This window comes from Artemia franciscana, chromosome 4 (genome assembly GCF_032884065.1).
Source record: "Artemia franciscana chromosome 4, ASM3288406v1, whole genome shotgun sequence".
In the NCBI taxonomy this organism is placed as follows: Eukaryota; Metazoa; Arthropoda; class Branchiopoda; order Anostraca; family Artemiidae; genus Artemia; species Artemia franciscana.
Genome location: NC_088866.1, coordinates 27,092,348 through 27,380,705, shown reverse-complemented (window position 1 = coordinate 27,380,705; position 288,358 = coordinate 27,092,348). Strand labels below are relative to the sequence as shown.

General features: G+C 35.4%; 7 protein-coding genes, 1 long non-coding RNA gene and 1 other non-coding gene across 14 annotated transcripts; 4 read left to right on the top strand and 5 right to left on the bottom strand.

Annotated features, from left to right (window-relative positions):
• Window positions 1–39,553: 39,553 nt before the first annotated feature.
• On the top strand, window positions 39,554–39,946 carry LOC136025737 (zinc finger CCHC domain-containing protein 10-like). Its single transcript, XM_065701724.1, has one exon. The coding sequence runs from the start codon at window positions 39,554–39,556 to the stop codon at window positions 39,944–39,946; it is 393 nt and encodes a 130-aa protein (XP_065557796.1).
• An 11,967-nt stretch (window positions 39,947–51,913) lies between these two features.
• On the bottom strand, window positions 51,914–102,412 carry LOC136026234 (retinol dehydrogenase 13-like). Of its 4 annotated transcripts, none has more exons than XM_065702582.1 (8): window positions 102,322–102,412; window positions 97,074–97,309; window positions 87,227–87,319; window positions 73,852–74,094; window positions 66,445–66,636; window positions 61,489–61,598; window positions 58,204–58,293; window positions 51,914–52,146 (listed from the first exon to the last, which is right to left on the bottom strand). In XM_065702582.1, exons 2-8 carry the CDS (start codon window positions 97,162–97,164, stop codon window positions 52,039–52,041), a joined length of 927 nt encoding a protein of 308 aa, XP_065558654.1. In that variant the 5' UTR covers window positions 97,165–97,309; window positions 102,322–102,412; the 3' UTR covers window positions 51,914–52,038. The 4 variants fall into 4 exon arrangements, with proteins under 4 accessions (XP_065558654.1, XP_065558652.1, XP_065558653.1 ...); XM_065702580.1 differs by lacking the exon at window positions 102,322–102,412 and adding an exon at window positions 101,547–101,660; XM_065702581.1 differs by lacking the exon at window positions 102,322–102,412 and adding an exon at window positions 99,083–99,286.
• Window positions 102,413–114,219: 11,807 nt separating this feature from the next.
• LOC136025736 (uncharacterized) lies at window positions 114,220–115,230 on the bottom strand. The gene has a single exon (XM_065701723.1). The coding sequence runs from the start codon at window positions 115,228–115,230 to the stop codon at window positions 114,220–114,222; it is 1,011 nt and encodes a 336-aa protein (XP_065557795.1).
• A 20,400-nt stretch (window positions 115,231–135,630) lies between these two features.
• Window positions 135,631–136,050, bottom strand: LOC136025735 (uncharacterized). The gene has a single exon (XM_065701722.1). The coding sequence runs from the start codon at window positions 136,048–136,050 to the stop codon at window positions 135,631–135,633; it is 420 nt and encodes a 139-aa protein (XP_065557794.1).
• A 5,581-nt stretch (window positions 136,051–141,631) lies between these two features.
• Window positions 141,632–146,612, top strand: LOC136025734 (uncharacterized). The gene is made up of 2 exons (XM_065701721.1): window positions 141,632–141,752; window positions 146,395–146,612. The coding sequence occupies exons 1-2, from the start codon at window positions 141,632–141,634 to the stop codon at window positions 146,610–146,612; spliced, it is 339 nt and encodes a 112-aa protein (XP_065557793.1).
• Window positions 146,613–148,767: 2,155 nt separating this feature from the next.
• On the bottom strand, window positions 148,768–284,827 carry LOC136026233 (transmembrane protein 245-like). 3 transcript variants are annotated; one of them, XM_065702576.1, is made up of 16 exons: window positions 284,722–284,827; window positions 270,665–271,194; window positions 266,479–266,712; window positions 263,820–263,965; window positions 252,510–252,706; window positions 225,627–225,748; window positions 211,584–211,712; window positions 206,395–206,562; window positions 189,780–189,975; window positions 185,740–185,805; window positions 179,946–180,130; window positions 173,267–173,367; window positions 168,411–168,541; window positions 164,632–164,806; window positions 150,820–151,002; window positions 148,768–148,963 (listed from the first exon to the last, which is right to left on the bottom strand). In XM_065702576.1, exons 2-16 carry the CDS (start codon window positions 271,184–271,186, stop codon window positions 148,945–148,947), a joined length of 2,574 nt encoding a protein of 857 aa, XP_065558648.1. In that variant the 5' UTR covers window positions 271,187–271,194; window positions 284,722–284,827; the 3' UTR covers window positions 148,768–148,944. The 3 variants fall into 3 exon arrangements, with proteins under 3 accessions (XP_065558648.1, XP_065558650.1, XP_065558651.1); XM_065702578.1 differs by lacking the exon at window positions 284,722–284,827 and adding an exon at window positions 284,640–284,721; XM_065702579.1 differs by lacking the exon at window positions 185,740–185,805.
• On the bottom strand, window positions 191,812–198,192 carry LOC136026232 (chromodomain-helicase-DNA-binding protein 3-like). Its single transcript, XM_065702575.1, has one exon. The coding sequence runs from the start codon at window positions 198,092–198,094 to the stop codon at window positions 193,544–193,546; it is 4,551 nt and encodes a 1,516-aa protein (XP_065558647.1). The 5' UTR covers window positions 198,095–198,192; the 3' UTR covers window positions 191,812–193,543.
• On the top strand, window positions 229,515–246,445 carry LOC136026235 (uncharacterized). Its single transcript, XR_010617249.1, has 3 exons — window positions 229,515–229,669; window positions 232,972–233,133; window positions 246,268–246,445. It is a non-coding gene; the product is annotated as an uncharacterized LOC136026235 (long non-coding RNA).
• Trnae-cuc (transfer RNA glutamic acid (anticodon CUC)) lies at window positions 261,234–261,305 on the top strand. The gene has a single exon. It is a non-coding gene; the product is annotated as a tRNA-Glu (tRNA).
• Window positions 284,828–288,358: the final 3,531 nt, after the last annotated feature.

The following is a 288,358-nucleotide window of genomic DNA, read 5'->3' as shown; positions in this document are numbered from 1 at the left end:
TTGAACTTCATTCTAGAAAAGTATGATACTCATCAATAGCAGAAGCTTTGAGTTTGCAAACCATGGCAAGAAAAGATTGACAGTGAAAATAGTTGGGTGGTATTAAATGGTAACTTCTCAGCTAAAGGTGTGCTCGCGGAACATAAATGGCAGTTTAATTGCAAAAACCACCCTTGGTTGAAAGTTCACAATACTTTAGTGATGTGCTATGTTTATAGGAGCATATCCTGACAGCTTCCTTTGTCGCTCTACTGAAATTAACTTATCTTTAACGATTTGCCATGCCTGCTATCTCTTTGGGAAGAGAGAGACCGTCCCTTTTCGGGTTTGCCATTCTTGTCAACTCTTGCCTTTCTACCCAGCTGGTTGGTGAAGACGAACATTAAATAGCTGTGAAAATTGGGGATACTTATTTGTTCTCCGTGCATCTTCCAACCGACTACCGTAATCTTGCCTCAGAAGAGCTATTTACTGGTGCATGAGCCCAACTAGTGCACTCTGTCTAGGAGTGTTTAGATAAGCATGGTCAGGTGATTATTGTTGGAGACTTGAATTGTGATCTGATTGATAATGCTAATGCAATGATCTAAATCCTTTTACTCGCTTTTGCTGCTCTGCAACCTGTCTTGAGCGATTGCTCCTTCACCTATGTCCATAATTCAGGCTCTATGAGCTCTTTGGATTTCTTTCTCTGTTTTAAAAATATCAAAGCTCTTGATGATTGTCACGTTGACACTGGCGTACCAGTTTCTGATCATTTTCCCATTACCTGCCCATTCGAAGTCACTCATGTTGAGAATAGATCCCCAAGTAAAAGAAAGTGGGATTCTAAGTCAAAATGGAACAAATTTGACTAAACTTCGTACTTAAGTGTTCTTGACAATATTTTGACAAAAATTAAACTACCATTCCAGCTCCTTCCGAAAAACACAACTATAATAGCTAGCAAAAAACATTTGACATTTGAAACGATTAAACGATTTTACGATTAACGATTTAACGATTTTATACATTTGAAACGATTAAGACTTTTCACTGTGTGTTTTATGTCACAGTAATTATTCAAATAATTACTGATTTTCAAATATGTTTCTTTGAAAATCTATATAGTAAAAATTAAGTTATGAAAGTAATATATTTGTAATCAAATAAAATAAGGATTTAAGGATAAGTGAAAAATTTTAATGCTGAAAGAATATATGCCAAGAAATTCGACATTAAGGTCTTTCAAATTATTGTTCTTGGAAGTCAGTTAACAAAGAATTATGTTTTCATTAACTTTAATACAACCATATTAATGCATAGCTTATATTTTGTTCCTTTTATTTTGACACAGTGATTTTATAAGCCCCACATTGATGCTCTTCGATCCTTTTCAGAATTTAATAAACTAACCAAAGTTTTATTGCCTCTTAAAGCTACCTTTAAACCATTATTTTGTAAAGTTCTTTTAATTTTTTCACTCAGTCCTGGAAAATATGGTAAAGAACAAAAAATATCTTTCTTTTCTGTAGTTTCCAGAACAACGTAAGAAAATTCTATAAAATTTTTCCTTCTTTTCAAAAAAAGTCTGGTCAATTAACCAACCTGAGTAATGGTTACTTATTGTAAGACTTTATGTTTTAGTTTACAAGGGTTGATGCGTTTCATATACGACTCTTACGTTTATCTCTATCCATTTTGAAACGGTTTTCTTTATACTTGAACGTTATTTGTCATAGCGTAAATTGAACTTCATTCTAGAAAAGTGTGATACTCATCAATAGCAGAAGCTTTGAGTTTGCAAACCATGGCAAGAAAAGATTGACAGTGAAGATAGTTGGGTGGACGCTGGTGAAGCTACCCTTGAGAAGTCTAATCAGCAAGGAAGACACATTGTGCATAGATTTTTCACAAGCGAATTTTTTTCTATTTGCAAGTCAATTTATTTTTGGTTTTAACTTTTTTTTTATTTTTTTCCTTGAACACAGGGTCGTTTCTGTAAATCAAGTACTTTCTAGTTTCTACAAGTTCAACTTTTTTGGGGACGATCCAGTTTTGCCTTGTAATCGTTACAAATATGTTTAACTTCTTCCGTCAAGAGTTTAGCGTATTCTTCCGTCTTACAGTTGTGTTAATGTAAAATAGATATCTGATCCGTTTTGTAAAGTTTCTTTATACCCCCTCCCCACACCAAAAAAATGCACCGCTTCTTCCGAACAAAATCCTGGATATGACGGCGACTAACAGGCTACTTTTCTTTGATTTTCAGATTCCCTGTAATAATTGTTTAAAGAAAGAATATCATTTTAGCGTAAATAAATTATCTGGTGAAGGCAAAGTTTGAAACATGTATCTCTGTTGTTAAAAATATGTGCTGTATTATCAACTCCCTCAAGATTGGGGTCCTTAAATTATAGTTTTACTTGATAATTGACTATTACGACCGTGTCAACCATCATGATTGAAATAGTTGGGGTATTTCTTTTCTACTCCAAATGCCACTTTCAATAATCAGCCATTTAATTAGAATAAATAGCTCTTTTGAAAGTATTAAAAAAACTTGAGATTGTAGAATTTGAAGAAATTGAGGATTTGCTTCAAATCATATAATCTCAAGTTTCGACATAGTATCAATGTATACGAGTATTAATGTAAAAGCCCCAGAAAGAAAAATGTTAAGACATTTATACTTAGCCAGGGGTGAAACAGTTTTGGAAGTCACTGTAATTAAGAATTTATTTAGGTTGTGCAATACGTTCTTTTATAATTTTTTTTTCAATTCAAAGGTCTTTTTTGAACAATTAAATGATTTACTCTTGGGGGCCCCTTTAAGGCCATTATTAGCTAATTGTTTTGTAGAAATTCTTGAAACAATAGCGTTATATTCATATTTTTTTAACACAAATTTTAGTGGAGATATATGGATGAAATAATTTCAATATGGAATTATGGCGAGGAGAAATAAAAAGGTTTTTTAGCACATCTTAATTTTTGGGGACGTGATTTAAAGTTTACCATAGAATTAGATAAGGATAAGAAACTTCCATTTCTGGATGTTCTTCTTTTAAAAATGAAACAGTTTGGATTTTAAGACTTACTGAAAACATACAAACAATAATAAATTTATGTGGTTTTTTCTGGTCATGCTTGCCAAGTAAAAATTGGTTAAATCATATCTTTAACTGACTATATTTTTAAAATTTGTTCTCCAAAATTAATTGAAGAAGAATTATTGAGATTAAAAGAAATTTTAATAAGTAACCATTATCCAGGTTGGTTAATTGACCAGACTTTTTTTTAAAAGAAGGAAAAAATTGATAGAATTTTCTTACGTTGTTCTGGAAACAAGATATTTTTTGTTCTTTACCATATTTTCCAGGACTGAGTGAAAAAATTAAAAGAACTTTACAAAATAATGGTTTAAAGGTAGCTTTAAGAGGTAGTAAAACTTTGGTTAGTCTATTAAATTCTGGAAAGGATCGAAGAGCATCAATGTGGGGCTTATAAAATCACTCTGTCAAAATAAAAGGTACAAAATATAAGCTATGCATTAATATGGTTGTATTAAAGTTAATGAAAACATAATTCTTTGTTAACTGACTTCCAAGAACAATAATTTGAAAGACCTTAATGTCGAATTTCTTGGCATATATTCTTTCAGCATTTAAATTTTTCACTTATCCTTAAATCCTTATTTTATTTGATTACAAATATATTACTTTCATAACTTAATTTTTACTATATAGATTTTCAAAGAAACATATTTGAAAATTCCAGCTTTGACGCATGAATAGACATAAAGTGAGAAAAGAGTATATCGATTAGCCCAAGGACAACAAGGAAAAGTAATATACATAAGAAATCATCTGTTTTTGTTTTTCAGGGAGATTCCAGAGGTCCTCTCACCACCTTTCTACAGGGAAAAGTATATCTTGTGGGGATGGTATACTGGAGTGTTGGGAGGTTTTGTGGAAAGCCTTTTCTATCTGGCGGGTATGAAAACGTAGAAAAACACCTTGAATAAATTTTTTAATGAAAATACCTCCTTTCTTTGAGCCAAGACTATACATTTTTGGTTAACAAGTGCACATTTGAATATATTTTCTTCATATTTTGTGAAATCTCTTTGGAGGTAAATTTAAGCCACATTAAGAGATATTTTTTAAAGAAATACTTTTTTTTAAATGAAATATTAAGAGAGCTTTTAATGAAAATACCCTGTTTCTTTGACTGGGTGTTAAATATTTGTCCCTCTTTGCCAAAAAAGAAAAACCTTAAGCTATAGAACGTCTTAGTCCACGGCAATTTACACCACTGTAGGAAACTATCGACGGCACACCGCACCCCCTGACCCTCTCATCATTCCAAAGACATTTTTCTGATATTTTCATAATAAAAACACTCTTTAAATCCATTGATTTGTATTTTAGCAGGGCAACCCCAACGTGATGCCCCTCATTGCAATTCAGGCCACCTGGACAAACTGTGGATGGCACACGACACCCTCTATTAAACTTTATCACTCCTAAGACATTAATTGATTGGATCATGTTTTTGCAAGCCACCCTCAATATGACATACCAAAACCGTTCACACCACCGTACCACACTTTGACTGCCGCTTTGGCTGCACTCATTATTCCTATGGTATTTTCATATTTTTCTTGTTGAAAATCATACTTTAAATTTGTTGATTTGTGTTTTCACAAGCCATCCTAAATGTGATACATCATGTGCATTCACGCCCTACTATGTATCATACTGTGACTGTCACTCTGGCAGCCTATGGCACCCTTCACGAATCCTGAGAAATTTTCCAGATATCATTTTGCTCAAAATCGTGCTTTAAACCCATTAGTTCATGTTTTGCAAGTCAACCCTTTGTGATATACCATGTCAATTCAAACCACCGTTCCACTTTCACTGCTCTTTTATCACCCCTAATCATTCCTAAGACATTTTCTAATTATTTTCTTGTTAAAAATCATGAATTAAGTCCATTTTTTTGTATTATTTCTAAGCCACCCTCAACTTGGTACACTATGTCAATTTACGCCACTGTGCCAAACTATGACTGGCCCTCTGGCAAACTATGGCACCCCAAATTATTGTTGAGAAATTTTTTGATATTTTTTAATAAAGTGATATTCAATTCTGATTCCACCGCTTCTCTCCCCGCTAACAGCAATCCCTGTTCAAATCTGCGACCTCCGGCCCCGGTTCCAGTCCCAGCCTGGTTCCTTCAGTTCCAGTTCTGCCACTTCTGTCCTTAATTCCACGGTTCCGATTCTGCCAGTCTCGCTCCAATCTGGGGGTATTACTTATATCTTGAAAGCTATTACCCAAATCTAGAATGATTCAAGCAAAGTTGTGTCTGTTACTATCAAATTATTATCAGGGATTACAAAATCTTGTGTAATATTATCTAAATCATGTTGATATTATGAACTATCTTGTGCTTCGTTATCAAAACTTCGCCTGATATAACGAAAATCATCAATTGCATTATTAAAACCAAAATTGGTATTATCAAAATCGTGTAAGATATTAACTAATTCATGCAAGGTATTATCAAAATCTTGCTTTCCATTAACAAAACGTTTTCTGGTGCTATCAAAACTTGTGACATTGCCAAAATCTAAAATGATGTCATCAAAATCATCCCTGCTATTACCAAAATTTAAAATATTAATATAAAATCCTGTCTCCTATAATCAAGATTATCAAAATATTGCCAAATATTACCGAATTTGTGTATAATTTCATTAAAATCTTGTTCGATAAATGACACATCTTTTACTATATTATCAAAATTTTGACTGACATAATGAGAATCCGCTATGGCAATATCAAAGCCACACACGAGACTATCAGTTATTCAATCCATTTTGCAAAATCTTAGTTGACATTATCAAAATTCAAACGTGACTGGTATAACCAAATCTAAAATGATACTATCAGAATAATGTTACTTATTAACGAAACTTGAAATAGTGCTATCAAAATCGTCTATGCTATTATTATGATTATCAACATCTTGTTAAATATTATCAAAACCCTACATGATATTATCAAAGTCTTGCATGAGATTACCAAATCTTGTTAAATATTACAAAATATTTTCTTGTCTTATCAAATTCTTGTGAGATATTATGAGAATATTTTTGGGCATTAACTAAATATTGAAAGTTATTATCAAAATCTAGAATGATACTAGCAATATCTTGTTTGATATTATCAAAATCATGCCTGAAATTATCAAATATCTTGTATTATATTATCAAAGTTCCGCTTGGTATATTGAGAATCCTCTATGATATTATCAAAACTTTACATAGTATTAACAAAATCCCGCAAGTTATTAAAACAAAACATGCAAGGTATTATGAAAACGGTACCTAATATTAACAAAAATATTTTTCTGGTATTGCTAAAGCATGTCGATATCATCAAATCTGACATCATGTTACCTAAATTGTATCTGCTGTTACCAAATTTAACGCAGTGTAATCTAATCGTGTCTGTCATTATTAAGATTATCAAAATCTTGCCAAAGTGTTGCATGATGCATGATACTGTCAAGATAATCTAAATCTCGTCAACTATTATCAAACCTTACATGAAATTATAAAAGTCTTGAATGATATAACCAAATCATGTTTTAATATTACAAAATCATGTCTTGCTCTTTCAAAGTGCCGTGAGAAATTATGACACCCCTTTCCGGTATTACCTAAATCTCGTAAGTCATAATCAAAATCTAGACTGATGCCAGTAAAATCATGTCTGGTGCTATCAAAATATTATCAAGCAATACCAAAATCCTGTGTGATATTATCAGAATTATGCCTAAAATTATGAAATATCTTCCATTACATTCTCAAAATCCCACATGGTATAATGAGAATCTTCTATGATATTATCAAAACTTTACATAGTATTATCAAAATCTTGCAAGTTCTTAACAATATGACGTATGGTATTATGAAAGTTTTACCTAATATTAGCAAACATTTTTTTCTGGTAATATCAAAACATGTCTGATATTGTCAAATCTGACACGATATTATCTAAATCGTGTCTGCTATTGTCAAACTTAACATAGTACAATCAAATCGTGTCTTTCATTATCAAGATTGTCAAAATCTTGCCAAGTCTTGCCAAACTCCTGAATGATACCATCAAAATTTCGCCTGATATTATGAAATGTCTCGCAGACATTATCAAAATCTTGACTGGATTATCAAAATTCAAAAAGAATCCTTTATGACAGAATCAAAACCATACATCGTATTATTAAAATTAGGCAAGTTATTAAGAAAATCTTACAAGGTATTATCATTTAATCTCGCAAGTTATCAACAAAACATTTTCAGCTATAATCAAGACGTGTCTGCTTTCACCAAAATCTAATATGGTGCTTTCAAAATCGTATTACCTATTAAAACTTAACCTGGTGTAGTCAAAATCATGTCTGCTACTATCAAAATTATCAGAATCTTGCCAAATATTATCAAGACCTTACATGATAATATCAAAATCTAGCACAATATAACCAAGTTATGTGAGATATTATGATAATTCGTTCTAGCATTATCTAAATCTTGCAGGTTATTATCAACAATTAGAATGATTTAAGCAAATTGTTTCTGGTACTATCAAAATTTTATCAACTACGACAAAATCTTAATGATATTATCTAAAGCATGTCTGATGTTGTCAAACATCTTGCACTACATTATTAAAATCTAGTCTGATATAATGAAAATTCTCTATTTTATTATAAAAACCTTACGTGAAATTATCAAAATTATACAATCTATTATCAAAATCTTGTAAAAATTTTAAGTCCCAAAAATTCTGATGTTATAGATGGGACTACAATTGATTTTTTACTTAGGTTACATTTTGTTAATTGAATTTGAGTTAGGTTCGCTTAGGGCTAGTAAGCTTGCGTGTGCACGTCTACATTTTACAGGATTTTTTTTTTAAATCCTTACAAAAATTTTTATAAGAATTTACAAGAATATTTTACAAAAATTTTCAATTTTACAAGCAAATTTTACGGATTCCGTAAGACCTCTTAGAAATATCTCTTAATAGGGCTTATATCAACCTTTAATAGTAACCCTCCCCCAGGAATTGGTTGTAAGGGTTCCTTCCTTTCTTTAATTCATGCATTTTCTTTGCTTATATTTCATCCTTTATAAGATTTTTCACATTTTTGTTTTTCGTTTTATGAGTTTTCATTGCTTTTCCCCTTGATTTCGGGATTTGTAGTTTTTTTTTTTACTTGTACGTACAATTAAATTTTGTCCGTGCCTTTTAGATTTCTTGTTCCACGATAAAACTTCAACATACCTCACTAATGCAATTTAAACGTCTTTTAGCCTGCGTACGCTTGGGTACGCTGCGTACGCTGTAGGAACGCTTGTTCAATATTGCCTCTAATATGTGTAGTGATGAGAAAAACTTAGACTATTGAGCGTATAAAAAGGTTTACCATTTTCTGGCAATAATAATATTCTTGGTTTTACTTCACCTCTTATAGTCCATTAAAGTTTCTATTGAGTAAAGGACTATATTCCTAAGAAATATGCTAAAAATAATCCTTAATATTTTCTGATAATACACTTTGAAGCATTACCTAACAAGTAGAAGCATATCAAATGTAAGCAACTTCCAGTAATAGATTTTCTCTCTCACATGTCAATTATTGCAGACATTGGGAACATGTAATCCATAGATTTTTTGAAATGTTTCCATTAGAATCTATTTCCCAAATCTAAATATTGTGATGCTTTCTTAGTCCAGCTGTCTAGCACTGCATTTCGTTGAGGGGAAATTTCTTTTGATTCCTAAAAGGGACAACAATCTTTAGATTGCAATAGTTTCTCAAAAAACCAAGAAAAATGCATTAAAAGATAATGAAATCTAAAAAAACGCCTTAAAAGGATAACACCCACATGTTTGTCTCCTCAGTTGCAAGTGGGGATTTCCTTAACACTAGTAAACATTGCCCATTACGTAAAAACTAAAGAAATCATGAATCAAAACGTCTTGAAGAAAATTGTCTTAAAAAATATCTTTAAATGCCTTGAAAAACGTCATAAAGAAAAATGTTTCAAAAACGTCTTGATATATCATGAGGCATTTTGTAAAACGTCTTGAAGAATTTCTTTAAGAAGACACTCTCTATAATGTAACGCTTACGAATGCATATTGACTAGCGGCGGGCTATGATAAATTTGAATAATGGCCTTTACTTGGTAGGGGGCCCCTGAATGTTTTTCCCTTGTCCTTGTAGGCCTTTTAAACATAAAGACGATAGAAAATATGATTTGAAGGGGCTCCAAGGGCTTTTTCCTGACCCTGTCGGGTTTCTTGAGTAATTATAGGAACAACTCCTTACATCTCTTAGAAAATACCCCCTATTACATAACAGACACCCTTGCATCTCTTAGAAAAGATTTATTATTACGTAACAGGCCCCTGCACCTTGAAGAAAAATAATAACACCTGGGTCATAAGGGAATCGTGGCTAAACTTCTTCGTCATTTTATAAAATTAAAGGAAGAAAGGAGCAGTGGCTATGAGTATGCTTGAATCCAAAGGGCAGTCCCTACTGTGAATAATATTGATTGCTATAAATGAGATAAGCTGCTGGTTTCGAGTTAAATCACGAGTTAAGCAGGATTTCATCCTATCTCAAAGTTTAAGGATCTGTTCAAGGATTTTGTTCTTTGAAGCACAACAACTGCAATGAGAGAACATGGATTCCCTAGCGGAAGTCTCTTTTGTAGTTGTCCAATGCTGATAATTTAAGCATCGCAGGTGAGAGTATATTTAAAATGAATGATTGTTAGAGGTTTTGCGAGTTCATGGTACTATAGTAGGTTGTAAATTAAGGTTAAAAAAACTAAGTTGACACTACTAAGAATAGATGAAGGCGATTAGATGAAGTTGATTTACGAGAAAATTGATCAATTGGACAGCTTCACTTTCCTTGGTAGTATTAGTAGTAAAGACGGTGGATGCAGGGAATATGTCAAAAGTAGAATAGCCAAGGGTCAGGGTGTTTTTACATAGTTGAAAGAAAGTTGGGAAGAATAGGGAGATGCGTTTGCGGACCAACGAAAAAAGGAAGAGGATTTGGTTGAAGTTTTCCAGAGAAATTGCGTAGGGATTCTCTTGGGTACCCGACTGACTAGCCGTATCTCACCCGTAAGCTCTTCGAAATATGTGGGTCAATTTTGCTTTCTTAAGCTACACTGAAAGAAAGTTTGAGATGGCTAGAACTCGTTCTGTGGATGAAGTATGACAGATTGCCCAAGACCATTCTTTTCATGCAACCGTCTAGGGTAGGGTCATTCAATTTCTTATTATAGTAAGCCACAGGACCTATTAAATTTCAATAAAAATTGGAGTGAAAATGGCTAGTGGGTCACAAGAAAATCTCAAATGAGTAACAGTCTTGTCTGCTGGCCGTAGGTTAAAATTTCCCTGCTAGGACCAAGCAAAAAGTAGGTTGCCCCCAAGTGGGATAGGAGGATGTCGTGAGGAAAGATTCAAAGGAAACAGAAACTTTTTGAGAGGTTGTAAAGAGGAAGGTTTTGAATAGATTAGAATGAAAGAGGAGCATGCGTAATTGTGTTGCTCTTAGGTGCCTTGATGCTGCAGTGAGTTGTTTTTTAGTAGCAGCAGTAATATTATGATTTACAATATTATTATGTTTTTACACAATATTATTATTTAGTGCGTTATCATAAACTATAAGTAGTAATGATAACTTTCTTGATATTAGTTAAATATTATGTGTATTGTGTTCTTAATATACTACTACTCCCTAATAGTTCTTCTCAATAACTCAGGTATGTAAGTAATTTTTTCAAAATACTATAGTACTATGCACGAGCGTAGGATTTTTTTTCCGGCGGGGGAGGGAATAAAATTTTTATTCATGCTCTGACACTGAAAGAGAAGGGCTTAGAAACGAAAAGAAATTTAGGGTTCTCGAGAGGTCAGGCCTTGAGCCCCCCCACCACCCTGCTTATGCACAGGCTTAGTGCATACTATTTTTTTTCTTTTTCTTGCAGTTGTGGACGTTTTTCAGCCTCACCTAGTATCTGAAATGCAGATGTCACCTGAGAATTAGATATTTGTGTCATTATTATATAGTAGTATCATTATATTTAATGTGAGTCAGATATTAATTAGCTGCTACAGCAACTGGTCAATTAGGATTTTCCATGAATCGCTGCGCAAAACTGTCAACTATGTGACAAAGAAATGGTTCTATCACATTGAAAAGTTTGGTCCGTAAATTTAAGCAATTTCCTTTATGCGACAATTTTGATATAATAAAGGTTTTTGGTACCGGTGAGGCACTAAATTGAATTAAAATAGGCCTAAGAGAATGAAACAAAACTAACGAAGAAAAAACTGAGGATAATCCAAACCAGGGAAAAAAGAAGAATAGTATGCAAATATTTCGATTGATAGCTTTGCTTAAGAATCTTCTGTGGAAAAAGTGAATAATGAGAAAAAATACAGATAAAGTCCCCATGACAAAATAAAAGCAATACAAACCTTAAAAAAAGTACCAATATAAAAGAAATCCTCTGCAAGCAACGGCGAAAAGACAACTGCACAAAAACATCATGCTAGTGAATCTAGCGCTGGATTTTCCAGCACTATTTAAAAAAAACAATGAAAAATTAAATATAAAAAACAAGTTTTTTCAACTGAAAGTAGGTAGCAGCATTATCAGACTATCAGATTATCAGCTTTATCAGATATATTAGTCAGAGGCGCCATTTGGGCCAAATCATGGGGTGGTCATGGGGCATTTGACAGAACTTGAGACTTTTATTATGAATATAACCTACTTTCAAAGTTTACAATGATTAATAGCAAATAGCTTAATTACCCCAAGGGTCGTCAGGTAATTACGCTCTTTGGCTAATAGGCTTGCAGTTGTTCAAATCATTTGAACAGAATGGATTATGTTGGACATAATGGATAATTATGGCCGGAAAAGGGCCCTTTGTGGTGGAAGCTTGGGCCCCCTGGAAAATATGGGGTGGGCATTTGCCCACCCCTGACCCCCCCAAATGGCGCCTCTGATATTAGTAATAAACAGATATATCAGTAGATTATCAGCATTATCAGATATAGGCTTTGAAAAAAAAGTATTATATAAAGTAGCAGAATTAATTTGTTCATTATAAATGGGTCTTGGATAAGTTTCCCCGATACCTCTATTAAAGAGCAACTTTTTCTGCATGCTACTTAATAGTAGCATAATTTTTTTTTTCAGCAATGCAAAACATCTTTGATTACTCCACTGCCAAATGAAATCGAAGAACTTCATTTGAAGCTAAAAGAAATCCTTTCCGCTATTGTCACCAAGTCCTGCTGCATCTTAGAAATTAAATGGAGTTTTCAATCTGATATTCCACTTACAAGACCGTATTAGAAGATTTTTATGTATTTCTTAGAAGATAGGGAAAAAATTATTCAGGGATACTCTGTTTTTTGTGTCTGTCTTTCTTCGAGAATTACTATATATGGAAATATACGAGATAGAATACCCGAATCCCGCTACTTCCCCCCCCCTCTGCGTATGTGTCTACCTAAGACTAAACATAGAACATTTTAGCTTAAACTTGAAGTTTCTTATCATTTCTGCTATAGAGTCAAAATTTGAACTTCATAATCCCCAATTTTTTAGTGTTTTCCCTCTTCTCCCTGTACAAATGAGTAAGTGTAATTTTACAGTGAGTAAAAAAAGCAAGGTACCTACATTTTTAATGATCCTTCTGCTCGACAGATTCGCAGGTTACAATTCCAAGGATAATCTGTTTCTGAGTTTACTGGATGACTTAATTTAATACTTAAGAAAATTGTTCCTGTTACTGTTACCAAACGTGTTTTTACTAAAAATCTGCAAGAACCTGTTGCTTTGGGTGTCTTAGAAAATAGTATTGTATTTCCTATGAGACAGAAAGATAACGATCCGGGGTTTTTATTTCCTTCTTTTAATAAACTTGGCTTCTAGGTATCATAAGAAACATATTTTATCTTATTTAATATATCCATCAGGTCAAGTATCTTTTTAGCCCGGTAATAATTCACTTTAGGACTTTAAATATTTAAATATATCTATTTGCAAGGTCTTACCAAAACTTGAAGGCTCTAGCATTTAAAAAAATTCGGGGGATTATTTATATTCCATAGCAGAGACTGAATACAAAAATGGGACATTTCACATAATACAAAATTGAACTTTCAAAATAAATTCTGAAAGAAACTTCTTCAGACTTTGCTATTGGTGAAAATATTGTGAGGAGCTTACTTAGTTTTGGAAGGGCACATTTGGAAAAAGTGCTTTAAGTCTTAGAAGATCGGAAAATAAATAATTCAAGAGGAATCTTCTTAAGTGTCTATTTTAGAAAGCTTGCAATTAATAAATAAAATAAAACATTCCATACATGGATGTTTTGTTTAAATCCTTAATCGAAACTTTTCTTGCAGCCGAATTGTAATACCTATTGTAACCTATATTTGCTCTTCTGTAAAATTCTGGAAAATAAGGTACGCCAGATTCCCTTTTTAAGATTCAAAAGAGATCGAAAGGCAGGTACCACCCCCCCCCCTCTACGCCCTGTTTTCCTCAAATGCATCTGGTAAAAATTTGTAGATTATAATTTTGTTTAAAACTGCCCAAAAGTCATGTAATAATACCTCCAGGGGTATAAGAACCTTGTGTGTCCTGAACATAACTTACAAACCTTTCTCACGGGTTCTGGGGGTCGTTTCAACTCTGAAGGCATTGTCTTATGATCTTTAGACTATATATATATATATATATATATATATATATATATATATATATATATATATATATATATATATATATATATATATATATATATATATATATATATATATAATTTTTACTGGATCCATCTGGGGAATAGAGGGCGTGGGGGGCTAGTTGCTCTTCGTTACTTTAGACTCTTAAAAAGGAACTAAAAATTTCAATATCCAGTCAAATGCCTCGTGCAAAGTTTATAAGGCCCTTAAACAATCTTCTCTCTCCCAAAGAAATGTTGTCCCCCTTAGCTCTTGCCAGTGGTGGCTTGAGGCATTGGCTTCGGGGGGGGGGGGGCAGACCCCCCCCCCTGGGAGATATATTATTGTATGATCTTTAACTTATTTTTACTAAAATTGCTAGAACAGAATTTTGCTCAGATGTATGTGGGGAAAAGAGGGTGTGGGAGGTGTCTAGTTGCACTCCGGTCATTTTTTTTCTTTAAAAGGGAACTAGAGCTTAAATTTCCAATCAAATGAGTTTCCTCCAAAGTTTATATAACAATATCTTTCATAAAACTTTATATACCCTTGGGGCATAACTTACAGCCCTTACATCCCGGCTCTGGGGGGTTGTGTCAACCCCGGAGGCATTATTATTCGGTATTTGGACTATTTATAGCAAAATCATAAAATTGATTGGATGCATTTGGGGTAAAGAGGGTGTGGAGGGCAAGTTTGAGCCCACTCCAAAGCTTATTTGACCACCCTTTCCATATGAAGTGCCTATAGGAATATAATAAAACATTAAATATTGCAGTCTTATAGCCTTTATTATAGGCAGCGCTATAGCGTTGCCTCTAATTTGTCATTAAAAATAGCCCCTTCACAGCCAAAATTAAAATGGCCATTGGAAGAAGGGCTTGCCAGACAATTTGCTGAAAATTTCCTCTGGCCAATTCGACCGCAACGTTCTCTACGTAAAATTGTGCATCCAAAGAGGAATTAAAACATTTTCTTTTCATATTTACGTACTTATTGGATTATTGACCTTGTCACGATTTTTGGACTTTGATTGCTGGACTTCGATTTGAATGTTGGCTTGATTTTGATTTATTTTAGAAATTTTTAATGCAACAAAATACAAATGTTAGCCTTGGAACGATTTTTCGAAAGTTAGTAAATGTAAGAGTCGTTGTTTTCTTTGTCAAGATTATTTTATCCCTCGGACTTCTATTAAGAGTACATTGTATAATAAAAATTTTGCATGCAAGTTACGTGGTCACAATTTTAGAAAATTTAGAGTTAGAAAATTTAAGTAAAGAAGAGAAGAATAATAGACTACGCAAACAGGAGGATTTCTGGATCCATACTCTTGGTAGAGCTGATCCTTTTGGGCTAAATGATTGTGTAGCAAAATATGGAGACATGTCTCATGTTGTTGTTAAACGTATGGATGGTTTTATGGACCATCCTTCTTTTACTTGTCCTACTAAAGGTAGAAAATGATCGAGAGAACATAGGAAAAATGATAGAAAAAATGAATTAGATTTACATATGTTTTCTGCGGATCTATGCAAACTACTTTAATCTAAGGGTTTGACTTCTGTAATAAAGTGTCTAAATAAATTATCCAAGAGTAATTTAATCAAACTTTTCTGGATTGTTAAGAATAATACAGCTCTTGAATATAATTTTAAAGTAATATACGATACAATTTGCATTCTAACTAAAACGAAACTTATCAAACAGTTCGTGGTAACGAACTGTAGTAAGGAGCGACCCGGCTCAATAGAAACCAAAACTCTAAAAAATGGAATTTTGATAACAATAGCTACATCAAAAGAATCGGATTTTAATGCTGATTTTAAATATATAAATTTCATCAAGTTTAGTCTTACGCATCAAAAGTTACGAGAAAAGTACCTGAGAAAATTTGCGCTATTTTAGAAAATAGGGGAAAACACCCTCTAAAAGCTATAGAATCTTAACGAAAATTACACCATCAGATTCAGCGTATCAGAGAACCCTACTGTAGAAGTTTCAAGCTCCTATCTAAAAAAATGTAGAATTTTGTATTTTTTGCGAGAAGGCAGATCACGGATGCGTGTTTATTTGTTTGTTTGTTTTTTTTTCTTTTCCCCAGGGGTGATCGTATCGACCCAGTGACCAAAAAAATTGGAGGGCACCTAGGCCCCCTCCCACGCTAATTATTTTCCCAAAGTCAACGGATCAAAATTCTGAGATAGCCATTTTATTCAGCGTAGTCGGAAAACCTTATAACTGTGTCTTTGGAGACGACTTACTCCTCCCCAGTTCCCGTGGGAGGGGCTACAAGTTACAAACTTTGACCAGTGCTTACATATAGTAATGGTTATTGGGAAGTGTACAGGCGTTTTCGGGAGGATTTTTTGGTTGGGGGGAGGGGTTGAGAAGAGGGGGATATACTGGGGGAACTTTACATCGAGGAATTTGTCATGGGGGAAGAAAATTTCCATGAAGGGAGCGCAGGATTTACTAGCATTATTTAAAAAAAAAACAATGCAAAAATAAACATGAAAAAGTTTTTTCAGCTGGAAGTAAGGAGCAGCACTAAAACTTAAAACGAACAGAAATTATTACCCATATGAGGGGCTCACTTCCTCCTAATACCTCGCTCTTTACGCTAAAGTATTTTTAGTAATGTCAACTATTTATTCTACGGCTATTGTGATTCAGGGGTCATTCTTAATGAATTGGTACAAAATTTATGATTTGGTGTAAAGAGAGAGGTACTGACGAGGGGGTGAACCCTCTCATATGTGTAATAAAAACATGAGAATAAAAAATTCTTTACGTAAGCTAATTTATAAATTACGTATATCTTTTACTAATAAAAAGATTCGTAAAAAATTAAAAGTTCTAGTTGCCTTTTTAATGAACCAAAAAATTGGAGGGCAACTAGGCTTCCTCCCCGCTCTTTTTTTCTCAAAATCATTCAGAAATAAAATGAAAAAGTTCAAAAATTTTTTTGAACTCAAAAATTTTTTTTACTGTTTTAAAAAGAAGAGTTCAGAGAAAGAGTCAAACTTTAGCGTAAAGAGCGGGGCGTTGATGAGGAAGCAGCCCCTTTCGTATACAAAGTAATTTCTGTTCGTTTTAAGTTTTAATGTCGCTCCTTACTTTCAGTTGAAAAAACTTGTGTTTTTTATTTAATTTCAAGAAAGAATAAGTCTTATTAATTTTCGCCTTTCTCATCATTTGAAGCCATCGAGCATTCTTCAGAGCTTGGAAAAAGATTTTGATTTATTTATTGATAAGTGGTGTAAGAATGAGAATAAAAATAAAGAGAGTTTTCAAAGTTGGAAGAATTTAAACTATTAATAGAATACGAAATAAAATATATGCTCATTTAAAAAATATTCAAACTAAATAATTATTTTATAATGCTATGATCAAACAGGCAATTGCTAATCTACAGAATGAATTTGTAATTGTGCCGGTGGATAAAGCTAATAATAATTTTGCCATAATTTGTCAGAAGCTGTATTATGATGTCTTAACAAGGGAGTTATGCACGACTAATGTTTACGAAAGGGTGAATTTAGAGGATAAAACTTTAATTGAAAAATCTGAAAAAAAACTTAAAAAAAAATAATATTAGAATTAATGACAATGATAAAAAGTTCCTTTTCCTATATTGGACTGTAAAATTTCATAAGAATTCCCCTAAACCAAGGTTTATTGCTGGAGCAGCTAGATGTCCAACCCACATTACTGCTACCGCCCTCTCTTTGATCTTAAAGGAAATTATAAATAAACTTAAAACCTATTGTTCTGGTATTAAAAAACTTTCGAATTTTAATCCATACTGGAGTGCTAATAATTCACTGCAGGTGATAGACTCTTTAGCAATGGTTTCAGGTAAAAGAATTGAGTCTTTTTTATTTTGCGACAATGTTTACTAATTTACCCCTTAAGGCTGGACGGACTCGCAAAGAATCTTCCTATACCTCCCATGTTAAACATTTGGAGTTTGCCTGACGTTCCTGAATTAGTGATTTTGGCGGTTTTTATGTCAATAGAAGTAAAAAAATCTGGTGAATATTTTGGCATAATCAAATCTTAAAGCAGACAATTATTTTTTTTATAATTCCAAAATAATTATAAAACCTGTTTCGGGTTTGCATTCTAGATTGCTATGCTTGACATTGTTGGTGTGGGGTATCAAAAAATAGAGCAACAAATTTTCTATTCATCAATAAGAAGCTTTTTTCTATAGTATATACCTCCTGGCTGCAGTCCCTTCAAATACTTTACATATTTGTGTTCCGAAATCAAAATTTCCCCTCAAAAGGTTAGATTGAGCTGTAATCGGAGCATCTAAGAATGCAAAAATTACACCAAGGGGCTAACCACTCGGATTGTTCAGGAGCGATTCAGTCAAGCATTATTTAGTTCTAACCTGTTTAAACAGAGTCTAGAGAAGAAGTAAGGCGCAGACACCAAACTGCCGGTTAATGAATATATAAGAAAATTGTATTGTATAAATAATTAAGGATAAGCTGCGTCTAATCCTAGAGATAAATTGAACACAGCACAAGGGCCGAATAAGAAGCAATGGTTTTATTTTAAAAAGATTGATCTATCGTTTTGGTTTAATTAAAATAAATTCAGGACAAATTTATGTATTGTAGTATAAGTACAATTTTGCATAATCTTCGTACTGAAATAAGAATTAAAAATATATAAAACAAGCTAATTAATAACTAATGAATGAAACAAAATAACTAATGAAAGAAACAAAATGTCCCCAGAATATTTAAATTTGTTATAGCAAAACCCGAGTCTTGCTGTAGAACTACCAAAGCAAACTACAAAAGCAGTCAATGACCAGTCTCAAGTCCAAGACCTTTCCAAGAAACAATCCCACCCCTTGGTAAATAAACCCCAATAAAAATTACCCATACTAAAGCAGTCAAATGACCAGTCTCAAGTCCAAGGCCTTTCCAAGAAACAATTCAACCCTTTAGTAAGTGAACCCCGATAAAAATGGTCAAAACCCTAATAAAGTTCTTATATAGTTCTTGTTATTGACCACAGTAACATGGGAAGAAAAAGAAATATACGAGGGCTCCATCTGCCAAATGTGCAGGCCCATCGTGAAAAGTTGAAATTAAATTATCGGGCTAGAGGCAGACCGCGTTTACCAAAATATATGTTAGAAGACTTAACGGATGCTTCGGTTCACGATGAATCAAGTTCCGAAGGAATTGGAACAAATTCCCCTTTTGTGTTGAAAGTTATCACTTCTGGAAGAAATTTAGGGTCAGACCTTCTAAAAAGCTCACGCTGGATTGTGGATCTGCCTTACCTTTTTGAGAATTATGAAAAGCTCGTGATTCGCCACATGTAAGTTTTTTCTTTGTCTTTCATTTTACGTCATTGATTTACTGCTATCAAAATTATTAGGATGGGGAATTATTCTGGGTTGCAATTAATACAACTTGTACCTTATTAATTTTTGATAATTGTCTTTTCTGCTATAGAGAAAGAATGTTCGATAACTTTTAAAGATATTTTCATCCCAAAACAGAAAGTTAAGAAAGTAACACCATCAGATTCAGCGTATCACAGAACCTTATTGTACAAGTTTCAAGCTCCTATCTACAAGAATGTAGAATTTTGTATATTTTGCCAAAACACAAATCCCAGATGCGTGTTTATTTATTTAATTCTTTTTTCCAAGGGTGATTGTACCGACCTAGTGGTCTTAAAATTTTGCGAGAGGGCTCATTCAAATGGAAATGAAAAGTTCTAGCGCCATCAAAATCCTGATATAGCCATTTTATTCAGCATAGTTGAAAAACCTTATAACTATGTCTTTCAGGACGACTTACTCCCCCAAAGTCCCCATGGGAGAAGCTGCAAGTTAAAAACTTTGACCAGTGTTTGCACATAGTAATGATTATTGGGAAGTGTACAGACGTTTTCAGTGGGATTTTTTGGTTGGAAGGAGGGGTTGAGAAGAGGAGGTTATGTTGGGGAAACTTTCCATGGAGGAATTTGTCATGGGGAGGAAAATTTTCCATGAATGGGAAGGGGCAGGATTTTCTAGCATGATTTAAAAAACAATGAAAAAATAAATATGAAAAAGTGTTTTCAACTGAAAGTAAGGACCAGCGGTAAAACTTAAAAAGAACAAAAAATATTACACATATAAGGGGTTCATTTCCTCCTAATCTCTCACCCTTTACGCTAAAGTATTTTTTAGTAATTTCAATTATTTATTCTACGGCCTTTGTGATTCAGGGGTCATTCTTAAGGATTTAGGACAAAATTTAAGCTTTAGTGTAATGAGCGAGGTATTGACAAGTGGGCGAGCCCCCCTTATATACGTAATAGATTCCTGCGAATATAGAAGTTCGTTAGGTAAGCTAATTCGTAAGTTACGTATATTTTTACTAATGAAAACAATCGTAAAAAACTAAAAGCTCTAGTTGCCTTTTTAAGTAGCAAAAAATTGGAGAGCAGCTGGGCCTCCTTCCCCGCTCATTTTTCTCAAAATCGTTCGATCAAAATTATGAGAAAACCGTTTAGCCAAAAAAATAAAAATTCAAATTTCGTTTTAATTATTCATCTGCGCAGAGCCGAAATCAAAACATGGATTAACTAAAAAAACATTCAGAAATTAAATAAAAAACGATTTTTTTTAAATGAAAGGAAGGAGTAACATTAAAACTTAAAACGAACAGAAATTACCCAGTATATGAAAGGGGCTGTTCCCTCCTCAACGCCCCGCTCTTTACGCTAAAGTTTTTACAGTATTAAACAGTAGATCTTTTAAATTATATTTTTGGTAAAAAATAAGGAGAGGGGCACATTTGAAGGAAGGCCTAAAAATTCAGAAAAGAACTTAAAACAACCATAAGTAGCTACTTATACTATTCCTAAGAGCGAATGCTCCGCTATACCCCACCCCTCGCCCCTCTTTAAGCGACAGTTTATAGCCCATTATATATTTCCCCATTACATTTTGAAATAGCCCCACTTTTTACTTCTGTATTAATTTATGACGAAAGCTAATCAATCGGCGGAAAAAATGAGTCGCGCTATTCTGAAATAAATAAAAAAAAACAAGTTTTTTTTAACTGAAAGTAAGGAGCAACATTAAAACTTAAAACGAACAGAAATTACTCCGTATATGATAGGAGCTGTTCCCTTCTCAACGCCTTGCTTTCTACGCTAAAGTTTGACTCTGTCTCACAACTCTCCATTTAAAAAAAAAAAAAACTTGCCAATTTGAAAAATAAAAAAATATACTATGACGTTTAGGGGTGTTTCCCCTTATTTTCCAAACTCGTAACTCAAAGAAGAGGGGGATATGTTGGGGGAACTTTCCTTGGAGGAATTTGTCATGGGTGAAGAAAATTTTCATGAAGGGAGCCCAGGATTTTCTAGTATTATTTAAAAAAAAATAATGAAAAAATAAATATGAAAAAGCTTTTTTCAACTGAAAGTAAGGAGAAGCATTAAAACTTAAAACGAACAGAAATTATTAAGCATACGATAGGCTCACCTCCTCCTAATACCTCGCTCTTTACGCTAAAGTATTTTTAGTAATTTCAACTATTTATTCTACGGCTTTTGTGATTCAGGGGACATTCTTAAGTAATTGGGACAAAATTTAAGCTTTAATGTAAAGAGCGAGGTACTAACGAGGGGGTGAGCCCCTTCGTATACGTAATAAAAACATGAGAATACAGAAGTTAGTTACGTAAGCTAATTTTTAAGTTACGTATATCTTTTACTAATAAAAAGATTCGTAAAAAATTAAAATTTTTAGTTGCCTTTTTAAGTAACCAAAAAATCGGACGGCAACTAGGTATCCTCCCCCGCTCCATTTTTTCTCAAAATAATTGGATCAAAACTATGAGAAAGCACTTTAGACAAAAAAATAAATATTAAAATTTCGGTTTAATTATTCATCTGCGGAGAGCCAAAATCAAAACATGCATTGATTCAAAAACGTTCAGAAATTAAATAAAAAAAAAAAACAGTTTTTTTAACAGAAGTAAGGAGCGACATTAAAACTTAAAACGAACAGAAATTACTTCGTATATGAAAGGGCCTGCTTCCTCATCAACGCTCCGCTCTTTACGCTAATTTTTTTTACTGTTTTAAAAAGTAGAGTTAAGAGAAAGAGTCAAACTTTAGCGTAAAGAGTGGGGCGTTGAGGAGGAAACAGCCTCTTTCATATACGGGATAATTTCTGTTCGTTCTAAGTTTTAATGTTGCTCCTTACCTTCATTTAAAATGCTTGTTTTTTTATCTAATCATTAAAAAGTACGGATAAAGGTTCTGAAAGAATGTCTGCAAAGGCTTTAAAGGATTTGAGAAATAAACTAGCTAATTTGATCCTCCTAAGTCATAAAAGCATATTGGTATTTTTAATCGTACTAATAAGAACTTTGTGAGTTACTCGAATAAAAATTTAAATGATAGTTGAGATGCAACTGAATTTGGGGCACGGATTTTTACTTTGAATTTGATTTTAGGGAGTCAAGTGAGACTTAATTTTTCTTGGAATTTGGTTAGTAATTTCCGTTGGAATTTGGTAAATCGATACGGGTCTGTTTAGAGGGCATTTCCTGTCATGCCCCAAAGGATTTTGTAAAGCTTTGAAATACTTGGCTTTCCTGATTGGTAGTTCCAGGACAGTTTTTGGCTTGGTTACATACATAAATAAAATTGGGTGGTTTAATCTGACAATGAAATACAACAAACTTTCGGTTAGATCGTATAATTTCCACTTCTCGCCCATTTCTAGCTATATTTTATATTTTATTTCATATTTTAATTACCCTACATCGCTCACTACTCTACATACTACCTATCCTTTTTGAAGCTATAGCACTTTCCTTTCTACCAAAACAATAAAATCGTTACTTTACTATTTTACTTCCTCACAATCAATTAGCATTTTATTTACAGGTGCCAAGACATCAATTTGGTTTCAAATATGATGTTTTCTAAAGAACATAGAGCTGGATTGCGCTCAAGACTCATCTTCAAATGCGAATCATGTCATGAGGAAGCCACAATTCACACAGAAAAACCCCTTGCTCCTAGAAGGCTTAAAAAAAAAGACTCAACGAAAACCGTAGTCAAAAAACGGAAAAGGACTGATTTTGATAGTGTGAATACTATCAGAAAGAAACACAAAACAGAAACAGGAACAGTAAGTGTCAACAAAGAGGTAGTGGTTGGTGCAATAAATGGTGGAATGACTCACGCCCAGGTTCAAGAACTTTTCTCTACCATTGGAATAAATACCCCGTCTCAAAAAGTCTTTACGAAATTTGAGAAAGAAATTTGCGTAGAATTGGAAAAAGTTCTCTATGACTATCTTATCGAAAATGGGAAAACCGAGCGAAGGATGGCACTGGAAGCAGGTGAGAAAATTCACCCAAATGGAGCTGTAGAGACATGTGTTATAGTTGATGGAAGCTGGTGTACACGAAGTTATGGGAATAGATATCGTGCACTCTCAGGCTGTGGAGTGGTGATAGGTTTCTATTCGAAGAAACTCTTAAATCTAGAAATTAGAAACAAATATTGCTGTACTTGCGAGAAATACAGGCATCAAGCAAATAGATCTGTTCCTGAACATACATGTTTTATGAACTGGCAGGGGCCCAGTACAGGTATGGAGTCAGATATATTAGTTGACGCATTCCGAATAGCAACATCCATGCACAATCTAAGATATACTCGATTTGTTGCCGACGGCGATTCAAGTACCCATTCTGAAATTATAGCAAGGGTACCATCTGGCAGAAATGTAGAAAAAATTGAGTGTGCTAATCATGCGTGCAAATGCTTGAAAAACAGACTATATAAGAAGCAGCATGAAAATGCCGAATGCAGAAGATTTCTTAGTGCCGCAATAATAAAGAAAATGTGTGATTTTGCCAGAAATGCAATTGTATGTGCCACCACAGAGAAGAAAAGCGTGAAGGATCTCATCAGTGCGCTGAAGGCAATTCCACTACCTTTTTTCCGTGGCGACCATAGATTTTGTCCTACACGCTGCTCGTTCTCCGGGAAAGTTCTACAGGTCAATCCTGAAGACACCCCTAGCAACATCTTTCTCAGCCATGTGTATTCAGCCTTTGATACGCTGACCAGAAGGGCTCGTCTACTGATAGGAAACCACACGAGCAACCTGGCAGAATATTTTATGAGCATAGTTGCAAGGCTTATAGATGGCAAAAACATCATGGTTAGCCAAAGTGCGCGATATACCACCCGTGTTAAAGCAGCAGGAATCCGATTTACGAAAGGTCACTCAGCTCGCCTTGAAACATTTCGAAGAACTGTAGGATCTACACCAAGTAGGCAGTTGAAAAAACTTGCACAACAGCGGGCCATGACTACTGCTCGACGTAAAATACTGTCTGCTAAAAAGCGCCTTTTCACTAATGCTTCCACGAAACTCCCTTCAAAAGAAATCAGGGAGCCAACCGGAGCAGACAAAAACTACGGCTCGAACGCAACTGCTCTGGATCTTGATTGCAGTGCGCTCGAAATTGCAAAAACAGATTTTTTGACTCGTCTCCAATGTACTGCAACAGATATCCTCAGTATCGAAAAAGCCACTAGGCTTCAGAGAAATTCTATCGATAATAGCTGGATAGAATACAGAAAAAACAGAATTACAGCTTCCGTAGCTGGTGCTGTTTGTAAAAGGCGGTTGAAGACTGTGGGCTCATTAGTTCGGCAGCTGCTGTATCCCAGAAACCGCCAAACAAAGGCAATGGAGCATGGTCAGATGTATGAGCCTGTAGCTATTGCAGCTTTTGCAAAGAAAATGGGTTGCATTGTGAACTCTGCTGGGCTTTTCATTCACGAGGAATATGGGTTTCTAGGGGCCAGTCCGGACGGGATAGCAATTTTTCCTTCGGGTGAGAAGGCTCTTTTGGAGGTGAAGTGCCCTTTGACAGCAAAAGGGCTTACATTGGAAGAGTGGATAGCGCTTAAAAAAAATACATGTCTAGAAAAGAAAGTTAATAGTGAAATAAAGCTGAAAAGAACACATGACTGCTATTACCAAGTTCAAATGCAATTGGAATGTTGTGACATTGATTTTGTATACTTTGTAATATTTTTAGGGGAAGAGGAATTATATTATGAAAAGATTGGTCGTGAACGTGAATTCTGGTCTAACAAAATGCTGCCAAATCTACAAAAATTTTATTTTGAGGCACTGTTACCAGAAATTGTCGACGGAAGGTTGCCAAGAAGTATGGAGATATGAGAACCGTTTATATAAATCCAACTGTGCTAGGTATGGGTAGTTATCATGTGTCATTACAGTCTTATCCGAATACAAATTCAGATATACAAATACTCAAGCAACAATCGAACTTTAGAATATTTTTTAATGAACCCGTATGGATAAGCTAAATAAAAAAAACAAGTTTTTTTTTAACTGAAAGTAAGGAGCGACATTAAAACTTAAACGATCAGAAATCACTTCGTATATGAAAGAGGCTGCTCCCTCCTCAACGCCCCGCTTTTTACGCTAAAGTTTTTTACTGTTTCAAAAAGTAGAATTGAGAGAAAGAGTAAAACTTTAGCGTAAAGAGCGGGGCGTTGAGGAGGGAGCAGCCCCCTTCACATACGAATTAATTTATATTCGTTTTAAGTTTTAATGTTGCTCCTTGCTTTCAGTTAAAAACATGTCTTTTTTTTATTTAATATCTTAACGTTTTTGAACTAATGCATGTTTTGATTTTGGCTCTCCACAGATGAATAATTAAAACGAAATTTCATATTTATATGGCTTTCTCATAATTTTGATAGAATCACTTTGAGAAAAAAAGGAGCAGGGGAGGAGGCTTAGTTGCCCTCCAATGTTTTGGTTACTTAAAAAGGCAACTAGAACTAGAACTTTTAATATTTTACGAACGTTTTTGCTAGTAAAAGATCTACGTAACTTACGAGTTAGCTTACGTAACGAACTTCTGTATTCTGTTAGTGTTAAATTTTAATGCTGCTCCTTACTTTCAGTTGAAAAAACTGTTTCATATTTATTTTTGTATTGTTCTATTTTGAAATAAGGCTAGAAAATCCTGCGCTCCCTTCATGGAAATTTTCTTCCCCATGACAAATTCCTCCATGGAAAGTTCCCCCAACATAACCCCCTGTTCTCAACCCCCCCCCCCAACCAAAAATCCTCCTGAAAACGTCTTTACATTTCCCAATAACCATTACTATACAAACACTGATCAAAGTTTGTAACTTGTAGCCCCTTCCACGGGGATTCTGGTGGAATAAGTCGTCCCCAAAGACACAGTTATAAGGTTTTTCGACTATGCTGAATAAAATGGCTATCTCACAATTTTAATCGGGTTACTGTGGGAAAATAATTAGCGTGGGAGGAGGCCTAGGTGCCCTCCAATTTTTTGGAGGGTCGCTCCTTAGTACAGTTCGTTACCACGAACTTTTTGATAAAATGAAATAAATTTGTCACTTCGCTGCGAGCAATTATTTAAATTATATTTTTCTAAATAGGTCTGCATGAAGTAAAAACCCGAAAATATGTACTTTTTATTTGTAATTTCCATAATTTTATACCGCGTCTCCTGGCAAATAATGATGACCAGACCACAGGCACACACGCAGGCGAGGGATTCACCCACCTTAAATTTGTATAATGCTTAATTTGTCAGCGAAATGTTTAATTTTCCTGTGTTTTCCTGGTATTTCTTTCGTAAGAGCTGAACCCCCCTCCTCCAAAAAAAATCTCGAATAATAATTTCTCTAATTTTCTCCTCGAATAATAGTTCTTTTCCAAATAAATATTCCTATTTACTTGTCGAATTACGAAGAATGAATATACATTAGTCGTAATTTTCAGTGAGAAACCCCTTGAGTTTAATGACGGCAGTGAAATCTGATAACCTTGAGTATTTGTGTGATATGCCGCGATTGAAAAAGAACTAACAGGCAGTATAATTTTTGGAGGAGCGTCCGGCCGTAGTGGTAGAAAATTTAAAAACGATTATCAAGAATTCTTTCCTCTTATCAAGTAAGAGGTTTTTAAAAGTAGTCACTTATAATAAAAAAGCTATATGGACAAACTGCTTTAAGACTACAGTTAGCTCGAGATGTTACAGCTTAGATATGATTTTTCATTTATTAGAATTCATTTTGTATAATACTTATATAAGATTTAATGGTAATTTGTACAAGCAAATCGTGGGAATTCCCATGGGGGGGGGAAATGCCAGCCAATTTATAGCTGACTTGTTTTTAAGTCAACTCGATTATAAATATATGATGGATAAGAAAAATACAAATAATTTAAAACATGTTTTGTCAAATAATAAAAGATATTCGGATGTTATTTTGGTTTTAAATTGCAAGAAATTTATTGATATTTCTAAAAATATATATCCATCAGAGCTTACTCTTGGGTCTATCATCAAACAAAGTAAAGCATAACTTTGTTTCAATAGCCTATTCCCATTTATGCACCGAATGTGGCAGAGAAAACTTTCATTATATACAATTGCTTTAGTTTTATTCTAAAGTTATTACCGTCAGTGAAGGAGTTTTGTTTTATAATATTCCCGTTTACACACCGAATGTGACAGAGGAAAGTTTCATTATAAACAATTGCTTTAGTTTTATTCTAAAGTTATTACCGCCAGTGCAGTAGTTTTGTTTTATATTATTCCCATTATTATTTGACCCCCCCCCCCCAAGAGAATGGTTATATCATTTTGAGTTTTATAAGTGATTAAATTTAAGTAATCCTGTTGTTTAACTGTAACAGATACAAATGTTCAGTAGCTCTATCTTACTCTAAAGTTTCTTTTGCTAGTGGACTTACTTACCTAGTATGCCTATCAAAACAAACCTGAAAGAATCTGTAGACCTAAAACTGTAACAGTAAGCTTGTAATATCTGGACTGTGAATGCACGTCTTCCTTCAATCATTTCCTACCTGAGTGAAGCACACCAATCTCATTATATAATAGACTAACAGTTCCTCACCTACATGCTTTGATCCCGTCTGTTTTTATGTTTTTTTTTTTAAGTGGTAGGAGGAATGAAGTTCACCAACTTTAATTTAAATTTGCAAAGAATTTGATGAAACAGCCAACACAAACAAGTAACTCTTTTCTATAGAGAGGAAATTGAGTGGTAAACCCAGCTGGGGTTGTTGGGATGTGTATTAATGAATTTTCTACTGCATACCAGAAGCATTCCTATCCCTGATCATTTCTGTTTATTCTGTGTTCATAGCTGTCAAAGTGTTGTTTTTCTTTCTGTCATTTCTTTTTGTTTTCTTGCTTTTACTCCTCCTTTTCTGGGCATGTCCAGCTTTTTTGTGATGGTTTATAAATTAAATGAGGATGATATGTTGTTTCTGAACTCTACTATAGTAAACAATCACCTTCTGGGAAACCTTTCTTTGACATTTCAAAAAATTAGTTGAGCACAGTGAGTTTAACTTTCAGTAACTACCTCAAATATTAAATCCTAAAAAATATATGTGCCCTCCCTCTTAGATTTTAAACTTCTTTCTCTTAGGTATTTATAGTAAAAAACGTCATTATTAGGTATTTCCATTGAACAAATTGAAAAAGAGTAACAAAATTAGCTCTCCTTAGATTAAAAAAATACATCCCCTAATTTTCATGAACTGAAGCAACTGTACCTCAAAATTTATGACTGTTTTGTGGAACAAGAAATACCTAAAGACTGCCATTGTAAATCATAATAAAAAACACAATCAACTACTGAGCATGGACTTTCAGGACATGTTTTGACACATGCAAGCTAACCATGCAATGCAATAAAAAGTCCTGTGGTGGCGCAGTGGATGTGACCTTAGCTTGGTAATACGGGACCCAGAGATCGAATCACGCAGCAGGAATGCACTGCAGGGCCGACTCAGGGACCTTAGTAGTCAAGAAGCGTCGTTAATTCTTCTTAAATAAATAAAAACATGTGTAATCAGTGTACTAGCAACAAGCAATAACCCTTGAACTTGCTTGTACAAATTTTCTAACTCCTCAACTTGGGACTGGACCTCTTTACATCCATATTTGCAGGTTTAGATGGCCACCAGCTCTCCAGAAGGAGATATACTAAAGGAAAAACAAGGCCTTTTAGATTGCAAATTTTATGCTTTTTATTTGTTAAATTTATGTCTGTGGCAATCCATCCACACCCTTTCCCTGATTGTCCATATATATCTTTAGGACATATAGGCTATCAAACTAAAAGAAACACTAAAACAATGAGATCTTACTATAGAAAATGCAGCATACTTATATTAAACATATAATTGTGTTTCCTTCTATTATTAGATTGACTTCTATTATTACCCACTCTGGCTTATCACCACAAGCAAAGTCATATCCAGAGGGGTAGGGGGTTTGAGCCCCCCCCCCAAAAAAAAAATTTCCAACTTGTAAAAACATTAAAAAATAATACAAACTAATTTTTGTATGATTTTTTGTACTATCTGCTAGTAATGAGTCATTTGAATTATCATTTGACAAGAAGTAGTGCAACAAGCCATGGTAAACATTTGATACTCACTTGACCAGTCAGCACACTATTTTCACTGATATGCAACTTGGCTATAGGATCATCATATCACCAATGGCGGATCCAAGAGGGGACTGGGGGGGAGATCTTAATGTAGTGGTGGATTTCGGGTTGGGACTGCTTGCTCAGCTTTGGACAATGTAACACTTTTAATATTTTTTTTTAAATATGAAAATATAACAGTTCAAAATAGGGATAAAACTTTTTAATTGACAGTAAAAAAAATATAAAATTTTAACTGGATATTTTGGACACACATACAGTTTCCATCATCAACAGTAAAACTAAAAGACACTAAATATTAACAAACAAAATTTATACCCAATAAACAAATTACATATAGTTTATTCTTGGTTACTTAAAAAGGCAACTATATTTTTTTTTTGTACCAACGGTTTATGTAAGTGCCACAAATAATATGGATAGAAGATAAGCAACAGCGTGAATTTCAAGCAACAGGATAATCAAAATGTGTTAAAAATTAAAGCAAAGAAGAAATGATTGTCTAGTTAGCAGGCATGCAAGAGTGAGTATCAGAACATATAAAAAATGAATGTGAGGAGCAAAGATTTCCTTTAGTGGACAAGTGAAAGCACGAGTTAAAAATGGACGTTAGTAAGTATGAAACCACAGGCCCCTTATGGGCCAAACCGGTAGGGCTAATCTCCTTATCGTGCTCCTTCAGTCAGGACGTGCAAGGGCGGGTGGAGGAAAACCATTCTGCGCTTTTGCACATCATTCCTACTTAGTTTCTCGACATTTTTCAGGTACCCATTTAGAGCAGGGTTGATTGCGGATTAGCTTACAGAGTCAAGTGACTACCTCCCGTCCCGAACCAAATATATATATAGCCTACTCTAAATCTGATTCACTCATTTTTTAAAGCCTGTCCCAGGAAGATATTTGTCAAGATTTTTGATTCAAAAGGGAATTAAATTTAAAAAAAAACTGAAAGTAAGGAGTAATATTAAAACTTAAACGAACAGAAATTATTACTAATGTAGGGGGGGGGGTTGTCCTCTCCTCAATTCCTCGCTCTTTACGCTACTATATGACTTTTATCCCAATTGCTTAAGAATGACCCCTGAAATACACGGTCCGTTTGATAAGAATAATAAGCTTTTTTGAATGTTCTGAAAATAAACTTTGGCATAATGACCTTGTTTGTGTTTTTCTCTGTATGTCTCTCTCTCTCCCTCTCCCTCTCTCTGTCTCTCTCTCTCTCTCTCTCTCTCTATATATATATATATATATATATATATATATATATATATATATATATATATATATATATATATATATATATATATATATATATATATATATCTTCTATATATATAAAAATAAGTTGTCTGTGGATCTGTGGATCTGTGGATCAGGTGACGATCCACAAAAAAGGTAAAAAACTAAAAACTAAAAAAAAAAAACTGAAAAAACTAAAAAAAGGCAAAAACTACAAAAAAACTAAAAACTAATAAAAAAAAATAAAAAAGCTAAAAAACTAAAAAAACTAAAAAAACTAAAAAACTAAAAAAACTAAAAACTAAAAAAAAAACTTAAAAAAGGAAAAAACTGAAAAATAGAAGAGAAAAAGAAAACTAATAAAAGTAAGAATAAATAAAAAAAAATAAAAAAGATAAAAACTAAAAAAAAAGTAAAAAGAAAAAACTAAAAAAGGTAAAAACCAATAAAAAACTAAAAAGAAAAAAAGGAAAAAAAAACTAAAAAAACTAAAAACTAAAAAAAAAACTTAAAATGGATCTGTGGATCTGTGGATCAGGTGACGATCCACAAAAAAGGTAAAAAACTAAAAACTAAAAAAAAAACTGAAAAAACTAAAAAAAAGGCAAAAACTACAAAAAAACTAAAAGCTAATAAAAAAAATAAAAAAGCTAAAAAACTAAAAAAACTAAAAAAACTAAAAAACTAAAAAAACTAAAAACTAAAAAAAAACTTAAAAAAAGGAAAAAACTGAAAAATAGAAGAGAAAAAGAAAACTAATAAAATTAAGAATAAAATAAAAAAAATAAAAAAGATAAAAACTAAAAAAAAAAGTAAAAAGAAAAAACGAAAAAAACTAAAAAAGCTAAAAAAAAGGTAAAAACCAATAAAAAACTAAAAAGAAAAAAAGGAAAAAAAAACTAAAAAACTAAAAACTAAAATAAAAACTTAAAAAAAGGAAAAAACTGAAAAATAGAAGAGAAAAAGAAAACTAATAAAATTAAGAATAAAAGTAAAAAAAATAAAAAAGATAAAATCTAAAAAAAAAGTAAAAAGAAAAAACGAAAAAAACTAAAAAAGCTAAAAAAAAGGTAAAAACCAATAAAAAACTAAAAAGAAAAAAAGGAAAAAAACTAAAAAAAATTTTCATCTAAAAAAACTAAAAAAAAACTAAAAAAGGTAAAAACTAAAAGAACTAAAAAAGAAAAAAAACTAAAAAAAGGAAAAAAACTGAAAATAAAGGAGAAAAAGAAAACTAAAAAAATATAAATAAAAATAAAAAAACTAAAAAGATAAAAACTTCAAAAAAACTAAAAAGAAAAAAGAAATTAACTAACAAACCTAAAAAAAGGTCAAAACCAATAAAAAAAAACTAAAAGGGGAACACTGGGACACAAATGACGACCGGAATACTGGGAATATAAATGACGACCGGGACACAGGGAATGTTCAATTAGCAATCACCATCAATAAATCTCAAGGGCAATCATTAGAATCATGAGGTATAGATCTGAATATGGATTGTTTTTCCCATGGACAATTATATGTTGCATGTTCAAGAGTCGGTAAACCTGGCAATCTAAATAAATGACGACACTCAAAGAGAAAGCGACCGGGACAAAAGGAATGTTCGATTAGCAATCAACAAAGCACCGGGACACAGGGAGTATAAATGACGACGACCGGGACACAGGGACATAACTACAAAGGGGATGCCGGGGTGCACAGGGGGATATATAAATGACGATGGCGACTCAGGGAATGGTCGATTAGCAATCACCATCAACAAAGCTCAAGGGCAATCATTAGAATCATGATGTATAGATCTGAATACGGATTGTTTTCCCATGGACCATTATATGTTGTATGTTCAAGAGTCGGTAAACCTGACAATCTATTTATATGCACAGACAATGGGACAGCAAAGAATGTTGTATATATATATATATATATATATATATATATATATATATATATATATATATATATATATATATATATATATATATATATATATATATATATATATATATATATATCTATATTCACAGGTGGGACATAGGGACACAACTACAATGGCGCGTAACTAATATGGCGCGTAACGACTTAGGCGCGCGGGGGGGCTTGGGGGGGCGCGAAGCGCCCCCACCAACTAGGTGTTGGGGTGGCGCGAAGCGCCACCCCAACAGCTAGTATATATATATATATATATATATATATATATATATATATATATATATATATATATATATATATATATATATATATATATATATATATATATATATATCTATATATATAAAAATAAGTTGTCTGTCTGTGTGTCTGTCTGTCAGGTTACGTCATGTTTCTGTGTCGACTGACGTCATGAAGTTAGTTGTCGTCATTTTTGCTATGACGGTGACGTCATTAAAGATATTTAAGACATATATGTTCACGTAGAAATCTATTAATGTTTAAGTTTAAAATGACTGATGAACTTACAATGGCAAAAGCCGATGTTACCTATAATACCTAGATCAACTCCTGCAGACGAAATGAATGCTTGCCTGAAAAATTCTAATTTATGGGCACACGTAAAAATATTAAAATTAACTACAAATATGCGTGTCCGATTGCAAAACGATGACTCTGGTCAAACATTTTCAGATCAATTGGTGGCAATTGGAAACGGAAAACTCCCAGTAGACTCAATTTCAGGACGTATACAACTACCTGCTGATTTCTGTAATTTAGTGACGTCCAAAAATGAATTGATTGAAAAAGTATTTCCGAATATTCTAAATAATTATAAAAATAATAAATGGCTAAGTGAAAGAGCGATTCTCGCACCCAAAAATATAGACGTCCACGAAATCAACAATATTGTTTTGACCAAGATTCGAGACCAGGCAGTCCTTTACAAGTCAGTCGACACAGTTTTGGAACCAAATGAAGCGGTTAATTATCCATCTGAAATTTTAAATTCCATAGATCTTTCAGGGTTTCCAACACACGTGCTACAACTAAAAATAGGCGTACCAATAATACTTTGAAGAAATATCAACCCACCAAAGCTTTGCAATGGCACGCGACTTGCCGTAAAAAAAACAATGGAAAACCTAATAGAGGCCAAAATCTTGACAAGGCCTTTTGAGGGTGAGGCTGTTCTTATTCCTCGCATTCCCATGATTCCAACGGATCTGCCTTTTCAATTTAAAAGATTGCAATTCCCAATTCGATTAGCATTTGCAATCACCATTAACAAAGCTCAAGGTCAATCATTAGAAAAATGTGGTATAGATCTTAATACTGATTGTTTTTCCCATGGACAATTGTACGTTGCATGTTCGAGGGTCGGTAAACCTGACAATCTATTTATATGCAGAGACAATTGGACAGCGAAGAATGTTGTATATTCGCAAGTTTTACGCAGTTAATTTGTATTGTATCTATCTATCTATCTATCTATATAAAAACGAGTTGTGTGTATGCATGTTTGTTTGTTTGTAAAAAGAGCGTTTGCATATGACGTCATTATTAGTACATACGGCTTTGTATATGCACAGACAATGGGAAAGCCAAAAATGTTGTATATTCGCAATTTTTACGTAGTTTAACTCCTGCAGACGAAATAAATGCTTGCCTGAAAAATTCTAATTTATGGGCACACGTAAAAATATTAAAATTAACTTCAAATATGCGTGTCCGATTGCAAAACGATGACTCTGGTCAAACATTTTCAGATCAATTGCTAGCAATTGGAAACGGAAAGCTCCCAGTAGACTCAATTTCAGGACGTATACAACTACCTGCTGATTTCTGTAATTTAGTGACGTCCAAAAATGAATTGATTGAAAAAGTATTTCCGAATATTCTAAAAAATTATAAAAATAATAAATGGCTAAGTGAAAGAGCGATTCTCGCACCCAAAAATATGGACGTCCACGAAATCAACAATATTGTTTGACCAAGATTCGAGACCAGGCAGTCCTTTACAAGTCAGTCGACACAGTTTTGGAACCAAATTAAGCGGTTAATTATCCATCTGAATTTTTAAATTCCATAGATCCTTCAGGGTTTCCACCACACGTGCTACAACTAAAAATAGGCGTGCCAATAATACTTTTAAGAAATATCAACCCACCAAAGCTTTGCAATGGCACGCGACTTGCCGTAAAAAAAAACAATGGAAAACCTAATAGAGGCCACAATCTTGACAGGGCCTTTTGAGGGTGAGGCTGTTCTTATTCCTCGCATTCCCATGATTCCAACGGATCTGCCTTTTCAATTTAAAAGATTGCAATTCCCAATTCGATTAGCATTTGCAATCACCATTAACAAAGCTCAAGGTCAATCATTAGAAAAATTTGGTATAGATCTTAATACTGATTGTTTTTCCCATGGACAATTGTACGTTGCATGTTCGATGGTCGGTAAACCTGACAATCTATTTATATGCAGCGACAATTGGACAGCGAAGAATGTTGTATATTCGCAAGTTTTACGCAGTTAATTTGTTTTGTATCTATATATCTATCTATCTATATAAAAACGAGTTGTGTGTATGCATGTTTGTTTGTTTGTAAAAAGAGCGTTTGCATATGACGTCATTATTAGTACATGAGGCTTTGTATATGCTCAGACAATGGAAAAGCCAAGAATGTTGTATATTCGCAATTTTTACGTAGTTTGAAACACATATATAAATCTATCTATATTCACAGGTGGGACACAGGGATACAACTACAATGGTGCGTAACTAATATGGCGCGTAACGACTTACGCGCGCGGGGGGCTTGGGGGGCGTTAAGCGCCCCACCAACTAGGTGTTGGGGTGGCGCAAAGCGCCACCCCATCAGCTAGTATATATATATATAATATATATATATATATATATATATATATATATATATATATATATATATATATATATATATATATATATATATATATATATATATATATATATAATGAAAAAAGCAATCACCAATACAACAGAACATACATAAAAAAAAGAAAAAAAAAGAAAAAGTAAGACTGTTTTTCTACATTAGTAATTAATATAGATCAGTACTTTAATGAGGCCTTAACCCCACTCATCCATACAATCACATAGGTCAAACAGCATAGCCATACACAATTAACTGAAAAAAATAATCCATGGACAGGCAGTCCTGTCGTAAGTAAGTATAAGTCGTCAATTACCAAATATGAAAAACAAAAAAATAGTAAAAAACAAATAAATCAGAGGCAACAACCCAACAAAAGGGCTCATCAGGAGAATACACACTTGTCTATAGGGTTTCGGCAGTATAAATTCCCTACCCAGGCAAGTGGCGTGCCTACCAGAAAATCACTATGGTATCCCCGTGCTAGGTATCACCCCAAAAATATATGCATATGAAAATTACAAATGTAAAACAACCAATTAACACCAAAAAGAAACTTATCATACCTTGGTTCTTGCCTACGTGTATATAAAATACGAATTCACAATCTAGATTAATACTAAACAATTATTAAAATTTTTTTCACTATATCAAAATTTCTCTATTGATGAAAATGTGACCTAGATAAAAATCAAGGAAATGAATACAAAATAAGATCATTTGCAAATTTCATAAATGCAAAAACCTCCGAAAACCCACTGTCAAATATTAAGGACATGCCAAACTCAGTAACAAAGAAAATCAAAATCAACCAAAGATTTCGCTAAGTATTTCAAGATAATTCTTTTGGTATTTATTTAAAAGTTCGTTATAATGAAAACTAAATTCTTTAAATTGCCAAGTTAATTTATTTGCAGAAAAACCTCTTGAAATCAATTTTTGGCTTAAAACTACATCTATTTTTAAAATCAATATAATTACTACAAATCCTTGCATATCTAAGAAACTGTGAGTAAAATGCTGATTATGTGATATTTTAGTATATAGTACTTTCAGGGAACGGGGAATTAATCACTTCAAAATCGAACTCATCCGTTTTATTATAAATTTTAAAACCTAATTTATTATTATCAGAAATATTAATAATTTCTTAGACCACACTGTTTTTCCATTTATGAAAAATTGATTGAAAAAAAAGGATTTAATTTCTATAAAGCAGTGAAAAAAAAAAATTTATGAGCTACACTTTAACTAAAAAAGTAAAAATAATCTGAATATTTCGGCCCCAGATCGGGGAGCCTTTCTCAGCAGAAAAAAAGAAGAAAATTACAAACCGACAATTTAAGACTTTTTTTAAGACATCATAAATAAAATGCCACGACAAATAGAACACCACAAAAAATATAAACAATAAAATAAAAAAGAAACAAACTTACATTATAAAACAAAAACTTTAGAATAAAACTAAAGCAATTGTATATAATAAAACTTTCCTCTGCCACATTCGGTGCATAAATGGGAATATTATAAAACAAAACTCCTGCACTAACGGTAATAACTTTAGAATAAAACTAAAGCAATTGTATATAATGAAACTTTCCTCTGCCACATTTGGTGGATAAATGGGAATAGGTTATTGAAACAAAAGTTATGATTTACTTTGTTTGATGATAACTTTGTTTCATTAACCTATTCCTATTTATACGCCGAATGCGGCCGAGGAAAGTTTAATTATATACAATTGCTTTAGTTTTATTCTAAAGTTATTACCGTCAGTGCATGAGTTTTTTTTATAACGTGAGTTTCTTTCTTATTTATTTCATTGTTTATATTTTTTTGTGGTGTTTTATTTTTCATGGCATTTTATTTATGATGTCTTAAAAAAATCTTAAATTGTCGGTTTGTAACTTTCTTCTTTTTTCCGGTGAGAAAGGCTCCTGGACGTGGGGCCAAAATATTTGGAGTATTTTTATTTTTTTTTTAGTTAAAGTGTAGCTTATATATTTTATTTTTGGTCACTGCTTTATAGAAATTAAACCCGTATTTTCTTTAATCAATTTTTCCTAGAAATATTAATATTCAAATCTAAGTAATGATCTTCTAGACCAGTGCCGTGACTAGACCCAAGAGTAAGCTCTGACGGATATATATTTTTAGAAATATCAATGAATTCCTTACAATTTAAAACCAAAATAACATCCAAATATCTTTTATTTCTTGACAAAACATGTTTTAACTTACTTGGATTATTCTTATCCATCATATATTAATAATTGAGTTGACTTAAAAACAATTCAGCTATAAATGGGCTGGCATTCCCCCCCCCCCCGTGGGAATTCCTACGATTTGCTTGTACAAATTACCATTAAATCTTATAAGAGTATTATACAAAACCGATTCTAATAGATCAAAAATCATATCTAAGTTGTAACATCTCGAGCTAACTGTAGTCTTAAAGAAGTTTGTCCATATAGCTTTTTTATTATAAGTGTCTATTTCTTAGAACCTCTTACTAGATAAGAGGAAAGATTTCTTGATAACTGTTTTTAAATTTTCTACCACTACAATAAGTGATGAATTAGTATACATTGTCACAAAATCGAAAGACTCAATTCTTTTAGCTGAAACCCTTGCTAAAGAGTCACAGCTTGAATAATTGTCAATTATACATCATCTAGATGAGTTTTGACATTATTTAGTGGTAAGAAAATTTAAACAACGTTCCAACCATAAAGGCCTACAATATTTAAAGACTTCCAAAAAGCCAACAAGAATCCTCGTGAGATGAATACTAAAAATCCAAGATATAGACTATGAATTTGAATGCCTTAAGGGAAAACAAATGCCCCATGTAATTATCTAAGTAGATTTCCAGATAATACTCTCGTAGAAAATGAAAACGAAGAAGTTAACACAATAAATGCAAAATATGCTCCAAAAAACAAAAATTTTAAATAAAAACCCATAATCCGGTTAAGGAAGAACACAAAGACAGCCCTTTGTCATTAAATGACATAAAACTATGTCAACAGAAAGACAATATCTGCGCTGCTCTAATAGATTATTTCTTGTATGATAAAGAACTACCTCATACTGTGAAACCTTTCAAAAAAGAAATTGATAATTTCTACTATGATTTAGATGAAAAAATATTATGTAGAATAATGACTGATGACAATAATAGAAATCAAACTTCTATAATACCAGTTTTACCCCAAATTTTAGAAAAACCCACTTTTGAATTTTTTCATTCCGAAATAGGTGTCATTTTTTCATTCCGAAATCCGACACTTGGGTGATATACAATACCTTCTATTGACTAAAACAATACTTTTTCGTTACTTCAGCCTTAACAAAGTTGAAGAATTATGTTAATAATTGTGAAACATGTAATTTAAGAAAAATTCCTCAAATCCACCCTAATCCAACAATAGGAAGAACGCCTACAGATAAGTTTCCATTCGATATAGTTTTTTTCGATCTATATGGTACAAGTGGTCGATTACCCACATCCAACAAATCTAGATTGAGTGAAGCCTTTCAATTTTAAACAAGGGTATTTTGAAAATAGTAGCGACAAGGAAAAGTTTCACAAATATATAACGATGACCAATATAGTTAATCCCAAAGATAGAATACCCAACACACGAAAACACAAAGAAAGCGATTCATCCTCAACCGAAGATTCGGAAGAATTGGACTAAACAATTTCCCCCAAAACTCAGTTTTTCCAAGATAGGATTTCAACTCCTTGCCCCCCCCCTGCCAAAACGATACCCTGACGATGCACTACCTCCTATCACACCCATAGACAGCTCCTTAACATTATACGATGAATTAAATATGGCCATATATATACCCTGTGACAAAAGGCCGGAACAGGTCAACCAGCCACAAATACAGACATTACGAGAAGTCATGAATCTTATTAATAATCCGATTAAGGCCAGACGAGGTACATTTGATAATAGCCCGGTCACTAATGAACACCAGAATCATGATATAACCGTTTCAAAAGCAAAACCAAAGGACTGGCTATCTTGAAAGGAAACCATGACGCAATCAATTTCTCATCCTCCTGAGGACAAGGCTTTTAAACAATGTAGACATCCTAAGAAAATGTTTGATTTCTCACTTAGCTCCCAAGAATCTTTCAGCTCTCCAGAGCAAAAAAATCAGCAAGAAGAACCAAGTAGTAAACTCTCCACATCACGAGAAGAAATTTTTGAAGGTAAAGCAGGGTCAACACCAAAATCTCAAATATCTTCCAAAGAAATAAGTACTAAATCTACGAGTACGAGTTCCTCAGAAACAGAAAGTAAATCAGACACGGACAAACTCAAGGGCTCAAAAAGAGCAAGTCCAAATAGTACTACTGCTCAAGCCAAAAAGGGACAGCTGAAAGGTCAAAAGTTCCCAAGGAAACAATATAAAAATTCGATTTAATGTCGCTAACAAAACCAAAAAAAAGGATACTCAACCTAAAGAGGAAAAGGTAACAACCAAGTCCGGCCGAGTAATCAAAAAGCCAGATAAATTAGAACATTAATGAGAAATTTTTCAGCCAGGGGTAAAATGAATAAATCATTTACCGATAAAATAAAGAAATGACTCATAAATTTTTTTTCTCGCCAAGGAACAATTCCGTGATAAGAAATCCCTAAATAAAGTACTTTTCAGGAGTTTTGCTAAAGCTCTGATTGAGAGAATTGGCCAACCTTGTTAACTAATGTGCTCAATATTTTAAGTAAGCTCCAGGTCATATCTTTCTAACAAGAATATAATCATAAAAAAGCAACTGTTTCTACTAACATATTCCACCGCAAAAACAATTCCTTAACGTTAAAGCTTGTTAATACCTCTATAACTAACACTGGTACAACAAGAATTTCAATCGAAATCTTATAAATTTACAGAACAAAAAGGCCTATCGAAAGCACTGTCTAACAAATACTTATTTAAAGTTCATTATTATCCGTAAAAGATTCAAAAAGTCAGGCGACGACAAGCTCCCTCCCGAGCCGTTGTCAAGGAACCAGACGTGTTCCAGTTTCATCCAATAATTTCTTAATTGTCATTTTCTTATTGCAAACTAATTAGGTAATATATCCCTATCATAAGAAATCCCTCCAAGGCACAGGATCTTACTCCGTTTGCGGCTCGGGTTTGGGATTGTGTCCCCAACGAATCTATTCGTTAGATGTGTTGGGGAGACTGTCCCAAATTCTTGACTTCTATTTTCTTCAATAAATAGAATGAATCTCTCCCTTCACTAGCATATCTTGCCAAAAGAATAATTTAACATTAACAAAACTTTAATTATAAAGCTTATTAATATCGCTACTGCGCATACCAAACAGGAAATTTCAGAATCAGCATTTAAACCTACAGTCGAGGTTAGGGACTGTCATCGTTTATGGGGCAATTTTGCTGGACCCATTAGTGGTGATAGTTCAGATCCTTGAAGGTTACTTCTTCGTTGTTACAACAAGTGATAAAGTGAACAAGTGAAATTAAATTATAAGTGCCAAAAAGAAAAACTAAAAAACTTAAGAAAAAGATTAAACCTTCCCCCTCCCACCAAAAAAAAACAATTTGACAAAACCTAAATCCTTGGATGTCCACGGCCGGGAATTGTGGAGGATATCGCTTATGAGTTTACATCTATTCATACGCAGTATCTGTACTATTTCCCTTGTTTCAACTGAACTTCATTGCTTCAACTGATGTTATCCCATCTGAATATTCCCATTGTATAAAATACTGTTAGGATTTTGAACGAAATTAAATTCAAATTCTTGTGTGTTGTATTTTTCTCATTTTCCTTCCACATTTCCAATTTCTAATTTACAAAAAAAAAATATTATTCTTTTTATCATTTCAGATTTCCCTTAGTTGCTAAATCCTTCTCAGTTTAATTTGTAACCCAATTTACTACCAAAACATGTCCAAAGTAATTATAGACACGGAATTTATTTCAAAAATTCATGCTAAGGAAAATGTTATTTATTCAGCGGCAATTTTGATTCAATATGAAAATAATAAGGAAGTGTATGCTAAAACATGGTACCTTAATTATGATCTAACAAAATTTGAACCTCATACATATAGATTTGGCCTAAAATTAGCAAATACCCCAAAATATCGACCAGCTAGAGGGGAAGTAAAAATCAAGTGCTCAAACAAAAACAAAAAAGGAAAAAATTATAATTTTTAATTGACGAGTGTAAAACCCCGAAAGTATGCCACAAAATGGAAGAAAATGAGAATTTTACCAAATATGAAGGAGTGCACCGCCCCTTAGATGAAATCCGACATTATATCCAATTCTTGTATGATCAAACATTTCAAGAATATGCCTTAAGGGGAAATAAAATTTTCTTAAGGAGTAAAAAGTCAAAGGAAGCAAAAAAAGACGCGCATAAAATAAATTAAATTTGAAAATATTCAAATCCTAACAAAACATATCATTTCAAGACGAGTCCCCAGAAGAACTCCAAGCTGACAAGGTAATTACCCATTAGCTAATTAACCTGCTTATAAGAGTAACCAGTACTAACCAGGAAAAATGCAGCGAAAAAGAACTTCAAGTGATACTGTCATTTTAAGACCTGACCAAAACTAAAAGCCCACGGAACGAGACTTTTGGATTCCAAGTAAAACCAAAAGCTTGCCAAATTTATCAGAAATAGATCATGAACTAAACGAAATAATTCTGGAATCTGCAGTGACAAATCCATTAAGGAACTTAGAGTATAGTACCTTAAGATCTTTACTACGAGTTCCCATCATCCTTAGCTATGGTTTTATTATACAAAGAATGATCATTTTATTATCCTTTTCACAAGAAGCAATGAGAAAAGACTACAAATGTAAGCATAAATATACTTTTTACACCTTTGTAGCGCTACTTCTTGCAACACCCACCAAGAAATACCCCTTAATAGCATCCCTAATTCGCGAAAACTTTTGGTACATACGAGAAGAAAAAAGTTTCAAATTTATTTGGCCTTTAAAGTTACTAGGATTACTGATGGACTTAGCTTACAGAATAGTTGAAAATAAAAACATACTGCTTGGGATCTATGAAAATTTTTTGTATTACAGTGCAAAATTACAACCCAATGATGATCAAAATTCAGTCCATTTCTTTTATGAAGAGTAATATGAACAATTAAAAAATGCAACAATTAAATTCTACATAAATGATGAGAATTTTGGATCAAAAATTTTACAAAGAAAGGACATTTTTGTATATGAAAAACTAATGGACTGCGCCATCCCGTTATATTTTCGTAAACAATTGACTTAAAAAATAATTCATAGAGTCCCAAATAAACCAAGTCTAAAAGATCAATCTAGGAAACAAATACGCCAGATTATGAGAAAAATGGACAGCTCCAGCTCCCCACAAGTCTGAAGAAATATTTAATGTACATCGAAGATGTTCTCAAAAAAGGCAATCAAGAATTCCAATTAACATTTACAACCCCATACCTATTAAGATCAGAAAATGACCTATCGACCAATAATGGACCAACCTTAACAATTACAGAAAATTATGGGGTTCACGTACCAGAAATATATTAATAAAATTGACTTCTGCTCAGTACACCCATATTTTTTTCTCACCCCTATGATGATTAAAAGATTGTTCCAGAGAATTAAAATGTTCTTTAGTTGTTCCCCCAAGAGGAAGTACGACTAAAACTGCAATAATGAATCCCACCAACGAACACAAAAAAAAAGTTCTGTAAATTTAAAATCCTAGTCAAATTTTCTTTCAAGTAAACTCTTCGCTGTACAATGATACATGTTTTTTCCTTTTCTCAGCACGAGCAAAATACTTATTCGAAAAAAAGTTAAACATTAATTTCTCAATTACTGAAGAAAAAATTATGTCAGGTTAATTAGATCGAATCTTGCTATTAAATACAACAAAAAGTTAAGTTTTTATATATAAAAAATAACTAATATAGATGTACAAATTCAAAAATAGACATATTCTCCCGTAATTATAATTTCTTCTGAGCAAAAACTCAAATTTAAAAAAATTGGCCAACTATTTCCACCCCTTTTATGTAATTTCTCTAATTCATAGATAAAGAAGAACGGACTAAATATTAAGATTAAATATTAAATTTTAAATATAAATATATATATATATATATATATATATATATATATATATATATATATATATATATATATATATATATATATATATATATATATATATATATATATAAATATAAATTTGGCTGGCCGTGAGACAAGAAAGTCAATATCCTAAAAAGACAACATCATACACCATCCCCAGAAGAATCCCATGTCAACCAGGTAAACACTCATTAACTAGTTAACCTGCTTTTATAAATAACAGATACTAACAAGAAGAATGCCATTAAAATGAGCCCTAAGGAATCTAAACCTTACCGCTTTCAGCAGTTTTAGCAGTTTTGATGTAACATACAGGTCTAAAACACCCCCAATAGAGCTCAAAACGAAATTCCTTGGGTCCCAGATATAACCCTAAGTTTGCCAAACATCAGAAATTGACCACAATTTAAATGAAAAAGTTCTGGAAACGGCTCGGAAGGACGCAACAAGGAATCTACGTTATAGAAACCCTGTCCTTCCTACTACAAATTCCCATTGTCCTTAGCAATAACTTAAGAACCAGAATATTATTCATTTTGTTATACTGTTCCTTTTTAACTAAAATAATGAGGGGAGACTTTCAATATAAACAACGATTTGTGTCTTTGATTTTTGCCATTCTACTCAAACATACCCCCCCCCCCAAATAAAAAAATATCCTCTAACAGCAACCCTAATTCGCGAGAACTTCCGGAGAATATTTAACGACGGAGGCTTCACAATCATTTCGCCTTTAAGATTTTTATCAATACTCACAGAAAAAAATATAATAAACTAGAAAAACCAAACATACTTCTTAGCATTTATGACGACTATAAAAATTATCATTTAGAAAATAATCGAGCAACAAAAGGATATTATTAATGTTCAGTACTTCTTGGTATAGTTATATTGTCCCTTGTAACCATATATTTTGTTAGATAATATTTTTCTTTATTCTTTTTTAATATCTGGTCATTTTTTGATAAATTGAGTGTGATTTTCTTCAATATTTCATAATCCTTCTCATATAGAATATGATATCCTTCTAATATGTCATGTAGGCTACCAAAGTTAATTTAACTTGTATTATGTCAAAATTAACTTATCTATAAAGAAAAACAAAGGACTAATTCTAAACCAAATTGTTAAGTTTTAGCAGTGTTAGTTCAAAAACAAAATTCGAAAAGAAAACAATCTCGTAACAAAAAATTGCCAAAACATGCATGTTTCATGTTCAAGCCAAAAAGTCGATTCAAGTTCACGGAGCTAACCAGCATTTTGAATAAATTTCATTAATAATTAATACCAGATTGAAAGTAAATTTTGATACCATAGGATTAACCAGAAAATCAAAAAAATTTTAAGTTAATCTTTCCTGGCAAGCTAACACACTCCTTGAAAAGAAAAAAAGGAGCTTGTTAAACCTACTTTCAATTTAAAATAAATTGGCATTATTTAATAAAGAAAATTAAAGTTAATCAAAAGAACATTAAATTACATTAATCAAAATAATATAGAATTCAAATTTGGATTCAAAGTTGCGCAAGCAAGGACGAAATAAAAATAAGGGAAATTCGGGAACGTCAGACAAGGTAGACCAAAATACAAAAACAAATATCCCAATTAATGCCTCCACTTGTGCAAATGCATTGATAAAAATGATTAAGAAGACAATTATTTAGTAATAGCGAAGTTCCTTCTAATTTGAAGGGCACAAACTGCAAAATTGATTAAATATAAATCAAATTGCTGAACGCAAGTACATGTGCTGACAAATACTATCTGAACTGTAGAAGTTGTACAACCCATATTATGGTCAACAGGAAAAATGAGCCCTTGTACTAGGTCTGCCCTTGATAATGTAATTTAAACACTAATAACTAATAAGATAAAATAATAAGACTATACTTGCGGTCAATCAGAAATTGACCACAATTTAAACGACAAAGTTCTGGAAACGGCTCTGAAGGATGCAACAAGGAATCTACGTTATAAAAACCCTGTCCTTCCTACTACAAATTCCCATTGTCCTTAGCAATAACTTAAGAACCAGAATATTATTCATTTTGTTATACTGCTCCTTTTACCTAAAATAATGGGGGGAGACTTTCAATATAAACAACGATTTGTGTCTTTGATTTTTACCATTCTACTCAACAATACTCCCCCCCCCAAAAAAAAAATCCTCTAACAGCAACCCTAATTCGCGAGAACCTCCGGAGAATATTTAACGACGGAGGCTTCACAATCATTTCGCCTTTAAGATTTTTATCAATACTCATAGAAAAATATATAAAATACTAGAAAAACCAAACATACTTTTTAGCATTTATGACGACTATAAAAATTATCATTTAGCAAATAATCGAGCAACAAAAGGATAGTATTAATGTTCAGTACTGCTTGGTATAGTTATATTGTCCCTTGCAACCATATATTTTGTTAGATAATATTTTTTCTTTATTCTTTTATAATATCTGGTCATTTTTGGATAAATTGAGTGTGATTTTCTTCAATATTTTCTGATGTTGAATGACTCATCAAGTCTTAAAAAATGTGGCAAATACAAATACTATGAATCGTCACTTATGCTTTTAGAAGAAAAAATTTGTGAACCTTTCATTGAAATTTTACTGTTCGAGCAGCACGCAAATGGATGTGTTATTTTGTTCCTTTTCAATCATAGGTCAATTTGTCGTACGAGAGAAGCTTATAACTTGGTACATTCAGATACTTTGTGCTGGTACACTTTATATTTATTTTCACATTTACTCCCGTCTTTTCTTAGTCTATTTTCTTTTTTTTAGAGTTTGTTAAGACAACATTCTATTCTCAGGACTCTTCCCCCTAGCAAATAATGTTGAATCTGCATTCATCATCGAAATGGGAGTTCATAGGGACTAAAAACTTGAAATTGAGTTAGAATATAGAAAAAAATGAAATAAAAGACATCTTACGTCTGTTGGTTTTGAAAGAAATTGAAACGACGATGAGTACTTTTTGGGTTTCTTTCTTAGAAAGAAACCCAAAAACTTTTTCCCGGGTTGTCTTTTTTTTGAGGGTGTGGGAGCAGCAAATGTGGAGGAGGGGGAGGGGGGTACAGAAAATAAATAGTAGGTCACAGCACTAATTAAAGCTTTCAGTCAAAGCTGAGGAAAGGAAACTCATGTCTATCACTTAAAGTGATTGATTTTATCTTCTTTAAAAGATAAGGGTCAAATGCTCAAAAATAAATGTTTTCTCCTTGAATAGAGCAGCATCCGTTGCAAGATAAAGACTAAGTAATATTCGATTTTGACAATGTTGTGATAAACACAGAAATAATTGAAACTTGTGATAACATTCCGTCTTTACCTCTTTTACATCACATTAACTCACAAGCATATGGACCCTAAAATTTTTTGCTATAGGGTTCTCTAATACGCTGAATTCGATGGTGTGATTAGATGTTAAGTTCCTATGACTTTTAGGGGGTGTTTCCCCCTATTTTCTAAAATAAGGCAAATTTTCTCAGGTTCGTCACTTTTGATGACAAAGATTAAATTTGATGAAACTTATATATTTAAAATCAGCATGAAAATCCGATTCTCGTGATGTATCTTTTAGCATCAAAATTTCGTTTTTAGAGTTTCGTTTACTATTGAGCCGGGTAGCTCCTTACTACAGTTTGTTATTACGAACTGTTTGACAGGACAGACAACTTTGTCCATCAGGCAAACATACTGATTTACGCATTTCTGTTTAGAAATATTAGAAGCACTAAGTCATTACAATAGAAAGAAGTGAAATGAAAACGTACACTGAATGAACGTAAAAGTAGTTGCAATATTTGGCAAAAAATCCAATTTAAGTGCTGTGAGGCAGTGCTGTCACTTACTTGAAGTACTTTTACTTGAAGTACTACTTAAGTAATATTTGCCATTACTTGTACTTGTACTTAAGTAAAAACTCTAGGGTGTACTTATTAGTTGATACTTAAGTAAGATTACTAAATACTTATTACTTAAGATACTTTTAATGTACTTGTTTTTCAAATACTTTACCTTTGACACGAAAATTTTGTGTCTGTGTGCTTTGGCAATGTATAAGAAAACGTCACCTTTAGATTTAGAGCAAACTCAGATATAGCTTTTGTGTGTCTGTGCTTTGGTAATGTACAAGAAAACATCACCCTTTAGATTTTAGAGTAAACTCAGATATAGCTCCATGCCCTATTTTTGGATATGGAATAAGATATTTGTTTTTGACGAAAACAAAATTATAGTATGATTAACACTTTTTTTTGTTTAATTTTGTTTGAAAGTTATATAACAAAGAAAATTGAAATTATTTCACAGTTCACTGGTCGACAGTGAGCTAAGATCCCTTGTTTTGTGCTAAATGTTCCATACTGTAGTCAATTTGGGCTTATATTTCTGACATTAATGTTTAAGTTTTGTCATCTCGTCAACTGAACCAGGTTTCAACCATTTCATCATCTTCAGGACCATATTATTGGTAAAACTACTGAAGCTATGAATCTTTGCCCATCTAAATGTTGTTTGCAATAAACAAGTCTAGGGAATTATAGCTGGATCCAATGCCATGGTATTTTGTCAAATTCGTTCTAGCAAATTCAGGTATTCAGACGAATCCGACTTCGGATTTGTCACTCCATTCATAAGTTATAGGCCCTACTAAATTAAAGGAAAACTCAACTTTCTTAAGACTTGAAACCCTCCCCCCTTGCCCTATTTGAGATAGGGTTTGTGATGATCTATCTCAAAACTTGATATGTGTTATGGTTTTATGCCTCTTTGGTTTAATTTTCATTCAGATCCATCACTCCAGTCGCAAGTTACTCTGATTTAAACGAAAAACTGTTTTAGCAGGTAAAGCCCTCTCCCCCTTGTTTTATATGAGCTAGGGTCTTCATCTTTCAACTTGATGTGTCTCATGATCCTTGGCATCAAATCTGGCGATCAAAATTTTCATCCAAATCCAACCAGCGTTTTTCCCCCTATACGTGATTACACAGACGGACGGACAGATAGACAGACGGACGGACGGATTTTGCAACGTTTTAGGTGGCAATGTTGGCAAATTGGATCCAAAAAGGGGAAAAAATGGCATATCATCATCCAGGTATCATCCACCTATTTGGATAGTGGAAAATATCTATCAAGATAGGTTTTTTAGATCTGTGCAATCGAGTATAGCGGGAAAACCGCCAGTCAGACTTGCATCGAAATTGAACTATTTGGATTAAAATTGAGCTCAGTTAGGGCGATGGGGCTTTAAGTGTAAAAAAATTCGACTTTTTCATTTAATTCACTGTAACTTGCATATGGAGATGAATTTCTATGAAAATTGAATAAAGATGCCTAAGAGTATGGTATTCATTGAGTTCTGGGATGGAGACCCAAGCTTAATTAAAAGTTGAGTTTTTCATTTAATTCAGTGTAGGTTGCGAGAGATTGATGGATCTCAGTGAAGCTTTTCGTTTAAATTAGTATAACTTGCGAATAGAGTAACGAATCCGGATGAAAGCTAGACCAAAGATGTCTAGGATCAGGGCTCATATCCTAGGATATGAAGGGGGGCTGAGGGAGAGGAACAATTATAAAAATGAGGCATTAATCTGATATCACAAGCCCTATCTAAAATAGGGCGAGGGGGAGGGGTTTTCAAGTTTTAAGAGAGTCGACTTTTCTTTCAGTTTAGTAGGGCCTATAACTACTACCACCCATGGCTTGCCCAAAGTCTGGAAATTACCCTTTTCCAAAATGTCCTACTGAAGCCAACCTTCAACCAAATATTCCATTCCTAGGGAAAAATTACTTTGTATGGCACTTGGTATTTACCAAGTGACATACAGTGATCGCAAATTCTGTAGGTCTGTCGGTCTGTCAGTCCCGGTCTTGCTAGTTTAGGCACTTACAGATAATCTAGGATGATGAAATTTGGCAGGAGTATCAGGGACCAGATCAGATTAAATTTGAAATAGTTGTTTCCCCAATTCGACCATTTTAGGGGGGGGGGGAGTGGGAGGACGGTTAATTTGGAAAAATTAGATTGAATCTTAATTAAATTTGGAATTTAGAAGGATATCATGTCTCAGAGCTCTTACTTTAAACTCCGACCGGATTAGGTGACATTGGAGGGGGAAACCTAAAATCTTCAAAAAGGCTTAGAGTGGAGGGATCAGGATGAAACATAGTGGAAAAAATAAGCAAAAGTCCTAGATACTTGATTGACATAAACAGAACAAATTCACTCTCTTTTGGGGAGTTGGGGGGAGGGTTAATTCTGAAAAATTAGAAAAAATGAGGTATTTTTAACTTACAAAGGAGTGATCGGATCTCGAATTTCATCGAATGAAAATTCATATTAGAAGGACCTCGTAACTCAGATCTCATGTTTTAAATCCTGACCGAATCCAGTGTCAATGGGGGGGGGGAATTGGGGGTGGTAAATCTTGGAAAACGCTTAGAGTGGAGTGACCAGGAAGAAACTTGGTGGGAAGAATGAGTACAAGTCCTAGATGCTTGATCGACATAACCGAAATGGATTTGCTCTCTTTGGGGGAGTTGGAGGATGTGTTAATTCGAAAAAATTAAAAAAATGAGGTATTTTTAACTTAAGAGCGGATGACCGTTCGTGAGGTGGATTGGTGGTGAAAATTGGTAGGCGTGTCAGGGACCTGCAAAAGTTGACTTGATAAAGTTGATTTCCCCGATTCAACCATCTGGGGGGGGGGCTGAGGGAGAGGAACAATTATAAAAATGAGGCATTTTTAACTTGTGAGTGGGTGATCGGATCTTAATGAATTTGATATTTAAAAGGACCTTGAGTCTCAGAGATCTTATTTTAAATGCCGACCAGCATTAAGCCTCTGATTTTTCTTTTAAATTAATCTATTGATTCTTATAATTTTGCTAGAGCTCATGCCATATGAGCTCTTGGCTCTTCCAGCCTCGTCAGAAGTGCCATATGAGCTCCTAGCTCTTGCTTTATTCCTTTTTTCTCAGAAGATTTTCGACTTAGTCTCAAGGTTTTTACCACTTCATGGTGTGAAAACTGCTGCTAGAAATAGATAGATTGCAACTTCTGCCGTATTGTCTTCTAGTATATTTAAATGTGTGCTTGCATCGTGCGTGCGTCCCCTCAAAAGTTCTGTTTCATATGGTAATGTTGGTTTGTCATCTGTTGCATATGTAGACGACGTTCTTCTTGTTGCCTGGATTCGCCGTGGATTGCTTTCCAATTTTACTATATTAACCAATGAACTATCTAAGATTGGACTGTCAGTTAATGCGTCTGAATGCGAGTTTATTTGTTTTAATAACCCTTATGTGGTCGCTCCATTCGTTGCTGGGGCTGCAATTCTGCCATGTTCTTCTTTAGTTAGTTGGCTTGGTCTGTGTTTCGGTCCAACACTTTCCACTACCTTTTCATCCCTAGTGAATCAAGCCGTGAAAAACCTACGCGTCGCTTACGGAAAAATATCCCACAACAAAATCTGTTACAACCGCAGCGGTTGTGCATGATTTATAACGCTTATTGCGCCCCTGTGTTTTTTTTTTACCGGGCATGGCTCATCTGTTTCGTAAGAAAAATCCCCATACTCTACGTGCGGCTTATTTCAGATATTGAAAATTCCTCCTCCGGCTTCCTAGATGGCACCAAAACAGAAAAATAATTGCTCGATTTGGTTTAATAGATATGCCTTCTTGGATTCGGTCTTCCAGTGATGATTTATGTAAAAAGACTATCTACTTTATTCAAGTTTACGACCCTCTGCTTCTTTTTTTCCATATTGATACTGGTTAATTAGTCCATGTTGTCTTTTTTTTCTTGCTGTATATCGTTGTTGTTTTTGTTTATTTAAAATACTCGGTACTTTGCGTTTTTTTATACTTTTACGGATAATAAAGTTCATTCATTGATTCATTCATTCATTCTGCAGTTTGACCAGCCGTATGGAATACGTCTGAATCAGCGGGCTTGCTGCAGAACCGTGATTTTATACTATATGTTTGTGGGGAATTTTACTGACCATCTGAATTGATTACACAGCATGCGGCTTGCTTGAGTGAAAACCAGCCAAAGTATTTAGATCAAACAATGAGTACTTGATACTTGATACTTAAGTAAGAATTTGGAGTACTTGTTGCAGCACTGGTGTGAGGACACTGATTGATGAAGATCTTCTTCATCAATCTTCATCAGAAGACCTTCGAATAGCAATTCGAAGAAATGAAAAAAAATATTATACAAGAATTGTCTGCCTGTATTTTGATTCTGTAATTGAAAAATATTGCCCTGCTCTATATTACTGCCAAAATTTCCCAATATAAACCGATTCTTTTTTGTAGATGTAAATGAAATATACTGCATTTTGGCAGTTGTAGGCACTAAATCCGCAAATCTTTTTCTTGAAGTTGTACAAGTTCGCAAGACTTCTTCCATAGTCTCTTTGCCATTCCAGTGTCTTCAACGACACAAGAATACCATGAACTTTCCTGAAAATTAAAATAAGCATATATATTAAGAAGTGGAATTGAAAAATATGTGTAAAAAGAATCCTTTTAGAAAAGTAATACTGCGTTAAAAAGCAAAATACGTGTTTATTCTAAGAAACTATGACAAATAAAACAAGATCAAAGTTACATATCATTTTCAATAAATACAAAATTTAATGCTGGGTGTCTGGGAGGAACAAAAACCTTCTCCTTACCTCCAATTTTACTGAAATGGCTGAACATGCCACCCTTGCTGCATAGACAGTTAATTTGCAGCAGTAGCAAGTGCTCTACCACTGAACCATCGGTGCTATATCGGTGCTGAACCATCGAAGGAGTGAACACTTTTTTAAACCTGTTGGACTAACTTTAGGCATTGGGCCATGCTGACTGAGAATCCTTATATGATTTAGGTGTAAACAATATGCATTATGCCTACCTTTCTGCTATAAGGTTGATGGTAGATTGTTGGGGGGCTATTACTCCATACTAGTTATTTAGTCTTGTTTAGAGAATATTAAAAGGAATGGTTGACATAGACGTAAGAATAACCGATGAAAAGTTATTAAGTAATAGACAGGGGCGGCCAACCCACGGCCCGTGGGCCGCTTGCGGCCTGCAGCAAAGACTTTGAGGCCTGCAACATTCATCACACTCTTATATTCTGCGCCCTCATGATGCTCACACATCTTGGAACATGACAGATTCAATTTTTTCACTCTTAACAATGTTGTTTTTCATAGTACTATATTAGTGCAATTGTAACTAGGTAGTTATAAATGGAGTTTAAATGGATTGCAAATATACACTCCATAGTTACGATATACGTAGACGAAATATGTAAAAAAATGTAAAATTTTCAATTAATAATAATTCATTATTTTTCAGTTCATCACTCCAAAAAATATCTATTATAGGTCTAAATCCAATATGGGTATATATAATTTTATATGCAGCCCTTGGAGTTATGGTATATTTCCCAGGCGGCCCATAAGATCATTTGGGTTGGACACCTCTGTAATAGACTAATACAATGAAATCTCTTATTAAAAATACGCTGGAAAATACGCTCCTCCAATTTTGGAAGAATTGTTTAGTATTATAACGAATTCTAGAAATCTATATATATAAAAATAAGTTGTTTGTTTGTGCGTCTGTCTGTCGACTGACGTCGTGTTTGTCCGCATATGACGTCTGAATTATTTCATCATATACCAATTCAAAAACGAACGTATTCAAGCCAAAGTAGCTGAGTTGGTAAAGCGTTATGTTCCAGGTTCTAGGTCCGAGAGGTTCCAGGTTCGAACCTTGGCTTTAGCATTAATACAAAAGAAGAAAAAAAAACTAAATAAGGTAAAAACTACAAAAAAAAACTAAAAAGAAAATACTAAAAAAACACTAAAAACTAATAAAAAAACTAAAAAAAAAAACTAAAAACTGAAAAAGAAAAAAAACAAAAAAAGGAAGAAAAATAAAGGATAAAAAGAAAACTAAAAAAAATAAAAATAAAAAAACTAAAAAAGGTAATAACTAAAAAAAAAACTAAAAAGAAAAACGAAAAAAAAATTAAAAAAGCTAAAAAAGGTAAAAACCAAAAAAAAAAAATAAAAAGAAAAAAAGGAAAAAAACAAAAATTTATTTCATCATATACCAATTCAAAAACGAATGTATATACAGAATTGGTATATGATGAAATAAATTTTTTGTTCCCGGGACACCGGGATACAAATGACGACTGGGACACAGGGAATATAATTTTTATGGGGGAGCATAGGTGGGACACAGGGACACAACTACAATGGCGCGTAATGACTTACGCACGCGGGGGGCTTGGGGGGCGCGAAGCGCCCCCACCAACTAGGTGTTGGGGTGGCGCGAAACGCCACCCCAACTGCTAGTTAGACATAAATTTGTATTTTCAGTAAAGAACAAACGACACTGTAACCTTTTCGTGAGTCTGAGGGGAGGAGATATTTTCCATCTCTTGTGGTGATTTCTGTTCATCTTAAGTTTGGCTTCATGGATCAATGTAACTTCTATCGTCATACTGCCTAGGTAAATTGAAGCTATGCACTTGGTTGATCTTGTTATCCAACATCTATTCTTCACTTTCAGTTACTCCTAGTCTAAGCGACGTATTCTTCTTAAAATTATTTTTCACGCCTATTCTTGTGCCCGTACCTCTCAAACATTCAGAAATCATTTATTTTACTATCGTTTTCACCTAGGAAGTTTAGATCATCAGCATAATCCAAGTGTTAAAATTTCACTTTCCTATTTTTTTCCTTGCACTACCATAGACTGTCGTATCCCTCAGGACAAAGTCCATCACAATGACCCATACAAACTGGCATAGAAAGCACCCCCAAATAGCTCCTGATTCAATATAAAACCGGCAGTAACCTCATTTCTAACTTTAACCGCAGCAATGTCTCGTACATAGAACTGATTACTTTAATGTATCTATCTGGTATACCATGCAAAGGAAGGAACTTCCCTAAAACTCTTCTATCAGCTGAATCAAACGTTTGTTCATAATCTATAAAGCAGAGGACCAAATGGATATGTTGATCAGGCCCTTTTCAATTAATTTATGGGTGAAAATTTTTGTCAGTGACTACTCTCCTAATCGTAATACCACACTCTTATTCTCTTAAAACTTGATCTACAGCATCTCTAAGTCTAAGAAATATCATACTAGGTACTTTGCTTCCTAGATACACCAAGCTAATGCCTCTACAATTACCACATTCACTCTTATCACCTTTCTTATGGAGGGATTAAAACTTATTTACTACACTATTAGCACCTGCAGTCTTACTATTTTTCAACACTTTTATAGCTGTTTCTAGTTCTTCCCCAAAAAATAAATTTTTCTTCACTTCATAAGTCTTTAAAAGTATTTCATTCTTTTCTTATCTCATTTTTTGTTACTTTATCATGGTTTAGCACATTCTCAAAATGTTTTATCGATCTTTCTTTAATTCTTTCCTTATCATTAATTATGGCCCTTTTCCAGCCTTTAAATGAGACAAGTACAGACTGATTGTTAGGCCTACTTTTCAGTTTTTTAACATGCCAAAACAAGGTTTTACTATTATGCCATCTGACTGCATCTTCCAGATCTTCAGCACTATTAATAATGGCACTTCGCTCTTCCTTAATTCATATTTTAATGTTTTCTCTACTTTCCTTACAATCCTCTTCTCAAAGTATTGTCATAAATATTCCTGGATGTATTTTTAGCTTTCCTCCCTATGACACAATTTGCTTGAATTATAGACTCTCTAGTTTAATATTAACTGGTTCTGGAAACTTTTGTCTCAAATTCTCATCCTGGAGATCATCAAAGCTATAATTTCCCGGAGGGGACGTTGAAACCCAGAAGGAAATTTGTACTTGTGAGCGAGGAAGTTCAATCTTGGCAGATTAAAAATTTTCGTTTGTCTTGCAACAGTGAGCTACATATTTACCATTTAGATATGATGGCTGTACATTCTGATATATGTGAATTTAGGAATAATGGAAGTTGAGGGCTCATAGGCCAAACTGTTTCGCCTTAAATTCTTTAAGACCACAGGTTGGAAATCAACACAAACCTATTATTTCAAAAATATACATTTTGTTTAAAAGTAAATATCAATTTATCTTAATGGACATCTGATCACTATCAGGCAACTAAGAGGGCACCAAAATTTCTAGTTTAGCCTCGAAAGACCATAACGGAAATAATCTTTTGCATGCAAGCAAATGAGGTCTTTGTGTTACAACCGCAGATGTCATGATGGTCTGTCCACAGAAAAGAGTGATATGAGTGGTTTGGGGCAAAGTAATCATCACGCCCATTGTTTTCCTCTAGGTATCCATTTCAAGCTGGGTGGACTTCTGTTTTTTTTTTGCAGGCAAACCTCATTGATCTTCATACCAAACAGAACAACAACCACTACCAAGACTCAAACCAGCAGCCCTGCACTGGAGAATTTGTCGCGTTCACTATTCAGTAGGAACAGACACGATCGGATGACCCGTATCCTAATTTTATGACCATATGCTGTGTAAACAAGAAAAAACGCTCTCTCTTTGGAATACTGGCAGACGAGCCTCAAAGAATCAGGCACCTAACTAAGTCCAATGTTTGTACTTCTAATGATCGTCTCTTAATGTAGCTGTTCTTTGATATCGGCCCATTGATCCAGGAGTATGATTCCTTCTTCGGGCGTGGGAGTTCCCGGGTTCAAATCCTGGATAGGCCCAACTTTTATGATTACCATCACCATGGATGATTTCTAATTAATATCTCGGTGGAGCCTTTTTATAACGTTCAGCTTACTTATGCGACCATATAGTTTCTACCGTAGTTCCATCTTTTCAAAATAAAATAAATTACTATGGGCTATTTTTTGTTCTGTACCATAGACTAGCTACCGCTGCAACAGATCTCTACTTGTATAATTCTTTATTGTAACTTCTTTTGTTGCTACCTACCGCTGCAACCCGGACTAGAAAAGTTTATTGATGATAATACCGCCACTAAAGCTAAGGCTACTACTATTAATTAATACTTCAGCCACTATTAGCTAGCGTTTGTTCTGTCTGATAAAATCTTAAAGAAGATATTTAGATTCCTTGACTTTGATACTTTTTTCTGCCATACTTTCTTTTCTTTCATTCACTTCTTATCATCTTATCAATGTTTAAAACCATTCCCATAAATCAGATGTCGAGTAGTTAGAACATAGCAAAAACAAAACTCATTTTAAATTTGACAGGTATTTTTCTAGTTTTAATTGAAAAATGGAAATTATTGCTCAGACACCATACATATTGTTTGCAGTTTACATAATAAGCTTACCGATCCTGAACTGAAAACTAAAATAAAAAAATGTTTTTTCCATGGAAATATACATTAAATCACCCGTCGGGTAGTTAAAACCTAACAAAAATAAAACTAATTTTAAAATTTTTAGGTATTTTTCCCATTTGAATGAAAAATTAAAGTTATTGCTCAGACACCAAAAATATTTTACAGTTTACATAATAACCTTAGCGATCCTGAACTGAGAACTAAAATAAAATAAAATTATTTTGTTGAAAAACGTGTTTAAATATTTCATTCTCATATTACGTCATATATGGTCACCCCCTGTATAAAAATGCATAAATGCATAAAAATGACTTTTTTGTAAAAAGTGAATCTATTTGAAAGACTTTTTGTCTTTTAATTACAAAAGGCACTAGATGTAGTGATTTCCTTTAAGGTGAGCCATTAAACAGCTCTGTATGATTTTCCAGCACCCAGCTATTGGAGTTGAAAGATGACGGAAAATAAGATGCCCTCGATGCAGAATATCGTGGTTGCAGCCAATTTTCTTCATTTTCAAACCAATATATTTTCCTTGCTATTCAAGCCAAGGGACGGTTAGTTTCCTATATAGGGGTATTGGACAGGAGGGTTCTTACAGTATACTCTTTCGTATGATATGACTCTAGTTTTAGGAGTTATGAGCTATATTGTTTTTTAATATGGGACGTGATCATCTCTTGCTAGGTTATTTGCTACTGCTGTATCCCAGGTGGCTAACCAAATTTTTACCGATGCCAAGTAGGGTTTTGGAGGTATCTATGTGCATATTGGGAGTTGAGAAAGGGTAGGTATGCCCTGCAATTTACATAAGCTCTTTAAAAAATACTTCAATGTGTGAATGAAACATCTATTCCCTAGCTTACTATGGCCACTGTTAGTAGATCAGCCGCTAGGGAAAAATAAATAACAGAGGGAGCATCGTTCTTTCTTTATCACAAAATTTTCTTAACTACAACTTGGATTTGATGCTCTAATTTAAATTAGGAGCTGCATTTACAAGTTAAGTTAGGAACTTTAGGAAAGTCAGGAGCTCGAATCGAAAAAATTTGTAAGCTTGAGTAATGACAAGATAGATGGAGACAAAAGAAACAAAAGGCAAAAAGTAAAAATGTAAATGGAGAACTAATATGAAATAGTATGATAAAACCATCCAATAAGCAAGAGACAATAAACTAATTGCAAAAATTTCATACTTTACAGTCTACAAAATATTTGCCAGATATATTTTGTACTTCCGGTGCAACTGCTAAATGAATAAGAGTTTGAGCCCCTTCTTTTGGTGACTGTAAAAAAAATTTATCTCCGTTAAAAAGTTAGAAGACTAAAACTAAAAGACGAAACGAAGCAAAAGTACTTTTACATAACTCAGTTTTCATTTTTGTTCCTTCCCATTTTCAATTTTGTTACCTTGTTGCTAAATAAAAAGAAGCAGCTTTAAATAAAACGTGAAAATGATAATTACGATTAATATCTCCGTAACACACTGTGCCAATTTGACACGACAACGAAAAAGAATAACTCTTATAAAACCTCAGAAGGACAGGAGTTACATGAAAATACAGCAACAAAAAATAGGGAAAAAGGTGAACAGCTTAATATATCCTGAGGGGTGGCAAACAGTTATATCTGGCATATAATTCCATTTCTTAATTGTAACCTTTACAGCTTTGAACAGGAAAAATTCAGGTTTAAGACATACCATATCGATAGTACTACAGGTGGCAGAGCAATAGGTATTCTCTCTAAAATCTTAGGCTGTCAGACTCATCAGGTATAGTTGTAAATATTTACCACTAACAATTGAAGTTTTTTGAAAGCCTGACAGCAGAGGGATTTCAAAACTCAAAAGTAGTAGGATTTCAGGATTTGGCAAAAAATTGTTTGAATTTATTTTTTTAAAGAAAAATGTTTCTTTGGTAGCATTTACCCGACAATCAAAAGCCTTCAGAAAAAAAGACTGCTCCATTGATTAGAGCACTAGTAGATGGTGTTGAGCGGCAAAGACTACGTCCTTGCAACATGCAGTACGCCCATGTTCAAGAACAAAATATTCCCCGACAGCTGGAAAGAAGCAGCTGCAAAAATATTAGTTGAGGAGGCAAAAAGGATGAGAATAAGTGATTCTGATGACGACAAGTCCAGCCGCTTGCCAGGTGATGGTTTCTACGAATTCTCAGAAAATGAGAGAGATTCATCATAATTTGATTCTGCAGTTAACAAAGTAAAGATAGAGGTTTTGCAATTTCTAGGAGGCAAACGGAGGAACTTTTGCGTCGTTAAGGATTACCCTCATGTGTGATAAGTTTTTCAAAAGTACAACTGTGTATTTTCATCTTCAGCTCCGGTTGAAAGACTTTTTTCAACTTCAGGATCCATTTTGTCTCTACAAAGGAATTGGCTAGGAGACCTCAGGCTTGAGTGCTTAGCAGTGTTAAAAGCATATTCCCAGTAACAGCATCTCCACCAGAAGACAAATCATTAACCTTGAACAAGAAAGGCTATACTTTTTCATTGTTTCTTGACTTAGAACAGTGCAGTTCGGACTAAATGGGAAGAGAAGAAAACACCCATTGAAGAATTCCTAGAGTTACCTATAATCCTGGAATTAGTTACTTTGGTAGACTGTTGGATGACTTTCGTTAAGTGAATGCACGTGGCACTGTTACTGTTTAAAACTAACTAGCGTTCAAAGAAGGAGACCACTACTGTCTTTCGTAGTGTTTAATTATTTGATAAACCGGCACAATGCCTTTATTATATGACTTTATTTGATTTCCATTATACGACTAGATATGACTGAGCTAGAAATGGAGCTAGCAGAGTTGTACTTAAGTAGTACTTGAAGTACTACTTAAGAACAAGTCCTGTGCTTAAAACTCAAGCACTACTTAGGCACAATTGTGGTCTGGTACGTAATACTTGATACTTAAGTACAAAAATTGGAAGTACTTAATACCTGCTACTTCAGTACAAATTTGAAGTGCTTGTCACGACACTGGTTGAAAGTTTATTTTGTCCTACGAAAGCGATTTTGTAGGTTTACTTCATTAATTTTGGTGCCAGTTTGGTACAAAATCTTGTAACACTTGCTTAACACTGACTGTGGCCCCTTATGCATCTTCAACTGAGACAAAATCGGACTGACTACTTTCATTCACCTTTTGAACATGCCAAAACAATGTCCTACTATTATGCAGTCTTACTGCATTTTCCAGATCCTCAGCAAATTTGAATATAATCTCCATTTACCATCTCCTCCTTAATTTTTAATCTCATACCTTCTCTTCTTTCCTTACTTTCCTCTTATTCTAGCATAATCTATTACCCCGAGTCTTCTTGAGCCAACCCCTTTTCTCTTTATAGATGCTTCAAGTTTTTTGCCACTATTTCTATCTGCTTTTCTGTCTATCCTCCCTAAGATGTTTTCTGGTAAGAAAATCTCTCCCTGAGGTGCTTCAAATTTGTCCAAAACTTTTCCATCCATGTTTTATATTATCAAACTATAAACTTTCTAGTTTTATATCCAACTGCTCTAGGAAAGTTCCTTTCAGGTTCTCATCTCGGAGTTTATCAACGACATAACTACCTACTGACCCGGAGGTAGTTACTCTTCCTAAATTTGAGCTTTAAATTAACCCTAGACACTACCTCTCTTCCTAATACTTAATATCAGCAATCCTATCCACTCTAGTGTCTTGTGTCAATCCTACTGGTCTTTAATTTACAGTACAATATTCTATTGGTCAGCCGTCATACCATCATACGAGTACTATGATAAGCTATGGACCATCTTAGAGTCATGAAAATGAAGATCAGATATATAAGGAATGCATTCAGTAATTTCTGTTGTAGTAGCAATGAAAGTTTATTTATAGTAGAAATGTTCAGAAAAATTGCTATAATACGTTGTATTCCCATCTCCAACTGAGATTCGTATTTAAGGCGTATTATGGCGTGAAATGAGACAAATTTGATGACGTAAATTAAGGGGTGGTACTGGAATTAGTTTCATAGAGATAGATTATATTTAACTTTTTTGCCACCAATATCAGCCAGCTTCTAGCTTCTTAAGAGTTAATCTAAGATCTCGATGGAAATGTTTTTGGGATATCTAGGGAGGTGGCCAAGTCACAAGCTTAGAAGGGTCGAATAGAGACGAAGCACCTGCCAATGGATCAGTTTTAATCATCATTGTAACGAGTTTGTTGCAATAGTAGAGTTATGTCTTTTTCTATCAAAAACGTAAGCAGTTCATATATAAATTGGTTAAGCCCCCTTCACGTGTAAAACTAGCTAGATATCGGTTTTTAGCCGACATCAATATTGAAGGTTCAATATCCACATCAGGGTTGCATATAAAACCGGAAGAGTATTATGACTGGTAGTTTCTGATTATGCTTCGACACTTATGTTTAGTTAAGCTGGCATGTGAATTGGACTTTACAATCTACAGTGTTATTTGAAGTAATTTGGCATACCCGAAATAAGATCTTCCTTGGTATCCAAAGTAGTAGTCGGATATAAGTGGGCTGGCGATCATATATCGGTGTATCTACGACTCCTGGATGCATTGTATTGACGACTACACCTGAAAAACTCATGAATTAATCTGGCATAAGTTAAAGGAAATCCGACAATCATAACAGAGAGAAGGTAAAAGTTAATTGATTATCCTATTCTAACATAAATCTTAATTTTTTTTCCAAAATTAAAATTTTTCAAGTTAAATTAAGAGCTATACTGAATTCAACTGCATAATATTCCAAATATAATATGAACGAAAACTAGAATGAATGAATGGATGAAGTCCTAAAACAAATAGGGATTAGAAGGAATAATCCCAGAAGATATTAGATATAATGCTACGGATAGGTACAATAAGACAATGTTTTAAACCACATTGGCTTACCATAATATATAACGAATAAATCAAAACTGAGCTATGAATACTAAAATCGAATAAAATTAAAAATGAATAATCAAGTCAAACTTTGCCACAAATAAGAATATGGATTCCATCCCCCTAAGGCCTTAAACAGCCAGAGCGTGAATTGTGCTTAATTTCCTCTGCTTAAGGGCTAATCTTTGGTAATTTAATTAGTGCAATTAAAACTTTAGTAATTAGTTAGCTTTTGTAACTGATTATAATTTAAATTTCAGATTATCTTCAAATACTAGGTCAAATACTTCAATCAAGTGCAGATTTATAAAGGAATTCATCAATACTATTTTACAATAGAACTTGGGGTGGATGGAGTGGGGGATTCTTGTCCATATCTATTTAAAATCTGTCTAATTTTTTGTCAGGAATTGTTAGAACTGAAGCCATACTATAGACACATAGCTACTATTAGTACTACTGGTATAGACACATAACCATGCTATAGCTGCCTAGGTAAAGAGTAATTTGGATCAAATATGCTCTTATTTTTTTCCTTTTTCCCAGGCCGCTTCTTATGGAAGGAGTCACTGTAGATAATTCAGAAAAGGGGTCTAATTTGAAGGGAAATGTAAAGTTCTAATGCTCTTTATAAGAGTCAAATTGATTAAAGGGATAGGACGGTAAATTATGCAAGAAGTCCATTGTTTACATATAGGTTTATTATCGAGAAGGAGAGTATGGTTGACTCTGGGTATTCCAGAGGGTCAAGGGTATTAAGGTTAAACTCTTAGGGGATGCTAAACTCAATCAAAAGACACTGTATGTATCCAATTTGTCGAAAGGGCGTATTTGCAAAATCTCAAGAACGGATATGAGCATTAGCTTGAAATTTTCAGGAAATTTTAAAGGGGATGCAGAATTAGGTCGAACGACACTATGTGTTCTACTTTGTCAAAAAGGTGTAGATGTAATATATCAAAAATGGCTATTGTAAATCACTTAAAACTATCGGGCATGTCAAACTAAATGAAAAGACACTGTTTGAATCCGCACCGTCAAATAGATGTACCAGAAATATCTCAGGAACGGTTAAGACTTCAAAGTCAAAACTTCGAAGAAATGTTCAGGGGATATAGAATAAAATCAAAAGACACCATTTACCTCCAGGCATCTCAGAAATAGATAAGGTTATTAAGGTGAAACCTACAGGGCCTGTTGAGTAGGGTAATAAAAAAGTGTGTGCATCCATGTTGTCAGACGAGCGTATCTCCAATGTCTCAGGAACAGCAACGGATATTAAATTGAAACTTTCTAAGAAAGTGAGGGTGGATTTTGAACTAAACTGAAAGGCACTATGTGTATCCAAATTGTCAAAGAGGAATATCTGCAGTATGTGGACACATCTTTTATAAGGAGTCATCTACAATTAATTAAATCTTTCTATTCAATGTCACGGGGCTACTCGGGGCTGAGTAACAAAACAGGGTAGAGAAGAGGTCGGGCTGCCACCAGTCACTTTCAACGCTTATAAAGGACACTACATTTTTCTATTTCCACCCGAATGACCCTGTTCCAAGCTTCTACGACTAAGTTTCTTCTATTAGAAGTAGCCAAGAGGAAGGGAACAAAAGAATTACGTAATCTATGGGAGGCACATAGTTCTGTACTAGGTAAAACTTAACCTGTATGGTAAGTAGCTGTTACTATACATATTATAGGTAAAGTTATTTGCTACAAGTAAGAGTTCTTTACTGCAAGAGGAATTGTAAAGCGTTCTTCTTACAAAAAATTATGTACATTAAAAAATTTGAATACCATGATAATAAGCAAATATCACTATCTTTTATTTGCTGAAATTTGGTTAAAGTTTAACATTTTTACCCAGTCCAGGAATATCTTCAAGTTTGATCAAAACGGTTTTGTGCTTAAATTTGTGTTTGTATTCGTCGTTTGTATGTGTATTAAAGACGATGATCGTTTTCACGATAGAACAATTATACCTGCTGAATCATATTATTTATCAACTAAATAAAAGTACTAATTCAAAGAACTAAAAAAAAGATTATTCGATATACTAAGATAAAGAAGTAACTTTTTATTCCAGTGCTAACACATAATCCTCAAACTTTTCTCTATCAAACTTTCTGTCAACAGAAGCAGAGACGTTGTATCATTTTTATTTCGGTGGAAGGTAAAGGGGGGGGGGTATAAAAGCAATAATTTGTTTTGAAAAAGGGGAGAGGGAGGGGTACAATAGGAAGAACTATTTGAAATTTCGTTCTGGCACTCTATAACAGGAACATTTCTCTTTTAAAATAAGTACGCTGGTTTCTGTAACTTTTAACCCTACTCATTTTGATATTTTTTATTTATGTCTTAGTTCCTTTTGTAATACTCTTCCCTTGTATTTGTAACTGACATTTAATTTTTCATACCATTATTGAATGTAATTTCGATATTCTTTTGTTGTCTTTTCGTTTGTTCTTCCTTTTTGTCTTGGCAAACTTGTTATCATTTTTGTCTATAGACAACTACAGAGACTATACTGACTGTTTAAATTTCAAGCAAGGCAATGAAAATAAAGAAAGGAATGTTACTAATTTTAGTTAAGACGTTGGAACATGTTTTTTATGTAAATAGGCCCATTTTTATCATTGTTTGTATTTCATCATTTGCCAACTTTTACTCTTGGTGCAAAACACACTTCGACAATTATGTAGCTGTAATATATGTAGCTTTAATAGTAATGTTTACTATGTTCATTGAATTTTAATTCCATGAAACGACAATAGAAAACAACCACAATAGAAAATTGCTTGCATTAGTGCAATTTCTTAAAGGCTTTCCAAAGAGGTATATATGGGCAGCAAGAACTCGTATTTTTCAGATTTCCACATCCCTAATCTATCTAAAAAGCGCAAAAGACCTTTAATTCGAATTTATACCGTATAGCTGACCTTCAAAGTAATGATTTGTATACGTGTCATCAAATGAGTACTAGTCAAAACACCACAGATTATTTAAGTCGCCCTAGCTCAGAGTTAATTGAGAAAAATCGATAATTTAATCTAGAAGAAATGCAGGCCTATACGACACTTCAAGAGGGCGATAGTTCAATTGGTTATTTTGGAATTAGTAGAGAAAAAATGGTAAAGTTTCAAAGAAATGACCCTGAAATTGTAATGAGTATACAGGAATTAGATAAAAAGGGTAACCTGAGTTAAGGAGGACTGAGGCTCCCAGGATCCAAAGCTCAGGGGAAATTGTGTCAGAGCCCTACCATGACTGACTTGTATTAAAAAGGTATCGCCAAACAAAAATGGTAAGTCAAATTTGACTAGCCCACGTATGCCCGAGACTATCAATCAAGGGGAGGTGTACACCCAAACTCCAAAACCCCAAGGAAGTTTGGATGAGACCTTTCCAATATATGTAAGTGGGCAAATCTACGAGTATTAAAGGTAAGTTTGTCCTGTTGTGTTTAGGGTCCATATGCTTGTGAGCTAATGTGATGTAAAGGAGGTAAAGACGGAATGTTATCACAAGTTTCAATAATTTCTGTGTTTATCACAACATTGTCAAAATCGTATATTACTTAGTCTCTATCTTGCAACGGATGCTGCTCTATTCAAGGAGAAAACATTTATTTTTGTGCATTTGACCCTTATTTTTAAAGAAGATAAAATCAATCACTTTAAGTGATAGACATGAGTTTCCTTTCATCAGCATTGACTGAAAGCTTTAATTAATGCTGTGACCTACTATTTATTTTCTGTACCCCCCTCCCCCTCCTCCACATTTTCTGCTCCCACACCCTCACAAAACAGGCAACCCGGGAAAAAGTCGTTTTCTAAGAGAGAAACCCAAAAGTACTCATTGTCGTTTCAATTTCTTTCAAAACCAACAGACGTAAGATGTCTTTTATTTCATTTTTTTCTATATTCTAACTCAATTTCAATTTTTTAGTCCCTATGAACTCCCATTTTGATGATGAATGCAGATTCAACAATATTTGCTAGGGGGAAGAGTCCTGAGAATAGAATGTTGTCTTAACAAACTCTAAAAAAAGAAAATAGACTAAGAAAACACGGAGTAAATGTGAAAATAAATATAAAGTGTACCAGCTAAAAGTATCTGAATGTACCAAGTTATAAGCTTCCCTCGTACGACAAATTGACCTATGATTGAAAAGGAACAAAATAACACATCCATTTGCGTGCTGCTCGAACAGTAAAATTTCAATGAAAGGTTCACAAATTGTTTCTTCTAAAAGCATAAGTGACGATTCATAGTATTTGTATTTGCCACATTTTTTAAGACTTGATGAGTCATTCAACATCAGAAAGGTTTACTTTGTCACTAACCTTATGATTATAGGTACTAAATATTTCATGAGCATATTCAATCAATTTTTTTCATTTTATATTTTTTATTAAAAGTCTTATTGACCACAAATATCTTAAAATAAACGTAAAATATTGCAGAATCTGGGATTATTACAACTTATAATAAAACATTTTATGTTGCCATTATTTTATATGGGAAATTTTACCATCATCCTCAAGTTTCCTTGATAGTTCTTTTGTAAATAGCATCATACAAAGCTTTGAAGCACCATAAATTTTCCAATAGCCAGCGTCACCTCTTTGAAAATTCAAATTATCCATATCTAAGTCTGTACTCCTCCAATGAACTTTGCTTCCCATATTGATTATACGACTTGGAGCAGCGTTTTTCATAAGATCTGAAAAAAAATATTTTAAGATTATACATTCGAAAGCATGTATTAGTGATTTTGCGTGTAGATATTAGCTGTTTAGACTTACGATATCAACAATTTTTAACTAACATTATGTTTAACTTTTGGATAGTCGTCTGACTGACCATATTGCAGAGTCAGCTGTACAAAAAATGTGGCTCTACACTGCTTTCTAGGGCTATAATAAGAGATATATTGAGTTGCATAGGTAACATTCTGTAGGTGAAGGATGACAGATTGCCGAAGATCACCCTTTGTAACCATTCATCTAGAGCCAAAACAAAAAACCAGTCATCCCCAAATAGGGTGGGAGGTCGTAAGGAAGGACTTATGGCACACTGAAAGTTCTTTGGAGGGAATAAAGAGGTTTTTTGAATAGATGGATTTGTAAAAGAAGCTAGTAGAGCTGTGTTTACCTCAGACAGCTTGGTGCTGCAGTGAGTTGTTAGCAGTGTTAATAGCAGTAACATCATAAGACAAACAATTTGATCAGTTTTATTTTTTTCTAAAAAAAGTAAAAAGGAAAATTTCTACCAGTGGAGAAGACTTGGAGTTCTATAATCTAATCAATAAGAAAGGATTAATCAAAAATATTAGAAAAAACGGCAGAAAACTCTTACAAAGGAACAATTTAGCTGAGAAACATTTTTATCTGGAAATGCTAAATTACTTTGTTTGAAATCAAGTAGTTGTGGTCATCAGGCCATGGCTAATGGTAGAAAAAGGCAAGACAGACAGTCCGATTGAGTGAGAGGCAAATCCGGCATCAACCCCCTTATTAGGATTATACAAAATTAATGTTAGCTTATTTGTTAATAAAAGCAATCAATATAACACATGAAAAAAAGACAAAACACTTGAAAAAATATACTAGAATTAAGAAATGTATGGTCCAACTCAATACTATTCACCAAAATATTAAAAAATGCTACTATTTCCACACTGTTCTTCACAGCAAAGGACTAGGATATTCCAGGATTCATTCCAGCGGAATGAGTGTAGCGTATTATTTTGCTGTCGTTCTTTCGTTTTTTGTTTTTATATTTTGTTTTTCTCCTCTTTCATTCACCTTAGATTTTTTTTCCTACAAATTCTTCTATTGAGTTGATTTATTTGTTTTTCTTCTTATTTTTGTCTTATAAGTAATCCAGACATGATTTTTTTTTCCTCTGTTTTCGTTAAGTTTTATTCTTCTTTTGTGTGGATGTTAGTTAATTAATTTTTGTTCGGTTGCTGTTGCTCTTACTTTATTGTTTATTGGTGAACTTATGCGTTGATATTTCCGTCTTGAAGAAATTTTGTCAAATATAGCAAGTAATAGAGATTCTGATTTGTCTCAAATAAGCCTTTGCAAACTTGGTAGTAGTACATATGCTCAAGCTTCTGACTAAAACCATAGGAAAGTTTAGAATCACAAGGAATCACTGTTGTGTTGCACGTACACCGCCTGACAAGTGGATATGAGGATGTGCTGCAATCTCTTGATGCAATCTCTCACCAAAAATAGATTTTGAAAGTATACATGAATGTTTCATTGGTCACAAAAGCTCTCTCTCTCTCTTTGTATGTATGCTTTTCCGGATTAGAATTGAAAAATAAAGAACCGTTAGTCTCTTCAGAATCCCATGTTTAATAAAGAAGTCTCTGAATAATCCAAACAGTTCGTGGTAACGAACTGTAAGTATGAAAAGACTCGGTCCAATAGTGACGGAAGCTAAAAAATGGAGTTTTGATAACAATTGATACATGAAATGAACAGATACATTTATTCTTCTTCTGTCTTTTTTCAAATGCTGTCATTTTTCAGTAATTTTTTTAATGCTGATTCTAAATATACAAAATTCCATTAAGTTTGATCTTACCAATCAAAAGCTACGAGCCTGAGAAAATTGGCCTGATTTTCAAAAAACGGGAAACATTCGCAAAAAATCACGCAAACTTAATGAAAATCACGCCACCACATTCAGTATATCTGAAAACCCTGGTTCACAGGTTTTAAGCTCCTATCATCAAAAATGAGGATCTGTCTCCCAGAAGAAAGATCAAAGATGTGCCTTTATTTGCTTTGTTTGTTTTTTCCAGGAATGATCGTATCAAATCAATGGTCCTAGTAGACAGAGAGGAGACTCATACAAACAGAAATCAAAAGCTCTAATCCCCTATTTGAGGGAACAAAACGATTAGAGGGAAACTGATCCCCTTCAATGTCTCATTCACTCCAAAGACATCAGATCAAAATTTTAAGATAGCCTACTAATTCATCATAATTTTTTGCAGGAGTATATTTTCCCTGAGACAAAAATTTTCGAGGAAAATTTTCCAGGAGAAATTTCATACTTAAGGGGATTTCGAAGCCTAATTTTAAAACATTTGGAACTTAAATTAAAAAAAAGTTTTCTACTGAAAGTACCGATCAATTTTAAAACTTAAAACAAACAAAAACTATTCCGTATGTGAGGGGGACTACCCCTTTCTCAATCCTTGTTCTTTATACTAATTTGTTTACTTTTTGTAACAATACTTTAAGGAAGACTGTTCAAACACAAGAGCCATTGTATTTGACTAAGAATTGTTTTTAAAGAGCATTAAGAATCTAGCGTAAAGAAAGAAGTTCGAGGAGGGGATAGTCCTTCTCATATATGAAAAGATTTTTGTTTGTTTTAAGCTTTAATGTTGCTCCTTACTTTCAATAAAAACAATTTGTATTTTTTTATTTAATTAAAAAGGGAATGATATTCAAGTAAGTATGATAATCAAGTAAGTATGGATTGAGGGTAAATATGGAAGTTCGACCAGAGAAATTCTGTTTGGGGGCGAAAAGGTCATTGCTTGTGTTGCATATAAGCCTCCCAGGATTATTTTGCGCGGCTTTAAGGCTTTTTAGTCTACTCAGACCATTTTACAGTTATAGATGCCGTTAAGTTTGGATGAAGTAAACTGAGCATGGCAAAAAACGCAAAGATCATTGAGCTAAAATTGTAAGTCAAAGAAACTTTAGGGAGGGTTTAAGTCGTGTTAGCTTCAAAACCTTTGTTATATAACTTGAGGTATCCAGTGCATTTAATCATATATTGGAAATCATGGATCCAGTTTACGATAAAATTTATCCCATCAAACTTGTAAAATGGAACAAGTAGGAGCCCAAGAAGTTTTGGATCACCTATACAGTAATGAAAGCGTCTTTTATAAGGAAAGAGGCTCCATGGGGACTATGTAAATACCGAAAGTAAACCTAAACTTGACGAATTCAGTAGCTCAGAATCATGTCAACACAAGGAGAAGAAATGCGAAACGAGAGAATATTTCGTCAATTGACGGAGCCTGTGCTTAATTGAGCTTGGCTACGTGATGTCTAATGAAAGCTCTATAAATGAAGAAGTATTCAGCCAAATATCAAAAGCCTCATCTTTCGTCAGAAGGCTCAATATTTTTGGGAGAATGCGTTACATTTCCAGGCGCATGCAGATGCAAATCTGTAACATATTCAAAGTGCTCACCTACCAAGTGCTATTCAACATCCAAATAGTGGAGCATAATACCAATTAGTTCGGATACCTCCTACCTAGGCAGACGACAATCCAAGCTCAAACAGTCTACGATTACAACCCAAAGACTCATGACTGGTCCCTCCCGGGGAGCTGACACTGGACATGGCTGAAGGATATCCTCAAATAGTCTCAGACATTGCTAGAATTGTCGTCGAAGAGGCCCCAATCATGAGGGCCAAAGGCCCAAGCTGCGGACGATTTTGCCTGAGCAAATACGAGATCAATCGAAAAGCCCGTGAAACGATCTTTTTGCTGGATAAAGAGATCCCAAGGTGGTGTCTTTCGTCTAACCAGGCACTCCAGGGCCCTTTTACCCCCTAAAAGATCTACTGTTTTGTTGCATTCTGCAAAAAAAAATGTTTATATAATAGAAGAATAATAAAAAATGTTTATAAAGCAGTAAATCACCAGGCTACCACCAATGAAAGAGCCTGAGCAGGATGGAGGCTAAAGGGAAGTATAAAGTACAATCTACTCGCCAAATTCAGTAAGTTTTATTTAAAAAACATGCTCTTCGCCCAATTCAGTAATCAAACCGTTTGTGGTAACGAACTGTAAGCAAGGACCGACATGGCTCGATATTAGACAACGCTCTAAAAAGCAAACTTTTGATATCAGTATAAATACATCAAAAAAATTGGCTTATTATGCGGAATCCAAATTCATTAAATTTAATGTTACCCACCAAAAGTTATGAGCCTGAAAAAATTTAACCAGTTCTTGAAAGGGGGGGGGGGAAGACCTCCAAAATGTCAAAAAATCTATCGAATCAAACCAATCGTCCTAGAGCATCGGTAGATCGGCAAAGGTTCTAATGCCGTTTTTTCTAGCTCTAGTCCCAATAAAAAAAGATTGGAGGGCAATTCACCCCGCACCCAAACCTATTTTTAGTTACGAACAGTTTCTGTTATCAGGAAGTATACAGACATTTTCCAGGAAAAGGAGGGGATGGATTTTGTGCTTGGGGTCGGTTTCCATGGGGATTATTTTATGTGTGGAGGAAAACTTCCGGGGGTGAAATTTCCAGGGGTAACTTTAAACTGGGGAGATTTAACAGAATTCCTATACCAAATGCTTCGTATTTGTCTTACAGTATTTTTGCCTAATTTGTATCTATTTTGAATGTGGAGATGTTCCGGGAGAACTGTCCGAGTGAGATTTCAGTAAATTGGGATTTTCAAGAAATAATTTCAAAAAAAGGAGGATTTCTAGATTAATCGGAAAAACGATTAGAACTTAAAAGTATTTTTCAAATGACAGTATGCTAAGGAGAATTTTTCAGGCTAAATTTTCTGCAAGAAATTTTGCAGAGAGTGGCGGGAATTTTCGGCAAGGAGGAAATTGTCAAATAGAAATTTTACAATTTCCCAAGGGGGAGTATCCTTTTAGGGGATGGAATTTTTCATTGAGTATGAGCCAGGTTTACTGGGATTATTTGAAAAAAGAAAAAATTAAATAAAAAACAACTCTTTCAACTGAAAGTAAGGAGCAACATTAAAACTCAAAATGGACAAATATTCTGTATATGAAAGAGTTCCCTTTTCTCTCAATACATCGGTCTTTACACTAAAATTTGACTGTTAGTCCCAATTTCTTAAGAATAAACTCCTAAGACCCAAGGGTCGTTTCAATAGAATAAGATGCTTTTCTTAAATGCTAAGAGCTTTAGCATGAAGAGCCAGTTATTTAGGAGGGGACAATCTCTTCATATACAGAATAATTTTTGTTCGTTTTGAGCTTAAACGTTGTCCCTAACTTTCAGTTGAAAAATACTTTTTTTTATTTAATTACATATAAAAACGCACTATATTTTGCAAGCATTGAATGGACATTTCGAAACAATTTTTTACACTCAGTCCCTCCACCCTCTCTCACGTAGTTGAATATATCATGAAATATAGAATTCTCAAAAACTGGTACTTAGATGAAATAATGATCCATAGGTCAAATAATTAAACACAAAGACTATTTAAATTCTTTTTCAGCAGAGGCGCCATTTGGGAGGGGGGGCAGGGGTGGACAAGTGCCATCCCCCAGATTTTTCAGGGGCCCAAGCTTCCACCTAAAAGGGTCCTTTGCCGGCCATAATAATAACACTATTTGCCATCAACCATTGTAAACTTTGAAAGCAGGTTAGGCACATAATCTAACTCTCAAGTTCTGTCAAATGCCTGTTTCCTAGAGAATTATATTAATATTATAAATTCTAAATATTTGCATTAATTTCTCTAAGCTGTTAGACTAAAACAGGTCAATTCCTGGCCTATCATTTCTTGATGAAATCGTTCGTGTTTTCTTCCAATTGCACTACATAGAAGCAATTACGCGAGCTACGAAATAGCTGTCTCAGCAACTCCATACCGTCGCCGTCGACTTGGTTATTTCTCGATCGCGCACCCTGATTCAGGCAATCGCTTTTCAAGACGGCTAAAGAGTTTGCAACAAAACTCAAAACTGAAGTACCTGCTGTGAATGGACCCGCGAATAGACCCTCCTCTGTTGGTCAGAAAGGACGACCTTGAAAAATTCAAAAGATCACCAAGCATCGGATACAATTTCTGACAACTTTGACGCTAGGAAAGAATTTCATCGAATCTGGAAATTGGACTACTACTTTGGCGGATGAAATGAAGCAAGAATACTTCAAAACTTTTGACCGTCTACTAGCCGAATTTGACAGAAGGTTCACAGATAACTTGCCAGTGCTGAGTACGCTCGAAGCCTTGGATCCAAGCTCAACCAAGTTTATGGACACAGAGCTGCTCAAGCTTTTCTCTTCTCTTTACGACGAGCTGAATATCGACAGCATTCTTCTCGAATCTTAAGCTGGTATTTCCAAGCGTTTCTTGCTCAATGAGGAGAAAAAGCCGGAAAACTTCCTAGACATTGTTGACCATCTTCAGGCATTACCAGTGGCTTACTCAAAAGTAATTAAAGTACTTCGTATTGCTGCCACACTTCCTGAGACAACAGCGAGCAATGAGCGTTTGTTTTCTAGCCTAGAAATAGTGAAAAACTACCTGCGGTCTTCAACAAGAGATGATCGTCTCAATCACCTCCTTTTGATATTTGCAGAGAAGGATTTAGTAAAAAATTTGGACTACAACCAGCTTGTTGACGATTTTGCAAAGATGAAAGCTCGGCGGTTCCCCTTGTTACCTTGAATGTTGTTATATTTTTTTTTTGTTATGTTTTTCCTTTTTGTAAATATATTTGATCTGGAAGATTTCTGCTGAAGGGACACTGATATTTTAGGTACAACCCTCAGCATAACAATGAAGGTTACTTTCACCGACGCATTGTTTACTTAAATAAGAAAGTTTCTCGCTGAGGAATGCCAGCCTGTAATCTGGTTGAATTTTCCACTTTCAGTTTAATCACTTAACCTCGTTGATTGTATTCTTCGTTGTTATAATTAATCTTAGAGGTCAGTGTGGCTGAGTTCCACATTTGGTTACAGTACATTTCCAAGCAACACACAGGTGCAGAAAATGCATTTTTACTTAGAATATTCGATCAATGTGCTGCCAAAACCCAAATTTGTCTTACGCGACACAAAGTGAATCGGGGGGGGGGGGGGCCAGATGGAGTTCATGCCCACCCCAAGATTTGGCCCAAATGATGCCTTTATTTTTCAGAGGTAAAAATAAACCTATTATCAAGTTGGTCATCAAAAAATGTCCAAAATAATTGGAAGCCATTTGGTATTCTAGTCCATCATCTGTGATATCAATAACCTTCTCCCATGGTGCATTGCCAGCATTGTTGATAAGGACGTCAATTCTTGCTTCTTCAGCAACAAGAGACTGACAAAATTCTCTAACTGAATCTAAATTGGCTAGGTCCATGAACTTCAAATTAATGTTCTTATTTCCAGTAAGACGGCTTATTGTACCTTAAAAAAAAGTCAAATTCATTTTCATAGAAGGCTAAAATATTTTTGTTGAATTTTGTCTTTCTTTCCAACCATAGTTAAAGCAATAGCTGAAACTTAGTAAAAAGGGGACTACTGCAAATAGTAACCGAAATTTCAAAAATAATTTGAAAAGATCTAAACGATCAAACTAACACACATTAGTTCTTAGGATTTCGTTTGTTGTTCTCTTTTTTTTACTTTGTTTCTCTTCTTAATGTATGGAGCGACTTTGGGTCTACTAGAACTTACGATAGACTTTAAGCAACGAACACTATCTCTATACCTTGTATACTAGTTGTTAAGTTATGCTTAAATCTTATGCTATAAATTTACGTATTGTAACTTATTAGGTCACAAACGACTAATTTGGCAATTCTACGAGAATCCTTACGGGTCAAAAATTTTTTGGCTATGGAACGGCGATGAGAGTAACGCCAAAAAGGAAGAGAAAAGTGTGAAGAAAATTAATACTGTTTATTCTAGTATGACTATGTACATTCTATTATGTTCTATTATTCTATTATTTATTATTATTATTATTCTATTATGACATTATTCTATTATGTCAAGCCTTGGTTATTAGGTGCCGAATACGAGACTTCAAAACTAGAATGACTTGATCCTAGTTATCTTTCTCTGTTCAAGGAATTAAATGCAGCCATTATACCTTGACGCTAGGCGCAAACATAAGGTTAAATGTAAAAAGGCCAAATAATATGTTTAACCGAAAATTTTTCATAAGAATCATCTCTTAAGGCTATTGTAAAAATATGGGGGGAATGAAAACTTTTTTAAGAAACGTTTTTGGGTTTGGATTGAGCTAATTCCTAAAACTTGGATCTAAAATTTGTTGAGAGAAAAAAGAAGACAAATCGATTAAAAATCTCATTATTGCTCCTTGGAATTTTAATTAAAACTAGGTAGAATAAGCATAGGACTTACTTAAGGCTAATGGTCTTAATTTGTGTCCAATGCTGTTTTTCCTATAATAGAAAATCTTGAATAACTTCTGCGATTTTTAGCTGATTTTTTTTTTCTTTTGATGAATCTCGAGTTAAAAAGGAAAAAATTGTTGGTTGTACTTTTTCTGTATATGCTTTACCTATTGTGCAAAAAAAGAAATCAAGTTATTTTAGTTTGGTGAATAAAAATTTAGTGGATGGAAATGATAGTAGATTTTTTTTTTAGTTCATTCTGCCAGGATTAAAAAAAAAATGTTCGTTGCAGAATTGTTATATTTTTATTTTTAACGGTGCAAACATTATTTTAATTTTCAACATTTTTCTTGCTAGAAGGTATGAAATTGGCTCCAGAGGGTAGAATTTTAGATTATATGTAGATTTTATAATCTACAACCATTACAGGAAATTTCTTATATCTATCACAAATAGTTTGAGAGCAAAATCAGAAAAATATAATTTCAAAATGTGCTTACTTTTTACTTATTTTACCCCTTTTCTGGCTTAATAGCGTTGTTCATCAGCCAATAGAAAAAAAGGTTGGATTCTTATGCAATTTTAGGCATTATGCCTAAAAGGCATTGTGTCTCTGATTAAAACTGATGACTTGTCAACTGAAGTCAATAAGACATTTGAGCTATGAGGAAGAAAATTATCAACAAAAGGTGGCTGAATTTAAAATACCGGTAAGTAAAAATTACATATACAAGTTTCATTCCCTCTTGTCCATTAAATAAAAAAACAAGTTTTTTTTTAACTGCATGTAAGGAGCGACATTAAAACGAACAAAAATTATTCCGTTTATGAAAGGGGTAGTCCACTCCTCAACGTCCCGCTCTCAACGTACGCTAAAGTTTGACTCTTTCTCACAACTATACTTTTTAAAACAATAAGAAACTTTAGCGTAAAGAGCGAGGCGTTGAGGAGGGGACTACCCCTTTCATATACGGAATAATTTCTGCTCGTTTTAAATTTTAATGTCGCTCCTTACTTGAAGTTAAAAAAACTTGTTTTTTTATGTAGTTTCTGAACGTTTTTAAATTAATGCATGTTTTGATTTTGGCTCGCCGCACAACGAAATTTGCATGTTTTTTTTGTCTAAATGGCTTTCTCATATTTTTGTTCTGACGATTTTGATAGAAAATGGGGCGGGGGAGGAGGTCTAGTTGCCCTCCAATTTTTGGTAACTTATAAAAGCACCTAGAATTTTGTATATTTGTATTACATATATGAGGGGGTTTGCCCCCTCGTCAATACCTCGCTCTTTACACTAAAGCTTAAATTTTGTCCCGGTTCTTTAAGAATGACCCTAGAATCACCAAGTCCGTAGAATATATAGTTGAAATTACTTTAGCGGAAAGAGCGAGGTATTTAGGAGGAGATGAACCCCTCATATGCGTAATAATTTCTGTTCGTTTTAAGTTTTAGTGCTGCTCCTTACTTTCAGTTGAACAACTTCTTCATTATTATTTTTTCAGTGTTTTTTTTTTTTTTTTTAATAATGCTAGAAAATCCTATGCCCCTTCATTGAATTTCTTTTCCCCGTGACAAATTCCTCTAAGTAAAGATCCTTCAACGTAGCTCCCTCCCGTCAACCCCCCCCCTCAACCAAAACCCCTCAACCATTGACTTTTAATTAAAAAAGGGAATAGTTGTGGGAAAAGTCAAGTCATGGCCAATTGTAGAAAAAGCCAAGACAGATGGTCCAATTAAGTGGGCATCAGGTCAAGGTAAACACTGGTCAAAGTTTATAACTTGTAGCTCCTCCCCCGGGAACTATGGGGGAGTAAGTCGTCTCCAAAGACATCTTGTTATGTTTTTCGACTATGCTTAAGAAAATGGTTATCTCAAAATTTTGATCTGTTGACTTTGAGAAAAAAATGAAAGTGGGAGGGGGCCTAGGTGCCCTCCAATTTTTTGGTCACTTAAAAAGGGCGCTGGAACTTTTCATTTTCATTAAAATTAGCCCTCTTGCGCCACCCTAGGACCAATGGGTCGATACGATCACCCCTGGGAAAAAGAAAACAAAAAACAAACACGCACCCTTGATCAGTCTTCTGGCAAAAAATTATATGACTTTTAGGGCGTGTTTCCCCCTTTTTTCCAAAATAAGACAAATTTTCCCAGGCTCGTATCTTTTGATGGGTAGGACTAAATTTAATTAAAATCCGATTCTTTTGACGTATTTATTAGTATCAAAATTCCGTTTTTTAGACTTTCGTTTACTATTGAGCCGGGTCGCTGTTTTTTTTCTATGGTTCTTTTCATTTTTTTTAGAAAGGTGCTGCTTGGAGAACAAGATAAAGATAATTTGTCAAATGGATCAAAAATTTCAGAAGAATTTTCAGCGAATCCTCTCATAGACGATTCAAATAAATTGGGAAAGGGTGGTGGTTCTTGCGGTGTTGATTGCCCCGATACGAATACTGACATAGACTTATCTGGAATTCCAGATGGAAACTGCATTGTGAATCTAAGGTATTTCCTTGCTGAAGTAATTTCATTATTCAGACACAAAATCAGTTGCGATCACGGAAAATTGATTATAAAGCAATTAGAAAAGAAAGGCCTGAAAACTGAACTGAAAGTTAAGTGTAATAAGTGTAACTGGGAAAAGAGGATTAAAGGTGAACCAGAATGTCCAGCAACAAGCGTAAAAGAATATCTTTCAAATTTTACGGACCAGACACAGGTTGCTTTTTCCGAAAAAAAAATCAAGTCTTAAAGGCTGCTTGAATTCGAAGGCTGTTTGGGGAGCCAAGGGTAGTGGAGGAGGGTATTCTACACTGTGTGAATTCTTCGGGGTGCTTGGAGTGAAACCAATATCACGAATAGTTTATTCCCGTATTGAAAAGCAGCTTGGTAATGCTTGGATGAATTTTTTATCAGAAATTTTGCTAGAAAATGGACGAGAGGCCTTAAAATCAGCCATTCATGATGATAGGTATAAGGAGGACTCATACTGGACAAAAGAGATATGTGATGGAGGCTGGAATAAGCGTAGCAAATGACACGATTATTCGGCCAAAGGATGTGTTGCAGTTATCATAGATGCATTTATGAAAAAACTGTTATATGTTGGCATAAAAAATAAATACTGTTATATATGTTTTTCTTCTGCAAACGCCAAAGTAATTCCCAAAGATCATTTCTGTTTTCTGAATTATAACGGAAATCCAAGGAGCATGGAAACAGATATTCTAGTTGAAGGCTTTCGTTCCAGTGAGGAGATGCACGGAGCACAGTTTTTAGAGTATATCGGGGACGGGACGGTGATTCTAGTGTTTTTTATAAGCTAAAACAAAGTGTTTCCTACGGTTCCAACATACGGAAACATGAATGTGCAAATCACGTCACAAAAACTATACAGCCCATCTATATAATTTGTGCAAAAATAAAAAAGGTTTGTACACAAAATGTCTTCCCCGAGGAAATATCCAGCAACTGACAAAAAATTTAAGGGGTGCGATAAAAATAAATTCTGAAAATAGTGGAACAGCAGAAGAATTGAAAATCTTGTTAAAAAGAGGTCCGTACCATGTTTTCGGAAACCACACAAAATGTGATTCTGGTTGTCCTAAGATTGCTGAATTGACCGTGAGTAGTAAAATAGAAGATCGGTGGAATAATTTTCCCCTGCACGTGTTTGAAGATGTTATGACAGAGGTCGATATTGTGTGTCGAAAAGCAGAGCAGCTTGGAAATGACGCAACTACAAACTTAGCTGAAAGCTACATGTCAGTTGTTGCTAAATTCACCGGAGGAAAGCAAATAAGCCGGTCTAAACGAGGTTCATATCATGCAAGAGTTCATGGAGCAAGTCTTGCTTATAATTCAGGTCCAAAATGGCATCAATTAGCTTGGAAAAATATTTTTGGGTTTAGTCCTTCTAGCGTAACAAAAAAAATATTGTAATAAAACGGCTAAACTCCGTGTAATATCTAAACGTAATTTGACCAGTTATTATAGTGCTCTTGGAGGAAAACACGCTGCTAAGTTAAAAAATAGAAACTATAACTTTGGTAATCGCGACTATGGACCAAATTGCAATAAGCCAGACATGACTTCTGATGAAATGAATTTGGCCATACAAAAATATACTGACGAGTATTCAAAATTGGATTTTGCCAGTATAAGCTGTTTGTTCAACAGTACCAAGGGCCAATCCAAAAATGACACTTGGGTTGAAGAAAGATCTAAGAGAATAACTAGTAGTTACTTCCACAGAATTGCAACCAGAAAAAACAGCACCAGAGTTGCCCCAATTGTTAAGCAAATTCGAAACTTGGGACCTAGATTCTGCTCTGCCCTAATGAAAAAGGGCTTAGATTTAGAAGTAGTGGCACTAGAAGCATATGAAAACAAATTCAACTTAAAAGTCGTAAAGGGAGATCAAATAGGACTCAGTGTGCATCCACAGTATCAGTATCTTGCTGCATCTGTAGATGGACTGCTCCCTAATGGCACACCTATAGAGATAAAACTGTGCATAATATACCAGAGTTCAAAACCATTTATGATGTGGCCCAGTCAAAAAATTTAGTTAAAGCATTTTTTCTTGAATTATCCAGTGAAGGTCTTCAGCTAAAAAAAAAATCACAGGTATTTCGCCCAGATACAAGGCCAACTCGAGATACTGGATAAAATGGTATGCCACTTAATAGTTTATAACTCTATTGAGGATTGGGAAATAATTACAGTTCACCGATCGAAAGAATACTGGGAAAAAATATTTCCGAAGCTTGAAGCCTTCTGGAATGAATCCTTACTTCCTGAAATTTTAGACTCAAGGGTTGCAAGGAATATGGAAATCAGAGAACCTGTGTCTGTAAAATGTACAACAGCCCACCAACCGAAGGACTCAAGCTTGTCTCAAGAAATAAAAAGAGGAAAAAAAGAAGGTTGAGTCGAGTTGAAGTGAACAGCAAGAAAAAAAACGCACAGAAGGGATCGGGGGAGAACAGTGAATTTACCAGGAACTCTATGCATGAAAACAGTGATTTTGAATAAATAATTTGGTCTGATTTGGAATAGATAAATCTTCGTGTTTGATAAAAAAAATGTGTTAAAAAATGTTGGCAAGGAAAATTCTTTTTTCCTCCATAAATTTCTGTCTCATTCTTCGTCAATGTCCAAAAATAATGAAGTTTCTTATCTGGTCTGAAGTATATTAAATACATTTAATACAAACAATTTTAGTTTTTTATAAATTTCTTGTATGTTACTTGGGCTTAATATTTGTGATTTTTATAATTTTTCCTACAATTATTACGTTTTCTGTACAATTCGTTATTTTTGGTATTTAATTAAAGCGTCATTACGTTTCTTTCCGAAATCTTGTGCATCTCGCCCTAACACAAAATAACGTTAATGCCCTAATCTTATTACAAGGAAAATAGCTTTCATCTTATTAATTCCAAAATACTGACAAAAAAAAAATCCCTATAAAAATCAAGGTGACTGGAAAGATATTGAAAATGAACTGAATGTGTAATGTATAATTATTTAGTGTTTAATATACTAATTACAGGAAGCATCAACAATTAAGGTTTACAGATTCTATTTAGCGACAATTTTTTATTTTGGTTTACGGTTAGAAGGGAAACTCTAGCCCAACTCCTATGGGCAGTAATTTGTGTCCTTTTTGGTGTTATGTTTGGTATAATTATTTATTTTTATTTCTGTTCATTTTCAGTCAATTATGCATAGACAGTAATGTTTGACCGTTTCACATTTAGATCATTGAAGGATTTTATTTTCTGTCCGTCTGTTTCAAATGGCTCTTTAATTTTCGATTACTTAACTCACTAGCCTAATTGTATAATGTACATTCCCAGATTGCTATGAAATCACGATCTTGTACCAGACTTAGCACACATCTGCCATGCTTGGGATACTTATGTCATGCTTGGCACAGATCATTCACTCTTAGTACTGTTCTCACAGTTCCGCTATGCTTGACACACTTCTGCCATGCTTGGTACTAGCCACCTGAGGTATATGATTTCTGAGAGTGAAAAACCTCTCAAACATTCATCCTTTTTCTTTGAGTAGTTTACTTTTGCATGTGCGGACTATTTGTTTTCGTTGTTGTATTTTAATGGGGGCAGATACGATGGACGAGGGTTTTTAAATTCCTTTTGGGAAATCCCAAACTTTTTACTGTTATCGCTTTTCTTCTATTTCAATAAAAATTCTTTTTTATGTGCTTTAACCCGTATGCGCCTGAGAGGCTATATTTCTTCCAAAATAAGTTCATTAGTACGGGTATGCATTGAGTTTTTCGTTTTACACAAACTTTTGTTTGTGTAAAAAGTAAATAGTTTTATTAATAAATTAGTTTTATTTCCATTAATTCTGTTTATATGCTACTTTTTCATAGTAAATTTATGATGGAATGGCGGATTAGTCTTCTTAGTTATTTAGCAGGATGAGATTGAGGAGCACAAAAACACACAAACGTACGCAAACACAGGAACAAGTCTACACACACACATCAAATTACCAATTACGCCCTTATTGTTTGATGCAAGCTGTGCTAGAGTTTTGTTCGCAGGAATTCTTCAATTCAATTCAATCATATATATTTAAATAAAAACACATAATTCCATGTACATAATCGGCCAGGAAAGCACAAAAGTGCTTGACTAGGGCAGAAACTTAACTAAAGAATAATTAAACAATCAACTAACAGAAACAACGAATCAACTGGATTTATCAAAAAAGAAAAAAAGAGAAAAAAAGGGGGTGACGAAGAGAAAGAAAAGAAAAAAAAGAAAAGAAAAGACCGAAAAGAGGAGGACCGCATGATATTCAAATCTAAACAGTATTTCTGTAACGACCCTTCACTGCTCGCTTGAAGGTAGTAAGGTTATTTGAGTTCCGGATTTCCAAGGGGATTGAATTCCAGATAGCTGGTGCATATCCGTAGAAAGTCCTTTGCGAAAGCCAAGCTGGGTATCGCACAGAAGATTCTGCTCCTGGAGGTAATCATACATTCTTTCATGGACTACTTTCTCATAAATCTTCGAAAAAAAAGGTAAAATAGAAATGGGTCGGTAATTACTCGGTTCATTTTTGACTTCCCTTTGTGAAGGGGTAGCACTCGGGCTAATTTAAGTCTTTCTGGAAAAGTTCCCTCTTCAAGTGATAAATTAATCAGATGATTCAAAATAGAAATAACAATTGTTTTTGTTGCTTTAACAACTTTTAACGATACTTCATCTACTCCACAGGATTGTGATTTAATACTCATAATTATTTCATTTATTTCATTTTCATCACAATTTGTAAAAAGGAATTCAGAAGTAACGTGACGAGGTTTAAGTTTGGGGACTGGTGGACTTCGAGAACTGAAGATTAAAAGAAAATAGCCAGGTGGGTGTTTCACCCACCTGGCTAACTGCTTGCAATTCCCAATACCCAAGGGTTCTCCCAATAGCCAAACAATTTTCATTTCCAAACGGACTCGGTCTCGGTTGAGGTTTGGGAGGGTTTACGCTTTACATTTCAAAGCAGACACCCATCTCGAAAATAAAAGATTATTCTATTTTTCGTACAAGTTCTACCATTTGCATTCAATGCACATCGAATCAAAATCTCTGAGCGAAAAAATATAGGATTACCCTTTAAATTGATGTGCAAAAGAAAACACTATTTTTAGCTCAGCAGTGGGTATATTTTCTTTTACATAACCTGTTCATCTAAATTAATCTTCGTAGAATCTAACGTGCTTTTACTAAATAAACATCTTTTGTTTTTTTTTCTCCCACTGGATTAACATTATGTAAAAACATACAGACTAATTATGTTTTTGTCAAGTCTCATAAACGGGTTTGCTATCGAATAGACACTAGCAGTGGCGTTATTAAGATTCTTAGAATCTGTTTCAGAAATTGGGCGGGAACAAAAAAGACCATTAGCCTTAAGAAGCCCATCAGATGGGAAGGGAGATAGAATGGAAGGCCAATAAAATAATTCAAGATCATAAAAAAGTAGCCAAGGACTTGTGTAGATTAGTGTATATTGTGAACTTAATTTAAAGCTTGGTATTTTGAGGTTAAATACATTGAACTAATGTTAGAACCGAAGTAATTTGTATTAAACTGAAATAATGTCTACCACATGCAAGATGTATCTGCGAAATGGATAGATCGGTTAAAACATGTATGATAAAAACAGATAGGGATTGTGAGGATCATAAGATGTACTTACTTACTTGTATTTGTTGCACGTTCAAGTCGCATCCAGGCTCAATGTAGCGCCCAGCTGACGACCATATGTTTCTTTCCAGAGATTTTACTCGAGGGGGCAGGCACCATAATTTCAAGCCAGTAAAGATCCCAGCGTCACCCAAATTTTCGGAAACCCCAATATGATCTAAATCAGCCTTGACTTTTGCAAACCATATTTTCGTCTGTCCTATGCTTTCTTCTTCCATGCTGGTAGTGGAAGGCATTCGAGGCATTTTTGAGTAATATGTTCTTCTGATCTCCGTAAGGTGTTGCCAAACCACCTCAGACGCCTCTTTTGACAACATCAGAGATAAGTGGGTGATCCCGACCTCTTCTCCTGACCTCTACGTTCAAGACTCTGTCTGACAGGTGAATGCCTAGTATATTACTCAGTAATTTAGATGAACAGGTTATGTATTCAGGTCAAATACCTGAATATTCAGGTATTTTAGAGGGAATAGGTCGTAAACTCGGAGCTTTAAGCGTGGAGGGATTTCTCTACCCTTCCAAAGCGAGTTTTTAGCTGCAGAAAGACATTCCATGCTGAGGATATGCGATTCCAGATCTCCTTTGATGATTCCTCAATTGTATTTATGATTGAGCCACGGTATTTGACCGACTGAACGTCCTCGATTTGACTACCACTTTGGGTCACAAGGGTGTCATCCATCCCACCTGTCTGCATCGTTTTCGTCTTCGGTAGACTTATTTGCGGGTCAGTCAAAAGTGCTCCGCTTGCTACTTCATTAATCGTGCCTGGGCATCTGTAACAGACTCAGTAAGTATGTCCACATCATAGGTGTATTCAAGATCTGTGACAGGGAAGGACAGGCTCACTTCCACACTTCTATATTTGTCGAGGGCCGCGATAAACCAATTAATGACAAAGTTGAATAAGATTTGGTGACAGACCGCATCTTTGACATACAACCTCCTCGACCACGACCAGATCCGAAAGCTCACTAAAAAATCTAACTAAGGCCAGGCTTCCATCGTAGTACGCCTTCAACAGTCTGTTGATCTTGTCAGGGACTCTTTCCTCTCTTATTGCGGCCCATATGACGTCCCAATAGACCAAGTCAAAGACTGTGATGAAATCAATGAAGATTTGGATTCTCCTGCTAGTGTTTGAAGCAATGTTCTAGGACTCGCCACAAACTATCTAATCACAGCAGTCCAAATCCGGTCTAAATCCTGCTTGGTTGGGTTGCGTTCGGGAATTTCTAGTGTCTCGGACCCTATTTAGAAGCATAATTGCGAACATTTTTGCAGCAATCGGGATGAGGGATATGACTCGGTAGCTTTTGAATTTCTTTCGGTCTAGCTTTTATGGCACTTGGTATTTACCAAGTGACATATAGCATCGCCAATTCTGTCGGTCTGTCTGTCTATCTGTCCGTCTGTCGGTCCAGGTTTTGCTAGTTTAGGCACTTCCAAATAAACTAGGACGATGAAATTTGGTAGGCGTATCAGGGACCAGATCACATTGGAAACAGTCACTTCCCTGATTCGTCCATCTGGGGGAGGGGGGGTGGGGGGACGATTAATTCGGAAAAATTGGAAAATCAGGTATTTTTAACTTAAGAATGGGCGATCGGATCTTAATGAAATTTGATCTTTAGAACGATAATGTGTCACAGAACTCTCGTTTTAAATTCTGATCAAATCTGGTGACATTGAGAGGAGTTGGAGGGGGAAACATAAAATCTGGGAAAACGCTTAGAGTGGAGGGATCGGGATGAAACTTAATGGGAAAACAAGAAAAAGTCCTAGATACGAGATTTACATAACCGGAATGGATTCGCTCTCTTTGGGGGAATTGGGGGGAAGGCTAATTCTGAAAAATTTGAAAAATGAGGTATTTTTAGCTTACGAAAGAGCGATCGGATGCTAATGAAATTTCATATTTAGAAGGACCTCGTACCTCAGATCTCTTATTTTAAATCCCGACCAGATTTGGTGACATTGGGGGAGTTGGGGGGGAGACCTAAAATCTTGGAAAACGCTTAGAGTGGAGGGATCGGGATGAAACTTGGAGGAAAGAATAAGCACAAGTACTAGATACGTGATTGACACAAACAGACTGAACCCGCCCCCTTTGAAGGAGTTGGAGGGGATGTTAATTCGGAAGAAATAGAAAAATTGAGGTATTTTTAACTTAAGAACAGGTGATCGGATCTTAATGAAAATTGATATTTAGAAGAAACTCATGTCTCAGAGATCTTATTTTAAATCCCGGCCTGATCTGGTGACATTGGTGGGAGTTGGACGAGAAAACCAGAAATCTTGGATAACGCTTAGAGTGGAGAGATCGGAATGAAACATAGTGGATAGAGTTAGAAAATGTTGTAGATACATGATTGATGTGATAGGACTGTATCTGCTCTCTTTGGGGGAGTTATGGGTGGGCCCAGTGCTTTGGCGAGTTCGGTACTTCTGGACGTGCTACTTACTTTTCTTGTACTTGCGGCGGGAGTCAGGTGTTTCTGCTTCACCCGGCATCCAGGATCCTTGTGACCTCTTTGGACCAGGTTTCGCGATCTGCTGCCAACTGCTCTGCGAACGGGGGCCACTGGGCCGACCATCTATATCCAAATTTCTTAAGGCCCCCAATGGGATCCAGGTCAGACTTGATTAGGGTCCACCAGTTCTTTTTTTTTACCCTCCTTGATGCCTCTTCCGAGAGTTTTATGGCTCAACTAGAAGGAATTTACAGGGCAGGTATTCTGGTGGTCTTCGCAGGACGTGACCCAGCCATTCTAAGCGGCGCTTTCTAACGGTGGTAGCGACATCTCTTCTAATCTTGCAGAGTTGGCGAATATCGGAGTTTGATATACGATCTTGCCGGTAAATTCTAAGTATTTGGCGTAAGCAACCATGTTCGAAAGCAGATAGTGCTCTCTCGTGTTGAAGTTTCAAGGACCAAGTTTCACATCCATAGAGTAGGATGGTTTGAACCACGGCCGTATAGATTCGACTTTTTGTCAGAATTGATATTTCTCGGCGGTTCTAAAGGGGTTTTCGAAGAGATGCGAAAACAAACACCGCCTTATGTATTCTTTGCTGGATGTGTAAGTCTGAAGAACCATCAGTGGCAAGTATAGAGCCTAGGTAGGTAAAGCACTCAACCCTTTCTAACTGATTTAAGTTCACGCTCAAAGATATTTGGGTTGGATGGTTCATAACCATGAATTTAGTTTTCTCTACGCTTACTCAAAGTCCAATCAGATTTGACCATTCGATAATATCATATAGCAGCTAAAGAGGAGTCCGACATCATCAGCATAATCCAAGTCGGTCAAGGACAGATTTTTTCCCAATTTGGGCACCATTGTGTTGCATTAGGGCATTTTCTAGCACCCAGTCTATACAGTAATTAAACCGGATTGGAGAGAGAACACAGCCTTGCTTTACTCTACTTTCGACTAGGAATTCTTCAGTTTCTTCGCCATAAATTATTATCCGACTTGTTGACTCTGAGTAATATGCCTGAATTAGTTCAATAAACTTTACAGGCATGCCATCGTCGAGGACGTGCTAGGACGATGAACATTCGTATAGAATATTATAAGCATTGAAAAACTAAAAAAGGAAAATTATCTTCTTGGAATATGCTGTTTTCATTTTAATCTAATATGGTTTATTCAAAAATGAGGAATGCAGGAATAAGGAAATTCAAAATAAGTGAAAATCAAAGTAATCTTATATTTTTTTTTACTGTTTGCTATTAGGAGATACAAGATTTTGTTTACTTTCGGAAAACATCTTCTAAGCGGATTTTTATAAAGAAAGGTTATTTTTGTTATCTTTATATTTCCTTTAAAACAACGAAATATAAACTGAAAATCAACTGATTTTTATAATTAGAAACCTCGAAGATAAAACCTTGTTTTATTAAGCAGCAGTTAACTTCCTTACTTGAAACTGTTTTCCCTTTTTCCATGTTTCTCACGGGAAGAATCAATCGAGCCCCTCGCCTGGCAAGATCCAAAGCAGCTTCGTACCCAATTCCTGGAAAATGAACACTTAATAAGACTTACTTTTACTGCAAAGACAATCAAATGGAATATCTTTCTTACGTCTGAAACATTATGTTTTACAGTAGTATCATAGGAAATGTATATCTCTTGTCATCTATGACATAGACCATTCTCATGTTACGACTTGAAAGATGGTTTATGAATAGGAGTCTTGCTATGATTGAGCTACGGCTCATTGGGCCTTCGTTTGTGTAGCCCCATTATGCTAGCGTTGCACCCACTTCTTTTTGCTCTAGTCAACATTTACTCACCTAGAGCTCTTTTCACTCTAGTCACAGTTCAGGTGGTCCGTTGCTACTTCCGAGTAAACACTCAGTTAAACCACACAAATCAAACAGTTCGTGGTAACGAATTGTAAGTAAGGAGCGACCTGACTCAATAGTAACCGAAATACTAAAATTTGCCTTATTTTCGAAAAAAGAAAAAACACCCTCTTAAAAGTAATATAATTTTAATAAAAATCACACCATCAGATTCAGCATATTAGAGAACCCTACTGTAGAGGTTCCAAGCTCCTATCTGCAAAAATAAGGAATTTCGTATTTTTTGCAACATGTCGAAGCATGTTGAAAAACACCTTGAAGAAAAATGTCCTAAAAACGTTTTGGAATGTCTTGAAACGTACAGAAAACATTCTTAAAAACGTCTTATAAATGTCTTGAATCGTCTTGAAGAACTTCTTGAAGAAAAACATTTTAAAAACCGTCTTCAGACGTCTTGAAAAAACATCTTGAAGAAAATTCTCTTCAGAAACGTTTCGAAACGTCTTGAAAGTCTTGAAAACCGTATGAAGGAAAACGTTTTAAAACACGTCTTGAAATTTCCTGAAACGTCTTGAAAAAAATATTTCAAAAATGTCTTGAAACGTTTTGAAATGACTAGAAACGTCTTAAAAAAATGTCTATAAAAATAATATTGAAACATCTTGAAAAAAAACATTCTCTGTTACATAACAACCAAAGAAACCACGAAGAAAACAAACTCTATTACGTAAAAAGCAAAAGCAAACAAGCCCTATGATGTAAAATACACACGGGTCTTGAAAAAAATTACTAAGAGCTGTGTTTTCAGGGAATCGCCGTTAAGCTTTTTCGTCATCTGGAACCCCCTAACTACTATTCTTATCGAACTGTTGGTAACAAATACTACCAGGACCTTTGTTGTCACCGTTTTTAACAATTTTCCTCTTTTCCTGTGCAAAATGTTTAAATGTATTTTAAAAAACGTATACAGTGTATTTAAACATCAGAGAACACAATCTTGGAGGCCGTGATGGCTTCCACCAAGTTGAAGACCAAGTCATCCGGAACTTCCGTCTACATGAGCAATAATACCCGTCTATTTCCACCAAATTAATTTTATTAAAATTATTATTAAGTAATTGTTCAACAAACTACTGTTCTTCAAAATTTTACTTATAATCTAATGTTTGAATTCTGAAGGAGAAAACTGAAAATGTCGAAAGCTACAAATCATTTTAGAAGAGTTCGTACATGTACTTTAATAGCAATAAATAACTTGAAATTCCCCTTAAAATGAACATCTAGAATTATCCGGGCGGAGTATGACTAGAAATTATCCGAAGACGAATTTTCCCGCGGGAAGAACTTTCTGGGAGGAATACAATGGGAAAAATACGCTGACTCCCTGACTCATATATTTTTTTTCTACAGGTAAACGTTCACCTGGTTTCCACATAAAAATCTTTAAACGAGAAAAAAACTTGAGCAGCAAAGTGATGAAATTTTGTTTTTCTTCTGCGCCTAATGAATTTATAACATAAGAGTTTAAGTAATACATTCTCTGAATCTGCCATCCTCTGAATAAGTTCTGTGAATAAGCCAAAAGGAGCAACATTAAAACTTAAAACGAACAGATTTTATGAAGTATAAGAGAGTGTTTGCCCCCTAGTCATTACCTTGCTCTTTACGCTAAAGCTCGAACTTTGTTCCAATTCCTTAAGTATGACCCCTGAATCACAAAGGTCTTTTAATTAAAATAAGTTTATTTATAAGTTTTAATGTTACTTCTAACTTTCAGTTGAAAAACTTGTTGTTTTTTTAAATTTAATTTCTGATCCTTTTTAATTATGCTGGGAAATATTCAGTATTCTAATTTCCCCCCACAACAGAAAAAATTCCCCCAGAAAACGTCTACATACTTCCCAATAATCAATAGTATATGCAAATAATGGGCCAAATTAATAACTGGTAGCCTATCCCCTGGGGACTGTGGGGGATTAAGTCATCCTCAACAACGCAGCTATTAGATTTTTCAAAAATGCTGAACAAAATGGATATCTAGGGTGACTTTCAAAAAAAATGAGCGTTGGAGGGGTCCTAGTTGCCCTTAAATTTTTTGGTCACTTAAAAAGCAGTTTTAATTTTTGTTCGAATGGACCCTCTCACGATATTCTAACACCACTGGGTCGATACGATCCTATCTGGGGGAAAAAATACAAAACAATAAAAACAATATAAATAATCACTTACCCGTGATCCTCCTTCTGGTGACTTTTCTTATTCATAATCTTATTCGTGATCTTTCTTTTGTAATCTTTTCAAAATATGATATTTTTTTTATATTCCCAAGGAATTTAATGCCTCACTGTCATGAAAACGCTAGCCTGCATTTCTAATAATATTCCCATTAATTCTTATTTCATAGTTCAGATTTTTTCGCAAGCATTCAATAACATGATAACTTTATCATGAACGCGTTTCTTGAAATACTTTTTCTTCACCTTTTCCATGATCCTTCTAGTAACGTTTATTGCTGCTTTGTTTTTCATCATTTCATCTTTATATTACTTGATGATATTGTCTGTCAATGCCCTTTCTATTTTACAAGCTTTGTAATGTCTATTGCGACATTACTTTAACATAAGTTGCAGTTTTGTCACCTGGATAAGATATGCATTATAATGTTGGTGCTGCAGTAGGCTTGTCTTCTTTTAAATGCTAATGCCAGATAGTATCTATTAACAGGTAATGTGCTACCAGCAACCGTAACAAAAAGTTGACCTCCGTCACAAACTAAACGTTTAAGACTTCCATACTCTCGCAAATCCACCATCACAGGTGATAATTTTTTGTATTCCAAAGGAATTTAACGTTTCACATTCATGACAACGCGCACATATATTTCCTATAGGATCCCAATTCATGCTTGTTTTATAGTTCAAATACTACTCATTGTCAGCAATCAACTCAACGATAACTTAAACATGAGCACAAACTTTCCGGGAAAATTCCATCCTCACTTTTTATAATGAGATGTGAGTGTTTATCCTACCAATATAAAAATTATAAGGAAACGTATAATAGACTAGCTATTCTTGATGAATAGCCATAGATTACCACGGGGACAGCCGCATAAAAAATCCTGGAATTGGCGGAACTCGGAGTAGAAGTGGTGAAACTGGGACTGTGGAATCGGTAACAGAAGTGAGTGAATCAGAACTGACGAAACCAGAATCGGCGGAGCTGGGGACTGGGACTGGAACTGATGAATACTGGAGCGGAATTGGTGAAATCAGGACTTTGGAACTGGTGGAATCAGGGACAGAAGTGGTTGGAAGCAGAATCGGATATCACTTTGTTAAAGAAAAAAATATCTGAAAAATGTCTTTGGAATGATGAGGAGAACCAGAGGTTCAGTCATAGTGTGGCAAGGTAGTGTGAAATCGCATGGTTTGTCAAGGAGGGTGGCATGCAAAAATACAAACCAATGGATTTAAAGCATGATTTTCAATAAGAAAATATATGAAAAATGTCTTAGAAATAATGCCTGGTGCCAAACGGCCATTAATAGTGTGGAACGGTGGCGCGAACTGACATGGTGTATCACGGAGGGTTGGCCTGCAAAAGCACTACCCAATGAATTTCAAGAACCATTTTTAACAAGAAAATACAGGAAAAATGTCTTGGGAATGATCAGGGGTGCCAAAGGCTAGTCATAGTGTGGCACAATGGGATGAATTGCCATGGTGTATCACGTTTAGGATGGATTACAAAACATGAACCAATGAATTTAAAGCATATTTTTAATAGTAAATTATCTGTAAGATGTCATAGGAATGATAAGGGGTGCCAGATATTGTCCACCAAGTTTCATCCCCATGTCTCGACTCTAAGAGTTTTCCAAGATTTTTCGGTTTCCCCTTCCAACTCCTTCCAATGTCATTAGATCCCGTAGGGATTTTAAATGAGAGCTCTGAGAGACTAGATCCATTTAAATGTCATATTTCATTAAGATCCAATCATCAGTTCGTAAGTTAAAAATACCCCATTTTTCCTATTTTTCTGAATTAACCGTCCTTCCACACTCCTCCAGGTGGTCGAATTAGGAAAATGACTATTTTGAATTTAATCTGGTCTAGTTCCTGATACACCTGCCAACTTTCATCGTTCTAGCTTATCTGGAAGTGCCCAAACTAGCAAACCGGGACTGACCGACAGACAGACAGACCGAAAGAAATTGCGATCACTCAAACCATAAAAAGTAAAGCTAATGGCCCCTATGTATTAAAATTAAGCTAAAAGTAATATTATCTCCAGAACCAAGTATAAACTTGTCACGGGAATAAATACAGTGACGTCAGAGGTTCTATTTGAATAACTGAGAATTGTCTCGTAGCTTTTGATGGGTTTAGTTAAACTTAATAAATTATACATATTCAGAATCCATATTAAAAGAAAATTCCATTGATACGTACATTGGAAAAAATTAAATCTTCCCGACCGAACAAAAAAACATGATCGGAAAATAAATAAAGGCTAGTTTCTCTTTCCACAGTTTGAACAAAGATGGCGTATGTAGCATGCTTCTCTACAAAAAATTGCCAAATCCTCCCCCAGGCTTTTCTCCATTTTTTCAGTAAATTCCTTATGTTTTTTCAATAAATAAATTGATAGAATAAACACAAACTAAAAATCAAACTTTAAAAATTTTTGCATAGCCACTCCCCAGGCTGTTATTCATTTTCTTGTTTTGGCGATATTATCATCATCCTGAGTTCTGAGGCTAACTCGCAGGGTTTTTGTTTGGACGGAAACTGGCTGCTACTTACTCCTTGATCTGGGTCCCCTAGTCCAACCGTTTCGACATCGTCATCCGCTACACAAGGTACCAGTGGGAGTCGAATTGTTGGATTACAACCGATAACCAGTCGTGTTTCTTTTGAACACTTTTTTGTGTTTCATTTGACTGGCTTCTGGTGACGTTTCAGGTGACGCGTGTCCGGATTCCTCCCCAGAACTCCGAATAACAGAACTTCTTGGGAACAAAGCCAGAGTTAATTCAAAGAAAGATTAATTTCGATTTGAAATTCTATTGAATAAAACTAGCAATTAATAAATGGAGAACATTTTAAGAGAAATGAAAATGGAAAATAAACATGATCGAACTATTAGGACAGAAGATTTAGACATTGGAATGGAATACACGATTATAGGAATGAATAATGTTACAAATATATATGAATATAAACTCGTTACTACTGTTGATTTTAAAGGTGAAATTGTTGATCTATTTGCTCATAAGTGTTTTGATTCTAAAGCAGCTGATCTTGAAAAGGAATTTCAAAAATAGAAGAAGGTATGACTTTAACGGTTATTGAGAGATAAAATAAATAATTTAGATCTTGATATTGAAATATCCAATAAATATTAAATTATTACATTTTACTGGTAGCATAGGAAAAATAGAATATAATTAATACCTTATTTCACAAATTAATTGAATTCTTATTTCACAAGACCTGTTTTGATCTTAAAGTTCAGGATAAGAAATTATAAAAATGTCGGAAATCTTCATTTAAAATGACATGAATTCAATAAAGGTGGTATATCGATGGGGTAATCTAGGTGGGGTCTAGAACCCGTGTTCATGTTGTGAAAGGTATAAAAATGAGACAAAATTTGATTTCCGAGGACCTGTTTTCACGTTGAATGAAGGGATGGAAAATGTTCATATATGCAATAATTGTTTTTAAAATGATGTAAAATGGACTGAAAATGATGTGAATTGAGTGGATGAGTTTGGTGGTCCAAAAACTATACTACTCCTTTCAAATGTGCACGTTTTGTGCAAACAATTTCATTAGCTGGTAATTTTGTAAGACATTCCTGAGGAACAATGTACTCTTAAAATGCTTGATAAAATTTTGATAATATCAGACACGATTTTACTATCATTACATTAATATTTAGTTTTGACCTTATGTAGCATCTTCGGAGTCAACTAAATTCTGCATACTAGATTGTATCCCCTGATGTAAAGCACCAAATTGATTTTCTTCCCAACACAGCAATTAAATATGCCTTACAAAAATGGTATTGGAAGCAATATACTGATCTAAAGCACCACATTGCTTTTCTTTCGAACTTGGCGTTTTTTAAATTTTCCATTATTTTGATTTATTTTTTTATATTTCCATTACATTTTCATTTTCTGTCATCAAAATTTCCTATGTTGATACAATTAGTCATGCCATGGATACATTGATACAAGTGGTCATTTCCATGATTATGTTGATACAAGTGGTCAAACCTTGCCTGTGATGATACAAGCGGTCAAGTTAAGTTTAATATTATATGATAAATTCTACTAGCCCATTTGAATTTAAATAAATCGTTTCCTAAACATGAGGCATTTATAAATTTTTAATTGATCTTACAAAATACATTTTGAGTAAACTAGATTCTGCCAACCAGCATCAAGCCCTTATCTAGAGCATCGTATTTCTTCCCTTTCAAAAATGTCAATTACTAGTGCCTACCCGAAATTCAGGAAAAAGTAAATTGCTTTCAATTTGCTACAGTTTCACTTTTCCACTTAGAAGGTGACAAAAACTGATCTTCAACAGAAGGTTCTCAATAACTTTTATTTTTTATCTTAATTAATATCTTTTGAGTCAACTAAATTCTGCATACCAACTTCAAACCCCTGAACTAAAGCACCAAATTCCTTTCCTTTCAAGTATATCAATTACATGTGTCTACCCGAAATTGTATGGGAAACAATAAAGCAATCTCAAGCACCCAATAACTTTTCATTCGAACATGACTTTCAATTTTCTTTTTTTTGTTTTGTTAATTCTCATTAATTATATTTTTTACTTTAATTTCTTATATTTTCTCTTTTTTAATTTTTTTTAATGTTAATTTTTATTTTTTGTCATCAATATGCCTATGTTGATACAATGGGGTCATGCCCTGGCTATGTTTATACAAGCGGTCATTCCCATAATTATATTCATTCAACTGGTCGCACCATTTCTGTGATGGTATAAGCGGTGAAGTAAAGTTCAATACTATATTATAAATTTTACTCGCCCATTTGAATTTAAAAAAAGGTTCAACAAACATATTGTTATGAGAAATTTTTAATTTGATCTTACTTAATATCTTTTGAGTTAACTATACTCTGCATACCAGATTCAAGCCATGATCTAAAGCATCAAGTAGCTTTTCTTTCAAACGTGCCAACTCTGTATGCCTACCCGAAATTGTACTGGAAGCAATAAATTGCTATCATATGCTGCAATTTCAGATTCATACGTAGAAGGTCACAAAAAGAACTTATTCACAACAAGAAATTCCTAGCAATGTTTAAGTTTGATCTTACGTCATATTTTTTTGAGCCGACTAAAATCTGAACATCAGGTTCCAGCTGTAATATAAAGCACCGAATTGCTTTTCTTTCAAACATAGCAATTACGTGAGTCTAGTCAAAATTGTACTGCAAACAATATTCATCTAAAGCACTAAATTGCTTTTCTTTCGAATATTTTTTATTTTTATTATTGTTAGTTTGTTTTGTGCTTTATTTTCATTTTTTAATAGTTTTATTTCTTTTTTTCTTTTTTTTTCTGTCATCACCATGCCTACTTTGATACAATCGAACACGTTATGGTTACATTTATACACGCGGTCATTCCCATTAAATTTTTAAATTCAGCCCCTTTCATAGAGAAATAATTAGCGGTCACACTATGTTTATGTTGATATTAGCGGTCAAATAAAGTTTAATAATATATCATAAATTCTTCTAGTACATTTAAATTCAAATAAACCGGTTTACCCAATATGAGGTCGTTCTCAATATTGAATTTCATCTTACGTAATATTTTTTTAGTCAACTAGATTCAGTCTACCAGCTTCAAGCCTTGATCTGAAACATCAAATTGCTTGTCTTTCAAACATACCAATTACGTGTGCCTACCCAAAATAGTAGTTGAAACAATAAACTGATACCATTAGACAGTTTCACCTTTTTCCATTGACGATGACAAAAAACTGATCTTCAACAGGAGGCTCCTAGCAATGTTTGATTTGGATCTTACGTAATATCTTTTTGGTCAACTAAATTCTGCATACCAGCTTCGAGGTCTGATCTAAAGCACCAAGTTGTTTTTCTTTCAAACATATCAATTAGGTGAGTCTACTCAAAATTGTACTGAAAACAATTTTGATATAAAGCGCTAATTTGTTTTTCTTTCAAACAAAATATTTCTTTATTTTTCATTGTTGTTTAGTTTGTTTAATTTTTTTCCATTTTTTAATTTTGTTTTTCTGTCATCACCATCCCCACTTTGATACAAGCGGTCACGCCACGGTTATATTGATACACACGGTCATTCCCATTAAGTTTCTATTCTCAGCGCCTTTTTTACAAAGAATAGCAGTCATGCCATGCTTATGTTGATATAAGTGGTAAATTAAAGTTTAATACAATATCATAAATTCTACTAGCACATTTAAATTCAAATAAACCTGTTTACCAAACATGAGGTTCTTCGAAATATTTAATTTGATCTTGCGTAATATCTTTTGACTCAACTGGATTCTGCACACCAGCTTCAAACCCTGATCTAAAACATCAAATTGATTTTTTTTTTTCAAATATGTCAATTACGTGTGCCTACCCAAAATTTTACTCGAAACAATAAACAGCTATCATTAGACCCAGATCAATTTTTATCAATGGACGATCACAAAGAACTTCTTTTAGTGCATACCAGGATAGGGAGTACTGACCTCTTGTTCTCCACAATAGCATAGGGAGTACTGGCCTCTTTTAGTACCTATCCCCATAGTAAAAACCTGTGTTTTATGGCAACATACATGACAATTAGGGAGGGGGGTATATTTATGAGGAGAATTATATATTTAATTTGGATTGAGCACACAAAAGGCGTCAACTGGTGTGTTCACTTTGTTCCTTTGCCAGTAATGGAATCAAGTAAAATATTTACTGGCGAAATGTTTCCAAGTTAAGAAAATTTCATGTTGAAGTTCTCTGTTTACTGTTCAATTTTTTTTTCAGACACTTTTGGGTCTTTTAAGCCTCTAAACCTTGTGCTAATAATGAACTAGTCTCCTATTATGTTTTCCTGCCAGTTGCTCATCTTTGCTTTTAATCTATTTCTTTATATGCTGCTGAGGATGGACAATAAAGCTCTTTATTCGACTTGACCATATTAAATTTAAAATGAATCGAACTTCATTTGCTAAGTCAAGTCTATCAAAGTCATTTTGAGTAAGAAGTACCAACAGAATGATAAACGAGTAACTCAAAAATGGCCACCTAGTAAGAGTTAATTTGATGCATAAATAATTATTTAAGAAAATTAAAAAATTTTACATATCACATTTAAAGAATATTTGGCTGCTATGAAAAATATAGTGAATATAAAAAGAAAAGGTAGGAAGAAAGCTTACCAGATGTGGCACCAGTCAAGAGAACTGTCTTTCCATCCATTCGGTTTTTACAGGTGCACCATTTCGTTGTGAATTTGCTAATGATTCGCATTGGGACTAAAATGCAAACACTGATCGAAACTACCGATACTAACAAAGGTAAGCATGTGAATGCGAGGAAACCGCAGGTAAGCTGACCAATAAGGGGTAAATGGCGAATGTTGTTGTGCCAAACCTCTTGGAAGAATTCGAAAAGTCTAAAATGATTAACATTGCACATTTTTGTAATAAAGGTGGATCATTGGATAGTTTCGTCATTGTAGATGGAATGATTTTTTTTTACTTGAAAACCACTGTCTAGAAGATTCAGCTTAAAAAAAAACACAAAAAGTGAAAGTTTGACGGAACTGCTTTCAGCTCATTTATTATAATATAATACTGCACTTGAATAATTTGGCATCTAAATTGATTTTGCTTTGGCTTTGAAGTCAACCTTGCACTACTGTACTGCAGTGCTTAATATAAAAGGCGTACGCATTACCAATTAATTTTGGTAAAGTTTTTTTTTATATATATTTTGTGTTGCTAGTTCGAGCATCTTTTGGCTATAAAATTTATATTACAGAATTTTTATATTAAATGAACGAATAAATGAATAAACAAGATAAAATTCATCTAATAGGGATACTTTAAACAGCCATTAGTAAAGTACTTCATTCTCCAGGACATTCTATTTTTGGAATAATTAACTGATGCAGAAGAAGGATTCCCATTGTGACAGTTGTATTATCATAACAAATTAAAAAAAAAAATCTAAAATTAACTTTGTTTCAACAGTTGGTTAAAGTTTTTTTTTCGACTTATCTCTGAAAAAAGGCACTTTGACCCTTTTAAGAGTACGCTAAGCATCGTAAAAAGGAGGGCATATTTTTCTTTACAAAAAGGAGTCATGAACATAAAATCTTGTACATATTTGTTTTAATAAACCAAATAAACTAGATCCGGATTAAACCTGCTTCTCTACCTTTATCGCCATAGTACACAGGTGCTGACCTAGAAAAAATCTTGGGGGGGGGCACTAGACCATGGGTGCCAATGGGATTTCAGGTTGGCACCAAACTGAAAAAAGAACGAAATAAGGGTGCTAGAAGTGTCTTGGAGGAGGGTTGTCCCCTCCGAACCCATAGATCTGTTTCTGGCCTAAATTGCTTTTAACTCTTTCATTTATCCGATTTCAACCAAATTAGCTATACGGTTAAAATAAATTGACAGACAGAATTATCACACGAAAGCCTTATTGCGTTTCGCTATTTAATTAGTCACAAAACTGAAATTAAGGATTTTCTGAATAGGGAGTGGGTAGGAGCAGTTCAAAAAAAAATATTCCTTAACATAAATTAATGTTGTAAGTTGCCTTATCATATCCCCATCATTGACGCCCAGAAACCGTACCCTAAATTTACGGGCCCTTAAGAAAGAAAATAGAAATAACTTTGCCCAAAAAAGAAAAAAGAAAACATAATCTGAGGATAAAGATCTAACAAGCAAGTTTAATTATATGATTAATTTTTCCTAAAAGCGAAGTTTATCTTATAATTTTATGACGAAATGATTCGTAAGCTGATTGTGCGAGCAGTTTCATGTCTGAATCTCTAACAAATCAAGAGCAAAATCTTGGGCGCGGGGGCCACTAGACGAAGGGTGCCAATGTAACTCAAGATAGGCACCAAATTGACAAGTTTATTTTAAAAAAGATTTCAAAAAAGAAAAAAGAACGGAATAAGTGACCCAGAAGTGTCTTGGGGTGAGGGTGGCCCCCTCCTACCACATGGATCTGTCCCTGGCCTAAATTTTTTGAACGCTTTCATTCATCTAATTCCAACCAAACTAGCTTTATAGTTAGAACAAATAGACCGATTAATTTATTCATACGAAAGCCCTATTGGCCCATTCGCTATTTACTTAGCCGCAAAAACTAAAATTAAGGATTTTTTGAGGGTGGAGGGGATTTATTATTAGTCAAAGCTTACCTTTCGATTTCCGGGTATTTTAAGATATTTTACTAAAACATAAGAAAACATTCTTCTATCTCCTTTCATATTCAGCCATCAGTCTTCGTCTCATATCCATTCCATGTTTGTATCCAAATTTTTACTTTTCTCTATTTTGAACTTTCAGCAACAAGGCTACTTTTCAATATGTCATCGTGAATAGACAAATGATTGCGTTACCGATTTATGCTATAACTGTGTTACCACCTTTATGAAACGTGTTGAAGACTACTTTTATCTTCAACAGGTGTTTCCATTTTCGTGAAATAGGGGAAAGTTCCATGTTCGTAGAAAAATCTTTGCAGCATTCAAAGATTTTCATGCCAATTTTGCAGATACATACTGAACCGGCTGAAGATAAATAATTTCTTTTCACTTTAAGTTTCAACTTTGCTCTTTACGTTAAAAGGAAAACTTTACTTTCCGTTGTTAATTGGATAAATTACCTACGAATAATTGATAAAATTGACAAGTTTACTTAATGAAAAGAGCGAAAAAAGGAAAAAGTAGGGAATGCGAATGAGAGCACCAAAAAAATCTTGGGGGCCTAAGACTCCTTCCGCCCCTCCCCCCCATCTGGATCTGCTTCTGGTAATACAGGTAATATTCTGGTTCCAAACACCCTCTCCAAGAGCCAAAAACTATCGGAAGGTAGAGAGGGCCCTTCCCATCCCGTTTTCAGCCACGATCCCATCGTGACCGAAGATGACGTCGAGTAAAAAATTTGCAATACCTAAGAAAAAGAAAATAAAATGTAGGTCTGTAAAATTTGCATGACCCCTGTAAGGGCAAGAGTCTAAGTTGTGAAGAATTGCTAATTTTGTCAAAATTTTAGACAAGCAACTTCTCGCTTTCTCGGAGAGGGGCTGGATTGGGAAAATGAAACTCTCAGGGACTGATCTACAGCCTAAAGTATATCCAGGGAAGGTATTTTGAAGTACCCACTTTCACTACTTCTCCTTCTAGAGGGCACTGACCTTTCATGGCTTTTAAAATCTTTGTTATAATGTCCTAAATTTAGAAAAAAATCATTTATACGACTTAAAATTCTACTCGAATAACAGGAATATTATTTTCAAAACTAAAACTAGAGAAAAAGAAACTGAAAACTGAAAATTAAGGTATAGTGTTGTTTTTCCAAGATTGAACCTGTCAAGTAGGCAAATTTTTAAAACTTAAAAATCAGAAGAGGGTTAATATATTAGCTTGGCAATGCTATCTTGGAGTATATTTTTGGCAGTGGATTCACTATTGAAAATTTCATTTTCCTAATCAACCCCTTTCCAAGACAGCAAAAAAAACCTATTGCATTATAAATTTTCATGTAGGATCTTCGAATAAATCTTCTAAGACAATATGCTTGTTCTGATTTTGAGTTGTAGGTTAACATCTTCGTTAATATTTATTTTTGTTCCAAGTGCTCTAAAGTGCATATTACAGGATATAACAAGATTCTGATGATCGCATAGTGTTTCTTTGTCATTATTGGAGAAGCGTATCCATTTTTCGTTGACCCTCCCCCTCCATGGGAAATAATCCATGGGAAATATGTGTAAAGCGGGCTTGCTTACAGGTAAAATTACCTATATAGCAAAGTGTATTAGTCCTTGAGCCCTCCGAGCAACGGGACGAGGTCTGTATTCTATATTTATTTAATAAAGCTCGGTTTTTTTATTTAGTTTTATGACTTTGTTGAATAAATATAGAATACAGACCTCCCCTGCTGCCCGCGAGGCTCATGGACTAATAAGCCTCGCTCTATAGGTAATGTTATCTGTAAGCAAGCTCACTTTTCACATTTTTACTCTTGTTGGAGGGGATCTTAGAAACCTAAAAAATGGATGGCTTCTCTAATAATAACAAAGAAACAATATGCGATCATCAGAATCTTGCTACATGCAGTAATACGCATTTTAGAATACTTGGGACGAAAGTAAACATTTATAGCGAATGCTCAAACACAATAGCGGCGTAACACTACACAGCGACTTGAAACTGAAATTACTTTTTTAATTAGATCTCTGTTAAACAAAAAACTTTCAACTGCAATTGGGCTCTACAATTCTTTCAATTAAACCACTTACCGAACTTAAATTTAAAAGTGAGAAGATGGAAACACGTAATGATTTCTGTTCATTTTTAGTTTTAATACCAACCTTAATTTCATTGGATAAACTTTCGCTTCTAATTTAATCCTGAGGAGGGCAATATTTAACATCAATCTGAGAGTTAATTATGGGTTTATTGTATATTTTTAGTAGAGAACAGCATTTGTATTTTAATCTATTCCATGGCAACACCTAATGGTACATTCGTATCACTGTTCCATAACATAAGTTGCGTTTAACTGAAGTATGTCAACGATTTATGATTGGTTATCTAAAAATAATTCACTAATCAGAAATAATTCGATATTCTTAAGAGTAAATTCTTTTGTACTTACATCATTTTAAAGAGCAAAAATAAAACTAAGTACGAATGCAATTCTCATCCTAGCTTCTTGGTGTTCGGTATGATGTTGCCTTAAACGTATTGTAGACGTTCATTCACAACTTATTGCTGGGGTCTATCCAAGGTTGTCACACTCACAAGCCTAGTAGAACTTTTTAAAGTGAAAAACAGCCAAACTCATTCATTAGCGTTACTTTCTTACAAGCTTCTCGACCACCTTATGATATAAGAATTTGCTAGACTAACATCCATTTTGAGCATATTCAACTAAGACTTATTTATGTTTTGAGAGTGTCACTAGCTAAGCTAAATATTTTCATAGTGGATTTGTAAAAATAATTGCAATAGAGAAGTACGAACGCAGGAATTTTTCAGGAGGAAAGGGAACAGGAAATAATAAAAATTCAAGAGGATGGGCAGCAATAAAATATATAATTATTTGATAATTTGAATAAGAAAGACAACAAAAATTAAGAAAATACATAATAGGGGGAGGGGGAGATCTTATCTTTCTAGAAGCGAGTTGGACGAATTGAAAGATAAAAGTCTTTTAAAAGCCAAGTCTTTTAGCTCCATAAAATGTACTTGAGAACATGATACACGCCAGGTATATAACCCCATATTAACTCAATCTACATAGCATCTGAATGGCCAATTTTAAGAAAGCCATGTGAGTGAAATGGCTGTATCATGGATCCTCACACGTGTAATTTTTTTTAAGGAGGTTAGCAGTCGTCATGCAGGTATTAAGTTAAATATATATTTACCAAAAGCTTATGACAAGGAGGCTATGGGCGCCTGGGCTTATTTTGCGCCTGGTTTCAGCTGTGAACACGTTGGGGTTTAGTATCTGGTTTACTGAAAAAACAAAATATTTGTGTTAGCTATGTTTTTACACCTCACACCGTCATACTTAAAATAGGAACAACGGAATAGAAGTTAAGGAGTCTAGAATATCACAAAATAAAACAAAAACAATGGTTTGGGGAACGAACAACTTCATCCCTGGGCCCCAAATACATCTTTGGTGATTTTGATTGCACATTCATATAACTATTAAGATGTGAACGTTTGAATTATGGTCTAAGTGTGTGCTATCAGTATCATTGCCACCTCTCTTGTAATGAATTAAAAAAACAAGTTTGAAATTTTCCGTATATGAGGGGGTTTCCCTTTCTCAATACCTCGCTCTTCACGCTAAGGTATTTTATAACTTTTAAATAATTTCCTATTCTAATTAAATGGCCTTTGTGTTTCAGGATTTGTTTTCAAATTAACTGGTACAAAAAGTCAAACTTTAGCATAAGGAGCGAGGTATTGAGGAAAAGCAACCCTTCTCATATACAGACTATTTTTGGCTCGTTTTAAGTTTTAATGTTGCTCCTTACTTCTAGTCAAAAACCTGTTTTTTTTATTTAATTCTTCATAGTTTTTCATATGATGCCGAGAAATCCAGCTTCCCTATGTGAAAAGTTTTGTCCCCCACAGAAAATTCCTCTAAGTAAGTTCATTGTACAAACCCCCCCACCGGAAAATTCCCCTGGGCAATTTTATCCTTGCTAAAATTCCCCCAAGAAAATTTCTTACGGACCCATTAACAAATACAATGCATAAACAATGGTAAGTTTCGTAGCTTTCAGCCCTTTCACCTGTAAAATTCTCCTTAGCATACTTTCATTTACAAAAATTTTAATTTCTTATCGTTTTTCAAATCATATTAGATATCCTCCCCCACAGAAGATTTTGCCCGGAAATCCCCCCTTCCCAGTGGAAAGTATCTCCTGTTGAAAAAACCCCATGGAGAATATTTCATGTGGAAAGTCCCCCTTCAGACAACTGCTCCAGGCAATCCCAACAGCCTTGAAAATTTCCCGAAGAACATCTCTCCAGGTTAAATTTACTCCTTGAAAAGCCAAAGAAAGACCAATAAAGAGAATTTCGTGAAGGAATCCTTGCAAATACCCACAGTTTAAATTTTCTCTGGAAAGATTAACCCCAGAAAATTCCCCACCCATGAATACTTTTCACCGTATTAAATCTCCCCAATCAGAAATCCCCCCCCCCCAATGTCCGTACACTACCAAGTAACAAATGCTGTTAGTAAACAATGTATATATTTCGTAACTTACAGTCGTCTCCCGAGGGGTTGGGGGGGGGTCATGGTGTAGGCAAAGGCATTGTTTTTGGACGTTTCAAATATGCTGAACAAGATAGATATCTGAAAATTCTGATTTGACAACATTAGGGAGAAAGACGTATGAGAGGGGGCTAGATGGTCTCTAGTCTTTTGCGTTTTTTAAAAACGGCACTAGAAATTTTGATTTCCAATCAAATGAGCCGTATCTTGAACTTTTATGATCCTTTTTCGATAAGATAACCTTTGGGAAAACCAACAAATAAAGAGATGAACACGTATAAGTAATCTTTCTTTTGGTAATACATGCAAAATTACACAATTTGTATATACGAGCTTGTAACCTCTACATTGGGGTTCTCTGGTATGCTAAATATAATGGTTGATTTTTATTAAAACTATTTGACATTTCAGGGGTAATTTCCCCTTTTCAAAAGTTAGTCCAAAATTAATCAGGCTTTTGACTTTTGATGGGTAACAAAGTTAATAAGCTTTATATTCTTTGAATTAGAATAAATTCAATTCTTTATTCTTATCAATGATCTGTTTCTGAAAGAGTTTGTTAGTGTTCATTTGCATCGCTCCTTAATTACAGCTCGTTGCTATGAAACATTTGAAATCTTCCAGATATTACTGCCTTTACAAGGCGTTCAATTTGTAATAACGAAACACCCATAATTTTGGTTATTCTTCAAAAAGGAAAAAGGATACATGAAAAAAAATCTTTAATATCCAATGTATCACTATTTGGGATGTATGGAACACAATCCAACATATATCACCATACGATGTTGTTAGGGCCCAATTGAAGAAAAAAAGTATGGGGTCTATCTGTGCTTCCAGAGCCCTACCCATTCGAATCTCGGTGCCGGCATTTTTTTTAAGACAACACAGAAAGGGAAAATCCCCAGTGCTACCAGTGACATAACTAATGGCAACTTGCTTTCTTTTCAAACGACTCTTTTTTTGCTTCTAAGCAGTTTTTAGAATGAATTCATGAAATTTTTATCTGGTGCAGGAACCGAATATGAGACCCGATATTTTTCATGGTAAAAGAACGATGTGCGACTCAACCTAGCCAACCATTCATTGATGATATTATGTTTTAATACATTCTAGACAATCAATGAATTGTTTCCAAATGCTAGCTAACTTGTATTAGGCGCCACAATATCAAAACAAGTTATTTGCGTAGCCGATTTCTCAATTGAGGTTAGATATTGAGATGCTTGCTAGAAAGGCAATTTCTTTTGTTGGTCAATGACGCTTATTTTGGTCACAATAATTGTAATAACTACAGTCGGCCAGGTGTCCTTTTCTGCAATGTAATGATCCCAACCACACTCGTTTACCATTACCAGGCTTGCGCATGAGTTTATTTTGCCATGTACCCCTCTATAGTCCCTCTTCCCCTCCCAATTCCCAGTAATCCCTCCCCAGAAATTTACATTCTCTCAGTTCCCTCCCTCCGGCCTCTAAGTTTTTTTGAATTTAAAATTTTGATTAACTTAGAATTTTTTTTATTAAAAAAAATTTCAACTTTTTGTTTACCAAATCAAAATAGAAAGTGATCTTTGGTGAAAAAGGTTCTTAAAATTTTTTATGGGGCTATTCTCGTGGTGCTCTATGCCTGGTCATCGACAGCGGTTAGATTATTGCACGATTTCGACTAATTTTCACTGTGCAATGGAAGGGTAAACACATACATCTTATTTTAAAAAGTAAAAATGAAATATTTCAAAAAAGTGTGTCTCAATAATAGTCGTCGTAATATTGAATGCTGACAAGGGCAAATAATTGAACTGCGAAGCATACGCTAATAGTGACATCATTGAAAATATATGAGAGCGTGGCCATGGCAGTGAGAGATTAGCTTTCTTTTGAGTACCAAAAAAATTTAAAATATCGTAATGGTGGCTATACCAGTGTAAAAACGCCAGATAAGATTGTGTCTAAGGATAATGCAAACTTACAACTAATATTTGATGATGAGGGTGAAGTTCTTGCTAGTGCTACTGGTAACAAGTTACCTTTTGATAAATCATGTTATTATCTTTCTGGTGTAACCATTCAACGGAACGTAAAAAAAGAAAAAAATCGTATTCTTCTACCAATGTCATGAATCATATCTTGTCTAGGTGTTAAAACTGTTATCTATGTAAAAATAATCTGGCAATAGACAGTGAATACTAGAGCAAAAAGAAAAGAACATTAGCAAATAAAATCGCCTAGAGAATTAAAAAGTATTCAATGAAAACCAAAGCATTGCTGAACGTTCATAGTATCATTGGTAGTTTACCAACAGATACTTTCATTGAACAGAATAACAGCAGAATTGAAAAACTGAAGAAGAAATACTTCAAGAAAGTACGTGCACATGATAGAGTTATTTTAGCATTGAATGCTGAAAAAGACAATTATTTGAACTATGTGAGAGATTAAACTTCTTTGGACTATAGAAAAATTTCACACTGCTGACAATTGATAAACAAGAGTAAAATGTTTGGAGATGATACTGCTTAAAAAAAAATTGCATTTATGAAATTTACAGTGGACAACGAGGGTTAACTTCTTGCTCACATTGGGGGTGACACATAACTTATTGATTAATCCTATCACTATCCTTTGGGTATTAGCATTCAAAAGAAAGTAAAAGGAAGACATGCGTACTGCTGCACCAATGTCATAAATCATATCTTGTCTGAATGTCGGAACTGTTACATGTGTGCTAAAATAACCTGGTAATAGACAGTGAAATCTCTAGCAAAATAAAGGGCACCGGTAGGTAATATTACTAAGGAAATTAAAAACAAATCAGTGACAAGCAAGTGTCATTGGTAGTTTACCATCAGTTACCATCATTGAACAGAATAATAGCAATGATGAAATGTGTGAATAGCTTGTATTTGAAACGATGCTTTAGTCGTATATGACCCACAATTGAAATAAGAGCCATGTCAAGACAAAGTATGATGACCTATTTTTTGGAAGGAACTTGAAACATTAACATTTTCATAGCATGAAGCATTTTCTGAGCATGAAGATAGTTTTCAAAAATAATTATTGAATGCAGGTGGTGTTTCAGCATATTTGAAGCCAATTAATGCTTATGAGCTTTCTGAAACATTGAATAATATGAAAATTGGAGCTTTTGGTTCTAATTTGGTAGCAGTTAAAACTTTAAAGTGTATTTACCCTGTTATTTTATGTTATTTACTGTACTTATCTAATGAACGTTTTTGGACTGGAGTGTTTCCAAGTTGTTTTAAAATTGCAAAAGTTATTCCTGTTTATAAGGATAGGGATAAAAATGTACTAGGAAATTGTAGGCCCATTTCTTTATTAATGGTAGTATCAAGATTGTTTGAAAAATTAATAGTTAAAAAAACGGTTGAATTTTCGAGAGTAAGTCATTTTTTAATCCAAATCAGTTTGATTTTTGAAGGGCTTTATCTACTGAGCATGTTGTTTTATTTTTGACAAGTTTTGCTAGTGATGTGTTGGATAAAGGTATGAAAGTCGCTTCTGTTTATTATTTTTTATATTGTAAAAGCTTTTGACTGCGTTTATCATTTTATACTAAATGTCAAATTAAAAAAATTGTGGTTTTAGAGGATCATTTCTTGAATTACTTTCCTTGTTTTCAAACGAAAGATATCAATATACAAAACTAGAAAATAATATTTCTTTAGTCAGTTATTTTAAATTTGCAGTATCTCAAGGATCTGTTCTTGGCCCCCTATTATTTCCAGTTTTCATAAAAGATTTATGCAGAGCTTTTAATATGATTTCGTATGATCTTGATTTTGGATGCGAAGGGGAAAAAGTAATTGTCCCCAGCTTTGCAGATGACACTTATTTAACCGTGGCTGCACAAACATGAATTCAGCTGTTGAGTCGCAGTAGTTCTTGTCTGGAGTTTGTACAAGAGTGGATGAAGCTTAATAAGTTAAATTTGAATTATAGTAAATCTTGCTTTTTATTGTATGGTAGGAGGTCAAATTATTACCCTTGGATAGATAGACTTAATTTTGCTGATATGATTATTTGAAGAATAAACTGTACAAATTATCTAGGAGTTTTAACTGATGAATGGGTTAGTTTTTGAAAACATATAGATTATATTAGTCTTGAACTCGCTAGGAATGTTGGCATTTTAAGAAAGTTGAAGTACATTTTCCTAAGAGATATCTTAAGATATTTCAAGCTCATATCTACAAAAATGTAGAATTTCGTATTTTTTGCCAGAAGACAGATCACGGGTGTGTGTTTTTTTTCTCTTTTTTTTCTTTTCCCCAGGGGTCATCGTACCGACCAAATGGTTCTAGAATGTCACAAGAGGGCTGATTCTAACGGAAATGAAAATTTCAAGTGCCCTTTTAAAGTGACCAAAATATTGGAGGGCACCTAGGCCCCCTCCTACACTTATTTTTTTCCAAAGTCAACGGATCAAAATTTTAAGATAGCCATTTTGTTTCGCATAGTCTAAAACCATAATAACTATGTCTTTGGGCATGACTTACTCCCCCACAGTCCCTGGGAGAGGGGCTGCAAGTTACAAACTTTGACCAGTGTTTACATACAGTAACGGTTATTGGGAAGTGTACAGACGTTTTCAGGTGGATTTTTTGGTTTTGGGGATGGGCTTGAGGGGAGGGGACTATTTGGGAGGATCTTCCCTCGGAGGAATGTGTCATGGGGGAAGAGAAATACAATTAAAAGGGCGTAGGATTTTCTAGCATTACTACAAAAAAACAATGAAAAAATGAACATGAAAAGTTTTTCAATTTAAAGAAAGCAGTAGCATTAAAACCTAAAATGAACAGAGATTATTACGCATATCAGAGGTTCTAAAAATACTTTAGCATAAAGAGCGAAGTATTTAGGAAGAGATAAATACCTCGCTCTTTATGCTAAAGCATTTTTAGTAATTTCAACTATTTATTCTACGGCCTTTCTGATTCAGGGCTCATTCTTACAGAATTGGGACAAAACTTAAGATTTAGTGTAAAGAGCGAGGTATTGACGAGGGGACAAACCCACTCATATACATAATAAAAATATAAGAATATAAAAGATTGTTACGTAAGTTAATTCTTAAGTTACGCGTATTTTCTACTAATAAAAAATTCGTTAAAAATTAAAAGTTCTAGTTGCCTTTTTATGTAACCGAAAAATTGGAGGGCAACTAGGCCTCCTTCCTCACCCCTTATTTCTCAAAATCGTCTGATCAAAACTAAGAGAAAGCCATTTAGCCAAAAAAGAATTAATGTGCAAATTTCATTTTAATAATTTTTGTGCGGAGACCCAAAATCAAACATGCATTAATTCAAAAAAGTTCAGAAATTAAATAAAAAACACTAGTTTTTTTCAACTAAAAGTAAGGAGCGACACTAAAACTTAAAATGAACAGAAATTACTCCGTATATGAAATGGGTTGTCTCCTCCGCAATCCTTCGCTCTTTACGCTAAAGTTTGACTCTTTGCCACAATTCTACTTTCTAAAACAATTAAAAACTTTAGCGTAAAGAGCAAGGCCTTGAGGAGGGACGACCCATTTCATATACGGAGTAATTTCTGTTCATTTTAGGTTTTAATGTCGCTCCTCACTTTCAGTTAAAAAAACTTGTTTTTTCATTTAATATCAACAGAATCAGATTTTAGATTCTAACACCACTACATACAGCAGAACATGTAATGGGAACCATGTCGCTGTGAAATACGGATAGAAAAAAAAGTTGCAAGTAGACGAGAATACACGGCATGTATGGAATAGTTAGAAACAGAAGAAATTGAAGAATAATGCTTCTGCCGGATAGATAGTGGTATAGCATCACTTTAGGAATAATCCTTTTCAAGCTTTTCAGAATTAATCACTTTATGCCATTCACGTTTACTTACAAGGAAATCCATGCCACAATATCTTACTGACCTAAGATACTTCTTGAAATCTGCAATATTTTTTTATTTTAAATCCACAACACACCTTGACCATGGGTGGCCACAATTGTTCTAAACTCGAAGCCAGAATTTAGCTTTTTTTTCACAGTCTTTAAATAGGGATCTGTTGACCAGAATCATTTATGAGCACCAATACAGATACATTCTACCGGAACAGCTCTGCATTCAGCCTCTCTTAAACAAGATGCTACTTCTTTATAATAATAATTGAACTCAGAAACTGTAACATATTTAAGGTGTAATAAATGATAAGGCACACACGTAAGAGATAGAAGGGATGTAAGCATTAATATGTACAACTCCTTTATTTCAAACTATACTTCGAAAACAATTTTATTTCTTTTTCAATTTCAAATCTGTTAGAACATTGGAAAAAAAAAAAATCAAAGATAACGGTAAATTGTCAATTTCATGGTCATGATCGTCGACAGTTACAATCGAAGAACAAGTTGATGAAGAGCACACAACGTGGTCAAAAGTGATGGATATAGGTAAAGCCTAGAGATTTAAGAATGATGCGGTAGGCCTATAGCGGGACAAAATCAAGAAAATAATCCTTTCTAACATAGTCAGTATTGATATTTGTGTTAAGGTCACCGATCACAATGTAATTTAGAGATTGAGTCACTAAATGCTTTATTAATTTTCTCAGTGAAGCATGATTCCTCGCAAAAATTGTAATTGAGTGATCTATTATCATGCGAAAAATATGAATTGGTTAGGATATTTGATCTAATACGAAGTGGTAAGAAGAATTCATCATGATAATAAAGAATATGGGTGGGGAAATATGATTACGCTTAAATATACATGCCAGACCTCTTGATGACAGGCCACCAGTTATCCTGGCTAAGGTCGAAAATACTATGTGATTTGGACTTCAACACAGAAAACTAAGGCAATCTGGAGTTACTAAACGCTCCTGCAAACAAATTAGATCGTACTGGCTGTATAGCTCACCAATGAAAAAGTGTTTGGTCTTAGTTCCATTAACATTTTAGGATATCGCAGAAAACTTAAAAGTCGTTGATGTGGATGGTGTCCTTCTTTAGTCTCTCTTGCAAAACAGGACAAACTAAGTTGTAAGATGACTGAATTTTATCCCAGTTGCCACATATTGGGGGGAAATGAATGGTTTATCTTTCTTAGAAATGTGTACTCCAGAACAACAGGCATATTAGGGAGAATCAATCGGAGAGGTGTGTTGAAAGTGGCTGGGGGAGCAACAGTTAAAACAAAATTTTGGCAGTTCTTTGTTTTGGTAGACCCGAAAGAATTTGCAGCCAAGCTGCAATCCTTTCTTTTAAAAAATTGAGTGATAATGAGAGCATTTGACCTCGAATTTTATGGACTATAAAAACATCTTTTCCCAATTACGAAACTCTGCCACCTTAGGGAATGTTAGTTGACGAAACAATATTCAATCTTTCCATATATAATGAACACACAAATATACAAACAGAAAAAAAAATACAAAATAAACTTTTCATAAGCAATGTCAGCCAACGAAGTAATGAATTACCAACTAGCATAATTCTCAATACTTATTTACTGCATAACCACACAATACACACACACACAAACACACCACGGTAAAAAACGAGAAATTATGTACTTTCATATACAAACATGCACTTAAAATAAAAAATATAAGCATAGGGAGAAAAAACAAAAACATTTGCATGTACATACTACATAATTATAATTTCATTGTAGAACACCGCCTAAATACATTGGTTGGCTTATTTTGGGAATTAATTGAGTATATTGATGAACAGATTTCACTTCATTTGCTCTTTCGATACTAATAAACGGCAGAAAGGATCTTTCATTGCAAATAACCTTTTTCGACTAACACGAACAGAAATTGCATCATCAATGAACAGGTGCATCATCAATTACATGAATATTAATGTGACCAGCTACTGACTTGCCTTTCAGCCATTTACCTCTTTTAATATATCCACTTTTGTATCAGATGACCGAACTTTAGCCTCACAGAATTTTTTCTCCTTCTTTACCATCACAATATAAAAATCCGTCATTTCAGACAATTACAGACCGCCCTTGCAATTTTTTCCAAAATGACTTTAGCTTCATTTTTGCTTTCACATGGAACATTCCACACGATTAGGTTGCTGTTATTAGATCTATATTCAAGGGATATTAGGCGGTTTGATAAATTAGAGGTAGAATCACTGAAGAAACGAACCTCTTCCGGGACAACACAAAGATTTTTCTTTAGCTCATCATCTTCACTTTTATCACCAGTAACTTCAGCACCAATGCGATTAACTTTGGTGTTTAAATTTGTATTTCCAGATTCCACTGTTGAAATACGGCATTCCAAAGTTTTTATTCTACCATCAATTGACTCCAAAACCTTCTTATTATCCTCTACAATTTCTAAAATCTGGGTGAAACTATCAGCCAAAGGCTTTAAAGATAACATTATTAGCTTTCAAAAACACTGAATTTAAACCACTTGATGCATCCAAAATATCAAACATGGAGCGGTTTGATGGGTCATCATCACTTGATGCATATTTGTTGCTTTTCTGCTTTTTTTTTTCCTCATATTTATATAAAAATATACTAAACCACCTTACCAGAAAAAGAGTATCAGATTATTATCCAGGCCAGTGCCTACGTTCAACACATTAGTCCCTAATCAAGGGCACGGCTAACACTGCTATTTAGCACAAAGCTAAATCCAAGAACTCAGAAACTATAGGCTAAGAAAACCAAGTATAATCGCATCAGAAGCTATAGGCCATAACAACCAGGTTTGATCACATTAAAAATACGTCCATAATCATAACTCTTAATTCAGGGAAATAATCAGTCTGTTTATCTTTTTCTATTTTCCTTTCTTTATTCAGTTATTTTTCCCCACTTCAACTTTCCATGCAAATCATGAAACATAGGGAAGTTACTTATGAAGTGAAGTGAATCGCCGAAAGACCCCCTCTGTGTTTTAGCACCTTAGGGTCCATGCACTTCCACAATTGAATTTTTACAATTCGCTGCGAAAAGTTTACAACGTCCTTTTTCTATCAATCAATCTCAAAAATTCACAAACTAAATTTATAATTTCAACTGATTGTTCATCAGTTAATGCTCCACCGAGTAATTCTTCACATAGTTTTATTCGATGTTCTCTCATAAACCTTCTAATGTCTGTTCTGTAACATTCTGTGCGGACGCAATTTTTCCTTCTTCTCTTGATAAACTTTCATATAACTTATTTTCGAATTTCCTTCTGTTCTTCTTTGTAATCAAAAGATTTCCAGAGAGATTTCTATTTTCTTCAAAGCTAAACTGTTTTATCTGCTGTATTATGTCTTCTATTTGGAATACTATTGTTGGTGTCGTTGTTTGTATTATTTGTATGTCTGCACTGGCGGCCATTTTTGCTGCTAAATCAGCTTGTTCATTACCCTGGATTTTCTTGTGACCAGGTATCCAATGAAGCGAAAGCTTTATTCCTTTAGAAAGCAGTTCTTGCATGGCTACAAAGCATGAAATCACTTCTCTTGATTGATTCGCTCCATCACTGAATTCATTTAAACAGGAAACAGCACTTTTAGAGTCTGTACATATTCTAACTTGATCCCCGCGTTGTAATTTTTTATATAGATACGATACTGCTTGTCGTATAGCAAACACTTCAGCGTCGAAAATGGAGACGGTAAAGTTCTTTCACATTCCACATTGGTATCCAAAACGCAGCTCCGACCTTGTCACTTTTAGAAGCATCAGTAAAGCCGTCCATGGCTTCTGGATAGGTCATTCTTTTCTCCATTGTGAATGATTGATTATAGTCCAATCCATCCCATTTTTCAAAATCACAAAAGCATGGAACTTTTTGAATGGCCCATATTGGCGTGATATTTAGATTGGGTACTTCCAGTGCTAGGTTTAAATTTACCTGTAATCCTAAATTTTCTGCCAAATGCAAAGCTTTAATAATTCCATGCTGTTTCTTTGAAGAAATCCACAGTCTTTTTCTTTTAAGTATCGTAGATTTAAATGGGTGGTTGTGATCTGATGTCCAAAGCTTTTTCAAGTATTTCAATGAACGCACATTTCTTCTCACTTACAAACTTTCCAATCCACTTTCTGATTCTAAGAATAGCTTAGGTGTTGTTTTACGTGCTGCAAATGAAACTCTTATGGCACTATATTGTACTGTGTCCAATAGCCTCAATGCAGACGGGCTGGCAGCCTCATACACCAATGAAGCATACTCTAGTTTTGATCTTATGTATTTCATATAAAATTCCAAAAGAGATCCTCTGTATTTCTATTACGTCTAAATCCACACTGTATATTCTTGAGTCCTCTATACAGCTGCTTCAGCTATTACTTGATCGGTAACTTGGGTGGAATTCTTGTATGTTATTGGAGGATTTCTTTGATCTTCACGACTTCCAATAATCAGACTCTTAACTGTTGAGTAGACTCTTGATGCAGGGACTCTAAAATCTAACTTATTGAGGAAATTAATCCAGCTTTCTCGTTTAGCAGCAATTACTATTTTCTTAAATTCAGCAGCCTTTCGTTGGTACTATACATATCCATGAAAGGTAGGAAAGCGTTCATAATTGGACTTCGCATCTTTAAGGTCATGTTTCGCTTTGGTGCATGTTTCATTCCACCACTTAGTGAATTTGTGATTCAATTTGTGTGTACTAATTTTGGGAACAACTTTATCCACAACATCCATTAACGCCGTTTGAAATATCTTAATCTTTTTTTCTGATGAAGACACGTCCTTTAACTGCTCCTCAATATGGACATTTTCTAATGCAGTTAAGAAAGTTTTCCAATCAGTCTTCTTCAATTTGAACTTATGTGCTATGTTATTGGCTTGTATATTATTACAGCCATTTAACTCATTCATCACTGGAAGATGGTCACTATATAGTATTGTATTCCTTAAAGATGTCACCTTTGTGGTAGGAGCAATATGTGGGGAAGAGAACACTAGGTCTATGGTGCTGTATTGTCCAGTATTATGGTTAAGGTGGGTAGGTAAATCTTTTGGGGTTAAAAGGCATAGGTCATTATTATTCATAAGAAAATCTTCAATATCTCTTCCAGCATTGTTGGATCGGCCACATGTGCACCAACTCTCACTGTGGGCATTAAAGTCTCCTACAGCTATTATTAATTCTCGACTAGGTACACTATGCATCATTTGTTCAAATGTTTCTCTTAAATTGTTTTCACTTCCATCAGGGTTGTAAATATTGAAAATATTTATTTTCTTCTGGCGATCTATAAACATTATGCATCCTATTATCTTGGCTCTTCCTTGACTTAAATTAACCCATTGTTGATTAAACCGAATGTGATTTCTCACTCCAATAATGATTCCCCCTTTGTCACGATCTGTTCTGTCTTGTCGTATGACCCTATAACCATGAAACTGTGTCTTTATAAAAGGTTTAAGGAATGTCTCTTGGATACAAAAGATATCTATTTGATTTTCCAAACAAAACTGCACAAGAAGGTCCTTATTAACTTTCACAAGTGATCTGGCATTCCATGATAGTATTTTTAGATTTAAAGTCATTTGTTAGCACACTGATCTCTTATGAAACTGGTGTCAACTGTTGTCAAATTGAGTTTATCCATAAATTCACATATCTTCTCCACTCTTTCTGCAATTGGAGCTGAGCCTATTGAAAGCACTTCAGGGGATAGAGCCAATGCAATCAAGATTTTATTCACTGTGTCTGTTATAGTTTGACGTTTCACCGAGTCTATGGTGTCTGTCCATATTCTATTTACATTGGTTCTTTCAGGTTTTAATGCACTACTATGAACTGCTTGGGCATAACTTCTGTACATAACTTGAGCTCTTTTAAAGCTAACTTGATATTTTTGAGCCACATTCAGAATCTCTTTATTTTTCACTCTAATTTGACAGGCTGGTGAAGTTGAAGAATGATTTCCAAGACAATTGGCACATTTATGCATGTCTTTGTTGGTAGTGACTTGGTTATTCTTAAGATGACATTCTGCTGATGAATGCTTCCCTGCACATTGCAAGCAGATTGGTTGGTTGGCATGGCAGTCCTTTTGGATATGACCATATTTTTTTGGCACTTAAAACATTGGATCACTCTTCTGTTATAGGTATGAAATTCCCTATTTCTTCCACAGAACCATATGCTAGAGGGAAGACGCCGGGGGCACAGGGGGATATATAAATGACGACGGCGACACAGGAAATGGTCGATTAGCAATCACCATAGCATATATTATATATGTAAACTAACCATTGCTGTTTTTTTTAATGTGTTTATGCACATCTAATTTTAAAGTTCAATCGGGTTTATTAAAAAAAAAATATATAACAGTCATGACATACATAATCTCTAATCTCTATGCAAAAAATGCATGCTGAGTCCCTTATCACCTCAAAAATAAATACACATTATGGCTCCCCCTCCACTCCTTGATACAGCCATGGCCCTTACCAACAAAACCATACTTACAAGTCCCAGCCTCTTAATACAGGAGAAAACCACTCCAATCCCCACACAAAAAACCTGAATAAAGGTTAAAACCACTTTTCTATTTAGAATTTTTATTTAAATTAAACTAGTTCAAAACAAGATAATCTTTTATTCTCTTTTTGAAAGAACCAAGGGAGCTCCTACCTCTCAGTTCAAGTGGTAGGGTATTGTAAGCTTTAGCACAGACGATATCAGGCGAAAAATCTGACCTCACTCTTGGCGTATGTTGAATATAGATCTGTGCAGATAGCAGATAGTCTTGTAATTGGAAGACACTGTTCAGATAACAAACGGAATAGATTCCTAAAAGGCGGTGGAAGAAAGCCAGAGAGGAATCTGAAAGCAAAAACCAAGCAGGAAGGCTTAAACAGCGATTTCAGCGAGAGATAATATTCTCTGTGTTTAATGATCTTCAAGGCATTCTCGTGGATGGAATCCAGTTTTTTCAGATGGGATTTGAACGTTGACTGCCTTACCATTGCGCAATAATGTAAGTGGGGTTTCATGAGTGCATTGTAGAGAAGAGGGTTTTACGTGGGAATGTGTGCTTCAGTTTCTTCATGATAACCAGATTCCTTAAAAACTTTAATTCTACAGCATGGATGTGAGGAAGGAAAGAAAGATTTTCATCTACTATTATTCCTAAATATTTTGCACATCCATTTTTTGCCCTTTTGGAACTGAAACGTCTTAGGCCTATGTGAATCAAATTGTAGGATATTACCCAACATTTATCCAGATAGGCCTAAAATGAAAAAAATAAATCAAAACTTGCTTTTACATGCCTCAAATTCTAATTGTTAGTTATAACTCTTATTTATAGCCTACAAATTCTTATTTTTGAAATTTACGTCTAAAAAGTCCAGGCAATGATTATAAACGGTGGAACTTTTATGGTCAGTTGATTTTGAATTAAAATCATGTAGTTGTGGGCATCAAGCCTTGACAAATTGTAGAATAAGCCAAGAAAGATCGTCTGATTGAGTGAGAGGTAAATAAGCATAAGTCCTTATGAGGATTGTATAAAAATAATGTCAGTTTATTTGTTACTATTGTTTTGACAGTTTTGTTAAATTATTTGATAATGACAGTTTTGGTTAAACCAAAGTCTCAACCAGTCAGTTGTTTCATACGAAACACTTTCATTATAACTTGGTTTGTCATTGTTTCACGCGAAAACAGTGGTTCAGCTAAACCACACCCAGTGGTTGAACTCGAACGGTCTCATTGTCAAAAATTTCGTGGTAACGAACTGTAGTAAGGAGCGATCCGGCTCAATTGTAACCAAAACTCTAAAAAATTGAATTTTGATATTAATAGCTATATCAAAAGAATCGCATTTTAATGCTGATTATAAATATATAAGTTTCATCAAGTTTAGTCTTACCCATCAAAAGTTACGAGCCTGAGAAAATTTGCCTTATCTAATTTTGCCTAAATTTTGCCTTATTTGCCTAATTTCGTATTTTTTGCTAGAAGACAAATCACGGGTGCGTGTTTATTTGTTTGTTTGTTTTTTTTTCATTTCCCCAGGGGTCATCGTGTCGACCAAGTGGTACTAGAATGTCGCAAGAGGGCTCATTCTAACGGAAATGAAAATTTCTAGTGCCCTTTTTAAGTAACCAAAAAATTTGGAGGGCATCTAGGCCCCCTCCCACGCTCATTTTTTTCCCAAAGTCAACGGATCAAAATTTTGAGATATCCATTTTGTTCAGCATAGTCGACAACCATGATAACTATGTCTTTGGGGATGACTTACTCCCCCACAGTCCCTGGGGGAGGGGCTGCAAGTTACAAAATTCGACCAGTGTTTACATATAATAATGGTTATTGGGAAGTGTACAGACGTTTTCAGGGGGATTTTTTTGGTTTTGGGGGTAGGGTTGAGGGGAGGGGGCTATGTGGGAGGATCTTTCCTTGGAGAGATATGTCATGGGGGAAGAAAAATTCAATGAAAAGGGCGCAGGGCGCAGGACGAATCGGGTCAGGTTAGAAAAAAACGTCAAATTCAGAGCTTAATATACAATCCTGGGTGTTCGGAGCCTCTCTATTATGGAGTATAATTTGAAAATAACACAACTATACGAGCGATTAAACATATATACCACGACCATAACTCAACTAACGAAAGAACTGCTAAGAGATAACACAACTATAAAGCGAAAACAGGTGAAAACTAACGGGAAAATAAACGAACTAAGAGGTGGAAGGGGCCCAGAGAAAAAATATAATCGTTTTCCAATTTTGAGCCTAACTTCCGCAAAGGAGTAATAACGTCAGAAGCCCCGAAATACCGAATTATTTTCTTTCAAACAGTTCGTGGTAACAAACTGTAGTAAGGAGCGACCCGGCTCAATAGTAAACGAAACTCTAAATAATAGAATTTTGATGCTAAAATATACATCAAAAGAATTGGATTTTTATGCTGATTTTAAACATATAAGTTTCATCAAATTTGGTCTTTGGCATCAAAAGTTACGAGCCTGAGAAAATTTGTCTTCTTTTAGAAAATAGGGGAAAACACCCTCTAAAAGTCACACAATCTTAACAAAAATCACACCATCGCATTCAGCTTATCAGAGAACCCTATAGCGAAATTTTCAAGCTCCTTTCTACAAAAATGTGGAATTTCGTATTTTTTTGCCAGAAGACAAATCACGGGTGCGTGTTTATTTGTTTGTTTTTTTTTGTTTTTTTTTCCCAGGGGTCATCGTATCGACCAAGTGGTCCTAGAATGTTGCAAAAGGGCTCATTCTAACGGAAATGAAAAGTTCTAGTGCCCTTTTTAAGTGACCGAAAAAATTGGAGGGCACCTAGGCCCCCTCCCACGCTCATTTTTCTCCAAAGTCAACAGATCAAAATTTTGAGACAGCCATTTTGTTCCGCATAGTCAAAAACCATAATAACTATGTCTTTGGGAATGACTTACTCCCCCACAGTCCCTGGGGGAGGGGCTGCAAGTTACAAACTTCGACCAGTGTTTACATATAATAATGGTTATTGGGAAGTGTACAGACGTTTTCAGGGGGATTTTTTTGGTTTTGGGGGTAGGGTTGAGGGGAGGGGGCTATGTGGGAGGATCTTTCCTTGGAGAGATATGTCATAGGGGAAGAAAAATTCAATGAAAAGGGCGCAGGGCGCAGGACGAATCGGGTCAGGTTAGAAAAAAACGTCAAATTCAGAGCTTAATATACAATCCTGGGTGTTCGGAGCCTCTCTATTATGGAGTATAATTTGAAAATAACACAACTATACGAGCGATTAAACATATATACCACGACCATAACTCAACTAACGAAAGAACTGCTAAGAGATAACACAACTATAAAGCGAAAACAGGTGAAAACTAACGGGAAAATAAATGAACTAAGAGGTGGAAGGGGCCCAGAGAAAAAATATAATCGTTTTCCAATTTTGAGCCTAACTTCCGCAAAGGAGTAATAATGTCAGAAGCCCCGAAATACCGAATTATTTTCTTTCAAACAGTTCGTGGTAACAAACTGTAGTAAGGAGCGACCCGGCTCAATAGTAAACGAAACTCTAAATAATAGAATTTTGATGCTAAAATATACATCAAAAGAATTGGATTTTTATGCTGATTTTAAACATATAAGTTTCATCAAATTTGGTCTTTGGCATCAAAAGTTACGAGCCTGAGAAAATTTGTCTTCTTTTAGAAAATAGGCGAAAACACCCTCTAAAAGTCACACAATCTTAACAAAAATCACACCATCGCATTCAGCTTATCAGAGAACCCTATAGCGAAATTTTCAAGCTCCTTTCTACAAAAATGTGGAATTTCGTATTTTTTTGCCAGAAGACAAATCACGGGTGCGTGTTTATTTGTTTGTTTTTTTTTGTTTTTTTTTCCCAGGGGTCATCGTATCGACCAAGTGGTCCTAGAATGTTGCAAAAGGGCTCATTCTAACGGAAATGAAAAGTTCTAGTGCCCTTTTTAAGTGACCGAAAAAATTGGAGGGCACCTAGGCCCCCTCCCACGCTCATTTTTCTCCAAAGTCAACAGATCAAAATTTTGAGACAGCCATTTTGTTCCGCATAGTCAAAAACCATAATAACTATGTCTTTGGGAATGACTTACTCCCCCACAGTCCCTGGGGGAGGGGCTGCAAGTTACAAACTTCGACCAGTGTTTACATATAATAATGGTTATTGGGAAGTGTACAGTCCTTTTCAGGGGATTTTTTTGGTTTTGGGGGTGGGGTTGAAAAGAGGGGGCTATGTGGGAGGATCTTTCACTGGAGAAATATGTCATGGGAGAACAGAAATTCAATGAAAAGGGCGCCGGATTTTCTAAAATTACTATAAAAAAAACAATGAAAAATTAAACATGGAAAAGCTTTTTCAATTGAAAGCAAGGAGTAGTATTGAAACTTAAAACGAACAGAGATTATTACGCATATGAGGGGTTCTAAAAATACTTTAGCATAAAGAGCGAGGTATTTAGGAGGAGATAAATACCTCGCTCTTTATGCTATAGTATTTTTAGTAATTTCAACTATTTATTCTACGGCCTTTGTGATTCAGGGGTCATTCTTAAAGAATCGGCACAAAACTTACGATTTAGTGTAAAGAGCGAGGTGTTACCGAGGGTACAAACCCCCTCATATACAGAATAAAAATTTAAGAATATAAAAGTTTGTTACGTAAATTAATTCTTAAGTTACATATATTTTTTACTAATAAAAAAATTCGTTAAAAATTAAAATTTATAGTTGCCTTTTTGTGTAACCGAAAAATTGCATGGCAACTAGGCCTCCTTCTCCATTCCTTATTTCTCAAAATCGTCTGATCAGAACTAAGAGAAAGCCATTTAGCCAAATAAGGAATTAAAATGTAAATTTCGTTTTAATAATTTATGTGTGGAGAGCCAAAATCAAACATGCATTAATTCAAAAACTTTCAGAAATTACATAAAAAAACTAGTTTTTCTAACTGAAAGTAAGGAGCGTCATTAAAACTTAAAACGAACAGAAACTACTCCGTATATGAAATGGGTTGTCCCCTCCGCAATCCCTCGCTCTTTACGCTAAAGCTTTTAATTGTTTTAAAAAGTAGAATTGTGGCAGAGTCAAACTTTAGCGTAAAGAGCGAGGGATTGCGGAGGGGACAACCCATTTCATATACGGAGTAGTTTCTGTTCGTTTTAAGTTTTAATGTCGCTCCTTATTTCAGTTAGAAAAACTAGTTTTTTTTATGTAATTTGAAGCAAAAAAGCCACGTTGAACCCGGATAAAATTTCTGACAGAAATAGTAACTAGGCATTTCGCAATATGATTTGAATCTTGAAAACGTTAGAATCTTTTCAAAACTACAACAAAATCGTATTTTGTCCTTTAAGCTGAAGTTACATAATAGGTACATTTTATGCTTCTGTATGAATGAATTCATACGCTAGAAATTACTAGATAGGTGAAAGGAGACTTTTTTAAGTAATGAGTGTCAGCTAATTCTCTAATAAAAATATTTAGCCTAAGCTGGTTCAAAGTAAGTTTCTGGCCAATTGATATAAATAATAAATCAATAAGCACAAAAAAAGAGATTTTGCTTATGGTACAAGTTTTATAAAGGTGATCTTTGAATGTGTTTAAAAGATTTAAAAAGGTGACTTAAAAATGTTTTGACTCAAAGTTGAAATTTGAAATTTTGAGATAGCCTAGGATAAATTGGTCTGCAAGTTGTACTTAAGTTGGTAAAATTCTAGTTAATTGACTTCTTGCTGTCTCAGAAAGGGTTTAGTTTAGGAAAATGAAACTTTCAGGGATGAATCTACAGACTAAAGAGGTAAAATTCTAGTCCATTGACTTCTTGCTATCTTGGAAAATTGTTGGGCTAGAGAATTGAAACTTTCAGGGATGTTTCTACAGGCTAAAGTATATCATGGGAAGTTATTTTGAGATCCCTAACTATACCCCTTCCCCCTCCTCTATATAATGCAGTTTTTTGTGCATTACATCTTATATTTTGGTCAAATTTGATCCTATATTACTATTAAAAGTGTAAATCCTTACTTACTTTTGAAAAATTCAACTTTTCACTGTTTTTTGAGCTACTAGCCTATATTCCATAATTAGTTCACCAGCATTGAAAAACAATTATTGCCTTTTATGGTATAGTTCAAAATGGAATGCAGGCATTTAAATGCATCCCCTGTTTGAAAGTCTTATCTTTAAAGGGCTTTTGACGGGTAATACAGATAAGACTTAAAACTTTTAAGGGGCTTCTCACTCAAAATTATGATCTGTTGCTACAATTGGGTAAGGTTTATGTTATATGTGTGTCAATAGCATTTATTTTGTAAATCATAACAGCATAGAGAAAGTCAATTTCTTCAAGAAGGCCCAATAATGATTCTTAGAAACCTGAAGAGAGGCAAAACAGAAATTTAGTGGGAAAAATAAGCACAAGTCCTAAATACATGATTGACATAACTGTAACAGATATGCTCTCTTTGGGTGAGTTTTTTTTTTTTTGGGGGGGGGGTTAATTTGAAAAAAAATTAGAAAGATGTATTTGTAACTTACAAATGGGTGATCAGATCTTAATGAAGTTTAATATTTAGAAGGATCTTGTGCTTCAGAGCTCTTATTTTAAATCCCAACCAGATCCAGTGACATTGAGGGGAGTTGGATGGGGAAACCAGAAATCTTGGAAGACGTGAAAATTGAGGTATCTTTATCTTTGAAATGGGTGGTCAGATCTTAATGAAACTTGATATATAGAAAGATCATATGTCTGAGATGCTTAATATAGATGCTTATACAGAAATTACTCTGTATATGAAAGGGGTTTTTCCTCCTCAATGCCCCGCTTTTTACCCTAAAGTTTGACACTTTCTGTTAACTTTACTTTTTAAAACAATAAAAAACTTTAGCATAAAGAGCAGGGTGTTGAGGAGGAAAAGGCCCTTTCATATACAGAGTAATTTCTGTTCATTTTAAGTTTTAATGTTTCTCCTTACTCTCAGTTAAAAAGACTTGTTTTTTTTATTTAATTTATACCATAGTTTCATAAATATATATTTAAAATTATCAAAATAAACCAAAAATAAGCCCTTAATAAACATTAATTTCAACACAACTATCCAGACAAGAAGTTTTACAAAGGAAAGTAAAAGACCATATAAACTTAAGACAAGCTTCAACACATTCCTATAATATTTAAAGCTCAATGTTTTGTGAGAAACCAGGAAAGGAAAATATATAATTAATGAAAAAAATCAAATAGTTGAGAAAATGAGAATTTTGTCAGCCAGTAGCATAATATGAAGATGAAAATCAAGCAAATATTTTGACAAGGACCTCTGAATAATGGAAGTGTTTTCAAACAAAATGAAGTGGTGAAGGTTATTGTGCATGTGTTGGGCCAAGGCAGAATCAAAATTCTTGGGCCTTTGGTGCAAACTATGACTTCATTGATTGAATATTTGTGTTTCAACAACCCCTTCTCCCAATTGTTGGTGTTTTACCAATATAGAAAATTTAGAAATGTTATATACCCCTTAAAATTCGAAAACTGGTATTTTTCACATTTCTAAATCTCTTTCATAGGGTGGTATCCAGGAAATTTCCAAGGGGGGAGGGGTATTAATGATTTTGTTGAGGAATCTTTATAAAACAAAAACTAGGAAATAAATGAAAGACTTGTTTATATTCGTTTTGTTACGTTTTTATGAGTTGGAGAAAGGTTGGAGAAAGAAAACACAAATAAAGGCATTTTCAATGAAAATATAAAAAGAATCTAGAGGGGGATTATGGGGCGGTTCCCTTGTCCCTCCTGCAATTGACATCACTGGTCTCAGATTTCTGTTTTGCCTCTCTTCAGGTTTTTAAGAAGCGTTATTGAGCATGATCGACAGAACAACAGAATTTGCAATCGCTATATGTCACTTGGTTAATATCAAGTGTCATAAAAACAGATTATTCAAGTGAAAACAAAGAAGTAACATTAAATTTTTCAAAAATATCGGATTTACATATTGGAGCTTTATAACCCTTCATCAGGCTAAAATATAATTGGAGTCCTGACATTGAAATATAGCATAATCTTATAAATACTAGAGAGAAAATGGGTATGATTTCAACAAAAAGTGGAAACAACACTTTTGTTTTGAATAAATGAAACTTTGAATAATGATTTATTCTTCCCAGCAGTTTAAACTTGCCCCGCATATTCTTGGAACCGCCCCATACTCCCCCTCTAGATTTTTGAAGAATTTCTAGATTTTAGAAAATGAGACAAAATTCTCATTTTCTCAACTATTTGATTTTTTTCATTAATTATATATTTTCAGCATCAAATTCCAGCATTTTAGCATCAAAATTCCGTTTTTTATGGTTTCATTTACTAATGAGCCGGGTATCTCCTTACTACAGTTTGCTACCACAAACTGTTTGATATGGTCCTTTACTTTCCTTTGTAAAACTTCTTTTCTGGATAGTTGTGTTGTAATTAATGTCTATTAAGGGCTTATTTTTGGTTTATTTTGATAATTTTAAATATATATTTATAAAACTATGGCATAAATTAAATAAAAAAAACAAGTGTTTTTAACTGAAAGTAAGGAGCAACATTAAAACTTAAAATGAACAAAAATTACTCCTTATATGAAAGGGCCTTTTCCTCCTCACCACCCCGCTCTTTATGCTAAATTTTTTTTCTGTTTTAAAAAGTAAAGTTAACAGAAAGTGTCAAACTTTAGCGTAAAAAGCGGGGCGTTGAGGAGGAAAAACCCCTTTCATATACAGAGTAATTTCTGTATAAGCATCTATATTAAGCATCTCAGACATATGATCTTTCTATATATCAAGTTTCATTAAGATCTGACCACCCATTTCGAAGATGAAGATACCTTTATTTTCACGTCTTCCAAGATTTCTGTTTTCCTCATCCAACTCCCCTCAATGTTACTGGATCTGGTTGGGATTTAAAATAAGAGCTCTGAAGCACTAGATCCTTCTAAATATCAAACTTCATTAAGATCTGATCACCCATTCGTAAGTTACAAATATATCTTTCTAATTTTTTTCAAATTAACCCCCCCCCCTAAAAAAAAACTCACCCAAAGAGAGTGTATCTGTTACGGTTATGTCAATCACGCATTTAGGACTTGTGCTTATTTTTCCCACTAAATTTCTGTTTCGCCTCTCTTCAGGTTTCTAAGAATCATTATTGGGCCTTCTTGAAGAAATTGACTTTCTCTATGCTGTTATGATTAACAAAATAAATGCTATTGACATACATATAACATAAACCTTACCCAATTGCAGCAACGAATCATAATTTTGAGTGAGAAGCCCCTTAAAAGTTCAAAGTCTTATCTGTATTGCCCCTGTCAAATGCCCTTTAAAGATAAGAGTTCAAACAGGAGATGCGTTTAAATGCCTGCATTCCATTTTGAACTATACCATAAAAGGTAATAATTGTTTTTCAATGCTGGTAAACTAATTATGGAATATAGTAGCTTAAAAAACAGTGAAAAGTTGAATTTTTTTAAGGTAAGCAAGGATTTACATTTTTAATAGTAATATAGGATCAAATTTGACCAAAATATAAGCTGTAATGCACAAAAAACTGCGTTATACAGAGGAGGGGGAAGAGGTATAGTTAGGGATCTCAAAATAACTTCCCGGGATATACTTTAGCCTGTAGACACATCCCTGAAAGTTTCAATTCTCTAGCCCAACAACTTTCCAAGATAGTAAGAAGTCAATGGACTAGAATTTTACCAACTAATGAATGTCCCGGGAAGGTATTTTGAAACAACTACCTCCACTCCTTCTCCCTCTTGAGCGCCCTGACCTTTGATGACCTTTACAAATATGCGTGTTATAAAAGTGAAACCTCGCAAAATAGATCTTCTGCTTAATTGAAGTACAACAAAATTGTTTTCAGCTTCATAACTTTGTTCAATTCCATTTCATAAGCTTTTAAAGATATGCAAATACATTTCCTAAATTTTGAAAAAAAACATTGATATGGCTCAAAATTCTACTCAAACAACAGGAATTGCATTTTTAGAACTAAAGGCAGAGAAAAAGCAACTAGTAACTGAAAATTAAGGTAAAATGTTGTTCTGTCAAAATTTCAATAGGTATAGACTTGTCATGTAGGCAAATTTCAGGGCCCTCTAGAGGGAGAAGGAGTGAAGGTGGGTACTTTAAAATACCTTCCCGGGACATACTTTAGCCTCTAGACCCATCCCTGAAAGTTTCAATTCACTAGCCCAACAACTTTCCAAGATAGCAAGAAGTCAATGGACTAGAATTTTACCCTTAAGTTAGCTTACTTAGGACTACACCAAAGAACAACATGCAGGCCTATCTATGGGTTTTAGTGTTCAGTCAAGATGAACAACATAGAAAGCAGCAAAGAAAAACTAATTACCTTAAATCACTGCTTGGAGCAATATAAGGATTATCCATCCTTGTGATGGTCCATAAGAAAAAATAATTTGTTTGGCGTAGATTGTGGCTGTTAAATTAGACTCTTGTGGAGGACTCTGCACCTTCCCAATTGTAAAGGAACTCCTGGCAGAGCCATTCCCTATCAAGGTGGGACTTGAACATGTCCCATTGAAGTAGCAGAAACTGTTTCTTCAGAGAGCAGAAGAGTCTACTCGTGGAACACTACATGGAGAGCTTCAAAGAATGTCCTCTAGTACCAGAATGCAAGGGCTGTGCAAAGAGACCAGGAAGGGTATTTTTAGAGAGGACTTTTTTGGTTAAAATAATGTCACCCCTTTTCTGTTGATATGTCAGCATTGGCAGCTTCAAACAATATAGTCTTTCTTTGTATGGAAATTTATTCATGTTGATAACCATCTTAGTGGCACAACGCTGGACATCCTCAAGCAACTTCTTATATTTTTTAAAGGAAGGGGCTGCCAATGACATTCCAACCTCCAGGCATGGATGTACAAGCACCTTATATAACTTCATAAGAACTCTAGGTTGTCAGCTGGAGATGCTTCCTTTTATGATACCAAGGGTTTTATTTGCAGAAGATGAAACAGACTTAGCATGGCTGCTAAACTTTAATTGGCGATCTACAATAACCCCAAGATCTCTTTAATTGGAAACAGCAGAAAGGAAGTTGTCTTGAAGGAAATACTTATGATGCTTGTTATGTTTGCCAAAATGGATTACATGGCATTTGTCAGCATTGAAAGTCAGAAGCCACATGCTAGCCCATCTTCCTAGACTATCAAGATCTGTTTGAATTTATTGCTGGTCAGAGGGAGTAGCCGCTTTTCCAACTAGTTTTGAGTCATCAGTATAAAGGGTAATAAGATTTGAAAGAAGGGTGGGTAGTTCGTTAACATAGAAGTTCAAAAGTGTTGGTCCAAGAATAGTGCCCTGGGGCACGCCACTTAATACAGTTGTAGGAGAAGAGAATTGAGGAGTTCCTTGCAAATCAAAAACTCTGACACTCTGTGATCTTTCAGAAAGGAAGCCCATAATCCACTGTACAATACCTTTGTTGACACCTGCGGCCCTCAATTTGATTATGAGGAATTCATGACAAACTTTGTCGAATGCTTTGGACAGATCAAAAAGAATCATGTCGACAGGAAAACCCTTATCAAGCAGTGTAGTCACTAATTCATATGTTTGGATAAGGTTAGTGTCCACAGATCTACCAGATCTGAATCCATGTTGTGATGTGGAAAGGATATTATTGACCTCAAGATGTTCAATTAGAGCTTTATTAAGAAATCTCTCAAGCACCTTAACAACTGCAGAGGTGATGCTTATAGGATGGTAATTTTTCGGCTGAGTCTCTTTTTCCCTTTTTTATGGTTTGGGGTTATATAAGATGTTTTCCAATCATGCGGTAGTTTCCCATTTTGAAGAGATAAGCGGAACAGGATGCACAGGGGGTAGCTGAGAGCTTTTTGACACTCCTTAAGAAGACGTGGATGAACACTGTCTGGTCCCTTTGACTTATTTACATCAAGCTTCTCAAGGCTATTGAAAATCATTACTTCATTTACTGACAGATCAGGCATAGGGAAAAGCACTTCATACGATGGAGGATCTGGTGAGGAGGTACCTGAATTTTGGGTAAAGGCAAAAGCAAATTGTGCATTTTGAATGTCAGCCTTATCTATTGGAGATGAGTGTAGTACACTGTGGTCAACAAGGTCAGGAATAGTATGATGATTTGGGTTTTTAGAAGAGAGATGTCTCCAAAAAGATTTTGGGTTTAACTTGATCTCAGAAGCTAATATTTCCTCGTAGGTAGATTTCAGTTTTTTTTACAGAATCTGTTACACGATTCCGTACTGCCTTATAAAATGACAGGTCTCCTAGTTCCTCTTCTTCATATACTGTTTCCAAGCTCTAGATTTCTGGTTAATCAGCCTCTTAACTTCCTTAGAGAGGAAGGGAAGTGTTTTGGGCTGTTTTCTAAAAATAACCCTGGAATGTTTCTTTTCAAGAGCAAGAAGAGTTTTTTTTTTTAATTTAACCACAACTCATTGATGTCACTGGTTATAAGCATTGACCAGTTTGCAGATGAAAGTTCCTGCTGTATTGCCTCATAGTCGGTGAAAGTCTGAGGACGAAATTTAGGTTGAGGACAGCTATTTAGGGACAGCACAGACATAATAACTAGGTGGTCACTACTAGCAATTGGGGGTAAATAATCATTACAAATGAGGGAATCAGTATCATGCAAAATGACGAGGTCTAACAGTGAGGGATTCTGATCAGCTCTATAGCGTGTAGGCTTATCAATAGTCTGACGAAGAAAATTATTTGATAAGCAAGATGAAAAAGGTGAGTCTCTACTATTAGATGAAAAATGTCCAGTTTCTTCGACCCACTCAGTTGCAGGAAAATTAAAATCTCCAGTGATTATTAACTCAAATGAGCTAGGAAGGGATATTGAAGATGTCATTTCATCAATGATAGTTTTGAGGGCCAATTCACTATCTTCAAGGGAAGGAGCACTTGGACTTAAATAAACGCACCCAAGATGCAAATTTTTATTAGCAATGGAGATATCAAGCCATACACTTTCTATCAAAGATATATCAAGCATAGTAGGATTTACAACACTTACCTGGATACTATCTCTTACATAAACACCAACTCCTCTTTGACAATTTGGGTGCTCCAAGTTGCTAAATAGTTGATATCCCGAGATATGTAGGGACGTTTCAGTAACCACCAAAAAACTATGTTTTGGTAACAATTCAACAAAACTTGCAACATCTGCTGCTTCTTCCCTAAGAAGCACTCCGGATTCTAGAAGCTTATTTGTCAGACAGTCAACCTTGCTTGAAAGAACACAGAAAGTATTTCCAGAAAGGGGCTTCTGACTTAGGAAATTTGGCTGTTGAGACTCAGAGGTAACATCAGATATAGTACTCAAAAAACTTGAATCTGCTGAATTCTGACATGACACGAGCAAGTTAATAGATATAACATTTGAATTAACATTAGCAGAAATAACACTTAAATCGACATGGGAAACGTTTGGAGAAGGATTGGATGAAGCTTCACAAGAAATATCAACTGACGATTTATCAAAACAAAGCATTGGGGAAACAAAACTATTTACATGAAGATGCAATGATATAACTAGGTTTCCATCGCGGATTGGTTTGGAGGGGGCTGGGGTGGCGCTTCCCAACTGCGATGAGCAGCTTCGTTTTTTGGAACGATTTGGCCCTTGAAGATCATGAGGTTGGGCTCACCTGAGCTTAATCTTCTATTCAACTCATCAACTAAGGCCTTTCTCCTGTTTCTCTCTGTCTTGGATGCGTCACCACGAAATTGTATATCCTCGCGGAGCTTGCAGGAGTGTTTGATGATTGACCTTTTGATGTCCAGGCTTGGGACAGTAAAAAGGACAAGAGGAGGGCGTGAAGATGGCAGAGAGTTAGTAGGGATTGGAAGTCTTCTCACATTATTGATGTGAACGTCTCTGAGCTTATATGGCCTAGATAGCCTAACTAAAAACTTAAATATATGATTTTCAACTAAAGATACAGAGAAAATGATCAGGTATGAATTTACATTTGAAGCTCTTGAGAAGAAAACATGTTTGGGAAACAATTCTAACTTTATAATATACAGAGAAATTAAGGTTAATAGATTTATAATTTGCTTCTGTTATAGTTTACCCTGCCCCCTAATGTGTAAAAATATAGCCCAAATTATACTTTTTTCATGCATTGTGTCACATGTCACTCTTGTTTCAACTTAATACCTGTAAATTAGGACAATACCTGTAAATGTGGCCTTAAGAGCCACGTTGAACACGGATAAAATTCCTGACAGAAATAGTACTTGGGCATTTTGCAGTATTATTTGAATTTTGAAAACATTAAAAGCTCTTCAAAACAACAACAAAATCATATTTAATCCTTTTAGCTGCAGTTATATAATAGGTATATTGTATTTAAGTTAGCTTACTTAGGACTACATTAAAGAACAACATGCAGGCCTTTCTATGGGTTTTAGAGTTTAGTCAAGATGAACAACATAGAAGCAGCAGAAAAACTAATGGCCTTCTCTCTTTTCTTCTCTGACAAAATCAATAGTAGGCTATAAGCCTAGAGAAAGACTTGAAGAGAAGAAAACGTTTTATGTGCAACCCCACTATACTTTACCCCCCCCCTAGTGTATTCTCCCAATGTATCTCCTGTTTCAGCTACCTGAGGTAATACCTCAGCACTTATGCTGAGTACCAAATACAAGTAAAAATATGGTTTGTAACACCTTGAAGAGTTTGACTAACTAAGAACTAGATCATGGATAAATAATAGTAAAAGCAGTTTTAAAATGTGTTAACTACAATTTATCTGCATATTATGAAATGTTATAACTGGAAGTCACATAATATACCAAATGACATACAGATTTGAAACCTTGTGGTTTGTACCAGCATTTAAAAGAGATAAACTATGTGTTCAGTAATCTTAGTGCATTAGTGTTTGGTATTCAAAAAATAAATAAAAAAAAAACAATTTTTTTGAAATGGAAGTAAGGAGCAACATTAAAGCTTAAAACAAACAGAAATTACTCCATATATGAAAGGGGCCTTTCCTCCTCAACGCCCTGCTCTTTATACTAAAGTTTCATTCTTTCTCTTAACTCTATTTTTAAAACAGTAAAAAACTTTAACATACAGAGCAGGGCATTGAGGAGGAAAAGGCCCTTTCATATATGGAGTAATTTCTGTTTGTTTTAAGTTTTAATGTTGCTCCCTACTTTCATTTTAAAAAACTTGTTTTTTTTATTTGATTTCCGGATGTTTTTGAATTAATGCATGTTTTGATCTTGGCGCTCCACACATAAATAATTAAAAGTAAATTTGCATTTTAATTTTTTTTTGGCTAAATGGCTTTCTCATAGTTTTAATCAGAAGATCTTGAGAAAAAAGGAGCAAGGGAGGGGGCCTAGTTGCCCACCACTTTTTTGATTACTTAAAAAGGCAACAAGAACTTTTAATTTTTTACAAAGTTTTCATTCGTAGAAACTATATGTAACTTATGAATTAACTTACATAATGAACTTCTATATTCATATGTTTTTGTTGTGTATATGAGGGAATTCACCCCTTGTTGATACCTTGCTCTTTACACTAAAGCTTAAATTTTGTCCCAATTCCTTAAGAATGACCCCTGTATCACAAAGGCCATAGAACAAATTGTTAAAATTATTAAAAATACTTTAGTGTAAAGAGCAAGGTTACAAGGAGGTGAACCCCTCATATGCATACAAATTTCTGTTCGTTTTATGTTTTGATGCTGCTCCTCACTTTCAGTAAAAAAACTTTTCATATTTATTTTTTAATTTTTTTTTAAATAATGCTAGAAAATCCTGCACTCTCTTCATGAAAATTTTCTTCTCCCTTGACAAATTCCTCCAAGGAAGGTTCCCCCAACATATCCCCCTCTTCTCAACCCCTCCCTCAACCTAAAAATCCCCCTGAAAACGTCTGTACACTTCCAAATATCTATTACTATATGTAAGCACTGGTCAAAGTTTGTAACTTGTTGTCCCTCCCGTGGGGACTGTGGGAAAGTAAGTCGTCCCCAAAGACATAGTTATAAGATTTTTCGACTACGCTGAATAACATGGCTATCTCAGAATTTTGATTCAGTGACTTAGGGGAAAATGAGCATGGGAGGGGGCCTAGGTACCCTCCAATTTTTTTGGTCACTTAAAAAGGGCACTAGAACTTTTAATTTCTGTTAGAATGAGCCCTCTTGCGACATTCTAGGGCCAGTGAGTTGATACGATCACCCCTGGGAAAAAAACAACAAAAAACAAATAAACATGCATCTGTGATTTGTCTTTTGGCAAAAAATGTGAAATTCCACATTTTTGTAGATAGGAGTTTGAAAGTTCCACAATAAGGTTCTCTGATATGCTGAATTTGATAATGTGATTTTTGTTAAGATTATATGACTTTTAGGGGGTGTTTCCCCCTATTTTCTAAAATGAGGCAAATTTTCTCAGGCTCGTAACTTTTGATGGGTAAGACTAATCTTGATAAAACTTATACATTTAAAATCAGCATTAAAATGCGATTCTTTTGATGTAATTATTGGTATCAAAATTTCATTTTTTAGAATTTTGGTTACTATTGAGCCGGGTTGCTCCTTACTACAGTTTGTTACCACAAACTGTTTGATAGCTAATTTCAGTCATTTTTTGAATCATTTTCAAAAGCATTTATTGAAACCTATTGCCATCAAATATTTGTGCTTCAGAGCTCAAAATACTGTAAATTTGTCCTTTAGTAGATAAAAAATGGTTTGAATTTTGATCTATCTGTTTCAGCCAACATTTTTTTGGTTAGTTTCAAATTTTCTGTGGGTTTGCAAGTTTTTCTTTTCTTAAAGAAATTAATTTTTTTTGCACAATTAAAATACTCATTCATGTGTTAGGGCCATTAGTTTTGGCAAACTACAAAGAGATCTACAAGGGAATATTCCTGACTTAAATAAAGTATATACTCATTTAGCTTTACTTTACTTGATATTACTTGAAAAATCTTTAGTAACAACAAAAGTTAGTGGTTTAGCTACTGTTTCCTACTAAGCTTGTCTCATGTTTCTGTTCAAATATAGTCAGATACAATTTTTTTTGGATAAGTGAAAGGAGATTCTATGATTAGTGAGTTAGTTAATGGAATTAGTAAGATTAGTGAAGTGGAGTGAACAACTACTTGAGCCCTAAGTTGGATCAAATTATGACTTCAATGTTGGCTCAAGAATAAATTTCTTTTGGTTATCCATATCTAAGGGAAATATGCTAATAAAAGAAGAACCATTAAACTTCTTGTTTTGCCCTTCTTTCAAACATCATACTTGTATTTTTTATAATGCAGCCCACCCTCCTGGTCCTAGATATACTTCTAAATGATCTAATTTTTGTTGTTTATGATCTTGTTTCATTTCTTCTTTTTTTAAATAGGTTTACTGCATTCTCAACTCATGATAATCGTTCTGCCTTAGTGATTTCAGTAGAATTATTGGATAAATGTTTACAAACAAAGTAAAATGCAGATATCAATAGAAGGAAACACAATAATGTGATTAATAGAAACATGCTACATATTACAATGTAGCAATTATAGTGTTTTATTGTTTTCTTTTACTTTTGTATATATCCTAAGGCTTTTCCCTGATAAAATTGTCAGATTTATAATGACATTATATGATGAATAAATGTGTGCTGTTTTGTCTGATGATGGAGACCTGTTTGAGTGTTTAAAAGCTAGCTTAGGCATTTGACAGGGGTGTATTCTGTCACCAGTGCTGTTTACAATTCTTACCTCAATACTGTGGACATGCAACTTCATAGGTAGTATCCAGTTGAGTGAAAGTCATGCTTTATTTGATGCAGACTTTGCAGACAATAGTACACTCTTTTCTCATTTAAGACAGTAGCTTCAGTACAAAGTAAATGAGCTCTCAAAAGTTGGCGAAAGAATAGGTTTGGCAATAAGCATGCAAAAGACAAAAATCATGTGCAATAATGCAAATAAATTACCTGATGAGCTGCTGACAGTTAAAGCATAGGAAATCCAAGAAGTTGAGATGTCTTGGGAGTCTAGTGAACACCAATGAAAGCCCTGAGCGTGAAATTGCTACACATATTATGTGTTAGGAAGCACCTTTGATAAGTTAAGAAACATTTGGAGGAGTGCCACTTTCTCTTTGAAGCTAAAATTGAGGCTCTTCAATAGTAATATCTTGTCAGCGCTAATGTAGGCCTGCTAATTAGAAAAAGATGCAGCACTCTCAAGAACATCCCTTGATGATCTTAGGTCAAAGACACTGGAGAGGCATTGTTGCCACTTTATGTGCCAACTGGCATGGGAAGGTCTAAGTCTGTATCTGGGAACATTAGGGGGTAGTTATGTGCAAAATAAGGAATATCATGGCAGGCTGTTACTTCTATTTATTTACATGCTTCCTTTGTAGTTTGCTAACCTTAAAAATTTAATTGGTCTGGGAACACAATAAAAGAAATTTTGTTTATGGCCCAGAAATCAGACAAAGGTAAATTTCACGCATGGACTGTAGATTCTTAATCCTGAATGTGATATAGAAAGTTTCAGATATTTGTGATTGCCTGAAGGCTGGGAGTGGGCTAGTAGGTATTGGCTGACTACAATCTAGGAATTTTTTTTTTTATATTTAAACTTTGACAAAAGTTATCCTTATAACCTAGCCTCTTCAAATATAATTATTCTGCTTCACAACACTTGCCTTAGATAGAGTATATCTAAGATGGGGTTTATCTATGATATAGCTACTTTGTTTGAATTTTTGGATCCCATGTCCAAGATTTTCTTACCTTAAATTGCAGCTTGAAGCAATCTAAGGATTTCCTCCTTGTAGGCTCAGTGAATAATCAAAGACGAGTTGAATAGTCATGGGCTTCCCAATCATATTTCCACTCAACATCACTCCATTCAGCATCCACACTTGATTTGAAAGTGTCAAGACAAGTTGCAGAGATATCTGCATATAAAGTTAAATAATTGTGTACTACTACACTAGGGGCATCATTAATAAAAATACTGAAAAGGGTAGGGCCAAGGATAGTACCTTGCAGCACACCACTCTTAACTAGAAATGAGTTGGTATAAATCAGCATTCCATGATATATTAATATTCTGACCCGCTGGGTCCTTTCAGCAAGTAATGCCTTAATCCAGCCAACAACTTGGTTGTTTGTTTCTGAAGCATTTAACTTGACTATCAGTCTCCTGTGGCAGACCCTTTCAAAGGCTTTGGCTAGGTCAAAGAGGGCAACATCAACAGGAATTCCCTTGTCTATTAGATCTATAACGAGAGAGAGAGAGAGAGAGAGAGAGAGAGAGAGAGAGAGGAGAGAGAGAGAGAGAGAGAGAGAGAGAGAGAGAGAGAGAGAGAGAGAGAGAGAGAGATTATTGTAAGACTACAGTAAATTTGTGTCAACAGGTATACCACTTCGGAAACTATGTTGAGAATGGTGAAGGATGCCATTCTTTTCAAGATGTTTAACAATAGCATCATTAACTACTCCTTCAATCAATTTGACAACAGAAGAGGTGATACTGATCATCCTGTAATTTGCTGCAGAATTTTTTCCCTTTTTGAAAACAGGAGTTATGTATGCTTTTTTCCAATCTACTGGAAGCTGTACAGCTTTAATTGATTTTTGGAAGATTACAGCTAATGGGGGAGCTAGGACATCTTTAGTATGCTTGAGAAGCCAAGGATGAATATAATCAAAACCCTTAGATTCATTCAAGGCTCTTTTTGCCAGAAATGGCATTCCAGAGAAAATAGAGTCTGACAATGTACCACAGTTTAAATCAGATAACTTCCAGTCCATTTAAGAAATAGGATATCCAGCATCTGACTTCGTCTAAATTTTCCAATCTCTGATGATCATGCTGAAAAGGCTACAGATTTACCCAGCAGGATCATGTTAGAAGCGATAGGGTTCAACACAGACCCCCTACCTTGGTCTATTGGAATACTGAAATATTCCAGTAGATGAAGTTGTATACCTGTGCAGCTCCTTATAAGTAGAAGTTTAAGGTCCATCCTTCCTTACACTCAGCAGCAATCGCAGTCAAAGACTATTCCAAGGACAAATTCTGTCGAGCCTGATGTCAACCAACACAGAAGCAGGACTATGACAAGGCTTCTAAGAAACTAATGGAGTTGAAAGACAACCAACCCTTCTGGGTCAAGCTATCAAAGGAAGCTGCATGTTGGACAAAATATGCAGTAATGTAATGCGTGACCCCAAGATCTTTTCTTATCCAGACTGAAAATGGTAGATTTATTGTAGGAATCGGGCCCATTTGAAACCATAGTCATATGTTAGAAAGTCCAGTGCTGGAGACTGTTCCCAACAGGCTTCAGTATTCACAGGTAATGTGGAGCTGCAACTGGAATTTAACCTGTCTTGGACCCTTCCCTCCTTTTCAAAAAGTGCTGCCCCAAAGACTCCAGTAAATTGTAATGCTGGGCAAAATTTCCAAGACAGCCCTTACATAACCACAAGAGCTACAACACCCCCTTCACCAATGGACAGTAATAACGGAAATGGAGATGGTTCCCTACGATCCCATGTGACAAAAACTGGCAGAGTGGTTAAACAAAGGAAGATAATGGACATAAAATGGACAAAGGAAGATAATGGACATAAAATTAAATTGTTAATGATTTTTTTGTTATTGTTAGTGCATCATATTTATTATTACCTGTGAAAGAAAGGAGATGCAGTGTTTTATGCCTGTGCTTCTGCTTGCTTAATTGGTTTTTGTTGCAGGTCGGTTGGCTTAATAAATAATCATTATAAACAAACAATACAGTTCTCACCTAGTTAAAATTGACAACAAGCTGCATTTAGTTACAGATAGCTTATCACCTTGGTTCAAGAGAGTGTTGCTTAGCCTAGGGATAGGATAATTCTAGTTTGCAATTGCAAAATATGGATTTGACATGTTTAAGTCCTGGTTTTGATTATAGACAACTAGAATTATTATGGATACTAATGACCAGGATATTATTGACAGAGGCATTCATGAAGCCCACTTGCTACAAAATTTGCTCCATCAGGGCAGGCCAAGAAAATATCAAACCAATATACCATTCTTCAAGCAAGCCTCATAAGGATGGGTAAAACTATGGAAGGAAATGTTCTTAGATGAAGTCAAGACTAAGAAGTCAGTGGTATTCAAAGCTGGCAAAGGCGTTAAAAAAATGTTAAGGGCTATCAAAGAAATGTGTGTCTGATTAATTATCTCACAAAAACCAGTAAGCTGCACCTTGTACTCGAAAACAGTGCTGTATTCCAGCCTATCAGTGCAAAAATGAACAAGAAAAAGACTGTTTACTGCTGGGGAAATAATGAAGGGAATTGGTCCACTTCATTCCTTAAGAGATTAAATAAAAAAAGAAGTTTTTTTTAACTGCAAGTAAGGAGTGACAATAAAACTTAAAACAAACAGAAATTATCCCATATATAAAAGGGGTTGCCCCTCCTCAACGCCTCGCTCTTTACGTTAAAGTTTGACTCTTTCTCACACCTCTACTTTTTAAAACAATAAAAAACTTTAGCGTAAAGAGTGAGGCTTTAAGGAGGGAACAACTTCTTCCATATACGAAATAATTTCTGTTTGTTTTAAGTTTTAATGTTACTCCTTACTTGCAGTTAAAAACTTGTTTTTATTTATTTAATTTCTGAACGTTTTTTAATTAATGCATGTGTTGATATTGGCTCACCGCACATGAATAATTAAAACGAAATTTGGATATTTTTTTTTAGCTAACTGGCTTTCTCATAGTTTTGGATGGACAATTTTAATAAAAAAAAGTAGTGGGGGAGGAGGCCTAGTTGCACTCCAATTTTGGTTACTTAAAAAGGCAACTAGAACTTTCTATTTATTTATTTACAAATGTTTTTATTAGTAATAAATATAGGTAACTTACGAATTAACTTACGTAACGAAATTTTATGTTTGTATATTTTAATTACGTATATGATAGGGTTCACCCCCTCGTCAATACCTCGTTTATTACACTAAAGCTTGAATTTTGTCCCAAATCTTTAAGGATGACCCCTGAATCACAAAGGCAATAGAATAAATAGTTGAAATTGCTAAAAATACTTTAGTGTAAAGAGTGAGGCACTAATTTCGTTTTAGGTTCTAATGCTGCTCCTTACTTCCAGCTGAAATTTTTTATTTATTTATTTTCTCTTTGTTTTTTTTTGAATAATGCTATAAAATTCTGCAGCCCCTTCATGGAAATTTTGTTCCCTCATGATAAATTCCTCCATGGAAAGATCTTCCCACTCAACCCCCTCCCCCAACCCCCCTCTTTAACGAGAAAAAGTCCCCCTGAAAACGTCTGTACACATCCCAATAACTATTTCACACGTCACAATAACTGTATGTAAACTATGGTCAAAGTTTGTAACTTGCAGCCCCCCTTCCCCGGGGACTGTGGGGGTTTAAGTCGTTCCAAAAGATATAATTATTACGTTTTTCGACTATGCTGAACAGAATGGCTATCTCAAAATTTTGATCCAGTGACTTTGGGAAAAAATAAGCGTGGGATGACCAGTTATTTTGGTTACTTAAAAAGGGCACTAAATTTTTAACTTCTGTTAGAATGAGCCCTCTCGTGACGTTCTAGGACCACTAGGTCGATATTATCACCCCTGGGATAAAACACAGCAAAAAAACAAATAAACATGCATCTGTGATCTGTCTTCTGGCAAAAATACAAAATTCTACATTTTTGTAGATAGGAGCTTGAAACTTTTACAGCAGGGTTATCTGATACGCAAAATCTAATGGTGTGATATTCGTTAAGATTCTATGACTTTTAGGGGGTGTTTCCCCCTATTCTCTTAAATAAGGCAAATTTTCTCAAGTTTGTAACTTTTGATGGTTAAAACTAAACTTGATGAGACTTACATGTTTAGAATCAGCATAAAAAATGTGATTGTTTATAGATTTTGTTGTACCCCCCCCCCCATGAACAAAAACATAGATACAGCCTTGTCTGTAGAACTTACAGGACAATATATTATTCCAAGTTTACCCATCTTGGGATATGCCAGTTGACTGGGGTACATATTACTTATGGATTTATCACTTTCTTAGATCTCAGCACAGTTGCAAGGCCAGTTTGGTCTACTTTCCATATAGAAAGAAAGTTTTGTGTGTGTGTGTGGGGGGGGGGGGTGTTTCAAACCTGGTAGGTCCCTCTAGATATTGCTTTATCTACAGGTGTTCCCCTTTTACAGTCTTTCTGCTTGTTTATTTCAAACGAACTGGTCTCTGGTGTCTCTTCTGGCACCAAAGGTGTTGTTTATATAAATTGATTGAAAACCACTGAGTCTCTAAATCCCTTTGTAAAGCTCATAATGAAGTGTTGGCTCACAGATCTTATTGAACATGGACTATCGCGTGAGCCTTATTAGTCTGTGATAACCAGAATATGCTAAATGAAGTGAGATTTTGATCTCTTAATTCCCATCACAGACAAGTCGTAAGCTGCTTCCCCTGGGTTGATCTGTTTTTGAAGTGTTAAAAACTCACTACCATTGAGGTGCTGATGTGGGATACTTAATCCTCCTGGTCAACTCATCAAAACTTTAATATTGGATAGCTTCTTGGCAGTACTGGCATTCACAACACAAAACATACAGTCTGGCCTTATGGTTTCTGGAGTCTATCCCTTCAGCCAAGGTATTTTTTTGAATGACAAATTCTGAGCTCCTATGTCTTGGATCATGCAGAACCAGCTTCTCAAAGTTTCAATAACTTCTGAAAACAAGGATGTTTCTCAACCAGGCACATCTTCATATGCATGTTCAGAAATACCAGAAGAAATGTCTGTTTGTCCATAGATCTTTCTCAAACAGATTTCCCTTCACCTTGCTTTTAGTGTCAGAAAAATACTAGCTACCTCATAAAGATCAAGAGCATTGATGCCACTGATGCATCTGTAGAAAGCCAATTAATGAGACAAACAAAAAAAAAACAAAAAAACAAAGAGAAGAAACAAGTGAGATGTAAGAAAGCCAAGGTAAACAAGTCTTGAGGTTTGACAGAATAGATAGTTTTCAAGTCCATCTAAGTGACTTGGATGACGAAAGAGCATTCATGCAAAGACTGTAAAACAACAACTAAGAAAAGGTAAAAATAGTGACTAAGTCTTTATCTTTTAGGAAAAAGTAGACAAAATTTTCACCTACTTAGGTGGCGAGGTTATTTCATAGGAGGAAGACCAAAACAGGACACTCTATTCGAAAGGACCTAGGCTATACATGTGGATGTATCATATTTATACATTCAACAGCAACAACATCAAAATGAACACTAGTCTCCATCTTTCACTGGCTGCACTATTTGATTAGTGAAACAACTGGTTTTTCAAGTGAACATTTCCCAAGTTGACATCGAATGGTTGTCATATGTCACGCTAGGCCTGCAGATGAATATTGCTGTAAACTACCAATGCATATCTAGTTTTTAATTCTATTTGAAACACTTCTGATATATACCAGCTATATATGCCAGTATATATTCAGTTATTTATTTTGCCAATTCTGATTTTAACAACCCTGTGTACAAATGAATGATGGGCACCAGCATACAAAATACCCACCCCAAGTATCCATTATGCCTTTGAAAAACGTTAGAATTTCATGATTATCTCAATTCTAACCAATCATCCCATTGCCAGAAACATTTAGTCCCATTCATTTATTACATTTAATCTTACCATGTATTAAATAACACTTTGTATTAAATAAATATATTATATTTATTTTGTCTTATTACCTTTTCTATTTTAATCTATTTTCAGGAATTAAAACAACAAATTTAAGAAATGTTTATGAAACTTGATGTTTTCGTTTATGGAAAAAATGTTCAAAAACATAAAAATATTTTTTTTATGTTTATGAAACCTTGAATGTATTGTATAAATGCTAAAAGCCTTTGAAAATATAGGTATTTTGCTAAAAAGAGCTTAACCTTTGGAAAGTTTTAGTTACATTATTACTGCAGTAAAGGGGTGCAATGTTCTCAACCTCTGAATGGGCGGGGATAGAATCTGAATCCACAAACAGTAGTATATTGAGAAAGATAACCTTTGTCAAAAGAATATTGACCCCCTGTGTATTAGATGCTGCTGTCTCCAAAATGAAGTGCTAAAATTCTATTAAAAGTGTTTTACATTTTACAAAGTTGTACGTTTTGCCCTTAAAATCTTCATGGATGGAGAAAACATTCCAAATTAAGGGGGGGGGGGGTAAAAATTAGAAAAAATATGCCAATTACATAATTGAGAAACTATCTGTAAAAATTTCCAAGATTTCTTTTGGAAGGTCGCAAATTCCCCAAAATCCAAAATTCATTTTTGTATTTTCAGGGATAGAAGCAATGAATTACGAGCAATTTTTTGATGATAATTTTTGTAACAACGAGATATGTGGAGCTGCTCTTACAACACCTCTTTCTTCATGTAGGTTCTGTGGTGCCATTAGAGAACTGCCCAAAGAAAGTAAGTTGATAAGTTATAATTTACACTTTCTGTGAGAACAGTTGAAAGAACCAGAAATAAGGCCAAAATTGAGACATTTATAAAACTTCGTCAAAACTTTAGTAATGTGTCAGCATACTCTCCCTGTTGAAGTGTTAGCGCTTTTTTGCTGTTAAAATTTCATCTTTTGTAGGTTCCAGGAAATTAACCTTCACTCGTTAGTTGGGCCTGATTTAGGCTCCTCTGACTTTTTCAGATTTTGCCCTTGTTTCCTTTCCTTTACCTTACCTTGAGTTGGGAGTAATTCGACTATATCTGGCATAACTGACTGATAGTCTTCTATTATTGTTAGTGGCCTATCGTTCTGGCTGCTTTGACCTGGAATGCCTTGAATGGAATCATCAAAATCCACAGAGGAGGTGATCTATAACAGAAATTATCAACTTTCAGTTAAAAAAAAGCTTGTTTTCTTATTTAATCTATGATCATTCTCCAATTAATGCAGGAAAATCTGCCTCCTCCTCGATGGGACCCCCCCCCCCCGAAATTTTTTTGAGGACAATTCCGCCTGAAAATTCTCCTTAACATACTTTCATTTGAAAAAAAGACTTGTTTTTATTTAATTTCTAATCGTTTTGCAAATCATAATAAAAATCTCTTTACAGGAAAAATTTCCCTAAAAATCTTCCTTCCGTGGAAAATTCTTTATGAAAATCCCACTCTCCCCAATGGCAAGTTTATCCCGTGGAAGGAAAAAAACCCTTCTTTCAGTTGAAAGACTTGTTTTTTTATTCATTTTCTGATAGTTTTTCAAACAATCCCGGAAAATTTGCCTCCCCCTGCATGAAAATTTCCCCTCGAACAATTCCTTCTTTGCTGAAAGCTCCTCCCAGAAAATTTTTCGTGGACAGTTCTGCCTGGAAAATTCTCCTTAGGCTACTTTCATTTGAAAAAAAAAGACTTATTTTACATTTAATTTCGTGTCTTCTTGAAATTGCCCTGGAAATCCCCCTCCCAGAAAAGTTTGCCGTGGACATTCTCCTTCCCAATAGAAAGTTTCCCCTGCGGGAAAATTCCCCGATGGAGATGTTCTCCCGCTTAAAGTACCCCTCCCCAAGGAAAAATCCTCCAGACAATCTCAACCCCTTTGAAAATTTCCTTAGAACATCTCCAATTGTAAAATTGAGCCGCCAAAGAGAAAGTAAGATAAATAAAAATGATTCTGTATAGGAATTCTGGCAAAGTCCCCCATGCAGAATTTCCCCTTGAAAGTTCATTCCCTGAAACTTCGCTGTCCATGGAACATTCTCCCCATGGAACTTTCTCGACCTCCCCCCCCCGCAGAAAGTTCCCTTTCCCCGAACAGTGTCTGTGTACTTCCCAATAACAAATACTTTGTGTAAACAATGGGCAAACTTTATAACTTACAGCCCTTTCACCCCTTCTCCCATTGGGGGGAGGCATGGTTATTTGATCTTTCAAGTATGCTGAACGAAATGGCTATCTCAAAATTTTTATTTGATGACTTTGGGAAAGAGGGGCGTGGGAGGGAAGCTAGTTGCCCTACAATCTTTTTGGTGACTTAAAAAAGGCACTATAACATTTAATTTCCGTTCAAATGACCCCCCTCCCGTTCTTAGACGACCATTTGTTCTGTACAATCACCCTTGGAAAAAACAGGAAACAAACAAAAACGCATGATCCTTCTTCTAAAAAAAAAATCGCATTTTTCCAAATTAGAGCTTGAAACCTTTACATTAAGATCCTCTGATACGTTGCATCTGACTGTGCGATTTTCATTAAGGTTGATTGACTTTTTAAGGGTGTTTCTCCCTGTTTTCTAAAATCAGGTAAATTTTCTCAGCCTTGTAGCTTTGGATGAGTAACTTAAACTCGATTAATTATATATATTTTGAATCAGCATAAAAATCTAATTCTTTTGATATTTCATTTTTTAGTGTTTCGGTTACTATTGGGCCGAGTCGCTCCTTACTTACAGTTTGTTACCACGAACTGTTTGATATTTGCTTCGAAGATTCTTATTTGTCGAAATTCAACAACAAAAAGAAAATCACGATCATTATGAACATTATGGGATAGAACAGAATTATTGTGTCTCTGATTTTCAATTTAATTTTACTTCTATTTAAAAGGACACTTTTTTTGTCACTGATACAAGAACACAGATATAAAAAGGCCTTTGCAAGTTCCAATTTAAAAGCTCTTATGCCTGTGTGATGTATCAAGGAAGTGGAAGGTGGATGCTCAAGGTGGATGACCAGTGCTGATTCGTAGCACTTGAAACTAAATGCCTCTGCTGAATCGCTAGAATCACCTACCTTGATAGAATTTCAGATGTCGAACTCTTCAAGCGCCTTCAAATCCAACAATCATCAAACAGTTCGTGGTAACGAACTGCAGTAAGGAGTGACCCGGCTCAATAGTAACCGAAACCTTAAAAAAACGGAATTTTGATACCAATAGTTATATCAAAAGAATCACATTTTAATGCTGATTTTAAATATATAAGTTTCATCAAGTTTGGTCTTGCCCATCAAAAGTTACGAGCCTGAGAAAATTTGATTTATTTTGGAAAATAGGGGGGAAACACCCCATAAAAGTCATAGAATCTTAACAAAATCATACCATCATATTCAGCGTATCAGAAAACCCTACTGTAAAAGTTTCAAGCTCATATCTACAAAAATGTGGAATTTTGAATTTTTTTCACCAGGGGTGATCGTATCAACCCAGTGGTCCTAGAATGTTGCGAGAGGGCTCATTATAATGGAACTTCGAAGTTCTAGTGCCCTTTTTAAGTGACCGAAAAAATTGGAGGGCACCTAGGCCCCTTCCCACGCACGTTTTCCCCCAAAATCACCGGATCAAAATTTTTAGATAGCCATTCTGTTCAGCTCAGTCAAAAATCTAAGAATTATGTCTTTGGGACGACTTAATCCCCCACAGTCCCCGGGGGAGGGGCTGCAAGTTACAAACTTCGACCATTGTTTCACATATAGTAATGGTTATTAGGACGTGTACAGACGTTTTTAGGGGAACATTTTCGCGTTGGGTAGGAGGGGGTTACGTGGGAGGATCTTTTCATTGAGGAATTTATCATGAGGGAAGAGAATTTCCATGAAAGGGGTGCAGGATTTTCTAGCATTACTTAAAAAAAAACAAGGAGAAAATAAATTACATTTTTTTCACCTGGAAGTAATGAGTTGCATTAAAACTTAAAACGAACATAAAATATTACGTATATAAAGGGGTTCGTCTCCTCCACAATACCTTGCTCTTTACGCTAAAGTTTTTTTTTAGTAATTTCAACTATTTATTCTACAGCCTTTGTGATTCAGGGGTCATTCTTAAAGATTTGGGATAAAATTCAAGTTTTAGTGTAAAGAGCGAGGTATTGACGAGGAGAGAAACCCCCTCATATATGTAATAAAAATACACAAATATAGAAGTTCGTTACGTAAGTTAATTCGTAAGGTGCGTATGATTATTACTAACGAAAACGTTCCTGCAAAAAAAATAAAAAAATCTAGTTGCATTTTTAAGTAACTGAAAATTAGAGGGCAACTAGGCCTCCTCCCCCATCCCTTTTTTTTTATCAAAATCATCCGATCAAAACTAAGAGAAAGCCATTTATCAAAAAAAAAAAATTGCAAATTTCGTTTTAATTATTCATTTTCGGTGAGCCAAAATCAAAACATGCATTAATTCAAAAACGTCCAGAAATTGAATAAAAAACAAGTTTTTTTAACTGCAAGTAAGGAGCGACGTTAAAACTTTTACGCCTCGCTCTTTACGCTAAAGGTTTTTTTGTTATTTTAAAAAGTAGAGTTGTGACAGTGTCAAACTTTAGCGTAAAGAGCAAGTGTTGAGGAGGGGACACCCCTTTCATATACGGAGTAATTTCTGTTTTTTTTTAGTTTTAATGTCGCTCCTTACTTGCAGTTAAAAAACCTTGTTTTTTTTTAAATTTAATTCTCCAAAAGAATCTAGCTCCAGTGGCTCGGTCATGTCCAACGGATAGGTAAGTTCTGTTGCTCGAAAATCTTTCAGAAGGCCAGATTCACGATCCTCATCCTCCTAGTCGTCCCGCAAATAGGTAGAAGGATAACTCATTGCCTTGCCGCCTCTCAAGTTTTCCTCGCCGAGCAAAGCCGCAAAACATACAGAAGGGTAATCCACACCATTACGAGGAAAGAGGCCCCAAGACGATCTTCAAGGACGAGACCTAACTTGAGTAAATAAGGTTATGGACTTAAACATTTCGTGTCTGAACAGCTCATATATAACATGGATAAAAGAGCGGAACTAGTCTTGGTTAGACCAGTCCCACTGACTTCGATTTAAATAATTGATTTAGAACAAGATTAACAAAAAATGCTGTGAAGTATGCATTGAATTTATGGAGCAGCAAACAAGTGCGAGCCCCTCCCCGCCAAAAAAATTCGGAATGTAAGGTGTTAAATTGTTTTGTGTATTTTGGACCCCCCCCCCCTGCCTCATGAGAATTTTGCTTTGTGCTCCCGAGTAAGTTTTTTTTTATTATATCTTTTTAGTTGTCTCTTATTAATTCTTATCTATATTCTTCTTATTGTTATTTGAAACTAAGCTGATCCAGATATGTTTTTTTTATTATTATTTCCAGGTGTGGCCCTTCCACGTTTAGAAATTCCAGTAAAGAGACGAAGTTTCAAAATTCAAGTGTCCAAATCACAACAACAAGGGCAAGAAATTGACCACAAGTGCCCTAAGTGTGGCTACACCAAATTAAATTACCAGGCCCAGCAGACACGATCAGCAGATGAAGGCCAAACTGTTATCTATACTTGTTTAAAGTGTAGTCATAAATTTTCTGAGAATTAAATATGCTACTAATTTTTTTTTATTTGAGTAATTGTTTAAGAAAACGCAATCATTGTTGCTCCTTAGAGCAACCTAGTAAAGAGCAAACCTAGCCCTTTAAAACTGGAAATTCAAAAATGTGAATAACTGACAAGAAGGGGACTCGATATTTGAAACTTATGTGAAAACTGAATGTGTGAATCATCGTAGCCGAAAATCCCATATAATAGAATTAAGTCCACCATCTTGAGTAACAAGGAAACTCACCTTTTCAAATGGGATGCAGTGATGGACTTCCTCGTTTCCTTCTTTTTTAAGCACGATTAACATAACTTAATTGTAATGGCACAGGTTAGTCAGGTTTTATTTCCGATTTTTTCTACAATTTTTTGTGGCTTGTAAGAAGAAAGATAAAAAAAAAAAAAAAAAAAAAAAAAAATGTGGCATGCATTTTTGGTGTTTTCTGCTCCATAAGGGGAAAACTAATGGATCTTGAGTTCTATGTTCAATTAATAATGTCCGAGATTGTTGGGCAAAGTCGTTAAAAAAAATAAGTATTATGCGAGATCGTTATTCAAGCTTAATTAAAAAAATGTCTGACAACTCTGAAATTACAAATCTGCAGGCGGGTCGGTAAACACCTGGAAGTGTGGTACTTTGTCTTGCCATAAATATAATTCAAACAAAATTTCAATGTAGACCATCGCATCAATGGAATATAAGGTTCGCACATACAGTGAAGTTCGAAGCCTAAGCCACATTACGCGAGACTCTTAAACAACTTCCACGAAAAAAAAAAAATTTCTGGTGACTTCCAAAATAAAAATCCCAGGTACAGGAAAAGAGATAACATTGGTCTGTGATTCTCTGATAAAGAGTTCATCTGAATTTCATTGGTTTACGCCTGTGATGTATTTTTGTAAGCCAATGATATTATCCTCAAACGTATGTCAGAAAGGGACGCATGATTGGTTCCTGTGTGAAATTTCGAGCTAAAGAATAAAAATTTAAATTTCGCCTGATTACTGGAAAAGCCCCCCCCCCGCCCTTTCCCCTCTTGATTTAAAAATACAATTTGCTCTAACCTTAAATGTTCGTGAATTGAAGCCACTGGTCCTAATATTATCCAAAAATGTAATTTAGTGTTTTCAATTTGTTGCTACAGAAGATATAATTACAGTAGTAGTGGTCCCATCTTTTAAATACCTCATTGATTCTTACCTGAAATGTTAACCTAGTAAAATGAGCGAAAGGTAATTCTTAATTCTACCTGATTGGTTCTGCTGTGTAAAATTTCAACCAGTAGGAAGAATGAGCAATTTTTGTGTCACATTGATTTTCAAAAATAAACTCTGTTTCTGAGGTTTGGACCTGTAAATATCTAATATGTTACTCTGTCTTGTCATAAAATTATCAAACCTGAATAAAAACATGAATAATAATAAATCTTATTTCTCCAAAAATCCTAGGCCGTGGCAACAAGAAGGAAAAATTCCATTATAAGTATTTCGCACTACATAACCCAAAACATTTCGCAAATTACAGAAGTCTGTTACTTTGCTCCATTGCAGGTCTGAGAAATTACCTTAAAGTCATCACTGTTCTTAACCACTATCTTTCATCAAACATACACTCTCCAACATTAAATCTACAGTCTCCATACACTTCCTTCCGCAACTCTGTTCAATTTTTTACACCCAAAAATCATATGAACCACACTACCATTGAAACCTGCAGACATAAGACACAAGTAAGGACCATTACGCCCCTGCTTCCTTCCAAAATATTTTCTTGTTGCCCCAAGTAGTAAAATATTCACCCTCATTTTAATAGCATACTTTAACTCCTCCTTATTAGTCAGAGGCATTATTCTTGAAAATGCCTCTCCCCCATGTCTTATTTATCGGAGCAGTGCCTTTCGATTTTTCATCTTGACCCCTATCCCCCCCCCCTGAAATGTTTGTCTGACTCGTAAAACCGTACCAAAATGCATATAAAAAAATGTTATGCGTTTTTAAAAGTTTTCTTTTTTTGTAAAAGCTCCGAAAAAATACCCCCCTTCCCCCGAACAGAAATCCTGGATACGGCCCTGAGTGTCGCCACAAGTTTTCTGAGAATTAAATATGTAAAATTAAATATATTACTCTGCCTTCTCGTAAAATAATTTGCAATGTACTTTAGAAGCAGACAGTTGTATTAATTGATTAAAAGAACAATAAAGTAGAAAATATATACACAGCAGATTAATCATAATAATTTAATATCAACAGAATTAAAGCAGACGGACTATTTGACTAGTGTTTTAGCAGATAGGAGAACACCATTACCAGACAAGGGACTTAGTTGTAATTCTCTAACCGATCGTATCCAACCTGAAAAAATATAAAAATAATATTATATAAATAATGCAAAATGATACCAATAAATAATATAAAATAAAATATTAATGCATATTTTTTTTATCATTCCAAAAATCCTAGGCCATGGCAACCCAAATGAAAATTCCATTCTAAGTAATTTACGCTACATAAACAAAAAGCATTTCACAAATTACCGAAACCTGTTTTTGTACCCCATGGCTTGCCTGGGAAAATTGTTCTAATCTCACAACAATTATAGTCATTCATTACACTCACCAGCCGTCATTTAATTTTTCGCAACTCATTCAATTTTACAAACTTAAACATCAAAAGTAAGGACCATAATTACTGCCTACTCCCTACATATTTTCTTATTGCCTCAAGTAGTAAAATATTCGCCGTCAGTTTAATAATGCACTTCAACAATTCCTCTATTAAATCCATATTTAAAAATACCCCTTCACCAAATTTCTCCTTTATATTTCTTGTCATCATTACAACCTCATTATCAAAACTTAATTCATAATGCGACATTTCATTATTTATAGAATTTTCCTTATTTATCAAAAATCCTTGTTGTAAGAAGATAACAGCCGCAGATGAAAAAGAAAAAAATGAATGATGTTCTAATATGTTTTAAAACGAAAACGCAAAACCAAATATGGAATTATGTTGTTGTACAGTATTTCAGTTATTAATTCACGAGAGAAAGAAACATCATTTCAATGCTCGGATTACATTGTCAAAAAATTACAAAAACAAAAAACAATTAACACACAGACACCAACAGACGAAATAAGTGAAAAATATAGCCGCGTCCGAGGAAATTGATAATCTTATTTTTTATGTTTTCAGGGAGGGGGAAGGCTAGGAGATAAACGCATTTTCATTTGCGATAGATAAAAAATGCTTCGAAGGCCGATTTGCTTTCAGAGACTTTGCACGGGATGAGCATGACCACGATGCAGGACAACGCTTCCTTTTTCTGAATAACTTTTACCCTCTCACTAAAATGATTGTCATCTGGGATGTGTGAACCCCCTGCAGTACATCTATACCAGCACGCACAGTGAGCGGGGGGGGGGAAATCAGAAGGACGCTCAACCACAAAAAAGACGGTCCAAAAATCGAGTTTTTTCATTTTTTGACCCATGGCGATAATAAAAGCTATTACCCTCTCCTCACCTTTGGTAAATTTGACTCTAAAGAATGATATCAAAATACCAAGGACATCAAAATGAAAACTTCCACACCCTCCAAGGCCCATATTAGGTCTATTTTTTCTGAAAAACACACTTCTCTTAATTTTCTTTTTTTGATTGTTTCAAAATTCTGAACCTTTTAGGGCAGTACCATTTCTTCGTCGGTATTGCCATGTTTAATCATCCAAAATGAAAAAGCAGAACTAATTAGTTAATTTTGACAATGGTTTTTGCCTGTCGCAATCCGTAAACTAAATCTATTGACTCCCGTTGTCGCATTCCGTAAACAATCTGTTGATTCCCGAAGACAACTACACCACCTTCAAATGGAAAGCTGAACCTTCTTAAGTTACTTGGTGTCAGGTGTTTCAGCCATTTTTTTTTTTTGCTGATTTTTCACCCAAGTTCCTTTTTTGAATTCATCGCCTACAACAACCCAAAAATGGATATCCGCATTTTGGAAATCTTATTCAATAAAAGTAGAATCCCTTATTTTCCCATTTTTTAGATGCACAATGTTGTGTAAATTTGCACATAACCAATTAAAAAAACAAACTAAATTTTCACTGTTCTTGGTATATCAAGCAAATTCTGTCACAAAAAGGGGCGTAGGCCAAAAGGTTTGGAAGCCTAACAATTAGGAGTAAGAATAAGCAAATTTTTTACCTGATTAGTCGCCTTTGTGATGGCGGAAATGAATTTGTTGGAGTTTCAGCTACAACAGATCTATAAACCCTTATTGCCACTAGAAGAAGACACAATATCAACGGACCAAAGATGGCACCTTCTATTCCAAAACAAAGAATGCCACCGGCAATGGAAAGGCCAGTTAAATAAGGATGCCCGCCCCTAAAAATAGAAAGACAGTCAGTATCGGAATAGTGAAGTATCACAATTTTTGATGAAATTTATTGTTCCAATTCAGTTAAAAGTAAAAAAAAAAAAAAAAAGAAAAACAGCTGCTTCAACACAAGAATTCTCACATGAACCTTTCTAGGAATAATGTTTTTAATTTAAATCAGATAACTAATTGAAGCTATTTTTTTTTTGGGGGGGGGAGGAGGAATTAAATAGTTGATGATACTTCAATCAGAAAAGTAACTAGCATTTTTCAATTGTGAAGGGGGGAGAAGGCAAGAGCGCAGCCAGGAAATTTCCCCAGAAGGATGGAGCATTACTACCAGAAACTTTGTTTTTACCAGGATTTGAATTTTTCAGATGTCTTCTTTATCGGGGGGGGGGGGAATCCTCAGTGTTCTTGCCTATGGGGGGGAGTAACAAGAAAACAATAATTTTAAGGTATTTTTCCATTAATTTGGCGAAAAGGTATTATTTTTCCGTGATTTTCATTTTTTATTTTATTTTGGGGGATCTTTTCCAATGTCTCGTTACTTGTGCATTGCTTCATGGCACCAGACCAGGTTCCAAGCAAAGGAAAATTACTATGGTGACAACGTAGCATCCTCTATTAGGAGTAGGGCATAGCCAATAGCAGCGGTCAGCATGCTAGCCAGCACACTTGGCTTTGAGTCAAAGACCTCGGTTTCTGCACCGTCTAGTGCCGACAGAGAATATTCATGAGAACACCAGGCTGTAGTGTAGCTTAGCACAGCCAGATTAAGGATCTTGCAATCTCTCAGCCACTCTTCCCTTGCTACCAGAGAACTGGCAAATGCACTTACCACCAGCAATCGAGGGTCTGCCTAGCCTAGTTGCAGTAGCCTATACAATAGTAGCTCTTTCTAGTAGCTGTTTGTCAATTTAAAAAAAAAAAAAACTCCTCTCTCTCTCTCTCTCTCTCTAATTAATTTGGATTTTAATATTCGATTTTGTTTTTAGGTAGTAACTGCTCAAAGTTATCAAGTAAAAGCGAGGAATAAAAACAGAAGCTGAGGGATAGACATCAATCATCAATCAATAAATCAATCAATGGGCTTTATTATCAATTCAAAAAAAAATATACATAACAACAATACCCAGGCCATTCCTGGACGCCAAGATCCTCAATCTTTACCTTTTAAACATAATACGCAGCGTGGTCACTACTCCCTACTCTCAGAAACGACATTACCTATCATTTATCCAGCAAAACTGCCAATTATCCTCTTGCCCTTTGCCCCAAGGGAAACCACCCCATCATTATACTAAGAAAAAACAGAAAAAAAATTTATTTCTATCTATTTATATATAATACTTTATATAAATTCATTTTACTAACCATTATTTAACTAGTCTTTTCCAATGCTAATAAATGATTTTTAATTCTTCTTTTAAGTGACGCGAGGGAGCTCCCACCTCTCAGCTCTTCTGGGAACGGGTTCCATAACCTTGCACGAGTTATATTCGGAGCAAAATCCGATCGTTCAGTCAGAGAGAGGGATGTTTGCAGGTTTGATGATGGTCGGGTATCTACATTATACTGGTTCGAGATTGGTCGAAATAATGTTTTAAATAAGACGAGAGTTCACCAGCTAGAAACTTGAACACAAAGGTCAAGCATGACTGATGATGCACCCACTCCAATAACAAATAGTCTCCATGTTTTCCAATTAATTTCAAATATCGCTTACGAATCGAAATGAGATTCTACAGGTGAGATTTGAAAGTCGATTGCTAGATCATTGCACGGTACTGTAAACGGGGTCTGATAAGAGCGTTGTATAGCAGGACCAGTGTTTCCTGCGACAGTGTTCTTTAGATTCTTTATTATTCCAAAATTCCAGGATATCTTTAGCTCTACTGCTTGAATGTGATGCAGGAATGACAGGTTCTTATCAAGCAGAACTCCCAGGTATTTTACAAAACGATTATCTGGCCAACTGATCAAACCTCTGGATGTTTCGATACCACATATCTCCAGATGGACACTTCTGACCCGGCAAAAAAAAAAAAAAAAAAAAAAAAACACACAAGATTTATCAACGCTAATCACAAGACGGTTAGAATCCTTCCAGAGAAACGTCTCCTCGAGAATAGCCCTAATCTTGGAAATGAGTGCTCTTTTATCCCTTTCACAATAGCCTAGTGTGGTATCATCTGCAAAAGCCACGAGCTCATCATCACCTACAGGCTGAAAAGAAGCTTCATCGTGACATAACTTACAACTATGCCTTGCTTTTGCTGCACTTTTTGAGTTGGTATTTGCAGCGAGCTGACCAGAGTTTCGATATATTGCAAGCTGAATTTGAACGATCACACATATTCAGTTGTGTATCCACCTTCTGCTTGCTCCCTTTTATTAGCCTCTCTTATTTGGGTCAAACCCCTGGCCTTTTCTTTCATAGAGCTAAAAAGTGGCACAAGGACTAGGCTATGTTTTACTGAAGGATACGACGGAGTGCTAGTGCTAAAGATTGTGTTTCGTGACAACCCCTTTCGGACCAAACAAGAGCTTGTTGTCCCCAAATCGGAGAGGAAAAATCTTGAGAAAGGATTCAAATGAAGTTGGGCCTTCTTGGGCGGGGGTAAAGAATGAAGTTTTGGATAGATTAAGTTAAAGGAGGAGCTAACATTGGCTCAAATAGTAGTTGTATTACAAAAAACTCTATATCCTGATTTATGGTATATCTTCGTACCATCATCTGGAAATACAAATCTGGTTATGCTGTTGTTTGTGTACTTTAGATTTAGTGTGTTAATTTCTTATTAAGTCCCGTCCTAATTCGTGTAATTAAGGTTGTAAGGATTATACGGATTAGGAAGTTTATACTCACATTGTGAAGAGGAAATTTCGCCTGTCTAATTCATGAATAAGACGTCTAATTCATGAATGATTCATTAGAAAATCATTCTTCCTGATTGGTAGATATGACAAGATTAGAAGAAGCCGTGTCTTTCTCTCCTTCCGACCAAATAGCCTATTCTGAACTTGTACTTGGGGTCGAAGCTGAGTATGAAAAATTGAATGGTTCTCTAATTTAGCGCTATCATCCTATTCACGATTATGCACAAAATGAAATATCCTTTTGACCGTTATTCGCCAATTAATAGAGGTCACTAGATCGCTTAAGACAGGTCTTGAAAAAAACTTTATTCGACAAAAAAAACAAAAAAAACTATTATTAGAGGAGGCAGCTAAAGCAAATGAGAAACTAATGAGAGCTGGATATTTGGCAATTTAACATGGGATATCAGGGGTGCATCCAAGATCTTTTTCAGGCGGGGATTGCAATTCTTTTAAACGCATCAAAAATGTATTTATATGCATTCTTGTTACGTTTTTACGAGTCGGACAAAATTTCTGTTTTTTCGGGGAGGGGGATCAAACCCTGTTTCCTAGATACTACTACTACAAACAACTCACCGCAGCAACTAGCCGCCTGAGGCCAGCATAGCTACGAACGCTTCTCCTCCATCCCAATCTGTTCAAAACGCCCCTCTTTAAAATCTCCCATGAAGTTCCCATTTTCCTATAGACTTTCCTTACAACATCTTCACACCCAAACCAAGGATGACCCGCTTTTCGTTTAGCCCTACACGGTTGGCGGAAAAGGACAGTCTTTGGCAATCCTTCATCTGCAAAATGTGCCCTACCCGTCTCAACCTTTTTCTCATAGCCATAGGAATCGGTATTGGACCACACTTTTCATACAGCCTACTGTCTGAAATACGGTCACCCAGTCGGGTACCCAAAACAATCTGTAAGCAATTTCTCTAGAAAACATCTAGCAAATCTTCCTTCGTTTTTCCGAGCGCCCCTGCTTCAGAACCATACTTGACCACTGTCATCACTATAGCTTCCAATATTCTATTCTTGGTTCACAGGCTTATTGGTTCTCTCTTGGTTCTTATTCTTCCGAACTTTTTTCAAAACTGAAAAAATACCCTGAGCTTTGGCTATTCTACGTTTAACATCTTTACTGGACACACCATATTTACTAATAATACTGCCCAGGTAAATGAAGCTATCCACTGGATCAATCTTTCCGATACCCAACGTCACCTTTTCATCTTCACTTATTCGTAGCTTTAGCAACTTGGTCTTCTTAACATTAATTTTCAAACCTGTTCTTGCATCCTGAACTTGCAAAACTTCCAAAAGTTCATTTTATTTTGCTTACACTTTCATCAAAGATGCTTAAATCATCAGCATGATATAAGTCCAGGAATGTTTTACTCCCCCATTTGAATCCGTTCTCCCATTGCCTTTACTGTGCTCCTTAAGACAAAGTCCATCAAAATTATTCATATATATGGGTAAAGAAAACAACTCCGCTTAACTGGATACACAACACAACACTGGATATGGTGTTGGATATTAGTCTTTAATTCACTAGTCCGTGGATCCTGCGAGATCTTAATTTGGTCCTATTATCGATTTATTTATTGTTTATTTATTTATCTCCGTATTTGTTATAACATTATTATAGTGGTATTTAATTATTCAAGAATTCAATAAATACTGGCTCACTTTGATGGGAGCCATCTATTAAAAAACCTTTCAATTTGAAATAAGATGGCTATTATTATTTTATAAAGCTGAATCATTTGCATGAATAAATGAATACACAGACCTGGTTGTCTTTAACCTTTTCCTTTTAAAACGAAGAAACAAATCTGAAAACAACAAACGTGTCTATGACCAGTATGAAGAAAATGAAGAGAAAAGATCAAACGAATGTCCCTATACAACAAGGCCTCTTCAGGGTTTGAAAAAAAAACGAGAGAGAAAGAGAAAAACCGAAAAACAACTAGAATCAAAACTGGAAGAATGTAAATAAAAATAGGCATAAAACTAAATCAACATGACTAATACCCACACACACAATATATATATATATATATATATATATATATATATATATATATATATATATATATATATATATATATATATATATATATATATATATATATATATATATATATATATATATATATATATATATATATATATATATTCTTACATGAACACACAAAAGCAATTACAATTAGCCACCTTCTTCCTACTGGCCATAGACCCGCGTGTCGTTTCCAGATTTACCTCTTTGTTTTGTCATGGCTGGCCAGTTTGGATTTTAGATCTTTTCTTTTTTTTAAGTTTTTTCTGTTTTTTATTGGATTAAAAGATTCCAGTTTTTCGGCCTCTCCACTTTCAATAAACATTTGAGAAATTGTAAAGCTCATGGAATTGTTATTTTATTATATGCCTCGTGGGTATTCTAAATATTTTCAAGCAATAAGCGGGTTCCCTAGCTCTTTAGGTTATGACTTTAGCTTCGTTCCGCCTTCATTGGCCCTTTTGCATTAATTTATTGTCATTGTGTGTTCTAATTATGCCTGATCTGAAAATTCGTCTTAATCTACGAAAGACGGCTGATGTTTTTTAACGTCCAATGTATTCATTTGAAACTGTAATTTCGTCCATAATTTTTGGCTGCTTTTAGTTTAAATCCAAAAACAAACGACCAAAAGGAAAGCTATTGGCTAGATCCACCCTCCCTGGGTATCACTTGGGTCTCCCTGAACTCCTCTCTATGGGAGATGAGTTTCTTAGCTTCTTTTACTTCGAGGTTCACTACTTCTTGAGCACCTTCTGACACAAAGAAGATGGGAAATATGCAAGCTTGATCTTTGGTGATTTAAGCAAAAAAAAGTGTGGACAGCAAAAAAAGCAAAAAAAGCAAAAAAGACAAAGTAGATATTTCGGCAAGGACCTCCGCCAAGCCATCTTCAGTGCTAAAAAAAAACTAACCTTTCGAAGTAAACTCGAACACAGCAGAAGAAACACTGTATTGAATCGAACAGAAGGATCAAGCCAGAATAAACAAAAGACCATTCATTAGCTGAATTTGGCAAGAATTCGCTGCTTAGCGATTGACTTAGTTTGTCTACTTACCGGATTTTCCTGAAAAGTGCGGTGAGATGATATTAGTTTAAACCGAGAGAAAAATGTTATTTGAATCTTTTGATATAAAGTTATTTCGAAGTATTGTAAATATCAAGTTATTAAGAATTACAATTCTGGAAAGGATAAAACTGACCATATTTTAAATTTTTTTAAAAATTTTAAAAAAATTTTAAATTTTATGTTTTTTTATTTTTATTTTAAATTAAAAAAAAAAATGTTTTCCTCTTTCTTTTTTTCTTTAGTAGAGGCTCCATGGCCATTTTAGTAGAAGTAGAAGCCCAAACAGAAATACAATAAAGAAAATATGGGTGGACAAAAGAATAATAAATTGCTTTTAGAATATTTATAGGAAACAAATAACGAAGACGTGATAGAATACCAATATTTCGGGAAATTTTTAACGATAGTATTTTCACATGTTTATGAAACGACAAATTTTCATCTAAAATAACACCAAGGTATTTAAACTGATCAACTCTTTTTAATTCAAGACCATTCAACAAAAGAGAGAATCCATCTGAGATGACCGAACCAGTTCGCGAAAACAACATATATTGGCATTTTTTCTCATTAAGAGCTAGTAAATTCCTTGATTACCAAAAAGATACACCTTGTAACGTGCATTCAAGGTTATGGAAATATATCCATATATTATATATAATACTAGCTGTTGGGGTGGCGCTTCGCGCCACCCCAACACCTAGTTGGTGGGGCGCTTCGCGCCCCCCAAGCCCCCCCGCGCGCGTAAGTCGTTACGCGCCATTGTAGTTGTGTCCCTGTGTCCCACCTGTGAATATAGATAGATTTATATATGTGTTTCAAACTACGTAAAAATTGCGAATAAACAACATTCTTGGCTTTCCCATTGTCTGTGCATATAAAAAGCCGTATGTACTAATACTGACGTCATATGCAAACGCTCTTTTTACAAACAAACAAACATGCATCCACACAACTCGTTTTTATATAGATAGATAGATACAATACAAATTAACTGCGTAAAACTTGCGAATATACAACATTCTTCGCTGTCCAATTGTCGCTGCATATAAATACATTGTCAAGTTTACCGACCCTCGAACATGCAACGTACAATTGTCCATGGGAAAAACAATCAGTATTAAGATCTATACCACATTTTTCTAATGATTGACCTTGAGCTTTGTTAATGGTGATTGCAAATACTAATCGAATTGGGAATTGCAATCTTTTAAATTGAAAAAGCAGATCCGTTGGAATCATGGGAATGCGAGGAATAAGAACAGCCTCACCCTCATAAGGCCCTGTCAAGATTGTGGCCTCTATTAGGTTTTCCATTGTTTTTTTACGGCAAGTCGCGTGCCATTGCAAAGCTTTGGTGGGTTGATATTTCTTAAAAGTATTATTGGTACGCCTATTTTTAGTTGTAGCACGTGTGGTGGAAACCCTGAAGGATCTATGGAATTTAAAAATTCAGATGGATAATTAACCGCTTCACTTGGTTCCAAAACTGTGTCGACTGACTTGTAAAGGACTGCCTGGTCTCGAATCTTGGTCAAAACAATATTGTTGATTTCGTGGACGTCTATATTTTTGGGTGCGAGAATCGCTCTTTCACTTAGCCATTTATTATTTTTATAATTTTTTAGAATATTCGGAAATACTTTTTCAATCAATTCATTTTTGGACGTCACTAAATTACAGAAATCAGCAGGTAGTTGTATACGTCCTGAAATTGAGTCTACTGTTTGACCAGAGTCATCGTTTTGCAATCGGACACGCATATTTGTAGTTAAATTTAATATTTTTACGTGTGCCTATAAATTAGAATTTTTTAGGCAAGCATTCATTTCGTCTGCAGGAGTTAAACTACGTAAAAATTGTCTCTGCATATACAAAGCCGTATGTAGGCCTACTAATAATGACATCATATGCAAACGCTCTTTTTACAAACAAACAAACATGCATACAAACAACTCGTTTTTATATAGATAGATCGATAGATAGATACAATACAAATTAACTGCGTAAAACTTGCGAATATACAACATTCTTCGCTGTCCAATTGTCGCTGCATATAAATAGATTGTCAGGTTTACCGACCCTCGAACATGCAACGTACAATTGTCCATGGGAAAAAGAATCAGTATTAAGATCTATACCACATTTTTCTAATGATTGACCTTGAGCTTTGTTAATGGTGATTGCAAATGCTAATCGAATTGGGAATTGCAATCTTTTAAATTGAAAAGGCAGATCCGTTGGAATCATGGGAATGCGAGGAATAAGAACAGCCTCACCCTCAAAAGGCCCTGTCAAGATTGTGGCCTCTATTAGGTTTTCCATTGTTTTTTTTTACGGCAAGTCGAGTGCCATTGCAAAGCTTTGGTGGGTTTATATTTCTTAAAAGTATTATTGGTACGCCTATTTTTAGTTGTAGCACGTGTGGTGGAAACCCTGAAAGATCTATGGAATTTTAAAATTCAGATGGATAATTAACCGCTTCATTTGGTTCCAAAGCTGTGTCGACTGACTTGTAAAGGACTGCCTGGTCTCGAATCTTGGTCAAAACAGTATTGTTGATTTCGTGGACGTCTATATTTTTGGGTGCGAGAATCGCTCTTTCACTTAGCCATTTATTATTTTTATAATTTTTTAGAATATTCGGAAATACTTTTTCAATCAATTAATTTTTGGACGTCACTAAATTACAGAAATCAGCAGGTAGTTGTATACGTCCTGAAATTGAATCTACTGGGAGCTTTCCGTTTCCAATTGTCAGTAATTGATCTGAAAATGTTTGACCAGAGTCATCGTTTTGCAATCGGACACGCATATTTGTAGTTAATTTTAATATTTTTACGTGTGCCCATAAATTAGAATTTTTCAGGCAAGCATTCATTCGTCTTCAATGGCTCTGGTGGTGCAGCCAATAGAGGAAGTTTAACTTTTCCTGAGGCGCAACACATTCCCATTGTTTCACCATTGAATTTCAAGGCCTTGCAATAGGGACAAATTTTAGACATTGTCCCGATTTGAACACATCTACTCAAGCTATAATCATCGACTGGGTTGTACCTGAATGCCAGGCGATAACTTTCAGGTTGCTCTGATTCCTCGGCACGCTTTCTTTTCTTACTTTCTCTATCAGCAGCAAGCCTGATTTCTTGCTGTTCTTGTGATTCCTCGGCACGCTTTCTTTTCTTACTTTCTCTATCAGCAGCAAGCCTGATTTCTTGCTGTTCTTGTAATTCCTCGACACGCCTTCTTTTTTCACTTTCTCTTTTAGCAGCAAGTCTGCTTCCGCGTTGCTCTGGTAGTTCCTCGGCACGCTTTCTGTTCTTTTTTTCTCTATCAGCCTCAAACCTGTTTCCTTGCTGTTCTTTTGATTCCTCGGCACGCTTTCTGTTCTTTCTTTCTCTATCAGCCTCAAGCCTGTTTCCTTGCTGTTCTTTTGATTCCTCGGCACGCTTTCTGTTCTTTCTTTCTCTATCAGCCTCAAGCCTGTTTCCTTGCTGTTCTTTTGATTCCTCGGCACGCTTTCTTTTCTGACTTTCTCTATCAGCAGCAAGTTTTTTGGCATAGACTCTTTGAGCATCTTCATCGGCTTTTGCCATGGTAAGTTCATCAGTCATTGTAAACTTAAACATTAATAGATTTCTACGTGAACATATGTCTTAAATATCTTGAATGACGTCACCGTCAAAGCAAAAATGACGACAACTAATTTCATGACGTCAGTCAACACAGAAACATGGCGTCACCTGATCCACAGACAGACACACAGACAGACAACTTATTTTTATATATATAGATATAAATTATATATACATATATATATATATATATATATATATGTATATATATATATATATATATATATATATATATATATATATATTATATGTATATATATATATACATACATTATTCGATTCTGTTGATAGAAGAGCGTTAAAGAAGGTCTTATCGTTATATGGTATACCAGAAAAATACATTAAAGTGATTTGCGCTATGTACGAGAATAATACTGCTGCGGTTAAGGTAGGAAATGAGGTTAGCAACTGGTTTTGTATTAAATCAGGAGTTAAGCAGGGTTGTGTTCTATCCCCCTTTATATGAATCATTTTGATGGACTTCGTCTTAAGGAGCACAGGAAAGGCAATTGGAGACCATGGAATCAAATGGGGATGAAAAACGCTCCTGGACTTAGATTATGCTGATGATTTAAGCATATTAGATGAAAGTGTGAGCAAAATGAATGAATTTTTAGAGGCTTTACGAGTTCAGGTCGCTAAAATAGCTTGAAAATTAATGTTAAGAAGACTAAGTCACTAAGGCTAGGAATAAGTGAAGATGAACAGGTGACATTAGGTAACGAAAAGATTGATCAGGTTGGGAGCTTGCAGTTACCTTGGTAGTATTATTAGTAAAGATGGTGGGAGCAGTGAAGATGTTAAAGTAGAATAGCTAAGGCTCAGGGTGTTTTTTTCACAGTTAAAAAAAGTTTGGAAGAATAGAAAGATAAGTCTACAAACCAAGATTAGAATATTGGAAGCTACAGTGATGACAGTGGTCAAATATGGCTCTTAAGCATGGGCACTCCGAAAAGCAGATGAAAATTTACTAGATGTTTTCCAGAGAAATTGCCTACGGATTGTTCTGGGTACCCGGCTGACTGACCGTATTTCAAACAGTAGGTTATACGAAAAGTGTGGTTCAATCCCGCTTTCTGGGGCTATAATGAAAGAAAGGTTGAGATGGCTAGGCCACGTTCTACGGATGAAGGATGACAGATTACCGAAGATTGTCCTTTTTGGCCAACCGTCTGGGGCTACACGGAGAGCAGGTCGTCCTTGTTTGGGTTGGGAGGATGTCATAAATAAAGATTTAAAGGAAATGGGAACTTCCTGGGAGGATGTAAAGAGGGAGGCTTTAAATAGATTAGGTTGGAGGAGGAGCGTGCGTAGCTGTGTTGGCCCCAGGCGGCTTGGTGCTGCAGTGAGTTATTATTAGTAGTAGTAGTAGTATCTAGGCTTAGAATTTTCAACCACAAAGACAAAAATGATGGTCTTTTATATATATATATATATTCCCGGGTTCATGTGGGAAGTTTTATATTAGTAGGACCCGTCAAAAGCTGGGGGAGCAACTGCAAGAACGAAAAATTTCAATAAACAAGTCTCTGATATGTGAAAAAAAAAAGATGATTTGATTCTACTTTGGCCCTCCACATCTTTGAAAATCCAAATCATTTAGTTCTTTTGATGAGACAACTTTAATATACACAGCAAATGGCTCACTACAATTTTTTAATAAGGCAATTGATAGTAAAAAATATATAGAGACCTTGCTTTAAATAGAGATACTGGAAATATTCCTATGAACCAATTTGAAATAAAATAATATTAAAATATTCAATTAACATTTTCATCAGTTAAATGAGTCACCTAACCGAACTTTTGGTGAAAATCGGATAAGTAAGCAAGCTAAGTCAATCGCTAAGCAGAGCATTCTTGCCCAATCTAACTTCAGTTCACTTGGGTTTATTAAAAAAAAATATGACACTCATAACTTACATAATCTCTCATCTCTATGCTAACTGATGAATGGTCTTTGGTTTAACTGATGAATGGTCTTTGGTTTATTCTGGCATGGTCCTTCGGTTCGATTCAATACAGTATTCTTCTGCTCTATTCGAGTTTACTTGAAAAGGTTAGTTTTTTCTTCTTTCTTTGACAAAAATGCTTTTGTCATTTTTGCTTCTTTGCTGTCCAACGGCTGACTTTACCCTCATTTTCTCGGCTGTCAAATTTTACTATTTGTTTGTGATTTTTTTTCTTGTTTGTCACGCGTCATGGACAGCCAGAGTGGTCTTAGAACGTATTTAGATTAATTTCAAACACGATACTTAATAAGCATATTCTGACTTTTGATTTACTTTCTGAACCTATTTAATGAAGCTGAAACCTGTTACAAAGCAAAGCACAGCCCATTGTAATGAAAATGGGGGCTGTGTTGAACGAGCGTTAATTTAAATGGATTGAGTTACACGGACATCAGGTGCAAAAGACCCTGAAATTTGGGTAGGCAGCTGTAGCAAGATTGAACATCTCATCATTGAGATCGAACATATCATTTATGAATAAGATTTTAACTTGCGAAGGATATTTAGGCCTTTTTTTACAGGTTTAAATATTTTTCATAATATGTCTATTGAATTTGTGTACTTTAATTAATAGTTTATTTCAAATCTAATTACATATTTTACTGATGGTCTAGGCTCTAATTTTTATTTATAAATTTTCATTCCTATAATTCTATATCAAGTTTATATATTTAGTCTATACCAGATCTAGTACATAACAAAGAAAAAATTGTTAACTTTTTTGAAAGTGAAAAATTTGGTGCATTCATCTATAATTTTTTACTGTATAGATCATTTATATCTATCTGTTTACTTATCTACATATTTGAAATCAAATATGCTTGAGTGCCTATAATGCAAAACAGCTAAACTATTCAAAAAAAAACTGAAAATTTTCAGGTCAAATCTAATTACGTCTTTTTCAAAAAAGACCTAGATTTGTATTTGTATAATCTTCACATTTATAGCGTTAGAGCATTTTTATTTTTTACGTATAGTAAATAATAAACATAATATATTATGTTTATTATTTATAATAACATAAAAACTATTGATTTGTCTGAAAGTGAAACATTTCGTTTATTCAATATATTCTTATGGTATTATATAGATTATTTTCTATCTATCTATATGCGTTTGCTGCGTGTACACTGGAAAACTGCTAAACTATACAAACTAAAAATAGACAAACTAGAAATATACAAATTAGACAAATCTTAGCACTACGTCAATCATTAAAGACTCTACAGACACTAAAAAAAAATCTTTGCAAAAAGAAGAAAAAAAATCTACTTAGAATAACGTCATGATTAGGCAACACGAGGGTAAAAGATACAAGCAGCTTTGCAAGCGAAGCGACCGGAGTGAGGAGCGAAAAGGCCGAAAAGAAAGAGCAGAGAAATAAAACATAAATTCATAATGAATACTTGAAAAAAAGAGCAGGAAAGTAAAAAAAATACTGAACTAAAAAAAGAGCCTGAGGAGTAAAATATGAAATCATAGTGTAAGCTAAAAAAAAGCAGGGAAGTAAACAAAAAAAAGTAAAAAAAGGGGATGTAAAATATGATTTAATAGTGTATGCTAAAAAAAAACAGGAATGAGAAAAATAAAAATAAAAAAGAGCAGGAAGTAAAATATGAGTTTAGAGTGTATATTTTTAAAACATAGGCTCATAGTGTATACTTTAACAAAAAGCGCAGGGAAGTAAACTACGAATTCATAGTGCGTACTTTCAAAAACAGCACGAAAGTAAAAAAGAAAAGCTGAAAAAAGATCAGGGTAGTAAAATATGGATTCTTTGCGTATACCTAAAAAAGAGCAAGGAAGTAAACAAAAGAAAAAAAAGATGAAAAAAGCATTGAAATTAAAGGCGAATTGATATTGCTTATATTGCGTTTTATTTTATGATGAACAAACAAAACTCAAACTGATAAACAGTTTGGATAGGTGAATTTGTTAGACAAGGTTCGTCAGTTAGTTCATTAACTAATAAATACAATACCCTTTGATTTCTCTATAGATGGCAGTGTCTACATATGTCAAAGGCAAAAATTGGAAGAGAGCCAATAAGATTGCATCTGTTGCTCGATCCTGAACTAGCCATAATTCAATAGCTGCAGGAAGAGCTGCCCAATAGTGACCCAACACTGGCACGGCACTCAAAATTGCAGCTAAAACTGTAAAATAAAAGAAGATAAGCCATAAGATAAAAGTACGATTAAACTTTATGGAATGGAGGTTTACTATATATATATATATATATATATATATATATATATATATATATATATATATATATATATATATATATATATATATATATATCATGAAAAGAGAAATCACCAATGCTACAGCACAAACACAAAAAAAAAAAAAAAAAAAAAAAAAAAAAAAAAAAAAAAAAAAAAAAAAAAAAAAAAAAAAAAAAAAAAAAAAAAGAGACAGAAGGAGAATAGGAAGACTGTTTTCCTAAATTAGTGACTAATATAGACCAGCACTTGAATGAGGCCTTAACCCTACTCATCCATACAATCACATAGGTCAAACAGCATAGCCACACACAATCAACCATAAAGAATAGTCCATGGACAGGCAGTCATGTCGTCAATAAGTATAAGTCGTCATTTACCGAACAATAGAAAAAATAGTATAGACAAATAATTCAGAGGCAACACCCAACATAAGGGCTCATCAGGAGAATACACTGGCCTATATAGGGTTTCGCCACTCTAAATTCTCTACCCAGCACAGTGTTTTGGCTACCACAGAATATCCATGGCATCCCCGCGTCAGGTATCACCCCCAAAATACATGCCTATGAAAAAAACCAACCAACACCTAGTTGGTGGGGGCGCTTCACGCCCCCCAAGCCCCCCCGCGCGCGTAAGTCGTTACGCGCCATATTAGTTACGCGCCATTGTAGTTGTGTCCCTATGTCCCACCTGTGAATATAGATATATATATATATATATATATATATATATATATATATATATATATATATATATATATATATATATATATATATATATATATATGTTTTTAACTACGTAAAACTTGCGAATATACAACATTCTTTGCTGTCCCATTGTCTGTGCATATAAATAGATTGTCAGGTTTACCGACTCTTGAACATGCAACATATAATGGTCCATGGGAAAACAATCCGTATTCAGATTTATACCTCATGATTCTAATGATTGCCCTTGAGCTTTGTTGATGGTGATTGCTAATCGACGATTCCCTGTGTCGCCGTCGTCATTTATATATCCCCGTGTGCCCCCCGGTGTCCCGGTCGTCATTTATATTCCATGTGTTCCGGTCGTCATTTATGTCCCGGTGTCCCAGTCTGTGAATTCTCTTTGAGGGTCCCGGGCGTCATTGATATTCCTTGTGTCCCGGTGTCCCGGTCGTCATTCGTGTCCCGGTGTCCCAGTCTGTATATACATTCGTTTTTGAATTGGTCTTTTTTTTAGGTTTTAGTTTTCTGCCTTTTTTTTAGTTATACCTCATGATTCTAATGATTGCCCTTGAGCTTTGTTGATGGTGATTGCTAATCGAACATTCTCTGTGTCCCCATCGTCATTTATATATCCCCCTGTGCCCCCCGGCGTCCCCGTTGTAGTTGTGTCCCTGTGTCCCGGTCGTCATTTATATTCCCTGTGTCCCGGTCGTCATTTGTATTCCGGTGTCCCAGTCTGTATATACATTCGTTTTTGAAATGGTAAATGATGAAATAAATTTTTGTATTTTTCCCCTTTTTTTCTTTTTAGTTTTTTTTTGGTTTTTACATTTTTTAGTTTTTTTAGTTTTTTTTTCTTTTTTCTTTTCAGTTTTTTTTATTTTTATTTTTTTAGTTTTGTTTTTCTCCTTTATTTTTCTTTTTGTTTCCTTTTTTTAGTTTTTTTTATTTTTTAGTTTTTTAGCTTTTTTAGTTTTTTTATTAGTTTTTAGTTTTTTTTTTCTTTTTAGTTTTTTATAGTTTTTACCTTTTTTTTTAGTTTTTTTTTACTTATGTCCTGGTCGTCATTTATACTCCCTGTGTCCCGGTCGTCATTTGTGATGGTTTGTTGACGGTGTTTTGTTGATGGTGATTGCTAATTGAACATTCCTTGTGTCCCGGTCGCTTTCTCTTTGAGTGTCCCGGTCGTCATTTATATTCCCTATGTGCCGGTGTCCTGGTCGTCATTTGTGTCCCAATGTAATTTCGTAATTTCGTCAGTCGAAAACATGACGTCAGTCGACACAGAAACATGACGTCACCTGATCCACAGACAGACAGACAGACAACTTATTTTTATATATATAGATATATATATATATATATATATATATATATATATATATATATATATATATATATATATATATATATATATATATATATATATATATATATGTATATGTATATGTATATATATGTATGATTTTTAAGATCTTTAAAAGATCTAAAGCAATCCAGGATTTCAATCTAAGGTGTTTTAGAACTTTACGACAAATTCAAAAAATGTCATACAATTCATATTTCTTCTATCATGGAGAAATTTTCTGCCCCCCCCCCCCCCCCCAAAAAAATATCCTGCGTAAATACCATATACGTTTCCACTGTGAACAACCATCTTTCAGCGATTCGTTCCCATGTTCGTCGAGGTTTTAAATGATACACTCCCTCGTAAATAATTTTTTATATAAATTACTTTTAGTTTATTATTGTTTTTATCCGATGTTGATTGTAATTTTTTTTGGAAAGTTTTTTTTTCAGGAAGTTTTTTTTTCTCAATTGCGTATATATTTGTTAAATTTTTAGAAATGTAGAATTTAGAAGATTTGGATTTTAAATATTTTAGGTTTTAGTTTGACTCTGTTTATGTCGAGTTTCATTATTTAGTTAAAAATTTTTGTTCAGTTGCGTATAAATTTGTATGACGATGGCTACGGCAAGGATTAGTATATGTTTAGAGCCTTATCATTTTATGCGACAAGAATTGCCTCTGATCGGCATAGCCGTACAAGGCATTTGACAATAAAATCTTTTGAATTTGAATTGAATAAGTATTTTCAGCTTTGAGTCGATTTACAATTCTAAGAAATCCTCTTTTCAAAGTAATTCAAACCAATTGAAAGAAACTCAAAATTGCGGCCAAAACTAAAAAATGAAAAAAAAGGACGATACCACATGAGACAAAAGTTGGGTTTCTTTTCTAAGGAATTAAATTCGCTTGTCGGTTTAATTCGCCTTAATCATTTTTGTTTAATTTGGATGAACTTTTGTGCAAGCAACGTATGGGGAGGGGTGGCTCAAAATATGACCCTTAAGCATCTCTTAATTTTTCCGATTTCAATATCTATGTAATAAATATGTTTTAGTATTAAGACGAAGTTCTTCCCCTTAAAATAAATAAAAAAAAAACTCCAAATAAGCTGATAAGCCTCCTAGTTATAATTACACCTAAAAAAAATACAATAAATATATCTTGAGTTGTAATGTTTATATTACTATGAAACATGCGATTTTGGAAAAAGCCTACAGCTTTCTAAGAGAATAACCTAAATTTCGTTCAAAAACTGAGAAATTTACCTGTTTTGCATGTTTCAATGTATTCTCCAATCTGCAAGAAGGCGAAACGAATTAAAGAAATATAATATGGTGGATGGATAAAGCTGAAAAGAGGCAATCGAATGGTATCAAAATTCTCGTTTTTTGTCGAACTAAAGACATGCATAAGCCCTAAGTTCATGAAAAATTGTTTATTTAATTTAATTACAAAAGCGGCTAATTACCAGATGGTATGATGACCAATCCCGACTTGAAGAACGTGTGAATAAGCCAAGTCCAAAGACCATAAAACAGAGCCATCTTCAAAGAAGCTAAGCAAACAGTGTTAATTGCTTCTTCAATTGCAATTCCAAGCCTTTTGGATGAAAAAAAAATCGTTAATGATCTTAAGAGCTAAAAACTATAAAAGAGAACGTTTCGCCAAAGAATCCCTCACACATTATTGATAAAAATGTATAAGAAAATAATATACCTATAACTACAAGTTTCTAATGCACTTCATAAAAAAAAGTCATAATGTGAATCATCTATCTGTACAAAACTTCAAATGACTTTAAAGACGAGCAACACACTGTTGCCAACAGTCCATATTCTGAGTTACAGGCTAGTCTAATAGAAATGGCACGCGGTCACAGTCTTTAAAAGATGGATGGAATAATTTTTATGATACTGGTTAAACCAGCCCTTTAGAATACTAGCCTTTAGATAAAATAGAGTCGGAAAACAATTAAAACGCTAAAACTTGAGTTATCCTTCTGTATCAGACTCGGACCCACGCCGATGTAAAACCCGAGCAGCAGTTTACTAGTTTCTGTATTCAAGAAAATCTAAAACCCGGAATGGAATTGCTAATTTCAGCACTTAGGAAATCATTCGACCTCGGAAATCAATGGACTTAGGAAATCAATAGACTCAAAATCAATCAAAATCATGATAAAACTTTCCAATGAGGTAATAATAAGAATAAATACATAAGAAAACAAATAATAAGAATATGAGAATAATAATAAAAAAATAAGCACATAAATGATAATAATTAATAAAAATCCTGATAGTGTTGCTCGATGAAATAATAATAAGAATATAAATAATAAGAATAAATACATAAGAGCATAACAAATTTAATAACATAGGTCAGTGAAAACAAGGACCAAACCATGGTTGACATGCAGCCCTCCCCCCTCTTTCTCTCCCAAGCAACAAAATGTAGAATAATAAGAAAATAAATTTAGTTTTGCTGTAGACTACTTTAACCAAGATGAAGTTGAAACTTCTTTTCTGAAGAAGTTTAAACTTCTTCATTTGAATTCAGCATTAAAATGCGATTCTTTTGATGTAACTATTAGTATCAAAATTACTATTGACTATTGTTTACTCACAGAGAATTTGTTTACTATTGAGCCGGGCCGCTTCTTACTACAGTTCGTTATCACGAACTGTTTGATATATAGAAGATAAGACGTGTAAATGTTCATTTTCAGCAAGGTAAGTCAGGTGTCTTTTACTTTGCTCACAATACGAATGAGGCATTAGGTCTACAATACTTGATGTAACTTTAGATAAATCTTCTTCTTGTTTTGGCGCTCTCAAAGTTTTAGAACTTTCAGAAGTTGGAGGGTGATCAATGACATTTACTTTGATTGGTTTTTCACAGTAAGGTTTATGCTTGTCGACACGTCGAAGGGCACTTTGAAGCAAACTTAATTTTTCATCATCGGCAATTGTTTCATTGTTAATAAATTGATCAAGATTACGATATTTTTTCTCATAAGTTATTCTTTAAAAAAATTCAAACAGATCGAGGCAGTGAATTTGTTAATCCACATGTAAAAAAGGTTTAATTGAAATATAATACAATACACTATCATAGTCATTGTCCTATAAAGGCGGCACTGGCTGAACGTTTAAATGGAACTATTCGACTTTTAAGTTCAAGATAATGCACATTGAAAAATACTGCTGCATTTATCCAAGAAAAAAAAATTATATTGATTTACAATCAACGCCCTCATAGATCGCTGTCGAATCATAGTCCTCCTGAGGTTAATCACAGTAACAAAACACATGATATTTTTTTTTGAAAAATATTCCAATGAAAAGATTGTGAAGAGAAAATTTATTGTTTGTGATACAATTCGAATCAATCGAACTACAAATATTTTTGAAAAGGGGAATTACTTGTGATCCACTGGACTTTTTATAGTGCCAACAGTCTTAGACACTTAACCTTTAACGTATCGTCTACGTGATATGAAAGATGGTGAAATTCTTGGTTTTTTATAATTATGAATTACAAAAATTCATAAACACTGGAATGTATCAAATTGAAAATATATTAAAGAGTCGAAATCGCAATGGTAAGAGATAGTTGCTTGTTCGCTGGCTAGGATACAACTCTGATTGAGATTTTCGGATTGCCGCTGAAGATGTTCACAATACCTAATGATTTTTATGTGACATTCATATCCAATGTTTCTGACCCACTCTATGACGATTTGAATAAAACAAGCGGTTTTAGGACAAAGCTCTCCCCCACCATCAAATTCAACGAGGAAAAGTATAAAGTTGCTCTTGTTGATTGTATTCTTAAGAATGCATATAATATCCTGAGAAAAGATCGTACATATGAGATTAAAGTTAGACCTCATGATTGGCCACTCCTAAGTGAGAAATGGATAATATCAATTAACTCGGGCGAATATCCATTCATCAAATTAGCATACAAGGAATATGGTAGTATGACTGAATTGTGTCGTGCTATCACTAGAAGAATCTATGCTCATAAGAATGGTGCATTCAACTTTTACTATTTAATGAAACACGCCAAGATTTACATTAGTTCGCCCCTTGACGATGAGAAGGTTATTATCAATGATAATCTGAGAGATGTTCTTTGTTTTAAACAAAATATAATCAATGGTCGAAGCACTGGAAGCATCAGTGGGATGGAACGTGTCATTTTTGCAGACTATCGCTCTGGCTTCTCATTAGACAATTGTATATTTCTTTACGCATCCTTTGTCGAAACATCGAGAGTTGGTAATAGCAATGTCCCCCTTTTACGTATTCTTGAACGAAAAACCACTCATGAACACATTGACCACTACAATTTAAAGCGCCTTTAATATATTCCAGTCAACACTTCATTTATGGAACTCTTTCAGTTAACATTAAGAAGTGAATTGGGCGACCCTCTGGCAACAAAGAAAAGGCTTGGCAATGATTACGTGTCATTTTGACTTGTCAGTCTCAATCAATGAAAGAGAAGTTACCAATTAGATTGAATAAGTATTCTTTGCCTTGCAACAGATTTCGCCTATCTACAATTTCGGTTTTCATTACATATGCGGACAGGTTGTCTTAAATTATTGTCACATTTGAACTTTTTTGATTCAAACCTTCAATTCAAAATAGAACTGGAGGAATTCAGGAAAGCTCCCTTTCTTGGATGTTTTAATTATAAAAAATACTTTTAGCGTTGAATTTTCTATATATAGAAAACCGATCCATAATGATTGGTATCTACATTTCTCGTCAAATCACCCCCCTTGTGTAAAAAAGGGGTAATAATTTGTTTAGTCAACAGGGTTCTAAAAATATGTTCACATGATCATGTAAAAACCGAGTTGGATTACGTTAAAGATATTCTATTCTGGAATGGCTACCTAATCAATCTCATTGAAAACATAACTTTCACTACATTACAATACGTCTCGAAACTCAGCGACAAACTTGGAAAAAAAATCGAAAGAAACCTCTCTGTTTCTTTCGAAACTAAACAAAAAGTTGAACATTTTTTCAACTCAGGAAAGGATAAAACGAGCCCTATACTAGGTTGTGGTGTCTACAGAGTCCCGTGTTCATGTGGAAAATTTTACGTTGGCAGGACCCATCAACAACTAGGGGAACGATTGCATGAACACAAAACTTCCAGAAATAAGTCCCTGAGATTTGAAAATAAAAATGACAACTTTGATTCCGCTCTGGCCCAGCATATATACGAAAATCCTGATAATTTAGTTCTTTTTGAAGGGGCAACTTTAATACCTACTGTAAATGGCCAACCGCAATATTTTAAAGAGGCAATTGAGAAAAAAAATATAAATAGAAATTTGGCTATAAATAGAGACACGGGAGATATTTCCTTAAGCCCAATTTATAACAACTTAATATTAAAAGACTCTAAAACCGAAATTGTAGACAGGCGAAATCTGTTGCAAGGCAAAGGATAATTATTCAATCGAATTGGTAACTTCTCTTTCATTGATTTCAAGTTGGTTTTTGTTGTTTTATTCAGTGTCTTTTCTCCTCTCGTAGAGTTCACTTAAGACGGTTAGATTTTGTTGTTTTGTTTTCTTTGTTTTTTTCCTCTTTCTTATTTTTTTTTTAGCACTGAGGACAATTCTAACTAAAATTGTCAGTGCAGAGAATAAAGAAAATTGAGCTAGTGTGAACAATGAAAATAAATATGTATTTCTGGATACATTTAAAACCATATAAACTGGCGTATAATGAAATATCCAATGTGGTGAATTTGATTCACCACTCTTTGCATGTAACTCCACAACAGACGCAATAATGAAAGATAGGATTTTTGTTTGGTTGTTTTTTTTTCTTTTTTTATGCCTCTCATCCTCCAAAGTTTTGGCTAATATGAGGATACTGAGCCAAGATCGCCCAATAAAAAATGAAAAATTATTTGCAAGCCCCCCCCCCCCCCCAATTTCCATGAACTGATAATTTTTTTTGTAAATTTCAGTTTTATTATGTCATCTGATATTTTGGAAAGCTCTTTTTGTTCTGTTGTTGTTTTTTTTCTTTTTTATGCCTCTCACCCTAAAAAATTTCGGCCAAAATGAGGATACTGAACCAAGATCACCAATAAAAAATGAAAAATTATTTGCAAAGCCCCTCCCCACCCAAATTTTCATGAACTTACAAATTTTAGCGAATTTCAGTTTTATTACTTCATTTGATATTTTGTATAGCTCTGGAAAGTGGTTAGAGGGAACTCCGTATTCATTCTGTCTCGTACTACTCACTTAACGTCACCACCACTAGCTGCTTCAAAGCTACTTACGTTAAGCCAGTTCCAGGACTAACTGATGTTATCAGCTCAACAGGTTTGTAGGTCTTTCCAGACGATGAAAGTAGATAAAACAAGGCAGTCATAAAGATAATCTAAAACCAAATGGAAAATGATTAAGTTTAAATAAGTCAACATTCAGTATATAATTTGAGACAAGTCAATTAAAAAATAATATGTCAGCACATGGTAAAAACACCAAAATTTCCATGTTTTATTTTTTTACAGTTTCAGCAAACCAACCTGATATGTAGCCAGGATTCGTTTTCAAGCAGGGTTTAACCCACTTCATTAGGAGGGGGACTATCAGAAAGGCATATTTGTCACTTAAGCAAAAATTATAAGTTTTGACACAGTTTTTCTTAACTTGTGGGGTCGGTGAATTATTACATACCGATCCCGCCTCCAAATCTAAGAGTTCTAGCGCTGTTGAAGTTGGATCCCTCCTCTAGACTGAAACGTAATTCGACTCCAACTCCTTTAGTTTTCGGGGTGTACTGCTGGTTCTTCTTTACTTGATATTCCTGCTTTCTGCTTTTTAATGACTTATAGCGCTGAATAGGGTAAACATTGAAAGTTGATACTTTTTTTTATATTGTCCAAATTTTCCAGAAAGCGTTTTTGCTAAAGCTAGCTAAAATGCTGTCTAGGCGAACAGTTACTTTGAGTGGCAATAAAAAGAAGCAATTGCTTATTGATAATTAGCCTTTAATACATAAAAATAAATCAATGAATGACAAAAATTAAACTCAAACATAGAAAACCAAACCAATTCTTACAAGCATTAACTAATGGAGCGCAAAGAAATCCGACAAGAAAAAACAGCAAAAAACAAAACAAACCAAAACACCCACTAAACTATACACAAAAAACTGAACACTAAGCTAAAAAAAATCTACAAGGTTTGGCAGAGACGAATAGTATATTTATATTATGCATCGTTATAAATACTCGTCTTTTTCCAGTTATTTTCCCTACCAAAACTGGCTGTCGAGACTACAATTCAGATACAGTGTATGAGTTTTTTTTTAATGTTATTTTTTTTCGTTTATTAAAAAGAAAAAAACAAAGACAGAAACAAAACTAAAGCAGCATATAAGGCTTGCAGAAAAAAAAGACTTCAGAGTTGAAGAAATGGAGTCACATCAAATAAATAAACAGAATCAAGTTCCGTCTGTTGGCTCTTACAGAAATGAAAAAAACAGGGAAAAAAGCACATCAAAAATGGAAGTTAAGACACAAAATACCTTTTAAATTAGTTTTAGATATCCATACCTAGACTTTCTTTAAATAATGATCAATTTTTTTCCAGTAGATGGAAAAATCCGAAATATAAATGAAAATCTGAGTCAAGTCAGCCAAGTGCCAACAAAACATAAACCCTGATCGAACACCAATGCAAAGGGCACAACTGGCACAACAGCGTCGAGCAAAGTTGAGCCAAGGTCAGCAAGCACAGCAACGCTCTAATGTTACTGGAAGCACCAATTCTAGGTCCAACGAGAACCAGAGAATGAGACAACAAGCGAGACCATCAAATGGTCCCAGCCAACAACAGCCCCAAAATTGACGAGGAAAAGGCCCAAACCATACAAATGAATCCGAAAAAAAAAATAAAATGCCTCTATTTCAACGCTGACTCTCTCTTAAACAAAATGGAGGAAGCAAAGCAGGTTATCAAACTGGAAAATCCGGATATTGTGGCAATAGTAGAAGTTAAACCAAAAAACTACAGATACTTACCTACCGTCACAGAGCTCAGTATCGAAGATTATTATCTGTATGAGCAAAATCTGGAAGAGAATACAGGTAGAGGGATAGTCTGCTATTGTCGAAAAGGCATCAACGTGCATCCAATATCGAGGTCAACCGACACAATTGAGCCCAAAGAAAGTCTGTGGATCTGCATTAAGTCTAAAACGACCAGCGACACTGTTCTTGGGATCTGTTATCGTAGCCCAAACAACACTAACACATCCGACGAAGCTCTGTTCTCGCAAATAGCAGCATTCGCTAAGAACACCAACCAAAAGCTTGCTATTATAGGAGATTTCAATCTCCCTAAGATAGACTGGAATAGGCGATACACCATGGAATCTACCGCAAGCTTGACGAGTAAATTCCTGGACGTTATTAACGAACACTTTCTAGAGCAGCTAATATCTGAGCCAACAAGGATGCGGGGATCTGACACACCAAGTATCCTCGATTTGTTACTGGTAAGCGATGGAAACCTGGTATCAGATATTAAGCAGTTGTCACCAATTGGTAAATCGGATCACTCGGTAATTGTGTTTAGCTTGGAAACGGAGGTTTTGAGGACACGTGTGGCACCGAAACGTAACTACTACAAGGGAGATTACGTTGCTATGAGAAGAGAGCTTTCGGATGTCAACTGGATTGAAGAATTCAGTGGGTTCGAGTCGTTAGACACCATTTACACAAGGTTCACTAAGATTGTAGCCTCAATGGAAGAACAATTTATTCCTATGCACAATAAATACACCCGTGTTGCATTACCTAAAGCCAATACTGAACTGATTAAAGCAAAACAAAAAGCATGGAGAGACTACAAAAGTAATCGACAAAGTAACGACCGAGAGAAAACATTCAAGAGGCTCCGCAACAGGGTTCGAAAAGCAACAAGAAGAGAAGGAAAGCTTAGAGAACGTAAATTAGCTTTCTCCTTGAAAGAAAACCCAAAAAGTTTCTGGAAATACGTGAACAGCAAAAGGAAAAACAAAGGTGGAGTCTCATCTCTTTACGATCCCGTGAAACAAAAGCTGGTACACGACCCCACGGACAAGGCAAATTTTCTCAACAGCCAGTTCTCTTCTGTTTTTACTCAGGAACCTGAGAACGAAGACCACTTTACCCGCGAGGAACCAATTCAGGGTATAAGCGAATTGATAAGACCGATAGAGATCAAACATAGCGATGTTCTAAAAAAACTCAGAGAACTTAACCCAAGCAAGTCCACAGTCCCAGAAAATCTACATCCAAAACTGCTCAAAGAACTTGCAACGGTAATAACAGAGCCACTAGTCTACATTTACAGAAGTCTCTTGAACTCGGTGAGCTTCCCGCTATTTGGAAAAAAGCTATTGTCGTCCCAATATACAAAGGTGAGAAACGAGAAGACCCATCAAACTACAGACCGATAAGCCTCACTTGTATTACGTGTAAAGTACTTGAGTCTCTCATTGCAGACCACACCCTAGAACACTTAAAACGAGAAAAATACTTACCGAAAAGCAGTTTGGTTTTCTTAAGGAACGATCTGCAGAGATCCAACTGCTTTGTGCCACAGATGATTGAAAGAAAAACATCGACAAGGGGTTCCAGATTGATCTCATATACTTGGATCTCAAGAAAGCCTTTGACAAAGTTCCCCATAAGCGTCTCGTCAAGAAGCTCAGGAAATACGGTCTCTCCTCATCCGGGTCCTCATTCAGTCTTCTTCAATGGATTACGGACTTCTTAACTGGCAGAAAGCAAGTTGTGTGCGTAGAAGGTTGTCTCAGTAATACCGAAGAAGAAGTTCTTAGCTGAGTACCCCAGGGGTCAATTCTCGGCCCCCTTCTGTTTAATCTCTACATCAACGACCTAGTTGAGGGCATCAAATCTGACATCCTTCTCTACGCGGACGACACAAAGCTCTATCGCGTCATCTCGTCATGTGAAGACATTCACCACCTGCAGGCGGATCTCCAACGAATCGATGACTGGATGAAGAAGTGGATCATGGAAATCAATACCCAGAAAAGTCATATCCTCACTCTGGGTCCACAAAACTTTTCGTCCTCATACTTTCTCGGTTCCGCTGCACTCACTCTTAGTAGAGAAGAAAGAGACCTAGGCATCTTAGTGGATTCTGAACTGAACTTCAGTAGCCACTATGAAGCTGTCGTCAAGAAGGCTTCCAAAGTTGCTGGTATGATCAGAAGAAACTTCTCGTGCGAGGACGACAAAATGCTTGCTACGCTCTATAAGTCCCTTGTCCGCCCGATTCTTGAGTATGGACATTGTTCTACAAGACCATACTACAACAAGGACATAGATGCTCTCGAAAATGTTCAGAGGAGGATAACTAAATTCTCTCCCAGGTTACGTTTCCTTCCCTACGAAGAGCAGCTTAGAAAGCTTGAAATCCCAACCCTCGCCTATAGATTCCATCGTGGTGATCTTATTGAAATGTACAAGCTCTGCAATGGAGCCTATGATAACGTACCAGCCCAGAGAATCGTGCAGTTCAATAAAAATCATCTCCGAGGACATCAGTACAAAGTGAGTATGGAACGTTTTTACAAGGACATGGGCCGATGGACTTTCGGCAACCGAGTTGTTCAGCATTGGAACAACTTACCAGAAAGAGTAATCTGCTCCACAAACCTACGGACATTCAAGAAGGAAGTTGATGAATATTATTCAAGTGACATTTTCTCCTTATGCAAATTTAGAAGAAATGCAAATTAAGATTTTTGTTTTGTAGAGGCTTAACGGCCTGCCATCAAATTTGCGAATATATTTATAAAACAAATTGCCTTACAGCGTGATTTCCCTTGCAACATACCATCTTTTATTGGATAGCCCTTCCTCAATGCACACTTCTGGTTATGCCAGTACTTATTTGGTCAATAAGGATACCCTACACACACATTAGCAAGATTTTTATGGGGTCTAACAATGGCTCCTATTGAATATAAAATGCTTTCCTTGGCGGTATACCATCTCCCTCCCAGAAACCCGAAACTGCCCAAGCTACACATTTTACCAGTTATGTGGCAAAGCCTTAGCCTCATATTTATTACATGCACGAAACAACAAAGCTCATAAATCCGTTAGAAGAATCCCAGCTGTTTCAAAAAGAAGTTTGAAGACATAGACAGCAACGCTAAAATCTTTCCCATACCCAGAAGATAAGACACTTATCTTCAAGCTCAGTTTCTATGTCGCTAAGAGCGACAGCCTTCATTACTACTAGCCCAACCTCTACTCCATTGCAGGAGTTCAGAGTCATCAAGCTGCTGGTAGCATTTTCATCAAAGACCCCACCAAAACTCCTAGTTGACGTCCTGAATTATCTACGCTTTTTCAAACAAGAAATCTAAAGACATGGAACAGTATCACCAGAGTCTTTCTTTGACTCAGAATATAAGAAACAGATCACAAGCTTATTTTTTACATCCTTAAAATTCTCTGCCTCCATTACTAATGATAATTTAAGACCCCACCTAAGCTCGTGATTGGTGTCTTGACATCCAAGACTTTTTCCAACAAGGGATCAAAAGACATGAACAGTATCGCAAGAGTCTTTCTCCGAACCAAAAGATAAAAAACAGATCTCCTAGCTCATTTTTTATGTCCTGGGAAGTTTCAGCCTCCATGACTACTAGCCCCACCTCTACCCCATTGCAGATGTTCAGAATCATCAAGCAGCTGACAGTATGTTCATCAAAGACCCTGCCAAAGCTCACAACTGGCGTCCTGAATTGTCCTTGCTGTTTTTAAGAAGATATCCAGAAATCAACAGCGTAATTAAAAAACTGGCGAAATCTAAAAGGACAGAAATAAAATTAAACCCCTTTTTGATATCCTGAAAAGTTTCATTTACTACCAGATATTGGTTCTTGGGTTTCATAATAAAAAGAAGAAAATTGCAATAACCACCAGATTGCTTACAGGAGATATGCTACTCCCCCGGGATTTTTTTTGTGGTTATGACTACCCAAAAAATGGTTGTTGTTTCGTAGAGTAGAAATTAGCTCCCTCCGAAACCTAAAGGCTCTTACGATTATCCCCTTTAATTTCAATATTCACCTCGTTCTGTATTTTTTAGAATTTGCAGTCAAACTGCTTCTCAGGTGCTCTTTCCTGGTATTTTGTCCTGCAGGCTATTAAAGCGACCTGCCTCACCAAGCATTTGCCTAAACAAGTGGTTCTCAATCGATTCTGAGTCATGCCCCACTTCGGTATTTCTAAATCCTGACGTCCTTCCTCGTAATATTAAAATTCTGCTATTCAAAATTTTACACGTATTCACCTGAAGGAAGCCAAAAAGGCCATTGGTATTGGTTACACCAACTTGGCTTTTTTCCAGGTCGTACTCTAGGGATATTTTATGCTAATGTAATATATTGCCTGAGTAGAAAACCTTTTATACAATACATGACGTTATTCCAATATTATCATGTATCGTTTACTCTTTAAATGCATATGAATGTGACTTCATGCTCATGAAAAATGTTGTTTTTTTCAAAATTGTGGATATAAAGTATAGTTAGACAAAGGATGCACCTCCTGCTCATGATCCACCAAAATATTGCCATGCCTCATCGGTGGGGCCTGCACCCCACACTGGGAATCATGGGACTAAGTAAAGACACATTTTAGAATTTCGTATAATATACATTTGGCACTGAGACGCTAATATCGTGCCTGTTAACAGAAGACTGCACCAAGACAGTAGTACATATTGCCTACTAACATGGCTCTATCCAGGATTTTTGTTCCGGGTGGAAAGGACTTATGATAAAACACGCCAAAAATTGTTCCATACGCATTTTGTCATTTTTACGAGTCGGAGAAATATTTTCTGGTTGTAGGATTCAAACACGATCTCCTTCCCCCTGATCCGGCCTTATCTGCTAATCAGAACAGCGCAGTTACTCACCCTATTAATTATGAAATTTAGTATCGCAGTTCCGCCTCCAGCAATGACAGTGATTAGCATTGCCAAGATGTTAAAAACAATTTGAACATTTGCTTTAGCTACGGACCACAATGAGTCGACAACAGACATCAAAGTTCCTACATTCTGCTTTGCAAAATCCACCAAAAGCGTAACATTCAAGAGCTCTAAAATTAAGAAAAGATATAAATTAAAAATTAATTTTATTTAATGTGGGGAGGGGGGCAAAAACTTATCTATTCTTAAACTAGAAATCCCTCATTCTGCTTCATCCACTAACTGTTGCACTAATTATCGTAATCATTCTTGTCTTTACAAGCAGAGAGAGCATTTGATTAAAAAGTATTAGTCAATATTAGATTAATCAAAAATTAATAGGAAAAGAAATAAAGATATTTAAATAAATTGAGAGATTAATAGGAAAAAGAAGAGAAATCAAAATCATAACCCTATACATTCTTAAATTAGAAATTTCTAAGCTAACTTTATTTAACAATTGTAGCATTAATTTTTACAATTACTCTTAGCTTCAGAATTGGAGAAATCAGTACAATTTGATTTTGAGATGGGGCAACTACTCATATTTTCTTTTTCTTAAGGCACAATACTAAAGAATAAATTGCCTCTACTTTTTTTTAGAGAATTTTCCTCTTTTCTATTATGTTTCTGAAACATTTGCTGGTGTCAAGGAAGATAAAACGAAACGAGCTAGCCAAAACAAATATAGTGCATTCGAGTATAACAGATTACTTATTTAACAACCATGATTACTTATCCTTAACTTTTTTACAAAAAGCAAATAACGTTAGGGGTTAGGAGGATCGCTGCTTGAAACAGTCTGGATTAGTTGTCGGATATACTTGCTAACGTCAGAAAAAGCAGGATAAGGGAGGTTATGTGACGTCATATATAAAAAACAGTTCAATGATTTCAAAATGGAAAAAAAGCACTGTAATAGTAGAAAGTGGCACACCTCCAGGGATCAGCACAAAAAGCTATGATTAAAAGTGAGTACATGTGATCATTACAAAAGTTACCGCGAAAAAGGTGAGTGACGGGGGAGTCCTATATTAAAAAAACTAGAACTAAGTAAAGTACATCAAAAACTAAATATCGAAGAAGAGAAGTCGTTCTGCGAGTAAGCAAGAATCTACGACTTCAGATTCGCATGTAAAATAAGTAAGTTAAATGGAATAATCCGGAAGAACAGATTTCACGGGACACCATTATTGCGTAACATTACGCAATACACTATAAACAATAAACACGCATTAATAAATATAAGTGCTGGTGCTTGGCTTTTTACTAAAATTGTCAGCAATAAGCTGCTGTAGACGAGAGAAGTATAGCGTAAACAAGCTTTCGGGTGGGCGAAGGTTAATGTTGTATATACTCAGCTTATTTCAGCCAGATTCACCTTTAAAATTGCAGTACATATCCCCCTTCCACTTCCCCCAATCCCCACGCCCAGTACAGGTTGAACCGAGCTCTATTCTAATACCTCCGGCAATACTGAATGAATTTTGACTCAGCAACATTTATTTTTTCTGTACTAAACTTTTATTATATATGATTTATCAAAATATTATTTAGGATTTTTTATTGATTGATTTTCTTTATGGGTTCGCCAATTTATTTTAATATATAGCCTTGTTACCAGTGGGCCACATAAAGCCGAAATAAAAATCATAGGTAGCGCAATAGCGCTGTCTAAGTAAAGATACATAATAAGTCAAAGAAATACCACAGATTGTGTAACATTACATAGTGACATATTCCCCACATTTAAATAGCAACCGTATTTCAAATTTGAAAATATTCGAGAAACTTAAAGTTAAAGATGGAATTATTAACTTATCGTTTGGGCACTGCTTGACAAAGAATACCCGCAAATAACGAACGATTATCGGCATTGTCGCGGCAGAAACCTTAAATTAATTCAAAATTGCCAGGGATGCCAATAAAAAGGAAAATTAACTCTTAGAGTTAGAAAATTACCTTCCCCTTTGTATCTTTGTTTTTAAAAAAATTCTATAATAATTACGCAAAAGTTTTCCTTGTGTAAACCAGGGTATGTGGAAATGTGTTCACATTTCCGGAGGGGGGTTACACTGAATATCGTTTTTATGTCTGTAATTCCCTTCACAGGCAAAGCTCGGTCTCCGAGTACTACACGATAAAACTGATAACAATCAAACAGTTCGTGGTAACGAACTGCAAGTAAGGAGCGACCCGGCTCAATAGTAACCGAAACTCTAAAAAACGGAATTTTTATACCAATAGATATATCAAAAGAATCAACTTTTATGCTAATTTCAAATATGTAAGGTTCACTAAGTTTACTCTTACCTATCAAAGGTTACGAGCCTGGGAAAATTTGCCTGATTTTCAAAAAAAGGGTAAAAACCCCTTAAAAGTAATAAAATCGTAATAAATCACACCATCAGATCCAGCATATCAGAGAACCCTACTGTAGAGGTTTCAAGGTCATATATTCAAAAATGTGGAATTTTGTATGTTTTTTCAAGAAAAAAGATCACGGATGCGTGTTTAATTGTTTTTTTCCAGGGATGATTGTGTCGCCAGTGGTCCTAGAATATCGGGAAACGGTTCATTTGAACGAAAATTAAAAGTTCTAGTGCACTTTTTAAGTGACCAAAAAAATCAAAGAGCAACTAGGTCCCTTTCCACGCCCCTTTTTTCTCAAAATCGTCCGATCAAAATATTAAGATATCAATTTTGCTCAGCATAGTTGAGGTAGAATACCTTTGGAAATATCATGACCCCCCACAGCCCCCGGGGAAAGGTCTTTAAGTTATAAAGTTGTCCATTGCTTACGTATAGTATTTCCTATTGGGAAGTATGCATACATTTTTTGGGCAGGGAAGGGGGAATTTTCCATAGGGAGGGAAGTTTTCGGGGGGCAAATTTGTCAGGAGAAATTTTGCACTGTGGGAATTTGCTAGAATTCCTATACGAAATTCTTCTTATGTCTTGCTTTCTCTTTGTCGACTCAATTTTACACGTGGAGGTGTTAGGGATAATTGCCCGGGGTAAATTTGCACCAGGATTGAATTGCCTAGAGAATAAATCCATGGGGAGGAGGGATTTTTAAGTGGAGGTGTAGTCAGATTTCATGGCATTATACAAAAATGATCAGAAATAAAAAAGAAAACATGTCTTGTTTCAACTAAAAGTAAGGAGCAACATTAAAACTTAAAACGAAGAGAAATTATTACGCATATGGGGGGGGGAGGGAGGATGCTCCTCCTCATCTCGCTCTTTACGCTAAAATTTGATTTATGTCATGATTATTTAAGACCTACTCCCGAAACACTATGTTCGTTTAATTAGAACAATAAGGAGCTTTTTTAAAAGTACTAAGAAAAAAACTTTAGCGTAAAGAGCGAGGTGTTGAGGAGGAGCAACCCCCCCCCCCTAATATGCGTAAAAATTTTTGTTCGTTTTTAAGTTTTGATGTTGCTCCTTACTTTCATTAAAAAAAACTTGAATTTTTCAGGCTGAATTGTCCGCAAGCGATTTTACAGGGAGGGGGGATTATCAGCGAGGATGGAACTGTCTGGAAAGAATTTGAAGGGAGGTTGCACTTTACATTGGATGAGATTTCCACGGAGGAGTTTTCTGTGAGGAGGGGGGGGGTATATTTCATGGGGGTGAGCTAGATTTACCGAAATTATTTGAAAAATGGACAGAAATTATTCTGTACATGAAAGGTTGCCCCCTCCTCAATACGTTGCCCTTTACGCTAACGTTTGACTGTTCGTTCAAATTTTTTAAGAGCGTTTACTGAAACATGGAGGCCGTTTAATTAGAAGAGAAAACTTTTTAAGAGTGCTAACAGCTTTAGCGTAAAGAGCAAGGCACTGAGGAGGGGGGAACCGTTCATATACGGAATAAATCTGCCAAAATTAATATGCAATTTTGTTTTCATTTTTTATGTACGGTGAGCCAAATTCCAACATGCATTAGTTAAAAAACTTTGAGAAAAATTAAATAAACAAAAGTTTTTTTTAACTGAAAGTAAGGAGCGTATATGAAAGGGGCTGTCCCCTCCTCAACACCTCACTCTTTACGCTAAAGTTTATATTGTTTTAAAAGGTAGAATTGAGACAAAGTCAAACTTCAGCGCAAGGAGGGAGGCACTGAGGAGGGGACAGCCCCTTTCATATACGGAATAATTTCTGTTCGTTTTAAGTTTTAATGTCGCTCCTTACTTCCAGTTTAAAAAAAAAACTTGTTTTCTTTATTTAATCGTTGTAAAACGAACTAAGTCTTATTTTCTTTTCCAATAATATTCAATGGTGCATTCATTTAGACTTTTGAAAGTTTTAAAAAAAGTGAATCTAATCTTGAACTGATAGATTTTAGGAAGTAAAAGCACCTTACATGTCAGGGAAAAAGATTTACCTGAGCGAATGTGACAAAACCGGAAGCATAGAACATTTTTAAATTTTGCAATTAACTAGGCTTACATTTTTACTTGGTGATAAGATTTCAAAGGCAGTAAATTTGGAAAAATATTAATGTGGAACATATTACGATAGTATAATCGGCTTCTATTTTTTTTTTTTTTTCTTACTGGCAACGTACGCAGAGGGGGGGGGGCTTCGGGCCCAGCCCCCCCCCCCCGAAATTTTGTGTAATATTTAATTTACCCATGGTTTCTTGGGATTTCTGGCAAAAGTAGAACATTTATTAAGAATCTAGATACCTGTTTGAAGCCTTTTTCGGGGGATTTTACAGCATGCAATATCCGGTCAAGTCACTGCCCAATTATTAACCCATTTTCTGTCTAACTTTTTACCTTCTTCGAAGTAATTAGCAATTGTACTGTTATTTTTTTTTGGTAAAGAGAGTTTGCTTTCCACAGCAAAATAGAATTATCCTTGATATTAGGGCATTTATCCCCCCTTTTCAGGATAAAGTACAGCTTTTAATGGATGAACTTCGGAAACTATCATTTTCCATCAAAATCTACGTTTTTGCAATAGAAGAACTATCCCCAACAACACCCATATTGCACTGTTAACCCTTAAATTTCCCTTTCAGTGGGATATAATAGATTAATCACTGGTTCTAAATCGCTATGAACATAACCTGAGCCTAAAACGCACTTTTGAGGCTTCAGCCTTCTCCCCCCCCCCCATCCACTACAATACTACAGATTAAGTTAATCTGTTTTTTCCGATATACGTGCTTTTTGCATTACTAAATAAAAAAAGTGCTACTTTATATCTGCTGTTCCGAAGATTTTGCCCCCCCCCCGAAACAAATTCCTGCGTACGTGCCTGTTTCCTTATGTTAAAAAAGAACATGGATTAAATAAAAAAATATCTGCTCAAATTAAACAGCAAACTTGATGGTTAAAACGAGCAACAGTTTCAAAGCTACTTATTCGATTATAGTTATTTCCAAATTATTAGGAGTGGGGCAACTGCCCACTCCTCAACGACGCAACTGAATAGATGTCGGCTTATAGTTATCTGTTGTTTACTCGGATCGCTTATCCGAGCTGTACAAATTATGACAAGACCGTTCAATTAATTCTAAATAGTTTGATCACACAAACTAAAAAAGATTGCAATGGATGAGATAAGCTAATTCTTTATAGCATTTGACCCAACTGTGTGAACTGTGTAAGTCGGTTAAGGGTTGCTTGAACGGACTCACACTGTCTGTAAAGGATAAGCCAATTTACCAGTTAGCACACATTCGCCATCTTTACAACCACCACCTCTATATTTAAAGGACAAACCTGAACTTAGTCGCCGTAACAGGGGAGGTTTTTTCTTTCCAATACCATCACCGTTAGTGGTAACATCTATAATGAATATTTTGTTTCTATTAAACTTACACAAAGCACGGTATAAAAAATGACAGAAAAATTATTGGAGTAAAAAGTAAAGGAAAAAACGCTGAGATAAAGTAATGAAAGAGGAATATGTCTCTTTCTTCAGTTACACACTAACGGGGATAGATTTTGACAACCACAAGCATATCGCCATAAAGAAACCTTGCAAAAATATTCCGACCAAAAGTTTTAGCGATATTTACTGGCTTAAAATCATGATTGCAGCAATGAAAGTAACTTAGTAAAGAGCAAACTACAGCCATTAGTGAACAAAACTTAAAAAAACCATTTCTAAGAAAACTTTTAGATGTCGATGAATCTCTACCACACAGTGATTCCCGAATGGTAACTATTATCCATGTTAAGCTTAGGAGCAAAAAGCAATGGCAAAAAAAAATTAGTACTTTGTTTATAACAAATTATAGTATCATATTATCAAAATAAAATAATGACAAAGCAATTTGTCATTATTTTATTAATGACAAATTGATATTTAGATTAAATATATATAATTGTTCTAGATTAACTATATATTTATCAAAAATATATTAAATTACGACAAACTTGAACATAAATTCACTAGAATATATACGTTCAAGTTAAATTAAAAAAAAACAACATAATATTATTGCAAAAGACACAATAAAGTAACAAATAATTGAACAAGAGTTTGATTCTCCTTGAAAACGTCAGTAGAACAAAATAAAAGAGGGACAATCAGAATTACCATTGCCAAAAACTCTGGATAGAAGTTCTTGCAAACTGAAGAAACTCAGACTTTAGCTTGAGTAGCACAAATACGATTCCTTATTTTATGTCTAGACTAGCAGGCTTCCACAAAGCCATAGAAAGCTGTTAGAGGGCTCGTTTAAAAGCTTATGCTTACATTTATGTGCTTTTCATATTCTCATGCAAAGGAACCAATCAGGTTGTGCGTTATTTTACTAGTTCAAAATTTGACATAGTAACGACAGCTAAAAACAAAAATGGGTATAAAAGGCGGGATAAGTTGGCTTCCCTAATGACATATGCACAAGGAATATTACGAAATCCATCATAAAAACATGATTTGCATTTTACTGAACACAAAATATATTTAAAATGTTTTCACTTTTTTTATACAATAAATAAATTTTTTTTATTACTTTAAGGATAATGGTACTTGTGTATTATTCAGAGCACACTCAGTAAGAGAAGTTAGGTTCTTTTGTGAAACAAACTACGATGCAAATACATTTTAATTAAATATTTTATATATAGAGGTGGTTAGGTTAGGCCAACGAAAATCCATCATAAAAATAAATCAATAGAGCTAAAGCCCATTTTAAAGACGAACGTATAAGAAAGTAACCTCTCTTTTCTCTTTGATTACATCAAAGCTGTATGAGAGTTTATAAATGAAATATATGACTTATGACAGTTATGATGTATGACAGTTTCTCTCACCATAGATTGTATGCAATGCGATTGCATACAATTCAATACAAAAAATGAAGTATTTTTAACTTACGAACGGTTGATCAGATCTTAATGAAATGTGATATTTGGAAGGATATCGTGTCTCAGAGCTGTTATTTTAAATCCCGACCAGATCTGGTGACATTGCAGGGGGGGAGACCTAAAATCATGGAAAATACTTAGAGTAGAGGGATCGGGATGAAACTTGGTGAGAAAAATAAGCAGAGGTCCTAGATACATGATTGACATAACCGGGACGGATCCAATCTCCTTGGGGTAGTTGGGGGGGGATTCATTCTGAAAAATTCGAAAAAATGAGGTATTTTTTAATTTACGAACAGTCAATCGGATCTCAATGAAATTTGATATTTAGAAGCATATCGTGTCTCAAAGCTCTTATTTTAAATCCCGACCGGATCTGGTGACATTGGGTAAAGTTTGGGGAGGGGGAGACCTAAAATCATGGAAAACGCTTAGATTGGAGGGATTGGGATGAAACTTGGTGGAAAAATAAGCAGAAATCTTAGAAACGTGATTTACATAATATGAACGGATCCGCTCTATCGGGGGGGGGGGTTAATTCTGTAAAATTAGAAAAAATGACGTATTTTTAACTTACGAATGAGTGATCGGATCTTCATGAAACTTCATATTTAGAAGGACTCAGATCTCTTATTTTACATCTCAACCGGATCCAGCGTCATTGGGGGGGGGGGGCAGTTAGGGGGAGACCGAAAATCTTAGAAAATATTTAAAGCGGAGAGATCAGGATGAAACTGGATGGGAAGAATAAAAATCTTCCCATCTTACGAGTAGGTGGTCGGATCTTAATGAAATTTGAAATTTAGAAGGAATTCATGTCTCAGAGCTCTTATTTCAAATCCCGACCAGATCTTTTGACATTGGGGGGAGTTGGAGGGGGAAATCTTGGAAAACACTTGGAGTGGAGGAATCGGGACGAAGCTTGGTGGATAGAATAAGCAAATGTCCTTGATACGTGATTGACGTAACCGTACTGGATTCGCTCTCTTTGGGGAGTTGGGGGAAGGCGTTCAGTGATTTGGCGAGTTTGGTGCTTCCGGACGTGCTAGGACGATGAAAATTGGTAGGCGTGTCAGGGACCTACACAAATTGACTTGATAAAGTCGTTTTCCCAAATTCGACCATCTGGGGGGCTAAAGGGAGAGGAAAAATTAGAAGAAATAAGGTATTTATAACTTACGAGTGGGTGATCGGATCTTAATGAATTTTGATATTTAGAAGGACATCGTGACTCAGAGCGCTTATTTTAAATCCTGACCGGCATTTAGCCTCTGATTTTCCTTTTAAATCCAATCCATTGATTCTTAGAATTATGTTAGAGCTCATACCATATGAGCTCTTGGCTCTTAGTTCTTTTCGCCTCGTCACAAGTGCCATATGAGCTCTTAGCTCTTGTTGGTATTAGCGGGTGCCGAAGTTACAAAAAGAAAGAAACATCAGTGAAAAATCAGTAAAAAAAGCTATGGCATCAAACAAAAAACAACATGAGAAGGTTTAGCTTTTCTTTGAGTTTGTAGTTGTCTATTGTTAATCGTCAAAAGACGCGTAGCACCCAAAAATGTCACACTATCCTAAAAACTTCATAATTTTGAAACAATGAAAAGAGAAATCATAAAGAAATTGCAGTTTTCAGGAATAAATAGACCTAAGATGAGTCCATGGTCTAAAAGAGAATTTTGAGCAATGTTTTAGTTAGATAAAACGAAGTCCTGAAAATGGCTGAATATTAACTCACTGATGAAGATAACTTAATTGAGGCACGAGTATTAATTCCGTCGATAATAAGCACTGCTGAATTTTAACGATGACGATAGGTCTCCGGTTGACTGATAAAGTTCAAGACCAAACAGAACATAATACAATAAATAAGGAAGAACCCAAAAAGCATATACATAAAGTCTTTTATTTTCTCCCAGAACTGTTCAATGAGCTAAACAAGTTAAAGTGACAATGAGCTAAACAACTTATACAGTCATACACGTTTGTTTCCAAAACGGGACACATCACAGTGCCGCAAACAGACAGTAACCAGCAGAGTGAACAGCTGATTAATTTCCTAGCAGTTATCGAAGCACAGCAAAGGTATATAAATTCTCAATTGCGCACACGTGAAGGAGGAGTCCAGGAGGAGTGTGAGACAGATGATGTATTACAAAACTCTGTAATCGAGAACATAGGAACGTGCATGACTGTAAATGTTTATATCTAAGCTGTGTCTTAGAAAGAACTTCAACCTTGATATTGTAGTAGAGTTTTTTTTTATATATAATTAGATGAGCTTCTATTAGAGCTAACTGAAACATCTGGTTGAAAACGATCAGATTAATGAAACTTAACTACATATTCTATTTTTTGGTACTTTTTTATTCATTGCTGTTAGTCTTTTGTCGACCTTGATTGTTCTGTTAATAAATATAGCTGTCAATAAACAGTAAAAGAGATACCTGAGGTTTTTTTAAGATTCTCCAAAATGCCCCCTACAGAAGAGAGTAAGGCAGATGAGCTTGGGTAGTCATCACCAGTAATAGCATTCACCTTATATGATGCTAACCATGATCGGTAAACACGATCCCACAGCTCCAGAACTTGCATTTCTAATTGCTCAGTATTAGCATTGGATTCTTTGACTGCACCACGTATCTACAATATAGTATTTATACTTATTCCACTTGTTTCAATCATTATGGAGGCGTTTATTGCTAATACTGAGTTCAAATAAATGAGCAAAGATAAAAACTTATCATTGAGCATACATAAATATGTGAAATAAACATAATTAAATGTATAAATATAGGTATACTAAATTAACTTTAGGATACACCAAGACTAAAGTATCACAAGCTTCTGGAACAAAACGGATTCAAAAACCGGAAATCAAGCTACCATTTCCGCTTTCCCAAAATTTTTTATACACGCATAAACATTAACATTAACAGGTTATATCGTAAATGAGCAAACATTTTAGGGTTATTCTGGCTCTTTTTTTTATTGTTTGATTTTAAATTATGCGCTACACCCTTCCCTAGCTTGAGATTTTTAGGATTTTTGAGGTGAAAGATAATTTTTTTTTGTCTGGTGTATTTCTTTTACTTTCCGTTTCTTATGTTGAAATTCTTGAAGGTATGAAGGCATTGCGCTGAACTGTTTCTTTCATTTTTTTGCTTCCTTGATTCTTCCTGGCCATGGAGCGTTATGGGAGAGACTGTTCAAGTCTTTTTGTTTAAATCTATCGCTGAATAAGCTCTAAAACAGAGAGCAAATCGCTAATTTCCGGGGAATTTTTTGTAGAACCCAGCTTTCTTTTAGAAAAAAAAAGTATGAGACATCACGAAATGTTTGGGATAGTGGAATCACTGGATCAGTGGCTTCAGTTCGTGAAATTTGGGTGGGGGGAGGGCAAAATACATTTATAGAAATCTAAGTAAAAAACATACCAGGTGTTAAATTGAATAATAAGAAAAATAAATATAAATTCACTAGAAATATAAATACACTAGAAAAATGAATACGCTAAAACAATAATTACACTAGAAACATAAATACACTTCAATCTTGCATAAAGAGAATTCAGCAAACTATTTTCATTATCTAGAGCAAACATAAACGATATCGACGCTCTTCAATAACAGTGAAGAGTTCCACTACACAAAACTAGACACGAGCCGTCGGTTGCTTTCCCATAAAGAGATACCTAATAGAAACTTTGCACAACAGAAATACAGTCGGCGGATAGCTATTTTTTTTCAGTTTGACCAAACAGTTCCCATAAGAATGCTTATGCTAATAATTGGGGCACAGCAAATGCATTATATATCTTACCTAAAATTGACCGCTTATACCTGGATTTACACGAAACAAGAACTCCATACGTCCTTCGCAGTATCTCACTTAAGACTCAAGCTGGAAGGATCTGGTATACTTCAAGCTAGAATCAATAGGCAGTCCAAGGTAAGTAATACTAGACAAAGCTTTTACAAGATAGGATCCAAGGCGAATATTTACAGCAGATGAACGACCAGTCGACTTTACTACTACAACAAATTCAGTCTTTTACGGATTGTAACTAAGATCAATTTTTTTATAGTCATAAGATGGAATATCAAAGTTCCCTTCTATAGCAGCATAAGTCTTATATAGGTTCTATAGCAGCATAAGTCTTATATAGGTTCAGCGCATCATCTGCATAATTAATCAGTGACAGATCCAAGGCCTCTGAAAATAAAACTAATTCTAATCGTTTTTGGAACTCCGCTATACAATCATAATGAAAAGGAGCGGAACAGAGATATGTACATGTGGACCTAGTTTTCACTTTTCAGATTTGACTTTACTGAGATGAATTATCTACATACTGAAAGAACCGAGTTTGGTTTATTTATATGTAGCAGAATCACCTACATGACTCATGTTGGCCAAGTATTTAATAACCCACATCCGAGCAGGGGCAGATCTAGAGAGTTGTTTTACGGCACAAAACCAGTGTGGGAGCTCATGTTTCGTCTCCCCAACATTATTTGTTTATCCATCCCTGCATCCAAGCTATAACTACTTCGGTTTCTGAGTTCCATAATTAGATATTACACCGCATAAAAGTGTTTTAGTGCAAAGTTTGCTACATTCAAAACAAGCTAACAGATTATAACTATAAGTTGTTACATTTTATTGAAGGTTTGAGTTTGAATCCCAAGAACCAAATTGGGTAGTAAACCCCCCCCCCCTGGACTTAGATTATCCTGATGATTTAAGCATCCTAGATGAAAGAATTAGCAAAATGTCTGAGCTTTTAGACGTTTTGCGACTTCAAGGTGCAAGAACGGGTTTGAAAATTAATGTTAAGGAGACCAAATTACTAGGGCTAGGAATAAGTAAAGATGAAAAGGTGATCTTGGGTAAGACAAATGAACTGGACAGCTTCACTTACCTAGGTATTATCAAACAGTTCGTGGTAACGAACTGTACGTAAGGAACAATGCGACTCATAGCAACCGAAACTCTAGGCAACAGTGTCTTGATAACAAATAAATACATCAAAAGAATGATGAAAATCACATGATGAGATTCAGCATGTCAGAGAACCATACTACAGAGGTTTCAAGCTCCTATATAAAAAAATTTTTATTTTACGTTTCTTTTGCCAGAGGAAACATCACGAATGTGTATTTATTATTGTTGTTTTTTTTTGTTTTTTTTTTTCCCACGGAGATCTTAGAAGATCCGGAAATGGTTCATTTGATCGGAAATTAAAAGTTCAAGTCTGCTAACCAGATTAGAATATTGGAAGCTACAGTGATGAAAGTGGTCAAGTATGGCTCTTAAGCATGGGCGCTCTAAAAAACGGAGGAAGATTTGCTGTATATTTTCCAGACAAATTTCCTACAAATCGTTTCGGGGACCCAACTGAGTGACCGTATTTCAAATAGTAGGCGGTACAAAAAGTGTGACTTTCAAGAGCTGTTGTGAGAGAAAGATTGAGAGGGCTAGAACGTGTTCTGCGGATGAAGGATGATACACTGCCAAAGATTGTCTTTTTTGGCCAACCGTCTAGGGCCAAAAAAAGCAGGTCGTCACCAGTAGCGATGGGGGGATGTCGCAAGGAAAGATTTGAGGGAAATGGGAACTCTCTATGAGGATGTAAAGAAGGAGGATTTGAATAAATTAGGATGGAGGGGAACCGCTAGGAACTGTGTTGGCCTCAAGCGGCTTGGTGTTGCAGTGAGTTGATAGCATTAGTAGTAGTAGCTTTACAGAGGATAAGTACTTTTTTTAGCCATGCGGGGTCCAGGGTTCAATCCCCACTGCGGCAAGGTTGGACAGCCAACCGGCAAGCTACTTGTCCCTGTAAAAGTTTAATTCAGTATTTTCACTTTAAGTATATATATTTTTTTATTAAAACTATATTTTTTTTGTTGAGACATTAATATATTTAATTGAAATGAATCGAAACAAACAAGTAAATCCCTCCCATAGATTTTGAAACATATATCCCCCATACTTTCATGAATTGGCGCATTTACTGTTGTTCTTACTCCTATGATACATCAACAAGGCAAGAAATGACGGATCCCATAGGCTCGTGAAGTTATTGTGCATATGGAGTTAAGCATGCAAGAATAGCTGGAAGGCATTCGAGAAAATAAATGTCCGATCCACCTCAGATAAGCGTTATGAAAAATATAATTTGCTGGTTTGTTACCTACCGTTTTTATGGTCAAAGACATTGATTATACTCCGCAAAATATTCGATCTCAGGAAAACGAGCAGTGATGGTGATTGCATCGTTTCCGGCCTCTTGAATGACCGGCAACTGTGAAGCACGTCGAATTTGATCTTCGACTACTAGCGCTTTCTCAAGTAGCTTAAATCGCTTGACCAAAAATTTATTTTTAATTTCACGGTCTATTTTACCCTCATTCAGCTTAAATGGTTCATTTATTATACTGAAACGTTTGTCGTTCTGAATATCTTTCCAGCGATTATAACCATGTGCAGCAACACCAGCCAACAGCCAATAATCATGACGATGGTTCCAGACCTCACGTATTCCTTTGGTAGCAGACACTTTTTCTTCGTTTAACCACAGAGTTTGTAATTCTGTAAAACCATAGTCAGTAATATTGAACGTAAAGCCTGTAGTCGCTTTTTCTTTATTAACGGCGATTGCTTCTCTCGAACATGGCAGAGTTTCTTCTACTGGTTTTGTTTTCTGTTCTGAGGCTTCTTCAGTATTCTTTTCAGTTGACACCACGGGCAAAGTGTCAATAGATAGTGTAGACTCCATTGGTAGACTAGCCTCCAATCCTTTTTGTTCCTCCCATCCTTGTTTTTCTTCTTCCCCTTTAAGCTCTAATTTTATTTCACCAATTGTTTTTTTTTCTGTGGATACGACTTGATTCTCTGCTGAAATTTTCTGCTTTGGCTCAGTTCCAGCCACAATTTCCTTAACTAGTTCAGGCATACTGTAATAGCCATTAAAAGTCTCGAATTCAGCAACCTTCTTACGAATGAGTGCCAAAATACCCATTCGAGTCAGAACATCCTGACGACAAATATTCTCGCGAGGCACACCGTCAGAAAATGTTGCGTCAGATTCGTTGCCCGACTCAAGAAGATGACGCATAAAGAGAGATGCATACGATCTGAAATGTTGCTCAGAAATCCCTTTGAGATCGCGCATCAGCCATTGTGTACTCATAGCTTCCTCAAGAGGCATACCATACCGCATGACCGCTTTTAAGAAAGCCTTTCGCTGTTGTGCATTGAATCCAAGAACTTCAAAACTTCCATTGACTTTGGCAAGCTTGGGTGGGCGAGGCTGAAGTGCGCCAGGGTCTGATTGTTGATTCTCCGGTATTTTTCTTTTTCCACCTCTTTCAGATTTAGCTGCATAATCTGATTGGTTATTAGCGCCGTTGCCGTGCAAATCACCGTCTCGATCCTGGATAACAACAGTATAATTTACCTGTCTCCTAACACGCTTGCCTTTTCCGAGAGAATCGTCGACAGTTTCCTGAACCTGGTCACAATGTCGGCTTAACAAATTCTCCCAATAAACAGGATCTGGATTTTCCGTTTCTTGTTTTATAAATTTCGACTCTACTTCCCCTTCCACTATCCCCTCTTTCGTGGAATAAGTTGCAACTTTGAATGAAGATAGGTATTCATTGGCCGAAGACTCTTTTTGCTCAACTCCTTCTTTAGAACGGTCCAGTAGGTCCTCGACAGCTTTTTCATCATAATGGATTTCTTCTCCGTCTCCATCATCCTTGAAGAGTTCTTCAGTACCAAATTTTAAGATATTCTCGAGCTCTTGTTTAGAAAAACCAGTTTTCCCTGGGGTTCCTCCAGGAGCGGAACGGACGACCAAGTGAGTCAGCATCATCTTCTTCTTGGCCAATTGTACAATTTTTTCTTCTACAGAATTTCTGGTTACAAAACGATAAATCATTACTTTGTTAGTTTGACCGATCCTATGAGCACGAGCAAAGGCTTGAATATCATTCTGAGGATTCCAATCACTGTCATAAATGATAACTGTATCGGCTGTTGCGAGGTTGATACCCAGACCACCAGCCTTGGTAGATAGAAGGAACACAAACTGCTCTGCATTAGGTGCATTGAATCTATCAATAGCTTCCTGTCTACTTGTTCCAGTGATGGTACCATCGATCCTTTCATATCTGTAATTCTCTCCAACCAAAAAATGTTCAAGAATGTCTAACAATTTGGTCATTTGAGAGAAAATTAAAACTCTGTGTCCTTGCTTCTTAAGAAGTCTCAACATTTTGGACAAAAGCACAAGTTTGCCAGCATTCTTTGTAAGTTCTGCAAGGTCATATGTTCCGTCAGGATTATACAGGGCCTCTTCCTGGGCTTTTTGGAAAAGATAAGGATGGTTGCAGCATTTTCTAAGGTCCATAACTATGTTCAACAGAGACATCTGATGTCCACCACTTTTAGAATTTAAAGCTTTGTAATTTTTGGTCAAAACGTATCTGTAATATTGTTTTTGCATCGGACTTAACTCAACACGAATAATAAATTCTGATTTGGATGGCATATCCTTAAGCACATCACATTTAAGACGACGAAGCATATGTGGCCCAAGCATATTATGGAGCTTCTTAATCTTTTCTTCTTCATTGATAGTGGCGAATTCATTTTGAAATTCTGGCAAACTTTTGAAACTTTCAGGACATAAGAAATTGAATAAGTTGAACATCTCTTCCAGATTATTTTGTAGCGGAGTTCCAGTCAATAAAAGCTTATACTGGATGCTGTAGTTGTTTAACAAAATGAAAAGTTTTGACTGATTATTTTTCAATCTATGAGCTTCATCAACAACAAGCACTGCCCAGTCAATTGAACCTAACAACGAATAGTCATCACCAACCTTGCTAACCATTTCATAGCTTGTGAGCAAAACATGGAATTTAACTGTATTTGCCTTTCTTCTGGAGATTTTGCTCCTTGAATGGACATCGGCTTGTTCAAAGCTAAAATCATGATTTTGAATTTGACGTCGACAACTTTGGCTCCCCCCGTAAGTAACAACATAAAAACCAGGCGCCCAAGTTTCAAACTCTCGCTCCCAATTAATTATTGTTGAAAGAGGCACTACTACCAGGAAAGGCCCTCTGCAATGTCCTTCTTTGTATAATGAATAGAGGAAAACAATCGTCTGAATTGTTTTACCGAGACCCATTTCATCAGCAAGAACAGTGTTCGTTTGGTTTGCCCATGAATACCGAAGCCAATTAAGGCCATCCATTTGATATGGATGGAGTACCATTCCATTATTACCCGCTACGTACTCAGGTTGTACTTCAAGCTTCTTGCTGAGGCTAGTAGTTGGGATCTGTAAAGGTGGTCTGTAACGGCACTGCCGCTGCTCTTCTTCTTCTTCACCACTCTTCCTTTTCTTAGATTCATAGCCGCAAGCGTATTTTAGATCATGATATTCATCGATAGCACACTTTAAACCAGGTATGTTTCTGCTTTCTTCCTCCCAAGTGGCCATATCATACGGTAGTTCCCTCCATTTAACCAAATACTGCAGCACTTCGTTAACAGTGCAGTGGTTAATTACCCTATGCGGAACCAACCAATCAGGACGAACACCATACTGATAATACTTTTCATGTAGACCATTCGAGTCCAAACCAGTAATTCTCTTCGGAGTCCATTTTATAGATTCAGTTGATGATTCATCCAGATCATCTTGATTGTCAGCCCCAATATTTTGTTCTTCATTGACTAGTAAGTCCTCCAATTTTGGCGGCTCTTCCATGTTGTTTTTCCGAATGTATGAACGAAGCAAAGGCATACAGTAAACTTCCATAAAATTTACATCAAGCCAACGACAATCCCAATATGAGCGACCTTCTAGTTTGACAAAAAATTCTCTACGGCGAAGAGGAGCCCTTTTTGCTTGGATACACAACGGTGCAAGATCAGCAAAGGCTTTAGCATCTTTCCATCGCCAAGTGAGGATTTTTTGAACCTTGTAGGGGATTTCTTTACACTGACAGCGGAGGCATGTCCAACTTCCCTCAGGCTTGGATGTGAGAGGTGGCACTACACAGTAAGTGTGAAAGCAGAATTCACACGTATCACAGCGACACAGCGCATTTCCACCTTCTTTGCAAACTTTACAAACAACAGGCTGTTTTACTTTTTTCTTTCTTGTTTCCTTTGCGTTTACCTTTCCAGTAGCGTTATCAGACAAACAGTGAGGACAAGACCATTTATCCTCAGGAACTTCTTTCTGTTTCGGATCCAGACATGCCAAGTGATAGGCTCGTGAACAAGTGCTGCATGGGATTACGTCTCCGACTTTTTGGCAAACCTCACAATATTCCTGATGAACCCCTAAATAATCGTCATCTTCATTTTCAAAAAAACCTATTGCCATCTTCATCCTTTTCTTGGCCTTAGTTGCTGACTGCCTAGAACCCTTTCTTTTCCTGGACATCAGGGAACCATCATTTTCATGATCCTTGTCAATGTCTTCTGTCTGCACTGACACCTCTTCAGGTTCTTTGAGAGCTTTAAGCTGGGATATGGCACAGAATTCCTTCCACTTTAAATTAAACAGCAACTTGAGTTCTGACATTGGAGCCTTAGGATTCATTTCTTGAAAAATCGGACGGAATTTGCTATGAAACAAGCTAAAATTCGTCAAATTTTTGAAATCTTCCTCAGTATATTTTATGCTGATATTTTGAAGATCGAATTCCTTACAAACTTCAGAGACAGGCATTCTTTTCAAGACATCTCCACCATTACTTTCGGGCAATGGTCTTTGCAAGTAAGGATGAAACCTACGTCTTCCTGGAAGTTCTACACAGACATTTTCGTTCGTGGACATATTTATAGCGTTAAGACTATACTCAACGAAAATATCATAGTAAATGCTGGTGGTTGAGTTGGTTGAGTTGAGATTCCTTCAAGGTGATAACAATTTGTGTTCTATGACCGCTTGCAAGTATACAAATAAAAGAGTATTAACCGTAGTTCTTTTTGTTGTTTTTAAAAGTTGCTATTTCGACACACAAAATTAAAAAAATAGGTTTTAAGGTAAAAACAAGATTGGCATAACGTCATATGCTGCATTTATGTTACAAGAGCATGACAAGGTGAGAACTCAACTTCTAATTTTTACCGGAGTTCACAACTGTTGACACTCGATGTTAACTCGACATCGAGTTAGGTAACTCGACAACTTTTATCAAAACCACAGAAACAAAGAAAAAAACACAAAAATATGCAATCATAGTTGCAGGGGCAGCTGTAACCTAGTAAAGCGAACCACGAACCCCTGTAACAAAAAATCAAAAACAGATTAAAGAAAAATTGACATATGAGAAAAAATAAGCATTTGTAGCTCATTCAGGAATATTGACTATTGTCTCGATTAGTCTTAATAGCAAAATACTGTTTCAAAACAGAACTATAGCAATTTTGAAAAATTGTCTTAAACCCCTTGTAGATGGCGTCATATCGAAACAAAAAAAGTACACCATTGAAACGGTGCCCAGTGTTTAGCCTCCGGAAAATAGCCCCCCTCCCAATGGAAAATAACCTTCCGGAAAATACCCTCCTCCCCGAGAAAAATAAGGCTTTCCAAATTTGAGAATTTTATTAGTTTTTTTTTGTTTCCATAGAGGGGAGAAATATTGGTACTTGTGTATTATGCGCCACTGACTCAAGTTTCCGCTGTACGTAAAAACCGAAAACAAACGGGTTTTTCGTTAGTTTCACCGTTACTTTAGAAACAAATTTGGGAGATAGATTTGCACATTAGAAGGGGGGGGTAAAGTAAAGCGGGTATGCATGCAAAATGCGTTAGGTACAGTTATTCTGCAGATTATGAAGTAAGAATTGTTTTCTGACTTCAAACTGTCCAAATACTTTTAGCCCACACCCTTATATGCAAATATATAGCCCAAATTATATATTTCCCATACATTATGTCACTTGTCTTTGCCTTGTCAAACGCTAAGCTGAAAGAAAATAACGAAGAAACCGGTTTATTCTCGAATTTTACAGAGCGTAAACTTGATTGAGTGGCGTATAAAACACAAGTACCAATAATACACATAATACACAATTATTATATACGTATAATACACAATTCGTTCCCCCTGCAGAAAAAAAACTAGAATAAAATTCTTAAATATGGAAAGTCTTATTTTCCACGGGGGGTATTTCCCACGGGGGCGGGATTTTCCAGGGGAGGTGGTATGTTACAGGGTAAGGGTATTTTCCATGGGGTGGGGTATTTTCTGGTATATTAAGGTAAAACTCCATAAAGGAAACTTATAGTCTCTGGCTTTAACAACAATGGAAAATCCGTTTTTGCATGGGTAGCACTGATATGTCCTCTTTTTTTTCATTTTATCCTTCTTCACTGCTAGCCAGGCACTGGAATATTAGGAAGTACATTCAAGGGCTCTCTTGAAACGAAATTATAATATCTAGTGCCCTTTGTAATGAAAATACATAAGGCAACAGTACTTAAGATGAGTACAAGAAAAACGAAAAAAAAAACAACACAGAGACTAAAACTGAAAGTTTATTTTTAAATAGGATTCCCACATTTTTACCAGAACGGACCCCCAAAACTTCTAATATCGTGTGGACTTCTTATACCTAAGACTACGAAAAGAAACTTGCATGTTTACACAGGAAAGCAGATTATCAAACAACTGAAGGCAAAATCTAAACAGAAAATGACAACCCCGTAAATTTAACACTTTAACAAGAAATTTAACACAATTTAACAAAAAAAAATTTACAATTCCTATGATTTTATAATGAATGGAACAAATGTTTCCTTGGATTACTTTGCAGGTGCACAGACTAAAAATCTAAGATGATAATTTTATGACGAAACAAGATAATTCATAATTAAACAAACAACACGTAAATAATTTTTTTTCACCACACTGACTAATCACGACAAAACAAAAAATCACAAAGAAGAGAGAAACGAGGACAACAACAGCCAGTGAAAAACAGAAGTAAATCATGCAAATTTTCGGTCGAGACTTCCCCTAAACAGTCCTAAACCCAAAATAATAAGAAAACATACATGTAAAAGTCCAAAGGACAATATAAAAATCAAACCTCAAAACAAACACTGAAACTCAATTAAGGACCCTTTCAAAGCAACAATACATGGGTAACTGAATAGAAAATACAATGCTGAATGGCATTTCACAGTTTGATTTTATATAAAGCATTCTTAATGTTCCATGACAGTTCATTTGAAGGATCATATACGAGTCAAATTCATGTGCAGAAGGCACAACTTTCCTTTATTTCCGGGGAACAGGACCTCTTGGGAAATTTCCCACCTCTTCTAATTTCAGGTACCCTATGGACACTATGATAATACAATAGCCACACCCTTTCCAAAGGTATTTGAGATATGATCGTTGGATGTTGTAAATAACTAATATTACAACCCTTGCTCCGATAGATGAGTATATATACTTAATTAAAAATAATAATAAACAAAGCGATACGTCAGTGCTCCTTAATCTTAAATGTCATTTCTAAATTTTTAAAAGGAAGAAGGGAGAGGGGCTTAAAACCTTCGGTTAAGGATTCAGCACCTTCTATCTCAATCTGGCATCATTTTTGACGGGTTTCAAATTTGTTTTGCAATAAATGTTATTGTTAAGATTGTCCAAATATAACCGACATAATAGTTACAATTCGTCAGTCAGTATTAAATGAAAAAAAAAACTTTTTAATTAGACATTTTTTAAACGACTTTTTTCGGTTACTATGGACTGTTGTTCGCACTTTACTGGGCTGCAGCTACAGCTGTAACCATGATTGACACTATGAGGATTGTGTTCATAGGACGGGTGGTCCGGCCATCATAAAACTGAGGGCTAGCCATCATTGAAAAGAAATACATCTATTGAGTGGTTGAAATTATCGATTGAAGATAAAGATAGCCTTATTTATTGAAATCAAAAGGAGAATCTCAAAGTCATCACCATAATGAGCAATAAATCAAGCAAGCTTTGCATATTTTTTCCCCTTAGGTAGACAGAAAGCACGGGCATAATATGAGCTTCTAAAGCTGTCTCTTACAATGAAGGCGAATCTTAACTCTTCTTAATCCCTGGGTGACAAAAAAACAACGGAATATGCTTCCCTATTGTCAACAAGCTTGTCAATCAAAAAGGGCGGTACCACAGGGAACTCTCCAAGTGGCAAATGTACACTACTCGAATGATGATTCTTAGCGTTTCCGAGTAGGCATGCTAAAAAAAAATTAGAGACTGCTCTTTTCTGAACTTCTTGTTTGAGAGTTCATACTGCAAACACCTTTTTTTGGATATATCTCATTCATATAGCAAGACAATTGTTATTCCCAGGCTGGTCGTTCAAGGTGTTAGTATCTTGCTGAAATCAACCGCACTAAACCTGTTTTTGCATCAGATTATTGTTGATAGCAAGGAATTATCTAACGTGAGCAGTCTTTCCACTATGGGGATTTCCCCCTTAAATGGGGATTTTTTAAGTCTTTTAGGGGCGAGAGTTTTCTTTGAGGGATTTGGGGATTTTTTAGGGATTTTTCCTCTCCCATGGACTTTTAGAGAAATTTTTGGGGGTTTTCCTTTAATTTTTTCATCATCATCATCTTCTTGATCAGAGATGCAGGATAATTCGATTTAGGATCTGTTTCCTTACGAATTGAACTTGGAATCACAGAGAAGAACTTCTTCAGTTGCTTAAAAAATTTTAACACCACATAGATTTTGATATGTACAGGAGTCCTAAGTAACAAACTAGCAACAAAGAACTATTTGTAACAGTTCCATGCTGATGTGGGCTTCAAACAATAATTTCAGCTTGAACTGTTCTCGATTAATGAAGTCATATGGTTTGTCATCTTTGGGTTGTTTTTTCATAAGATTATTTGGTAGACAGCATGTCATTTTTTTACAGGTCAGATAAATTAAGTTATAATATATTTTGATAGTTTTATAGGGTACGTAGTTGTTCTTACTTACTGTAGTAAATTTTTTTGAAAAGCATTGCATGTACGATTCTTTTTCTCCACAGTACTTGTTTGATGTTTACGAATTTTGTGTAAAATCAAAAAAACTTGAACTCGAACTTGTAGCCAGCTTTATAAGTACGGACGTGAATAATAGAGGTAGGCTATCTCTTACCGTTTCATTACCCTAGTTTTTAACAGACAAACAAACTGACATCCATTTTTTTAAAACAATGGCACATGTAGGAATAAACGGATTGTGTGTTTTTGGCAAGCCTACGTACCCAGGGGAAAATCATGAACCTTCATACTATAATTGGTAAATTTTTTGCTGTTCATTTTTTTGACTTACAAATAAAGTGAACATACCACTCGATGTCTTTTTTTATGTTCTTTACATATATAACAATCACTTAAAAATCAAATACGATCTAACCGTAATAATCATGGTCCTTATTTTGTGTCTTTTCTTGTGTTCTCTTTGTTTTTTATTGTTCAGAGTTCTAGATCAGGTTCTTAATTGTACTACTGTATTTTATCACATTAAGTTATTAATTTTTCTTTCTTTGCCTTTTCTCCTGCCCCGCTTGGGGACGCGTCCAGCGATTATTTATCTACTAAGAATTAATGTCTAAATTTACAGATGGTGGGAATAGGCTTGGAAGGCAAGAGGCTAATCCGCTTGACCTTAACAAATTCTAGTGAATGATTTAGTGAATGAGGATTTTGGTAATATGGTTGAATCTGTGGTGGCTCTCCCACAAAATAAATATATTAACGATAATGATATAGATCATGTAGCTACTCCAGGTTCATTTCGGTCAACATTTTGGAATTGTCGTGGTCTTATGAATAAAATGGATTTTCTATCGGCGTTTCTTCTCAGTCCTGATTTTTTGTTGATTGGGGTGTGTGAAACATTTCTTAATGATAATATTTCTTCTTCAGTCCAAATTCAAAGTTATAATTTCTTTCAAAGTCACGAGTATCGAAAAATAAAGAAGGAATCGGGTGTTATGTACGTCATGATATTCACTGGCGAAAAATAACAGATTTTGATGACTTATATGCAATGAAATTCGAATTTTTAATTTTACAATTGGAAATACATAATGAGAATCTACAAGAATAACTGCAACATCGGCATCACTGATTGATGCCGATGTCAATATTCTGACGAATTTGAAACAAATCTAATAATGATAGCATTAGTGGACTCTTCTGATCATTTCATGTTGTTCCCTGAATTGAAAAGTGAGTTTAAACCGAGCAAAAACAAAAATTCAAAAAGTCACAGATACTCAATAAAAATACGCTACTACTATTAAAAGAAAGATTAAGTATTATGAATGATAATGGACCATTCGAATCTGAGGATGTGAACGACATGATGGATTTATGTTTAAAGCAGTTTAAGGAAATATTAAATGAAACATGCCTGGTGAAAAAGATTAGTCTGAGACGTTATCAATCTCCTAATAAGTCGTGGATAACCGAAGGCATACTACGGTATATAAAATTTAAAAATCAATTATTCAGGAGGCAACTTAACTGTCCATCTGATGAAAATATTTCTGAATTTAAAAGGTATAAAAGTCAACTGTCAAAAATTCTTCGATTGGAAAAAAGGAATTATCATGAACGAAAATTTGATAAAGTTCGTTTGTCTCCGAAAACGACTTGGTCACAAATTAACGAAAGCCTTAGTAAGAGGAAGGACCAAAGTTTTCCGGATGAAATGTGCATGCCTGAAAATCAAGTACCTCTTAATGATAAGAAGGAAATAACAGATACCCTGAGCCAGCATTTTGCTAAAATTGGTGAAACACTGCCTCATCAGGATCAAGTAGTGAAAATAAAAATAATTTTAGAAAATTCCTTCCACCATCACATTATAAGTCAATATTTTTAACACCGGTTTCTGAACAAGAATTAAAGAATGTAATTATTCTTTTGAACAATGGTCATTCTGAGGGTATTGATGGATTATCGTCATTTCTGTTAAAAACAATATTCCCCCAAATCTTGCGCGTTTTATGTCATATAATAAACCTGGCATTTAAAAACGGGACATTTCCTTTGTTATTAAAAGATTCAAGAATATTGGCTCTTTACAAAAGAGGGGAGGAAACAAATCCGTCAAATTATCGGCCTATATCGCTCCTGTCGGCTATTTCTCAAATAATTGAACGTTGTCTGTATGATAGAGTAGTGCGTTTTTCAGATCATTTTGAAATGATAAATCAGCTACAGTTCGGATTTCGCAAATGTGATTCTACCGGTCATGCGGTCCTATTACTAACACAGCATGTCTCTGATATTCTTGACCGTGGAGAAATTCCAGCTTCCATTTTTCTTGACATTAAAAAAGCGTTTGATTCAATAGCTCATGATATTTTAAAGTATAAGTTGGATCATCGCAGTATAAGAGGGCCAGCAAAATCCCTAATAGCATCTTATATTAAGGACCGTTCTCAGTAAGTTGATGGAGGTGATGTTTCTTCTGAAATGACTGGTCAATCTAATACCGCTGGTGTCCCGCAAGGGTCAATACTTGGTCCCCTACATTTCTTCATTTATGTGAACGACCAGAATAATTCAATGAGAATATTTTGTTTAAATTTGCAATTTAAGGATGACACTGCGTGCACTGTCGCAGGGAAAGATGTGAGCTATTTGACACTTGCCTTGGAATAAGCTTTCAACTATCTTCTATTGTTGCTTGAGTCAAATTACCTGATTTTGGCAAAAAATTACGCTGATAAAACAAAATGGTTTTTTCGCGATGTACCGCTGCACTTCCTGAGCTTCAACTAATTGAATCATGTGATTTTAAAATAAAGATTTCACGATCAACAACTATGCGATACCTCGTAGTCCTCCTTGACTCTAATCTATATTGGAAGCATCATATATCTAATCTGTAGATGAAATTGAGGAGAAATATAGGGATAATACAAAGACTCAGGGCATCCCTTCCCTTTGAAGCAATGAGATTATATCCAGGGAAGTCGTCAGCAGATCCTCTGTATTGCTTCCTTAATATCCTTCCTATAAGACATTTTTTGACTGTTGAATCTATCCTCTTCAAACTGAAGCATGACCGTGGTTTTCTTCCCTCGTATTTTCGTTCCTCGAACTTTTCCCCACTTAAAAACATTGAGCACCGGCATCTAATTAGAAATTTTAAGAAATTGTATCAGCCAAGAATAATAAATGAAAGATCGAAATTTTCACTTCGAAACTCGGTAATACGGTATTGGAATATTTATACGTCTAAATTGGATACTTCAAAATCGATTCAAACAGCCAAACAAAAACTTACATTTATGTAGAAATATTGAAATTTGTTTGTGATAAATGAGTTGTTGTTAGTTAATGCGGATCGCCTTAGGGATATTAAGTTTGTTCCCAATTTATCTGGTTTCTGATGATACTTGACCTGAACATTCTCCACGGTTCTTGGTGTCTTTTATTTTTTTTATCATTATCTTTTTTTTATGTTTATTTCACTTGACGTGTCAGCGGGTGGTGTTGTTAACCGGGCAATGACGGGAGAATATATTTAATTACACTTGTATGAATTGCATGTGATGAAGTATGGATGTTGTATTTATTTAAAGAAGTTTTTCCCATCGCGTGCATTACGAATTTGTCTTCTCAGTCGGGCTACGGACCTTTTGTTATTTATTTCATTATTAAAAAAACCTGAACCTGAAAGAAAATTTTGCTCCGTTAATCGAAAAAAGATAAAACTTACACTTTCAGACGATGCAAGTTTCGTCAAAACTGAACCTATCTCTGGAATAAAACGGGGAAAGTTGAATAGTTTTTCTAAGATTTCGGGGAAAGTTGGCGTTGGTTTTTAGTTTTCTGCCGTTTATTCGAATTTTTTTTCAAAGATCTACAATTTACAGCAAGGCCACCAAATCAATTCTAAACAGTTTAGCCACATAAACTAAAAAAGCTTATAATAGTCAGGATAGGGTGATTCTTTGAGATAGCGTACCGTCTGAATGTAGACGAAACAAACTTACAATGGTTACAAGCCCTTCTCTTCCATAACTGTAAGCGTTGTCCACAACCTGCTCCATCATCGAGTCAATGCCTTTTGGGAGCATATGCTGAGCTTCAGGGTATCGCGCCAAAGTGGAATTCGCTAGGCCAGCAGTAACCTGTACTAAATGGACACCCTCTGTGTAGAACTGCAAGAAAAATAAGAAATAGACACCCGATTACTGATACTCTCAAAAGCTGTACAACGATCGTACTGCTCTTAGTGACCAAAAATTCTCTTTTATAAATTAGTTGTGTCGTTGCATTTCCATACGTTAAGCTAGTTAAAACACGGGTACAATGTTTCAATGTTCTCCCCCCAAAAAAAAGATGATAAGTATTTCGAAAGCGATCCCTGATTAGCTGTCATCAGTTAAAGAAAGTTGAAAAATTACTGAAAGTTTAGAGCAGTGGTTACCAACCGATTTTGGGCCATACCCCAACTTAGCATTCCTAAAATTCTGATGCCTCCCACGCTCGTGATATTTAAATTTTGTTGCTCAACATTTTACATGTATCCATCTGTATTAAAAAGTATTAAAAAGAAGCAGATTTTTTTAAAGTATCTATCGAACTTTTTTTTTCAAGCATTAAAGCATCTGACTAGACTTTAAACTTCATATAAAATAGACATAATCAAAAATCATTATCAGATCGCCAATCGGAAATCATTAATACGGTTGTTAGATACTTTTTGCATAAAGATCCATGCGACAGAGGTTGTTGCCCTCCAATCACTTTTGACTCTTGAAAAACCACCACACCTTTTAATTTTACTTTGGTGCACCCTCAATGTCTCATTTCTGTAGTCAATACCTTTAGTCCCCCCAAACTTTCTTCAAATTTCACCTCAATATCATCAGCCTTGGTAGTACGCACCAAAGAAGCAGTAATTGTAGTGGTAGTAAAGGTAATGGCAGTAGAAGTAGTAGAAATAGTAGTAGTATGCATGGACTTTAGTGCATATCAGCCGGTCAGAACCAGATTGATGTTACAAAATATAATCACATTAATTTCGAGAGCTTTCGTTAATCTATTCATTTCTCAATATTATAATAATGAAATAAAAATCCCTTCAAATGTATATTGCTTTCAGTAAAACTCAAATGACACTCACGCTATAATTAGGGTACAAGGGGGAAGAATTCCCAGTTCATATATCCAGGAGTGTATTGCAGATGTACCCTTTTGATAACCTACATATCTGAAGTGTTTTTAATTTAGTTGAACTTCTTCTTCAACACTTCCAGAAATTTTCTTCTTAGTACTCTTAGCGGTAGCAGTAGTTGAAATAGAAGTAGTAGGAGTGGTGGTAATAGTATTGGTGGTAGCGTGCACATATTACCTTCTGGCAAATCGATCTTCCCCTTAAGCATTCGCTGAAAGTTCCAACTTAATTCCCTAATTCATTCCTGAGATACTCCCTTTTGACAATCTATATACACAGAGTATGTTTTGATTTAATTCAAATTTCCCCTGTATATTCTCTCAAATTGTCACCTTCATACCCTTAATATTAAAAGCACTAGCATCATGGTAGTAGTTGGCAGTAGTAGGAGCAGTAGTGTTATATTAGTAGCATTAGTAACAGTAGTAGCCCCAGTATTAATAGCAGTAGTAGTATTAAAATGTTGCCTTTCGGTGAGTAGAATATCCCTCTCACGATGCCCTAGAAGTTTCAGCTTAATACGATAAGCCGTTCCTAAGAAATTGCTGATAAGCCACTTTGACAATCTGTATGTATATAGAATGTTTTGATGTAGTTCATCTTTCCCCTCAACATTTCCTCAAATTTCAACTTCAATATCCTCAGCCTTGGAAGTATTAGCTACAAAAGCAGTAGTTGTAGTAACAGTAGTGGGAGTAGTAGTAGTAGTTATTGTAGTATTTTCGAGCACTTTTTCACTTTTGACTCTCGAAAAGGGCACTAGAAGTTCCGATCCCCGATCAAATCCAATCAAATTAAGAATATTAAGAAAATGATACTCTCAATTTTACAAGTAGTTCCAACTTAGGTAGTAGATGGAGTAGTGTAGTGGCAGTATTTGAAGTAGTAGTAAGAGTATCAGTGGTAGTAGTTTTAGTAATAGCATGCACATGTTACTTTTTGGTCAATTGATCTTCCCCTTTAAGCATCCTCTAAAATTTCCAACTTTAATAACCGAATCCCTTCGTCGGATACACCCTTTTGACAATCAGCTTATACTTAGTGTGTTTTGATTTTGTTCAAATAACTCCTCAATATTCTCTCAAATTTTTACCTTCATACGCGTAGCCTTAATAGTACTAGTATCATAATAGCAGTGGTTGGAGTAGGAGCTGTTCCTAAAATATTGCTGATACGCCTGTATCAGCAATGTGTGTGCACATAGTATGTTTTGATTTAGTTCGAGTTTCCCCTGAACGTTGCCTCAGATGTTCATTTCAATACCCTCAGCCTTGGTAGTAATCGCTAAAGAAGTGGTAGGAGTAGTAGTAGCAGTAACAGTGGTAACTGTAGTGGTAGTAGCGCGCAAGTACTGCCTTTTCGGTAAATTCTTCATTCCTCTTATCATTTCTTGAAAGTTCAAAATTAGTATACTGAGTCATTCATTTACGCCATTTTGACAGCCCGTAAGCACATAGCGTGTACTTCTTTAGCTCACTACTCCCCACAACATTCTCTGAAAGGCTCAGCTGAATGCCCTTCGTCTTTTTTGGAAAGTAGCATTTCCACCTTTCTCAATGACATATACTATATGGAAACAATGGACGAATTGCCTAACTTACAGTCCTTGCTCTGAGGGCTGCGAGGGGTGGGGGTGACATCCCCAAAGTCATAATCATTGGACCTTTCAACAATGCTGAACAAAATACCTCTTTTAAAATTCTGAATGGAGTTGTTTTGGGAAATTATGGGCGCGGGGGGGGGGGGGGTTGTGGCTCTCCAGTCACTTTTGACTCTTAGAAGTCGAACAAAGTGTCACATCTCACGCATCCTAATCAATTATATAACAATTTCTTGCTACCGCTAATAATAAGCCATCAAGGATAAAGAAAATCACCGTTACTGTTAAAAAAAATTAAGTTTAAAGAGTTCAGTGTATAAATATGCAAAAGTTTTGGAAGCAAAAAAATGGAAGTAAAATAGATAAGAGTAATGAATTAAAATTAAAGAAAGAGGTATATCTCTCCGACGAATCGCAGTGTAGGATTTCTCAGCGATGGACTTTGACAAGGAAATAATTTTAGTGGAGATAGGGGAGTTGAGAGAGTCAATCCAGACTTGTCCCAGTTAAATATAGGAAAACTGATGTACAAGAATTTCACTGCTACGGTTAAGTTAGGAAATGAGGTGAATAGGTGGTTTCATATTGAATCAGGAGTAAAGCAGGATTTGTTTTCTATTCCCTTTTTATATGGATCATTTTGATGGAATTTGTCTTAAGGAGCACAGGAAAAGCAATGGGAGAACACAAAATCATTTGGGGAGGACAACCTTTCCTGGATTTAGATTCTGCTGACGATCTAAGCCTTCTGAGAGCAAAACGAGTGAACTTTAAGAGGTTTGGCGAGTTTAGGGTGCTAGAATAAGTTTAAAAATTTATATTAAGAAGACTAAGTCGCTAATGCTAGGAATAAGCGAAGATGAAAAGTAACGTTGGGTAACGAAAACATTGATCAGGTGAACAGCTTCACTTACCTTGGTAGTATTATTGGTAAAGACAGTAAGGACAGTGAAGATGTTAAAAGTAGAATAGGCAAGCCTCAGGTTTTCTTTACAGTCGTAAAAAGTTTGGAAAAACAGGAAGATAAATCTCCAAACCAAGATTAGAATATTGGAAGCTACAGTGATGATTGAGGTCAAATATGGCTCTAAAGCATGGGCACAACGAAAAACGGATGAAGATTTGCTAAATGTTTTCCAGAGAAATTGACCACGGATTGTTCTGGGTACCTGGCTGATTCACCGTATTTAAAACAGTAAACTGTATTGAAAGTGTGATTCAGTCCCGCTTTTCAGGGCTAGCTATAATGAGAAAAGGGTTGAGATGGCTAGGACAAGTTCTACAGACGAAGGGTGACAGATTGCTGAAGAATGTCCTTTTCGGCCAAATGTCAAAGGCTAAAAGCAGATTGTCCACGGTTGGGGTGGGAGGATATCATAGAGAAAGATTTAAGGGAAATTGGAACTTCCTGAGAGGCTATAAAGAGGGCTTTGAATAGATTGGGGTGGAGAAGGAGTGTTTGTAGCTGTGTTGGCATCTGGCGGCTTTATGCGTCGCTGAGTTGTTAGTAGTCGTAGTATAGCTTAAATCCCTTACCCCTTGGCCTTGGAGGGTTGTGTCAACCCTGAAGACATTGTTATTTGGAATATTTTAACGAAGTAGTTATCTCACAATTTCTATCAGAGGTATCTGGGGAAAAGAGGGCGTCAGGAGGGGGTGGTTACTCGCCCTCCTATCATTTTTGACTCTTAAAAGGGAACTAGAGCTTTCAATTTCCCATCAAATGATGGTCCTCTAAAGTTTATGCGACCATCTCTTCCACAAAAACCTTATATGTCCCCGAGGATTCTGCCAACCCCAAAGGCTCTGCTATATAATCTTTAGACTAATTTTTGAACAAAATGGCTATCTCAAAATTTCTATTGGATACATTTAGGGAGGCAATCCATCATTTTTGACTCCTATAAAAAAGGACTAGAACTTCTGATTTCCAATAAAATGAGCCCCCTCCGAAGTTTATACGATCACTCTTTCCCTAAAAAAAGCCTTATATGTTAATAATAAGCAGCTAGTACAACTTATAGCTCTTGGCCTGAGGGCTGTGGGGGAGATGTTGTGTCATCCCTAAAGACACAGTTACTGGACATTTCAGCCATGCGGAACAAAACGGTTATCTCAAAATTTTGATTGGATGAGATTGGGGAAATGATGGAGTGGGGGGCTGGTTGCCCTCCTAATCACTTTTGACTCTGAAAAGGGGTACTAGAATTTTCAGTTTACAATCCAATGAGCGCTTTTTGAAGTTTCTACGACAACTCTTTCTATAAGAAGTGCATTGGCCAGAAACACAAAAATAATAAAACACATTGTGCCTAAACCTCTTTCAACTTAGGCAGCTCTACTGTGCTGCTAATGAAACGTCTGGCATATGCGGTTTTCAGAAGAATCCAACATAAACTTACCTGAATAGCAACGACGAAAAGCATACCCGTACCAAGAATAACAACCAAACTGAGCACTCCAGCAGTTACAATTGAGTGTACATTGGACAACACCTTGAATACCAAGTAGCGGTCAAACCACCAAATCACCTAAAAAGAATTAATGGGAAAGATAAAGAACTATAAAAAAATGAGTTGAACCATAGAACTTTAAATTATAGACCTATGTGCTATGCTGCAGGCACATATGGAAGGTCTTAGTTCCGGGGAGAGGGGCGAATTAAAAGCCATAAAAACAGGCAAAGTATATAAAAAATTCATGATAACCGTGCAAAGCTTGAGAGTCGGGGCTAGGGGGCAAGAAACAAAAAAATTCCTCCCTTCTCATACCTTCAAAACGCTTTCGCTCCACCAGCTTGGGAGTTTAGCTTATTCTTAAAACCTTAATCTCTCATGATCAGAGACGCCATTTGGGGGAGGCAGGGGTGGGCAAATGCCCACCCCAGATTTTCCAGGGGGCCCAAGCTTCCACCACAATGGGCCCTTTGCCGGCCATAACAATCCATTATGTCCAACATAATCCATTCTGTCGAATTGATTTGAAATTATGCACGCCTATTAACCGTTAGCCTATTAAACAAAGAGCATAATTACCTGACGACCCTTGGGGTAATTATGCTATTTGCTATTAACCATTGTAAGCATTGATAGTAGGTTAGATACATAATTAAATTCTCAAGTTCTGCCAAATGTCCATTTCCAAATACCCATGATAATATTAATATTATAAATTCGGAATATTTGCAGTAATTCCTCTAAGTTGACAGATTAAAATAGGTCAGTTCCTGGCAAATGTTTCGATGTTTATTTCCTTGTTTTAGTGAATAGAAGCCGGCGTTTTAGATTACTCGAGTCAGTTCTTATTCTGTTTCTGTCCTTGTCTTATGTACGTTTACTGTATCATATGTGCAAATAAAGATTTTTATACACGACATATAAACCTTATGAAAGTTAGAGACGTTTGACATCCTCTACCGGTCGAACCCCAGATTGTAGGCCAACGCTACCATAAGACTCTAAAGAATGTCACAGAGAAAGTCACACTTTACAGAGAGAAGTAGAAGACTTTACACCATTAAGCCTATTAACCTAAGGTATTAACAGACATTAGCATTAGTTAGTATAAAGTCATCCTAGTGCAAACTTGGTCAGGCAAGGATTGGAATTGGAGTGACAGAATTGTTTGTGATCTTGTTAATTCAAGATCTTATTTGTTTGTTATCATGAGTTTGTCAGGAGTTCAAAAGCGGACATTGGCAGCCTTGAAACCGTCACCGTGTGAACCTGTTCAGCAAGTAAGTGCAAGTCTGTGTTTCTGTTCTTTTAGGTTTCAGTTTTCTGTGCCGCTCACAGTTTCGCGGAGTAATAGAACTGAATTTGGGCGGAAAAGGTTTTTCTGTGTTTATTTTTTGTCATTTGTGAGCAACACGGTTCGTAAACTCCTGTCTTCTTCCATTTAGACTCAAAGAGTCGAGTTCGAGTATCCTGTACTAATAAGAGGCACAGAAAACCGCATTGAATAGTACACCGTATGACAAGTTACAGAAATACGTCAAATATATATTTTTTTTATATCTTGGTCGCCGTTCATTAGTCAGATAACTCCTTGTTCAAGTCGGAGAAAATACGTCGTTACTGGTTTAAACCACAAGCCAGCTAACTTAGGCAAATTTGCATCCCAATTCATCGATTTCTGTAACTAATTGCCGTGAAACCAGAACTAGAGCCGGTTTCAAGTTGGTGTAGTCACGACACACGTTTCGCCACTTGGGCCAACATTCTGAATCTATTTAGCGAATAGATTATCAATCCACCACTTAGACATATCCGAAAAGAGTTGCTTCTGCAACATCTTCAGTTTCTGAATTATGAATATCAAGCAATCAGCATCGAGAAGCAATCTTCGAGCCATACTAGAACGCCACTGCAAGAGCGCAAATGAGCCTTTAACGTGACCAGGACGTGACTGAGGCTACAACAAATCCACGAAAATGGATTTTAAAAAAGGGTAGGCTAAACTAGTAGGGGTGTTACACTGGTTAAAATTCAAACTAATGTGTATACTTTCTTCCAGGTGTGTGATTTAGCATCTGAACAAATCATCGCCAACTTTTCGTCTTCTTCGAATGAAGTGACGGTCCCTCAGATCGAGCAAGCAGGAAACGAGACACCCCCAGGAACCACTACGCCCGTCGCAGGTCTGTCGGAGCCTCAGTTTCGGCGACATACGACTCAAGATGAAGAGCATCGCCGGTCCAGCGGCCCTACGGACATTTCTTTGTCCTCTATGGATCCATCCTCCCAAACGAAACTAGTACAATACCCTGTGCAAGTGACGGCAAACGGCAAACCAAAGCGGTCATTCAATGCTTCATATTATGGAAAGCCACCGTGGCTGGAGTACTCCGTCCTGGATGGTGGAACATCTACTCTTCCCGGGTAGAGGTACGGGTCTGGACCTTTCAAAGACGTCGGCGTGAGAAGATGGAAAGACATCTCTAACGTTCTTGAAAAGCATACAAGAAGTGACCGCCACTAAGACAGTGCAGTTTCATGGACGAAGTTGAAAGCCATACAAACCAAGGAGATGCAACCAATCGCGTCTGTTTTAATGAGAGACAATGAAATCAAGGAGAACAGAGAGCACGTAAAAGTCTTATTAAAAGTAACAGCTCTATTGGGGCGACTCGGCACTGCCTTTATGGGGTACGACGAAACAGAATCCTCGACAAACAAGGGGAATTTCGTCGAGACGTGCAATCGTCTCACAGAGTACTCTCCAACGCTCTTCAACAAGCTACAGAGACGGTACGGTCAAAACACATCCCATGAATACCAGAACGATCTTATTTCGGTGATCGGTTCCAGGCTTCAGCACACGATAGTGCAAGAATTAAAAAGCGCCAAATACTTTGCCGTTCTGGTCGACGAAACGAAGGACAACTTGAAGAAAGAGCAGCTCGCCATTCTTCTTAGGTACTTCGACGAAGGAAAAGTAAAAGAAAGACCGATCGGATGCTATCACATGAAGAGCCTGGATGCTGAAAGTCTAGCCAATTTCATTCAAGACACAGTGACAAGAATTGGACTAGATTGGAACTACTGTGTCGCGCAGTGCTACGACGAAGCAAGCGTAATGAGCGGACCATTCTCCGGTGTTCAAGCTCGTTTGAGAGCGAAATCGCCAAAGGCATTCCACATTCAATGCCATGCACATAAGCTAGATTTGGTCATTGCGAGCTGCGTTGAATCTGTCGGCACTGTTGGTTCTTTTTTCTCACTGGTCCAGACTCTATACACATTCATTTCCAACAGCAACACTCGGCACCAGTTGTTTGTTGAGGCCCAGAAAGCTGCCAAACTGCCAGTTCTGGAGCTGAAAAGAAGTGCTGCCACACGATGGTCTTACTGGTATCGATCTATATCGAAGATTAGACTTCGATATGAATTCATTTTAGCTGTACTGTCTGCTGTAAGTGAAGGAGCCGACGGCAAAGCACGGGCAGAGGCAGCAGGGCTCCAGAAGAAGATGGAATCGTTCCTTGTTATCTTCCGATTGCACTACATAGAAGCAATTATGCGAGCGACGAAATCGCTGTCTCAGCAGCTCCGGGCCTTCGACTTGGTTATTTCCTGATCGCACACCCTGGTTCAGGCCACAAGAAGTGAACTAACCGACCTGCCTTCAGACGCTTCATTCGTATCGCTTTTCGAGAAGGGTAAAGAGTTTAAGACAGAACACGAAATCGAAGTAACTGCTGTGATTGAACCCGCGACTAGACCCTCCTCTGTTGGCAGAAAGGACGACCTCGAAGAGCTTAAAAGATCACCAAACATCTGAAATAATTTGTGACAACTTCGGCGCTAGGAAAGAATTTCGTCGAATCTAGAAATCAGACTACTACTTTGGCGGATGAAATGAAGCGAGAATACTTCGAGACTTTTGACCGTCTACTAGCCAAATTTGACAGATAACTTGCTAGTGCTGAGCACACTTGAAGCCTTGGATCAAATATCGACCAAGTTTATGAACACAGAGCTGCTCAAGTGTTTCTCTGCTCCTTACGGCGAGCTGGATATCGACGACATTCTTTTCAAATTTCAAGCTGGTATTGCCAAGCGTTTCTTGCTCGATGAGGGGAAAAGGCCGGAAAACTTCCTAGACATTGTCAACCATCTTCAGGAATTACCAGTGGCTTACTCAGAAGTAATCAAAGTACTTCGTATTGTTGCCACACTTCCTGTGACAACAGCGAGCAATGAGCGTTTGTTTTCTAGCCTAGAAATAGTGATAAACTACCTGCGGTCTACAACAGGAGATGATCGTCTCTGTCACCTCCTTTTAATGTTTGCAGAGAAGGACTGGACTACGACCAGCTTGTTGACGATTTTGCAAAGTTGAAACCTCGGCCGTTCTCCTTCTTACCTTGAGTGTTGTATTATTTGTTTTCTCTTGTCATGTTTTTCCTTTTTGTAAATATATTTGTTCTGAAAGACTTCTACTGAAGGAAAACCGAGATTTTAGTTACAGCCCTCATCATAACAATGAAGATTACTTTCCCTGGCGTATTGTTTACTTAAATGAGAAAGTTTCTGGCTGAGGAAGGCCAGCCTGTAGTCTGGCTGAATTTTCTACTTTCAGTTTAATCACTTAACCTCGTTGATTGTAATCTTCGTTGTTGTAATTAATCTTAGATGTCAGTGTGGCTGAGTTCCACATTCGGTTACAGTACATTTCCAAGCAACACACGGGCTTTTAAAATGCGTTTTTACTTAGAATATTCGATCGATTTGCCGCAAAAACCTGCATTTTTTTTCTTACGCGACAAGAAGTGAATCGAGGGGGGGGCGAGATGGAGTTCATGCCCATCACAAGATTTGGCCCAAGTGGCGCCTCTGCTTATGATATACAAGAGAAATGCACTCTCAGAGAGAAAAACAGGCACAGCCCCACTGGCAAACAGTTCCTGGTAACAGACTGTAAGTAATAATCGACCCGTACCAATATTAAAAGATACTATAAAAAACTGAAAGTTTGTAAAGAATACATGCATCATAAGAATTTCAATTTTTTTCTGATTCTAAATATGTAAAAATTTGGTTATTAACATTGGTAAATTTGCATTATTTTAGAAAAAAAAGAGAAAACATACTCCAAAAGTGATCCAATCATGAAGAAAACTGTATTATAAAATTTTGAATGACCCAAAACTACTCCAAAGAATTTCCAAGCCCAACTACGAAAAAGCGAGATTTCATATCTTTCGTATCACGGGGGAGTTTTGTTTTATTCATTTTTTTTGCACTGTTCTTTTTACGAGGGGTTGCCGCTTTGAGCCAGTGCTCGTAAAAATTTTGGAGAAGCTTTCAATCCAACAAAATCACCAGTACCCCTTTAAGATCCGAAAGTTATCAGATGGAAAATGCCACACTTCCTAAGCTCTTTTCAATCCCTAGAGTCTAGGGCAAAATTTCAAGCTAGCCATTTCCATTATAAGAATAAAATAAAAAACATTCTGAAGCCAGAACAGCACGTGAAGCACCGGGGAGAGAGTCCAAGTACCCATGAATAACTGCTCATTTTATGTAAGGGGATTCACAAATAAATCTCCGAAAAAAAATATGCCATCACTGAACTCAGGATATCGTGGAGGTTTTGATCAGAAAATTTCAGGATTTCCAACCAATATTTAAGAGAAACAACACCAACTTATGCAAAAGACTATTTTGAAATGAAAAAGTTTATTACTGAATTGCAATGAAGAGGTGAGAACGTTGTATGTTCTTGGAATTCTGGTCGCACAGAAATTATATCCAACGTCTTTTGGCAATGTCCTATCTCCGATAAAACGTGATTTGAAACTGAAAGTTCAAAGAGTTATTCAAAACAGGAAAAGTTAACTATTCAAAAAGAATTTGCTGGAGGCAAACCCCTTGAATTAGTATTAATAAGATATTGAAAATAAACAGAAACTAAAGTAAAAAAAAAATTCGGATTAAAGTATTTTCTTTCGAAACATTTTAGCACCATAACAACTAAAAACCTAGAAATTATCCAGTGAATGGGAGATTGTCACACCCCCACCCAATCTTAACGCTAAAATCGAATAATTTAAAAGCAAATATATATAAAGTAAATACATTTTTTCATAGTTCCTCAAGAATGAAAGGGCGTAATTGTTTTCATTTGGTTTAAAAATACACATTTTAATTCAAAGATTTAAAAGACAATTGCTAAAAAAGAGTATGGTAACCAACTGGCTGTATTTACACGCTAAATATGCGCATGTATTCGTATTTGACAAATATTCGAACATAAAGCGGTTTTTCAGTTACCGGATAAGTTAGTTAGACAACGAAATTTAGACAAAGTTGTACTACAAAATGCAAAAAGACTATATTACCGGTCGTAGTTTTGACTCTATTTAGTTATCAATAATACCTTACATGAGAAAGCCTTTTTTATGCATTACTAATCATTATTATTAATCAAATGGTGAATTCTTTATAAAATTGAGCTACGACAACGTTTTAGATAATATATTATCCTGATTTATCTTGGTCAATAATTGTAATAAAGCAGTAAAATACTACTACTACTACTACTAAAAGCTCATCCCAGCATCAAGCCGCCTCATCCCAGCACAGCAACACCTGCTCCTCATCCGTCCCAATCTATTCAAAGCCTCCCTATTTACACCCTCCTAGGAAGTTCCAATTCCCTTTAGATTTTTCTCTATGACATCCTCCCACCCCAGCCGAGGGCAGCCTGCTTTTCTTTTTCCCCTTGACGGTTGGACGAAAAGGACATCTATTGGCAATCTTGTCATCCTTCATTCACAAAATGTGTCCTGGCCATCTCAACCTCAATCTCATTACAGCCCCAGAGTGCGGGATTTAACCGCACCTTTCGTACGGCCTACTGTTTGAAATACGGTCCTTCAGTCGAGTACCCAAAAGAACGCGAAGGCAATTTCTCTGAAAACATCTAGCAAACCTTCTTCCGTTTTTCAGAGTATACATTCCTCGAAATTATACTTGACCAATGTCATCCCTGCAGCTTCCAATAATCTTGGTTCGCAGACTTATTTTACTATTATTCCAAACCCTTTTCAACTGTGAAAAAACACCCTAAGACTTGGCTATTCTACTTTTAAGATCTTCACTGTGCCCACTGTCTTTACTAATAATATTACCTAGGTAAGTGACAGTGTCCACTTGATCGATCTTCTTTTACCCAACGTCACCTTTTCAATTATTAAAAGTCATAGAGACTTATTCTTTTTAATATTAATTTTCAAACATACTCTAGCACCCTGAACTCGCCAAATCTCTAAAAGTTCATTCATTTTGCACACACTTTTCATTTAGGATGCTTAAACAATCAGTAAAATCCAAGCCCAGGAAAGTTTTGCTTCCCCACTTGATTCTGTGTTCTCTCACTGCCTTTGGTGTCCTCCTTAAGAAAAAGTCCATCAAAATGATACATATAAATGGGGATAGAACATAACCCTGTTTCACTCCCGATTTAATACAAAACCAGCTAGTAACCCCATTTCACACCTTAACCGCAGCATGATCATACTATGTCGACACCATCTTTAATTCTAAAAAGTACCATTATACTAAGTAATTTACAATCTACAGGAACCATGCTACTGTCTCTATAATTACCACAAGCATTCTTATTACCAGTCTTATACAGTGGTCTAATTAGAGTTTTTTCAAATCGCTAGATACATCCCCCGATTCAAAATCCATATTTATAATCTTCAGCAACTTATTTCTAACCTCATAACCGCCCTATTTAAGAAAATCATTTACCACACTATCAGCACCTGGGTCCTTGTTACTTTTTTAATCCTTTTAGTACTGTCGCTAATTCCTCCTCACAAAACAAATTTTTATTTAAATCCAAGGTGTCACAAACTTTTTCACTCTTCACTATAACTCATCCTATAACTCTATCCCAGTTCAGCAGAACATTCTCAAAATGTTCCGCCCATCTCCCTGTAACTCTTTTCTTATCATTAATTGTCGCCCTGCCATTATGTTTAACTGGGAAACGTTCAGATTGACTACTCCCTCTCAATTTATTAACATGGCAATACAATATTTTACTATTATACCGTCTAGCTACATCTTCCAAATCGTCGGCAATTTCTTCAATGACGTCCATTTCACACTTCTTTAGTCCGTATTTTAATGTTTCCTCCATTTTCTTTACATTCCTCTTATTTTCATATGATCTATCACTCAGATAGTTCTTGTCCAAGTCCATCGCGTAGAAAAGGTACAAAGGAGGACGTCAAGGATGATTCCTTACCTTCAGCATCTTCCCGACGAAGAGCGACTACAAAGGCTTGGTATTCCGTCATTAAATTGCAGACGGCGTCGTTGTGCCCTTATCAACGTGTTCCGTATTTTTGAATGTATAGGTGACCTAGATTTTGATTCATTTTTCAAATACAGTCACTATCACACAACCCGCCAAAATAATCACAATTTAAGCCCCCAATTTCAAATAAGAAAATAGGGCAATGGCCATTTCCCAGTAGGGTCGTTTCACCTCGGAATAGTCTACCCGTTGAAGTCGTGGAAGCTGGGAATGTGCAGATATTTAAACTTTCTTTAGTGGAGACACCTTTCTATTTGGGAGTTTTTGAAGTTTAGTAATACTTTTGGCTATGAGTTTTTGGCTGAGTTTATGGGTTTTCGGTTTTGGATATAAGTTTTTTTTTTCTCCTAACATATCTTCTTCTAATATTTAGAAGTGTTGCTTGTGAAGCTAATTAGCTTATTTCTTGTTTTGTGTCTAGCGACAAGCATTATTGCTTACCGGTTGACGTATTAATAAATAAAAATAAGAGTGGGGCTGCCATCCCCTCTTAAATCTAATCAAGTCAGGCTGCCTTTCCTGTTTAGACACCATTCTTTTTGTGACAGCATCATCAAATTTAGCTGTTACTGACTCTATCATGAGAACTGATGGTGGCCCTGAAGATTAGTTTTTCAGACCATATACTTATAAATTAGCACCTTCAGATGATGCAATGAATGTTGTTTCATTATTTATTTATTTTTTAGACTTTTTGTCTATGCAACACCGCAATTTCATAAGGTGAAACAGTAAACCGCAATTTTATAAAGATAAATGTTTCGTAAGTGTTTCGAAAATCTAAAATCTATTATTTACTGTGATGAAGTTATATCGGTTTGTTTGTTTGATATATTTAATAACAATAATAAAAAGTGTTCTAATAAAAAAAGGATGTAAATAGCAATAATATAAAAAGGATTGATCGTAGTTAGCCGACAAATTAAAAGTTAATAGATAGTTACCCCTTCTAAGCGTAAAATTAAGTTAAATTGCTGAATTTTAAAAAACTAATTACTTTCTTTAGTAATTATTTACAACTTTTATTAATTAGTTAGTTTTACAAACAATTATTTTACTAATACCAAAGATGATGGTGACCTAACAGCCAACTATTGCTTAAAACTCCCCTATATGTCTCATAGTTGATATCAGCTTATTTTTGGTTTCAGTGTGTACCTTACGACTGAAGTTTCAACCCCTTTAAACTTTCAAACTGGTATATCTCATGAAGGAATTTTTCTATCCAACAATGGATGACATATACTTTGATCAGCTCATCAAGAGCTATCGACTGCCGTCGAAGAAAAAAGTCTATCTGTCTTAGCTGAAAAGTTGACTTTTTTGCCGTAGGCCACGTTTCTAACGTCATAACTTAGAAAGGAACAAAGGATAAACTCTAATTTCTTTAGCAACGAGAAAATTTTTAAAGTTTAAGAGTTTAAAGTTTAATGGTATCTGATACCATTTCTGTATCGGCCTATTTTTGGTTTCAGGGTGTACCTTACTACTGAAGTTGTCAACCCCTATAGACTTTCAAACTGATATATCTGATATATAAAAAAACTCTTTAAACTTTCAAACTGATCTATCTGATTTATAAAAAAATATATCTGTCTTATCCTTGTATCCCTGGCCATGGAGCCTTTCGATGGGGAATAAGTGCATTGTAATTCCATTTTGAATTGTATTTTGTATTGTACGGTATTGAATAATAATAAACTTCTTCTTCTTCTTCTTCTTCTTCTTCTCTTCAAAGACAATAGATAGTAATTGGCATTTCTCACGAATGCCGAAAAATGCTTATCAAATTTTAGTTGGGTATCGAAATAGATACCAAGGTCTCGCACCATTTCTTCAGAAGGGATATTTGTACCGGATAAAAGATACGTCTAATCGAGAGGTATCCTACGACCATAATGTATAACAACACACTTAGAAATATTTATAAATTTTATTGTTGTTTTTATTTGTGGTATTTTTTGTTCGTTTGAATGGTTCGTTAGGAAACCTAAACGACTTGAATTTTTTTTCTGTTCACTTTGAGTTTGATATGAATATTCATTCTAATTTCTGCTCAATTAAGGTCTCAATTATCCATTCGCAGTAACTTCCATTTGTTTTAAGTCTTAATTAGTATATGGAAAATGCAAAATAAACTTATATATATATCTCTCTCTCTCTCTTTAAAAATATCTACAAACTAGCCCCCCCCCCAAGAAAAAAAAACAAAACATTAAAACAGAAAAATTTCATTCTTGAAATGATTAAACAGAACTGGTAAAATGTCGTGCGTTACCTTTCCTGAACATCAAAACTATGTATAGGACAAAATTAAATACATGAGTCTTCTGCGGCAATTATTTCAAATCCCAAGGCTTCACTAGGAAAAATTCTGCAGGCTTAATCTCCCCACCCCAAAAAAATAAAGCAAACAAGAAACAATGCTCTGTCTTTTAAGACAGAAAAGCGCCATTACACAAGGAAACTCACCCCAGCACCAGGCCAACTAAGGCCAACAAAACTGCACCTATTCATCCTCTACCCCAATCCGTTTAGAGGTTTACTCTTTACTCTCTACCATGAATTTCCCATTTCCTTTAAGTCCTTTGTTATGACGCTCTCCCTATCCCATCCAAGGACTTCTTACTTTTCCTTTGGCCATAGATGGATTGTCAAAATTTTATGAAAGCCGGTCTCTACAAGAAAATTTACCCTAAGAAGATAATTTTTTTAAAGACAAAAATTGCTACCGCTACTAATGACGACTCCACGCGAAACCAGGTCGCCGAGGCCAACACTGCTGAGCAGACTCCTCCTTAATCCTAACTTGTTTAAAACTTCACTCTTTATTCCCTACTCCATCTTATTCAAGGCTTTACTGCTTAATCCCCTTCTTCATTCTTTTCCTTTAAGCCTCCTCCAACCCAATCCCTGTAGACCTTCCATCTTTACTCCCTCCCATGAAGTTACTACTTCCTTCTCAATGACCTTTTTCTACCATATTCGAGACTATCCACTTTTTTGTCTAGCCCCAGGGTCAGGTAAAAGAAATCAGGGCACCCTCCCCACCTAAAACTAAAAATACAATAACGAGCAACATTTTAAGATATTACTCTTCTCGAGCAAAAACCTTTCTTCAAACATGTTCCCTTCTATTAAAAATGCTTACACATTTGCCCTCTAAACCCCCTCCTCCCAAAAAACAAAACATGCTCTATTTTTGAAGTCCAGCCAATTAAACAGCTCATAGTTATGAACTGTAAGTAAAGAGCGACGCGGCTCAATAATAACTAAAACTCTAAAAAACGAAATTGTGATACACATAGACATATCAAAACAATCGGCTTATTACACGTGGAGATTTTAAGGGTAATTGTCCGGGGTAAATTTTCAACGGGATTGAATCGTCTAGAGGATATTTCCGTAGGGAGAGGGGAGAGTTTTTGCGCGGAGGTGGAGCAAAATTTCCTGGCATTATTTAAAAAGCAATCGGAAATTAAATAAAAAAAGTTTTTCAAGCGAAAATAAAGAGCAACATTATAAATTGAGAAGATTCCCCCTCCTCCACATCTCGCTCTTTCTACTAAAGTTCAAATTTTGTCTCTATTCTTTCAGAACAGCCCCTGGGAAACAAGGGTCATGTACTTAGAAAACTAGGAAGCTTTTTTAAAAGTACTAAAAAAAACAAACTTTAGGGTGAAGAGCGAAGTGCTGAGGAGTGGGCAACCCCCTTATATTCGTAATAATTTCTTTTTAAATTTTAATGTTACTCCTTATTTTTGGTTGAAAAAACTTTTGGTTACTTTTAGTTACTTAACACATTTAGAAAATGATAAATCGGAGCTGCTAAAACTTTGAGTGCAGATTAAAAAAACAACGCTTACAAATATGATTTCTATGTCAAAAATCGTTTGTACAAACCTTTAGTCCTCTCCTCAACCATTATGGAACCCCCTCCCCTCCAAAACGAAATAAAAAGACAAGTGATGTACTATTTTTAAGTAAAAAAAAAATATTTTCAGGGAATGATAAAATGGGACCACTCAAAGGCAAAGTATCAATGTCAAAAGTATATAAAAGGATAACATTTGAGAAATGGCTCTTCTATGACGCTTTTTTTTTCAGACCTTCTAGATCTCTCTTCAAAGATTCTTGTAGGCTAGTCCCCCTTCCATTTAAGAAAAAATCTAAAACAAAGTACTGTTTTTTAAGCCAAACAAATTCCATTACGAAATGATAAACTAGACTCCTAAAAAACTGAGCCTGAATACCAAAAATATAAGAATAGCTCTTCTATTGAAGTCTTTTTTTAATTGTGTTGCGTGAGCAACACTTTGGTTTTGTCATGTTTTTTTCTAGCACCCCGATTTCAGCGTATTCCTAGAAAGTGGTAAGGGTCTAACCTCTGCGGTTTTTACCGAAAGTGTGGACCTTAGGCCGGATTGATGAATATGACTTTGCATTTTGGAAAGCTTCGTAGAACTTTTGCCTGGGGCCAAAAATCTATTGTTTCTACCCATTTCTGTTCGTGATTTCAGTTTATCATTCAGTTTTTCGCACTTGGGATTGCGGTAGAGAAATGGTATTAGATGTGCCACTTAAACTTTAAAAGTTCTCTCATTGCTAAAGAAATTGGAGTTTATCCTTTGCTCCTTTCTAAGTGATGACGTTAGAAACTTGGCCAACGGCAAAAAAGTCAATTTTTGAACTAAGACGGATAGATTTTTTTATAAAGCAGATATATCAGTTTGAAAGTCTATAGGGGTTGACAACTTCGGTAGTAAGGTACACCCTGAAACAAAAAATAGGCCGATACAGAAATGATATCAGATGTGCCTCTTAAACTTTAAAAGTTATCTCGTTGCTAAAGAAATTAGAGTTTATCCTTTGTTCCTTTCTAAGTTATGACGTTAGAAACGTGGCCTACGGCAAAAAAGTCAACTTTTCAACTAAGACAGATAGACTTTTTTCTTCGACGGCAGTCGATAGCTCTTGATGAGCTGATCAAAGCATATGTCATTCATTGTTTGGTAGAAAAATTCCTTATGAGATATACCAGTTTGAAAGTTTAAAGGGGTTGAAACTTCAGTCGTAAGGTACGCACTGAAACCAAAAATAAGCCGATACCAACTGTGAGACATATAGGGGAGTTTTAAGCCATAGTCGGCTGTTACCTCACCATCATCTTCGGCAATGAGGGGTTCGCAACTTTTGCTAGTTGGTGTACCCATGATTTGTTTCCGGTGTATTTGATAGTAAGACCAATTTGGTGCCGGTGGTAAGACATATAGGGAATGGGTAAGTAATAATCTGCTACAATCATCTTCAGCGATGAGGGGTTTGCAACTTTTGCAAGTTGCAATGAGGGGTTTGCAACTTTTGCGAGTTAGTGTACCTAGTATTTATTTTAAGATCCTTGCAAATTAATAACTTCAGCGTTTAATCGAAGCGAGGAAACCAATCCAAAGTTTTGCTGTCGTAACATTTTCCTCGGCGAAGCCAAACAAAGGTTTCCGCAACATCTCCGTTGCCCATGCAACGTAGATCTAATTTCTGCTAGCTTGTTCCTCCCTCTCTAAATAAAAACCTAAACTGATGTAACATTTTATAATACAAATAAATACCTTCAGGAAATGATAAACTGGGGCAGGCAAAAGTAGACCTCTTCGTTCTTTGAACCATCCCAATGCAATCCATAATTGATTGGTGTATTCCTTGACAACTTGAAGTTGAGACACAAAACATACTAAAAACCAAAAAAAATGATTGAAAGCCAGAAAAGTTAAAATTTATCAGTAAAAATCATAGATTTATAACAATTTCGTAGACAACATTGGCCTGTCATCACAAAAAAAAGGAAGAAAAGCGAGAATGGGGTTTTATAATGCTAATAAAAATACTGGTTACAACAAACCTTTGGGTGAGTGGCTGACTTTTTTTTATTTTGAATTTATTGTTTTTAATTTTTTTACTTTTTTATCTGTTATTTCCAATTTAGGGTGTTGCTTCATTTTGATATCCACGTTAATTTTTAGTCTTTTTATTAATTCTTTTTTCTTTTTTCTGGTCTAAATCGTTCGCCTTTTCGCACTGACATTTTGAACTTAATTTTTTTAGATTTTCTCTAATATTTTTGAAGAAGGGAAAGAGTTATTTTATCAAAATATACGTTTTTGCCGCATCCAGTATTTTCGTTGGCCGTATATAGACCCATTCTTGCTTTTCTTCTTTTTTATTATTTAGATTTATAAATAAGTAAATCAAACAGTTCGTGGTAACGAACTGTAGTAAGGAGCGACCCGGCTCAATAGTAAACGAAAGTCTAAAAAACGGAATTTTGATGCTAAAATATACATCAAAAGAATCCGATTTTCATGCTAATTTTAAATATATAAGTTTCATCAAATTTAGTCTTTGTCATCAAAAGTTAAGAGCCAGGAAAAATTTGCCTTATTTTAGAAAATAGGGGAAAACATCCCCTAAAAGTCACAGAATCTTAACGAAAATCACACCATCGTATTCGGAGTATCAGAGAACCCTAAAGCAAAATTTCCAAGCTCCTATCTACAAAAATGTGGAATTTCGTATTTTTTGCCAGACAAATCACGGGTGCTGATTTGTTTGTTTTTTAATTTTTTTTTTCCCCAAGGGTCATCGTATCGACCAAGTGTTCCTAGAATGTCGCAATAGGGCTCATTCTAACGGAAATGAAAAGTTCTAGTGCCCTTTTTAAGTGACCAAAAAAATTGGAGGGCACCTACGCCCCCTCCCACGCTCATTTTTTCTCCAAAGTCAACAGATCAAAATTTTGAGATAGCCATTTCGTTCCGCATAGTCAAAAACCATAATAACTATGTCTCTGGGAATGACTTACTACCCCACAGTCCCTGGGGGAGGGGCTGTGAGTTACAAACTTCGACCAGTGTTTACATATGATAATGGTTATTGGCAAGTGTACAGTCGTTTTCAGGGGATTGTTTTTTGGTTTGGGGGGTGGAGTTGAGGGGAGAGGGCTATGTGGGAGGATCTTTCCTTGGAGAAATATGTCACGAGGGAACAGAAATTCAATGAAAAGGGCGCAGAATTTTCTAAAATTACTATAAAAAAAAAAACAATGAAAAAATAAACATGGAAAAGTTTTTTCAATTGAAAGTAAAGAGTATAATTGAAATTTAAAACGAACAGAGATTATTACGCATATGAGGGGTTCTAAAAATACTTTAGCATAAAGAGTGAGGTATTTAGGAGGAGATAAATACCTCGCTCTTTATGCTATGGTACTTTTAGTAATTTCAACTATTTATTCTACGGCCTTTCTGATTCAGGGGTCATTCTTAAAGAATTGGGACAAAACTTACGATTTAGTGTAAAGAACGAGGTATTAACGAGGGTACAAACCCCCTCATATACATAATAAAAATTAAAGAATTTAAAAGTTTGTTACATAAGTTGATTCTTAAGTTACGTATATTTTTTACTAATAAAAAAATTCGTTAAAAATTAAAATTTATAGTTGCCTTTTTATGTAACCGAAAAAAATTGCATGGCAACTAGGCCTCCTTCCCCATCCCCTTTTTCTCAAAATCGTCTGATCAAAACTAAGAGAAAGCCATTTAACCAAAAAAGGAATTAATATGCAAATTTCATTTTAATAATTTATGTGTGGAGAGCCAAAATCAAACAAGCATTAATTCAAAAACGTTCAAAAATTACATAAAAAAAACTAGTTTTTTAACTGAAAGTAAGGAGCGACATTAAAACTTAAAACGAACAGAAATTACTCCGTATATGAAATGGGTTGTCCCCTCCGCAATCCCTCGCTCTTTACGCTAAAGTTTGACTCTTTGCCACAATTCTGCTTTTTAAAACAATTAAAAGCTCATGTTTGTCAACTGATGAAATTACAAACCGGGACACAAATGACGACCGGGACACAGGGAATATAAATGACGACCGGGAACCTCAAAGAGAAATTACAGACTGGGACACCCAGACACAAATCACGACCGGGACACAGGGAATATAAATGACGACGGGGACACAGGGACACAACTACAACGGGGCACCGGGGGCACAGGCGGGATAAATAAATGACGACCGGGACACGGGGATTGTTCGAATAGAAATTACAGACCGGGACACCGGGACACAAATGACGACCAGGACACCGGGACACAGGGAATATAAATGACGACCGGGACACTCAAAGAGAAATTACAAACTGGGACACCGGGACACAAATGCGACCGGGACACAGGGAATATAAATGACGACCGGGGCACAGGGACAAATCATTAGAATAATGAGGTATAGATCTGAATACGGATTGTTTTTCCCATGGACAATTCTATGTTGCATGTTCAAGAGTATATATATATATATATATATATATATATATATATATATATATATATATATATATATATATATATATATATATATATATATATATATATATATATATATATATATATATATATATATATATATATATATATATATATATATATATATATATATATATATATATATATATTCACAGGTGGGACACAACTACAATGGCGCGTAACTAATATAGCGCGTAACGACTTACGCGCGCGGGGGGGCTTGGGGGGCGGCGCGAAGCGCCCCATCAACTAGGTGTTGGGGTGGCGCGAAGCGCAACTTGTACATATATATATATATATATATATATATATATATATATATATATATATATATATATATATATACAATATATACGCGATATATATATATATATATATATATATATATATAGCAGGCTTGGTAAAATTTCAGATGAAGGTATTTTACAACCTCAGTTAACTAGGAGATTAAAATTTCAGGAAATTCTTCAGAGCCTAAACTATGCTCCCTAAATGGCATTTGAAGCATATAACTACACCTTTCCCCACTCCAAAGGGCACTGACCATTAAAAGGGCATTGACCGTAAATGAATTTCCTCCATGCTCAGGAGAAGAAGAAAACAACAAAAATCCTTGTTGTTTTTTTTTTTAGGACAATTGTGTTGTTAAGACCAAAACTAGCAGAGTCATACAGAGGCATAGGTAGGGTTTTCAGCTCCCAGGGAAAAAGTCAATTTTCTTCCCCACCCCCCTTACTACCACAATATAAATAAGATCATGGCCCTAACGACAACAAATCTCAATTGGCATCCCCTAAGAAGAAGCACCCCGTGGAAAGCCCCCTTTTCAACGCCACGGCAGCCCAATTTTGAATATATCCCCAAATTTTTTCTTTGGCCTTGGTCATGTCAGCTCCTGAACAATTCGAATACGAATCCTGCATTCACCGGGGAAACTTTTTAAGGGTCCCCAAACCGAATTCAGTAGTTCACGTCTGATGTTGCCCAAATTGAAGGTCATGTCAGCAAGTCACGCAGCTGCGGAATCTCATAAAAAATAGCAATTATAAATTAGGTAAATACATTTGTCACAATTTTCCGGAGCGGAAACAATAGGAAAAGAATCCTTTAAAACTGATAAAAGGCAGAGTCACGCTTCCGCTTTTGATTATACTTAAATTCAAAACGGTGCCAAAAAATCAGTTGTTTCGTTGTGTGTAGCGTCAGGTGTAACATTGAATTTTGTACGATGAAAAAAGCAGCTATCATATTGCAATTTTGCTTTTTTGTATTATCAGCAGGTATTTATAATTTTTTCCCCTTTAAGTAACTCAAGCGCACTGCAAGTGCACCAATGAAGAATTTTAAAAAGGTTCATGCGAATACTCTAAGGGCGAAAAATTAATTGAGAATAAACAGGTTTAATTTACAAAAAAAAAACAGTGACAAGGAATAAAAAACAAACACCAAATTAATTAATGGAAAAATTCGAATATTTCAAACTCCACATCCGTCAGCCTTTATCAACGGAAAAAAGGGGAAAATAATTTTTTTATAGTTAAATCATCTAAAGAAAAAGACAAAAAACGACACAATAAGAGAAAAAACAACAAGAAAAGACAAAACTCTTGTTTCTCTTGTTGCTTTGTTTTTTCGTCTTTTTCTGTAGATGATTTAACTGTTTTTTATTTCTTTTTCCTTTTATAAACGTTTCCGGATATGGAATTCGAAATATTTGAAGTTTTTATTTAATAAATGTGTTTTTTGTGCTTTATTCTTTGTTGCTGCTTTATTCAATGGTGATACAGCACTGAAAATAATACTATTGGTGCCACTTCTTAAGTAGAAAAGCACTGAAGTACAAAGCAGATACTATTGTAGTAGTTATGTTCCAGAACCCTTAACTGGAGGTTTACATGAACCCCTCCCGTACACTCCCCCTCCCAGTCCCCTTAGTAAGTTTCATAAATCTTCTGCTCGTCAGTAAGCTACAGAAACATTAGCAGGCTACCATACTATCGTAGATAGACGTTTAATGGCTCAATTTAAAGCTATTGCTATATTTACTAGGTTTTTAAAAATTCTACCGTCAACTAGATTTCACAGATTTGCAACAATCTCTTTGTCATGGTTGAAGCATTACCTGCAGCCTAGTAAAGATCGAACCACGCCCCATAGTAATTAAAAGTTAAAAAATATTAAACAGTTTTTTTTCTTCTTTTTTCTAGGTCTAGTGGGTTAGTAGAACATCAGAGAGATGCCTAAGAGCTCATTCAAAAGCTATTTCTCATATGCACGTGGTTCATATAAATTCCGCCGTCTGCAAGTGCTATATGGGGCGAAAACAGGCATTTCTTATGCCGTTTCTCGAGAGATGGGGCTAGTGGGCTACCACAACATCTAAGATAGGTTTGTGATGCCTTATATAAAAAAATATTGCTCATATCTACCTTCTTCCTATAAATTCCATCATCTGCAACTTTAAAATGCCACTAAAAATGGCACTTTTAGTGCCATGTCTCAAATGGACAATTGGGGCTAGTGGGCTACTGGAACTTTTTAGAGGGACGTTTAATTACTCATTTAAAAACTATTGCTCATATCTAATTGATTTTTATCAATTCTACCATCCGTAAGTATGATAAGCTGTGTTGGCCTCAGGCGGCTTGGTGCTGCGGTAAGTTGTTAGTAGTAGTAGTAGTAATCCAAATAACATTAATAATGAGGCAATATTTTATAATGCTAAGATAAAACAAGCAATCACTAATATATAGAACGAATTTGTAATTGTTCCTGTGGATAAAGCTAATACTAATTTTGCACTAATTTGTCAGAGACTCTATTGCGATGTTTTATCAAAGGAGCTACATATAAAAAGGTTCGAGATGTGAATAATAGGTTAATGAAAATATACAAGATATTCTTTTAAAAAAAATTAATTTTAAAATTATACTAATGACAAAATTTTCCCGTCTTAGATTAGACGGCAAAATTTCATAAGAATCCCCCTTAACCACGCTTTATGGCTGGTGCAGCCAGGTGCCAAGCCAGAATAGGGGCTACTGACCTGTCCTGTATTTTACAGAAATAAATTTAAGGCATATTGCTTGGGAATTAAAAAACGTTCTAATTTTAATCCATATTAGAGTGTCAATAATTCCATTCTCTGGCTATAGTTTAAGCCAGAAAAGTGGACTCATTTGATTTAACTACATTATATACAAATCTACCGCTTAATTTAGTATTTGGAAATTTAAAAAAAGATTATTAAGAACGCTTTCCTTTTGTCTAATTTGTTTTGTTTTTTTTCAATTGACGCTTATAATAAAAAGGATAGATGGTGGTTATGCAAAAAAGGGAGGTAAATTGGCCAGGATGGTGTTCTTTGAGATTAGTGTATGCATTATTACGAATTAGCTCCTAGTGGATGGTGGTGATGGAAGCTGCTCAAAATTACTCGGTAGATATAATTTTTTCAATTTTTTTTTGTATATATTTCTCTGGTGACACTACACAAGGGATGCCATGAATTCTTATGGCAGACGCACTCACTTGCTAGGGTCAGGAGTTTAAAGCGCCAAAATCGATATTAGTAAGTGAGTATTCCTCTGAGGAGCCCTGATGAGGAGTGAGCACCTGGGAAATATTTTATTAGATTTAATATGCTTTTGCTTGTAGTTGTACAACGGCTGACATTTATTTATGTTAACCTTGCTTGATTTTGGACATGATTACTTTGCTAATGGGTTGGTTCAAGTGCTCGTTTATCTCAATTACTAAATTAGGAAAACAGTTTTTTTTACCCAAATAATCACTTGTAATAAACTATACATATATACTAACATCTAGAACCACTAGCATATATTTCCCTAATTTAAAAAAATATATATATGGCTAAGTAAGTTTCAACTTAACCAATTGAAAAAAAAATGTTCACATTCCTTCGTACTTTCAATAAATATATTTCATTGCTCCATGTCCCTTTGTTCCCCTTTGTCATTATACATTTTTTTACTTTCTTTTTATTATAGGTTACTCAACAGCAACAGCACAATTTTGATTCCAACGGATTATCCGTAGGTCTATGTTTTAACAAAAGAAGATGCTCATGAGGTGGTAAAACCTATGTCATCATGGCAATTAAGGGCGTATCTAGGATTTTTGTCCATTTTTGTTTCTTTGTTGTTGTTTTTTATTGGGGGGGGACCTTAAAAACACCAAAAAGGTGTGTATATGTATTTTTGACGTTTCTACAAACGGAGAATAATTTCAAGGGGGGGTTCAAACACGGTAATCCCATGCCCCTCGATACTGCATTGGTGACAGTGACCAAAAGAGGTCATTTAAATTTGTATTGTTTGAGAAGATCTAAAGTCAGATTTTTAAGTCTTTAGGTTAGTATTAACACAAAAAAAAGTCTTAAAAGTTATGCATCTACCAGGGTGCTTTGGTCTAATTTCGAATTAGAGTAAATAATATTAAATAATTCACCCCAAGTAGGATCATTTCTCTTAACTAGATACAAGTATTCGATTGTCCATACTCTCTGTTCTCTTTTACTGTTACATACACAGGCTAATATTTACTTTAATTTTTACCACAGGTTACCCAAACAACAACTACAACAAAGTTTGGATTCTAACAGATTACCCATGTACGTTACCAAAGGAATTGAACAGAAAATGTGCGTCAGATGGGAAAACCTATGTAAACATGTTCGAAATTGAATGTGAAAATGATGTTCGCAGATTCTTGGAACTAGAAGGTAAAAACAACCGTGCATTATTCAATATAATCGAAGTCTTATCCCTGAGTAGGGTATTCCGTCAAAACCATCTATTGATTCTTTCAAGGCAATGTTCAGCAGATACATAAATTCTATTGATAAAACTTGATAGCGAGCTAGCGACATGTAGGACGCCGCAGAAAAAAAAATAAGGCCATTCAATTTACACGAACATTTTATAAATGCGCCAATCTTTATTTTTGACACCCACTTAAAAGTTTTTGACAGGAAATGTTAAAATCCTCGAGGAACAAACCGAGCCAATTAATACTAAAGCATAAAAAAATACAACCATCGAAAAAGAGCCATCTTAAAACAAATCACTAGCTCCTTTCCCGTAATTAAATAAAAAAAAACTAGTTTTTTTAACTGAAAGTAAGGAGCGACATTAAAACTTAAAACCAACAGAAATTACTCCATATATGAAATGGGTTGTCCCCTCCGCAGTCCCTCGCTCTTTACGCTAAAGCTTTTAATTGTTTTAAAAAGTAGAATTGTGGCAAAGAGTCAAAATTTAGCGTAAAGAGCGAGGGACTGCGGAGGGGACAACCCATTTCATATATGGAGTAATTTCTGTTCGTTTTAAGTTTTAATGTCGCTCCTTACTTTCAGTTAAAAAAACTAGTTTTTTTTTTTTATTTAATTTCTGAACGTTTTTGAATTAATGCATGTTTGATTTTGGCTCTCCGCATATAAATTATTGAAATGAAATTATTATATTAATTTTTTTTGGCTAAATGGCTTTCTCTTAGTTTTAATCAGACGATTTTGAGAAATAAGGGGTGGGGAAGGAGACCTAGCTGCCCTCCAATTTTTCGGTTACTTAAAAAGGCTACTAGAACTTTTAATTTTCAACGAACGTTTTTATTAGTAAAAAATGTACGTAACTTAAGAATTAAACTTACGTAACAAACTTTTATATTCTTATATTTTTATTATGTGTACGAGGGGGTTTGTACCTTCGTTAATACCTCGCTTTTTACACTAAATCGTAAGTTTTGTCCCATTTCTTTAAGAATGACCCCTGAATCAAAAAGGCCGTAGAATAAATAGTTGAAATTACTAAAAATATTTTAGCATAAAGAGCGAGGTATTTATCTCCTCCTAAATACCTCGCTCTTTATGCTAAAGTATTGTTAGAACCCCTCATATGCGTAATCTCTGTTCGTTTTAAATTTCAATGCTATTCCTTACTTTCATTTGAAAAAACGTTTTCATGTTTATTTTTTCATTGTTTTTTTTATAGTAATGCTAGAAAATCCTGCGCCCTTTTCATTGAATTTTTCTTCCCCCATGACATATTCCTCAAAGGAAAGATCCTCCCACAAAGCCCTCTCCCATCAACCCCACCCCCAAACCAAAAAATCCCCGTGAAAACGTCTGTACACTTCCCAATAACCATTACTATATGTAAACACTGGTCAAAGTTTGTAACTTGCAGCCCCTCCCCCAGGGATTGTGGGGGAGTAAGTCATTCCCAAAGACATAGTTATAAAGGTTTTCCACTATGCGGAACAAAATGGATATCTTAAAATTTTAATCTGTTGACTTTTGGAAAAAAATTAGCGTGGGAGGGGGCCTATTTGCCCTCCAATTTTTTTATCACTTAAAAAGGGCACTAGAATTTTTCATTTCCGTAAGAATGAGCCCTCTTGCGACACTCTAAGACCACCTGGTCGATACTATGACCCCTGGGGAAAAGAAAAAAAAACAACAAACAAACAAATAAACACGCACCCGTGATTTGTCTTCTGGCAAAAAATATGAAATTCCACATTTTTTTAGATAGGAGTTTGAAATTTTTGCTATAGAGTTCTCTGATATGCCGAATGCGATAGTGTGATTTTCGTTAAGATTCTATGACTTTTAGGGGATGTTTCCCCCTTTTTTCCAAAATAGGGCAAATTTTCTCAGGCTCGTAACTTTTGATGACAAAGACTAAATTAATTGAAAGTTATATATTTAGAATCAGCGTGAAAATTCGATTCTTTTGATGTATCTTTTAGCATCAAAATCCGTTTTTTAGAGTTCCGTTTACTATTGAGCCGGGTCGCCCCTTACTACAGTTCTTTACCACGAACTGTTTGAGAAGAAAATAATTCGGTATTTCGGGGCTTCTGACATTATTACTCCTTTGCGGAAGTTAGGCTCAAAATTGAAAAAGGATTATATTTTTTCTCTGGGCCCCTTCCACCTCTTAGTTCGTTTATTTTCCCGTTAGTTTTCACCTGTTTTCGCTTTATAGTTGTGTTATCTCTTAGCAGTTCTTTCGTTAGTTGAGTTATGGTTGTGGTATATATGTTTTATCGCTCGTATAGTTGTGTTATTTTCAAATTATACTCCATAATAGAGAGGCTCCGAACACCCAGCATTGTATATTAAGCTCTGAATTTGACTTTTTTTTTCTAATGTGACCAGACTCGTCCTGCGCCCTTTTCATTGAATTTTTTCCCCCATGGCATATTTCTCCAAGGAAAGATCCTCCCACATAGCCCCCTCCCTTAACCCTACCCCCAAAACCAAAAAAATCCCCCTGAAAACGTCTGTACACTTCCCAATAACCATTATTATATGTAAACACTGGTTGAAGCTTGTAACTTGCAGCCCCTCCCCCAGGGACTGTGGGGGAGTAAGTCATCCCCAAATACATAGTTATTATGATTTTCGACTATGCTGAACAAAATGGCTATCTCAAAATTTTGATCCGTTCACTTTGGGAAAAAAATGAGCGTGGGAGGGGGCCTAGATGCCCTCCAATTTTTTTGGTCACTTAAAAAGGGCACTAGAACTTTTCATTTCCGTTAGAATGAGCCCTCTTGCGACATTCTAGAACCACTTGGTCGATACGATGACCCCTGGGAAAAAAAAAAAAACAAACAAATAAACACGCACCCGTGATTTGTCTTCTGGCAAAAAATGCAAAATTCCACATTTTTGTAGATAGGAGCTTGAAACTTCTACAGTAGGGTTCTCTGATACGCTGAATCTGATGGTGTCATTTTCGTTAAGATCCTACGACTTTTAGGGGGTGTTTCCCCCTATTTTCCTAAATAAGGCAAATTTTCTCAGGCTCGTAACTTTTGACGGCTAAGACTAAACTTGATGAAACTTATATATTTAAAATCAGCATTAAAATGCGATTCTTTTGATGTAGCTATTGATATCAAAATTCAATTTTTTAGAGTTTTGGTTACTATTGAGCCGGATCGCTCCTTACTACAGTTCGTTACCACGAACTGTTTGACTGATGTTTATGATTAGATTTTACAGCTTGATTGAACTAAGTCCTCAACTTACAAAGAACAGTGAAAATGAATACTGTTTGTTTGATTTCGTTTAGTGGACATATACATATATATATATATATGTATATATATCTATATATATATATATATATATATATATATATATATATATATATATATATATATATATATATATATATATATATATTTACAAATTTGAAAAGTTGAGAATTCGATTTTTAGTGAAGAAGACCTTCTTATGCAGTTATGTAGTTGCAGTAGTAGCAAGCACCAAATAAAAAAAAAGGAACGGTGGAGAAAATCATCAAAAACAAAACAAAAAACAAACAAAAAAAGCAGATGGCAGAAGAGCGTTTATAAAGGGTACAGCTTTAATTTGAAGGCTTAGCTGTCTTTGGGTGGTAACAGATTGTTATCGTTTGAATTTTGTCATTTGAAAAACGTTGTCAAATTTAACTGATTAATTTTGTTTATTTATTTGCACGGTTCAACCTGACAACATTAACAAAAATGCGGTGCAGCCTTAAATATTCATAAATTTGAAACAAATCAAAAGAAAAATCCAATAACATGGCGGTACTCAGGTAATGAATAGACCTATGATCGGTCTAGAGGGCTAAAAGCTTTTATTTTGATGTCCATGTTACTTAAAGTGAATTACTTAAAATTAAGAAGAAATATACAAAAATTACGAAAAAAAAACTCCTGCATCCATACTCATATGCACTTGAACACAAACACAAAGGGAAATCATTAAAGGTTTCCTTTCGCCAAATGGTTCAGCTCAGCACCGCAGCTGAATGTGTTCTCGTTTTCATTTTTCTTTTCAAACAGTTCGTGGTAACGAACTGTAGTAAGGAGCGACCCGGCTCAATAGTAACCAAAACTCTAAAAAATGGAATTTTGATACCAATAGCTATATCAAAAGAATCGCATTTTAATGCTGGTTTTAAATATCTAAGTTTCATCAAGTTTAGTCTTACCCATCAAAAGTTACGAGCCTGAGAAAATTTGCGTTATTTTAGAAAATAGGGGGAAACACCCCCTAAAAGTCGTAGAATCTTAACGAAAATCACACCATCAGATTCAGCGTATCAGAGAACCCTATTGTAGAAGTTTCGAGCTCCTATCTACAAAAATGTGGAATTTTGCATTTTTTGCCAGAAGGCAGATCACGGATGCGTGTTTATTTGTTTTTTCGTTTTTGTTTTTTTTTTCCCAGGGGTGATCGTATCGACCCAGTTGTCCTAGAATGTTGCAAGAGAGCTCATTCTAACGGAAATGAAAAGTTCTAGTGCCCTTTTTAAGTGACCAAAAAAATTGGAGGGCACCTAGGCCCCCTTCCACGCTAATTATTTTCCCAAAGTCAACAGATCAAAATTCTGAGATAGCCATTTTATTCAGCGTAGTCGAAAAACCTTATAACTATGTCTTTGGGGACGACTTACTCCCCCACGGTCCCCGTGGGAGGGGCAACAAGTTACAAACTTTGACCTGTGCTTACATATAGTAATGGTTATTGGGAAGTATACAGGCGTTTTCAGGAGAATTTTTTTGGTTGGGGGAGGGGTTGAGAAGAGGGGGATATGCTGGGGGAACTTTCCATCGAGAATTTGTCATGGGAAAAGAAAACTTCCATGAAGGGAGAGCAGGATTTACTAGCATTATTTAAAAAAAAAAATTAAAAAATAAATGTGAAAAAGCTTTTTCACCTGGAAGTAAGGAACAGCAATAAAACTTAAAACAAACAGAAATTATTACCCATATAAGGGGCTCACCTCCTTATGATACCTAGCTCTTTACGCTAAAGTATTTTTAGTAATTTCAACTATTTATTCTACGGTTTTTGTGATTCAGGGGTCATTCTTAATGAATTGGGATAAAATTTAAGCTTTAGTGTAAAGAGCGAGGTACTGACGATGGGGCGAATCCCCTCATATATGTAATAAAAACATGAGAATACAAAAGTTCTTGACGTAAGCTAATTTATAAGTTACGTAAATCTTTTACCAATAAAAAGATTCGTAAAAAATTATAAGTTCTAGTTGCCTTTTTAATTAACCAAAAAATCGGAGGGCAACTAGGCTTCGCCCCCGCTCTTTTTTCTCAAAATCATTCGATCAAAATTATGAGAAAGCCATTTAGCCCCCCCCCTAAAAAATTATGCAAAATTTCGTTTTGATTATTCCTCTGCGGAGAGCCAAAATCAAAACATGCATTGATTCAAAAACGTTCAGAAATTAAATAAAAAAAACGAGTTTTTTTAACTGAAAGTAAGGAGCGACATTAAAACTTAAAACGCACAGAAATTACTTCGTATATGAAAGAGGCTGCTTCCTCATCAACGCCCCGCTCTTTACGCTAAAGTTTTTTACTGTTTTAAAAAGAAGAATTGAGAGAAAGAGTCAAACTTTAGCGTAAAGAGCGGGGCGTTGATGAGGAAGCAGCCTCTTTCATATACGAAGTAATTTCTGTGCGTTTTAAGTTTTAATGTCGCTCCTTACTTTCAGTTAAAAAAACTCGTTTTTTTTATTTAATTTTATGATAGATTGAATAAAAAACACATTCTTCAATTGAAAGTAAGGAGAAACATTAAAACTTGAAAATAAAGAGGAATATAAGAGGGGAGCTGCCCCCTCCTCCATACAACTCTCTTCAGGCTCTAGTTTTTTAGTACCTTTGAAAAAAGTTGTGACGAAGTATTCCGTCTTTGTGTTTCAGGAGTCATTCTTAAAGAATTAGGACGAAAGGTCGAACTATAAAGAAACCTTAAAATAAAAAAAAAAGAAATTAAGGAAAAAGAACAGTATATCCTTCTACTTAACAACACGACTTCATGACCTTCGTGTGGTATGTGCTAAAACATTTCCTTTAATTTGCGTTTTTCGTCATATAAGTGAAACATTTTGCTTTTTTGTTTATTGTTAAGGAAGAAAGAGAGAAAGGAACGGGCCCCCGTTCTTCCCCTGAGGGTATTAATATATCTGGATTGTTCCAAGTTTCTGTCTTTGTTTTACATTTGTTTTTCGTTTTTTTTGTTTTTTTTTTCTTTTTCCTCAATGAATTCTCTCAAGGTTACAATACATTTTAGAATGCATGAGATAGTAATGTGATGACTGATAAGAAACGAAGTAAAAAATGGCCTACAAAGGGGGAAGATGAAAAAGATTTTCAAGCGAAGGAAATTGAGAAAAAATTAGAATAAAAAGTTTTGTTTGCCTTAAGTATTTATTTTTTTTTTGGCTGAAAGGACAACTTGCAAAAAAAAAGATGAATAAAAAAATATCCAGCGATAGGTTTATCTACGAAATATCAAACAGTTCGTGGCAACGAACTGTAGTAAGGAGCGACCCGGCTTAATAGTAACCAAAACTCAAAAAATGGAATTTTTATACTAATAGCTACATCAAAAGAATCGTATTTTAATGCTGATTTTAAATATATAAGTTTCATCAAGTTTAGTCTTACCCATCAAAAGTTACGAGCCTGAGAAAGAAGCTTTTGGTATCAAAATTCCATTTTTTAGAGTTTTGGTTACTATTGAGCCGGGTCGCTCCTTACTACAGTTCGTTAGCACGAACTGTTTGAAATGTTAATGGTTTGATTCTTTTCCTCTGACAACTGAAAAGGCCAAATTGCATACACGTGATATATTCGTTGGACTGTTTTTATGGCACTTGGTATTAACCAAGTGAAAATTGGAAGTATTTTTAACTCACGAACGGTAGATCAGATCTGAATGAAATTTGATGTTTGGAAGGATATCGTGTCTCAGAGCTGTTATTTTCAATCCTGACCGGATCTGGTGATATTGGGGGGGGGAGTTTGGAGGGGGAAGCCTAAAATCTTGGAAAACACTTAGAGTGGAGGGATCGGGATGAAACTTGGTGGGAAAAATAAGCACAAGTCCTAGATACATGATTGACATAAACAGAACGGATCTGCTCTCTTTGGGGTAGTTGGGGGAGGGGTTAATTCTGAAAAATTAAAAAATGAGGTATTTTTAACTTACGAACGGGTGATCGGTTCTCAATGAAATTTGATATTCAGAAGGATATCGTGTCTTAGAGCTCTTATTTTAAATCCCGACCAGATCTGGTGATATTGGGAGGGGGAGTTGGGAGGGGGAAACCTAAAACTTGGAAAACACTTAAAGTGGAGGGATCGGGATGAAACTTGGTGGGAAAAATAAGCACAAGTCCTAGATACATGATTGACATAACCGGAACGGATCCGCTCTCTTTGGGGTAGTTGGGGGGGGGGTTAATTCTGAAAAATTATAAAAAATGAGGTATTTTTAACTTACGAACGGGTGATCGGATCTCAATGAAATTTGATATTTAGAAGGATATCGTGTCTCAAAGCTCTTATTTTAAGTTCTGACCGGATCTGGTGACATTGGGGGAGTTTGGGGTGGGGGAACCTAAAATGATGGAAAACGCTTAGATTGGAGGGATCGGGATGAAACTTGGTGGGAAAAATAAGCAGAAGTCTTAGATACGTGATTTACATAATTGGATGTATTTTTTACTTACAAAGGATTGATCGGATCTTCATGAAACTTCATATTTAGAAGGACCTCGTAACTCAGATCTCTTATTTTAAATCTCAACCGGATCTAGCCTAATTGGAGGGGGGCATTTGGGGGGGGCCGGAAATCTTAGAAAATACTTAAAGCGGTGAGATCAGGATGAAATTGGATGGGAAGAATAAAAACCTGTCTAAGATACGTGACTGACATAACCGGACCGGATCTGCTCTCTTTGGGGTAGTTGGGGGGGATGTTAATTGTGAAAAACTAAAAAAAGAATCAGGTGTTTTTAACTCACGAAAGGGTGATCGAATCTAGATAAAATTTGATGTTTAGAAGAATATCGTGTCTCAAAGCTCTTATTTTAAGTCCCGACCGGATCTGGTGACATTGGGGGAAGTTTGGGGTGGGGGAACCTAAAATGAAAGAAAACGCTTAGATTGGAGGAATCGGGATGAAACTTGGTGGGAAAAATAAACAGAAGTCTTAGATACGTGATTTACATAATTGGAACGGATCCGCTCTATTGGGGGGGGGGGGGTTGATTCTGAAAAATTAGAAAAAATGACGCATTTTCAACTTACGAAGGAGTGATCGGATCTTAATGAAATTTTATATTTAGAAGGACCTCGTAACTCAGATCTCTTATTTTAAATCTCAACCGGATCCAGCGTAATTGGGGGGGGGGGCAGTTGGGGGTACCGGAAATCTTTGAAAATACTTAAAGCGGTCAGATCAGGACGAAACTAGATGGGAAGAATAAAAACCTGTCTAAGATACGTGACTGACACAACCGGATCTGCTCTCTTTGGTGGAGGTGGGGGTAATTTTGAAAATTGATGTATTTGTAACTTATGAAAGGGTGACCAGATCTTAATGAAATTTGATATTTAGAAGGATCTTGTGCTTTAAAGCACTAATTTTAAATTCCGACCAGATCCTGTGACATTGGGGGATTGGAGGGGGAAACCGGAATTCTTGGAAAACATGAAAATTGGGGTATTTTTATCTTACGTATAGGTGATCGGATCACCTATTTTAGAAATTTTATATTTAGAAGGAATTCATGTCTCAGAGCTCTTAGTTCAAATCCCGACCAGATCTTTTGACATTGGGAGGAGTTGGAGGGGGAAATCTTGGAAAACACTTTGAGTGGAGGAATCGGGATGAAGCTTGGTGGATAGAATAAGCAAATGTCCTTGATATGTAATTGACGGAACCGTACTGGATTCGCTCTCTTTGGGGGAGTTGGGAGGAGGGGTTCATTGATTTGGCGAGTTTGGTGCTGCTGGACGTGCTAGGACGATGAAAATTGGTAGGCGCGTCTGGGAGCTGCACAAATTGACTTGATAAAGTCGTTTTCCCAGATTCAACCATCTGGGGGGGCTAGAGGGAGAGGAAAAATTAGAAAAAAATTAGGTATTTATAACATACGAGTGGGTGATCGGATCTTAATGAATTTTGATATTTAGAAGGACATCGTGACTCAGAGCTCTTATTTTAAATCCTGACCGGCATTAAGCCTCTTATTTTCTTTTAAATCAATCTATTGATTCATAGAATTTTGTTAGAGCTCATACCATATGATGTCTTGGCTTTTAGCTCTTCATGCCTCGTCACAAGTGCCATATGAGCTCTTAGCTCTTGTTCTTCTTCTTTTTGTTCACAGTGACCAGGTTTGGCCAATTCAGATTTAGATCTTTGGAAAATTTGCAGTAGATACACATACGTGAAGAAGAAATACTAATAAAATAAAAGTAGTGCCGTTAAATTCCTAACCTTATATTCGTTGCAAATATCATGATCGCTTTTCGGGACATACACCGTTCTACAGTGGCGGTTCTGGCCTCTCATGCACCCAGCTCAAATGTGACTTTTCTACCTTTTGTAAAGAACAGAAACCGTTCATGAAAAATAAAAAGCTGGAATAATATCCGAGCCATACCATAGCCACCCCTATCTATAATAAATTCCAAGATTTATGACAAGTCCGTAATCTTCGTTGATTTTATTCTCAAACTATACTACAGATCTAAGAATTTAAGCGGCAAGAGATTGATCAGAAAAGCTTGCATTTACACCACTAATTTCCATGCATTGTCTACAATGCTTTTTTTTTTAGATCCACGATAAAGATAAAACGACTGCTGTCTCAATTCCCATCTTTTCTAATTTCAAAAAATTACAACACTTGCATGCAAACCGCCATCAGGGAGCTAACAAGAATGGCTGCAACAGTGGAACAAGTAAAAAACCGGTTTCGTCTTTTCATGTTTCAATCGATTTAGGGAAATTTGTTGATGGTATGGAAAAGAAAGCACAATGAATCAAAGTGATTCAAAGTTGCCAAAGTGATGCTTTTGGTGATATGTTAACACAAATGCTGATCAACAATAATTTTCGCTAGAACAGTGGAAGTAAACGCCAATATTTCCAAAATAAGTTAAACATTGTTATACTATTTTCAATCGAGCTCATGTTTAATCCTGTAATTGTCACTATTGATGAACCTTTTCACTATCCCATCAAATAGTGAATTTTTCAATAAGACATAACATGTTTTCATCAATGCCATTTATAGGGGGAAAACGATAGATAATCCAGAAGAAGGTACTTGTGCCTTATAGCCACCACGCCCAAGTTCTGTCGAGAAGTCAAATTTGGTTGATGCTAATCAAATAAAACAAAATATGATGAAAATATAATGTTTTATCGACAAAATTATGAAAACTACAACAAAGAATTATGGGGGGGAGCAGACTGTATTATCTTAATTGCGCAACCTAAACTGACCTAACCTATCTAAAATTTCAACCCAATATCTATTTAAATCAGCAATCTCATTTTTGATCAACAATCTCCTCAGATAAGGGCTTTAATCAGCTTTGATTTTGCTCGGTAGAATCAAATAACATCTCACGAAGGATTAATCACTCTCCATAACCTTGTGTGCACCTCGGAGCAACACATATTCTGCCACGCACAGCACCCTTTCGTCATACCTCTTACGCTACGCACGCCACACTTCCGCCGAATATGGTATACATCATTTGGTGTAAACAAGTATTTAGAGTGAGTGAGTACCCTCTCGGATCTCGTATAGATAACTTCAGTACATATCGTCTTTATATTTATATATCAAACATATTGGATTCACGGTGGCTCCAACTCTGAGTGATAAGCTTCATGTTAAGGCACTTTCACGTTCACTGTGCTGCAGGGCTAACGAACTCATTTGTAAGTTCGGGGGTTGCGACCCTTCTATAAGATGCTGTATTTTCAGAGCTTACTGCACTCCTTTGTACGGTCTAGCTTTTGTACAATCTCTGTTGTTACGTCTGAGAATTCCCTTCGGGTTCTTTTTAACAATTCTTTGCGGTGGCTTGTTAATCGCATTGTAGCGCATCTGGAATGTTTTTTGGTGGTGGCCTCCCATCTTTTCCTGAGCTGCATAGAAAATCTTCTCTTTCTATCCAGACAAGGATACTTGCTTCGGATAATCCCCTCATTTTGGTGCATTCTGGGGCGCTTTTTCGCCTCTCTCTGCCACTTTGGCTGACTCGGTCAAGTGTGGTTTACACACAACAATTTTGACATGTTTAAATGTATCATTGTTATTTGAATGAACTGTTTGTTGTTTTTTTTTTTTTGCGCATGTTATTGATTTATCTGTTTTTGTTCTATGTAAGTGGCCCTAGTTGGTCTTAAGTTTAATAAATCTATATATATATAAATAAGTTGTCTGTGTGTGTGTGTGTGTGTCGAGTGACGTCATGTTTGTGTGTCGACTGACGTCATGTTTGTCGACTGACGTCATTATAAGGATTGAGCTGTATGCGTCATGAAGTTGTTTGTCGACTGACGTCATGTTTTTCAACTGATGAAATTACATACCGGGACACCGGGACACAAATGACGACCGGGACACAGGGAATATAAATGACGACCGGGAACCTCAAAGAGAAATTACAGACTGGGACACCCGGACACAAATCACGACCGGGACACAGGGACACAACTACAACGGGGACGCCGGGGGCACAGGCGGGATATATAAATGACGACCGGGACACAGGGATTGTTCGAATAGAAATTACAGACCGGGACACCGGGACACAAATGACGACCAGGACACCGGGACACAGGGAAGATAAATGACGACCGGGACACTAAAAGAGAAGTTACAAACTGGGACACCGGGACACAAATGACGACCGGGACACAGGGAATATAAATGACGACCGGGACACAGGGACACATCATTAGAATAATGAGGTATAGATCTGAATACGGATTGTTTTTCCCATGGACAATTATATGTTGCATGTTCAAGAGTCAGTAAACCTGACAATCTATTTATATGCAACATATATATACATATATATATATATATATATATATATATATATATATATATATATATATATATATATATATATATATATATATATATATATCCACAGGTGGGACACATGGACACAACTACAATGGCACGTAACGACTTACGCGCGCGGGGGGGCTTGGGGTGGCGCGAAGCGCCACCCCAACAGCTAGTGAATAAATAAATATATCAGTTCAGTGGTGGCGGAGTGGAATTAATCTCTGCTTGTTACTGTGGGGAATGTAGTTTGATCTCACCCGTAAGAACCCGCCACCGGTCCAAGAATTTAATTCCGATGATGGGTTTAACCAAAGGCGTCTTCACAATAATACAAACAAGAATCAAGCAAGAATCTACATACATCAACTTCTGACAGCGTAGCAGATGAGAACGTGCCTGCTCATTGACGGATATCTGGCTCGATCCTTCCTATCGCAAGGAATTACGTTTAGCAACAATTCGTATAAGATTGTTTTTGTCCTGTGGTGAGATTGATCTCTGCGTGGTAATGCGGCACCTGGAGTTCAATCTCGGGTGCACCAACACTCCACGGGTATGGAATTCGTTGCCAATGATAATATTATGGGAAGCGAAACCCATAATAATCCAAACAAGAAGAAGAAGAACCATCTATATGCAAAACGTTATGCATGTAAAATTTTGAGATTACGAATACTACTATTTTAATAGATTAAGAGTGCACCCAATCTAATAGCCCAATCAATAATTTTTTTTTTAATTATATTGTAGTTACTACCATAAATAACACGGGCTGAAAAGTCTTTCTTATAAGTAAAGTAGAGTATATATATATATATATATATATATATATATATATATATATATATATATATATATATATATATATATATATATATATATATATACAGAATTCCAACTTTATCCTTTCTTTTAATTTCCTTCTTTTCTTTCAGAAATTACTGTCGTCCACAAGGGTTGGTGCAAGGAAAAGGAATTTGGAAAATCCTTCAACGAAAGGATATTAAAGTACTGAAAAAGGAAATCCCGAATTTACAGCAGATGTTATTATTATGGCAAGTGCTGGCAGCCTAAGGAGCTATAATATAAACATATATATGTATATATACAAAACTTTTATCTGTTACCTGGTTTTCTAAATATTTGTTGCGACACAAAAATTGTTAAGTGGGAGCACGAATTATTAAGGTCAAAAATGTATATATTGTTGTTACAAAACCTATTATTAAATATAAATTATAGACTATAAATAAAATAGTAATGACGAAAGTATAAAAATATATCCGCCTCTATATAATTGAGCGCGTTGATGAAATGCAACAAACCAATACATTAAAGTGACTAGTGCTTCGTACGAGAATAATACTGCTGCGATTAAGGTAGGAAATGAAGGTAGTAGCTGGTTTTGTATTAAATCGGGAGTTAAGCAGGGTTGTGTTCTGTCCCCATCTATATGGATCATTTTATGGACTTCGTCTTAAGACGCCCAGAAAAGGCATTAGGAGACCACGTAATCAAATGGGGAGGAAAAACTTTCCTTGACTTAGATTATGCTAATGTTTTAAGCATCCTAGATGAAAGTGTAAGCAAAATGAATGAACTTATAGAGATTTGCGAGTTCAGGGTGCTAGAATAGGTTTGAAAATTAATGTTAAGAAGACTAAGTCCCTAAGGCTAGGAATAAGTGAAGATGAAAAGGTGACGTTGGGTAACGAAAAGATTGATCAGGTGGGCAGCATCACTTACCTCGGTAGTATCAAACAGTTCGTGGTAACGAAGGAGCGACCCGGCTCAATAGTAACGGAAATTCTAAAAATGGAATTTTGATACCAATAGTTATATCAAAGAATCGCATTTTAATGCCGATTTTAAACATATAAGTTTCATCAGGATCAGTTATACCCATCAAAAGTTACAAGCCTGAGAAAATTTGCCTCATTTTAGAAAATAGGGGGAGACACCCCCTAAAAGCTATAGAATCTTTTCGAAAATCACACCATCAGATTCAGCATATCAGAGAACTTTATTGTAGAAGTTTCAAGCTCCTAGCTACAAAAATGTGGAATTTCACATTTTTTGCCAGAAGACAGATCACGGATGCGTGTTTATTTGTTTGTTGTTTTTTTCCCCAGGGGTAATCGTATCGACTGAGTGGTCCTAGAATGTCGCGAGAGGGCTCATTCTAAAGGAAATTAAAAGTTCTAGTGGCCCTTTTAAGTGACCAAAAAAATTGGAGGGCACTTAGGCCCCCTCCCACGCTCATTTTTCCCAAAAGTCACCAGATCAAAATTCTGAGATAGCCATTTTATTCACCATAGTCGCAAAATCTATTAACTATGTCTTTATGGACGACTTACTCCCCCGCAGTCCCCGGGGGAGGGGTTGCAAGTTACAAACTTTGACCTGTGTTTACATACAGTAATGGTTACTGGGAAGTGTAGATACGTTTTCAGGGTGATTTTTTTTTGTTTAGGGGGGAGACTTGAGAGAGGGGGGTTATGTGGGAGGATATTTCCATGGAGAAACTTCTCATGTGGGAAGAGAACTTCAATGAAGGGGGCGCGGGATTTTCTAGCATTATTTGAAAAAACAATGAAAAAATAAATATGAAAAGGTTTTTCTACTGAAAGTAAGGAGCAGCATTAAAACTTAAAACGAACAAAAATTATAACGCATATGAGGGGTTTACCTCCTCGTTATACCTCACTCTTTACGCTAAAGTATTTTTAGTAATTTCAACTATTTATTCTACGGCCTTCGTGATTCTGAAGTCATTCTTAAGGAATTGGCACAAAATTTAAGCTTTAGTGTAAAGAGCGAGGTATCGACGAGGGTTGAACCCCCTCATATACGCAATAAAAACATACGAATACAGAAGTTCGTTAAGTAAGTTAATTCGTAAGTTACGTATATTTTTTTACCAATGAAAATGTTTGTAAAAAATTAAAAGTTCTAGTTGCTTTTTTAAGTAGTCAAAAAATTGGAGGGCGGATAGGCCTCATCCCTCGCTCCTTTTTTCTCAAAATCTTCCGATTAATTGCAATTAATTAATATGCAAGTTTAATTTTAATTATTTATATGCGGGGACCCAAGATCAAAACATGCATTAATTCAAAAACGTCCAGAAATTAAATAAAAAAACAAGTTTTTTTAAATGAAAGTAAGGAGCAACATTAAAACTTAAAACGAACAGAAATTACTCCGCATATGAAAGGAGCTTTTCCTCCTCAATGCTCCGCTCTTTACGCTAAAGTTTCGTACTGTTTTAAACAGTACCCTCTTCAACGCCCTGCTCTTTACGCTAAAGTTTGACTCTTTCTCTCAACTCTACTTTTTAAAAGAGTAAAAACTTTAGCGCAAAGAGGAGGGCGTTGAAAAGGGAACAGCCCCTTTCATAAACGGGGTAACTCTTAACTAGTTTGACTCTTTCTCTTAACTCTATTTTTAAAACAGAAAGAAACTTTAGCGTAAAGAGCGGGGCGTTGAGGAGAAAAAGCCCCTTTCATATACGGAGTAATTTCTGTTCGTTTTAAGTTTTAATGTTGCTCCTTACTTTCATTTAAAAAAACTTGTTTTTTTATTTAATTATTAGTAAAGACGGTGGGAGCTGTGAAGATGTTAAAAGTAGAATAGCCAAGTCTCAGGGTGTTTTTTTTTTTTCGTAATTAAAAAAAGCTCGGAAGAATAGAAAGATAAGTCTGTAAACCAGGATTAGAATATTGGAAGGTTCAGTGATGACTTTGTCAAATATGGCTCTGAAGCATGGACGCTCCGAAAAGTGGATGAAGATTTACTGGATGTTTTCCAGAGAAATTATCTACGGATTGTTCTGGGTACCCAGCTGACTGATCGTATTTCAAACAGTAGGCTGTACGAAAAGTGTGGCACAATCCCGCTTTCTGGGTCTATAATGAAAGAAAGATTGAGATGGTTAGGGCACGTTGTGAGGATGAAGGATGACAGATTGCCGAAGATTGTTCTTTTCGGCCAACCGTCTAGGGCTAAACGGAAAGCAGGTCGTTCTCGTCTGGGGTGGGAAGATGTCATAAAGAAAGATTTAAAGGAAATGGAAGTTTCTTAGGAGGATATAAAGAGGGAGGCTTTGAATACATTGGGACAGAGGAGCGTGCGTAGCTGTGTTAGCCTCAGGCGGCTTCGCGCTGCGGTGAGTTGTTAGTAGTAGTAGTAGTAGCAATAACTAATCTCAGAACTGTAACGTTGAAAAAAACGTGCAAACCAACAGCATTAGTGGTAAATCACCTCACTTGTATAGTAGATTATTTTCGTATTGTAAAACTTCACAATGACATAAAGTCATAAACCTCAAAACTGGCACCGGTGTCAACGTAATAGCCATTTGTGTACAGGTAGAGGGTAGCGTACACCACCAGACAAGCAAAATAGTTGTAGGCTACGGTTATAACCTAAGATGTGTATTCTAAAACTATTAGGAAGATCTCGGATCGGGGGTAAATCCCCATAACTATTGCTACACATCGGTAGAATTCAATGCGTCTTTTATATCGGCAGTACCACTATCCTGCCTATCGGCAGGACCGCACACCCCGAATAGACCACTTGAAACCTATTACGTTCCCTACCAGATCCATAGAATGTGGCAAAAATGAATTCTCGTAATGTACACATAAACTTATATCCTCAGTCTCACACGATACGCAACTTCAGAAAATTGACAAAACAAACTAATGTCTGAGACCAAAGACGGGAGTGATCGATCAGTTCAAATAACACAGTTTAAAAAAACAATGATTGGAGCATAACCTGTAAGTGAGGCTCTTGGCTGGTTTCCCGATACAGCCCAAATCCAAGGAAAAATATGACTTATCCTAACGAATTTTAAAGCTACCAAATTTTTAAGAACTTAGCTAGGGCTGACTGGGCAATACAACCAACTACCACGTGATCATTTAAGAAGAGAAAAAGGAAATTACGAAAGGAGAACTACAAGGGTTTATAAAAGAAAAGGGAATTTAGAAAAAGAGGGGGGACATTTCTTGGAAGAATAATTGGGTATCCTACAACATGCAGCATATGACAGGATGTTATAAATACTATACAGCAGGGAACAGCAATGTCGCCGAAAAAATCAGATCAGTCAGTTGGTTTGGGATGGTCACAAGTAAGTATCAAAATTCTTCTGCCTAAAGATACACGACTACATCTTAATACTGCAGTCAATATTATATGTAGTCAATAAATTTTATTAAAATACAAATTTTATAAATGGTTTAGTAAGTATACCCTGTTTTGTCTCAGTGTTCGGGCATTGGGCAGTAACAATCAGAAAAGAAATACTTTTTAGAGGAGAAAGATTTATAATTTTGGGGCAAGGAGGCAAACCATTTTTCATCCCTTCCTTAAAAAAGAATCCACGCTACTCTTTTCTTCTTCGTTACGTTTGTTCTCAAAGACTAGCTATAAATGATCTCTTAGACAGGATGCCTTCCTCTGAATCGCATTCCTGCAGCTACTCAATAATACTAATCGCGAAACTACGCCATTGTGATGTATGTTTTTTTATACTTATAATCCCTGCATAACCGCATGGAGACAAATTTTCTTATCCTCAAATATAACGAAAAGAAAGGAAATATGGACAAATTATTTGTCTTATACTAAAATGCGCATCGAGAACTAAAAGTAGATGTGTCAACTAGAAAATGGTGTAAGCCTTCGTCGACAAAGATGACCCTGGTCTAACAACCAAATATTATTTTCGAGTCTAAATTACCTGACCTTTAATCCAAATTCTTTCTTTTTCAATACGAATATTAAAGTTGAGATTGTTAACTCCTCCAAACCTTTTAAATGGTATAAATATATCACAAAAAAAAGCTCAAAACCTACAATGTCATCTTATCGATCCTATTTGGTTTTATGAAGCTATCTATCTTTTTCATAATCATACTCCTACAGATAGACACAGCTAAAAATAAGAAAAGGTACACCAGCCAGTAGAAGCACATAGTCCTTCATCCCCGAAGACGACCTTGGTCATACAACAAATCCTTAGTTATAACTCTATCACTTGTCTTTAAATTCTGTTTTCCCAATTCTTTTGAGCAGCTAAAAGGTAAACTACATTGTAGAAGTCTCTAATTCCTTAAGCAAGAAGATGACCATGTTCTAACGATCTATTCTTACTTAAAACTCTCGAAGGCGGGCTTAAGACCGAGATTTTCTTACCCTCAAACCCAGGGGAAGTCAATAATAGGCATACCAACTAGCAAAAGGGGCCAGAGCTCCTTACAAAGATGACGAAGGAATAACGGCGAATAGTTACCTGCAAGTCCCTCAATTTTCTGATTGAACCACATTTTTTTGTGTGTGTGTACTATAACACTAAAGCTGTCAACCCCCTAAGAAATTTTAAAATGGTGTAGAGCATGAATAATTTTTTGCACAAAAAACTGAAGTCGTATACTTCAACCAGCTCTCAAGGACTATTGATCATCGTTGAAAAAATGATGTATCTCTCTTGCTTCAAAAGTTTATTTTCTTGCCACGGGTCAGCTTTCTAATATCACTACTTAGAAAGAAGTAAAGGGAAAGCTCTAGCTTCTTTAATGATGGCGTCAGCTAACCGTAACACATATTAAGCGCTTTTCGGTTTTAGACACCTTCAATCTGCAGCCGGTGCCTGCTTGCTGGAAAAGAGCTTCCCATTCGAAAGCGAAAAAATGGTTCAATGGAACAAAAGCTTGACTGTATAACTTAAAAGTGTGTTCTCCGAAATAGAATATAAAATTCCATTTCAACTCACACCAATTAGGCTTCGGCTTAATTACGGAAGCGAGAGCTTGGAACAAAAATTAAAACGTCGAACCTACAATTGCAGCTACAGTTACAATGAAATAAAAATAGTAAAAAGGGTAGAACCTTTAATAAGGCACAAGAAGAGAAACAAAAACAGAATTTTGTAGAAAAAACCTAGGTCATATTTTTTCTACAAGGCCAAGGTCCCAGCACTATAATAAGAGGGAGACTCCTTTAAGAACAGCCAAGTTTTTTTTTATTTTACAAAAAATTATAATTTTTACGTTTTAACGCTCCATTTTTGCACGCAATTGATTAGTGACGCTGTGGACAGCCCTATATATTTTAGACTAATCCCATTAACAACAAAAACAAAATGTTTAAATGTGTAACAGCTTACTTGTTTTCTTCGCTAGGAACAAAACAACCAGAAGTGGGATGAGGCGAAGCAGAGACGGATACTTGTAAAGCTGAACAAAGACACAAAGAAACGAAACATAATATATGAATGACCAACTGTCTGCGCGACCCTCATTCCGTGCTGCTACATTTGCCTCTGCATGGAGACCATCAAAACTACTGCCAAAAGGATTTTTCCTGCAAAAATGTTGAAATTAACAGAAACTAATATTACAGTTTTCCTTAAAGAAGAAAAAAATTATGCCTAGGTCAAAGGCTAATGCACAGGCAAATGTTTTACTAATTGTAAGGCTTCAGGAGGGATATTAGGCCCAGTACTTACCCATACGAAACCCTAATAACCTTTCTTGCATCATTTGTTGTAGCGCCACATGCAACGTAGTATAGAACGAATTCTAACCAAAAATTTTAGAACTGGGTTGGAAAAACGAAAATACCAAAAGAGTAAGAATCGTCATTTCAAGCGGATTCCAAAATAGGTTGACCCCCCCCCCGAAAAAGGTGTCAGATCAAAAGTCAACATAGCCGAAAACTCCATATAGGAGAATTTAAGTCCTCCATCTTGAGGAACAAGGAAAATTACTTTTTCACATGGGAAGCAGTCTCTTCCGTGGTTTATTAAGTTATTTCTGACCTTCACCTAAATTACGGAACCGAATATTCGGAAAATATTTAGTAAATTATGGAACACAGAAAGGAGAGCAACTCGTTTGGATTAATTCTCATGCTGAAAAAGGAACATTCAATTATATTCGACATTTTCCTCAAATTAAATTAAAAAAAAAAACAAGTTTTCTTAACTGAAAATAAGGAGCAACATTAAAACTTAAAACAAACAGCAATTATTCCGTATATGAAAAGGGCTGTCCCCTCCTCAAAGCCCCACTCTTTCTGCTAAAGATCGCCTCTCTGTCACAAATATATTGTTTTAAAATAACAAAAACTTTAATGTTAAAAGAGGGGGTTGAGGAGGGGAAAGCCACTTTCATATACGGAATAATTTCTGTTCGTTTTAAATTTTAAAGTCGCTCCTTGCTTTCAGCTAAAAAAACTTCTTTTTTTCATTTAATTTTTGAAAGTTTTTCAACTAATGCAGGTTCGAATTTGGCTTACCGTACATGAACAATTAAGACAGAATTTGCATATTAATCTTGGAAAAGTTTCCCCCGTGTAGAATTTCCTCTCGAAATTTCACCTCCAGGAAGTACTCTCCCAGTGTGAAAATCTCACGGCATAAAACCAAAATTATTTATTATGTTTATGAGGGGGCTGTTACCTCAAACAATGTCTGGAAATCTGGCTCCTCCATTCATGGAAAGTTCTATCCCCTCACGGGCCTCCAGGAAGGAGGTCCGTGGTATCCCGTTCACCTCCAGTAAGTACTCTCCCAGTGTGAAAACCTCACGGCATAAAACCAAAATTATTTATTATGTTTATGAGGGGGTTGTTACCTCATACAATGTCGGGAAATCTGGCTCCTCCATCCATGGAAAATTCTATCCCTTCATGTAAAGTTCTTTCCACATAAAATACCCACCCACCATCGGGAAAATCCCACCCCAGACAATTCCATTTTACCTGAGAAGTACTTCCGGAAAATTTTCTTGCCGACAGTTCCGCTTGAATTTTTTTTCTTAGCTCGCATTCATTTTAAAAAGACTTAAATTTTTGATCGTTTTAAAACTATGCCAGAAATCCAATGAAAATTCTTCTCACAAATAATTCTTCCCTAGTAGAAAAGAGTTCTAGCATAAAGTTCCCTCTGGGAATTTATCCTGTGAAAACTCACCCACAAAAAATTTCTCCCGTGGAAAGTACCCCCACCTATGGAAAGATACTCCAGACACTTCCAACCCGGTAAATATTTCCCCTTAATATCTCCAAATGCAAAATTGAGTCGGCAAAGAGAAAGCAAGACAAATAAAAAGAATGTTTTATAGGAATCTTGGCAAATTCCCCCAGTGTAAAATTTCCCTTGGAAAGTCAATCCCCCCGGAAATTCCCTCCCCATGGAAAGTTATTCCCGTAAAGAATCCCCTAACAAAAATTCTCTCCCTCCCCGGAAAAATGTATACTTTCCAGTAAGAAATGCTGTACGTAAACAATGGGCAAATTTTCTGACTTACAAACCTATCCCCAGGGGCTGTGGGGTTATGTTATCCTCAAAGACATAGTTACTGGCTTTTCAATTATGCTAAACAAAATGGCTATCTCAGAATTTTGATCAGATGAATTTTAGGAAAATAGCTGGGTGGGAGGGGGGCCAGTTGCCATCCAATTTTTTTGGTCACTTAAAAAGGGCACTAGAACTTTTTATTTCCATAAAAATGAGTCCCTTCCCGATATTCTAAGACTATTGGGTCGATGCAACCACCCCTGAGAAAAACAAATAAACACGCATCCGTGATCTTTCTTCTGGCAAAAAATCCAAATTCCCCATTTTTGCAGATGGAAGCTTGATACTTCTACAACAGGTTTCTCGAATACGCTGAATGTGATGGTTTGATTTTCAATAATATTCCTTGACTTTTATGGGGTGTGTGCCCCCCTTTTCGAAAATCAGGCAAATTTTCTCAGGCTCGTAGCTTTTGATTCGTAACACTAAACTTGATAATTCTTATATATTTGGAATCAACATAATAAGCCAATTCTTTTGATATATCTATTGCTATCAAAATTCAGTTTTTTTTTTAAATTTTCGGTTACTATTGAGCCACATCGCTCCTTACTAACAGTTCATTACAACGAACTGTTTGACATACTAACCGTCGCTGTCACATTTTTCGAAATAATAAATATAGGATCATTAATTAGATAGGAAAAGACAATCATTAATTTAAAAAAAAAATCGTTAAACTTCATTCCTGATTATACAAAAAAAAGAAATAACAAAACTGAAATTAGCGCCTTACAGAAAACAAATCAAACAGTTCGTGGTAAGGAACTGTAGTAAGGAGTAATCCAGCTCAATAGTAACCGAAACTCTAAAAACCGGATTTTTGTACCAATAGTTACATAAAAGAATCGCATTTTAATGCTGATTTTAAATATATAAGTTTCATCAAGTTTAGTCTTACCCATCAAAAGTTAAAAGCTTGAGAAAATTTATCTTGTTTTAGAAAATAGGGGAAGCACCCCCTAAAAGTCATAGAATCTTAGCGAAAACCACACCATCAAATTCAGCGTATCAGATAACCCTACTGTAGAAGTTTCAAGCTCCTATCAACAAAAATATGGAATTTTGTACTTTTTGCCAGCAGACAAATCACTGATGCGTGTTTATTTGTTTTTTTTTTCCCAGGGGTGGTCGTATGGACCCAGTTGTCCTAGAATGTGGTGAGAGAGCTTATTCTAACGGAAATTGAAAGTTCTAGTTCCCTTTTTAAGTGACCAAAAAATTGGAGGGCACCTAGGCCCCCTTCCACGCACATTTTTCCCAAAGTCACTGGATAAATATTTTGAGCTAGCCATTCTGTTCACCTTAGTCGAAAACCTAATAACTATGTCTTTGGGGACGACTTAATCCCCCACAGTCCCCGGGGGAAGGGCTGCCAGTTACAAACTTTGACCATTGTTTACATATAGTAATTGTTAATTATGAAGTGCACAGACGTTTTAGGGGGACTTTTTCGCGTTGGGTTGGGGTGGGTGGGGGGAGGAGGTTACGTGGGAGGATCTTTCCATGGAGGAATTTTCATGAGGCAAGAAAATTTCCATTAAGGAGGTGTACGATTTTCTAGCATTAGCAAAAAAAAAAAAAAAACAATGAGAAAATAAATATTTTTTTCAACTGGAAGTAATGAACACCATTAAAACTTAAAACAAACACAAAATATTACGTATATAAGGTGGTTCGTCTCCTCCATAGTGCCTTGCTCTTTACGCTAAAGTATTTTCAGTATTTTCAACTATTTATTCTAAGGCTATTGTGATTCAGGGGTTATTCTTAAAGATTTGGGACAAAATTCAAGCTTTAGTGTAATAAACAAGGTATTGGCGAGGGGGCGAACCCTATCATATACGTAATAAAAATACACAAATATAGAAGTTCGTTACGTATCTTAATTCGTAACGTGCGTATGTTTATGACAAACAAAAATGTTCGTGAAAAAAATATAGTTGCAATTTTAAGTAGCCGAAAATTGGGGGGGGGGGCGACTAGGCCTCCTCTCCCATCCCTTTTTTTATCAAAATCTACTACTACTACTACTAATAACTCACTGCAGCACCAAGCCGCCTGAGGCCAACACAGCTACGGACGCTCCTCCTCCAACCTAATCTAAATCTGTCATCCTTCATCCGTAGAACGTGGCCTAGCCATCTCAACCTTTCTTTCATTATAGACCCAGAAAGCGGGATTGAACCACACTTTTCGTACAACCTACTGTTTGAAATACGATCAGTCAGCCGGGTACCCAGAACAATCCGTAGGCAATTTCTCTGGAAAACATCCAGTAAATTTTCATCTGCTTTTTGGAGTGCCCATGCTTCAGAGTCATATTTGACCACTGTCATCACTGTAGCATCCAATATTCTAATCTTGTCTGTCTTAATCTTGTTTGTAGACTTATCTTTCTATTCTTCCAAACTTTTTTAACTGTGAAAAAACACCCTGAGCCTTAGATATTCTACTTTTAACATCTTCACTGCTCCCACCATCTTTACTAATAATACTACCAAGATAACTGAAGCTCCCAACCTGATCAATCTTTTCGTTACCTAATGTCACTTGTCCATTTTCACTTATTCCTACCCTTAGTGACTTAGTCTTCTTAACATTAATTTTTAAGCCTATTTTAGCACCCTGAACTCGTAAAACCTCTAAAAATTCATTCATTTTGCTCAGACTTTCATCTAATATGTTTAAATCATCAGCATAATCTAAGTCCAGGAGCGTTCTTCCTCCCCATTTGATTCCATGGTCTCCAATTGCCTTTCCTGTGCTCCTTAAGACGAAGTCCATCAAAATGATCCACATAAAGCGGGATAGAACACAACCCTGCTTAACTCCTGATTTAATGCAAAACCAGTTTTATCAAAATCATCCGCTCAAAACTGTGAGAAAGCCATTTAGCCAAAAAAAAATAATATGCACATTTCACTTTAATTATTCATGTGCGGTGAGCCAAAATCAAAATATGTTAAAAAACGTTCAGAAATTAAATTAAAAAATTTTTTTTTTAGCTGCAAGGAAAACGAACAGAAATTATTCCGTATATAAAAGGGGTAGTTCCCTCCTCAACGCTTCGCTCTTTACACTAAAGTTTTCTATTGTTTTAAAAAGTAGAGTTGTAAGAAAGAGTCAAACTTTAGCGTAAAGAGCGGGGTGTTGAGAAGGGGACAGCCCCTTTCATATACAGAATAATTTCTGTTCGTTTTAAGTTTTAATGTCGCTCCTTACTTGCAGTTAAATAAACTCGTTTTTTTAATTTAATTATATTAAAATATGTTCTTTTGCACTTACAACATTAAAAATAAAATATAGAGTGTAGCTTCGATGTGTTTGACACTATTTTTCATATCCGTTCTGAGTCGTGTGTGACTCGGTCTTGGAGACCGAATTTCAAATCTGTTCTGAAGATGTTCTAAGTCGTTTGTGACTCGAGTCGCAGCAGTCTATGACTCTGATACTGGACTTACCATATTCCTGGATTTTTGTAAATAAAACTATCTTTGTACAACAACGACTTTGAGTGGTTAGCCTGCGACTGGTTGTTATTTTGTGAGCACCATTTGGTAAGCCAAACTCATACCAACCAAGTATCACAATTTGTTCTTTCCTATGACCGTCCAATACACATATAGTTGTCAGTAAAGCACAAATGACGCAGTAGCCTAAGATTTAGACTTTTACAGTTAGGGATGGGAGCAGTAACCAAACTCTTGTTTTTAGATATTGTTGTTCGTTTTAACCTTGATTTGCATATTCAATTTAATTTTCACTCCTTGCAAGATTTATTTGTTCACTTATATTAGTGCCTATTGTACGTTTGGGTTACTATGATTGTTTATTTACTTAAAGTTCGTTTAGGATTTCATCTGTTCTTTATAAGCAATTTTTGGTCGTTCTGAGTTTGAATTATTATAGGAATTGTTTCTGCTAATCTTAAGTTTAACACGACCTTTACTTCTCATTGAAAAACTTCTTTTCTGGAAAGTTTTTTAATCAATTATAATACACGTATAATTATAGTATAATTACAATTATAGCGCTCTTCTGAAGGAACCAATGTAATAACAAAAGAATTGTACCATCCGCTCTCAATGCTCTTTCAAACATGATGGTCACTAGTGGGACAATTACCGCCCGTCTCATCAAGTGGTTCCAGATATAATAGTAAATAATGTATTCATCCATTGTCTTTCCGAAGGACAGCAAACTTTCAGAAATCACATACAAGAGGTGACCCATGCCGAGGGTGACAAAAGTGGGCCAAGTGTAGCGGAACTATGACAGGTGTTGCAGGGACTGTGTCACGTCTAGCAGATCCGTGCGACACACGAGGTACTCCGAGTTAAATACTAGGTGGCGAAAAGAGGGCGACCCCTCGTGTTTTTCAAAGCTTGAATCATCGCATCCCTTCATTAATAAGCTATTCTATTTTACTCTGTTTAATTATGTCACGTCATTGCCAACGAATGACAACAGCTGGATATATATATATATATATATATATATATATATATATATATATATATATATATATATATATATATATATATATATATATATATATATATATATATATATATATATATATATATATATATATATATATATATATATATATATATATATATATATATATATATATATACCCAGCTCTAAATGGGTACCTGGAGAAATCTGGGGAAGGTAAACAGGAAGGGTGTGCGAAAGCACAGGATGGCTGGCCCCCAACCCCCCATTGCACTTCCTGGCTGAAGGGCCAAGAAACGGAGATCAGCACCGCCGGTAAGGACTGTAAAGTCTAATGCCGTATCCTTTACCTATATATATATATATATATATATATATATATATATATATATATATATATATATATATATATATATATATATATATATATATATATATGCCATGGATATTCTGTGGTAGCCACAACACTGTGCCGGGTAGAGAATTTAGAGTGGCGAAACCCTATATAGGCCAGTGTATTCTCCTGATGAGCCCATATGTTGGGTGATGCCTCTGAATTATTTGTCTATATTATTTTTTCTATTGTTTCGTAAATGACGACTTATACTTATTGACGACATGACTGCCTGTCCATGGATTATTCTTTATGGTTGATTGTGTGTGGCTATGCTGTTTGACCTATGTGATTGTATGGATGAGTAGGGTTAAGGCCTCATTCAAGTGCTGGTCTATATTAATCACTAATTTAGGAAAACGGTCTTCCTTTTCTCCTTCTGTCTCTCTCTTTTTTTTTTCTTTTTTGTTGTGTGTGTTTGTGCTGTTGCATTGGTGATTTCTCTTTTCATGATATATATATATATATATATATATATATATATATATATACATATATATATATATATATATATATATATATATATATATATATATATATATATATATATATATATATATAAATAAGTTGTAAGTTTGTGTGTTTGTCCATGTTTTGTGTTTGTCCGCATGTGTGTTTGTTTGTCCGCATATGACGTCATTATAAGTATATAAGGCTTTGCATATGACGTCAAAGGCTTTGTATATGTCATCATTTTAAGTATAGAAGAAGGCGATTCAAAGAAAAATTTTTGTATAAATCTTACAATGACAGAAGAAACAGCCGAGGAAGCTGCTCAAAGAGTTAATTCAAAGAGAAATTTTAGTATAAATCCTACAATGGCAGGAGAAACAGCCGAGGAAGCTGCTCAAAGAGTGAATGCCAAAAGGCTTGCGGCTAATAGAGAAAGTAAGAAAAGAAAGCGTGCCGAGGAATCACAAGAACAGCGTGAAAACAGGCTTGCGTCTCAAAGAGGAATTACCAAAAAAATCGTGCCGAGGAATTACAAGGACAACGTGAAAACAGGCTTGCGTCTCAAAGAGAAATTACCAAAAAAAATCGTGCCGAGGAATCACAGAACAACGTGAAAACAGGCTCGCGGCTCAAAGACATAATACCAAAAGAAAGCGTGCCATAGTATATTAAATACGTAAACTAACCATTGTTGTATTTAGTATATGCTATGCTTTACCCCCCAACCCCACCCCTAATGTGCGAATATATGATAACTCCATAACGGTGAGTTTGCGGTAGTTTTGCAAGAGAGAAAAGATGTTCAAAAAGTTAAAATGCATCTATTAACAATAGTTTCATGACCCAAAACTATTGTTCAGGTAATATCAACATTGACCTATTTTTATTTATTTGGGGTTTATTCCAGGGGCTGGTCTAGAGCAAATCATGGGGAGATCCAATTTGACAAGGGCGTCAACGAGCAAAATCTGGGGGGAATGTTACAAAGATGTCGATAATTGACCAAATTGACAGATTTATTCTAAAAAAGAGTAAAAAAAAGAAAGAAAAGCAGAATAAGAGGATACCAAGAAAAACTAGGGGTGAGTAGCCCCCACCCACCCCCACCCCCACCCACCCCCTGGATCCGCCAGTGGTTTACTGATTATGGAAATTCCACGAGTGCCAATTACATCGATTCAATTTGAAAAACAAAAAGATAAAATTAACATTATAACTCCGGTATGGTCTAGGGGTTAGGATAGCTGGCTCTCACCCAGCAGGCCCGGGTTCGATTCCCGGTACCGGAAATTTTTCATTTTTTCATTACATTTTTTCTAAAAGAAGAAAAAAATAAACACAAACAACAAAGGATTAATGATAAAATATGTTTAACTTTTTTATCCAGAGCAAGCTTGACACCTTAGGGCTCAAGAAATGTCTTTAATATTGTTAATTTTATAGACATGGATACTTTCTCTTTAATTTTTTTTAAGACAAACAAAGCCAGATCCCACTGAAAAAAAACATTCACGATTTGTATATTTTTCTCCAGTGATTGGGGAAGGGAGTCTTAGCCCTATCATAAGACTAAACCTCAAAATATCCGAAAAAAGAGCCTCTGACGAAAGATAGAAAGAGGCGCCTTTGCTTTCATTTCTTTCGTGGGTTTCAGGTCAGTGTGAACGAGTTTTTTTCGGGAATGAGGGAATAATAAAAAAAAAATCCGGGGAAAGGGAGGAGCAATAATAAAAAAAATTAAGAAAGTAATAAGGCAACAAAAACATGCAACTTTGTGTTACTCTTCAAAGGTTTTGAATGTCTACCAAAGAACTGCTTGTTCTTGATTAATTAATATTAAGCCACAATGAAAGGGGTTTCTTTCGTGGGAGATCTTCAACCGGTGCATACGTTGTGTATCATGTGGGTAGTTTATGGTACCACCCCTGTTCTTCGAAATAAATTTTTTCCTTGAGAATACCTGAAAACGGCCGGATATAATTACTCTGCATTTTGAAATCACCAGTTTTATTGACATTGAAATTGCAAGGGAGCGATTTTTCAACCTGTCAAATTTTCTATTTGAATCTCATTTGGGAAAATCCGGAATTCTGAATCGATTCAACTCGAGAAATCATAAACTGAATACATTATTATTACTGTAGTCAAGCATAATTCTGAGTTTATCCACAAGTGTGAATAAACTTTATCCCCAAGTTCAATAGAGTTTATATTACAATTATTTTCGTAGGTTTCTCACTGGCAAAGAGCTCTCAATGGTTGAAAGTGATGCCATACGATTATAGCGCCAATAGCAAAATTGCAAGCCAAACATCTGCAAACTCCGGAGTATGCTGCCTTCTTTTTCGCAATGATTAAACTAATTAATATGGCCATTAATCCTAGCATAATAAAAGACTATGCTTATACACTTACCGGCAGGGGCAGTTTGGGAGGGCAGAAGGGGCACTTGCCCAATTTTAGGGGCGCAATGTTTTAAGTATATAATTTAACGGGTACAATCATTTTTAAATTCTATTTTTATGAAGATAAAGATGAGAGCGAAGTTGGCAGGAAGAACAAGGACATAGAATCCGAAATTTTAATTTTTCCTTATCTTCATCACCATTCCTTAAAAATAAAAGTAAGTATCAATAATAGTTGTTACACAAACTTAAAGATATGAAAAAAAATCAACACCGACACATTTCCTTAAAGAAACCTACGGAGTGCTAGAATTAATTGTCCAATACGAAGATGAAAGGGTTTTCGCAAACGCAAGATTTGCCTATGAAAGATAGTTAACCATTGTAATGTTGTCGGCCAGTAATGAGCGGTCGTTTACCCTAGGCATTAGATCCTCCTGAGACAGACCTGGCAGATAGGGCACGTACGAAACCTTGCCAGACATCAAAGAGCTGAGCTGCAGCCCTGACATTCTCCCTCTGTGGTTGAAAAGACATCTCCCAACTACTCAGATTACGTTTATACTATCGTCGCAAGGTATGTCTTGGACGACCTCCTTTTTTTCAGGGCAGCACTCATAAAATATTCATAGGAGTTGATCCTCTAGTATACGAAGGACGTGACCAAGGTACGTCCATTTCCTACGTTTCAGAAGGCCAACCAGAATAAAAAAAAAAGGCCAAGCAAAGGAAAAACATGGCACCCCTGAATGAAGAAAGAAAAGTTGATGGGAAAAGACTCAAAGAGATTAGAAATTCGATGTAATCGAGTTTAGAAGTGAAGCCCGAAAAAACTTGGAATGGATGAAGAGCGCGCACAGTTGCATTAGCCTTAAGCACTTACTGTTTTGATATGTTTGTCACAAGAAATAATAGCTTATTCAACTGTTCAACTTCTATGGAAAAACAATCATAATTTTTAGCCTTATGTAGGCTACCAGCAGATCGATAAATTTTTCGGAAGAATTTTCTTTGGTAAATGTGAAATTCATTTTTTAAATTTCAGGTTGCCAAAGATTATGATTTTCACCAATCTAGATGGCCAAGAAAAAATGCTAAACCAGACAAACCAGAAAAAGGCCAAGGCCAGATGCCCAGCCAGAGCAGAAAAGAGCGAAGACTAAAGAAAAAAAAAACAGGGAACCCCTGAATAAAGAAAGTAAAGTTGATAAGAAAAGGCCCAAAAGGGTTAGGAACTACATGCAACTCGAGTTTAGGAATGAAGCCCAAAAAAGGGTGGGGTGGATGGAGAGCGTACACAGTTGCGGTGACCGTAGGTGCCTTGATGTTTCGATAAGTTTGTCACAAGCAATAGCAGTATTACTCGACTGTTCAATTTCAAAGAATAGAAATTCATACCTTTTAGACTTGTTCCCCAGTGGATTGACAACTTCGTCATCTTTGGTATCTGAAACATGTTTTTTGGCAACTTCTTCTAGCATGACCCTACTATCAATCAAGCGATCTTCTTCAACTGAGTTGGGTGACTCATTTTTTGATTGAGCCTATAAGAAGACAAGAAACTGAAAAGACTTGACCATTAGACGTCTGAAGCCATCTTTGCGGCTTCTTTTTTAATTTGTTTTTATTACTAACTTTTTTCGCCTGCAATATGTAAAGCGGTTCTTTTTATTCGTTTAGCATTGAGGGTTTTTATTTGATTTATTATTTTTGACTTCTTTTGTAAATTTAGTTTTTTACAATAATTAGCACAGATGACGGAATGACATAGATTCTTATCGAAATAGTTGCTTTTTCTTTAATATTCCATTTCAGCGGCTATACTATTCCCTCGCTATTTTTTTTTTTTCTGAACTGGAATAACTTCAAGAATCGCAATCCTATACCCTTCTCAACGCCTATCCTTCTTTATCATCTACAGAAACATAAACAACAAAGAAGCCAGTTCGGCTTAAGAACTTTCGTACACAAACATCCACAAGCCCTCCTTTACAATGTCTAAGGCTCAATTACAAACCACCGTAAAGAATTTTCACATGCCTCAAATGAATCAACTCAGAAAAATGAAGCTCTGAAAAATTTATATAAACCGTTTATCTTGTGTTAACTATGTGCAGCTTTAGGAACGAATGCAGCATTGCGCAGCATTATCCCCTCTGAAACTTCAGAGTTCAATAAATAGTTTTCTGATAATTTTAAATTGATTCGCTAAATCTGAGTTCCCATTAAATGACGGATTTTTGGCACCCTTTGGACAAGAATGGTCGTTTCGTGCCAGAAAATGGCGAAGATTCACTTTGCTATGAAACAATCTATTTTGCTGCTTAAAAAGGCCCCTAAGACTATCAGTTACCTCCTTAATGAGTCTTCTCCAGCAAATCTAGGACCGCTGGTTCAATTCGATCATCCCTGGAAAAAAAACACAAAAAAAGGCGAAATTTCACATTTTTTGTGTAGGAGCCGAAAAACTTTACAATAAGGGTTTCTTTGGTAAGCTTAATATAATATAATCAATACTTTCATCAAAATCACTCGCCCAAATGAGGGTGTTTGCCTCCTTTTTTGGAAAAAACAAACGCGTATTTCCAGTCTCGTAACTTTTGACCGGTAACTTTAAATCTAATGAATTTTACATATTTACAACCATCACAAAGAACTAACTTTTTTCTGTGTATATATTGTTACCGAAACTCCTTTTTCTAAGAGTATTGGTTACTACTATCAGTGCTCGTTCCTTACTCAAGATTCATTACCACGAACTATTTGACTAATACTTCGTGTCCTTCAATATAGGGGGTGTATCCCACTCCTTATGCTAGGTATTCAGGTACTTAAGTATCGAACACTCCTGGTGGAAGCAATACTGCTTGTCACAACTATGGCTTTTTTACACCAAGTATACATAAAGGGTTTTTACCCTCTCAGACCTTACCAGTGTAAAGGATGAAGCTTAACAACCTGTATGAGCCATTTACCTCTTAGCCACAATTTGAACTGAGCACAAAAAGCACACACCAAAATGTTTTCATATGATAAAGTTTTTACCAAAGAGTATTGGTAACTTAAAGGATCAGAAACTGGCACTACTGTCGAAAGATAAAGCTCTCATTTTTACAAGCTCTAGAATCATTTTTCTGTCAGGAACTGAGGTAAGATACTTATTACTACCCTAATTTTACTAGTCACACTCATTAAACTCGATATTCGTATTATTGCACTGAAAAATACAAGTGTCACCAAATCCTAGATGGTGCTGATAGTTTTTTGTCGACATTAGCGCCAGTTCCCATTCTTACAAGTTAACCAGAGTATTAAGCTTTTACCATAGTTTTCTGTCACAGATTCCGAGGAAGCACCCCACTTTCCACCATCTGGTGTACATTTCAGAACGCCATAAGTGCCACCGCCATGCCCAGCAAGCATCACCTGACGTTCGTGATTCCTGAAAGTGGGCACACTCTCGATCAACATAATAGATTCTCCCAATTTACAAAAGTTAATAAAAAATCACAGTTTCTGCCGGGTAGCCTTAACTCGGATCCCTGGTTTCAAAATGAGAGTCTCATTGCCACTGTACCGAGGTGACCACTATATGAACATGTGATGTTAAATTTGATCATGGTTGCAGAGACAGCTGCGACCTAGTAGAGAACAAATCATGGCTCATAGCTGAAAAACGTGTTCTGGAAAAAATATTGGTGACAAAAAATTGCCAATTATAGCTGATTCGGGAACGATAACTACTATTTCGATTAGTCTTAATAGTAAAACGTTGTTTTGAAAACATATTTATATGAATTTTTGGAAAAGAGCCCAAAACCCTTCAAAGATGGAGTCGGACCGAAACGAGAAGTACACCATTAGAATCATCATTGTTAGAATCGCCGTACAAGGAAACTCAACAATACAGAACTCAAACATGGTACTAGAAAAAAAATAATGGTCATCTTTTGTTTCTTCCAACCCCTCCTCCACTCAACGAAAAACAGAATGCGGTAAAAAAAAACGAGATCGACCCCTAAAATGGGACTGAACCTTATTATGAATAGGGGTCTACCTGATCTCCGACTTCATCATTTGGAAACTGACTATATAAAACACCAAAGATGAAGCTCAAAATAAACGCAAAGGCCAAAACAGGAAATAATATGAACTGGAAGCCTTCAGCAAAATTGGCACAATAGCAGCAAAGCATAAACCAAAACCCATGACTGGTTATTCTCCATACTATCTTATTACTGGGTGTTGTCCATACGAATACGAAGAGAACAGTGATGCCACTTAAAAGTATCTAGAAGAAAAGAAAGTACCTATTAAATTAAAAATAAAATCAGATTGCTTGAATTGGTCAAGCGATAACAAACAGGGCGATAAAATTTAAAAAAACGATGAAAAATTCAGAACTCAACTTTTAATGAAAAAACTTCTGTATGCAGATGTGTAGTTTCTGATAGCGGGCACAAAATTTGAAAACGAGAAGCGCAAGCGGAAAATCAGAGGCAACATTATAGCATTGTCTAGAGTAAAGACCATATGGCTCCATGATTTACTATTTTTATGTCACTTAGTATTTACCAAGTGACATATAGCAATCGCAATTTCTGTTGGTTGGTCTGTCGGTCTAGGTTTTGTTAGTTTGGGCACTTCCAGATAAGCTAGGACGATAAAATTTGGCAGGCGTATCTAAGACTAGACAAGATTAAATTAGAAATAGTCTCTTCCCGATTAAACCATCTGGGGGGAGTGGGGAAAAGTTAATTTGGAAAAATTAGAAAAAATGAGGTATTTTTAACTTACGAACGGGTGATTGGATCTTAATTAAATTTGATATTTAAAAGGACCACGTGTCTCAGAGCTATTATATTAAATCCTGACCGTACCTGGTGAAAATGGGGGGTGGGGGTTGGAGGAAGAAACCGGAAATCTTGGAAAACGCTTAGAGTGTAGAGAACAAGATGAAATTGGTGGGAAGAATAAGCACATGTCCCAGATACGTGATTGACATATCCAGACCAGGTTTACTCTCTTTGGTGGAGTTTGGGGGGAGGGTTAATTCAGAAAAATTAGAAAAAATGAGGTATTTTTTACATACGAACGGGTGATCAGATCTTAATGAAGCTTTATATTCAAAAGGGCCTCGTGTCTCAGAGTTCTTATGTTATATCCTGACCGGATCCGGTGACATTGGGGAGAGTTGGAGGGGGAAGCCTGAAATCTTGGAAAACGCTTAGAGTGTACAGAACGAGATGAAACTAGGTGCGAAGAATAAGCACATGTCCTAGATACGTTATTGACATAACCGGACTTGATCCGGTTGGGGTGGGGTGTAATAAAAACTAGAAAAAATGAGGTATTTTTAACTTACGGACGGGGGATCGGATCTTAATGAAGTTTGTTATTTAGAAGGATTTTGTGTCTCAGAGCTCTTCTTTTAAACCCCAACCGGATCCGGTGAGATTGGGGGGGGCGTAGGGGGGAGCCGAAAATCTTGTTTTTTCCTCCAGAGGCAATTCGTATGGAAGGGGTTGTCACATAAACTTTTGAAGGGCTCATTTGATTGGAAATAGGAAGTTCAAGTGCCCTTTTTAAAAAGAGAAGTGATTGGAGGGCAACTAGCCCCCCCCCCCTCTCACCCCTTTCTTCCTTTTTCTTGCATCCGATAAAAATTTTGAGACAGCCCTTTTGTTAAAATAGTTCAAAGATCATAAAACAACAAGTCTGGCGTCGACACAACCCCTCTCCCCCAGGGCCCAGGAGCAGGCACAGTAAGTTATGCCCTGGGGGCATATATGTTACTATGGAAGGGATGCTCGCATCAACTTCAGAGAGAACTCATTTGATTGGAAATTGATAGTTATAGTTCACTTTCTATGAGTCAAAAGAGATTGTAGGGCAACCAGCCCACCCCCCCTCCACGCCATATTTTCTTCAAACCCATCCGATAAGAACTTTGAGATAACCATATTTTTGAAAATAGTTCAAAGATCATATAACGAAGAATAGATACAATTCCTCAGGGCCCGGAAGCAGGCGTTGTAAGTTATGCTTACAGGGCTCATTTGATTGGAAATTGAAAGTTGTAGTTCAGTTTTTAAGAGTCAAAATAGATCGGAGGGTAACTAGCCCCCCCCCCCCTCACACGCTTTTTTCCTCCAAATGCATCCAATAAAATTTTGAGATAGCCATTTTGCTAAAACATAGCTCAAAGGTTAGAAAACAAAAACTCCACTGTCGACAAAGCTCCAAGGGACCGGGGGCAGGCGTTATAAGCTATGCCCTGGGTGCATATATGGTTCTTATGGAAAGGAAGCTCGTATAAACTTCAGAGAGGCCTCATTTGATTGAAAACTGGAAGTCCTAGTTCACTTTTTTAGAGTCAAAAGAGATCCAATGGAAATAAAATCTCATTTGTAGATGTGCTAAATATTCGTAGCTTAGATAAACTCAATTTTACTATTTACAGAAAGCCAACACAAAGCAATACATACTTACATTTCAAATCAAACCACCCCCCACAAGCTAAAAGAGCTATCGTAATCTCTCTCTCTCTCGTCGATCGTTCCCTAAACATCTCTTCTGATTCCTACATCACAGCAGAACTAAACTTTATCAGGGGCACACTTTTTGGAAATGGGTATCCTCTTTTATTTATTGATAATACACTTAACCATAGACCAAAAAGACATTCCCTTAAAATCAATGGTGGTTCACCATGTGATAATCCCGATAAACCCTCAAATATAATTTACCTCCCATATATCCCAAAAATCACTACGAATCTTAAAAAGGTCTGCAAACAAAATAATCCGTATGTTGTATTTACCAATAATTTCAAAATCACAGATTTCCTAAATTCTGGTAAAGATAATACCCCAGTTCCTCTTCAAAGAGGGGTCTATCAAATACCATGCGACTGTGGCAAATACAATGTGGGTGGAACTCACCAGAATTTAGAGAAATGCAAACAACAGCATAAAGATGATATCACCAAAGCTCTAAATTCTAACATTGCTGCTTTTTCTTTTGATTCTGCTTTAAGCAGCCATGTATTTGAAAATCCTAGCCACAAAACTTTTTCTAAGAATCCGCACTTATTAACAATGACCTAGGCATAAAGCAGGTAGTTTGAGAAGCTATTGGTATCTGACTTAGGATTAATAATAATATTTCCATAAATAGGGATTTGGGGGAATATTCACTAAAAGCTCTATACACAAATTTAAATAAAAACGATCTTACAAAACATTTTAAAAACCAGTAGATATTAACACAGAACTAGCCACAAATACAGCTTTGAGGTTAGCTGTCAAAGAAGCAAGATTAGTGCTAAAAATATGTCTTTAATTATTCTTCTTTCATTTCAATGAATTAGCTTGTTCCATCTCACTTTATCTATCAGTCCTGACTGAACTTCGCTCAAGTAAGGACACTGGGACTGGTTTAAAAATTTCTGATTCCAATTTATTGGTTGCAAGTTGTTGTAAGTTTTTCTTCTTCTATATATTGACGTTTTACTGGGGACAGCCCATGGACATAGGGCCGAAATAATCGTTCAAATTAGATTTCCACTGTCTTACAAAAAGAATTTCCCTATTATTCTTCTTGTTTTTGATGTTTGCAAAACCCAATGATTATTTGCGGGAAGATCCTTTTGATCAATCTTTGGTGGAGAGAGGGAGGCTCCATGAAAAGCAGTTCTATCCGAATCTGAGCCATATTTGAATCATTATAACGCATCAAATTTTCCTCCATCCGGTGTAAGTTTCTTTCATTCTTTTCCTTTCTCATATATAATAGTTGCGTTTTGTTTTTTCGTGGGCAATCAAAGATGTAATCAGATCAACGGGTACCTTGTCCCTTTCCCCCTCCAACACCAAATTTTCCCAACTTTCTGGGCACTTGTTATTCGAATTATCCGATAAACCCACCCATAGTAACCAAAAGTTTAGAAACGTGTTGAAAAAAAACTGTCTTGCAACCAAAATTATCCATAAACTATTATTGCGATTTACCTTTAGAAAAAACAGATTATAGCAAATACAAAATGAAGGATATTAAAAAAAAGCTTGAACTCTTCAAAAATCCACAATATTAACTACGAATAAGGGGGAAAATATTCAAAACTACTCGAACAAATATTTTAATGTTCCACTTTCTTACAATATTAATGAAAGCCATGGCCATTAGGAAGATGAAAGTACACAAAATGCATTATAGGCCTGTGAAAAAAAAACCATACTCACCATTGTTATGGAGAGGATTGAAGCAAATTCACTTATAAATGAATTAATGGTAGAAACACCGTCTTTAAATACATAAAATATACTAAAAGGAACGTAGGAATAAATGCCAATGGCCAGCATTACCACTCCAGTAATTGATATGATTGTCACAAGTTTTTGACACAAAAATACAAAAGAATTTTCGGTGAATCTGTCAACAACGCTTAGTGGAGCCATAATACTGCCAAATATCAATGGGGTCTTTTGATTTATCATATTTTGTAAATAATTTGTGACCCAGGAAACAGCAGCCGTTTTGGCAGGGTAAAGAACAGAACCAATCAGAACAGCCCAAAGCAATGGCTTTATAAACGGCTCTAAAATTAAGTAAACTGCCATTCCTGCACCAACTCCCAAAAGAACAAATATGAACGCAATGATATTATAAACAGCATTCTTGATGGCTTTTTCATGACCTTGTGGGATGAGATTCAACATCTGATCAATCGCAGATCGGTAGGTTTCTGGCGTCATGATGCCCATTTAACAACCTGAAAAAAGTTTTATAACAAAGTGAAAGCTAAGTCAGGCAGTTGAGGGGGTGGGTATCAGGGTATTTATCCTGTAGTTAGGTTTAACACAAGAAATGCATGCATGCATTACCATTCCATAAATACCCTGCATTACCCATTACCTGGAGGTAATGGGTGTTAGTGGTCTGAATCTTGACCTAATTTGACGAATCCCCCTCCCCTAACAATAACAATAATAGTAATAATGAACAGATCCCAGTTTTTAAGAGGGATGAATACCCCCTTGAAGAGGTTTAAAAAGTGTCTTTGGTACTTTCTGAAAATGCATTCTTCTTCTTCTAAGAATCACCTATTCCAAGTGGCTCATCAAATTGGTCCATTCACAGATGTATAGTATTAACTTCATATAATATTGGGTTGATCAACCATGATTGCAACATAAAACAATTCAAATAATATGACAAAATAAAACATAAGGAGATTAAAAATAAGGTAAAAAGTAAATACAATAAACTGAATACATAAAATAAGAAATTAAGCAGCATAAAAAATCAGAAGTAACAATAGTAACACCTCTTGTTCAAAATCAACGTTACATTAACCACGAATCAAAATGCATTCAACTAAAGATTCGTCCAGAAACCTTCATATATCTTATTTCGATCTTCATTAACAATTACAAAAAGAGGTCAGAATTCCCATTGGTGTTATGTCTGTTTTGTTTTTAAGATGGCATGTCTGAATGACAATATTCTTTGTAAATTTAGCCATTAGAACAGAGGAACTGGTTTGTAATTAATAGATAATTGAGTGAAATTAACAGTTTAAATAAGCATATAACTCTGTTAATTCTTTTGGTCTTTCTTCGTGATAATAAAAATAGGTCAGTTTACCATTCTTTTTTAATGCTATGACAGTTATTTAAATTACAAAGACAAATATATAGTTTAAAATCAGAGTTAAAGGTCAAATATTTGCTTGCTATCAATACAAAGTATGTAGTACAGTTGTAGAGTTGTACAAGGAATAGCTGCTGCCCTGGCATCCTTGGCTACCAAGATCAGTCTTGGAGTACAAAGAAAACTAATTAAAAGTTTCTAAAGTGTGTCCTAGGTTTTCCAACACTGTATTCAGGGGCATCCATTCATGAAAATATAAAGAAGTCCATGATTTAAGTTCCAAAGTCTAGGGGGAGGGGTGCATCTTGCCCTTTTTTGAATAAAAGTACAAAAAAATGCATTTAAAAAAATCTATTGAGGGAGGCAAAATATATCTAAGGGAGCATTTACCACCCTCCCTCATTCAGTTTTGCCGGCTGTATTCTAATTCCATTTTTATTATCTACAGAGTGCTTAAATATTTCAAAGATGTGACAGAGAATTAGCTTATTGTTGCAAGAACACTAATTATTTTCTAAAATTTTCTATAATACCAAGTTTTTAATGTTGTTCTGCCAAAACATTTTACAATTTGTACACATAGTTTAAGCCACCTGAGGAGTGGGCAGCATACCACAAATGGGTTTTCAATTCTTAATGTGAGCATATTCCAATATTCAATTATCATTAACCATCATTAATTGTTTGTTATCACCTTCAATCTAAAATGACAGGTAACAATATATTTACCCCCTATGTTACTTATAATCAGATACAACACTATAGTGTTTTCTTTTCGAATAGGCACTTCAAATGGAAGGGGTGATTTAGTAAACTTTGAAGGGGGCTCATCAAAATGATAGCCTAATTGAAAATTCTAGTGTCCTTTTTGAGAGTCAAAAGTGATTGAAAGTGAAACAGCCTTCCTTCCAAACCCTTTTTAGCTGCCCTCCCCCCCCCCTAAAGAAATCTGATCAAGATTTTGAGATACCTATTTTCTTTTAAATATTTAAAAGGTCAAACAACTATGGTTCGAGGGATAATATGACTCCCTTGAGCCATAGGGATGTAAGTTACACAAATTGCTCATTGTTTACACACAGGATTTACTATTGGGAAAGGCAGGCATACTTGATCCCAGGTCTCCAACAAAGCTAAGAGTTTTAACAAGGAACTTCGACAAGTGTTGAGAAAGATGTCGAATTAAATCAAAAGATACTATGTGCATCCAGATTGTCACAAGAGTGTATCCCATCCCCATAACTCAGGACTAGTTTAGGGTAAAAAATTAAAACTTTCAGGGCTGCTACTACTGCATCAACTGTGACTACTTGCAACAGTGACTGTGACTACTTTGTGACTGCAACTTCTTATGACTATGACTGTGACTACTTGCAAATGAGACTTCTTGCAACTGCGACTACTTGCGCCTGCAATTGCGTCTACTTGCAACTGCAACTACTAGCGAATGTGACAACTTGAGATTAGGGCCGTCACGTATGGGGAAGGGGAAATCCCCTCCCAGTGTTTTCAGCCACTTGTTAAAAATCATGAGTTGGTAAAATCCTTTTTTTTCTTTAAACAAAACCAGGAAAATAGTGACATGTCATCTACAGAAATCTTGAACTTGGTTGGTAAACCCAGCAGTATTGCTGATTCCTGCCGTAATTTTATGAATGGTGCCAATATTTTCCATTCGGTTAAATAAAGAGCATGAAGATATTGACATGACATACCAAAATCCGATGTGGTTAAATGGATCTTCTTTTTCAAATGCTTTTGTTAGATATTTTGTGTTTTTACTTGTCCATGGAGGTTCTGGTGGTAGAGCTTGCAGGTGTAACATCTCACTGAAATCGAAGATTGTATCCTTTGTTTTCAAGGAACTCTCTGCTTTTTCTATCATACATTCTTTATTCTGCTTGCGTTTTTTGTTAAATGTAAGGGCAAGTCCTCATTTAATAATTAGAGCTTTGGAAGAGTGGGATAATTGGGCTAGCCATATCTTTTTCAGGTACTTCAGCATTTGTTGTTCTCTTCTGGTTTGTAGGTCAACTATTCCACTTTCAATTAGTAAGAAGGAGATGGGCATTGTACTTCTTGCCCCAAAGGCTATTCTTAGTGCACTATTTTGGATAACTTCCAGTTTATTTAGTGTGATTTTTGATGCAATATTATAGAAAAGTGAGGCATAATCAATCTTTGCTCTAATGTATTTGCAGTAGAACTCAAGCATAAATACTGTATTTGCTCCCCAAGATTTCTTGGAAAGTATTTTCATGCTGTTGAGTCATCTTATGCATGACTGTTTTATATGTTCCAACATTGTTTGGAGGGACATCTTTTCATCTATCAAACATCCAAGATAAGAGTCTTTAGAAACTCTTTCTATTGTTTGATTTTTTAACATCAAATCTGCGATATCAGTTATACGTCTGTTTGTAAAGACCATCATTTTTGTCTTTGTGGTTGAAAATTCTAAGCCTAGATACTACTACTACTACTAATAATAACTCACTGCAGCACCAAGCCGCCTGAGGCCAACACAGCTACGCACGCTCCTCCTCCAACCTAATCTATTTAAAGCCTCCCTCTTTACATCCTCCCAGGAAGTTCCCATTTCCTTTAAATCTTTATTTATGACATCCTCCCAACCCAGACAAGGACGACCTGCTTTCCGTGTAGCCCCAGACGGTTGGCCAAAAAGGACAATCTTCGGTAATCTGTCATCCTTCATCCGTAGAACGTGACCTAGCCATCTCAACCTTTCTTTCATTATAGCCCCAGAAAGCGGGATTGAACCACACTTTTCGTACAACCTACTGTTTGAAATACGGTCAGTCAGCCGGGTTCCCAGAACAATCCGTAGGCAATTTCTCTGGAAAACATCTAGTAAATTTTCATCTGCTTTTTGGAGTGCCCATGCTTCAGAGCCATATTTGACCACTGTCATCACTGTAGCTTCCAATATAGTCATGGCAGACTGATATTAGGGGACCCTTTATTCCCAGGCTAATCAGTCCATCCAAAATCTGTCTATGGGATACAACATCAAATGCTAACTTAATGTCCATGAAGACTATTATCATGATCTTGTGGTTCTGCAGGGAATAAAGGTCTTATTGGAGCAATGCAGGATTGTCAGTGGTACTTAAACCTTTGCAAAAACCACATTGGAATGGAGGTAAAAATTGTTTGGTTTCCGCAATCCAGTTTATCCTATTTTTTATTAATTTTTCATAAAGCATCCCCATTATAGTTAATAAGGTTATACATCTATGATTTTCTAGTTTTGTTAGATCTTTATGGGACTTGGGTACCATGCTTACTAGTCTCTTTTTCCATGTTTTTTGGAATTCCCCTGATTCCCAGCACTTGTTAATTATTTGAAGTAGCGTTTTTATCCATTTTGAAGGAAGCTTTTAAAAATAATGAGATATATTTGGTCATTTCCTGGTGCTGTTAGTGGTAGGTTTTTAATTGTTGATTCTATCTCATTTATAGTAAAAGGTTGATTATAGGGTGCATCATTAGATGTGTCTCTAACTCTTTTTGTTTCCCAGAGGGTTTTTCTTACAGCCGACTGGTTTATATCTTCTTTGTCTATAACTGGTTTAAGATATTTTGCCCTTCATTGGCTGTTTCCTGATTATCTATAATTCCTTTTCCATCTAATTGAATTGGTATGTTTACTTGGGGTTTTTCATTATAAAAGCCATTCATTTTCTTAATTAACTTAAAGATCTTTGTTAAGGGATGTCTAAAATCAGGTTTTTCAAGCTTCCAGCTTTTACATTTTCTACCTTTACTGTTTTTCTGAATATGGCTGTGGTTTTCGGTAATTGTAGATAATTCTCAAAGGTAACACTATTTCATATTATCTTTAGTCATTTGCTTCTTTGCAAATATTGTTCCACCAGGGGGTGTGTTTGTGTCTTGTGTGTGTTTCTGTTTCATCTGTTATAGTTGACTCTGCTGCTTGTATCAAGCTCTTTTAGAATACTTCAACTATTTCTTCAGTTTTGATTAAGTTTACAAAGGTATTTTCTAGATCTTGCAACTCGAAAATTTCTTGGCATTTGTCCCACTTCACTAGCTTGATGTTTACTTGTTTTCTGCAGCTCTCATTTTCACACTTTGTGGGTTGATCACTTATTTCATGCATTTTGGTAGGTGATCCCTCAACAAAGTGATTTCACTTGCTGACCAGATGGTCCATTTTGAAGCTAGACTAGCTGTTGTAATTGATAGATCTATTGTAGTATATGTATTTGTTCTTTTCCAGTGACATGTTTTCAGGTTTTTTGGTGTGATTAAACATGCATCTAAGATGTCTTGTAGAAAAACTTCCACAGAATTTCCAGCACTATTTGAGATACCACAATCACACCAAACATTATTGTGTGCATTTAGGTCTTCAAGGATTATGCATTTTCCACAGGTAGGGAGTGTTTTCACTATTTCCTCAATAAACTTGCCAAATTTTTCCCCTTTGGGTTGTAAATATTGATGATGTTAACGTTTTGACTATTTTTCAGATATATTGTACATTCTACTGCTTCTATCATATGGTAATTTTTATCTTATGAGATTTCTATATTTAAATGCTTGAAATGGCACTTTTTATTTATGGCTATTAGAGTACCTCCTCTACTGCCTTCTATTCTATCCTGTATTATGATATTAAAACCTGTGAGTTTAAATCTTTTATATTGGACTAGACATGTTTCTTGTAGGCACATGATGTCTACTTTATTTATTTATTTATTAATACCAAATATGGTAAGCTTACAAGCTTACTGCACTAAAGATAATAAAAAAAGAAGCTATGACACTGCTGACAAAATAATACACACATACAAATCTATAAAAAAAAATAACAACTAAAACAAACACTGACAAATAATGTCAGTGTTTTATAATCAAATGCAAAGTTTTTTAACATTTCTGTTTTTGGGCTTGTTACTGATTGACAAAACAACTAACTTATCAGTTGGTCAAGTGTGCTTTCATTTGTAACTTTGAATGATCTGTCTACTTTTGATTCATTGAATTATCTTGGGCTTATTTTAATATCTCCGATTTGTTTTATAACCTATTTATTTTTTCTTCAAACGGAATTGAGCTTATGTCAAATATTCTTGAATTTTTTGCAATTTCTTTTATTATCTTTTTCACCACCGTTTTTACAGCACTTTGATTTGCAAATTCTTGGTCTCTTGATATTTGAGGGAATTCTTCTTTGTTTAGATAAAATTGACTGGTTTTTGGAAGTTGTTTGTTTACAACTTGTACATAAGATTTGCATGCTGGTACAGCTCTTTTAAAACCTATATTTTGGGTTTCTGTAATTTCTATGATAATCTTGTTTTGTCTTCTTTGTTGGTAAGTAGTGGATGTAGTTGCATGGTTACCCTTACAGTTTACAAAATGGTATTTTGTGTTTCTTGTTTCCACTGGCTCAGTTTTTAATGGACTGTCTTTAGATTGATGGGATTTTCCATGTCTAAGGCAAGATGGTTTTGGTGACCTGCACACTGTTTTAACATGACCAAATCTTTGGCAGTCATGGCACTGAATGATTGGTCTGTTATATTGAGCAGCTTCTTTAGGTCTTCCTGCAAACCAAATATGGGAAGGCAAGGTGTGACTTAAAAAGTGATTAACACAGCTTTGCTGTCTTCTGCTTTTCTTGTTTCTTTGTTAAAAAGTTTTAGTCTTTTTATCTGGTGAATTTTCAATTTTGTGTCTAAGCATTCCTTTATATCAGCTTCTGCCATTTTTAAATTCGCACCTTTTATGGCACCACAGACTAACTTTTTTCTTATTTCAACCATTACACTTAAGCTTCATAGTTTGGTAAACTTCAATATTAATTCTTTGGAATTTTCGTTTTGAGCATGGACTATTAATCCTTTCATGGCATGGGATTCCAATTGGAATCACAGTCTTAGCTGCAGCATAAATGCCATCTAGTTATGAGAAATTGAATCAAAAATTATACCACCAGATAGCAGACATCAAGCCCTTTCAAATGAGTACCTGTTTAGATGCACAAACATCTGTTGGGTTTTACCCATGTCATTTCAGTTCTTTGCTTTGTAATTGAAGGAACTCCTGAAGGTAAGAAAAATAAAAACTTTTTTTATTTTCCTTGATATGAGTGTTACCTTACCTTAAATTACCTTAAATCGCAGCTTGGAGCGATATAAGGATTATCCATCCTTGTGATGCTCCATGAGAAAAAAAGAATTCATTTTGGTGTAGATTGTGGCTGTTAGATTAGACTCTTGTGGAGGACTCTGCAGCTTCCCAATTGTAAAGGAACTCCTGGCAGAGCCATTCCCTATCAAGGTGGGACTTGAACATGTCAATTGAAGTAGCAGAAACTGTTTCTTCAGAGAGCTGGTTCCACATATTGATGATCCTTTGGCTGAAGAAGTGGCTTCTATGTCTACTCGTGGAACGCTGCATGGAGAGCTTCAAAGAATGTCCTCTAGTACCAGGATGCAAGGGCTGTGCAAAGAGACTGGGAAGGGTATTTTTAGAGAGGATTTTTTGGTTAAAATAATGTCACCCCTTTTCCGTCGGTATGTCAGCGTCGGCAGCTTCAAACGACGTAGTCTTTCTTTGTATGGAAATTTATTCATGTTGGTAACCATCTTAGTGGCACAACGCTGGACATCCTCAAGCAACTTCCTATCTTTTTTGAAGAAAGGGGCTGCCAATGACATTCCAACCTCCAGGCGTTGACGTACAAGCGCCTTATATAACTTCATAAGAACTTTAGGGTGTCGGCTGGAGATGGTTCTTTTTATGGTACCGAGGGTTTTATTTGCAGAAGATGAAACAGACTTAGCATGGCTGCTAAACTTTAATTGGTGATCTACAATAACCCCAAGATCTCTTTCATCGGAAACAGCAGAAAGGAAGTTGTCTTGAAGGAAATACTTATGATGCTTGTTATTTTTGCCAAAATGAATTACATGGCATTTGTCAACATTGAAAGTCAGAAGCCACATGTTAGCCCATCTTTCTAGACTATCAAGATCTGTTTGAATTGATTGCTGGTCAGAGGGAGTAGCCGCTTTTCCAACTAGTTTTGAGTCATCATTGTAAAGGGTAATATGATTTGAAAGAAGGGTGGGTAATTCGTTAACATAGAAGTTGAAAAGTGTTGGTCCAAGAATAGTGCCCTGGGGCACGCCACTTAATACAGTTGTGGGAGAAGAGAAATGAGGAGTTCCTTGCAAATCAAAAACTCTGACACTCTGTGATCTTTCAGAAAGGAAGCCCATAATCCACTGTAAAACACCTTCGTTGACACCTGCAGCCCTCAATTTGATTATGAGGAATTCATGACAAACTATGTCGAATGGTTTGGACAGATCAAGAAGAATCATGTCGACAGGAAAACCCTCATCAAGCAGTGTAGTCACTAATTCATATGTTTGGATAAGGTTAGTGTCCAAAGATCTACCAGATCTGAAACCATGTTGTGATGTGGAAAGGATATTATTGACCTCAAGATGTTCAATTAGAGCTTTATTAACAAATCTCTCAAGCACCTTAACAACTGCAGAGGTGATGCTTATGGGACGGTAATTCTCTGCTGAGTCTCTTCGTCCCTTTTTATGGATCAGGGTTATATAAGATGTTTTCCAATCATGCGGTAGTTCCCCATTTTGAAGAGATAACCGGAACAGCATGCACAGGGGGTAGCTGAGAGCTTTTTGACACTCCCTAAGAAGACGTGGATGAACACCGTCTGGTCCCTTTGACTTATTTACATCAAGCTTCTCAAGGCTATTGAAAACCATTAATTCACCTACTGACAGATCAGGCATAGGGAAAAGCACTTCAAACAATGGAGGATCTGGTGAGGAGGTGCCTGAATTTTGGGTAAAGGCAGAAACAAATTGTGCATTTAGAATGTTGGCCTTATCTATTGGAGATGAGTGTAATACACTGTTGTCAACAAGGTCAGGAATAGTATGATGATTTGGGTTTTTAGAAGAGACATGTCTCCAAAAAGATTTTGGGTTTAACTTGATCTCAGAAGCCAAATTTTCCTCGTAGGCAGATTTCAGTTTTTTTTTACAGAATCTGTTACACGATTCTGTACTGCCTTATAAAATGACAGGGTCTCCTGGTTCCTCTTCTTCATATACCGTTTCCAAGCTCTAGATTTCTGGTTAATCAGCTTCTTAACTTCCTTAGTGAGGAAGGGAAGTGTTTTGGGCTGTTTCCTAAAAATAACCCTGGAATGTTTCTTTTCAACAGCAAGAAGAGTTTTTTTTGAAATTTAGCCACGACTCATTGATATCACAGGTGACAAGCATTGACCAGTTTGCAGATGAAAGTTCCTGCTGTATTGCCTCATAGTCGGTGAAAGTCTGAGGACAAAATTTAGGTTGAGGACGACTAATTAGGGACAACACAGACAGAATAACTAGGTGGTCACTACTAGCAATTGGTGGTAAATAATCATTACGAATGAGGGAATCAGTATCACGCAAAATGACAAGGTCTAACAGCAAGGGATTCTGATCAGCTCTATAGCGTGTAGGCTTATCAATAGTCTGATGAAGAAAATTATTTGATAGGCAAGATAAAAAAGGTGAGTCCCTACTATTAGATGAAATATGTCCAGTTCCTTCAACCCACTCAATTGCGGGAAAATTAAAATCTCCAGTGATTATTAACTCAAATGAGCTAGGAAGGGAAATTGAAGATGTCATTTCATCAATGATAGTTTTGAGGGCCAATTCACTATCTTCAAGGGAAGGAGCACTTGGACTTCAATAAACGCACCCAAGACACAAATTTTTATTAGCAATGGAGATATCAAGCCAAACACTTTCTATCAAAGATATATCAAGCATAGTAGGATTTACAACACTAACCTGGATACCATCTCTTACATAAACACCAACTCCTCTTTGACAATTTGAGTGCTCCAAGTTGCTAAATAGTTGATATCCTGAGATCTGTAGGGATGTTTCAGTAACCGCCAAAAAACTATGTTTCAGTAACAATTCAACAAAACTCGCAATATCTGTTGCTTCCTCCCTAAGAAGCACTCCGGATTCTAGAAGCTTATTTGTCAGACAGTCAACATTGCTTGAAAGAACATGGAAAGTATTTTCAGAAAGGGGCTTCTGACTAAGGAAATTTGGCTGTTGAGACTCAGAGGTAATATCAGATATAGTACTTGAAAAACTTGAATCTGCTGAATTCTGACATGACACAAGCAAATTATTAGATATAACATTTGAAGTAACATTAGCAGAAATAGCTCTTAAATTGACATGGGAAACATTTGGAGAAGGATTGGATGAAGCTTCACAAGAAATATCAACTGACGATTTATCAAAAAGAAGCACTGGGGAAACGAAACTATTTACATGAGGATGCGATGATATAACTAGGTTTCCATTGTGGATTGCTTTGGAGGGAAAAGTTAAAGAAAAAATTGGGCAGATAAAAAATGATTAGAATATCAATTATGACTAATCAATTGAGGTGGGGGATCTCTGGTTGACCGGTAGGGCCACTCATTTGTCTTGATCTCATAAGGCATCAACTGGCCATAAAGGTAAAACAAACATTATAATGGTCAGATTTGTTTTGCAGGGGTTATTATTTTTGTTTGTATGTTTTTGATTATTTCTTTATAACCTTAGAATTTTTAGCTTTGGTAGCTCTGTAGTTGTGCTATTTAATTAGTGACTTTTAGTGATTATTTTTCAAAAAACTAGTGATTTTTTCCTGATTCTGGTGATTTTTAATGGTAGAGTGCATAAAATTAAGCAAAATAGATTAGCCTTGAATCTTTACAGAATAAGGGATATTTTAGTAAGAACGTTATTGAAAACTAAGAAAACTAAATGTTATCCAAGTAATGACTTGAAGCAAAGTGTCTTTGGATGTAGAAAAGGAAAAAAAATGGATTCTTTTCTGTTGTTTTATTATCTGTGTGCTGAATCTGATGAAAGATATAGTAGTTGATATAAAGAAAGCTAAGAAAACCTAAACCATTCTTTTGTCCAAGAAACCATACTTAACCAAATATTTGGTCAAATTTGACAGAGACTGGGCTGATATTTGTATATTTCATAAACTTTTTTCAGTAATTATTGCTGAAATTAATTAATTTAAATTGTTGTTTTATATAATGCATGTCAATAAAAAGTAGATGTAGAACTAAAATTTATCATTTTTATTTTTAGTGCTATCATGTCAGAGAGGGAGGAAAGATTATTCAGAAGCCAGACTTCCAGAAATGCAAACCACATCTTTTTGTGGGATGAGGCTGTTCTGTATATTCTTGAACCAGATGGAAAACTGTCTGATCTGGAAACTGAAGACAATGAGGACCTTGACCATGAGGAAGATGATAACAATCCTGACTGGAACCCCCCCCCCCTTGAATACAATGTCAATGAAGATGATTTACCTTTACTTTCATTGACTCATGTATACATCATCAATTGAAGTGCATCTCTACCCCATCCCCTTTGGTCACCTCTCTCATTAGTGGCCCATCTACCTCTGGTACAGCAACACCTTTCCAATCTTCATCTTCAAGAGAATTTCAATAGAGAAGACAAAACTTTGAACCACCCCATGTAACCTGGAAGTCTTCTTTTCCTCTACCTCCTCTGGAAATTCCAACTCATGTTGAATATTTCAAGCAGATGTTAGTTGATGATGACATGGTCAAAGGCCTTGTTTTTCAGTCCAATTTGTATGCAATGCAGAAGGAGGGTATCCAATTGAAATTCACCAGCAAAGAGATGGGACAGTTCCTGGGAATCCATATGCTCATGGGCATAATAAAACAGCCCACAATTTCGCAACACAGGGATAGAGCTACAAGGTTTCCCCTCATTGCAGATGTCAGGCTTGCAGTCCTGAGACCAGTTCAAAACCCTTCAAAGATTTTTTCATGTAAACAATAGCCATCTTGCTGTTACAAAAGGTCAAGATGGCTACAATTCTCTTTTCAAACTTCGGCCAGTTATAGACAGACTGCAAGCATATCTAAAGAAAATCCCTGCCGAGGAAAGGCAGAGTATTGACAAACAAATGGTCCCTTATAAGGGAAGGATAAGCTTCAATCAATAGCTCAAGGACAAACCCTACTCCCGGGGAATCAAGATTTTCATTTGGACAGGGGCCAGCAGAATCATCTATGACTTTGAGGTTTATACTGGGAAAGGTTTGGTTCTGGTCAATGAGCTTGGTCAGGAAGGAGAGGTTGTGCTCAGACTAGCAGAGCCAATTCCAAGAAACAAGAACTTCAAGCTCTTTTTTGACAATTATTACACAAGTATACCCCTGATTCAGAGATCAAGACTGTTCCACTCCAAAAAGACCAAAGCTTGTCAAACCAAAGTAATATGACAGTACTCACTATGATGGCATCCAGCATTGGCCAGAGATAGTGGCTGATAAGAAGCAATACCAGTTCTGCTCTGCTTATGCTTGAATCCAATGTTCAAAGTGTCAGGTTTCATTATGTCTGGTGCAGAACAGAAACTATTTCAAAACCTTTCATACCCAATGACTATTTTGTATTTTTTCATCTTTGTATTGGCATTAAAAATACATTTCCATGTTGGACCAGTATATGGAATTTTTGGCATGTGACAGCAGATGATGTCAATAAGAGTCATGACTGTAAGTCTGGAATAAATGAATGAAACTGATTTTTGTGTTTCAAATGCATCATATGTGAAGTCATTTAAGGCTAAAATCTGGAAATGGATTTTTTTTTTTTCTTTAACTCTAGTATAATTCAGTCCTGAAAGTGTTAATAGTTCATTGTTCTTTACCAAGTCATATTTAAACTTGTTTTCTTTTAGTAGGCTATTTTCTTCAAGTCTTTGATAATTGTGCTGTGGTTAGGGAACTGCTTGTTATGTTCTGTGGGGACTATATTTACACTGTAGTGATATTCCATATCCATTAATAGCTAGAGTCATTGAAAAAAAAATGCTGTTTTTGTTTTATTTTCCAGGTTAACCTTTTCATGCCTCTTAGGGATTTTGAGGGTGTTTGGCACTGCTAGGGACAAAATTCTAACATTTTATTCTCTTCTCCTTTTACTGTTAATGTCATTACTAATACTTTTACTCTCAGCCTCTCTGCCAGGAACTGCTTCACCTATATAGCTTTCATTGTCACTCTTATTTCTTGCTTCATCACTTGAAGCTTCAAATCTATTTTGCACAGAGAGCTAGAAATGTTCCTTGATTGTTTCTCTTTTTTCAATTGTACTGTCTTATTCTCTTTGTTTTTATTTATCCATTGACTTGTATCTGTTTGATTATAGCATTTATAGCCTGATTCTGACCTGGACTTGTGATTGTTTGATATGTCACTGATTGGGGGAGCCAGTGAATGGAAACTGATTGAATCTATTTTTGGGGCCAGGCTATAGTTGCGCAGGCTGAGTCTTGTAATTTTATGGGCTGCAAAAAGTCCATTCACCAGTAGGCTAGGCGATTGCTGAACCCGAATTATGGTCGGTGTTGGTCTCCCTTTACTGCCCAATTTACTCAGTTTATCAAAACTTACTGTTTTACACTTTCAATCTTTTTCAAATTCTGAGTAGAACTAGCATAAATATAAACTTAAAAAGAAAGATTTATCATCCCACCGTTTAATCTTTTCTCGATACTTTCCTTATAAAAGCCTCATTTTTGTTATTCAAAATTGGCGCTTTAGTAACCATGTTTCCAGTCGACAGTGGAAAAAGAAATAATGGTCATCGTTAGTAAAAAATCCTGTCATAGCTGTAAAAAAAAAAAAAATCAGACTTTTTTCTGGCAAGCGTCAGCTCTTAAGTTTTTGAGTCCTGGTGAGAAAGTCAATCTTCTAAATACAACCCAACCTCTAAAACCGGAACTACAAAGTAGGCTTATAAAAGATAATGGTATACAAAAAAATAATCAACTCATATAGATTAAAACTATCAACAGTGGATACTCATAAAAACGAATGCAGTAGCTCATAAAAGATTAGTCACTCCAGATCATATTTTAAAGTCATTTAAATGGTTCTCGGCTTAAAATTATTCAAGCTAGAAAGAAAACACAGAACTAAACATGGATAATTGCGTCCTCTCCGATAAGCTTAAACTTTCTCAGAAGAATATCATGCATAGAAGAATCAATTGCTTTCTTTACATCCCTAATTTAAGCAGCTGGAATTAACCCTGAATCTAATCCAGATAATTTAAGGCCCAAAAAATCCACAAAAAAGTAAAAAGATATATACTATTTATTCAAAAATCTTACTGTCTGTCTATACATAGCGATGACTATGATATTATTATTTGTTTTCAAAAAAAGGCAAGAATTACCTCACAACTTCATGTGAAAGTTTTCTCATTTTATGAGAATGCTGAAAAATGGATACTCACTTGATTGTCTTCACTTTGTCCTTTCAAATATTTTAGTTCAAAAGCACTTTCCAGTTCAAATATAATGAAAAGAAAGAGGTGTATTCAAAAACTATATTAAAGAGTCAACAACCCCTTAATCCTATGAAACAAGTAAATAGTGCCTCAGTCCTTTAAAACCGAATATTCACATCTGATATACATAGCAAATGAAGCTTTTGTCTAAACAAAGCATTTACATTATATAGAAACGGAATACTGGACATATTGTGTTAAACCAAGGACACAAGAGCCAAGAAACTATGAGCTTTGAGTAAAATATAAATAGCGAACTTAAGCTAAAACAGTCTACTTACACTGCTTTTTAGGTTTAACAGGTTTTTACTTACGAAGCAACAAAAAGTAAGTTATTCCGAGACTAGTCATACCGGGTCTACAAGTATAGTAAGAGAATAATGAAAATTATTCTGGGTGTATGGAATATTCCCATATATAGCCTCCAATTCACTAAGTTTTCATTTAAAATAGATACAAAATATGAATCTAAGTAAAAATTACATTTTTTTCAAGTTTTTGGAGATGAAAGAATGAAAACATAGGATTATCGGTTTGAATGACTAAACTTGATTGATTGCCATCGAATGATAAGAGTTCCGTATGTGGCTGTCGTGCGGCATTTTTTTTTCGAGAATTAATTATTAGTTCATAGTCGTTTTCTACTGTATTTACAAAAGTGCTGTCTTAAAAAATAAGCCAAAATGTATTATACTAGTTGATTGGATTAGCATCGTAAAGTTTGATCGTTCTCTTTTATCAAGATTGATTATTCTTGATGAAACACCTTAATTAAAGTTCTCCTAAAAATAATTCCCAGTCGGAGTTATTGTTCTAAAGGTGCTTTTCTAAGTCCCTTGTTCCTCAATCATTTTCTTGTGGCAGAGTGACATCTTTTTTGAAGAAAAGAAAATATCAGAATTCTCGTAATTCTAACAGGCCTAATATGCTGGATTATATGCTTAGTAAGTTTTATGAGTCTATATTGCTCTCACACTTTTGAGATTTAAGTATATATAATAGTAATCAATTTTGGTTCAGGAAAAAGCATTGTTGCCACCATGCTCATCAGGTTCTAACTTGCATTTTGAAGGAGGCTAGTCAAAATTGATGGAATCCCCTGCTTATACTTCCAAAATTGGCAAAATATTCCAAAGAATTTGCCCTTCGCAAGATTGCTTTGATGTACCTCGATTTAGGGTTCATACTCATATCATTTCTGTTTTGATGCTCACATTCTTGTTTGCAGCTTAAGCCGGGTTGTTGGTAAGTTTTTGGGCATATTCATGTAAAAGTACCTTAGCAAGGAGGCAATGTGTACCTTAATCTCGCATCTTTAATACATGTGAAGCCAGTTTACTGTCCGGGATTCACAGCGACTGTTTGACCGGTTTTTCTGATTTTTCGAATTTAGCTTATGACCGGTTTTTATGGTTTTTCGCAACTTTTATTTTTCGTTTCCACTGTCCAGTTATTGGGATCGTCTTTTTGGAATCTTTACAGAAAACGACCTTTATCTAGAATATCATCCAGTATATATCATGAAAAGAGAAATCACCAATGCAACAGCACAAACACAAAAAAAAAAAAAAAAAAAAAAAAAAAGAGACAGAAGGAGAAAAGGAAGACTGTTTTCCTAAATTAGTGATTAATATAGACCACCACTTGAATGAGGCCTTAACCCTACTCATCCATACAATCACATAGGTCAAACAGCATAGCCACACACAATCAACCATAAAGAATAATCCATGGACAGGCAGTCATGTCGTCAATAAGTATAAGTCGTCATTTACCAAACAATAGAAAAAATAATATAGACAAATAATTCAGAGGCAACACCCAACATAAGGGCTCATCAGGAGAATACACTGGCCTATATAGGGTTTCGCCACTCTAAATTCTCTACCCAGCACAGTGTTGTGGCTACCACAGAATATCCATGGCATCCCCGCGTCAGGTATCACCCCCAAAATACATGCCTATGAAAGAAAAAAAAACAGCAAATGTAAAACAACCAAGTAAAACCAAAACAAGCTTATCCTGTTAATATATCCCTCCCTTTAGCAACAATAGGTAAACTAGATATTATAAATTTTACCAAATCACAAATATTAACACATTGCAAAAAACCTGAATGAACTAAACAATTATAGAATTCATCTTTACCATGTGGCTAATTTTTAAGAAAATCCGCTCAATTAGAAACACAATTCAAAATAAATGGCGCTGCGACAACATTTCTCGAACCTCCGAAATTAGTTGAAAATTTCTTTAAGTATTTCTAGATAATTCTTTTGATATTTATTTAAAAGTTCATTATAATGAAAACTAAATTTTTTAAATTGCCAAGTTAATTTATTTGCAGAAAAACCTCTTGATATCAATTTTTGGCTTAAGATTTTACATCTATTTTTAAAATCAATATAATTACTACAAATCCTTGCATAACGAAGTAACTGTGAGAAAAACGCAGAATATGTGATATTTGAGTGTATATTACTTTCAGGGAATGGGAAACTAATCACTTCAAAATCAAAATCATCCGTTTTATTATACATTTTAAAACTTAATTTATTATTATCACAAATGATGTCTTAATTTTTGCCTTACCTTTCTTGATCTTTCCGTAATATCTCATCAAGAAAAATCAACTGAAGGTAAGAAGCAATATTAAAACTTAAAACAAACAAATATTTTTCCACGTATGAGGATTGCCTGATCAGTCCCTTGATCGCGACGGAAAAGGTTTTTCGTGCTTTAAGAAACCTACACATTTCAAATTAATGACCCTTGGGTTTCAGCAGTAAAAAATGTGCAACTTTACCACAGGAAGCCA

What these genes read in the sequence shown, in the direction of transcription:
- LOC136025737 (XM_065701724.1), top strand. Translation starts at nt 39,554, where the DNA reads ATGACGCAATCAATTTCTCATCCTCCTGAGGACAAGGCTTTTAAACAA.
- LOC136026234 (XM_065702580.1), bottom strand. An exon ending in CTTGACTGGTGCCACATCTG is followed by an intron (nt 87,320 to 97,073) that starts GTAAGCTTTCTT and finishes TTCATTTTCCAG; the next exon opens with GAATTGGGTACGAAGCTGCT. An exon ending in AATATTTTGTAGACTGTAAA is followed by an intron (nt 52,147 to 58,203) that starts GTATGAAATTTT and finishes TTTAATTTTCAG; the next exon opens with GAAAGTTCATGGTATTCTTG.
- LOC136025736 (XM_065701723.1), bottom strand. Translation starts at nt 115,230, where the DNA reads ATGACTTTAAATCTAAAAATACTATCATGGAATGCCAGATCACTTGTG.
- LOC136025735 (XM_065701722.1), bottom strand. Translation starts at nt 136,050, where the DNA reads ATGGACTGGAAGTTATCTGATTTAAACTGTGGTACATTGTCAGACTCT.
- LOC136025734 (XM_065701721.1), top strand. Translation starts at nt 141,632, where the DNA reads ATGAATTACGAGCAATTTTTTGATGATAATTTTTGTAACAACGAGATA. An exon ending in TAGAGAACTGCCCAAAGAAA is followed by an intron (nt 141,753 to 146,394) that starts GTAAGTTGATAA and finishes TATTATTTCCAG; the next exon opens with GTGTGGCCCTTCCACGTTTA.
- LOC136026232 (XM_065702575.1), bottom strand. Translation starts at nt 198,094, where the DNA reads ATGCCTGTCTCTGAAGTTTGTAAGGAATTCGATCTTCAAAATATCAGC.
- LOC136026233 (XM_065702576.1), bottom strand. Translation starts at nt 271,186, where the DNA reads ATGGGCATCATGACGCCAGAAACCTACCGATCTGCGATTGATCAGATG. An exon ending in CAGTTTATCATTTCCTGAAG is followed by an intron (nt 211,713 to 225,626) that starts GTATTTATTTGT and finishes AATTCTTTTTAG; the next exon opens with GTGATTTGGTGGTTTGACCG. An exon ending in GTTACGGCGACTAAGTTCAG is followed by an intron (nt 180,131 to 185,739) that starts GTTTGTCCTTTA and finishes TCTTAATTTTAG; the next exon opens with AGCTCTTGAATGTTACGCTT.